The following is a 288,358-nucleotide window of genomic DNA, read 5'->3' as shown; positions in this document are numbered from 1 at the left end:
AATTGAAGGGAGAGATATACAATTCAACAATAATATCTGGAGACTTAAGCACCTCGTTTTCAATAATGGATAGAATATATGTATATAACATTTTCTCCTATCATAGGACCCAGCAATCCCTTTCCTAAGTACATTCCCAAGAGAATTGACAATCTTCACAAAACAACTTATACACAAATATATGTAGCAGCTTTATTCATAATATCCCAAACCTGAAAATACCCACATGTTTAACAGGAGAATGGACACATTGTGATACAGCCTCACAATGGAAAACTACTCAGCAATAAAAAGGAAGAGATTACTTTCCTAGGCAACAGCATGTAGGCAACAGCATGTAGGCAACAGAAACATATGCTTAAGGAAGCCGTCAAACACAAAGGAATATATATGTACTTCATTATTTCATTTATATGAAGTTCAAAAATAGCAAACTCATCTATGGTGATAAAAATCAGAATACCAGTTGCCTCTAGTGGGGGAGTATTTACTGGAAAGTGACACAAGGGAATTTGGGAGGGTTATGAAAGTGTTTTATATCTTCATTTGGGTGTTATTTTCATGGGTGCCTACTGAGTTAGAGAAAGCTACAGGTCTCCTCCTGTGTAGGGAGAAACCCAGTCTTTCCCTTTTGAGTTTCTCCTGTGTGTCTCCTCTACTCTCACACTACTACCACGTTCACACAGAACACCACTTCTGATACTTCTGGTCACCAAATGTGTGGGAGTTTTTCCTACGCCAAGCAATTCTCCGTGACACTGGCTGTCCTACAATTTAACTCAGTTCTGACTCGATCTACCTGGAGATAGTGTCAGAACCCACAGGTTAAGACTGCTCCCACACCACTTCAAATGCCAATTGCAAGAAGTAGGTTCCCAGGTTCCCCACAACTTCTGTCCGACGTGGCTATACGTCGGAGGGTCCCATGACCCCCTCCTGTGATTAATTTGCTAGAGTAGCTCAGAACTTAGGGCCCTGTGGAGGTGGGGTGTGTCACCCTCCCAGTGCGGATGTGTTTGAACCTGGAAGTTCTCTGAACCCTGTGCTATTGAAATCTTTATGGAGACGTCCTTACATAGGTATGATCAATTATTGACTGGGGCTAAAATTCCAAGCTTCTAATCATGTCTTGGTCTTTCTGGTAACCAGCTCCTACCAGAAGCCATCCAGGAGCCCACCCATAGTCACTTCAATAGAACAAAAGATGTTCCTAGTGCTCATCACTTGGGAATACACAAGGGTTTTAGAGCTCTGTGTCAGGAACCGGGGGCAGAGACCAATATATATATTTTCTATTATCTCATACATACATTTGTCAAGTGTATGTATAATTAAGATATCTGTATATATAGTATATGTAAACTGTATCTCAATAAAACTGAGTAAAAAAGGAAATTCATAGAACTAAAACTGAAATTCAGAAATAAAATCTCTGATTATTAAATAAGCCAAAAATTTAAATTTATTTTTTTTCTGCCATCCTTCTGCTCTAGTTTCAGAGAGAACGCCTCTAACCAGGGGCCAATGTGGGTCTTGTGGGGCCTGAAATGTATGTAATTTTGGAGATCTGTTGTGAGCAAGAGAACACAAATGTACAAATATAAAATTAGGCAGGAATGAGAATGTTCATTTAAAGTGATAAAACAGTCATAGCAAATTTAAAAATTGTAAACATATGACAAATACCACAAACATCATAAATCGAATTCAATGTTTTTATTGACTTATTGCCTGACAAACCTCTATGATATGTTTTGTACATATTTTGGCTGCATACTCTTTGATCACCTGTGTATATGAGAGTGACTTTATAATATTTCCTATAGAAAGATATTTCTTTCCTCTAGTATGGTCTTATATATATATTTTATTATATATAGTGCATATACTTACTGCATATAAATGTATCTTTTATGATTGTTTGTAGGGATTCATAAAAGGTGCAACTTCATCCATAGAAGTTACTGTTTGTGGTTGTAGGCTCATGCCCTGGCAATATTCTTTTGTGTGATTTGCCTAAAAATGTTTGGTGTATTTATAATTGGATATTCTACATTATCAAATATATTCCTGATAAGAGTACTTCTATTTTGACCAGGCATCTATAAGAACCAAATCCTGTGCTTATAATTTTACATGTCTAATGATTGTAAAAATTCTCTGTGGACTAGCTTCTGTGTCCATACATTCCAAATCTTGTTCTTCCACCACGACTGACATAATTTGGGGGTTTTTTGTTTTGTTTTGCTTTTTTATTGTAGTATAATTGCTTTACAATGTTGTGTTAGTTTCTGCTGTACAATGAAGTGAATCAGCTATATGTACACCTATATCCCCTCCCTCTTGGACCTCCCTCCCACCCACCCCACCATCCCAGCCATCTAGGTCGTCACAGAGCACCGAGCTGAGCTTCCTGTGCTTTATAGCAGGTTCACACTAGCTATCTATTTTACACATGGCAGTGTATATATGTCAATCCTGATCTCCCAATTCGTCCCACCCTCCCCTTCCACGCGTGTCCACATGTCCATTCTCTACGTCAACGTCTCTATTCCTGCCCTGCAAATAGGTTCATCTATACTATTTTTCTAGGTTCCACATATATGCGTTAATATACGATATTTGTTTTTCTCTTTCTGGCTTACTTCACTCTGTATGACCGACTCTAGGTCCATCCACATCTCTACAAATGACCCAATTTCGTTCCTTCTTATAGCTGAGTGATATTCCATCATACATATGTACCACATCGTCTTTATCCATTCATCTGTCGTTGAACATTTAGGTTGTTTCCATATCCTGGCTATTGTAAATAGTGCTGCAATGAACATTGGGTACATGTATCCTTTTGAATTATGGTTTTCTCAGGGTATATGCCCAGTAGTGGGATTGCTGGGTCATATGATAGTTCTATTTTTAGTTTTTTAAGGAACGTCCATATGGTTCTCCACAGTGGCTGTATCAATTTACATTCCCACCAACATGACTGACATAATTTTGGTGCTGGGCACACATTCCTATTCCTATAGGACCACTGGCCCACACTTTCATGTCATGATAATTGGGTAAGTTGGCTCTGTGGGTGATAGCAGTGCTCTTAGAAGCCATTCCAGCACCAGGGCACCTAGCAGTAACTTAACTCTACAGAAATAACTGCAAATCCCATAAAAAATATTCTATTAACCCCAAACTGAGTGCATCCCCAGCTCCACTTGGCCTTAGCCAGGTCCAAGTCATGCTGAGGCCACCCAGAAGGACTGAATCTAGGGAGGCATGTGACCAAGAGAAAGCTGAGGAAGGAATAGCAACCTTAACTGACTGTGGTTAAAATAAATACCACGTTTTGCAAATTTTACAGAAACATATGACTGAACACAAATGCTGGACCTCTTCCTGGGACCTTGGAGAGGGCTGTGCGGGTGGGTGGTCCTGAAGCTTATTTTTCATTAACTGTGTTCATGTAAATCTGTTTCTGTCTCTAATTCTTTGTTAGATGGACACTTGTTGAGGGCACTCTCCTCTCATTCTAATTATGCAGAAACCTCAGCTGTTTCCTTTTCCTCCAAGAAAATCAGGTTTTTTGTGTTTGATTTGTGTTTGAGTTGTCCAGTTCCTACAAAAGTTGATCCTAAATTTATACTGCAATCATCATTCAGAGGAGGCAAAAGGAAGAAAGCCAAGTGGGAACTCGTTAGGGAAGCGCTAACCAGAACCACAGTGCCCCCTTTGGAACTGGAGATCTTTCTCCAGACAAGGTGGTTGGTGAGGAAACCATTTTGGTGGAATTGGATCTCAAAGGTTTTGTTCATTATCTCCCATTATGGTGAGAGCTAAAAGGGGAAATAACTAGAGGGAAATTTCAAAAGGTATAGAAAGAAAGATGTAGGGATAGAATCTAGAAAAATTCAGTCAGACTTTCTGTGAAAGACTTGCATAGAAAACTGAGTCAGTTATTTTCTACATGAGAAAGATGAGTTAGTAATATACCCATGGAAAGAGAGTTTAGACCGACTGGCCACTTGAAATTATTTATGGACCAAAGATATAATGGGTATGTACATAAATTAATGAATAGTACATAAATAAAAATCTGAAACCCTCCCTTGATCTACTCATCTCTGCTTTACCCTGAGAGGCAGTGTGGTAAAATGGAAAGTGCACCCAGTGTCAAACGTACCCAGATTCTAGTCTCTGTTCTGTCACTCACTACCTTTGTAACTGAGCTTCAGTTTCTCATCTGTAAAATATTAATAATAGTACCTACCTCATCAGGTTGTTGTGATGATTAAATGAGATAATCCATGGAAAGCAGGTGGAATAATGCCTGTCATAGTAAATACTCAATATATGTTAACTATTGTGGTGGTTGTTATTACATGGTTTGGAATCCTTGCTCTGCCACTTACTAGCCATGAAATCTTGGGCGAATTATGTAACCTTTCCAAGCCTCTGTTTCCTCATCAATAATATGCAATTCTACTTCACAGGATTTCTTTTTTTTTTAAATAAATTTATTTATTTATGTATTTAATTTTGGTTGCGTTGGGTCTTTGTTGCTGTGCGCAGGCTTTCTCTAGTTGCAGTGAGCGGGGGGCTACTCTTTGTTGCGGTGCGTGGGCTTCTCATTGCAGTGGCTTCTCTTGTTGTGGAGCACAGGCTCTAGGTGCATGGGCTTCAGTAGTTGTGGCACATGGGCTTCAATAGTTGTGGCTCGTGGGCTCTAGAGTGCAGGCTCAGTAGTTGTGGCGCACGGGCTTAGTTGCTCCGTGGCGTGTGGGATCTTCCCGGACCAGGGCTCGAACCTGTGTCCCCTGCATTGGCAGGCAGATTCTTAACCACCGCCCCACCAGGGAAGTCCTCACAGGATTTCTATTAGGACTGGAGATAATGTATCTACAGTTAATACAGTGGCGATTCTTAAAAGTGGAAACTGTTATACTTGAGAGCAGACAGATCAGTAAGAAATAATGTTATGTTAGAAAATGATTTCCAAATCATATCACCTTTGTTCAAGTAGGACATCATTTAGGATAGAAAATGAGCTGTGAAGTATATCTGGGACTAGCCAATGAAAGGACATAGTACACAGATGTCAGTTTTGGTACATTAGCAGCTGAATCCAGTTGAAGGTATTTGACATAGGAGAAGATGTCAGGTGTAATAGGACACACATTTTTGAAGATGTATGTGGTAGCCAGCCTCTAATAGAGTCCCAAATGCTCCCTGCCTCCTGGTATTCACATGCTTGTGTCCCTTCTCACACTGTATCATGGTTGGTCTCTGTGACCAATATATTCTGTGAAGTATGTCACTTTTTATATTGAGATATAATTTACACATATAAAAGCCATCCTTTTAAAGTATGATTTGGTGATTTTTAGTATATTCACCAAGTTGTGCAACCATCACCACTAATTCCAGAATATCCCCCAAAGAAGCCCTGTACCCATTAACAGTCTCTTCCCACTTGCTGGTCTCCCCCAGCCACTGGCACCCCAACCTACTTTCCATCCATTGTATAGATAACCACATTTTGTTTATACATTCATGAGTGGATAGACATATGGGCTATTTCTACCTTTTGGCTAAATAGTGCTGCTATGAACTTTATTTTTATTCTTTGTTCATCTATTTTAGTATTTATGACTGTGGATTTTCTAGATTGTGATACTCATTTCTAGCTTTATTGTACTATGACTGGAATCTGTGATATTGCTTTTTACATTGGGTTGATATTTTCTTTGTGGCTAGTACATGGTCAATTTTTTTTTTTTTTTTTTGCGGTATGTGGGCCTCTCACTGTTGTGGCCTCTCCTGTTGCGGAGCACAGGCTCCGGGCGCGCAGGTTCAGCAGCCATGGCTCACGGGCCCAGCCGCTCCGCGGCATGTGGGATCTTCCCGGACCGGGGCACGAACCCGTGTCCCTTGCATCGGCAGGCGGACTCTCAACCACTGCACCACCAGAGAAGCCCTACATGGTCAATTTTAGAAAATTTTCCTGGGCACTTGAAAACCAGATGTGTGGTTTTCAGGTGTGGAGTTTTTTGTATCCCAATTAGATATACTTAATTATCTTATTTATCTTATTAATTATCTGAGATGTACTTGACTGAAAGCCAGAGGTAGGGTGAGCCTCAAGTTGACTTACCCAGAGGCTACAGCACCAGATCATTTCCCATGATTCTCTTGAGCTAAACCCTCTTGTTTGTCAGTGCTTTGTAAAGATGGCTGAGTAGCGCCAGAACCCACATTCCTACACAACAGCATTCTGAAGACAGATGACCATGTTTCTTTTTTATGTAAAATGCGGAAATTTTGCCTAGAAGCCCAGCGAATTTTCCAACTCTTTGGCCTAAATTGGGTTATTTGCCCATGTCCATTCCTAAGTAATCACAGGCAAGGGTCATACTGCACAGTGACGGCATAGGCCTGGTTTGCTGAAACCATCACTGGCAGGCCTGACAAGATGGTCCTGATTAGGTTAAAACAATGAGGTGCTAACCCTGAATTCTAGACGGGGTTAATTCCCTCTATCACCATTACCCCCACTCCAAGTGCACCTCATGCTTCTATTCAATGGGGGAGAGGTAAAAGAATTCCTGGGAGGCATCCACAGCTCCCACTACAGTTTTAAAATCTATTGATCTATCATGAGTAGCAAAAATAATTTGCGTGTTCCTCCAGATTTTCTTTGTTTTATTTGGTGTGCAAATGTGCATGACTGTTATGTCATGAATGTGGAATGGCATGTTTATCTCATTTGGTGAACTTTAATTTGTCTTTAATTTGCCATTGTCTGATATTAAGATCTCCACTTTCACAGATGAATGGCTAAAGAAGCTGTGGCACATATATACAGTGGAATATTTCTCAGCCATAAAAAGAAACGAAATTCAGCTATTTGTAGTGAGGTGGATGGACCTAGAGTCTGTCATACAGAGTAAAGTAAATCAGAAAGAGAAAAACAAATACCGTGTGCTAACACATATATATGGAATCTATTTTTTAAAAAAATGGTTCTGATGAATCTAGGGGCAGGACAGGAATAAAGACGCAGATGTAGAGAATGGACTTGAGGACACAGGGACGGGGAAGGGTAAGCTGGGACGAAGTGGGAGAGTAGCATTGACATATATACACTACCAAAGGTAAAACAGATAGCTAGTTGGAAGGAGCTGCATAGCACAGGGAGATCAGCTCGGTGCTTTGTGACCACCTAGAGGGGTGGGACAGGGAGTGTGGGAGGGTGGGAGGGAGACGCAAGAGGGAGGGGATATGGGTATATATGTATACATATAGCTGATTCACTTTGTCATATAGCAGAAACTAACACAACACTGTAAAGCAATTACACTCCAATAAAGATGTTTAAAAAAAAATCTCTGGGGCTTCCCTGGTGGCGCAGTGGTTGCGAGTCCGCCTGCCGATGCAGGGGACACGGGTTCGTGCCCCGGTCCGGGAAGATCCCACATGCCGTGGAGCTGCTAGGCCGTGAGCCATGGTCGCTGAGCCTGCGCGTCCGGAGCGTGTGCTCCGCAACGGGAGAGGCCACAACAGTGAGAAGCCTGCGTACCACAAAAAAAAAAAAAAAAAAAAAAATCTCTGCTTTCTCTTTATTTAATTTGCCTTGTATGACTCTTCCTATCCTCTTATTTTTCTAATTGAAGTATAGTTGATTTACAATGTTAATTTCTGCTGTACAGCAGTGATTCAGTTATACATATATACATTCTTTTTTTATATATTTTTTTCCATTATGGTTTATCATAGGATATTGAATATAGTTCTCTGTGCTATACAGTAGGGCCTAGTTGTTCCTATCCTCTTATTTTTGAACTTTCCGTGTCACTTTGTTTTAGTTGTATCCTTTATAAATGGTTCTGCTTTCTGACCCAATGTATTGTTTTCTTATAATAGCAAAATTAATCCCCCAGGTTTTAAATATTGATACAATATACTAAATCTTCTTTTACTTTACAATCAGATTTATATTGGATTCTCACTTGAAAAATGAGGAAATAGGTTTAATTCTACATTTCACTGCACCATCCTCCCCTTCACACTCAAATCTGACTACTCAATATTACTGTTATACTGTTAAATAATATACTAATAGTTCTCATATTAATTTATCAACTCTGAAAGGCATCTACTAACTCATCATAGACCATGAGCAAATTGACATATTTACACTGTCTTCCACAGTTTCTCCTCTTCCATCTCCTGGCTTTAGATAAATCATTTTTCTACCTTAAGAGTAAACACTTACCTGCAATTTTCTAACTATTCTCTCATTTGTTAAATCTTAGTTTTGCATCCAATGGATTCAATGCCATCAGTTGTTTTTTGCCCCGAAACTTTTCCATTCAATATTTGATTCACAGAAGTTCAACTTCTAATACTTTGTTCGAGAAATACACAAGGAAACTGTATTTGAAAATATCTGCCTTCAAACTTGGATAAAAATTTGGTAAAAATATTCACCACTTTTTTTCACTAAGAATACTGAATATTGCCAGGTAGAAGTATGCGGCCAAACTGATTCTCCTTTAAAAGTGTCTTATTTTTTTGCCTGATGCCCAGGAGGTTCATTACGCATGTTTAACTTTATATTATATAGAATATGCTAACCAGAATATGTCTTGTGTGTATTAGCATATGTAGTATTTTCTTAAGATATAGTGTGTACCCTCAATCTGTAGATTAACGTCTATTTTAAGACCTAGTCCTTAATTTCATCTTTGAATGTTTTTTTTCTTGTTCTTATGTTCTTTTCTTTTTTCTATGGCCACTAATTTTGAGTATGTTAACTCAGCTCTCTCTTTTCAAAGCTATCATCTTCTATCCAATCCATTTGCATTCTTTGTTCATTTCCACTTAATAGTATTCAATTTTTTAACGATTTTATCCCATGACCCCAGGTGTGTATATTCAGCAGTATATATTCTACTCATTGCTGATTTAACAGTGATTTTAATTTTCATGATTTTAATTTTTCTCCTCTTTCGCTTTCTAGATCTCTGCTAACTTATTTTTATTTTCCTGTACTGTCCTATCATTTCTTTCTTGAGCCTCTATATATCTTATTTGAACTTACTTTTCATGGAGATCATTTCCTCATTAAATTATTTGATTTCATAAACAATTCTTTGATCGCAAGTTTTACTGGATCATGAGGTAATTTTTCTAGTGTGTGTATTTTTTCCTGTCTTTTATTTATCATGGCTCTTTTCTTTTTTTCTCGTGCATTTTTACATAGGTTCCATTGTGGGGGTTTGTTTTGTTTTGTTTTATTGTTCTTGTTTGTTTGGTTGGTTTTTTGGTAGTTGTTACCCATCTTGAAGTGAAGGGAATTATTATCGGTCCAGCTATTTGGAGAAGGATAGTATAGGGGCGGGTCCAGGGGCAAGAATTGGAATACACAGGAGCTTGAGTGTTTGTTTGTTTTCGTAAGTATACAATTCAATTTTTTTTTTTAGTAAATTTATTGATATATCAATTTAACTATCACCTAATTTATAATATTTCCATCAGCCCCCAAATTCCCTTATGCCTATTTGAAGTAAATCCTCACTTTCAGTCTCTACAGATTTGCCCTTTCTGGACATTTTATATAGATGGAATAATAATTATGTGATATTTTATGTCTATTTTTTCACTTAGCATAATATTTTTGAGATTACCCATGTTGTAGCATTTATCAATAGTTCATTCCCTTTTATTGCTGAGTAATATACGAATATGTACACTTGTTTATCCATTCACCAGTTGATTAACATTTGGATTGTTTCCAGTTTTTGTCTATTGTAAATTATACTGCTATGAACATTCACTTAAAATCTTTGAGTAGACATATATTTACATTTATGGTAGACAGATATGTAGGAGTACAATTGCTTCATTGTATCGTAAGTTTACACCTAACTTTTTCTTTTTTTAAATAAATTTTATTTATTTATTTATTTTTGGCTGCATTGGGTCTTCATTGCAGTGTGCAGACTTCTCATTGCAGTGACTTCTCTTGTTGCGGAGCACAGGCTCTAGGTGCGCAGGCTTCAGTAGTTGTGGCTCGCGGGATCTAGAGCGCAGGCTCAGTAGTTGCAGCACACAGGCTTAGTTGCTCTGCGGCCTGTGGGATCTTCCTGGACCAGGGCTCAAACCTGTGTCTCCTGCATTGGCAGGAGGATTCTTAACCACTGCGCCACCAGGGAAGTCCTACACCTAACTTTTTAAGAAACTGCCAAAACGTTTTCCCAAGTGGCTGGACCATTTTACATTCCCACTAGCAACGTATGAGGTTACTGTTTATCCACATCCTCACCAACACTTGGTATTGTTTTATTTTTAATTATAGCGTTCCAATAGGCATGTAATAGTGTCTCATTGTAGTCTTAAATTGCATTTCCCTAAGGTGTTGGGCATCTCTTCATTTGCTTATTAGCTATTCATATTTTTTTTTGGTGAAATGGGTATTCAAATCTATTGCCTATTATTTAATTGTATGTTTGTCTTATGGAGTTAAAGGAGCTCTTTATATATTCTGGATATAAGTCCTTTATCAGATATGTGATTTGCAAATATTTTTACCAGTTTGTGGTTTGACTTTTAATTTACTTAATGTTATCTTTTGAAGAGCAACAGTCTTAAATTTTGATGAAGTCTATTTGATCAATTTGTTCTGTAATGGATCATGGTTTGGGTATCATATCATATTAAGCAAAGAAATCTTTGCTGAATCCAAGGTCACAAAGATTTTCTTCAATGTGTTCTTCTAGAATTTTATAGTTTCAGTTCTTATATTTAGCTCTGTCATCTCATTTTAAGTTGACTTCTGTGTGCTGTGGGTTAAGAGTGTTTTTCTCTTTTCCCTCGGGACCACTTGTTGTTGAAAAAACTATTCTTTCCCCTATTCTGTTGCCTGGGCACCTTTGTGGAAAATCAATTAACCATAATATAAGGATTTATTTCTTAATTCTGACTCTCAACCCTGCTTCATTGATATCTATATCCTTACACTAAAACCACCCAAGCTGTCCCTTTATAGTAAGTTTTAAAATCAAGTACATAAAATCGTGTTCTTACTTTACAAAATCGTTTTGGCTATTTCAGGCTCTTTGCATTCCATAATACATTTTGGGAACAGCTTGCCAATTTCTATTAGAATGCTTCCTAGGATTTGGATAGGGATTGCATTGAACCTATAGATCATTTGGGGGACAATTGCCACCTGTTAATTCTGAGTCTTCCAATTCATGAACATAAAATGTCTCTCCACTTGTGTAGTTCTTCTTTCTTATCTTAGCAGTGCTTTCTAATTTTCAGTGTACTTGTCTTTTATTAAATTTATTCCTATGCATTTTATTCATTTCAATACTACTGTGAAAAGAATTTTTAAATTTTGGTTTTGGATTATTTGTTGCTGACATATAGAAATACAATTGATTTTTATCTTGATCTTGTATTCTGCATACATGCTAAACTCACTTATTAGTTCTAGCAAGTTTTTTTGTTGACCCTTTAGGATTTTCTCCATATAGGATTATGTCATCTGGGAATAAAGACTCTAACATCTTCCTTTCAACCTGTATGCCTTTAAATTTATTTTTCTGGCGTTATTCCATTTCTCCAGTACAATGTTGAATAGGGGTGGCGAGAGCAGATGTTCTTGCCTTATCTCTTATATTAGAGAGAAAGCATTCATTCTTTCATCATTAAAAATAATGCTAGCTGTAGCTTTTTTGTAGATGCCTGTTTTATAAGGCTGAGGATGTTCCCCTCTATTCCTATTTTGTTGAGAGTTTTTATCATAAATAGTTTTTGGCTGTTGTCAAATGTTTGTTTTTTTGTTTCTATTTAAGTGATTATGTGGGTTTTGTCCTCTGTTCTATTAGTATAGTGTATTATTACATAAATTGATTTTTGGATGTTAGATCCACCTTCATTCCTGGAATAAATCACACCTGGTCATGGTGTATAATACTTTTCATAGGTTTTTGGATTTGGTTTGCTAATATTTTGTTAAGGAATTTTATGTCTGTTTTAATTAAGGATATTGTTCTGTGGTTTTCTTTTCTTATCATGTCTTTTTCTGGCTTTGTTATTGAGGTAATACTAGACTCAGAATGTGTTGGAAAGTGTTTCCTCCTCCTCTATTTGCTGAAAGAGTTTGTATGAGATTGACATTATTCCATCTTTAGATATTTGATAGAATCCACCAGCGAAGCCATCTGGGCCTAAGCTTTGTTTGTAGGAAGATTTTTAATTACAAATTTAGTATCTTTGTTATAGGTCTGTTCAGCCTTTCTGTTTATCTGTTAGTCAATTTTGATAGTTTGTGTCCTTCTAGAAATTTACCATTTCATGAAATTAAGTTATCTAATTGTTGGTACAAAGTTGTCCAGAACATTCTCTTATAATCCTTGTTATTTTTGTAGGGTTGACATTGATGATCCTTTTTTTAAACTCCTGATTTTGGTAATCTTGGTCTTTTTTTTTTTTTTTTTTTCTTAGTCTAGCTAAAGTTTATCAATTTTGTTGAGCTTTTCAAAGAAACAACTTTTGTATCTACTGATTTTTTTCTAATTTTTTTTTCTGTTTCACTGATCTCCACTCAAATCTTTATTATATCCTTATGCTTGCTTTAGGTTGACTTTACTTGTCTTTTTCCAGTTTACTAAAATTGAAGCTTAGATTATTGATTTGAGACCTTCTTTTTTAATACAGGTGTTTAAAGTTACCAATTTCCTCCAGATATTAATATAGCTAGCTATTCCAGCTTTCTTATGATTCCTGTTTGCATAGTATATATTTTTCTATTATATTTCTTTCAAGCCATTTGTGTCTTTGAATCTGAAGTGTGATTTTATAGTCAGAACATAGTTACATCTTGCTATTTTATCCATTCTGACAATACCTGCCTTTTGACTGGAGTATTTAGTTCATTCACATTTAATGTAATTATTGATGTGGTTGGATTTACACCTGGTATTTTTCTATTTGTTATCTGCATGTCTAAACCTTTTTTGTTACTCTGTTCCTCCTTATTGTCTTCTTTTATGTTAAGTAAAAATCTTAGCGTACCCTTTTAATTGTTCTGTTGATTTAACTATACATTTTGAATTATCTTCTTAGTGGTTTCTGTAGGGATTACAGTATGCATTTTAATTGATCACAATCTACTTCAGATTAATATTTAGGTTATTCTGGTAAAACAGAAACTTTGCTACACTATAGCTCCATTTCCTTCTCCCTCCTTACATCTGTATATCTATAGATGCTGTTTATATATTTATATTTAATATGTTTACATTTTATGTATTTATATTTATAGTTTATAACATATATAGATATAGATATAGCATATAAATATGCTATTACATCTATATATGTTATAAACCCCAAAACACAATGTTAGTTATTGCTTTAAACAATCTTATGTCTCTTAAATAATGAGAAAAAAAGAAAAAGAAAAATTTATACAATTATTTACATTTACCCACAGACTTATCACTTTTTGTGTTCTTCATTCCTTCCTTTGGATTTGAATTTCTGTCTGGCATCATTTCTTTTCAGCTTGAAGGACTTCCTTAGTATTAGTATAAGGCAGTTCTAATATCAATTCTCTCAGGCTCTGTTTATCTGGGAATCACTTTATTTCATTTTCAGTTTTGAAGGACACTATGGTGATTAATTTTATGTGTCAACTTGACTGTGCCATGAAATGCCCAGATTAAACATTATTTCTGAGTCTGTGAGGATGTTTCCAGATGAAGTTAGCATTTGAATTGGTGGGCTCACTAAGGTAGATTGTCTTCCCCAATGTGGGTGGGTATCCTTTAATCCACTGAAAGCCCAAACAGAACAAAAGGTAGAGAAAGGAAGAACTCACCCCTCTTTCTTCCTGCCTGCCTGCTGAGCTGGGACATTGGTCTTCTCCTGCCCTTTGACTGGGATTTTCACCATTGGCTCTCCAGGTTCTCACTCAGACTGGAATTATACCATCAGCTTTCCTGGGCCTCCAGCTTGCTTTTGGTATATCATGGGACTTCTCAACCTCCGTTACTGAGTGAGCCAATTCCTCATAATAAATGTCTCTAGATATAGATATAGATATAGATATAGATATAGATATAGATATAGATATAGATATATAGAGCTCTGTGTCTCTCTAGCTCTCTCTCTGTGGCACTTATAATGTACCACTTCAATGAGTTCCTTTCATACCTGGTACTCAGATGAAGCAGGCATGCTTACCAGAATCTACCCACACTAATTAAAACAAGTGCATGACTTAAAAGAAAAAAAAGATCTTGTAGTTCCAATGGATATCATGGCAGGTAAGTTCTTCCATCAGACAGACCCATGCAGGCCCTTTCAAAAAGGCATCTCTTTATCTTGACATTGCCAGCTGAAATGTGTAATGAAGAGAACTTCTCCTTGACCACAGAACTGAAAAATTATTGAAGAGTTAGCCTGGCACTGATTGTAACAGAAATCACAGTGTCCTCGGATTTACAGATATATTATTTAGAATTTACATAAAAGAGCTGCAGAATGCTTTCTTTTAGTAAGAAGATTCCAAAGACCTGTTGCGTGCATATTATTATTATTTTTAGTATTGACACTGGCAGTGCAATACTAGCGTACTTTAAGGGTTAAAAACGTCACGTAAACACTTCTTGATATCAGAGCTAGGTGATATAGATTAGACAGCAACAAAGTGCCTGCATTCAGATCATGCCAGTTCAAACTCAGCCTTGGATTTGGCTCTATGTGTTTCATAAACTTGCCTTGCCTGAATATAAACAGAGTACCAGGCAGCAGTGAAATTTCCACACCATTTTCCCTCTTTTTGTTCCATTTACATCAAGAAGCATTTATTTTTCCCTGCAGGCACATATTTATGTGTTCTGCTCAGCAGGGGAAGCTCACACTACCAGAGTGAGTTTATTTTAAACATGCAAATGATGCTTGTATATGTATAGAAAGAGAACTACCTAATAATCACATCAAGGAGGAGAATTGGGGTAGATACTGACTGAGCATAGTGGCTGCATTGAAAGCATGAGGGCTCTTACTAGGTGAAGAGAAACTCTCGTAACCTCAAGTCAAGTTGTAGGGGAAGGAACTTGAGAGAGTATTGTTTCCAGTTAAAAATGCCTTAGTTACCTTCCCTGGAGTAATATTAGTGCTGAATTTGCTCCCCTACCTGGCTCACCTGCGTGCCACTATTGTGCTTATAAGACGAGGCTTCAACTTTAGGACTGCCTTTCTATCCGCCAATGACCACCATGAGTCGTTCAGGATGGGATGACAATTTAAAGCTATATATATACGATCTATAATATTATATTAGTTTCAAGTGTACAACACAGTGATTCAAAATTTTTATAGATTATACTTCATTTCAGTTATTATCAAATATTGGCTATATTTCCTGTGCTATACAATATATCCTCATAGCTTAATTATTTTATACATAGTAGTTTGTACCTCTTAATCCCATACCCCTACGTTTCCCCTCCCTCTTCCCTCTCCACATTGATAACCACTAGTTTGTTATCTATATCTGTGAGTCCTTTTATGTTATATTCATTCATTCTATTTTTTAGATAACATACAGTATTGCCTTTCTCTGTCTGACTTATTTCACTAAGCATAATATTCTCTAGGTCCATCCATGTTGTTGCAAATGGCAAATTTTCATTCTTTTTTATGGCTGAGTAGTATTCTACTGTATGTATATACCACTTCTTCTTTATCCATTCATCTGTTGATGGACACTTAGATTGCTTCCATATCTTGGTTACTGTATATAGTGCTGCTATGAACATTGGGGTGCAAGTATCTTTTTGAATTAGAGTTTTTGTTTTCTTTGGATTTATACCCAAGGAGTGGGATTGCTGGATCATATGGTAGTTCTATTTTTGGTTTTCTTAGGAAACTCCATACCACAGTTGCTGCACCAATTTACCAAAAGTGTACGTGGGTTCCCTTTTCTCCACATCCCTGCCAACATTTTTATTTGTGGTCTTATTGATTATAGCCATTCTGACAGATGTGAGGTGATATCTCATTGTGGTTTTGATTTGCATTTCTCTGATGATTAGCAATGTTGAGCATCTTTTCATGTGCCTATTGGCCATCTGTATGTCTTCTTTGGGAAAATGTCTTTTCAGTCCTTTTTCCCATTTTTTAGCGGTTGTTTGTCTTTTTGATATTCAGTTGTATGAGCTGTTTATATATTTTGGATATTAACCCCTTATCGGTGATATCATTTGCAAATATTTTCTCCCATTCAGTAGGCTTTTTGTTTTGTCAATGGTTTCCTTTGCTGTGCAAAAGCCTTTAAGTTTAATTTGGTCCCATTTGTTTATTTTTGCTTTTGTTTCCTTTGCCTTAGGAGACAGATCTAAAAAAAATATTGCTATGACTATGTCAAAGAGTGTTGAAATCAATATTTTTAAAGTAACTCAAATAAATCTAGTCTTAATGTATGTTGGCTGGGCCATGGGCCCAGATATAGCAACTTAATCCATCTTCCCAGATGGGAGTCAGGTTGAGAACCTGACTACCTTTCTAGTATGCTCTGGCTGTGAGCTGACTTTGAATGTGAAAACTCCTAAAGGGTTTATGATTTAGTTAAAATTTATGAGCTTTTTCTTTGCCTTAGTTTTCTATCTTAAGTTTCCTAATATATTCAACAATAACTATAATGTGGGGTTAAACTCAGTTATTTTGGTATGGTATATTCTATTCTCAATAAAAAGAAGCCTCTAGATTTATGGGTATCTTGCTTTGACAGAAGTCCATCTAGTGTTACAACAACGTAGCTACTATTTTCTTTGAAATACTGTGTTTTTCCTTAGTTCCCCCTGCACTTTGAGGCTAGTAAGGAAGTACAAAAGTTGTTAGGCACTAAAATGTATTTATTTGATTTATTCCCTGACCCATTCTCCCTGACAATGGAAACAGACCATCTCCAATAAGGAATTAAATCATTCAAATATGTCTTCGTAACTGCAGATGAATTAGCTCTTTTATAATAAGCTGCATCTATATATCTGGAAAATATAGAGTCACTACTTTGGGAAACTGAAAGAAAACCCATTAGAAAGTTTGGGAAAGGACACAGCTGTCTACCCAGGATTCTTTACACTGTGAACATAAAATAAGGCATGAGAGGTAAAAGTCTTGAGAAAGGTGCTTAATACGTAGGGCAAAACAAATGTTTTCTAGCTGATTTATTATCTCCCCTTCTCTCACAAGCAGCAAAGAGCACCAGTATAAACTGTAAAATGGAGAATAATCTGAAGGGCCACCAGACAACCATCTGTTATATGACCCAAATTATTTACTGCAGTGGTTCTCAAAGTGTGTCCCTGGACCAGCAACATCAGCATCACCTGGAAACATGCCAGATCCTCAGGCCTTACCTCAGACCTACTTCTGGTGTGTTTTCCAATACCACCAAACAATCCTCCAATTCTAGGGGACACAGACTGTGTGTCCTATAAATTTACCTCAATTCTGACACCATCTACCTAGAGACACTGTCAGACTCCACGGGTTAAGGGCTCAGTCCAGACTTCAGACACCGATTAGACACCAATTACAAGTCCAGGTTGTCACCTGTGCTTCTGACCAACTGGCTATAAATCTGAGTTCCTGCAACCCCCTCCTTGGGTTTGATAATTGCCTCGAATGGCTCACAAAGCCCAGGGAAACATTTTCTTACATTTACTCGTTTATTATAAAGGATATTATATAGGATGCAGATGAACATCCAGATGAAGGGGTACACAGGCGAGGTCTGAGAGGGTCCCTAATGCAGAGCTTCTGTCCCATGGAGTTGGGGTGCACCTCCCTCCTAGCATGTGGATGGGTCCACCAGTCTGGAAGCTCATCAAATCTTCTTGTTCAAGAGTTTGTATGCAGCTTAATCTGTAGCTCCTCCCCCCACCCGTACTTCCCAGAGGTCAGTGGATGGGGCTGAAAGTTCCAGCCCTCTAATTGCTTGGTCTTTCTGGTGACCAGCCCCATCCTGAGGCTACATAGGGGCCCCATCCTATCACCTCACTAGCATAAATGCTGGTGTACTCAACAGGGGCTCCTTACAAAAAACGCAAGACACTCCTACCGCTCAGGAAACTCCAGGGGTTTTAGGAGCTCTGTGCCAGGAACTAGGGACAACGACCACATATGTCTCTTATTATACCACATACTGAATCAGAAACTCTGGGGATGGGCCCAGCAGTCCTTGTCCTAACAAGTTCTCTAGATGACCCCATTGCTCACTAAAGTTTGGGTACCACTGCTCTACGATATTTTTTTTCTAATTCTGGGGCCTGGTTTTGTAAATTTGCCACATCTCAAAAAGACAGCAGTGGGAAAGTCAGTTTTAATAGAAAAACCATTTCAAACAGAGGAAATAACAGAATAAAGACTGAAGGCCATTGCCTTGGCTGCAGAGTAAGCTAATGCATTTACTTTTAGACCTCATCAGTTATTTTTTATTTATTTCCTTTCAATCCCAATATCTTGGAATTAGGTTTTATTGTACCAAAAAGGGCTAATATTCACCCAGAATGTACTAGAACATCATACAAGTCAGCATCTGGTATGACTGGCTGCTGCTCATACCGTACAAGGCTTTAAATAAATCTCTTCAAAAGGCACATGGTAGAAAACACAAACACATGGAATAACTGTTCTTAGAACTACATTCGCGATTAATGGAAACACACGGAATAACTGTTCTTAGAACTACATTCGCAATTAATAGAAAATACAAATGAAAGAACATAATATGAATGTATCAGGGCAGGATCTCGGCAGAAAGAAGAATTCAGTCCAGATGGTTCAAATGAAGAGACCGGAGTGAGGGGGAGATTTTAGAGGGGTGGGCAGGGTTACAGGAACAAATGAAGCAAAGCCAGGGCCCCAGAGACTAGCAGCAGCGTGGAGCCACTAGAATCCCTCGGAAGGAAGAGACAAAGGGAGAAAACAATGTCACTGGGGAAGAAGTTCACCCAGTGGGAAATGTTTTCATGGAAGGATCCACTTACTGCCCAAGATGTGACTCCAAAGCAAGGAAGGAAGGGGGAAGAAGTATCCAGACTTTTCCCTCCTGCCCCACAATCTCTTGCTTCCCATTTGCCAAAGTCAACCAGAAGCTGTTGCAGAGGAGCTTGGTGATGCAATCACAGAATCCAGCTCTCAGGTCATGGTGCAAAGCAGAGAAGAAAGAGAATAAATGGGTGCAGTGAGGTAATAGAGAATAATGAGAAAAACAGACCAGTTAGGACTCTGAGACTTTGACTCTCATTTAATTCTATTTTTATGGGAATCAGTACATTATTTCTCTTTTAGGACAGATAACTTTAATGCTGAACTCCCATTTTTATAAGGTCTTTAAATAAGTATTTACTGTCTCAATGTTGCATTAACTCTAAAGGTATCAGCAGCTATCACCAAATTAATAACCAGAATTATCACGGATTTTTAGGACTTTTGATCCAGAAATGTCATTGGAACAATTTGTGTAGGTAAACAGCTTTAAAACACTGTTGATATTCCACAAGAACTACTCAAAAGACATTAACATACTTTAATCAACTTTTTTTTTTTTTTTTTTTGCGGTACGCGGGCCTCTCACTGCTGTGGCCTCTCCCGTTGCGGAGCACAGGCTCCGGACGCGCAGGCTCAGCGGCCATGGCTCACGGGCCCAGCCGCTCCGTGGCATGTGGGATCTTCCCGGACCGGGGCACGAACCCGTGTCCACTGCATCGGCAGGCGGACTCTCAACCACTGCGCCTCCAGGGAAGCCCAATTAACATGTTTTGGTAGTAAAATTATATTTAAATTACATTTTGTTATCCTCCTAATAACTTTACAAGTAATTTTCAGACACATTTGAAACCCTGCCAGAGGGTTTTATTTAATATAAAACAACCAAAGAATTTCACAACATTTATGGAAAGTTTTGATTAACACCCAAATTTCCAAAGCACATCAAGCTCCAGTTTTGCATTCTGTGGTGAATGTGTAATCAGTGGAGGGGGAGGGACACAGAGTCACCTTATTATAGTTGTCTTTGCTTTATGGATGAGGACAAACCAGACTCCTGAGTTAGGGCAGACTCAGTGGTGGGCTGCAGCTGGATGATACTGGCCCAAGAGGGTCACTGCTCTGTATCTCTTATCAACTCTGTGCAGTGACTTCACATTGGTAGTTCGAAACCTGCCATGATGGGAGTATCTATGGAGTTACCACAGAAATCGACAACAAGTACAAATAAGGGCTTCCTCCCTCCCTCTCTCCCTCCCTCCCTCCCTCCCTTCCTCCCTTCCTTCCTTCCTTCCTTCCTTCCTCCTTCTCCTCCATTTATTCATTCATTCATTCATCCATCCATTTATTTATTTAAGCACAGAGGCCCACCAGGTTCAGCTTCTGGCTAGGACCTGGTTGAGGCCTCTAATTTATTTTTGCTGCCTGGGATTTGCAGGGGATAGCCCCTGCCTATATAATTCCCATTTGAAATAGTTTATTCACTATTAAAATCTTTGTTTGGGGTGATAATACTGGAAGTTTCCACCTCGTATACCAGTTAGTACCTGGTATACGATTGCGATGGGGGAGACACCGCCGTCTGGGGCCTTCAGTGTCACTCTACTCTAGGCCTTTAAACTCTCCAGCTCCGGGAGAGGAAGCCTCTTTGAGGACACTGGCCCCCCTCCGGTTTGCCTAGGAGGAGAGCTGAGCCAACTCCTAGCGACTTTCCCGTGAGCCAGCATCCCCCTCCTCCACTTGGGATCCGCCTCTGTCTCACCAACCATCTTCTACTTCCTGTTTCTTTCGGTGTCCCCTGCAGCATGCCTAGGCCCCTCCAGGGACCTGGTAATTGAGGTCCTGATTTTGCTCATTTTAATAATATGCACTTTTTCTTTGATTAGTACCATCCCTTTCCCTTCTCCTCACACACTCCTTTTACTAAAGGAAGGAGGTGGAGTGAAATTCAGCTCATCCCTCCCCCGCTCTCAGTTCAGAAGCTATATAAGCCGTGGCCACCAGCCAAGATCCCAGATTAACCTAAACCATAATTTTTCTCGTGATACTTGAAGGGTTGGCAAGTTCTGGGCATAATGCCAGATGCTTTCTATCCCAGGCTATGAAGACCATCACTACCTACATAAAATTGTACCTGAAATAGAAAAGTCAGCTAAGTCAGCTTTTTAACCCTTTAGTGACATTTTCTTCAAGCCATTGGGATTTACTATCCTTGGGAGCTATGGAGCACCCTCATAACGATGACGTTTCTATTCAACACTTTCTTATTTGTATTTAACTCAAATATTACATGGTTTTACCAGACTCACATAACAGGCAAATAGAAGTTTAAAGAATAAATTACTTTCTGTACTCTTGACCAAGAGAAGGTCTATGTCTGGGTGAATATGAGCAACGGCCCACCTCTGCAAGTTAGTTTCCCCATTTGCAAAATGGGAACCACAGTGGTGCCCACCCAGTGAGGCTCAGGTAAGACCTAAAATAAAGCTTGCACAGAGCAAGCATCCAAGCATATTCATCATCTTCTTCATTATTACTTAGTGTGAAAGTCCATGTATCTCCTTCCATCTAAATTTTAACTTACTTTGAGTACATAGGATCTTTCTGAGTTCAAAAATAGAACTCTGGGAATTCCCTGGCGGTCCAGTGATTAGGACTCCATGCTCTCACTGCTAACGGCCCGGGTTCGATTCCTGGTCGGGGAACTAGGATCCCAAAAGCTGTGTGGCCAAAACAAAACAAAACAAAAAACCTCACAATAGAACTCAAGGACTTCCCTGGTGGCGCAGTGGTTGAGAGTCCGCCTGCCGATGCAGGGGACGCGGGTTCGTGCCCCGGTCCGGGAGGATCCCACGTGCCGCGGAGCGGCTGGGCCCGTGAGCCATGGCCGCTGAGCCTGCGCGTCCGGAGCCTGTGCTCCGCAACGGGAGAGGCCACAGCAGTGAAAGGCCCGCGTACCGCAAAAAAAAAAAAAAAAAAAAATTACTCAAATTTTTCAAAAACTCAATGTTTTTAAATTTTTCTATCTAGAGTAGTTTGGGGGTTTTGTTGTTATTTAGTTTTCTTCTGTGAAGAGAAATAATATAAAGGGGCAACACGATTAATTAAAAGTAATTTTCTTATTACTGTTTGGTAAAGGCCTTTTGTGCATATAAAAGTTGTTTGGGGACATTATCCAGTCTGCTTTTCTAGGTAGAGTTCCAAACACACTGAAGAAATTGCCACCTGAGAACCAGGGAGAAGAGTCACGAGTTTAATGTGGGGCAGAGAGAAACATAGCCATGGAGAGGATTTTATAATGAGACAAAATTTATCACTCTTGATTCTGGTCTTGTCCTCCCTCTGTAGGATTCTCTTTTTCTCATAGCAAAATAACATAAATGGTTTGGTGTAATCAGAGAGAGCTCTCAAAGCAGAATATGCAGAGGCTGGGGGAGGGAGGGATGTTTCTCTAACTGAGGAATGCACTTTATTGGTAGTGCTTCATCTAGTATCCATTTTATTATCCTGCAAAATCTAGTGTATTATTTTGTAAACATTTAAAATTCCTCGAAGTATTTATGCACTTAACAAAAAATAAAAAACAAATAAATATGAAAATAAGAGCTCCACAGATACTTAAATGTTGATTACAACTTACATTTTTCAACATCTAATATATCAGATTCTTGTAAATGCTTTAACACCCTTTAAGAATAGGTATAGAGCAACACAATAATTACAGAACAGATGCATTCATGTATGCTGTCACTGGTTATACAAGTGTTAATATTGTCCTTATCTCTTTACTCCAATAGGGAGATTTGTATCGTAAAAGCCTGGAATGTTACTCACCTGAACTCTCATCTTCTCAAATCTAAAACCTCGGCATCCATCCAATTTTACTTGCTGGATTAGGGTTCTTAATCATTTAAGACCTTTTCGTGTTTTAAAGCTGAAATGAGGATTACTAGTTCATCTCTATTTTTATTATAAGTAATGCATTTAGTTACAGAATAATCGAAGGTTTGCGACTCCTAAGCCTTTCAGATAGAAGCAGATTTGCCTGAATTTAATAATCTAGTAAGGAGAATTATCATTTAGAATTATCCTGGATAAAGAAATACCAATTAGCCAAGTAAAAATTGCTGGTGTGACTGTGCCCGTGTCTCATACTCAGGGCTCTTATTCCCTCTTTTTTCTTAATCTTTCTTCCCCCCAAATCAAACTCTACTAAGAGTATAATTCTTGACTATAAGCGAGATTAGAATATGAAGGTATAGAATGTGCTTTGGAACAACTTCTTCCCTTCACCATAAAGACAGATGGCACCCTCAACATGCTACGATTCCTGTTCCCAGGAAGGACGGTCCCTCTTTGGAGATCTGGGCTTATACGTACCTAACCTCAGCCTATAAAGATCATCTTGCCAAACTCCTGATGAAATGGCCTGTTTGAAGCAGAGGGAGCTATTACTCAGGATGCAAATGAACCAGGTGTGCTTTTCAGGAACTACCAGAACAACCAGAAACTAAAGTGACCAGGATCACAGGGTCTGGACAGATGCTGGTGCAGGGCAACTCTCTCTGGCAGGTGGACCCAAACAGAGCTTTTAACTGCTGACCATGAGTGGGTGGGGAACCACTCCTCACCCACTCTGCCAGCTGTTGCAGAATCCAGACTGTACTCGAACATGCAAATGAGTATATCATCTGGGGTTATTTACAAGAGCAAAAGAAGGCCCTCCTTTGGTGAGAGGATTCCAAAGAGTGATTAAACACATCACCGTTAGTAATGAAAGAACAGTGTACTTTAAGGGTGAAGAACCCATAAAAACATTTTTGGCTATCAATGCAGATGTGAAGACTTTTTGCTTTTAGATAAAAACTACTGAAATGGAAATTTTCAGGACAAAATGGAACAGCGGGCAAGGATCACCAACTTTGAGGAAAATATGCAACCTGGAAGGAAATGACCAGAATTAACAGGAAAAAAGTCCCCAGAAGAAACAAATAATAAAGTGAAAAATCTAGAACTGGAAAAGAACATCTGGCATTTCAGAGAGATTGAGGGGATATTTAATCCATGAAACAAAAAGAGGATCCCATAAAAAAGAGACATCAGAGAACATGAAAGAACATTCAGTAAATAAAAATGTGATTGTCAAAAAAAGAAAGTGGATATATGTATAGGTATAACTGATTCACTTTGCTGTACACCTGAAACCAACACAACATTGTAAATCAACTATGCTCCAATAAAAATTTTTTTTAAAATGTGATTGTCAAAATGGAAAAAAAAATCAGTGTAAAACATGAAAAGTACAGTCTAGGAATTCTAAGCAAAAGTAAAACAAAAAGTCAAGAAACTGGAACATGTGAAAAGAAAACCAGTAAAAAGCATCAAGATGAGTTAGGGGGCTTCCCTGGTGGCACAGTGGTTGAGGGTCCACCTGGCGATGCGGGGGACGTGGGTTCGTGCCCCGGTCCGGGAGGATCCCACGTGCCGCGGAGCGGCTGGGCCCGTGGGCCATGGTCGCTGGGCCTGCGCGTCCGGAGCCTGTGCTCCGCGGCAGGAGCGGCCGCGGCAGTGAAAGGCCTAAGTACCGCAAAAAAAAAAAAAAAAAGAGTTAGGGAGGCCCACATTTGACAAATAATATTCTAATAAGAGAGAGCAGAGAAAGGGAAGGAAGGAGAACCTTAAAAACCACAAAACAAATAACAAAGGAAACAGTTTCCCCAGACAGAAGGATATTGGACTTCATGTTGGAAGGACTCACCAAGTGTGCTTAACCAAAAAGCACCCAGGCTAAGACTGATCTCACGTCACTAGTCCAAACTGGCATTCCCTACTGTGTCCTCCCTCCCCAGATGCAAGGCCTCTCTAGGTTTTCAAAATAGAATCCCACCACACACAGAAAAACTAACAATAAGAAACTATTTTAAAACTATATATATATAAAATATAATATATATATGATATATATATATAGTTTATATATATAACATATATATACATACATAAAATTCTAAAGTGCCTTGAAAAGATGTACAGAGTACAGTGGGAAGAGAATTGAGGGCATGTGTGGCTGAAATTCAGATACAACTTTCCTGAATGAACCATGGCATGGGAAGCACCATGGAAAACCAATCACTTACCAACAGACCAATTACTGTAATACAGGCTCGAGAACTAGATATTTCTGAAATAAAGCCTATGGCTGCTTTTACAATTTTATACCAGAAAGCATACTCTTACAACAGCTCCACGATGTTCTCAAAAGTTTCAATTATTAAGACTCATCATCCCCGTTTCATACCATGTAGCTGTTATCACTCTGACATTTCCTTGTTTACTGCTTGTTTCTTTGTGTGTTGCAGGTTCCACAAAAGCTGGGGCTTTGCATGTCTTGTCCATTTCTCTATTCCCACTGCCTAAAACTGTGCCTGGCACACTGTAGGTGCAATCTTAATGTTGAATGAACAAAACTTCCTGGGATGCAGTTTTCTCTGTGCCTCAGGAGACTCTTACAGTCCAGCCTGTCATAGTTGGTGTTGATAATGAAGGTTCTCCTCAATGCTCATCCTGGGTCCCAATTCAAGGACTTCTAAAGAGAGCTTCTTTCAAAAAATGTCTTTCCTGGGACTTCCCTGGTGGCACAGTGGTTGAGAATCTGTCTGCCAATGCAGGGGACACGAGTTTGATGCCTGGTCCGGGAAGATCCCAAATGCTGCGGAGCAACTGGGCCCGTGTGCCACAACTACTGAAGCCCGTGCGCCTAGAGCCCGTGCTCCACAACAAGAGAAGCCACTGCAGTGAGAAGCCCGCGCACCGCAACGAGGAGTGGCCCCCACTTGCCGCAACTAGAGAAAGCCTGCGCGCAGCAATAAAGACTCAACACAGCCAAAAATAAACAAATAAAACAAATAAATTTAAAAAAAAAGTCTTTCCTGTTGTTGTCAACCCCATTAGCATAGGTACAAAAAGTAAATGTGGAAAAGGCAATATTTTTGTGACAAAACATAAATGTCCATCAGTGGGGAATGGAGAAATGTTGGGATTTGAGGTGGGCAAAAAATGATACTGCTCTCTCCCTCTTGAGAGAGAAGTTTTTTCTTTTTCTTTTCTTTTAAGGAAAAGTCATAATTCAAAGTCCACATTGAGCTTCTCTGGGGAATGTGACTGAAATGTGAGGCCACAGGTGAGCCTTCTTGTCTCCACTCTCCAAGAGTGGCCCACCTAGGACTTCAGTCTCATGCCTGCTGGAGCAGAGGCCCCCTGGTAGGTTCAATGGGGGAGGAGGCCACATGTGAGCATCTCCCAGGCCAGCCCAGAAAGGGTGAGGCCGCTTATGCCCAGTGAGATAAACCACTCTGAGTCTCATCAGTGAGATTAACCACTCCTACCTAGGGGGTGGAATCATTCATACTGTTACCCTGGGAGTGGAAATTCCCTCATGAAACAGGAAGGGGAGGAATAAGATTTCCTACCAGGTAAATCATTGGTGGAACACCCAATGTTATAATATGCATCCATTTACAAAAATAAAGTGAGATCTGCTTATACTGACACAAGAAATGCTCCAAAGGATATTAAAAGTGAAGGAAAAAATCACAATGCTATGCATGACATTTTTGTAAAAATAAATGAATAATTCTAACAGATATTAGCATATGAGTAAATAAGGAAAAAAAGACTGTGTATCAAACTTACTGACGGTTATCTTAGGAGGGAGAATTATAAGGGATGTTATTATTGTATTATAATTCGATGATACCTGAGTTTTGTATAATGGAAAAGCATTTCTTCTACAATTAAAAAAAAGAGTAGAAAAAAGGGAATTAAATTAGTGAGTAGAAGACTTTTCTTTTTTTCCTCCCTAAAATTGTCTAGAGAGCAAGAGTAAGAGACAAATTAAATGGGTATCTCTAAAATAATTGGCTCAGCAGATGGCCTTGCCCATGGGTACCAGCACAAATGGTGAGGGTAGGGAGTTCCAGCCCTCCTGTGCCCTCAAGGTCTCTCCATGCTGTTGTCCCCAGGGTGGGCTTCCTGCTGCCTAGTCCCCACTCCTTCCTGATACACTGGGACAGGAAACCACAGTCTGGGGCCTGGACATTACTGTCTCTGAGGGCACAGAGGAACAAGCATGGCCTTTGGCAGTAGGTACTAGTGCTGCCATGTCCTCAGTGTTTGGGTTTGGGCAAATTACATAACCACCAAAACTCATCAAACTGCACAGTTAAAATGGGTGCCTTTTATTGTATGTAAATTCTGTCTCAATGAAGTTTTTTAAATTAAAAACAAACAAAAAAAGTCAGATCACATCACTCCTCTGCTCAAAACCTTGCCATGATCTCCCTTTCACTCAGAGTAAAGGCCTTTCCCTGGCCTCCAAGGCCCTTCACAGTCAGCACCTTCTCTTACCACAATCCAACCTCGTCTCCTCAGTGTTCTCCAAACAAGCCAGCACACTCACACTGCTACCTCAGAGCCTTTGCACTGGCTGTTCTCTCTGCCTGGAATGCTCTCCCCCAGATAGCCACATACGCCTTCTTTTCCTTAGACTCAAATTCCATCTTCTCAGTAAGATCCATCCTGACAATCCTATTTAAAATTGTACCGTCTGGGCTTCTCTGGTGGTGCAGTGGTTAGAATCTGCCTGCCAGTGCAGGGGACACGGGTTCGAGCCCTGGTCTGGGAAGATCCCACATGCTGCGGAGCAACTAAGCCCATGCGCCACAACTACTGAGCCTGTGCTCTAGAGTCTACAGGCCACAACTACTGAGCCCGCACACCATAACTACTGAAGCCCGCGTGCCTAGAGTCTGTGCTCCGCAACAAGAGAAGCCACCGCAATGAGAAACCCACGCACCGCAACAAAGAGTAGCCCCCACTCGCCACAACTAGAGGAAGCCCGTGCGCAGCAATGAAGACCCAATGCAGCCAAAAATAAATAAATAAAATAAATAAATTTATTTAAAAAATATTGTACCTTCTTTCTCCATTTTATTCATTTTCATCAATGTGCTCATCCTTCCCTAACTGCTGGTGGTATTATAAATTGGTATAGCCACTTGGAGGGACAATTTGGCATTGTTTATTGAAATATAAGATGGGCTTATCCTGCAACTCAGTAATTACACTCCTCTGTTTCTATCCTAAACAACTGCATATGTGCATGAGGAGGCAAGTATTAGGATAGTCACTGCAGTGGAGTCTAAAATAGTGGATAAATGAAAATAATTTAAAAGTCCATCAGTAGGGGGGTGGTTAAATATACTAAGATGTATTTGTACTATGAAGTTATATTCAGCATTTAAACAGAATTAGGTATATGTATTAACGTGGGTGGATCTCCAAGACATATTGTTGAGTGGAGGAAATTAAAATTTTTATCAAATAAATCAAAGAATGGGTGTGACCATAAAGAGCAGCACCAGGAATCTTTGTGGTGATGGAACAGTTCTGTATCTTGACTGTGATATGATTATATAGAGCTATACACACACAACTGAGTGCATGTACAACTGGTAAAATCTGGGTAAGTTCTATGGATTGCACCAATGTCAATGTCCTGGTTTTGATAGTGTACTATAGTTATGTAAGATGTTACTTTTGGGGGAGGCTGGGTGAAGGGTATACAGGGTCTCTTGTACTATATTTGCAACTTCCCATGAATCTATAATTATTTAACAAAAAAGTTAAAAAAGAATAAAAAATAAATATTGATGTATTAGAAGACTCAATTTGATGGTATCAGTTCTCCATAAATTGGCTAGAGTCAATGCAATCTCAAAACTTTTTTAAAGTAACTTGACAAACTAGTTCCAAAATTTATAAGGAAATGCAAAGAACCAAGAATCACAAAAACACTCTTGAAGAACAAAGGAAGAGAATTTGCTCTATCAGGCATGAAGATTTATGATAAAACTATGGTAATAAGGAAGTATGGTATTGCTAAAAAGATAAGCAATTTGATCAATGGAACAGAATAGAGCATCTGGATATGGGGATAGGGAAACATGAATGTAAGAATGCTTGATTAATGACTAAGCTGGCACTCTAAAATAAAGAGAAAGGATGTACTTTTCAATGAAAAAGTGCTGGGAAATCTGAGTATTTGTACATAAAAAATAAAATTAGATCCTTTCTTCACACCTAACACAAAAATCAACTGAGACATCATATAACTGCTTCAATGAGAAGTTAATGCAAATGAAAAAAGATTCAGAAAACATATATAAAGAAGAATTGAATGGCAGTTTTATGACAGAAAAATGCAGTAACCTAACTTTTAAAACTCAACAGATGGTCTTAATAGCAGAATGAAGAGGACAGAGGAAAGAATCAGTGAACTTGAAACAGAATTCTACCAGTTGTTTAAAGAGGAGTTAATACTATGCTCTTCCAGAAAATAAAAGAGGAGGAAATACTTCTCAACTCAAATTTTGAGGCCAGTATTGCCCTGATGTCAAAACCTGACAGAGACAGCACACACTCACGCATGCACACACACACACGTACACAGAGAGAGAAAACTACAAACTAATATCCTTCATGAGTATAGATGCAAATTTTAAAACAAAATATCAGCAAATGGAACTCAATAATATATAAAAAGACATACATCATGACCAAGTAGGGTTTATTCCAAGGATGCAGGGCCAGTTCAATAATTAAAAATCAAGGTATTCCACCATATTAATAGGCTAAAAAATAAAATTCACATAATCATATCAATTGATTCAGAAAAAATATCTGACAAAACTCAACACCCACTCATGGTAAAAACTGTAAGAAAGTTTGAAATAGAGGAAAATTTCCTCGACTTGATGAAGATCATATTTAATAGTGAAAGACTGAACACCTTCTCACTAAGGTTGGGAATAAGGCAGGAAGCCCACTCTCATCACTATGACTCAACATAGTACTGGAAGTCCTAGCCAGTGCAATGAAGACAGAAAAGGAAATAAATGACAGATGAACTTTATATGTATGTATGTATGTATATATATATATATATATATATATACACACACACACACACACATACACCCCAAAACAGCGGAATATACATTCTTTTTAGGTGCATGGGGAACATTCTCCAGGATAGATCACATGCCAGGCCACAAAAGAAGTCTGAATAAATTTAAGAAAACTGAAGTCATATCAAGGATCTTTCCTGACCACAATGGCTGGAGATTAGAAATTGACTACAATGAAAAAAAGAAAAACAACAGCAGAAAACACAAACACATGGAGGCTAAACAATATGTTACTAAACAACCAATGGATCACTGAGCAAGTCAAAGAGGAAATTAAAAAATACCTGGAGACAAATTTAAATGAAAACACAACAATCCAAAAATCTATGAGATTTAGCAAAAGCAGTTCTAAGAGGGAAGTTTATAGCAAAACATTCCTACCTCAGGAAACAAGAAATATGTCAAACAACCTAACCTTCTATATAAAGGGGATAGAAAAAGAAGAACAAACATACCCAAAGTTAATAGAAGGAAAGAAATAATAAAGATCAGGGCAGAAATAAATAAAAACTAAAAAAAAAAAAAAAAAAGAAAAGATCAGTGAAACTAAGAGCTGGTTCTTTGAAAAGATAAACAGAATTGATAAACCTTTAGCAAGATTGATCAAGGAAAAGGGAGGACCCAAATAAATAAAATAAAAAATGAAAGAGGAAAAGTTACAACTGACACCATGGAAATACAAAGGATCATAAGAGATTACTATGAACAATTATATGCTAATAAAATGGACAACCTAGAAGAAATGAACAAATTTCTAGAAATGTACAATCTCCTAAGACTGAATCAGGAAGAAATAGAAAATATGAACAGACCAATTACCAGTAATAAAATTGAATCAGTAATAAAAAAGCTTACAACAAATATAAGTCCCGGACCAGATGGTTTCACAGGTGAATTCTACTGAACATTTAGAGAAGAGTTAACGCCTATCCTTCTCAAACTATTCCAAATAACTGAAGAGGATGGAATGCTTCTGAACTAATTCTACAAGGCCAGCATCACCCTGATACCAAAATCAGACAAAGATATCACACAAAAAAGGAAATTACAGGTCAATATCACTGATGAACATAGATGCAAAAATCCTCAACAAAATATTAGCAAACTTAATTCAACAATATATTAAAAGGATCATACAGGGAATTCCCTGGCTGTTCAGTGGTTAGGGCTCTGCACTTCCACTGCAGGGGGAACGGGTTCAATACCTGGTTGGGGAACTAAGATTCTGCATGCCACGTGGCGTGACCAGGAAAAAAACCTCATACACCTTCATCAACTGAGATTTATCCCAGTGAGGCAAGGATGGTTCAATACTCGCAAATTAATCATATGATACACTACATTCACAAAATAAAGGATAAAAATCATGTGATCATCTCAATAGATGCAGAAAAAGCTTCTGACAAAATTCTGCATCTATTTGTGATAAAAAAATTCTCAACAGACGGTATAGAGGAAGCATAGCTTAACATAATAAAGGCCATATGTAACAAGCCCACAGCTAACATCACACTCAATGGTGAAAAGCTGAAAGCATTTCTTCTAAGATCAGTAACAAGACAAGGAAGACAACTCTCACCACTTTTATCAAGCACAGTACTGGAAGTCATAGCCACAGCAATCAGATAATAAAAGGAATCCAAATTGGAAAGGAAGAAGTAAAACTGTCACTGTTTCCAGATGACATGATACTATACATAGAAAATCCTAAAGACACTACTAGACTCAAAGTTTAGACACTACTAAACACTACAAACACTACTAGAACTCATCAATGAATTCAGTATAGTTGCAGGATACAAAAATGCAGATGTGGAAATCTGTTGCATTTCAATACACTAACAATGAACTATCAGAGAAATTAAGAAAACAATCCCATTTCTAATTGCATCAAAAAGAATAATACACCTAGACAGAAATCTAACTAAGGAGGTAAAAGACCTGTACCCGGAAAGCTATAAGATATTGATGAAAGAAACTGAAGACAACACAAACAGAAAGACATACTATGCTCATGAATTAGGAGAATTAATAGTTAAAATGACCATACTCCCCAAGGCAATCCACAGATTCAATGCATTCCCTATCAAAATGCCAACAGAATTATTCACAGAACTACAGCAAATAATTCTAAAATTTGTATGGAAACACAAAAGTCCCTGAACAGCCAAAACAATCTTGAGAATGAACACATATATGGTCAATTCATCTATGACAAAGGAGACAAGAATATACAATGGGGAAAGGACAGCCTCTTCAATAATTGGTGTTGGGGAAACAGCTATTTACAAAAGAATCAAACCTGACTACTTTCTTACATCATAAACAAAAATAAACTCAAAATGGATTACAGACTTAAATGTAACACCTGAAACCATAAAACTCCTAGAAGAAAACATAGGCAGTATGTTCTTTGATATTGGTCTTAGCAATATTTTTTTGATATATTTCCTCAGGCAAGGGCAACAAAAGCAAAAATAAACAAATGGGACTACATCAAACTAAAAATGTTTTGTACAGTGATGGAAACTACCAATAAAACAAAAATGTAGACTACTGAATGGGAGATATCCGCAAATGATATATCCAATAAGGGGTTACTATACAAAATACACAAAGAAGTCATATAACTCAACATCAAAAAAACAAGCAACCTGATTAAAAAATGGGCAGAGGACCTGAATAGACATTTTTCCAAGGAAGATATACAGATGGCCAACAGACACATGAAAAGATGCTCAACATCACTAATCAATAGGGAAATGCAAATCAAAATCACAATGAGCTATCACTTCACACCTGTCAATGGCTAGTAGCAAAAAGAGAACAGGTAACAGGTGTAGGCAAGGATGTGGATAAAAGGGAACACTTGTTCACTGTTGGTAGGAATATAAATTGGAACAGCCACTGTGGAAAACAGTATGAAGGTTCCTCAAAAAATTAAAAATAGAACTACCATATGATCCAGCAATTCCACTTCTGGGTATTTATCTGAAGAAAATAAAAAAACTAATTTGAAAAGATATATTCACCCCCTATATTCACTGCAGCATTATTTACAATAACCAAGATATGGAAGCAACCTAAGTGTCCATTGATAGATGAATGGATAAAAAGTGGTATAAAAAAGAATGAAATCTTGCCATTTATGACAACATGGATGACCTAGAGGGTATTATGCTAAATGAAATAAGTCAGACAGAGAAAGACAAATACCATGTGATTTCACTTATATGTGGAATCTAAAAAACAAAACAAATGAACAAACATAACAAAACAGAAACAGATGCATAGATGCAGAGAACAAATAGGTGATTTCCAGAGGGGAGGGGAGGGGGAAGGGGGATGAGTGAAATAGATGAGGGAGATTAAGAGGTATAAACTTCCAATTACAAAATAAATGAGTCACAGGGATAAAATGTACAGCATGGGGAATATAGTCAACAATATTGTAGTAACTTTGTATGGTGACAGATGGTAACTAAACTTATGGTAGTTATTTTGTAATATCAAATTACTATGTTGTGCATCTAGAAATAACATAGTGTTGTAAGTCAATTATACTTCTATTTAAAAAATGAATAAAGTAAAAACCCAGACAAGGGTCCCCATGTGATTGAATATAGTTATGGATGTTCCTCTCAATGCAATAAGAAACATGAAAGAAGATTAGTTATTGGGAAGGTATTGGCAAAAATGGTCATTATTTCAGGTGTTGTGACTGTCCATATGGAAACTCAAAGCAATCAGCTAAAAAAAAAAAAAGATTAAAATTCAGACATCAGTAAGGTTGCAAATATTTAAAAATCAGCTGCATTCTATGCCTACACCCATAATAATTACTTAGAAAAATAATGAGTTGAGAAAGATCTAAATGCCAATGCAATTATTTAGAGGTTAATGCAACCTCTAAATAAAGGTTTAGAAATCTTTAAATTGAGATGCTAGACACTAATGATGAAAATTATAACATTTAATTGAGGGAACATAAAAGAAAATCCAAACAGATGGAGAGATCTACAATATTTCTGGATCTAATATTTCTAAACTCAATATGATAAAGCTATAAACTCTCCCCAAATAAATCTCTATATTTCCCACAATCTAAATACCGGTGGGATTTTAAAAACTGAACATAATTATCCTAAAGAACATCTGAAAAAATAAAAGTGGGAAAATAACAAATATTATTTTGAAAAAGAGTAATAATGTTGCATTAGTATATATAGTAAGAAAAATTTCAAAATATATTAACTTGTTTATGGCAGATTGAAAATGGCAATTACATTTACAATGTAGCAGATTACAAAATGTTATGAGTATAGTCTGTTAAAAAATAAATTATGCATAAAAAGGGGAGTGGAGTAGATATGGCAAAATATTGTAAGTAGTTGTCTTTGGGTGATGGAATAATGTGTAATTCTTTTTCTTACCTCATCTGCATTTCCTAAATTTTCTACAACAGACATATATAGATACTCTAAAGAGTAAAATGTAGCATTTATTTCATCAAGTCTCAGATCACATCTTTACTCCTTCAGGAAGTCTTCTCTTATTTAATCCCATCCCTCCTGATCTGGGCTAGGTAGTTTCACATTGTTATTTTTATTTGTAGATATAGTGTATAATAATTCTTTGGCTTTCTCTCTTCTAGCCTTGTGAGCTTTTGAAAAATGAAACTGTGTCTTTTATCTGTTTATCTATAATACAGAACCTAATATATAGCAGGTCCTTATTAAATATTTGTTGACTGAATGAATAAATAAGGAAAAAAAGAGAAATATACAATAAAGAAAATTTGCAACTCCTTCTAGCACCACTAGAGGGAACTACGTCCCCACCAAGATTATTCTTGGAGCTAATGGATTTTTTTTTTTTTTCCTTTTTTTTCTTCTTCTTCTTTTTTTTCTTTTTAATAAACAAGGCTATTCAAATCTGAGAAAACTTCCAGACCATATGATCGAGCCCACCCAAGGGCACTGAATTTAAACCATTCCTAAGAGTGAAATATGTCTTCTGTGATTAGATAGTCCCAAGATATCCCATCTTATCCAAACTCACTGTACTTCATATCTGCTCCATTCAGTCTGACGCTGATCAAAAGCAGTTTTATTGGTTATCAAAGCATATCCTGTGTCTGTGTCTTGTCTTCACAACAAGCGAGTAAGCTCATGTTTAAGCTCATTTCTCTCTAATTAGCCAGCTCAGTTCTAATCACTAAAGGTGTGCAAAAATATTTTTTAATTGAATGAAAAGGTCAACATTCTCCCTTGAATCATGTGCTACTCTAAGAAAATCTAATATGCGAAATTCCAAATGTATACAACACAAAAATTATGTGCTTATAAGAACATTCTCAGATTTATAGAGGAGTTCAACACAAAGTTACAATAGAAAGCCTCTCCTGATATACTTAAAATACGATCTTGTTTTTAGAATTAAAGCGGCAGCCACGTTTACATGGGACAGTTATGATTTAAAGAGTGACAGGCTTTTGCTGATTAGACTTGAGGGGTAGACAAGCCCACTGAAGATGGGCAGAGGTGCTTCCTGAGGAAGGCGTGACTGGAATGCGTTTGATGTTTAAAAAAAAGAAAGAAAAAACAACAATGGTGAGGGATCTACTTAGTTGCAGAGCTGCTGTGTCATAGAGGCTATGATACATACAAGTCGAAAGAAAGGCAGCAGTGGGCAATACCTTCTCAGCCTCCAGCAGTGACCATGAGAGGCATGGTGGCTGCTAGAACTCAAATCCCAGCTCCACCACTTGCTAACTGTGTGACGCTGAATAAGTTACACAACCTCTCAATGCCTCTGTTGCTCCATATGCAAAATGGGGATGCTAATTAGAACCACCTGCTCAGATTCTTATGAAGATTAAATGATACAGTATATGAAATAGTACCTGGTACACGGAAAAGCACAAACTAGTCACTGTTACTCATAAGCTCATTCAACAAATTACACAGAAAATTGTCAACAAATTGCACCTAGCACAGAGTAGATACTAGGGTAAGTGCAGGCTGTTATCATATGAGAGCAGGACACCCAACAGCCCATAAGTGTTTTGATCCTCATGGAAGGTGTGTTCCCATCACATGTAGGTGGTCATGAGACCATACTATAGCTTGATAGCACCAGCTGTAACGATTACGCTGGTACCTCTATTCTGATTCATTTCAATACGTAACTTTTTGATAGTAAGTTAGCATTCTATGTAAACATTTTGCTAAGGAGAAAATGTACTGATGAGCTGGTGCTAATATAACTAATATGCCATATGTTATCAGTTTAGGATACAAAATAAGGGTATATTTCCTTTAATGTTCAATTTTGGACTCTAAGTCCCTTCATGACCAAATTAACAGGAATTAAGACTTTCCAGGGAGCTTTCCCTGTAAATATTCTTAAGGAAACAGGGTTCATTCAATTCAATCAACAAGTATTTATTAAGCACCTGCTATGTGGTAGGCACTACTGAACACTGTAGTTAAAGCAGTAAATAAAACAGCCCTTCAGAATCCCTGCTTTCATTAGGCTCACATTCTAATGGAGGAGACAAGTGAGAATTAAGGAGGGAATTAAATAACGTCATAGCTGGACATTGATAAGTACCAAGGAGAAAAAGAAAGCAAGCAAGAGGGATTTACGGGGAAGGTAGAGGTGGAGGTGATGTAATTTTAGGTAGAGAAGCAGGGAAGTCAGGACCTGAAGGAGCTGAGGGTGGCATCCATTGGTCTAAGAGCCAGTTAGCCTTGTAACTCATCCACTGTGAATTTTAGGGACTCAAATGTTCCCCAATCTGGGTCTCCACAACTGCTTACCCCAGGCCATCTCTCCTGCTGAACTCACAGGCATCAGGGATATACCACAACTGCCAGGACCCCTTCTCCCACATGCAGATTCGCTCTCTTCATCCTAGAAGTCCTCGCGCCCTGTATCCCCTGCTACTGTTGCCTGTGACAAAGATGATGAAAGCAAGTGGACCCATGTGCCACATCCTCCCCCCCACACCTCTCTGGCCTCCTCATAACTCTCAGTTGGGTCCAGTGACCACAGAACATCCCTCCCTCTCTTGCTTTCAACCACAGAATTAGCCACCTCCTAAGATGACAGGCAGAAAGGTCTTCATGGCCCAAAGAGATAATCCCCAAATGAAATACTTCCACACTGATCTGATGCCTAGGGTCTGGGGTAGTCCATCTCAGCCACAGGCACCTTCTTATATGAGGATTCTGACCCTGATGTCAGCCAACTTTTTCTGTAAAGGGCCAGGTAGTAAATTAAATATTTCAGGTTTGTGAGCCACATAGATTTCTGTCCCATATTCTTATTTTTGTTTTACAATCCATTAAAAAAAACTTTTTTAAGGTTTCTAGCTCATGGACTGTACACAAACAGACCACAGGTCATAGCTTGGCAATCCCTGTTCCGATCCCTTTGCTGGTTACCAACATTAAAATTAATAGATTTTTACCCTTGGTTTATCAGTCTTTTGTTGATTTATTTTTGTTGGTTCATTTAACAGGATACCGTTATCTGCTTCATCAGGTAACGTATCATTTGTAAGACCTGATACACAGTAGGCATTCACTTTGTTGCAGGGTGAAAAAAAAACTGTATTATTTGAATGGCAGGTATCGAAGTTCCTGGTGAGGAGGCAATGGTCTTCTTTGAGAGGAACTTGATAGATCCCCTTGGATGTGGAGGGTGACACTCCACAGCCATGGCTGGGAGGGAGACTGTGATACAGAGTTACACTGCTCTGTAGGAGGCATCAGTGAGCAAACGAATGTTGCGGGGGAAAGTATAATAGATGGGATGAAAGGGGGAGGGAGAAAACGGAGGTTGGACAACATGTGAAGTAACCGAAGCCCATGAGGAAATATGGACAGAGACACAGTCCTGTGGCGGAGTGGCCAAAAGACTGTTTTTTTTTCAATCAGCAAGGCTGAATAATAGCTCATCTTAAGTTATTTGTATTGCTGTAATATAAACTCCTTCCAGATTCCAGACCTCCAGTTTACGTTTTTTCTTTTTTCTTCACAAGCAGGAATGTGGCTAACTTCAAAACAGGATTTATTTGACGATATAGAACAGATCAAAGATCTGGGCTTAGCAAGCAGTACTGGTGATCTGACCAGCCTGTCACTCTTGAGCCCGGCAGCAGCCACTCCACTCCAGATTCAAAGTTCAGGGAGCCAACTTCTGACTGGCCTGGCTTGGTAGGACACTACATAGCCCCTGCATCTGTTTCCACTAGGGGAGGGGTAACTCCCCAAAGCAGATCAGGGTACTATGACCAGGAAGATGGGGACTGTTGGACAGGCAAAACAACAGATGTCTGCTACACCCGCATCTCCTGTGAGTGGTATTTGAGGAATGAGGGAAGAGAGCAGAGACACACATTCTGGTCATGTGCAGTATGAGGAAGGGAACAGCAGCAGATGAGAGCTCAGGGGAGACAGGAGCTCAGAACCAAAGGTGTCCCTGAGAACATAAATCCTAGGGAGGTCATTGGGATTTCCCCAGGATGTTGAAGGGGCCTGAGCCAATTTTATGAAAAATCTAGATTGCATATTATTTCCCTCACACCATAACTCAATTTGTGGCTCTACTGAGCCTGGGAGATTAAGGATCTGGCTTGATATATGGGACAGGGACAGGGACAGCACCTCCAAGATCATTCCCTGAGCAGCCAACCAGCTTCTCCCATTTAAATGTAAAAAAGGGTCCATTATTTAACAACCCTTGTATCAGGAAGTCCTTCAATACATGAATCCTAGGATTTTGGAATTAAGAAAGGGTCTTTTGAGATCTTCCATTCACTCATTTTATTTACCTGCTTATTGGGGTTCTCAGCCAGAGGTTCTCCAGTGTGGTTCCCAGACCAGCGGCATCAGTATCAACCTGGGAACTTGTTAAAAATGCTAATTCTAAGGCCCATCCCTGATCTACTGAGTCAAAAATTCTGGGGGAGGGGAAGCAATCAGTATTTTAACAAGCCCTCCAGGCGCTTCTGATGCAGGCTTAACTTTGAAAACCAGCAGTCTATGGGATTTGCCACTAACTGTTACAGACAGTTAGTGAAAGAGTCAAGAGAAGATTTCCAGTCCATGTATCTTTTATGTCTCATTCAAATCTCTCTACTGAAATTTGGTCATTTCCTTGCTTTATGCACTAAGTAGTAATATTTCGTTCCAATTAACCCTGCATCTGTGCCCCAGAGTAGTAGACTTTGACACACTGCCCCTAGAATTTTGTCACTGTTGGAAAGATTTCTTTTTCTTTATTTCCACAAAGTCACCCCTGACTTATTTCCTCTGAGGTTATGAGGGGGGACATCAGTCAGGATCCAGTTTCTTCCCCAACCACTCTCTTGCCTGTAACTTTGATTCCCCTGTCCCTACTGGCATGAGTTCCAGGACACCTCTTAAATTTCAGTGCTTCAAGGTCATTCAGAGAAGGACCTAGGGACATTTTCCGGCCTCGTGATGCTGCCCAGCATCATGGAAGAGGCAATGTATCACCTCAAGCTTAGCCCAAAGGAGTGCATGCTGACCTAGGTTTAGATCAATCAAGTCATTTCTTCCATTGCAATATCTTCTCAATTTTCTCCGAGTTTATTCCCTTCCCAGCACTGTGACAACCCAATCCCCATGAGAAGCAATGAAGATGTTATAGGAGAGACAGAATGAATAAGCCTTCCAACCGGACCTCCAGGACTAATGCAGATATTTGTCCTCAAAGGAATCCACAGTCATCTTGTTCTTCTTGTTGGATTTGGCCACCCTGTGACATACAGCACTTTCCTATGATCCAACTTAAACGCTTCTAGGTCAATCTGGTCCCTCCTAATATCTTGGCACCCCTCAGGGGATATCCTACAACATTCATAATGGAGCCAAATACCAAAATCACACAAATCATAGGGAAAATGTGATGGCTCACTGTGGTAGATACCAGTCTCAGGAAAAGTGATTACAAGCTATTACCAGGCACCCCTGTTAAGGGAACAAAGAAATCCAGGCTGCTAGAAAGCTGAGAAATAAAGGGAAGAGAGATGTCAGCCAAAGCTGGTTTAAAGATAGAGCTGTCCAACCCTCAGGCAGAATACCCAGTATTATGTCCTTGCGTGTGGTCAAGTGTCCTGTTTTAGGACTGCTTCACAGCCTGTTTGTCTTTCCTCCACACCACACCTGCAAGGGACAGCCCTGACACTGTGATCCTGCCAGTCCTTTTCCTCCTTTTTATAAAAGTTTACAACAATTTGAGCTCATACAGTATTTACAGAATATGTTCTTCCCTTCACAATTTATCTATAACACATTTCATGTCACTGTATGTTTATTATTGCCCACGTAGAGTTTCACTGTAAATAAATAGGTACCATAATATAACCAACCAATTCTCTATTTGGAGACATTTACATTCTTGACTGTATTGCCTTTGTAGCACATTCTATCATTTATCAGTATAAAATTAATTATATTTATTCCATTTACTGTTCTGGTCCTGAATCCTATTTTGTATGATTTTAAGCTTAGCACATATGACTGTGTTCCCTTTGGTTGCATTTGTCTCTGATATTTCTGCCCATCACATTACTTCTCAACTTTCTCTGTCATTTTCACTTTGTGTTTATTCATTTATTTATATTTATTATATGATATCTATAAGATATATTCATTTTATAAACAGCTTATGGCCAAATTTCTTTTTTTTTCCCCACTTAATCTGAGAGTCTTTTGTCTTTTGATAGAGATCTTAAAGCCATTCATGTCTATCATGACAACAGTTTTACCTGGTCTTTGTTCTGTCAATTTATTTTATGACTTTTATTTTTAATGCTTCCTGGTTCTTTTTTTTTTCTCACTATAATAGACAAGTTTACCTTCTTTTACCACTGATGATTTGGAAACTACATACCTTTGTGTTTTCTACTTGGGCTTATTGAATTTAAAATGTATAGATATATTTGAATTATACCTCTTTGTTTCATTAATTAAAAAAAAACTATACAAGTAAAACAGATACATTTGCATTTCAAAAGTTCAAATAAGACCAGAGAATGTAAAGTGAAAAGCAAGTTCCCCCAATCTCATTGCTTTCCCCACAGAGAACCACTACCCTGACTCTGTTGTGTATTTCTCCAGACCTTTCTCTGTGCATGCGTATGTGTTTATGTGTACAGAATTGTAGATTTTTAAAAAATACAAATAGGAACACTATACATTCATTACTACTTGCTTTTTTCATTTAATAATGCATTTCTTTGTAAATAAATATACAGTGCTATATCAGTACTCACATATGTGTCATTTGTCATAACAGTCCATTATATCAATTAACCTCGTTATTTAACCACTCCTCTGCCCACAGACGTTCAAATTGGTTCCTATTTTTCACTATTACAAACAAGGCTCTAATAAAAAATTATTTCATATACATCTTTGTTCACCTGTGGAAGTACTGCTATAGTATTAATACCTAGAAGTGACATTACTGAGTCAAAAAATATGCATATTTAAGTTTTTGATAGCTATGCCCAAATTATCCTTCACAATGTACCGTTATATGCTCTTAAAAACTCCACAGGAGTATGTGCAGCCTCACATCCTTAGTAATGCTGGGTTTTAACAATCTTTAAAAGATCTGCTTATCTGACGGCTGAAATGTTATTATAGTATTGCTTTAATTGATAGCTCACTGAGTGACAGCGAGGTGTGAATCTTTTCATGTTTATTGACCATTTGGTTCTTTCTTTGAGCTCCCTGTTTTTTACCCTGTACTTATGTACTTTGCCCATTTGTCTTTTATAATATTTATCTTTCTTCATATTAATTTGTAGGTATTAATCCTTGGTCTGCTACGTATGCTGAAAATATATATTCTCTAAGTCTGTGGCCTGATTTTCAAATTTATGATGATGTTTGTCCTTTAAAAGTTTAATATTTTGTAGTAATCATATCTGTGAGTCTTTTCCTTCAAAGGTTCCTTCCCTATTGCACAACAGTTTTAATAAATTCATACAGCCAAGTAACCACCACCACAAAAAAGATATGGAACAGTTCTATAAACCGCCAAATTCCATTATTCCCTTCTTCTCACACTCAACCCATGGCAACTGTGGATCTGTTTTCAAGGATTTCTCATACAAATGGAATCATAAAGTCCATAGCCTCTTACCTGACTTCTTTCACTTAGCATAATGCATATGGAATTCATCCATGTTGTGTGTATTAGCTGTCTATTTCATTTATTGCTGAATAGTACTCTATTGTATGGAAGTACATTCATCCCTCAGTGACAGTGGGGGATTGGTTCCAGGACAGCCCAATACCAAAATCCAGGGATGCTCAAGAACCTTATATAAAATGGTGTAGTATGTGCATATAACCTACGCACACCCTCTCCTATGCTTTAAATAATTTCTAGATTACTCATAATACCTAATACAATGTAAGTGCTATGTAAATAGTTGCCAGTACATGTCAATTCAAGTTTTGGTTTTTGAAATTTTCTGGAATTTTTTTTCTTGAGTATTTTTGGTCCTCAGTTGGTTGAATCCGCAGATGCAGAGCCTATGGCTACACAGGGCCAACTGTACCACAGTTTGTTGATCCATTCACCAGCCAAAGGACATCTGGGTTGTTTCTGGGTTTTGGCTATCATGAATAAAAATATTATGAACATTCACATGAAGGTCTTTGGGTGAATATAAATTTTCATCTCTCTTGGCTAAATACCAGGAGAGGGATTACTGGATCATGTGTTAAGTGTATGCTTAACTTTATAAGCTATCAAATTGTCTTCCAAAGTGACTAAACTATTTTGCATTCCCACCTGCAATATATGAAGTTCCAGTTGCTCTGCACTTGGTATTGTCAGGTTTCTAAAAAGCATTCAAATAAGTGAATAGTTGTACCTCATTTCGGTTTTAATTTGCATTTCCCTAACAATGATGTTGCGTATCTTTTGGTATATTTGCCATCCGTATATCTTCTTTGGTGAAGTGTCTCCTTAAATCATTTGTCTATTTTAAAAACTGTATTTTTTTTTAGTATTGAATTTTAAAAGTTCTTTTATATTTTTTCAGATATGTAACATGCAAATATTTCTCCCAGTCTGGGTCTTGTTTTCTCATTCCTTTCATAGTGTCTTCTGCAGAGAAATTTTTAATTTTGTTGAAGTCCAATTTACAATTTTTTTTCTCATGGCTTATGCTTTTGGTATTGTATCTAAGAAATCTTTGCCTAACCAAAGTTCACAAAGATTTTGTTTTTCTAGAAATCTTATGGTTTGGGATTTTTACATTTAGGTCCATGATCCATTTTTAGTTAATTCTGTATAAGGTGAAAGGTCTGGATTGAGGTTGTTTTTGCATATGGACTTTGAATTGTTTGAGCACCAACTGTTGAAAATGCTATTCTTTCAATAGTAGAAATACTATTGATTTTTATATCCTACAATCTTATTAAAATTACTCATTAGCTCTGGTAACTTTTTGGTAGAGTCCTTGGAACTTTCTAAATAGACAATCATGTCTGAAAATAGACAGCTTTATTTCTTCCTTTCCAAGCTGTATGGCTTTCCTTGCCTTACTGTGCTAACTAAATCCTCCAGTATAATGCTAAATAGAAGTGAGAGAGTGAAAATCCTTGGCTTGTTTCCAATCTCAGGAAAATCATTTGGTCTTTCATCATTAAGTACAATGTAGCGTTTTTTGTAGACGCCCTTTATCAAATTAAGGATATTCTTTTCTATTGCTAGTTTTCTAAGAGTTTTTAATCACCAACAGATTTTGAATTTTGTCAAGAACTTATTCTACCTCTATTGAGATTATTATCCCAGTAATTTTAATTTTATTTTTATGCTTAGATCTCTAATCCACCTAGAATTTATTCTTTATATTGTATGTGGAAGTGACTGAACTTTATTTTGCCCTAAATGATTAACTAATTGTTGAAACCCTTTAATAAATTGTCTATCATTTCCCCACTCATTTGAAATGTCACATTTTCATACACGGAGCTCTCATAAATAGCTCTGTTTCTGGACCATCTCTTTTGTTCCATCAATTTATTGGTCTACTCCTATGCCAATCTACACTGAATCAATTACTAAACTTGAAGATGTGTTTTAATATCTGCTAGAAAAATGTTATTCCTGTCATTTTACTCTTCCAGTTTCGAATCAGCTTGCCAAATTCCATACACAAACCTGTTGATATATTGTCTGGGATAGCATTAAATTTATAAATTTGGGGGAATAATTACCTTATAGCACAGAGCTTTTCTGATAAGAAACAAATGTATTTCTCCATTTATTCAGGCCTTGATTTGTGAACTTCATTCTCTTGTATACTTTCCTTCATGAAGACCTTTATATATTCACCTTACCAATATCTTACTAGTTTTAAAGTTTCTGACACTTTTCTTTGATTTTTCCAGGTAGATGGAAATATTTGCCCAAAGTGACAGTTTTGTATCTTCCTTCCCAACATTTATATATCTTATTCTTCTCCCCCTCCCTTTTTTTCATTATTGCATTAAACCAGGACATCAAGTTCAATGCTAAATGGTGGTGGTAGGGGCTACACCTGGATTGTTCCTCATTTTAATGGGAATGCTTCTAGTATTTCATGAATTAAACATTACGTTTGTTGTAGATTTTTGGTAGAGACACCTTTTCAAATGTAGGACGCTTTCTTCAATCACCTGTTTGCAAAGATCTCCTTTTTAAAACTAGGGATATGTATTGCATTTTACCAACTACTCTTTTTTTTTTTTTTTTTTTTTTTGGCACCTGTTGAGATAATCATCTTTTTTTCTCTTCAGTGAATACAATGAATTCTATTAATGTAGTTTTTATTTTCCAACTACTCTTTCTCCCCTGGGATAAGCTCAATTTGGACAAGATGCAGTATTCTTTTAATACCCTGCTAGATTTCAAATGCTAACAGTTTATTTAGAAATGTATTTATGTTCATAAATGAGATCAACTTCTTCTCTTAGTCCTATGTTCATCTGATTTCCAAACTAGAGTAATATCCACCTCTTAAATGAACTGGAAAGCTTCCAATCTGTTTTATGGGCTAGAACCACATAAATATAACATGAGAAATATCTGCTCCTTCATTTCTGTAGCTCTAGATTGCAAAACTACTTGGGTCTGATGCTTTTTTGGCGGGGGAGAGGGTAAATTTTGAATTATTTTTCCATTCATTTTAGGTGATGGTCCATAGTTTTTCTCCTTCTTATTGAACCAGCTTTGGTGATTTGTACTTCTATGGATCAAACATTTCATCTTAATTTTAAATTGCATTTATATAAAGTTGTACATAACAATCATTCCGGTTTTTCCACATTTCTTGTTCCTTACATTATTTATATGTTTTTTTTCCTTAATCCAATTGACCAAGAATTTATCTACTTGATTGGTCTTCTCAAAGAGTAGTAATGGGCTTTAGTAATGAAGCCCAATTATTTAAAATTTTCATTAATTTCTAGTTTTATTCTTATTCTTCTCTTTCATTTTATTTCTTTGGGTTTATTTTTCCTGTTCTTTTTCTAGCTCTTCAGTCAAATGCTTAGTTTGTTTATTTTCACAATTTCTTTTTTCTACAAGGACTTGAAGCTGTAAACCTTTCCATTTGGACCACTTTGGCAGCACTCACAGATCTTGAAATGTAATGTGCTCATGTGCTCATTTCCAAGTAGTTTTTAATTTCAATTTTAATTCCTCTTTAATCCAAGTTAATTAGAAGTGTGCTTTCTCATTTTCAAGAGGATAGTTTTTGTCTGTCATTTTTACTATTTTTGTTGTTGTTGTTTAATAGTTTTATGCATGTGGTCAGTGAATGTAGGTTTGAATGATTTCTACTTTTTTTGAATCTATTGAAATTTTCTTTGTAAATATTCATGTAAGTTTAAAAGATATGTATATCTCCCCATTATTTCTTGAGTATAAAGCTTCTTAACAATTGAATCTCCCTTATCCTTATTTTTTTTTTCCTACTTGAAATGTTAATTTGGTTATCTTTGTTCTGTCTGTTCTATTACTTAATTCTAAATTACTGGGTCATTTTGTTTCAGGTATTTTAGGTAGCCAGCATATAGCTCTTTAGGGCTTGGGGTCTTTTCTTTCTTTCTTTCTTTTCCAATCTGTGGGACTCTGTCTTTTCATACGGTTACTAAATCCATTCACATTGTGATTACTGACACTTCTGGACTAATTTTTGCATCTTGTTTTGTGTATTCTGTTTACAATACATTGTTATTGTTTCTCCTTTTTTCTCATTTCCCCTTTTGTTGAAAGGATGGTGTTTTCCTATTTAATTTTTTTTTCTTTTATTGGCTAGGAAGTTAGATATCCTATTTCAATTTTTCCAGTGTTTATTTCTTAAGCATGTACTTAAACTTGTTTTATAAAATCAATATATTCAATTACTGAATATAACTAGTTTCTCTCCGAACAAGTCAAGAACCTCTTCTTGCTTTTATTTTTCTCCTTTGCCCCTGCTACCTCCCAAGTAAAGATCATTAGGGATTTTAATTCCACATTGCTTGCTCTTTCTCTCTCTCTCTCTCTTTCTGCACTCTCCTCAATCAATAATGATTTTAAATTTTGCCACAAGTTTTGCTGCATTTTGTCACCAGATTTTGTGTTCCTCACACCTTCCTCTTTGATTCATTTTTCATTTTCCTGAAATACATTGTTTAGTTATTCTTCCAGAGAGGGTGCTTGAGTGGTATATTTTCTGAACCCTTACATTTCTGAAAGTGTTTTTATTTTGCTCTCACACTTGAATGATGGGTTCACCTGGGTATAGAATTCTAAGTTCAAAATAATCTCCCCTCAGAACCTTGAAAGCTTTGCTCTACTGTCTCCCTAAATCCACTATTCCTGAAGAGAAGCTTTCCCTCCTAATGGCCACATACCCCACTGCTCTCCTCCTCAGGGACTAGAAAGCAGAATAAAAGGGGAGTCCAACTGGATGGTCCCTGAGCTGCTTCCCCAACCCATGCCACTTCTTAATCACTCATTCATTCAGCAATTATTTCTTGTGCATGTAATGTTCCAGGCTCTGTACTGGGATTTTTTAAATAAAATACTTCATGCACATAGAAAAGTATAGAGAATAAATAACACAGCAAACAGCAGCATACGCAACACCCATATTGACAAATCTTACCATTTTGCCTTATTTAATTCAGATTTAAAATAAATAAATAAAACACTAAAGAATCTGTTGAAATCTCATTCCCTTTCCTCCCTCAACAGAGATAACTACTGCCTAAAATTTGTTGTTTATCCCACCCATTAATGGATTTTATTTTTAATATGTGGATGTATATGATGGATAATATATGGGTAAACAAAAATTAATAACTAATATTGTGCTTACTACCTGCCTACAGATGGTCTGATCACCTTACACATATTAACTGGTTGTCATTACAACCCAATGAAGTAGGTATTATTATTATCTCCTTTTTATAAATGAGGAGTAACTTAATAAAGGTCACATAGCTGGTGACCAGCTAAGTGACGGCACCAGAACCTGGCAGCCTGGCTGCAGAGTTTGTGCTATTAACAACTATAACATGTTAATTTAGAAGCAATTTCCATGTACTTAACCTTCATGTACAGGCTATCATGCCTTGCATTTTTATGAATATTTAGCTTGCTGCAAAAATTTGCAGCAAATGTTGCACTGAACATATTTGTAGCTGTCTCCTAGGGCTAAAGACAAGAGTTTCTCTAAGGTATATGCCAAGGCATGAAATTTCTAAGTCACAGGGTACTTACATCGTCATCTTCACAAATTATTGTCAAATTGCTGCACCAACTTATATTCCTCCTTGTTAAAAGGGAGGGTCCTATGTCTTGTGCTGGGATTTGAATCTGACTTGTTAGTCTCCACACATATTGCTGAACTATTGGGCCATTATACTATAGAACCTTCTATCACCTACTTTTTTCTGTGTTAATATAGACACCTCAGTCAAGCCTTTGCTCTCAGTCTCATTATGTAAAAATATTTACTGATTATTTACTATGTGCTAATTCTTCATGTCACTGGTTATTTTTTAAAGCTCACAACAGTACAGGCACTGAAAAGTATTTGAAATTAGTCAAATAAAGGCTCACCTGTTTTTCATAAGGTTATGTATACTTAGCTTAGGCTTGTAAATTAACATGAGCCTGAATGTAACATGAAAGAAGTTCAGCTGGATCTAAAATCTAAAAGAAACTGACAGCTAAGAACATAGGGGTTTTATTAAGAATTGAAATTGAATCTAAAACATTAGATTTAAATTATTAGATTATATCAAATAGAAAGCATTCAATGTTTATAATTTAATATAAACTGTTAGTTTAAAAATACTTTGATAATGACTTATTATCATTATACTAAAAATACTAAATAAAATAATTATATATGACATTTGAGAAACTACCAAGAGTTGGAATTCCTGTCCTCCAGGAATATACCTATAAAAATATATAACACTTTTAAAAAAATCCTTTTATCCTGTTGCTCAGCCAGGAATGCAGGCCAAACTGCAAAAGCATCAGACTCATACATCCAAATGCCTATTCAGCATCTCTACCATGTATGTCTACAAGGCACCTAAAAGTCTCCAAATACAAACCCCCACTTTCCACCTCCTATGTCCTGCTTCTTCTCAAGTCTTCCTCATCTCAAAATACAAAGTATATTCTTCCAGTTGTTGGGCTAAAATCTTAGAGTCATTAGTGAGTCCTCACCATCTCTCCTACCCTATGTCCAACACATCAGCAAGCAGACATCCCTCACTCTAATGCAAAAGACATTCAGACTTGGACCACATCTCACCACCTTCACTGCCACCACTCTGGTCTAAAGTACCACCATCTTTTGCTTGGATTTCTGCAGTGGCTAACTAACCTGTCACCTGCTTCCAGTATCGCCCAAACTCTAGTCTATTCTCCACACAGCAATCAGGGTGAACCTCTAAAAAGTAAGTCAGATCATATCACTGCTCAAAATCCTGCCTAAAACTTACCATATCATTTTTTGTACTGGTTTTCAAGGTCCTACATGACCTGCCTCCCACTCACCCAGATCTCAGAACTCATTTAACTCTTACCATGCTCTTATCATCTCTTCCTCTTCACTTACTCTGCATCAGCCTTGTGTTGGCAGAATAATGGCTCCCCAAAGATGTCCAAATACCCAGAACCCATGACTATGTTACGCTATTATAGTAGTTAGACCAAAAGATGATGGAGGTTTGGATTAGGACACTGGAGGGAAAATAGACAATTGAATGGTCAAGGTACATTTTGAAGGTAGAATTAACCAAACATTAGGATGAGTTAGATGTGGGGGCTGATGGAGAGGGAGGTGTCAAGAATGACACCTGGTTTCCTGGCTTGAGGAACAGGATGTATGAAAGTGCTATTTGCCGAGACAGAGAAAAATACAGGAAGATTAGATTTGGGGGTAATAACCAATAAGTCAGCTTTTGAATATATTAAGTTTGAGACATCTATGAGACATCTCAGGAGGACTGGGTAGTTGTCAAGTAGTCATAGGGATACAAAACTACCTGACATCTCTGGAAAATATGTCTGGTGTAAAGATTATAAGTCCATAAATTGTTGGTATATAGGTGTACCTAAGTCATGGAAAATGTTAAAAGTGGGTAGAGAGAATGGGTAGAATTGAGAGAAGAGGGCATTGTACAGAATTCTGCAGAACTTAAAATTTTAAAGGTTAGGTAAAGGAAGATAAATGAACAGTTAAGACTGAAAAGGAACAGTTAGAAAGACGGAAGAAAGCCCAAAAGAATGTAGTGCCACAGGAGCCAAAAGTGTCTCAAGGATGACTCAACTGCTCTGAAAGATCTATTAATTTGAAGATTCGATTTAGCAACATGGGCCAATGTTGATCTTTTTTTTTTTTTTCTTTTTGAGAAAAGAGATTTTTTACTGTGATAAAATATACGTAACAAAATTTACCATTTTTAGGTATACAGTTCAGTGGCATTAAGTACATTCACATTGTTGTGAATCAATATTGATCTTAACAAAAAGAATTTCTGTAGCAAAGTAAGGGCTAAATATTGGAGCGATTTTAATAATACTTGAGGGTATGGAAATGGTGACAGAGGACAGATAAGATATCCATCTCTTGAGAAATTTGGCTTTAAAGGGGAATATGGCTATGTGACAGTAGCTAGAGGAGATGGAGAGTCAAGGGGGGAGTTTTTTTTAATTGGAGATATTAGTCCATTATTGAATGTTGATTGAAATTATTCTGTAGAGAAGGAAAGACAGAAGATGATGGAGAGAGAAGAGATATGTTATCGTTTGTGGACCTTGAGAAACAAGAAGTAATGGGGCTATAACTCATGAGAATGGACTGGCCTTTGCCAAAAGTGGGGAAGGAGACTGGTACAGATGCAATGGGTTTGCAATATTTCTGGGAATGTTGAATGTCTATTTGAGATTGGTAATCATGAATGGTGATACTAATCTGTCAGTTTATATATTCCTATTCATTTATTCCATATATATTTATAGATTGCCTACTATGTGCCTCCTTTGAACCACTTGTGACCAAAGGGGTAGACAGGTCATCCTTTCCAGGCTTTCAGGAACATCTCTTTGACGTTGCTCCTGGAAGCTTCTGAATAAGCTTGGGAGAGGTAACGTTTCTGTAACATTTACTTCAAGCTGCAGTAAACACTACATTGAGGAATTACCCTTATTCTACTTTCCATTTCAAATAATCCTCCATTACTTCCAGAGCAAATTCCTAAGAGGTTACATAATATGCACTGGTTACAGATCAGCTCAAGTGATAGAACACCACCTATAAAGAGACCCCAAAGTCTTCTCATCAACTTAAACAACTGATGCTCTGTCCATTATCCAGCGAATTCCTCAACCCCAAGAAACAAGAAAACTCCCCTCCCTATCCAGAGAAACTACCTATATATAAGGCATCTCTTCCCTGCCACTTCCTCCAACTATGCTTCTTTTCATACAGAGGAATCTCTTGGGAGGCCCTTCCCAGCGGTTGAAGACTGTGTGTCTTCCACTGGAACTGGAAGAGCTCCTTCAGCAACCTCCAAATCAGTATTAGCGCCCCAACCCCAAGCCCCTCATTTGCATTGCTTTTCCAAATTTCAAGAGGATCATCTAGACAATTTGCAGTGTAAGCGCCACATCCACAAATTAAGAAAAACATAAGCAAACACTTATATTAAACACAGAGGCACCTCCTTTTTTTCAGAAAGAGCTTCCCTTAGGTGATCACCTACACAAAAGTAAATGTTACTTTTTCTGTACCATTGGTAGGACAGATCCTGTCATCTATGGAAAGCACCCTTCTGAAAATTTAGTGTCTAAGAAGTCACAACGGAATTATGACGTAGGACTGAATGACAATGGAAGCACTATTTTGAAACCTGTGGAATAGAGATAAAGCTTGGGAAATTTCTCTTCAAGGGGAATTTATAGCCCTAAGTTATATTTTTAAAAAAATAAGAAAAGGACTTCGCTTGTGGCGCAGTGGTTAAGAATCTTCCTGCCAGTGGAGGGGACACGGGTTCGAGCCCTGGTCCAGGAAGATTCCCACATGCTGCGGAGCAACTAAGCCCATGTGCCACAACTACTGAAACCCACGAGCCTAGAGCCCGTGAGCCACAACTACTGAGCCCACGTGCCACAACTACTGAAGCCTGTGTGCCTAGAGCCTGTTCTCTGTAACAAAGAGAAGCCATCGCAATGAGAAGCCTGCACACCACAAGGAAGAGTAGCCCCCACTTGCCGCAGCTAGAGAAGGCCGGTGCACAGCAACGAAGACCCAACGCAGCCATAAATAAATAAATAAATTTATTCAAAAAGAAAAAATAAGAAAGATTGGAAATTAATGTGTTAGGTATTTAAGTTGAAAAACTTTTTTAAAAAAGGTGTAACATGCTAAACTAGACAAAAGTGTGAGAGATTAATAAAAATAAATATAGAAATTAAATATATTTTAAAAGAAACGGATATGATCAGCAAAAGCTGACTATTTGAAAAGATTATAGACACACTTCTATAGGTTTGTCTTAAAGTGTAGACAAACCTCTGTTGTCTACATTTTAAGACAAACCTGTTAAGACAAAAAGAAAAAAAGAGAATTCACAAGTATGTAATATCAGGAATGAAAAGGAGGATATAACTACAGATACTGTAGAGAATTTTTAAATAATGAGGGAATGCTGTGAACCACATACCAAAATTTTAGAGGCTTAAATGTAATACCTAATTTTTAAAGAAAAAAAAGTGAATTAACAAAGTTGACTCAAGAAGAAACAGAAAATCCAAATAAACTAATAATCATGAGAGAAACTGAACTGAATTTTCAAAATATAATTGTTTCACAGATGAGACTTACCAAACATTCAAGGAACAAATAATACCTATCTCATACAAATCGTTACAGAAAGTAGAAAAAGGGAAACCTCTAAATGCATTTTATGAGAGTGGTATAAACATGGACAAAGGTAGCACAAGAAACGAAGATCATAAGCCAATATCATTTAGGAACATAGATCCTAAAATAAAAAGCACTTGCAAATTGCATGAAGTAGTGTATTAAAAAATAATAGTACATTATGGCAAAACAAGGTTTATGTCAAAGAATGCAAGGATAAATCTACGTTAGAAAAATCTATCAAAGTGACCCGTTACTTTAACATATCAAAGACAAAACCGATAATCATCTCAAAAGTTTTAGAAAAAGCACTTAACAAAATTCAATGTTCATTTCATGGTTTTAAAATATTCCTACTTCAAACTCAACTGGGATAGAAGGGAACTCCCTAACCTTATAAAGCGTTTCTACCAAAAACTTATAGCAACTACCATAAATAATGATGACACATTAGAAACATTCTAAACGAGATAGAAATAGGAAAACAATGCTTGCTCTCATTCTTGCTATTTGATGTTATATTGGAGGTCCCAGCCCATCCAATAAGAAAAGGAGAAAGTATTAAGAGTATTTAAGGATAATATTATCTACATAAAAATACAAGAGAATTTACAAATAAACAGTAAGAAAGTTCAGCATATTTGCTAAAACAGGATTATTCCATGAGAATTCCCTGGCGGTCCAGTGGTTAGGACACTGTGCTCTTACTGCCAAGGGCCTGGGTTCAATTCCCAGCTGGGGAACTAAGATCCCACAAGCCGCGTGGCACAGCCAAAAAAACCAGGATTATTCCAAAATCAGTAACTTTTCCAAACAGCAGCACTAACCAATTTAAAAATTTTTTAAAGGATCCCACTTGAAAAAGCAACAAAAACTGTAAGGTACTGAGGAATAAATCTAACAAAGAGGTACAAGCATTTTATACGCAAAGTATAAAATGTTATGGAAGGATATGAGGAAATCAGAATAATATTAATGTATTGGATGACTCAGTTTTATAAAGATGTCATATCTCCCACAATTTAACCTACAAATTTAACTCAGCAAAATACTGAGAAGATTTTTCAGTGGAAGTTGACAAACTGATACTAAAGTTAACATGGAAGAGCAGAAGTCCAAAAAATAGCTGGTACAGTTTTTTTAATGAACAAATGGAGGAAATGCCCTTCTATAGGTGAAGACTTATAATAAAGCCATAATAATTAAAACTTTGTAGTACCGTCTCAGAATTGGTTTGATCAGTAGAAAAGGACAAACTAGGAATATATCCATGAATGTACGGAAATTTAATTTATAATCACAGTGGCATTACACATTAATGGGAGGAATGAAAGACTGTTTAGTAAATCAGGTCATGACAACAGGTTTTCCATGTGGAGGGAGGGAGAATAAAATTAAATTCCTACTTCACACCATTCCAAAAAATAAGTCTTGGATGGATCAATTTTACAAGTGTGGAAAACAAAACTTTAAAACATTAAGGGAAAAAACATAGGAGGCTATCTTTGTGGCATCACGTGTGGAGAGTTGTCTTTAATATGACATAAATGACACAAACTATAAAGAAGATCAGTGAATGACTACATTTTAAATTTTCTATAGTTCAAAAGTTATTGGAAGTTAAAAGAGAAGTCACAGAATGAGACAATATAATGTTAATATATGTGAACTCCTACAAATCAAGAGGGAAAAAGATGAAAACATACACAGCCCACTGGATAAACGGATGAAGACTATGAGAAAACAAACCACAGACTCAGAAACCTTAATAACCAGTAAATATATGCTCAACCTCGTTGGCAGTGAGGGAAATCCAAATAAAACGATGAGATACTGAGCTTTAAAAAAAAAAATCAAATTGTCAGAAATAAGAAAAGTCTGAATCTAGAAAGTAAGGGAAGGTCATGTGAGGGAAACAAGAACTCTCATACACCGCTGATGGGTGTATAAATTGGAGAACCATTTGGCAGTCTCTAATAAACTGCAAATGTATGTGTAACCTAGCAATTCCCCATATAGGTAGACAGAGAAATTCTACCTACCTATAGAAGACACATGTACACATATGTTCATATTAGCATTGCCCTTAATACCAAAATATTGACAGCAGCTTAAATATTCATCAATAGGGGAATGAATAAACCCAGCACGTTCACATGCATGGATCTACAATACAGCAATTAAAATGAATGCACTGGATTTATATTTATCAACATGGAAAGAATGAAAACATACCATGAAGGAAAAAAAAACAAGTCACAGAATATGCATAGTCCAACACCACACCTGTGCATTTAAAAAATCAAAACAGTACTCTGTATTTGTATGGGTTCATATGTAGTAAAAGTATAAAGCCTAGATTTAAAAGTTACATACCAAATTCGTGATAATGTTTGCCTTTGGAGAAAAGGGTGGAGAATGGTTTTGGGGAGCAGTGCAAAGGGACTTCAATTTTATCAGAAAGTTGAATAGTTCAATTAAAAAAAAAAACAGACCTGAAGCAGATATGGCAAAATGCTGACATTTACCAATTACATGAGATAGGTGCATGGGTGCCTGTAATACTCTCTCTGCATTTTAAAATAGCTTTAGATTTTTTTCTAAATAATAATATTTTTAAAAAGCAGCTAGTAAAGACTTCTATCTGATAGAATTTTATTATGTGTAGATAAAGAGTTAATTGTCTAAAATTTTGAAGCAAGCAGCTTTATAATAATTATCTGTTTTAGAATAGAATCTCCATAAAGATAACAAAGCTGACAAGATCATAAAACTACTGAAATGAATAAAGCAGATTCTATAAGTGTCAACATGGATAGTTCTCAAAATCATACTGAGGGGAAAAAGTAAGTTGCAAAGTGATATGTACACTACTGTACCATTTATAAAGAAAATTTAAAATATATAAGCATGGACATATATATTTACATATAATATATATAGGTAATTAGGTAATAAAGAATAATAACAATGCTGGAAGAATACACACTTTATGATACTGATTACCTAGGCAAGTAAGGAGAGAGAAAGGTGAATGGAACTGAGGAGAAAAATAAGGTGACATTCAACTCTATCTGGAATTTTTAATAAAAATAAAAATCCTGAAGCAAATGTGACAAATATTTCACATTTGATTACCCTAAGAAGTAATACATGAATATTTGTTATTCTTGAGATATATGTATTTTTAATGTTCAAAAGAATAAGTACTGAAGAATTGCAAATAAACTGCACATAATTCAAAAATATGTAAGTGAAGCTTGTATACATCAAAAACGATACGCTATGACTATTTTTAGAAATTATCCTGTTTGCTTTTCTGTGTTTTTAATTTTTTTAAATTCAAAAGAAGAAAAAAATGAAAGCAGTGAAGAAATGTAAACATATACATACATATATCTGATTATATAAAGAGAAAAACCTCCACAATCACAAAACGCCAAATGAGCAATTCTATATAAATTGCTGCATTTTCTTATTTTTAATTTTTGTCAAGAGAAAAATAAAAGATGTTGCCTAATTGGAAACGTGACTTTCTATTATTAAAATTGTGGGAATCCATTTTAATGTGTTTATCTCGCTGCTAGTCTATAATTTATATTACAGCGTGGAAATTTGTTTGTATGCCTGTGACAGGTTAAAGCAGTTTAAACATGCATTTTTCTTTCGTTGGTTGAATAGTTAAATCGTTACTCAAAGGATTTTAAGTTTCAATTTCAACCATGAGGGGATTCTTTGCTTTTTTTCAAGGTTAAAAATGTTTCTGGTTCAAAATGCTATTAATTAATGGCTACGTAGTGGCTCTATTTAGGGAATTGGTACGGACCCTGGGTTAGCAGTGGAACTGTTAGATGAGAAAACTTTTTTGATGAAGACTCGGGGATATTTTAAATTCGATCTGACAGCGGTAACAGAAGTGAAATGTAATTCCAGCCCGCTTAACTAACAATCGTAATTATGAATCGAAAGACATGTCAGGTATAAGCATTTTTTTCCCTTAAAAAAAAAGTTTCTCGGACTCCGCCGGACACCCAGCTGGCGGAGGACCAGCGGGCGAAGGGGGAGCGAAGCCGGCAGGCTGCCCAGAAGTTACGATCGGGGAGTTTTCTCTTTATTAAAATTACCTGGCTCACCAGCAGAGGCAAGAACGCGAAGACAAGATAATTTCTTAGGCTGTTAAAAATGACTTAGCCCGGTGGGCCGCGCGTTCCGAGGGGGTGTCCTGCGGCCGGGGCGGGTCCCGCCGCCCCCGCGGGCTCCGGTGCGTCAGGGGCGCGTCAGGCGGGGCGGGCGCCGCGCGGGCGGCGGCGGCGGCGGCGGCGGCTGCGGCGGCGGGTGGCGGGCGGCGCGCACCGGGCCTCCTGCTTCTCGCTCCGAGGCTGCGGGACGGACGCTCCCGAGAACTCTCTCGCCCGCGGCCGGCCGCGCTCGGACGGCGCGCGCCGGCGGCCCGGCGGTGCCAGCATGTCGGCTGCCGTGGCGTGCCTGGACTACTTCGCCGCCGAGTGCTTGGTGTCCATGTCCGCGGGTGCCGTGGTTCACCGCCGCCTGCCGGACCCCGAGGGCGCGGGCGGAGCGGCAAGCTCGGAGGTGGGTGCGGCGCCGCCGGAGTCCGCTCTGCCGGGTCCGGGGCCACCGGGGCCCGTGTCGGTCCCCCCGTTCCCCCAGGTCCCCGCCCCCAGCCCCGGCGCGGGCGGCGCCGCGCCCCACCTGCTGGCTGCAAGCGTCTTGGCTGACTTGCGCGGCGGCTCTGGGGGGTGCTTTGGAGAGTACTCGGGGGAAGCTCTGCGCGCCTCGTCCGGTTCCTCCGACCCGACCCCGTGCTCCGGCCCGACCCTGTGCTCCAAGCTGATCCCGGCCACCAGCGCGGCCGAGGTTTCCGGACCCGAGCACTCCTCCCGCGCGCTCGCGGTCCCTGGCGCGCCAGCCATCCCGGGAGTGCCTGCCCACCCTGGCGCGGTCTCCGGCGTGGCCCCTGGGGCGGGCCCGGCCCCCGCCACGGGTCCAGGCCCCCGTCGGAGGCCAGTCACACCTGCTGCCAAGCGCCACCGCTGCCCCTTCCCGGGCTGCAACAAAGCTTATTACAAGTCATCACATCTGAAGTCCCACCAGCGCACCCACACGGGTGAGCGCCCTTTCTCCTGCGACTGGCTCGACTGCGACAAGAAGTTCACGCGCTCCGACGAGCTGGCCCGCCACTACAGGACGCACACGGGCGAGAAGCGCTTCTCCTGCCCCCTCTGCCCCAAGCAGTTCTCCCGGAGCGACCACCTGACCAAGCACGCCCGCCGCCACCCAGCCTATCATCCCGACATGATCGAGTACCGGGGGCGCCGTCGCACTCCCCGCGTCGACTCGCAACCCGCCAACCTGGTGGACAGCTCCGGCTCCGTCCCCGGGCAGGTGCTCAGCTTTACCACCTGCTTGTCTGACAGTCATTGCTGTTAGTTGTCCCCTCAAGGACGATCCCCCAGACCATTGTCCTTGCTTTCTTTCTGCCCATCCCTCTTTCCCAGAGTGATTAGACCAAGGCACAGACTGGCTTCTCCGCTCTGAGAGTGGGTCCAGGCAGGCACGTTGGACTCTGGGGAGGGACTGTGGGCCCGAAAATAGCAGGAATGCTTACAACACGTATATCATCCAAAAAAGGGGGGTTTGCCTCAAGACAGCCCCCAGGAACTGATAAGAAGGGATGAACCCCGGTACTCTCCAGAGTCCTGAAGAGTCTCCCTTCCATGGGAACCAGAGATGTGAAACTGGAATTCTCAGGTGCCTGAGGAGCTCTCAGTCTCAAAGGACTCTAGTGTCTTACCCACCCACCAGGGCGGACCTTGGAGAGGGTGTCAGGGGTGGCAGTCTTGGAAATGTCCAAGACTGGGATGGTGAGAGGCCTTTGGAAACAGAAATGATTTCTATTTCTGTAAACAGCAATGTTTACTAATGTATTTTTAGTGTATTTTAAACAGGGATCACAGGTTGATAGGAGATTGATATCCCCCACGCCCCAACTGCCCCAGCTACCTCTGCTAGGAGAGGCCATGTAAGAGTCCATGTGGATGTATGGCTGGGAGATGCTTCTTGGTGTCTGGGGGGTGGTGCGAGCCTGTTTGCAGGTCCTGTTGCAAGGGTTGGAACCCTGCACTTGTGTCGTAGCTTTTCTTCTAATTTGAAGTGCTACTTGGAGAAGTAACTTCCTGGCTCACTCGCAATGATATTGGTTTAAAAATTTGGAAACAATCATAAATGCACCAGAAATAAAAGGGTGATCCAGGCTAGTTCCCACTTCACCAAGAGGGCAAACCCAAGTGACGGTGGTTGAGATAGGTCCAAACCAAGACCTTTCAGAACCATTGTTAACGTTCAGGGAAATAGGGGTTTTGGGTCCCAGCTGGCCACACTCCCAAGTAACCTCAGGTGTGGTAGATTCTGTTCATTTCTTAGTGGCTAGCTAGGGGGTTATTTCCCTTGGGGTCTGTGCATTTTTGTTTCTGCAACAGGTGAGTTGGTGGTTTGGGGAGGGGAAGGTGGGAGCGGCTTCTTTCAAACAGCTAGCTGCTCTGGATTTGGGGAAGGGACAGCAAGGTGAAAGTTACTGTCAAATGGGAGGACCCTTCTCCCCTGACCTTGGAGCCCCTCCAAGTTACATCCTCAGGACCCCTCTCCCCCAGTGCAGGAACTGAGCATCACCAGTATTTATTTTTCTCTGTAAGTGTTTCTGCTGCTATGGATGAAATTGTTGGCCACTCTGCTTATGTATGTGTGAATGTGTATACATGTGACCCTTTCATTAGAGATGGGGCTGAAAGGCATTTCCTGCTCTGGTAAAGTCCTCTTTAGCCCCCTCCTGAATATCTTGTCATAGTCCACCAATCACGTTTGTGGAGGATGCCAGACTCTCAAAGGACCATAATAGGCATCTAGTTAAACAAACCTCTTTCCCCTGTTTTGCAGATGAAGGTACTGAAGGCCAGGTAAGCTCGAAGTCACATGCTGAGTTGCTGGCAAAAGCCATGACTAGAACTTAGTTATCTGGCCTTCTGAGTGACTCTTTCCCTCATGCTTAGTTACCCCATCTGGGCCCTTAGTCAAAGGGCACCACTCTCCTTTACTACCACCAGGATCCCCTTCTTCCCTATTCCCTATCATTTCTACGTTCCTTCATCTGTCCAGTCCCCGCTGAACCCTTTGCCTGTTGTGTTTAACCCCAAAGCCCTTTTCTTAGCAGGTTGAGTCCATTCCCTCCTTCCACACCATGTGGACTTAAAGTGGGAATGCCTCTTTAGCATCTTGGGAGAGACTTTACCTTTTGATCTGGTAGATAAATTTTCAATGCTAGTTTCTAGTCCTGGGCACTCTATCTTCCTTGAGAGAGTAAGTGATGTTAACACTGGGACTCTAATAAGTGCCCCTACACTAAGTGAAGGAAGGGTATTTAGGAAGGACTCAAAGGGTATGAAGAGGTTCAGTGTTTCCTGATGAGGACTAAGCAGGGTAGGTGGAGCTTTCCTTGAGTTACTTGTGGGAATAGGAGGCCCACAATTGTGAAGGTGGGTTTTGGTGGTGGAAAGAGTCCTCCCTTTGTTCGGTTTGTCTCCTCAGCTGGGACTTGATAGGAAGGGAACTCTGGGGCCCCCTTGAGGACTGTGGTTTTCCTTTTGTCCCCTTCAGTAGAAGATCTGCCATTGGGTAGGTGGACCAATGAAGCTAACAGGAGAGAGACTCCCACTGACCATTCTGGAATTGGGCTCGAGAAAGCGTGACTTTTCCAATCACCCTCTGATAAATAACTTTTGATTTTCAATCTCCCAAGTAGTGTCCTTATTTGAGTTCTTGTACCTTGGGGACTTTTGTCTGGGAAAGGCCTCTGACAAGCTAAATGTAGCATGTCTTTCAGTGACTTCTCCAAGGACTTGGGGTGGTGGGAAGGGAGACAGACAATGGGGGTAATATTAGTAGGCTGATCTTTCTTAGCTTTGGTTATTGTTGTTACCCTTTTCACTCCAGTGGCCAGACAGCTCTTGAGGACCTGTTATTAGTGAAATACCTTGAAAGGGTCTTCCTAGTTTTATTAGTGTTTCTTTTGCTTCTTTTTGTTAATCAGATGGAACTCAGCAAGTGAGTATGTCTGGGGTTTGGTTGTGGTCAATCTGAACCTCTGGGCTCTTGCCCGACTCCCACCATCCTGAGTTCTGATGTAGGAATGACCTAGTAACAGAATCTTTTAATAGAACTCTTCCGAAAATCTGGGTTGGGAGCTGGGATTGAATTCCAGGTCAGACCTTGGGCATGAGAGAATTGGATCCCCTGCCTCTGCTGGGAGGAGATGAAGAGTACAGGCCTTGCCCCACCCACAGGGACAAGAATCTTGTCATTTGTCCCTATTTCCCTATTCTCCTCCAAGTAGGAAACTGTATTGGAATATCACTCTTGGCCTCTGTCTCTACCTCTTACTTAATCTCCAAAGGAAGATTGTGTTCTCTGATGGAGACATACAGAAGAGGGTCATCATGTACACACACACACACACACACACACACTCTCTCTCTCTCTCTCTCTTTCTTTCTTTCTAAGCTCTCTTCTCTCTTTTGTACCTCTGCCTGCAATATGTACCCACTCCACTCGGATCCAGCTTTCATATGGTAAGCACACCTCCTGAGGCCCAGGCCTGCTTTCCAGAGGCAGGTCTGAAGAGCACTTCTCTGTGTCTCCACTTTTGGAACAGCCATTCCCCCTTGCAGCTCCCCAGGTAAGTGTTTTCTTTCTATATTCTTTGGGTGAGTAATACCAATAGGAGGAATTGGGAAGGGTGGGAAAGGCAGTGGAGGGTTGGTATTAGAAAGCCCAATTTTGGCTATAGGTACAGCCTCATCAACAAAATACTGATATTTTGATCCTCATTGGTCTGATTCTTGTATCTGTTACCTAGTTGATTGAGAACTTAGAAAGGAAATGGATATGATTAATTTTCCCCCTTAAGCCCCAACACATGCAAATATGCATTGGCTATTAAGTCTTGAGAAATAGGCACTCTGACTGGAATTAGGGGACCAAAATAAGATGTGTAGACATGGAACATCTGGTTTGCAAGGGCACAGGTTTAGTGCTGTAGTGATCTTGGGCCTTTTAGTTCTTTGGCCTTTTCAAGTTCTAGCAGCTTATGGTAGCTAACGTCCATAGGCAAGTCATTATTTTTTTAGAGGTACTGGACATAGAGCTTTGCAAAAGTACAGGTCACTGTGACTGATCTTGATTCACATAGATACAGTTGAGACAGGCTTGCTGCAGAAGGGAAAGGTGCTATTGAATGGAAAAATTTGTGCTGCCATTTATTCTCAGCCAGAATTGCAGACAAGGACTTTAAGGAACTTAATGGCATAAGTTCCATGTGTACTTACAACAAACTTGGGAGAGTCTAGCCCTTAAATTGTGCTGGAGATTAGCAGGTGGCATTAGGTTAGTTTCACCCCATTTGGACTAATCTTGATGGAAGGGGCCAACTTCTTTAATTCACATGGGTATTCAGAGTCACCTTGCATTTATGTCCCAAGTGCCTGATGTGTTGACTATATGAGCCCTGACGGGAATTTCAAGAACTCAAGTTGTGTGTTCAATCACAGAGGAATGGTGGATTTTAATCATAAACGTAAAAAGAGAAATGCAAATGTCTGTTATATGGGGGTTTGGGGTAGAGAGAAGCAATGCTATTGTAATTCCAAAGGCTAGGAAGAGTATTAAAAAGTGTTGTGCCTGGATTCTTCTCTTCCTAGGAAGTAGGTCTCTTCAGGAAATCAAGTAAGAATTGTATTTGTTTCAAATATATGTTCAGGCCTTGAAGTCAAAATAGAAGCAGTGGGAGGGTGAAAAGTGAAGGAAGACAGGCCAGTTGATCTGGAGGAAGAAAAGGATTTCTTTAGAAGAAAGGTTGTGTTCTTAAAGGGCACAAAAAATTGACAATACAAATGGGAAAATGAAAATGACGCAGAGCCAAATGATCTTACGATGGGACTAAAGAAGAGGGTGGTAATTTAGTCATTACTTAATTAGAGGAGGTAATTAGAGCCCAAAGAGATATAACAGAAGAATGGAAGCAAGCTCTCAGAGAGAAAACAGAAACGCCCACTTCCACCAGGGATCTCAGATCCAGGGAAATATTGAGAGGTACCTACCTGAATCTGTAGAGAAAGCAATGGGAAATCATCCCATCAACCCTAAGATGGGTATATTAGAAGGTTAAAGAAAATATAGATGTAATACTTCTAACATTTTTAGCTTAGTCTCAGTGATATTATCATTGTAAATGGGAACACAAATATGCCTTGGAGAATGTACAGAGTTAGTCCTCTAAGGGAAAGCATAAGGTAGATGAGACACATGAAATATATTAAAGTAATTAATCAAATTAATAGAAATTAGGAAGAAAAAAGCATGATCATCTCAATTGGTTCCAAAACAAGTATTTGTTAAAACTCAACACCAATTTGTGATTTAATTTAAAAACACCTTAGCATGCTGTACAGCAGTAATTAACACAACATTGTAAATCAACTATACTTCAATAAAAGAATAATTAAAAATAAAAAGTAAAAACACCTTAGCAAACTGGTAACAAAAATAATTCTTAAATTGATAAAAAGTGTCTACTAAAAGCCTACAGAAAACATCAAACTTTGAAAGATTGCAGGAATTTCAGTTGGCCATGTGGTAAGATAGAAAGTTTCAACAAATTCCAGGTAGGCAGTCACATAAAAATACAATAAAAATCTTACCCAAAAATCCATGTATGGGGAAATATAAAAGCAAGCCCCTACATAACTCAAATAAAAGCGGCCATTACAAAAATTTAGAACTGAATGAAAACCAAAAGTACAAAACAGCAGAACTTCTGTGATGCAAGCAAACAGCACTGGGGGAGAAAGTACAGTTTATAGCCTTCAATTTTTTACTTAAAAAAAATTGGAAGTGAACGAACAAGCTTTCAACTCAGAAGAAAAGGAAAATAAATAACCCCAAAGAAAGTAGAAACAGACATTACCATGGGCAATGCATTCTCAGTAGAAAAGATATTGCCCCCAAGGGAGCGAAAATCGGTTCTTGAGGGCTGAAAAAAATGTTAGCTATTACAATGGTTGTGGCTCTTCAAAAGACCATACTACATAAACAGATATGTACTATATGTGTGGTTTAAGGTTGTGGGTTGCAGGGGGAAGAAAGTAGTGATTAAGGGAAAAGAGGTCTAAAAAGTTTCCTAGAGGGGTAATAATGAAAAAAGTTTGAAAAAACACTGCCATGGATAAAGGCAGAAGTTAGTGAAACAGAAAAAGAAAGTGAGTAGAGTGGTCTGAAACACTTTTTAAGAGCCTACTAAAAATAGATTTCTTTGGCAAATATTAAGAAAAAGGAGAGAAGGCACAAAAATTTATCAGGTATAAAAAAGGACATAAAATCATAATGCATGAGCAGATTTTCCTAATTATAAGAGAATAATACAAACAACTTTATATCAATAGAGTTGAAAAATATATGGCTAATTTTACAGGAAAATATAAAATTTCAAAATAGTCTAAGAAGATATAGAAAAACTGAAACTGAAACAGTAGTAAAAGATCTATCCCCAAAAAAGGCACTAGGTCTAGGTGGTTATATAGGCAAGTTCTCTAAACCTTCAAGAAACAGGTAACTTGCATATTTTATAAATTGCTTTAAATCATGGAAAGAGAAAGTTATCCAATTTACTTCATGTTATATAGTTAAGCTAACCTTAATACCAAAACAAGATATATAAAAGATAAGAAAATAATACACCACTTTTTATTTATAAAGATAGACGCAAAAATCCCAAGTACAATAAAATACTAGAAATTGTATTTCAGCAGCAAATGAAAATAATAATGCAACATGATAATGTTAAATTTATCTCAGAAATGCAAGATTAATTCAATAATGGAGCTGTGTTGATATAATTCACTACATTAATTGAAGAAAGGAGAAGATCAATGACTTTCCTATATGCCAGCAATCATCAATCAGAAAATGTAATAGACTAAGTGATTCCATCCATATACAGTAGCAATGAATAACATAAAGAACCTTTATAGACAAGACTATAGAATTTTGCTGAATGATGTAAAAGAAAATATGACTAAATGGGGATAAATAATGTTCCTGTAGATGGTAAAACTCAATACTATAAAGATGTCCATCCTTGGGACTTCCCTGGTGGTGCAGTGGTTAAGAATCCGCCTGCCGATGCAGGGGACACGGGTTTGATCCCTGGTCCAGGAAGATGCCACATGCCATGGAGCAACTAAGCCCGTGTGCCACAACTACTGAGCCTGCGCTCTAGAGCCTGCAAGCCACAGCTACTGAGCCCACGTGCCACAATTACTGAAGCCTGTGCTCTGCAGCAAGACAAGCCACTGCAATGAGAAGCCCACACACCGCAACATAGAGTAGCCCCCACTCACTGCAACTAGAGAAAGCCCACATGCAGCAATGAAGACCCAACACAGCCCCCCCCGCAAAATTAATGAATTAATTAATTTTTAAAAAGATGTCCATCCTTTTATCAAATTTATGTATTTAATGAAATTCCAATCAAAACAGCAAAAAGATTTTTCATGAAACTTTTTCAAGGAAATATTACAGAAGATCATGGGAGGTGGGGGGGGAGAGAGAGGGAGGGAGGGAGAGTTGATCTGCCAGATATCAAAATACTACAAAGCTATGGTCATTAAAACAGTGTGGTAATGTGCAGGAATAGACAAATAAGTGGATTGAATAAAGAACCCAGAAATAGACTTGTGACTATAGAAGCTGACATATAAGCGATAAGGCACTTCACATCAGTGTGGAAAAGATAAACTAGTCAGTAAATTTTATTGAGACAATTGGCTCTTCAGTTAAATAAATCAACAAAATAAAACACAGGATTACATTCTATCCCAAATCTTTCAGAAAAATAAATCCCAGATGGTAAAGACCTAAACATTTTTAAGCTGTAAAAGCTTATAAAAAAGCTGGAAGCTATAATCATTGAATAAAGACCTTCTTGTTTAGGACACAACAATTTTAAAAACAAAAATTTAAAGAAGGAAAAGACAGATTTGACTGCATCCAAATTCTAAAATGTTTTACATCTGAAAACCTAATCAAAGTTAAATATCAAGTTACACTCTGAAAAAAAAATTAACAGGCACAGGATTAATATCCAGAATATATAAAGAATCAACAATTTAAGATATAAGGACAAATAAAAAAGTGGTCAAAGGATAGTAACAGGCAGCTTAAAGAAAGAACCAGGGTTGCGAAACAGTCAGCGGATCTTTAGCCTTGTGTATATAATGCTTTTTCTCTTTTAAAGTGAGCATATCTCCATGTATTGCTTGCCTACATTTTAAAAATTGAAAGATATTTTAAAGGAGGGGGAAAATACTATTGATTAAAAAACAAAAGCAGATGGTAGGGTAGGAAAGGATATACCAAGCAAATGTTAATTAAAGCAAGCAGGTATGACAAGATTAATATCAGAGTCAAAATAAAATTCAAAGTATAATACATTAGTGGGACAAATATAGATTATTTTATATTGAGAAAAGGTATAGTACCCTAAGAATCTAAAGTAATTAAAACCCTTTTTGCCCGTATATTAGAGATGTCAGCTCAGGAGCTCTAATGCCTATTCCAGGATTTGGACAGGGGTTTCTTCTCCTCTCCCTCTCTAGAAATTCAGAGACCCGTCCCCATTTTCTAAGCTCATTGCAGGAGTGGGAGGGTGGGAGTGTGGTGCCAACAAAGGTTAAATCACGTAGGAACTGAGCCCAATCTAAATTCCCTCAGGAAGGTCTCTCCACCTCCCCAGGTCTTCCTTCCTTTCTCCTCTTCCAGAATACTCTTTGTTCCTCTCATTTTTTTTTACAAAAAGCTCTTGATGATTCAGAGCTTGACCCAGAATGCTAGTTCCCCTTTCAAAATATTTAGTTTAGTAAAGGGGAAGAAAAGAAAACCAGTCAAAAACGTGCAAACATTTACAGAATGGTAGCATCCTGTATTATCTATAGCTAATTGTATCTTACTAGCAAGCTCCCACTCCTGTTAATGACAGAGGAGAAATTTTAGTTTGTCAAACTCTCTCTCAGGGCTGTCTCCTTCCAAGGGTCTCTCCGATCCTTCCCACCATGGTTTCTGAATGCCAGGAACCCATGGCAGAAGGGAAAACAGTCTAAGTGCTGTGTGCAGTGCTGTTCTCTGGATCCTCACTCATTTTCCATGCTGTGCGGCTATTCTAGGGATCTCTGGGCATATAGTGCTTATGCCCAATGAGTTAACAACAGGTCCTGTCTGGTTCTTTGGCTGCCTTTCTCATTTCCCTGCTGGAGCCAATGGTCCTGCTATAACCTCTAGTTCTGAGGTCTCTGTTGAATGCAACTTTCTCATCCCAAATGCAGACTTCTTCTGGACCTTGGGTTCTCTCAGCGTTTTGGCACCCTCTTGCCAAGACATAAAATATATTCTGGTCCCTCTCCATATCTCACCAAGGCCATAAGACACTGGGTTACACACACAGGTCCATCTGCCTAGATATCTCTCAGCCATTTCAGAATTACTTCTTGATGGTACCATGTTGCCCTAGCACTATGCTGAGCTTGCAGTGGAAGTGGAGGGTGAGCCCAGAAGTTCCAAATTCTACTTCAACTTATTTGGGTTCCTGATGTCATGTCCATCTTCCCCTTTCTGGGCCAAGACCCAAGGAATGAGGGGACTGATGGGTTCCTTCTCAGGGATACAAGCACCAGCAAGTCTTGTCTCAACCCCACTGACCTTCCCCTTATCCTAGGCTCTTCCAGCTGGAAGAACACTTCACTTCCTCTCTCAGTAGGTGACAACTTCCCACTGTCGTACACTAAGTTTGCTTCGCCTATGATTATAGTGAAACTTTTTGTCCAGGCTTCATGCTTTGCTCTTAGTATTTAAGAGTATTTGAAATTTGGAGCTTCTTTTACTTTCCCAACAAAGCTTTCAAGATTACTATTTAGTTATAGGCTTCAAAAGCTGAAATAGAGTCATTGTTTACCTTTGCATCCCTGCTATAACTATCATGATGTTTTTTGAGGCAAATGGATGCCTTTGGTTAAAAAGGTAATGGTCGCATGGAAGAAAATAAGAAAAAAAATCACATTAATATTTTTCAAAGCATATCTCCCTCTCACCAATTTTTAGTCTGGTTAAAGATTAAGTTATTAGTTCTTGGAAATTCCCTGGCAGTCCAGTGGTTAGGACTCCGTGCTTTCACTTCTGAGGGTCTGGGTTCAATCCCTGGTTGGGGAACTAAGATCCCAGAAGCTATGTGATACAGCCAAAAACAGAAAAAACAAAAAGATTAAGTTATTGGTTCTGAAGGTGTAACTAAGAGCAACCACTCCCATCCCCGACTAATGGGGTCCTTACAAAAGAACAAACTTATTAAATATAAGTAAAACAAAAGGAAGCTGAAGTCTATCTTCTGCAGACCCCTGGAATCAGGAAAAGTCCAAGGAAAAGGAAGGATTATAGTTATTACTGCTCCAAGCAGGATGTGTTTATGGCACAAATAGATGGCAGAGAGGGTATCAGCAGCATCCTGTCACCCAAAGAGTTTTGATTCCACTTGTGCAGTCAAGGGTGGGACAGCAACTTGGTCAGTGGGTTCCAGCAGGGGTCAGCAATGGATTGGACTGGAATGCATCTAGCAGCCCCAGAGGCAGTGCTAGAGGCTTTCCTTCTGGGGCTGTGTGTATTCATGGCTTTTATCTAAAAGAACGAGGCTTTCATGGACCAGGACATACATAATAAACAGGGTGATCTGGATAGGCTTCATTGTACAAATAGGATATGAACAAAGACTTGAAGGAGGTGAGAAAGTTAGTCGGGAGCTATCTGAGGGGAAATTGTCCAGACAGAGGGAACAGCTAAAGAAACAACCCTAGAGGATGAGATCAAGAAACAGAAAGGAGAACAGGATAGCTGGAGCAGAATTATGATCAGAAGGAAGAGGGGATGCCAGATCATGTGGGTATTATAGCCTACAACTTTGGCTTTTTCTCTGGGTAAAATGGAGAGTCATTGAGGACTTTGAGCAGAAGCATGATATGATCTGCCTTATGCTTAAAAGGATCATTCTGACTGTTACATTAAAGAGGCTCAAACAAGGTGATATGTTAGGAAGCAGTTTCGTTAATCTAGATGATGGTGGCTTGGACCAGAGTGATGGTAGAGGAGGTGGTGAGAAGTGGTCAGATTCTAATACATTTTACAGGAAAAGCCAATAGACTTTCCTAAAAGGTTGGCTACAGGGAGTGAGAATATGAGAAGAGTCAGAGTGATTCAAATTGCTTTGGCCTGAGCAGCTAGGAGAATGGAGTTACCATAAACTGAGTTGAGGAAGTCTAGATATGTGGACAGGTTTGTAGGGGAAGAACAAGTGTTTAGTTTTGGACATGTTGAGTTTGAGATGTATGTTAGACAACCCAGTGGAAATTTTGAAATAAGTCTGGAGTTTGGGAGAAAGGTCTTGGATTAGAGATTAAAAAGATGGGGGTTAACTGCATATTTAAAGCTCATAGTCTGAATCAGATCAACAAGATCAACAAGAGAATGAGTGTAGAGGGAGAAGAGAAGAAAGGCTAAGGCTGATCCCTGGGACAGTCTTAAAGTGAAGAACTGAGGGAGTTGAGGAGGAACCAGAAAAGGAGCTGAGAAGGCGTGACCAGTGAGGTAGGAAGAAAGCCAACAGCGTGATGTCCTAGAAGCCTAATAAAGAAAGTATCCAAAAAGGGAGTGGTCCACTTTGTCAGACGATCATGCTAAGTCAAGTAGGATGAAGGCTGGGGAGCTGGCCATTGGCTCCCGCCACTTGGCGGTCATTGGTGACCTTGATAAGAGCAGTCGTGGTAGAGTGGTAGGGGTCAATGCCAGATTGCAGTGGATTTAGGAAAGAACAGGAGGAAAGAACCTGGAGACCATGAGTACAGGGAACTATTTGAGACATTTTTCTGTAAATGGGAGCAAAGAAGTGGAGTGGAAATTGGTAGGGGAAAATGGGGTCAAGAGAACTGATTGCTTTTTTTTTAGATGGAAAAACAAACAACCAACCCAGCCTGTTTATATGCTAATGAAAATGTTCCAAGAGGGAGTAAAAAGTTGCTAATGCAAGACAGAGATGAGGGAGAACTTCAGGAGTGATATCCTTGAGGAGGCGAAGGCAATGGGATCTAGTGCACAAGCGGAGGGATTGATTTTAGCTAGGAACATGAATATGTAATCTGTGAAGCAGTTGGATATTCAGATCTCTTCCCTAGTAAGGCCTGCTCCACGTTATAGTGACCGTTTAATTACTTAATTACCAGCACAAAATCTATGATGGGACATTTGCTTCCCCGATGAATTTTCAGGTTGGACAGTAAAAAGGAAAGTGTCCACCTAGAGTTTTGAGGTGTTAAATTCTTAGTTTCAAATCATACATACCTTTTTCCTTAGATTGCTAATATCACATAATTTCTCATCTCAGAAAACTGTTTTTAAGGCTGAGTGGGACATTTTGATCTCCTTTATAACTGGAATGACGGAGACAGATGGGGTCTTCTAGTCCTTTTTGGTGACATGTGGGCCATTAGCTATATTAACATCTTTGCAACAGGCAATCTTGCCTTACTACCCTGAACACATATTCCGTCGTACTCAGAGGACGACTATGATTGTGCTCAGAGTCTGGACTATCCTGATGTAGTTCCTAGGAACTATGGTATAGAGGTTGTTCTTGTACAATATGTACATCCAGAGGTTCAGAGACTGTTGTTTTTTTTTTAAAAGACTCCACATTCTGCTAGAGTTCTTGGAGGCCCATCATCTAACAAGGAAGCCTCAAGGGAAAGTAACAGAGTCACTCCAGTCAGAGTAATGAAAACCTCAAGGCCAGAATGACAGTCCTCTCCTGTGTACTGACTTGGGTCCCTCCTGCTTCTTTGGCTTCCCACTCAAGGGAGCTCCGAGGTAGAAGACTGATGGGTGACTGACTGTGTATATAAACAGGAATAAGCTGCAGGTCACTAGACAAGTTGACAAGGCACTGAATCTCCTTCTTGGAAAAAGACCCCTTCAGGGGAAAATCTATTTGACAACAGACATTTGTTTTGTTTTGTTTTGTTTTTGCCGTACGCAGGCCTCTCACTGTTGTGGCCTCTCCCGTTGTGGAGCACAGGCTCCGGACGCTCAGGCTCAGCGGCCATGGCTCACGAGCCCAGCTGCTCCACGGCGTGTGGGATCTTCCCAGACCGGGGCACGAACCCGTGTCCCCTGCATCGGCAGGCGGACTCTCAACCACTGCACCACCAGGGAAGCCTGACAACAGACATTTAATGCTCAGAAGTCAGGTACTGACATTCTGGAGCTTGAATATGTACAAATACCTCTGAATGGGCTCTAGATAAGGACATCATTGATACAGTCCTGCAAGAAAATTCTTCGGGAGACGGGAGCACCAAGGAAAAGGTCTTGCCACACCGCAGAGTAGTACAAGTCAGGAGAATTAATGCAACCATAGTTAAGTATGCTGAGAGTGTGTCACTGAGCATCACAAGTGAAAGGAGGGCTGCTGGTTGGAGTGGACAGAGATCTAGAGGAAAGCATGGGCCATATCAATGGCAGCAAACAATTGTGGTAGATGTTATATCTGAGCCAAGCTAAAGACCCACACAACAATCTCTATGAGTCATCTGTAGCCAATCTTTTAAAGAGGCCATATGAGAGAATCAAAGAGATGTGTGGTAGGAAAATAACCTCTACTGAAGGCTATCAGGCACAGTTGATGAATTTTCCTTTAAAGCCACAAGGCACCAGATATTGCCATGTCATTTGGGGTCCCAGCAACAAACATCTGGCACATTCAGTTGGGTCAATAGAGGGAAGTTTAATAAAGGCACTGTCTTCAAAGGTGTGAGTAGAAGTGAAGCAAGTATCCTGCAACTAGTAACTTGAGGTACGACTCCTAGACTTGAAGGAGCAAGGGCAGGGGCTTAGCAGCAGGTTACCACACCTGAAGAAAGAGAAAGAGAGAGCTGTGTAGAGAGGGTTACCTGGCAGGTGCGATGTTCTTCAGTTAAGGGGTGAAGCCAGCTTGTACAAGCCTGCCAGGAGGGAACCAAGAAAAAATTACCGAGCTCTCACTCTTCTCCTTCCCATGGATCTGTTCTTACTTGCTCACCGTTGGCCAAACCCAGCTGGAAGCCAGGCAACAAGACAGTATTTTGACTGGCTCAGATTTCTGAGGATAAAGAAGAGCAGAGAGAGGTAGAGAGTGGATATGGAGGGATATCAAAAGATATTCAGCAAAATATCAATAACTTTAAAGGGCTAGAGGAATGCCAGTAGTCCTTTTTTCTTTTTAACTTGTTTAGATGACAGAACAAAATATCTGTTCACTCAAAACAGGAGATCTAGACTACATATTATGGAACTCTATGTCTACGCTACATTCCTCAAGAAGAGCAGTAACTATCATGTGGTTAGCATAGCCAATAAGATCAACTTTGAAAAACATTACCTTTTACCAGTTTATGATTTTAATGCTCTTTTACCCTTATTACAGAGCAAGAGCAATACATTTCCATTGTAGAACATTTAGAAACACAGATAAACTGAAAAGAGAAAACAAAATTTACTGTAATCTCACATTTTAGCAGTACTAATATTATGGGATATGTTTCTTAAGTTTCTTAATCAGACCTTACATATGTATTTGTATACTTTTTAACTTTTTATTTTGACATAATTCTAGACAGAGAAGTTTTGTGTAGCAGTACGCAAAGTTGCCATATACCCTTCACAATGATCGTCCAAATGTTAACCTTTTACCACATTTGCTTTATTCATCTCTCTCTCTGTGTATGTGCACGTGTGCACATATATACATACACAACTATAATTTATACACACATAAACATATTTTTTTCTGAATCATTTGATAGTAATCAAATTTAAAATCTAACAGAAGCAAGTTATGCCAATAACCTCTCAACCATCGATATCCCCAAGTGTACTGGGAAATCCTCAAAATTAAGAGAACAATAATGATAACAGAATGCTTATCAAGGAATTGATCAGATCAGATCAGAACAGAGTTATCCAGTAATTGAACACCCTCAGACATTTGTAGATACCCTGCCATCATATTGCAATCCTGAGACAGGCTGTGAAGGGTCCTGTGTGACAGATACCCAGCCATGTTCCTATTTATGGGGATGAGACTCTTTAAACTGGGTTAACCCAAGAGAAATATTAGAGGGCTCAGAGAGGGACCTCAGGAATTCACCTTTGAGCCAGATCATGGACAACCAGGTAACTGATACTCCATTCCAAAGATTTTGTTGCTGGCATCCCATCTCATTTAGAGTATATCATTGTGGAGAAGTCAGTTCCGGGTGTCCAACTGTAAATGCTTGCTATAGAAGATAGAGAAATTAGTCATTTCTGCCAGGACATAAGCTACTCCCCGACTGTGGAACCACTAGGGAAAGAAGAGGAATTACTTTCTGTTTCCTGTCAGGTCCTGATTTAAGGATAATATGTTGGAACTTTGTTAAATAATTTTTTTTCCAGCATAGCACATCACCTTGAGAATTGGCATAAAACAGAGCCAGATGCTAAAATGCCTTCCTGGATAGTTTTCTAGAGTTGGGCCTATTCCCCTGAGGTGTACAGTTGAAGATATTAGATGGTCCAGCCTTCTAAAAGCCAAACAGCAAGAGGCTTAGCCACAGGGTCAAAGCACAGAACAGCAGAACAGCATTGAGTTGGATGTCAGTTGACAGGAGCCAAGAGAGTCCAACTCAGGCTTATCAAGGAGCAGCACTTGCCTATCTGATCCCAGACTTGGCCCTATTTTAGAAGAAAAATTGCATTATTTTCCTTATAAACTGACACAGGTTTCAGTTAATTTAGGAGACTGTCTCTTGACCAAAAAGAAAAAGACTATTTTAACATAGTAATTCCTTGCGGAGTGATTTTCCTGAGGATGCCTACCAGTGTCCTATGAAGGAGGTTGGCAATTGGTAGTACAGGTGAATGTCTTCTTAGCCAAAGGACCGCCAAGGGACCTGCCCTGTTCTTTGAGATCAGGAGGGAAAAATGGAGGAAAGATGGTATAGCAGGGCTAACAAGGAAAAGAGAAATCCAGGGCCACTCTCTCACCAAGTTCTCAGTTCCTGGAAGGAACTGCACGTGAATCCCTCAAATGCCTGTGGGCCCAAGAGTTAGCTGCAGAGGGTGGGTGAGATTGGGGGCTACAGTCTTCAGTGGGATTAAGATGCACACATATATAAAAAAAAATGCACACATATAAAAAGAATGTGATGGGAGGACCCCAGTTGGAAGGTAGCCAAGGGGAGAGCTTGAGAACAAATCTTCTCTCAGTGGAGCCTGTTGAAACTACAACCTTGTCCACACTATGCCCATAGACAGTGAGCCAAAGAGAGACATAAACAATCTCTCTGTGGACAACCCAAAAGGTTCTACCCTTGCTATCCTTCCTCCCCACTCCATAGTCAGAGGGACATGCGCCAGGGAGAGAGGGGTGAGAGCCAGACTGCTCTGAATACGGGGTTTAAGGGAGACCTTAAAATCACATAGAAGATTTAAGTTGTGAAATGAAGAGCAAGGAGTCATAAGAACTGGAAATGACTGTTCTAATAGATGAATCGCCAGGAATTGATAGGAAAGGAAGTTTCAGAAGAGTAATTATGGCAGCCGCTAGGGGGAAAATTAATTTTATACCCAACAGTTGAGATTCTTCTCCAAGACATCAAATTTAACATCCAGACACTTATACCCTCCCTCTCCTAAGACGCCTAGATTCCACCATACTCCTCCTCCATTTCTGCCCTCTTATTATAGCAGCAACATTATCAAGGATCAAATGTACACTAACCAACATCATAACCTCTCTTTTAATCTGTTTTCCCAGTGGCATGAGGAGCCCCAAATGGTCAAGAGGTAGCCTCAGCTTCTAATTCAATGGGACCATTGTGGGACTTTTAGTATTAGGAAATTTAAACAAGCGAAGCCCAAAGCAGTGGAGAAGGGAAATAAGAACTTTGTAAGTGATGTGAGAATCCCACTCCTCCAACATTTAGCCTGATCCATGTATTCTGGCTTTGGGAGAAACAGCCCCATATATAGTCCTGGTTCAGAACATATGCCTTGACAAGCATCCCTATCTTATAAGTGCTCTCAATCATATAAGGTCTCCCTGCTGACACCGAAAATGAATCTTCAAAAACCTTTCTACCCAGTGACTTCTGATGATGGTAAAACCAGGAGATCCCATGGTCATAATCAACCTTTTGCTCTATTACTTTTATGAAGTGTGAATTTCTTGGTCCAAAATAAAATTATACGAAATATTGTGTTAGTGAATCAACGCTAAGTCCAAAAATGATGCTAATGGGAGAGAAAGGGCAGGCATGGAAAACAAATTCATATCCAGAATAAGTGTTTATTTCAGTATGGGGAAAGAGAAGTCCCTTCCATGACTGAAGAGATTCAGTGTAACTCATTTACCACCACTCACCTGAGTGTGAAGGTTCAGAGGTCATTACTGCTCACAGGTTGATAACCTGAAAAGAAAGAAAAAAATCATGTTATTGAGCCTATGTATAAACTTGAAATCTGCCACTACTTCACTTTGCTTATGAGCCCATTAAACAAGCTCTCAGTGCTGGGAAAGAAACCAACTGATATCTACAGGAGAGGTCATTTTATCTACCTGATAATTCAGCCATCTCTGCAGCAGGAGCATTTTGTTGAGCAGCCACAGGGGACATGGATATTCTTACACTCTGGGTTCATGCTGAGCTGTTCATTCATTCATTCTCTATCACTCAGGGTCCCAGCAGAAACAAATGGTACATGCAAATTAAGGTATTTCAAGGAGGTAACAAGGGTTATTTACAAAGGCATACGCAGCATGTAGCACAAAGGACAGTAGAGTACCCTAGCACTGTTTCCACACCTAGACCCAAAAGCAGAGGGAAAAAAAAAAAAAACCCAGAAAGATAAAGTCATATAGAAAGGGCTACCTGGAGGAAAGCTGTGACATTCATTTGTGACAACCCAGTGGGGAGAGAGTCAAGGGACTATATCATTTGACTTAAATGTCCTTCTTCCCTCACCACTCTTCCTAGGATTCCTATTTACCAAACCCAACCAGCAGCCAGAGGACAAAGGATGCAGACCAAACAGGTCAGCCTCCCAGGGCAGAGAATAAGAAATGGGCAGAGAGGTGGAAAAAAGTCAAGAGTGGATCTAGAAAGTCACACAGGAGATATCCAGCACACATTAATTCAAAAATTATTATGTGCCAAACACTACTCCAGATGTTGGGAACAGAACAGCCAAAAAACAGACAAAAACTCTTAACCTCAGGGAGCTCATAAAATATATAGTATATAAAATATGCACAAGTATCAATAATAATGAGAAAATAAAGCAGGAATGGGATATAGGAAATATTGGCTGGGGAGGATTATCACAATCTTAAATAAGATGACAGATAGGGTTTCAGTTGAAACCTGAAGGAGGTCAGGAATTCATATCTGTAGATATCTTGAAAAGCAGACTATACATAGGGAATAGCAAGTGGAAAGGCTCTTGTGAGTACACGTGGCATATCTGAGAAACAAAGAGAAGGCTAGTAGGTGAGTTGGATTGAGCAAGAGGGATATAGTATTAAGAGATAATAGCAGAGAGGTGAAGGAGTAGTGGAGGCAGGGTGGAGACCATACCATGTATGTAAGGCTTTGTAGGACATTGACAGAATCTTGGCTTTACTCTGAGTGAGATGGGAAACCATTGGAGGGTTTTAAACAGAGGAGCAGCATGGTCTGACATGTGCTTACATCATTATTCTGGCTGCTATGTTGAGATAGACTGATGTGGAGAGGGGGATCCAGGTTAAATAAAGGAGGCCAGTTAGGATAGGAGGATATTACAACAATTCAGTCACAGGACAATGATGGTTTAGGCCATGATGGTAGCAGGGACAGTGGATGGTAAAGGTGACAGGATTTGCTGAAGTACTGGATATGGATGTGAGAGAGAGCGAGGAAGTTGACTCCAAGGTTTTTTGGTTACTGGAAAAAAAGTAATTGCTATTTACTGAGATAGAGATTGCAAGAAGTTTGAGTTTGGTGTATTTTTCCCTGGGTGGATTTTAGGAGCTCAGTTTTGGACGTGTTGTTTGACATCCCAGTGGAAATGTGAAGATGGATATATGAGTATGGATTTTAGGAGAGAAGGGGAGATTTAAACATGCATGGATATTTGTGTGCCGTGTGTGTGGTGCCCTGGAAACCAAGGAGAGGTAATCAGCTATGACAAATGCAGCTGATAGTTTAAATAAGATTTGAACCTAAAATTACCATTGGAAGAAGCAATGCAGGTGACATTCATAAGAGCAGTTTTAGTAAAGTATGGGATGTAAGGTGGTTTGAAGTGGGATCAAGAAAAATGGGAAGACAGGGAGCTATACTCAATATCCTATGATAGGGCTTCCCTGGTGGCGCAGTGGTTAAGAATCCGCCTGCCAATGCAGAGGACGTGGGTTCGAGCCCTGGTCTGGGAAGATCCCACATGCTGCGGAGCAACTAAACCCGTGTGCCACAACTACTGAGCCTGTGCTCTAGAGCCCACGTGCCACAACTACTGAAGCCCGCATGCCTAGAGCCCTTGCTCCACAGCAAGAGAAGCCACCTCAATGAGAAGCCCGTGTACCACAATGAAGAGTAGCCCCCGCTCACCACAACTAGAGAAAGCCCGTGCACAGCAAAGAAGACCCAACACAGCCAAAAATAAAAATAAAATAAATTTATATTTTAAAAATCCTGTGATAAACCATAATGGAAAAGAATATAAAAAAAGAATGTCTGCATGTGTATAACAGAGTCACTTTGCTGTACAGCAGAGATTGGCACAGCATTGTAAATCAACTATACTTCAACAAAAAAAGTAAAAAAAAAAAAAAAAGAAAAATGGGAGGGGAAATATTGGAGATAGTAAATATAGACAAACCTTTCAAGGAATTTTGCTGAAAGGGAAGGAGAGGAAAGTGGGGTCAATATAAAGTCTTCTGTCTCAGTAAAGACAGAAGAAATTAAAAGTCTCTTTTTCAAACCTCATTGTCACCAATTCTCCAATCTTGGTCAATTAAAATTTGTCTCAGGGACTTCCCTGGTGGTCCAGTGGTTAAGACTCCACACTCCCAGTGCAGGGGCATGAGTTTGATGCCTTATCAGGGAACTAAGATCCCGCATGCTGCACGGTGCAGCCAAAAAAAAAAAAAAAATCTCAGAAATTAAGGTATGAGTCTATATAAGAAAAGCTACCAACAAAATTTACAACATCAACCTTATACCACTAGTCACCAAAAACATTTGATTTTTGATAAACACCTATTTATGATGAAAAAACCCTTAAGAAAACTAGGAATAGAAATAGAAGGAAATACTTCACCTTGATAAAGTTTATACGTCAAAAACCAACAGCAAACATAATTAATGGAGAAACTTTAGATCCGGAGCAAGATTAAGATGCCCCCATCTCTGCTATTATTTATACTCAAGGTCCTGGCCAACTTTATAAGGAAAGAAAAAGATGTAACTAGCTGAAAAACTGTCATTATCTGCAGATGATAGAATCATTGATCTAGAAGAACCAACAGAATCAACAAACTGTTAGAACTAATTTCTCTGAATCAATAATAACCAACTAGAAAATGTAATAAAAATAAAACACTATTCACAGTAGCAACAAAAACTGTGAAGTAACTAGGACTAAATGTAATCCAGTATGCTTAAGACTTCTATGAAGTAAACTTTAAAACTCTAGTAAAGGATATAAAGAAAATCTAAGTAAACAGTTTTACCTTCTTAAACGGTACAACTCCGTAGAATAATAACTTATTTTGGAAAAAACTAATAGACAATATAAAGAAGATCTAAATAGATTAAATGTCATGCTTTTGGATGGTACAACTTTATATTATAACAATGTTTCTCTATATTCATCTATAATTTTAAGTAATCCAACTCAAAATTGCAGTTGGACATTCTGAAGAAGATGATAAGTTGACTCTTAAATATGAATAAAAATCAACTTAAAAAATACGAGTATTGGGAATTCCCTGGCGGTCCAGTGGCTAGGACTCCGCGCTTCCACTGCAGGGGGCAAGGGTTAGATCCCTGGTTGGGGAAGTAAGATCCTGCATGCCGTGAGGTGCTGCCAGAACAAAAAAAACAAACAAGCAAAAAATATGAGTATAGAGGTAGAATTTTCCATACCTGATATTAACAGAATTTTGGCGCTTAATACCTGATGAATAAATTTTTGGCTCAAGAACAAAGAGACCAGTGGAATAGAATAAAGAATTTAGAAACAAAAATTTATCAGAATCAAATGTATACTAAAGAAGGCTCCAAAAATTCATTGAGAAATGAAGATTGCTTTCTTGCTTGATTGATCAATTGATTTGTAGATGATGTTGAGGAAACTGGCTCACTCTGTGGAGCAATATAAACTGAATTATTACCTAACATAATCACTATATTGAGAAATACAAACTGGATCCTTACCTAACATCAAATACAAAGGGGTATTCTAGATGGGTTAAAGACTTAAAGGTAGGGGTAGGGGGAAAGTCACAGAAGAAAAATTCAGAGAATATATTTATGTCCTAGGAGCAGGGACAGACTTTTTTTTTTTTTTGCGGTACGCAGGTCTCTCACTGTTGTGGCCTCTCCTGTTGCAGAGCACAGGCTCTGGATGCGCAGGCTCAGCAGCCATGGCTCACGGGCCCAGCTGCTCTGCGGCATGTGGGATCTTCCCGGACAGGGACACGAACCCGTGTCCCCTGCATCGGCAGGTGGACTCTCAACCACTGCGCCACCAGGGAAGCCCTGGGACAGACTTTTAAACAAAATTTAGAACACACAAACCATGAGGCAAAATGCTGATGAATTTGATTACATCAAAATTAAAGCTTTCCAAAACTCCAATGAGGTACCACTTCACACTCACTAGAATGGCTACAATGTAAAAAAAAGTGGAAAATAATGAGCAAAGAGGTGGAGAAATTGAAACCATTGTACATTGCTAGTGGGATTGTAAAATGCTTCAGCCATTGTGGAAAATAGTTTAGCAGTTCTTCAAAAAGTTAAACATAGAATTACCATATGACCCTACAATTTCACTCTTAGCTATATATTCCAAAGAATTAAAAACAAGTGCTCAAACAAGTACATTGACATGCATATTCATAGCAACCCTCTTCATAATAGCCAAAAGGTGGAAATAGCACTAATGTCCATCAATGGAAGAATGAATAAACAAAGTGTGGTCTACCCATAAAATGGAGTATTACTCAGCCGTTAAAAAAATGAAGTAGTAATATATGCTATAACATGGATGAACCTCCAAAACATACTAAACGAAAGAAGTCAGACACAAAACGATGTATTGCATTATATGACCTATCCAGAATAGAAACATTCATAGAGGTCAAACAGATTGGTGGTTGCCAGGGCTGTAGGGGACGCAGCATGGGGAGAAACTGCTTAATGCAGAAGGGTTTTACTTTGGGCTGATGTTTGGAACTAAATAGAAGTAGTAGTTGCATGACATTGTGAATGAACATGTCAGTGAATTGCTCACTTTAAAATGGTTAATAGGGACTTCCCTGTTGGTCCTGTGCGTAAGACTGCGTGCTCTCAATGCAGGGGATCTGGGTTTGATCCCTGGTCGGGGAACTAGATCCCGCGTGCATGCCACAACTGAGTCCACATGCCGCAACTAAAAGAGAAAAGATCCCACATGCCGCAATGAAGACCCCGCATAGCCAAAATAAATAAATAAATATTTTTTAAAGATAATTAAAAAACCAAAATGGTTAATAAAAGTCTTGGTGGAAGTATTAAAAAAAAAAGCTTTCTATCCAGAGAAAAAATTAATAGACAAATAATAGAATTAAAGAAGATTACTTGTACTCATAAAAACTGACAATGGATTGATATCTAGAATATACCAAAAAATTTTGCAAATGAACAAGAAAAAGAGCAATCGCAATAAAACAATGGGCAGAAGAAACCAAAAGTTGATTGAGATATGAAGAAATGTTAACACTCATTAATAATCAGCGAAATGCAAATTAAAACAGCAATGAGATATTAATTTACACCTATTAGATAGGAAGAAAATTAGCAAGTTGAATGTGTACTAAGTATGTGTATAGGGGGATACATCTTAGATCATGTTCCACAGAAGCAGACGTTGAGATATGGACTTATTTGCCAGTGATGTAAACACTAAGGAAGTCTTCCCAGGATGAACTGGTAAGGGAGTGGGGAATACAGGACAGAAAAAAGAAACCGATGCAGCCAAAAATGAATAAATAAATAAATATTTTAAAAAAGAAAGAAAGAAATGGGACCTAATTAAAAGCTTTTGCACAGCAAAGGAAACCACCAACAAAATGAAGAGACAACTTATTAAATGGGAGAAAATATTTTAAAATGATATGACCACTAAGGAGTTAATATCCAAAATATATAAATAGTTCATATAATTCAATATCAACAAACAAACAAACAAACATCCCAATCAAAAAATGGGCAGAAGATCTGAATAGACATTTTTCCAAAGAAGACATACAGATGGCTAACAGGCACAAGAAAAGATACTCAAAATCTTTAGGTTGTTTCCATGTCCTGGCTATTGTAAATAGTGCTGCAATGAACATTGGGGTACATGTGTTCTTTTGAATTGTGGTTTTCTCAGGGTATATGCCCAGTAGTGGGATTGCTGGGTCATATGGTAGTTCTATTTTCAGTTTTTTAAGGAACCTCCATACTGTTCACTCCACAATTGATATTGGCTCTATCAGTTTACATTCCCACCAACAGTACAAGAGGGTTCCCTTTTCTCCACACCCTCTCCAGCATTTAGGGTCTGTCATACAGAGTGAAGTAAGCCAGAAAGAGAGAAATATCGTATATTAATGCATATATGTGGAATCTAGAAAAATGGTACAGATAAATCTATTTGCAGGGCAGGAATAGAGACGTAGATGTAGAGAAGGGACATGTAGACACGGGGTGGGGGAAGGGGAGGGTGGGACGAATTGGGAGATTAGGATTGACATATATACACTACCGTGCATAAAATAGATAGCTAGTGAGAACATGCTATAAAGGACAGGAAGCTCAGCTCAGTGCTCTGTGATGACCTAGATGGGTGGGATGGGGGTGGGGTAGGAGGGAAGTCCAAGAGGGAGGATATAGGGGTATACATATAGCTGATTCACTTTGTTGTACAGCAGAAACTAACACAACATTGTAAAGCAATTATACTCCAATAAAAAAAAGAAAGGCTAGCATCAAAAATTCTACAAATAACAAATGTTGGAGAGGATGTGGAGAAAAGATAACCCTTGTACAACTGTTGGTGGGAATGTAAATTGGTGCAGCCACTATGGAGAACAGTATGGAGGTTCATCAAAAAACTAAAAATAGATTTGCCATATGATCCAGCAATTCCACTCCTGGGTATATATCCAGAAAAAAGGAAAACACTAATTCAAAAAGATACATGCACCCCAGTGTTCATAGCAGCACTATTTACAATAGCCAAGATATGGAAACAACCCAAGTGTCCATCAACAGACGAATGTATAAAGAAGTTGTGGCTTATATATACAATGAAATACTACTCAGCTATAAAAAAGAATGAAATTCTGCCATTTGCAGCAATGTAGATGGACCTAGAGGATATTATGCTTAGTGAAATAAGTTAGAGAGAGAAAGATAAATATTATATGATATCACTTATAAGTGGAATCTAAAAAATAATACAAATGAATGTATATGCAAAACAGAAACAGACTCATGGATATAGAAAACAAACTAGTGGTTACCAAATAGGAGAGGGGAGAGGGGAGGGGCAAATTAGGAGTATGGGATTAAGAAATACAAACTACTACATATAAAATTGATAAGCTACAATTATATATTGTATAGCACAGGGAATTATAGCCACTATCTTGTAACAACTTTTTTTTTGGCCACGCCATGTGCAGTTTGCGGGATCTTAGTTCCCCAACCAGGGATTGAACATGGGCCCTCGGCAGTGAAAGCACCAAGTCCTAACTGCTGGACCACCAGGGAATTCCCAACTTTTAATGGAATATAATCTGTAAAAATACTGAATCACTAAGTAGTATGCCTGCAACTAATATAATATTGTAAATGAACTATACTTCAATTAAACAAATAAAATAAGCCATTATTAATAAATTATAGCACCTTAAAAATAATAAAACACATTTTTAAGTAGTATTGAATTTTGTGGAATGAATATAAATTTTTCTTAGATAAATAAGGATGGAAAATATTTTTATTGAATGATATAGTTCTATAAAATTGGTATTTAAAAGCAAGGAAACATTCATAATATTAACAAGCAAGATATTCTGTGGGATATATCTGCATATTCTTCTAGTAATTACCCTTAAAATTTCAATGTGCAGTTTTTACAAATTTAAGAAATATACTCCTGAACAGATGGAGTTAAAAAGGAAGACTGTTTACTTCTGAACTCTTCCCTGCCACTTTCCCTGCTATCAAGCAGTATTTTGGTTACATCTTGTCTTTTTGGTAACTATTCATTTTGATAGAATTTAAAATTTAGAGAAAAGTTGTAAGAATGGTATCTACCCTTAACCCAGACTAAACAGTTGTGTACATTTTCCCCCCTTTGCTTTATCACAGGTTTTCAGAAATTTGAGTATAATGTTTCTCAGTCCCTTTTTCTTTTTGTTTATTCTGCTTTGGGTTTGTTGAGCTTCCTGAATCGGTTGATTGATATTTTTCTTCAAATTTGGAAACTTTTCAGCCATTATCTCTTAAAATATCTTCCCTTCCCCACTTACCAGGGCCTCCAATTACACATAGGTTAGACCATTTGATATTGTCCTACAGGTCATGAGGCCTTGTTTATTTTTCTTATGTATTTCATGTGTTCTCTATATGCTTCAGTTTGGATAGTTTCTTTTGTTATGTTGTCAGATTTACTGAGATTTTCTTCCTTTGTATCTAGTATGCTATTAAGCCCTTTAGTGTAATTAGATGTTGTATTTTTTTCCTATGGAACCTGTTAGACTCACGACATTCAGTGATAAAAAGCCATACAAGCATTTTTACTATGCCAAATATTCAAAAATTAGTGTTATTGAATGTTTTAATTGTGTGAATTGAAGTATCTGACCAAACAGTTTTTGAACAGGGTAATGTGTTTCTCTTCCATGTGTGAATATTTTCCCCTATATTAATTGAGGTTTTGATTGGGTTAGGTTTTAATCTCATATAGTGTATGCCTATATGTTTTTTCTTTTTTTAAATTGAGTTATGAAACTTCCCAGGAGAACTTCCAGAAGTGCTCATGGACCAACATAGAATCTCCTACATCCCCTAAATGTTATCTGTGGGCCAACTCTAGCACCCCGTCAACTGGTGCCTCTCCCCTAAAGTCAAAGTCTCAGGTAAAAGTTAAAGTCTGTACGTGTTGAGGAGCTGCCTAAGACTATGCAGTAAGAAAGAAGAAGGAAGACTGTTCTCTACTCTGATCTCCAGCATATTGGTAACCACTCAAAGATGTCTGGACATGTAAGGGGTAGAGGCCAGGCACTGGGGAAATTGATTGGATTCCTTGCAGATCCAATCACGTAAAGTGCAAATGTTGTTTTAGTCACTACTTAGAGGCTATTTTCACATCCCAAATTATGAATTTGAGCACCCAAAATGCATGTAATAATGTAATAACTATTAATTTGATCAGCTTTCCAATAACTGTTTAGCTATATTGGCTTCCTCAAATCTAAATCAATATCTTTTCCCCTTAGCTTATATTTACACTGGCCCTAAAACTCAAAGTTTCTCTGTTATCTGCTTATGGATTCCTGAAGCATCCCTTCCCCAAAGTTTTTATTCCCAGGAATCATCAAAGTCCCCCAGCTGTTCTCATTAAGGACTTCCAATTTGTTACCATCGGAGGGCGACTTTCAATAATTTCCTGGGGGCTTCCCTGGTGGCGCAGTGGTTGGGAGTCCGCCTGCCGATGCAGGGGACGCGGGTTCGTGCCCCCGTCCGGGAGGATCCCACGTGCCGCGGAGCGGCTGGGCCCGTAAGCCATGACCGCTGGGCCTGCATGTCCGGAGCCTGTGCTCCACAGCGGGAGAGGCCACAACAGTGAGAAGCTCGCGTAACACACACACACACACACACACACACACACACAAATTCCTGGATCCAGGCTCCCTCTTGGGGTATAATTCTAAATTGTTCCCTAATATCATTCCTTTCCTCTTCCATTAAATCTCTGTAGGACACAGTCATTTTCCCAGACCTACTATCATCAAAAACATCTCCCCAACCTTTTCCTATCCTAGTCCCAAGTGTAAAAGCAGTTAGGTCCATATAAAATCAGAGAGATATTCTTCTTTTCTTTTTGTATAAGACTAGTTTTGACATTTCAGATCTCGTGTCTTCCCCTGAGTGTCAATCTCTCTTCATTCATCTACTGATATGCCACTAGTTTGCCTTCTATCATTTCTAAAACTAACATTTTCAAGCCATAGTTCTCTCTTCATTTGAAACACCCAGTTGGTTGGCCCTGCCTGCTGATCAGGGCATTCCCACTGTTTCTGGACCAGCCTAACTCCATAAGTAAAGGCATACCAGATGCAGGCTCCCTATAGTGAATTTTCAGCCTTTCCAATGGTATTGTTTCATTCTTCTTGTAAGAATAGACCTCTTCCTCTTCATCTAGTCATGGCTATACTGCTATGGTATTCACAAATGTGATTGGCTCAAAACTAATAGACATATCAGAGCCAAACTGAGAGCACAGAGCAGAGGTGGGTAGGGAGGGAAATGCCTCAAGGAGGCTGTTGATAAGCCACATAAAACCCTCGATTCTGGTTCCACGCTGATTTTTGCTCACACCTACTTCTTCTTTAAGAACAAGATAAAAAGGGAGAAGGTTTGGGATGGCTATTTAGTACCACCAACGATGCGTAGCAATAATAAATCAAGCCCCCAAACTCACATAGTCTACTTGGAATTTTTCAGCAGGGTTTTCAGTTACTCATTCAATCAACAAATATTTGCCGAGTGTCCACTGTGTATCAAATAGTACTCTTCCAAACACTGGGGAGATAGTAGTGAAGACAGCATGCAAAATCCTTGCCACATTACAGTGTACATTCTTCTAAAGGAGATGGATAATAAATTTAAAAGTATATAAATTCAGGTAAATCGAAGGGCTTTGAAGAATAATAAAGCATAATACAGAGATACAATTTCATTGGGAGAGAGTACCTATTTGGAGTGGCTAAGGAAATCCTGTCTTATAAGGTGACACTTGCCCAGAAAAATGAATGGAGTGAGGGTGTTAAGTCATTGGAAGTTCTTGGTGAAGAGTGTTCCAGAGACTAGAATTAACAAAAGCCCTGAAAGGGAATGACCTTAGCGTGTTCAAGGAATAGCAGGAAGTCCAAGATGGCAAGAGTTGCTGCCATGATGGAGAGCCTAGAAGGAGATGAAGTTAGGGAGAAGGGTGATCTTGTATAATATAGTAAAGAGTTTGGGTTTTATTTCAAATGTGATAGGAAGTATTGAGAGGGTTTGAGCAGGAAAATTCTGTAATTTTTTAATTTTTACATTTGAAAAAGATCTATCTACAGAAATACATTTGCTTCTTTCCTTCCCCTTCTCCTGTGTGTTTAACACTGTCTCTGGGTTTAACCAAGTGTTCATGAGGACATAAGGGAAGCAGGCCCACCATGCAAACTCAGGGAAATGGAATACTTGGACCATAATTCATAGACTCTTTCTAAAAGCCTGAGAAAGATCACTTAGAATTCTTTCTTATCAAATGTCTTTGATTTCTTAAGGGAAATAGAGCTGATAAGACCTGCCAACAGGCATCTAATCTGTGCCTGACATATTGTTCACTTCCTAACATTACTTCCCCTTTTCCTCATCTCCTGCAAAGGAGATTCATCACAAAGAAAGCTGCAATTGTTTTTAGGCAGCCCATAGTGAAAGGAAGCTTTGGCTTGGACCAGGGTGGTTGAAAGGCAGTCAGATTTGGAACACATTTGGATAATGGAATCAATAGGTCTTGACGATGAATAGATTGGATGTGTAGTTGAGGGAATAAGAGGAATCAAGGATAACTCCAAAGCTTTCTGCCTGAACAATAGAATAAATGGCAGTGCCACCTCTTGAGATGGGAAAAACTGAGGGAGGAATGATGGGGAGGGAGAATCAAGAATTATTTTGAACTTGTCAAGTCTGAGATATCTGTTAGCATCCAAGAGCAGATGTAAACTGCAATTGCATCTCGTCCCCAACCAGAATGTAAGCTCCAAGAGGATAGGGATTTTTGTCTGTTTTGTTTACTACTGTATTCTTGGAGCCTAGATGAGGCGCTGGCACATAGCAGGGTTTTTTGTTTTGTTTTTTTAAATAAATTTATTTATTTATTTATTTTTGGCCGCGTTGGGTCTTCGTTGCTGCATGCGGGCTTTCTCTAGTTGCAGTGAGTGGGGGCTTCTCATTGCGGTGGCTTCTCTTTGTGAAGCACGGGCTCTAGGCGTGCAGGCTTCAGTAGTTGTGGCACGCGGACTCAGTAGTTGTGGCTCACGGGCTCTAGAGCGTAGGCTCAGTAGTTGTGGTGCACAGGCTTAGTTGCTCCACGGCATGTGGGATCTTCCTGGACCAGGGCTCGAACCCTTGTCCCCTGCATTGGCAGGTGGATTCTTAACAACTGCGCCACCAGGGAAGTCCCACAGCAGGTGTTTGATAAATATTTGGTATTTGCTGCATGAATGAACAAATAAATGAGTAAATGTGAGTCTGAAGCTTTCATAGTTTGAAGTCCTGGCCTGTAGCCATTGCTGAGCAGAATGATAAAAAGCAAATGGTGGCAACAAATACCATATATTAATACCTAAAATAGTGAGAGAAAGCCGTGTCTGAGGGGCCTCTTCCCTCTATCAGAAATCAAATTCAAATTTCTGGATTGGCCTGCCACATGGAGAAAAGGGAGACATGGAGAATAGAGGGCCAGAGCCTGAACAGAGGAATGAGTGAAACCATTTACGTGAACTTTTAATGTATAAGATCTCTCCAAATACAAAGGAAGCCCCAACAGTGATATGAATTTGCTTCTTGAGGGAAAACAAAGTGGAAAAGTGAGAAAGAAGAGGCTTCCTAAAGAGATCCTTCCACATTCCCAACCCCCCTCACCCTAAGTCTACAATATAAAATATTGAAGTTTTTAAAGTTTTTGTCAGTACTGAAATTCAATATATGGTTTGGTGTGAAAATGTAATGTACAGGAAGACATATAGTTTGGTATGATTATGTATTATCCTACATCACTGTTGCTGGCTATCACGCTACGAAAAGTCTGATGTTATTTGAAAGAACTGGAAGGATCAAGAAAATAAAAAAGAGGGTGGGGAGAAAGCTTGTTTGTTTCAGCCTACTGAGATGCCAATAAATCAGTGCTAATTGCCCAGAGTCTACCTTTTGTGGGTGAACTCAATCTTGACAATGAATTGTGACACTGTGTCTCCCATATCAGGGTAGCATTCTGTAATACTGACAAATATTCTTCTCTCTTGGAGAGAGGCATCTTTATTGATCACATCTATTTCCTGAACCATTCTGTCTTACAGTCGAGTCTTTGATGCTTGGACTTACAAGTTAAGAATCTGCAACCTTGTTCTGTGGTGCCATTGAGCTAGATCAGGAGAAAGGCTCTAAAGATACAAGAGAATGAAATGTGTCAGTGGGACTGGGAAGGTGCCGTAAATGGGAAAACACATCTTCTGCTCCTCCAAATAGCATCCCAATCACAACACTTAGAAACTTGCCATGGTGAGCGGCTTCAGTCCCAAGGTTTTTCCTGAGACCACCTTCTATCCCTTACTGTCCATCCTGTATATTTTTAAAAACCCATTTTCTTCCCTTTTGTTTCTCCTTTGGCCCCCACATCCCTTACACTCCTGTGATAAATTGAATGAAAGCTCTGTGTAGAGAGATAGCTTCCACTCTCTCTTGTGAGTAGATATCCCCATATTTTAAATAGACAGGTCTACAAACAAATCTCATGGCCTTGAATTTCCCAGGTTCCCAATCTCCTGATCTTCTTCATATGTCTCTATTTCTGATAGTCTTTCTTAGCTCCATATTTATTCCACAGTGGCTATTGCTGTGGCTACATTCTCCTCCTCATAAAATTCATTAACTCTGAAAGTCATTTTCCATTTATTCATTGCTGAATAATGCTAGTTCTGTTCAGATTTGGTATTGATCAACAGATGAGATGAATGAATGTTTAAACCCTGGTCCCACTCTGTCCACAGATGGAAGGCAGGTTGCTAGGCAAAGCTTTCTGCCCAGGCTCCAGTTTCTAGCAGGCTTTCATTTTTGCTTTGCCATGGAGATAATTTCCTGAAACCCCTATTTCCTTGTTCGCTGGTATCTGAACCAATGTAGAACATTCACACTACAGCCGCAGCATTCACTGCAGCCAGGATGTTGAGGTGTTTGACGTACCAAATATACCTCCTCCCCCTACAGGTTCCGAAGCAATTTTTTAAAAAATGCAAAAATCAGGGCTCCCCTGGTGGCGCAGTGGTTGAGAGTCCACCTGCCGATGAGGGGGACGCGGGTTCGTGCCCCGGTCCAGGATGATCCCACATGCCGCGGAGTGGCTGGGCCCGTGGGCCATGGCCGCTGAGCCTGTGCATCCGGAGCCTGTGCTCTGCAGCGGGAGAGGCCGCAGCGGTGAGAGGCCCGCGTACCACCAAAAAAAAAAAAAAAAAAAGCAAAAAGCAAATAATTTTGAAGTATCTGTTTTTGCTAGAGGCTAGTTTGGAGTCTATGGCTGGGACCCGAATATAAATTTGGCTTCTTAATACATCCCCCTAGCCCCCAGGTAACTTACCACGTGTTGCTGGCAGGTTGTTTGGGAAAGCAAGAGCCAAAATTGGGATTACCTACCCTTGCTCAGTACTATATGCCATAGTTTTTCTTTTCAGAGAAGAAGGGAGGATGCTACCATACCAATACTTTTAAATGGATAGAAGTTTCTGTTTTATAAGTAGTGAGAAATAGGAGGAGAGGAAGAAAATGGTTCCACAAAGAGTTCTTCCTGCCTCCTGCCCTCACCTAATACTCCCAAAATGCACTATGCCACCCCAAGCACCCCATCCTTACTACCCAGTGTTTACCTGGGCTGTGAGGTCTCCATCTAGACATAGAAAGTTGTGGAGATGAAGGGTTGAGGAGGAACAATTCTTAGGTCCCATCATAGATCAACACCTAAGGGGTAGTAGAAAGGGGTGACCAACCTGAGTTTTGGTGGATGCAGCTCCTGTGTTTGGAAAGAAGACAGTCAGGGGACAATGTATGATACATTCACATTATCTTCTCTCAGATGGTCTCTGTTCAAGCAAATCCTGGCTTTGCCATGAACTCAAGCCTAACAGGTTTTTTGGATCTGATTTATCTGCCTTATAACTGGTAGCATGGGCTTGCTTATTAAGCTTTGATACTTTTTGTGAGTTTTTAATCATTTTCTGTACCTTCAAAAGTTGCAGTTTAGATGCTTTAAGGTAGAGGCTCTCCTCTCTTTTCTCATCTCTTCCCGTGATTTCTGGGGCTCCTTTCTCCTGGTTCTCCAACCTCTGGCCACTCCTTTTTGGCATTCTTTACACCATCCACTTGTGATGTTCTTCTTTTAGCGTTTGCTTTATCTGAGCCTCTGTCCCGTGCCTTAGTGTCTTTTCAGCCCACCGTTTCTCCTGCTTAAGCTCATTGGCTCCAATACTTTCAGCTAGCATATATACTTGATGCTGATTCCCAAATGTGTAATTCTTTCCCAAAAGCATATTTTAAGCCATTTACTCAACACTGTCCCCACCTGCATCTCATACTCAGTGGACCAAAACCAAAATTCATCAACTGACTCCATCTTCTTTATGCTACATTTTAGTAAATTGCACCCACATTCACTCAGGTAACTGAGCTAGAAATGTGACTATAATATTCATGAGCCCATGGATCCAACCGGTTACCAAGTCTTATAAATCCCACCTTTCTAACATCTTTCAGATCTCCTTCTTTTATCCTTCTTCATTGCCACTACCTTATTTTAGACCTTATATCAGTTCAGGCTTTTTAGGTTGCAATCAACAGAAACAAACTGACTAATTTAAGCAAAAAAGGGGTATTTATTTGAAAAGACATTGGGAAAGCTCACAGAATTGGAGGGAAAACTGAATAACCATGCTTCAAGGAAGACTAGATCTGAGGCGTTTCTGGGGACCTTAGCAGGTGGAGCTCAAACTTGTCTGGGACACTGGGTAAGGTAACTCAGCTACAATCATCTTTCATCTCTCTGTCTTTATCAAACTTTCAAATTCCTAGTAGAAAGAATCTGGTTGGCCATCTTTGAATAAGTCATCCAGGGCTAGGAAACAGGGGTGAGTGGCAAAAATTGCCATACACCCTTCTCAAACCTTCCTCAATACTAACTAGCTTTCTCAAATGCCTCTGCATCTTTCCAATCTATAGTTCACATGGCCACCATTTTTGTATTTTAAAAATATATACTGTTCAAAGTATCCCTACTTAACATCCCTCCATAGTGCTTTATTATTCATAGAATAACCTACAAGCTTCTTCTAGGGACTTCACTCTAGGATTTAGACCCTGGCTTCCTCTCTAGTCTCATCCCTTGCTACCATTTCATTAAATCTTTTTTTAAAAGTTAATTAATTTTGGCTGCGTTGAGCCTTCGTTGCTGCGTGGACTTTCTCTAGTTGCGGCGAGTGGGGGCTACTCTTGGTTGCGGTGCACGTGCTACTCATTGCAGTGGCTTCTCCTGTTGCGGAGCACAGGCTCTAGGCACGCGGGCTTCAGTAGCTGTGGCGCACGGGCTCAGTTTGTGGCTCACAGGCTCTAGGGCGCAGGCTCAGTAGTTGTGGCGCTCGGGCTTTGTTGCTCTACGACATGTGGGATCTTCCTGGGCTCGAAACCATGTCCCCTGCATTGGCAGGCGGATTCTTAACCACTGCGCCACTAGGGAAGTCCCTTCATTAAATCTTATGTTCCAGGCATACTGTGGTTACTGGCAATGCTCCTAAACAAGACATGCTTTATTCTATGTTCATGTTTTAGCTTGTGTTGCTCCCTCTTTCTCAAATGCCCATTTCCTCTTCTTTTCACCTGGTTGACTCATACTCACCTTTCCAGGCTCACTTTAGGGACTAGTTCCAAACCTCTCCCTGTCTCTCCTCATCCAGGTTAAGTGCTCTTCCTCTCTACTCCGCTAGCATCCTGAACTTCTCTCTAACATGCCCATTGCAACGTGTTGCATTCCACTCTTTCCTGATCTGTCTTCTAGGTTAAACTGTGAGCTCCTTGAGGTCGAAGAGTACATTTAATTTTTATTTAGTTCCCATTACCTACGACAGTGCCTAACATGTCATAGATGTTTGGCAAATATATTGAAATAAACAAATATTGATTTTGAATGCCTAATGTATAAAGCACTGTGGGTGGAATAAACATAATATATATATAATTCATATTTCACTTTCAAGGAGCTTACTGCCTAGGGAGCAAACAACCTGTATATAAGAAAAGTATACGTAGAATAACAATTTACTATATAATTGCATGCACAAAAAAAACAGTACCTGCATGCTAGAATTTGGGATTAGATTGATGTGGAAAGTCTTCTCTGAAGAAGAAAAGCCTAAGTAGTAACATAAGTAAAGAAGAAGACTCAAATGGTTTGAAGAGGTTGGGGAGAGAGTTTTAAGTTTGGAGAATAAGAGAAATAAATGTTCACTATGTCTGAGGAAAAGGATAAAAACATTGGCTAAGGCAGAAGTTGATTAAGATATGGTGAAAATATATCCTTACTGTATAGCACAGGGAACTGTATTCAATATCCTGTGATAAACCATAATGGAAAAGAATATGAAAAAAAATGTATATATATATATGTAAACTGAATCACTTTGCTGTACTGCAGAAATTAACACAGCATTGTGAATCAACTATACTTCAATAAATTTTTTTCAAAAAGATACAGTGAAAGGGTCAGTGTGTGTGTGTGTTGGGGAGTCATAGGTTAGAAAAACAAACTGGAGCAGATTATAGCAGATTTTGTTTAAAACCTCTGGACTTTTCATTCTCTGACTCCAACATAGAACACCTCAGCATTCTAGATTGCCTTTTCATCACAAATTCCCTGTGTCTCCGCTAGAATATTTTCAAAATGGACAGTTTCCATGTCAAGGAATTTCCCCTTCTTCCCTGAACTAAGCTTTCCTAATGTCCTTCAAGGTATTGTACACTCCATCTTTCTATTCTTATTTTAGATGTAGTTTTTGTGTTTGTGTGATGTTTTTCCCCATACTGGTTTGCAGACAAAGAGCACAAGCCTTATATCCCCCAATTTGTTGGCTCCTACTTATTTTAGTTTCAATATACATGTGAGCTGGATTCACAATTCCAGAAAAACTAAAGGTGAGAAAAGGGTGAAAAGCTTATTAGTCTATTTCCCTTGAAGGGAAGTTTCAGAGGTTAACTCAGTCTAGTGATAAACTCTAGATAGTCATATTTAGGGTTTGTGTCTAGACACTCAAACTAGACATAAAGCCTGAGCAATCACCTATCAAAACTATTAACATTAGTATAGATCTTTCCTCCAAACCCATAGGCTTTTTAGGAGCTTGGGCTAATAAGCCTTAACAAAGCTCTCCTTAATTGTCAGGGCCCCCATTATTTGATCTCATCCTACCTCCCCACTTTTATGTCTTATCACTTCAAACAACAACAGCAAAAAAATAAAAACAAAATAACCTTCCAGTCAGGACTAATATCTGGAAAAGTATGATTCTATTGAGAGGGGAGGTATGCATTAAAGGATGGCTACTCTTCCAAATTTCTCCCACAACTGACACGTGAATTAATTTCATTTCAGCTCTTTATGGAGGTAAATCTCACCACTGTCATTGAATTAGAACGTTACCTTTAAATCATTTGGTTAACTCTATTTTTACAGATGAGGAAATTGAGGCCCCAAGAAATGAATTGACTTACCTAATACGTTAGCATGTATTTGTCATTATTGTTTCACATTTAACAATCACTTTCTCTTCCCTCCCCACATTTACCAACTAAACTTAAGTTCTTGAGGGCAAGGATCATCATGTCTTGTGCATTTTCTGCCTTCACAATGGCATCAATAAGTCTCCTCTTGTTTCTCACACAGGATCAAGAATGGGGCTGAGCACAAAGAATATGCTAAGAAAAGAATGTTTGGATTGAACGGAACCCCTGCAGAACGTGGACTATTTAGAGGCACTGAGTTTGGCCTCTGGGTGAATATTTGCCTTGGGTTGGCCCACTTAGCAGTGAACAGTAATGGGCCAAAAGAGACAGGCCAAGTGTGTAGTCTTTTTTGCCCAACCAAGTTATGAATACCTTCTTATACAGACTCATTTTGTAGTCCATATCACTTTGAAAAGTACTAGTCACAGAGTAGACACTCATTAAAAACGTTTTAATTGACTTACTGTCCTTGGATCAAAAATCAGATCTTGATCTGTGCTTCATACAGCAACTAGAGTAGCTTTACCAAAAGAAAAACGCCGGGCTGTCAAATATGGACACTGCTGGGCTGAAGAAGCATTTTTCATGCAGTTCTATGCCTTAACTTGGCCTTGAACAAGAGTATCTGGGATCCTGTGCTGCCTCTTAGATACCAAAGAATCATTTTGAAAAGTGCTACAATAAAGCCTATAATATAGTGTTAATTATTAGATAACTTAAGGTAATAGTACACATCAAAAGGGCACCAACTCTACGATGTTAAGTGGGGGTGAATTTATTTTGGTCTACCCACAATGTGTCACCCTCTCTCCTGGGGACTATTTTTAAGACCTCTGGCCTGAGTTAATGATGCAGCTGGTGGCCAGCAATAGATGGAAGTGAGCCATCCTTGGATGGGATTTGATCCTGGATTTGGGATTATTTATACCATGCTATAGCCCGTTGACCTATCAACTACATAGCTTGGCCATTTCTACTTTTCTTGTTTTGGTCTTTACTCTGCCACCCTCATTTTTAAAGGAGAGAGGTTTAGTTGAGGTAGTTCCAGGGTCCTACTTAATTTAAGCTAGTTTAACCTCCAAAGAGAAAGCAGGCTATTTATTTTAAGTAACCCAATCTTACTGATGAGCATCTTTCACTATGTTAGGGCAGTAAATGGGTTTAGTAAGAATTGGTCAAGGAATCCAAAATACTTTGTTACTAAATATTGCAACTTTTGCCCTTTTTCTCCAAAGGGAACTGGTATCTGGGGAAGAGGGAGATGGGAAAGTAAATGAAAGTTTAGATTATGAGAATATTTGCCACTGATGATTGTTTTTATTACCTTAATTCTAGGTAGGGAAACTTAGATGTGGTTGGGTACATGAGGGAACCAGTAATCCAAGCATGGTCATTAAGAATTGGAAATTTAGTTGGGAAGTTCCACTAACTGTATCCCTTCTCATGGAATCATTGGCTAATTATTGGCAAGGGCAGAGCTGTTTCCATGTGGAGAAGAGTATGCAGGTAGACATTCAAAACAGTAGGTGGTCTTTAAGGGTATTATGATTGTCCAGTTGCCCAAAAGAATTTGCCTAAGCAGTCTACTAGGCCAGTTCCTTGAGTGGTCTAAAATCCCTATTTTTTTTTTTAAATTGAGGTATAGTTGATGTACAATATTATATAAGTTTCAGGTATACAACATGGTGATTCACAATTTTTAAATGTTATATTCCATTTAAAGTTATTATAGAATATTAGCTATATTCCCTGTGTTGTACAATATATCCTTGTAGCTTATTTATCTTATACATAGTACTTTGTACATCTTAATCCCCTACTCCTATCTTGCCCCTCCCCCTTCCCACTCCCCACTGGTGACCACTATTTTTTGTTCACTATATCTGTGAGTCTGTTTCTTTTTTGTTATATTTCCTAGTTTGTTTTATTTTTTAGATTCCACATATAAGTGATATCATATAATATTTGTCTTTCTCTGCCTGACTTACTTCACTTAGCATAATACTCTCCAAGACCATACATGTGTCGCAAATGGCAAAATTTCATTCTTTTTATGGCTGAGTAGTATTCCATTGTACATATATACCACATCTTCTTTATCCATTTGTCTGTTGATGGACCCTCAGGTTGCTTCCATATCTTGGCAATTGTAAATAATGCTGCTATGAATATTAGGGTACATGTATCTTTTTGAATTAGTATCTTCAGGGTTTTTTTTGGATATATACCTAGGAGTAGAATTGCTGGGTCTCATGGTAGTTCCATTTTTAGTTTTTTTTTTAGGAACCTCCATACTGTTTTCCATAGTGGCTGCACCAATTTACATCCCCACAGTGTATGAGGGCTCCCTTTTTTCCACATCCTCTGCAACAATTGTTATTTGTGTTCTTTTTGATAATAGCCATTCTGACAAGTGTGAGGTGATAGCTTATTGTGGTTTTAATTTGCATTTCTTAAAACCCCTATTTTAGAAGAAATCAACTTATTAGTTGTCACCATGTCTTCAAGAGGTCCCACTTGATTAACTCTTCACACTGAAGAGCCCAGCATGCAGGCTGAATAATGAGTCCTGTTCTTTACTACCCATACATACGCAATCAGTGATCACCCAAACTGGGCTCTTCTAAGTCATGTCCCCAAACTTCATTGAGAGAGGTTGAGAACATGTAGAAGACCAAGACTCTGAGTAAGAAAAAAATAATTTGATATTCTGCCTCTTTTTCAGGTTTCAGTATGGCAAATCAAAGACTTCAAGAACTAGCCCAGTTAAATTTGAGAAAGAAACAATTGTTGATAGTGATGAGGTAAGGAAGAGCATTAGCAATGTTCACTTATAATCTTTCTTTGGAATTGCTTAGACTACTTTATAAGCTGGGTCTCACAAACTTCCTGTTGAAAAGCAAAAAGGGGTCAAGATTTATATAGAAAGCAACGTTAATTTACCTAATTTTATGAAAGAGAAACAGAGACATAGAAAAGGGAAGAGACAGGGACATATCAGCAAAGAATCAAAACCCAGGGACCAGAAATCTATTTTAGGGGATGAGCGAGTGTTAAGCCCTGACTTAAACTTGATTTTGTGGTCACTTCTTGCAACAAAACTCCTTTGGATAGCTTGGTTGCTTCCCAAGGTTTATCATATTCAAGTGAATTTTCCAGGTCAACTTTTATTTCATCAGCCAGAGATAGTACAATTCAACATAAAACTAAAAACATACTCCAATTTGGACATTCTTATGGATTTAGTCAACTACTGGAGACTAACTTGGAAACAAGATGCAATACCTTAGAAAAATTTGGGAGTAAAAACATTTTTCCCAGAGACTTTCCCCAAAAAATTAATTAAAAAAAACAACTATAAAGGAAAAGTCTTCACATCTTCTCCCAAATAAATTTTCCCGAGACGTCTGTGATTCTAAATATATATGTCATATCTGTGAAGCCAGTTTTTCAAATGTATTTTTGTTTTGAACAAAGGGACTTCAGTTTTACAGAAGGTAACACAAATGAAATCATTGCAACTTTGGATTTGTCCCCTATTTCATCCCAGCATTCCTAAAAGAATGTATGGCATATCTCTGCTAATCCTCCCCACAGTCCTCCTCCAAGCCCTGGAAATTGCCAACTCCTGGCATTTTCCTCCCCTCATCACACAGTTCTGTCCCACTCTTACTATCTCCCTCTTCATTCACCTTCTTGCCGCATTCACCTGTTCAGTGTGAGTTCCCTTTCTTCTGAATCCCAGCTTACTATATCACCTCCTTGGGGGCATGGCAATCTTTAGAAATGCTCATCCACAGACAGGATTGTGCTCTTTATCTGATTCCTGATTAGGCCAAGCCCGAAGGAGATAACTCAGAGCTTTTATCTCCTTGTGTTCTTGTCCCTTTGATTTATCCTTAGATAACCTGGGGCTAAGCTAGAGGCCAGGCAACAGCCCCGGGGGTCAGCAGAAGGAGATGGAGGAGGTCCAGCAACTCTACCACCAGACATGGCACTCAAGCAATCCACCAATCACCAGCACCACCACCAGCAGAAAAACACAAAGTGGTAGACAGAAGGGTTATCAAAATTCAATTACTTTTTGCCACATTTCTGGAAGAATCATATGTCACAGAAATATTCAAAAATGCAGACTGCACCATTGTTTCTCCCTTCTGTGTGCCGCCCCCAGCCCCGAAAGCAGTTATCCCCCAGGCTTCCTTTCACTGACAACCCTTAAGTTATTGCCCTTCTGTAACTTGTTTTTCTCCTTAAAGGTTGTTTTGTTTTTCACCTGATTTTGCATGTTTTGTTTTGTTTTTTACCTGATTTCCCTTCTATAGAGATGGAAAAGGCAGAAGAAAGAGGTGTGAGCTCTAGGGATGATTTGTCCCGGTCTAAACTTTGATGCTGCCCTTGTCTATTTCACCCCTTCACTTCCTAACAGCTCCTAACATTTCACAAAGCTGGTCCACATTTCCATGTACAAGCTACCCTGTCAGGGTGCCTTAGAACCTAGCTCTCCATGCTATGGCTCTCATTCCAGAAACCCAGGGTGCAGAGCATGGAGTTCTTCTCACTTAATTTAAGTTAGAGACCAGATTTTAGCCAGACTAAGGTGAGGTAAGGAATGGAATATTGTTTAGAATAGGTACAACTTGAAATACTAATTTTGATTATTGTCTCTAGATTTTTGATGCAGTCGGGCAATCAAAATTTGTTCCAGAGCACCTTCACCATTACACAGTCCATCCAAATTTGGTAGGTGATAAAAGCATTCCCCCAAGATCTCCAACAGCAAGTTTCAGCTGAGGCCCACTGCAGAGTATCCCAAGTGCCTCCAAGTGTCACCAGCTTCTGTGACTGTGCATCCTCCTAGGACAGGGAAGCAGAGCTGTCTCAGGACACTGTTGGGAATGGTGGTGAGGGAGGAGGGCGGGACTGGGAAGAAGGTGGTTCCTGCAGCTGATTTTTTTTTTTTAATTGAGAAAACATATTTCGAATCAGGAAGTGTTCTGTTCTCTCCCTCTCCCTTCCTCTCTCTCTAATCCTCCACCTTCCTCCTGCTGATGGAAAAGCAAGTTTAGTGGGCATGCCCCTTCCCCCACTACATCTTAAGTGACATGCTGTCTTTTGTGACTGCTTTTCCTTTTTTTAACTTTGTGCTTATTCTGCATATTAATGTGGTTGTGCCTGTGGAGAAACGTTGGTGGGTAGGAAGATGCAGATAAGGGCTGTGTTGGCCCCCTCAGGGCTCTCTGAACTAGGAGATTTGGTTCCTGGCAGTTTCCCTCCTCTGCCTCAGAGTGAGTTGTAGAGAAGGCTGTTTAGGTTGAACATAGAAACTTCTGCTTGTCCTGTTTTCTTGGGCACAATGTTGGGCACGACTTTTCCACAAGAATGAAGTCATCTCGCTCCTTTTAATGTGGAAACTTTTCCATCTCATTTCCCCAGCCCCTTGGTCTGTTTGCAGGGAAAAGCTCTGAGAGAAGAAATGGACAGAGAGCTTCAGACATTTTCTATTAAACCCAGCCCCTGTCCGGCTTCTACCCCTACCCCATAGAGGCAAAAGATTAGCCAACTGATTTGTTAATCTGCTCTTGAACTAATCCCTTTGTCTCTCTGGAAATCTTTCTGTCTGCTCAGGACCAGTACTATGAGCCTTTGAAGCCCACTGCACTGCATAAATTCCTGGCTCGAAACAGGAAAATTCAAAGCTTCACATTGAAAGTAACAGAGTATGATCAGGATAAGACCTTACTGATTATGACCAACAACCCACTTCCCTGCTCAATCGACCATCAAGGAAAGGACACGACATCAAAATACTTTTCCAGTGAGTTACTGCTCAAGGTAATGGCACCTGGGGAAGTTTCCTGGCACCCTGAGTAAGGATCCTGAAGAATTAGGAGTTAGCTTGAAGAAGGGGGCTAACCTAACGTGGAAGATGGTACTCAGGACCCAACCTCTTCCTTCTTATTCTTTGCCATATGCTTCACCAAATAGAATCTGAGAGCCTGGGAAATACTCAGAATCAGAATTGTACAAACTTCGGTCATGAAACTTCATTACACAGAGAAAAGAGGGTCTTAATTCAAAATTGTTCCTCCTTGGTCAAAGATATTTAGTTTGTAATTAACAAAGGGTAAACTAGCCACTGGCTTTCTAGTTGAGTATAAAGTAGCAACAGATAAAACAGGAAATGACGAACAAGGAACAGAAACGAATATCAAATTGGGAAAGGGGTAAAGGGTTATGCTCTATACCCACTGCTCTTGGGTGTCAGAAGGGGAGAACAGAAAATTTACTATCACAACAGCCAGATGTTTGGGACTTTGTTATACACTAGAGAAGTTCAAATTCAATTCAATAAACAATTACTGGACATACACTAAGCTAAGAACTAAAATATGAAGATGATTACAAGACAGTTTCTATCTTGAAGGAGCTTGGAGTCTAACAGGAGAGACAGATCAATAAATGAGATATAAAAAGTAATTATTATATACCAGGATATATGAATAATAAAAGAATATACAAGATACACTAATATACAGTAGAGAACAGTATCTTTATTGGAGGAAAGGAAGTAATCAAGGAGGTTTTACAAAAGAGGTGACCCCTGTCCAAAAAAAAAAAAAAAAAAAAAGGAGAATATTCCAATCAGTGGGAAGGGCAAAGGCTTAGAGACATGAGAAATTGAGGAGCATTTAGGGGGATGTAAGAGAGTAAATGGCAGGAGATAAAAGGTAAAATCAAATTTGCATTTTAGAAGACCTTTTTAGGAAGTTGAGAGAAAGGTGTATTAGTTGTGGAAGAGAAAAAAATCAGTAAGATTAGTTATATTGTTACTACAATTGTCAAAGTGAGAGATGCTGAAGAATTGAATAAATCAATAACAGAGGAAATGAAGAAAATCAATTAAGAGATATTTAAGCATATGATCTAAAAAAGATCTTGACAGCCTTAAGAGTGGGCCTAATATAACAAGAAGAAATTAAATAAATGAAAGTGTAAATTAAAAAAATCTAATTATTACAGAAATTTGATGCTGGGAGTGGAATGATCCAAGACAGACTGTTATAATAAAATGTGGTCAATATGGAATTAGTATTTCTTATCAGCTAGATGGATGGCAGTGAGAGATTCCTTTCCAAACGGATGATAAAATGCTAATATCCAGTGGTATATGCTGACAAAGGAGTTAATTAATTCATTGCCTATGGTTCCTTGGGTCTCAGAATTTGTGCCATTTGGACATAACCTCAGAGGTTGTCTCTCATGGTAGTGGATAAGATACACTGAGAGGAACAAATGTCAAGCCAGGGCTGCCTTGCTCAAGGTAGAGAAGGAAATACAAGACTATCACGTAACCCTGGTGCAAGAAGAGCTTTCTTCCAACAGCTGGCACTTTGTGAGCCTTCCAGGTCACATGTGGGACCTGATCATACTCATGAGTAAATTGTGGTACCAGCCAAATTGTATTAATAGACAGTATTAAGGCTCTGATTGTCAAAGACTGGCAGCATGGTAATTTTATGGGGCTATCTGGAAGAAGTCCAAGAAGATGGAAATGCCCAATATCTAGAATGCCTCTTTAATATTCATGCTGCATCCCTTTCTCTTACTATACAAATGTGATAATCTTTTGTGAGCCTGAGATTATGCACAAAAGAAGCATTCTTTTGCTACACCCAGACATGTGTATAAGAAGAGTGTGGGTACCAGCAATCAAGTTGAAGAATGAACCAGACATGTCTATCACAGAGATTGTTATACTCACAGCCCCTTCTAAGTGACATGGCCCTACCACAGTTTGTGAAGAATAGGATGCCCCAAAAGGTCCTATTCTGAATAACTAGACTCAATTCTCTATGCCTACCTAGGACCAGAGAAGGCCACCTGATCCAGTGAAGCAAAATTCATAGGCTGGTTAGTGACCTGTGGTGTCGATCGGTACCCCCAAATCTAACCAAACAAACAAAACCCAAAAACCAAACCAAAACCTAAACCAACTAACTGATGCCAAAATGTTGGCCTCTGTACCACCAGCACGGAATTAAATCTCGGAGACAGTTTTGGGTGAAGTGGAAAAGAATAGCTTTATTGCTTTGCCAGGGAAAGGGAGACACAGTGGGCTCCTGCCCTGAAAAACTATGTTCCAAACCTGGGAGGATTTGATGAGCAGTTTTACAGTAATGGTTCAAAGGTTACTGATAAGATTAGGGTGTGTGCAGGGCCTGCACTCCTTTAATCTCAGGTGGTCTTGAGGAGCTTCTCTGGTCCCTTTAATCTCGCCTCAGGTGGTTTCTTACCTGCTCCTCCCTTGATTAGCGACTGTTCGAATCTTTCCCTTTTGAACTCAAGGAAGGTCATGGAGGCTGGAGGCTGGAGTCTGTTCCCTATGAACAAGAAATGGGGGACAGAAAGGCTTCTGTGCCCAGGAGCCCCACAGGGTCCTGCTCGGTTTTGTAACTTATCAACAACCAAAATCCCTGAGCTAATCATATTCTTGCTCCCAGGCATCTGAATTGGGAAAGGAAAAGACTGAGGCTGTGGGAATAAAACGTGAAAGGGCATGTAGAGGAAGGCCATAAAAACGTCAAACCATGAGGAAGAAGGTAGGGGCAGCTTGAAGTAGAAATGAATAAGCAGAAGCTGTGGGTAGGTAAAAAGATATACAGGGTAAAGGTAAGGAATGAACACTAGAGACAGAAGGAAGCAGACAGGAAGAAAGTAGGAAACGTGTTAATGACATAATGCTAAATGATATGAGACAAGATAGACAAGCTCATGCAGTAGTGGTCCTAGATAGTGCTGCCTTGGATTCCAGATAAGTTTTTTATTTTTGTTTTTCTGCTCTAAGGTCTAGCTCTGCTAAGGTTTCTGCTCTTTTGTGGCCAGATTATTAGCTGTGTCTTAGGTCCTAGGCACACATGCTGCTACCATAAAACCCCTATTAATTGAGGTAACTTAAATGAATTCCTGTTCCTCAAAACTGGAAGACTTTAAAGAGAATGAGTACAGAATTGAAAAGACTTGGTTCAGCAGCAAGCATTTCTAAAAAAGAGGTTTGAAAATTCTGAGCAAAAATGTTCAGTATGGGTCAATTAATTAGTTTGGTTATTCCTTCATTAATTGTCATTCTTTTATTCATTCGACAAATATTTATTGAGCACTTACTATGTACCAGGCAACGTTATGGGGTAGTAAGGATCTATCAGTGACTAAGTCAAAGTTTAATTCCAGTGAGGTAGAAGACCATAAGCAAGCCAACAGTCGCACGGATAATGTATAATGTGTTAAGTGCCCCAAAAGCAGGATAAGGGAATGGAGGGTGATGGGTGTGAGTGGTGATTTTAGATAGTGTAGTTAGGGAAGGCTCTCAGAAGCAGCAATGACATTTGAATAGAGACTTTAATAGGATGTGTCCTGCAGTTGCTACAGCTAGCATATTGTTTTCATTTCAGATTGCCACACATTATATAGATATAATTATAAACATAATGTGTAAATATAAGTTGTAACTTTCTCAAATGAGTGAAAATGAGAGAAATCAGGAGAACAGTGAACCCAAAGCCATGTCATATGAAAAAAAAAAGTTCAGAATATTGGCAATGTTGAGCCTGGAAGAGAGAGGGCGCTCAGGGGGAACGTGATAGATTTCTTCAAATTCTTTAAGGATTCTGTGGAAGAGACACTAGATTTATTCCGTTTGGACTGTAGGGTAGAAGTTACAGGGGATAGCAATCAGCTGATCAAAGATTAAGCAGGCTGGGTTTTTAGATATAGGAAGATGGACCACTTGACAGTGTTACTATGGAGGGAATAAGAGTGTCAGATGAATGGTTAGAATTGATGGTCTTTAAGATCCTTTCTGAAAGTCTTTGATTCTATGACTTTAATAATGATGAAATTATTACCTCACAAAACATCCCATTCTGTGGCCTTTTCACTGCAGACAGAGAATGGGATGTGAATGAGACAGCCATCTCCAAGAAAGGTGGGTAGAATCCCATGGATCTATTCCCCAATTTATTACCAAATGTTTGGTTTCCTAAGCAATTCACTAGTTGAATCCTTCACAAAACCTGGGAAATTTTTCTTCCATTTACTACAAACGGCTAGTGGGCAAGCTTAATTGATTACTTAGGAAACTGACCTAACTTTGGACAAATCGTCTGGCTGTGAAACCAACAGGTATTAGCCCACCCAGGGAACTGTTTTTTCTTTGGGTTTCTGCATCCCTACTTCCTTCTTCGGCAGGTTTTGCTGCATGATTTTAGGGGAATGGGAGCTTAGCCCAGGAGCTTAGGTCAGTAAGTCCAGGAGACTCAGCTAACTCCCTCACTTACTCTTCTTCCCTTTGCTGCAGGAAAGTCATCAGCACAAGCCCACTGAGAACTTCTTCCTACCTCTGATGTATCAGAAAAAAAAGTTAAGATCTGGGCTGAAACCAGTCTTCCCTGTGACACTGTTGGAGGACCCTAAATCCAAGAGAGAACAATGGTTTAGGTGAAGTCCTGGCTCTTTCTTACCTTTTCCTTATTCGTGTCACTATCTCTTTTCAATATGATTTAACAAACACTTTTCGGTTGTACGGAATGTGGACAACTGTGTAATAATAGGACAACTTCCCTACATGATCCCCAACCACACTTCTACCTTAGCAACAGAGAAACAGTAATGCAAAACTAAAGTTTTTCACAAGAATGATTTTCAAGAGTGAAGACAAGTATTCAAAGGTCCATGCTTTGAGGAAGCAACAACAAAAAATTTCTCTCGGTGCCTGTTAAGGGTTGTGATATAGGAACAATTTGCTATGTATGAGATTTGATTTGAAACTGGTTATAGGAGCAGCTTATATCTTGTTTAGAGAGGAGAGAGGAGATTCTGGAGTTCCCTCATAGGTTTACAATGCTAGGTTCTAGAAGCATCCCTTCCACTGAACAATACTCCCGCTCTGTACCAATGAACACCCTCAAATCCTACTGTCCTTTCTTCTCCTCCAGAATCTGAGAATGCAGTGAGTGGTTCCATTAATCCCTCACCCTAGGATCTACTAAATGAACTTTCTTTGTTAAGGTTTTCCACGGACGAGGATTTCAAGAGTGAAGGGAAGTATTCAAAGGTCTGTGCTTTGAGAAAACAGAAAAAAATGTACCCTCAGCTCAACTTTGCTCCAGTCTGTAAAAGAGATCTGAGGAGTGACGGTAAGGTCCTCTCTATCAAAACAATGGTTTATGGGATGGAGCTGTGGGCAGGAGGGACAAACTATGGGGACGAGAGATAAGGGCAAATCTCTCCTGGAGGTTCTGGAGACTAGTTTTCCTTTTAGCATGGAAGCCAAGAACTGATAGAGGCCCAAGTGGTGCTAGGCTTTCCACCCTGTTTCAATCCTCACATTTCAAGAAAGCTCTAGCATAGTGTTTTCCAAACTACATCACCTACCACTTTACTAGTTTTGGTCAATGAGTTATTTGCCCTGTTATTTACTTAATGTTTTTCTTTCAAATTATTTTTTTGTCCTAATTAATACTATATCATTGCCATCATGGGTTTGATATACTAATCACATGGGTTTTTTTTCTCTTATACAATTCTCTCAAACATTTAATCAAATTCATAATAATTACATTTTAAAAATTAATTTATTTTGGCTGTGTAGGGTCTTCGTTGCTGAGTGTGGGCTTTCACTAGTTGCGGCGAGCGGGGGCTACTCTTCGTTGCGGTGTGAGGGCTCCTCCTTGCGGTGGCTTCTCTTGTCACGGAGCACGGGCTCTAGGCGCGCAGGCTTCAGTAGTTGTGGCACGAGGGCTCAGTAGTTGTGGCTTGCGGGCTCTAGAGCACAGGCTCAGTAGTTGTGGCGAACGGGCTTAGTTGCTCCGCGGCATGTGGGATCTTCCCAGACCAGGGATCGAACCCATGTCCCCTGCATTGGCAGGCGGATTCTCAACCATTGCGCCACCAGGGAAGTCCCATAATAATTAAAATTTTAAATGTTTATCTAAGTATCACCTAAAACTACCCAGTGGTACGCACACCACACTTCGAGGAAAACTGTTCTAGAAGGGCCAAAGGATAAGCTATGCGTCTCAGAGGTCCATGAGTCTCTTTGGGGTTGAGGCAGGACATGGCGTGGAAGAGGTTTGGGATAAGGTTGTAAGGAAGGGGTACAACAAAAACGCTCCTCACAAATTGTCATTCATTTAGCAACATTTATGGGGCACTTACTCGTGTTGGATATTTATCAAGCACCAATAATAATAGCACTTTCCATATGTAAGACATATGGATGGGCCAGGTCATGAAGGGCTTTGTATATTTGTATAAATAAGGGCTTAGGTTTTATCCAGCAGGCGGTTGGGACCCACTGAAAAATTTCAGAGCACTGAACACACATTTGTGTATTAGAAGTATAATCGATGGCTCCCCAGACTTCACCAGCCTATGGCTCCAAGATAAGGTTCATTTCTCCTACAGGACTGCTCTCCTCGAGCAGTTTCTGGAACTCCCTAAGGTATGCTTCCCTGTTCTACAAGGCCATCCTAGCGATTGCCAGCCATCCTCAGCTCAAACAGTCACAGTTCCAGAGGTATGAGGTCATATCGTACCATCCCTTACCTGGCTTCTTCAAGTGTCTCTGCTCCTTCTGTACCTATCTGCCACACCACCTGACATCCCTCCTGCCTCTCTTAACTCCCCACATACAGCTAAAACCAAGCTGTGATATTAAATAACACTTCATAGATGTGAAGAAAAATTAAAGGCTGGCAGAGAGTCATTTATCTTGCTTTAAAAGGGGACACTGTTAGGCTCAGCCTCAACCCCCCCTCAGTCCCTTCATACTTCCCAACAGGCCCCCAGCACATTATCCATTCTTGGGAGTCTCTTGGCTTACCAGCACTGTCTCTGCCTAGGCTCCTAATACCCTTGGCCCAAGGAAGGGGAAAAGGTAGCTCCTTCCCCTAAGCCTGTTTATTTTCAGCCCCCAGAATAAATCAGTAGGAACATCTATTTCCTTCAAGGGAAACTCCACATGGAAAGCAAGCTTTGAGCTTTATAAGCCAGATAAGGCAAACATAAAATAGTACATTTAGTCAGAGCTAAATCTTAAATGATACCATACGCAGGATATCAGCAGTTCAGCTTAAATCTATATTGGAAGGAAGAATTTCTCCAGTCTAGAATCTAATCTGGATTAGAATTTCTCTGATTTTTCAAGGGCATGATTCTGTTAAGGTATCCCAGTTTACATTTCTAAACAGAACACTTAACATCTCAGTCTGCAGCATTTATTAGAATTATGGTGACTTTACAGTTTCCCTCAAGAAAAATGAGTGGATATATACTTATGTATCTAAAGGGCCCATTATTGTGCTTTTCCTAAACAAAGACAATCCACTGTGAAGTTGAAACAGTGTCTCTACTTCAAGTAAAAGAGAACCTAGCAACTCCTCCTTCCATCAATAATTTTCCATGTTTACCAGGCATCCAAATAAAGATTACACAGAGAATTGCTTGCTTGGTAAAAGATTACCAGGCCATGAAGGCTGGTTAGGAGACTGTCCAAGAAACAAACAGATAGGACCTGAATTAAGGTGACAGCAGTAGGAATAAGAAAACAAACTTTTTTTTTTTTTTTGCGGTACGCGGGCCTCTCACTGTTGTGGCCTCTCCCGTTGCGGAGCACAGGCTCCGGACGCGCAGGCTCAGCGGCCATGGCTCACGGGTCCAGCCGCTTCGCGGCACGTGGGATCTTCCCGGACCGGGGCACGAACCCGTGTCCCCTGCATCGTTAGGCGGACTCTCAACCACTGCGCCACCAGGGAAGCCCAAGAAAACAAATTTAAGGGATATTTACAAGGCATAATACTTCAAAATGGGGGGGGGGGAGGGATGGGAGCAAGAAGAGCCCACAACGGAGGCGTCCAAGAAGGGCATAAGTTGAAAGAGATTCTGGAAAAAGTGATGACAGTGAAGCCAAAGGTAGAAACAGTTTCTTAGTTACACTCTCGGACAGGAGAACTGAAAAGGCTAAGAGGAACATGAATATACAAGTGAAAGTTCCTTCACTTAGTTAAGCGTTATGTAAGCGTCAAAATGGCCACAGATGGAATCGTTCGAAAGGGGTGGGATTAAATAGGGAAGACCCTAAACTGGTGGGTGTTGATGAAGGGAAGAATTATAAAGAAGGTTGGAATGGTAGTTCGTGGTCCAAAACCTATCCTCTTGCTCAGAGTAAAGAGCAGCTTTCTCGGCCCTCCGAGCGGATCTCTTTTTACGTCTCACATTAAGTGTCCTAAACCCTCTGGAAATCCACATTCACGAAGGTGCCCTGTGCTTTGTTGCAGTCTCCAAGAAGTCAGGGAGCTACCTGCCAACTTCCCAGATGATTTGGGAACCATTAACCCTTTCATCACTCCTGGAGGAGAAGCCCACCAGAACCGCGCCAGGAGAGAGCGCGTTCCGCAACGGAAGGGCCCAGCAGTGGATTATAAAAAACGCCAGTGTCATTAAATGAAAACAAGCCCTACATGCCCCTCGCCTCTCTCCAGAGACTGAGCGGCCTGGAGAAGTCGCCATTTAGGGCGTGCCAACCAAATAAAATCTCATTCTGCCCTCTCCGGGCGTGGGCTGTCGGGTCGCTTGCAGGGTGGGCCGTGGTGAGCCCCCTGCTGCGACCTGTCACCGTAGGGGCGGGGACGCGGCCCCGGGGAGCCCACCCTTGGCCCCGCCTCCTCCCGGCTTGGGGAGGAAGAGAGGGCGTGGCCACGTCCCCTGGGGCTGAGAGCGGTCGGCGACGGCCGGGGAGGGCGGGCCTTCTCTCCGAGTGACGGGACCGCGGCCCAACCGGCGCCAGAGCACGGGGCCGACCTTCCTGCAGCTTCTTCCGCTTGCTGGCTGCGGCGCCTGGGACGGTGGCGGTGGGCTTGGGCGCTGGGAAGTCGTCCAAGATGATTAAAAAATTCGACAAGAAGGACGAGGAGTCTGGTACGCGCGGGGCGTCTGACGCCCACCCTCAGCCGCGGGGCCCCCTTCCCCTGCCCGCCGCCACCTGCTCTCGGGGACTGCGGACCTGGGGGCGTGGGCGCCGGTGTGCCGGCGGGCCGGAGTTGGAGCCCAGCCCCTCCTCCGACCCACTCCTCTCCAGCCGGGGGCCTGCCCCTAGCCCCTCCCCCGGGCGCCGGAGCCTCCCCTCAAGTCGCGCGCGAGCGCCCGGGCGCTCGCGCGCAGCCTCGGGCTGCTCGGCGGCCCCGCCCCCAGCCCCCTCCTCCGGCTCAGCTCCTCGGAGCCACCTGCTCCAGTTCGCCAGGGCTGGGCTGCCCACCAGAGTCCGGCCCATGGCAGGTGGCGGAGGTAGTGAGTGTGCGCTTGCGAGAGGCGGGGTGGGGTGGGGTGCTGGTAGTGCAAGGCCCACGGTGGGTCTGGGATTGACGGGACTGAGTGTGTTTGTGAACTTTGTGGTGTCTGTACCTTGCAGTCTCCCCGGGGACCTCTGCTTTGTCCACTTCCGTGCGGGCAAGCCTGCTCCGTGGTACCTAGCTCGTTTAATACTCAAGCATCCAAAAGTGAGTTGCATCTTGATAGCCGTCTTTGGTCCAGAGTAAATGAGGAAGATGCCAAGTCACCTCAAAAAACAAAAAGAAACAACCCCCCCCCCCCCAAAACCCTCAGTGATTGATAGCTGCTCTAAGTGTGGTCGAGGGTTGGGTTAGTAAACCTCTGTGGCCCCTTCCAGCTTGACGTGTATCTAATTCTCTGATAAACTCCTCACAGTAAATGTTAGAAACACATAAAATAGTGCTTTCCTTTAGGGAAATCCAAAGGACCCTACCACAGTCTCATTAATTTTAGTTGTATGGACATGACAGATATTTCTAACATTCATGTAAAAAGAAGGCAGGGAAAGAATACACTCATTTCAGGCAGGGTTTCTGCAAAAGAGAAGTACAGGATCTTACAGGATAGCAGACAGAGCTAGTGTCAGAAGGATTTTAATCAGTTTGTATGCATATTAGTAATGATTATCACTGTGAAATCCAAGTGGTCACTTCACTTGGGTGAGATTTCCCAAGCATTCAGTACCCTTCTGTAGAAAGTAAGTTTGTGTAGGACAACTATTAAAGACATTTTTTTCCCCCCGTAACATAGGTAGTGGCTCCAATCCTTTTCGGCATCTGGAGAAGAGTGCTGTCTTACAGGAGGTATGGCTTGGAAGTATAGTGTGTTTTTTTCTTTTCTATTCCATTTTAGAATGGGGGACAAAGAGCCCCAGAATGCTCTGATACAAAATAAGAATTAAGGAATGCAACTGAGTTCAAAGAATATATACTTGAGGGAAAAAGAAGAGGGGTTACTTGTCATAGGAGAGTCTAGAGCTTATAGAAATGCAAAAATATGTAGACTCTGTCACATGTTGAGAATTTTAAATAAAACACCAAGGAGGTGTTTAGTGCAAGGTTATTGAAGGAAGTTATAGATATTAAGCCTATTGTATTCAAATGATGTAGATAAATATTGTGATTCTTACTTAATAGATAAAGCCCACAAGTTGAAGTAGCAGACCTAAGGGAGTGAATAGTATAGAATGGAAAACCTAGGCCACATCTAATAATTTATTATATAACATAATAAGTTGAAAACTGTAAGCAACATTATTTGGATACTGTGATTAAAATGTATAATAGTCTTTATTTAAGTTGATTTTCTGTAGTCTGTGATAGCAAAGATAGAAAATATATATAGCAATGTTTTTTGTTTCCACAGGCTCGTATATTCAATGAAACGCCCATCAATCCAAGAAGATGTTTGCATATTCTTACAAAGATTCTTTACTTATTGAACCAGGTAAATTATTTTGATTTTCCTCAGATTTGTGTCCTGGGATAGAAATACATAACATGCAGTGAAGTACTTTCTGGCAAGTGTAATTATTTATTTTTTAAAAATTCACTTAATTTTAAAATTTACGGTGTTTGATTAACATAATAATATGTAAAATTTCTTGAGGACGAGGAGTATGACAGACACTTCTTTTTTATTCATGAGGTACCAAATCAGCTAAGCACATGGTAGGATCTCAACGTTGATTTGAATTTAACAAGTATTAGTTAATATTAAAACATGTTTTTTAGATATGTTCAGAAAATAAAAATATATTGCAAAATCTTACACAAATTCCAGATAGATATTTTATCCTTTTGGGGGGAGTATATTATATTACTATTTTAAAACTTTGATTTTAATATTCAAATTTTATACAGGCATACCTCATTTTATTATACTTTATTGCATTTTTTTTACAAATTGAAGGTTTGTGGCAACCCTGCATTGTTAGATGATGGTTAGCATTTTTTTTAGCAGTAAAGTATTTTTAAATTAAGGTATGTACATTGTTTTTTTTTCAACGTAATGCTGTTGCACAGTATAAACTACAGTATAGTGTAAACATAACTTTTATACGCACTGGGAAACCAAAATATTCCTGTGACGTGCTTTATTGCAGTATTCACTTTATTGCTGTGGTCTGGAACTGAACCCACAGTATCTGCAAGGTATGCCTGTATTTATTTTCCCTACTCCACCACTAGCAGTATGATTCTGCGCTTAATTGTTTTGTACCTTAATGTCTTTTTCTGTAAATGGGGATTATGCTAATACCTGTTTTATAAAGTTATAATGATTAAATGATACAATAAATGTGAAGTACTGAGAATAGTCCTGGACACATAGTAAACATTCAGGAATAGTTTTCATTCGGTCATATAGCATATATATTTATTACATACCTGCTGCGTTCTATGCACTGTTTTAGGCACTGGGGATGTAGCAGACAAAACCAACAAAAATATTTGCACTCATGAAACATAGATCCACTTGCACTTTTTTTCTTTTTAAATTAATTAATTTATTTTTGTCTGCGTTGGGTCTTCGTTGCTGTGCACAGGCTTTCTCTAGTTGCAGCGAGCGAGGGCTGCTCTTCATTGTGGTGTGCGGGCTTCTCATTGTCGTGGCTTCTCTTGTTGAGGAACACAGGCTCCAGGCGCGCAGGCTTCAGTAGTTGTGGCGTGCTGACTCAGTAGTTGTGACGCGCGGGCTCTAGAGCGCAGGCTCAGAAGTTGTGGCGCACGGGCTTAGTTGCTCCGCGGCATGTGGGATCTTCCCAGACCAGGGATCGAACCTGTGTCCCCTCTATTGGCAGGCGGATTCTTAATAACTGCACCATCAGGGAAGTCCCCCACTTGCTCTTATCGTTATTTATTTAATTTTTTTTTCTTGTGTGTGGTTTTATTTTTTTGTTTGTTTCTTGTGTGTTTTTTTGGTTTTTTGTTTTTTTTTGCTTCAGACTAAAAGAATCTCATGATTTTTAGTCTAGGGCCTTAGAAAATGTGAGTCTGTTTCTTAGATACACACACACACACACACACACACACACACACACCTCAGGTGGTTTACATATGGTGCTTAGAAGACTGTGGTTTCCAATCTGAATTCCATGAGAATATTTTTACTTTACTATACTTCATGACTGAAGACCTCATCCAGAGACATGAAGTTTTGTAGCTTGCAAATGGAGGCAGAGCAACAAGAACATGCTTTTAAATAAAATATATCTATTCACAAACATATATTCTCATGTGGTATTATATTAGAAACATTTAATGCAAAGTCAGTTTGATTTAACTTTTCATAGCATATATTGTGTCCAAGTTGGGGAACTCCAGTCTATAAGCAGAATTTTGAGTAGTTAAAGTTGGTTCAGAGTAGCATGTATTTTTACATTGACCAATACTGCTTTGATGGGCAACTCATGTTGAAACATATAATTATCTTGATAAGGAAGTTACCCACACAGTCTGATAAACACAGTCAACTAGGTGAACAGATTTGGGAACTTTAGCTTTATCTTTTGCCTAGTTCTTGGTAGTGCTTTATGGAAAAATACTTCTAAGTTTCTACTAGAGTTGACATATCCGTATATTCTCTGAGTTTCAAGTCAAAAAGTAGGGACTTAGGATTTACTGTACTAGTATGACTGACAAGTAGATGGGCGTCTGTATGTTCTCTATATATGAAAGAAAGTAAGGGAAATGTCTTGATGATGAGCAAGCTGGGTACTCTGACTTAAGTAATTGTAAACTCTTATACTTTGTCTTTCATCCTAAACTTTCAGGGTTTTTCATCAAAATTTGTTTATTCTTACACCTATGACAAATAGATTGACTAGTTATATTTTTTATGAGAGCTGAAGCCCTGAAAAGTGATTGAACCCAACATATTATATAGGATTGTTTTTACTGAAGAAGTTAACTATTGAAATGGTAATGTTTCAGGTGGTCTGTGGTCTGCAGTGTTTTGACTATTAATAAAATATTGGGTTGGCCAAAAAGTTTGTTTGGGTTTTTCTGTTACATCTTATAGAAAAACCCAAACGAACTTTTTGGCCAACCCAATAGGTTATCTAACACCTCGCTACTCAGAAATATGTGGTTCCCAGATCAGCAGCATTCGCATCACTGGGAGCCAATTAGAAATGGAAAATTTTAGGGTTCACACCAGAGCCACTGAATCAGAATCTGCATTTTGGGAAGATCCTCTGATGATTTATTAAGCACGTTGAAGTTCTGACCCAAAGCATGTTTTTAGGGGCTTGAGCCAGTGTCTTGAGATGTATTAGCAGCCCTATAAGCCTTACTTTTATATAACTAATCTGCTGCCCTTTTGGTTGGTCCCTTTTTACCATGTTTTCTGGGATTCCTAATAGATAGTTCTTTACAGTTTAATATTTATTATGCTCCTATGATATTGTCAGGCATTGGATTATAGAAATGTAGAAGGTATGATCTCTGCTCTTAGGCAGTGTAACAATAACATCCTGTTCTGATAAGGAAGTCAATTTACTATCATTTTCTATCTCCTTGTAAATCACAGTTCTTCAGGGAATTTAAAATAGCTCCTGCTAAAAAGTTAGATACCACTGTTCTAGAACTTTCATAAAAGCATGGTGTATGATAATGGATTGTTTTAAATAAGGAATGGATAAATGGCTATGTAGGTTTATAAATTAAAAGCCAGAAAAATAGCCAAGAGGCACAATGTTTACACAGAGAGTTTTTCCTGAGTTCTAAAAGATCTTTGCAGAAATAAATGGAAAGTCCTTAATTTTTGTTGAGTTTAAGAAATTGTTTTAATTTAAACTTAATTTAAATTACTTAGGGTGAACACTTTGGAACTACGGAAGCCACAGAAGCCTTCTTTGCAATGACTCGATTGTTTCAATCTAATGATGTAAGTCTTTTTTTTTTTAATTCTTTTAGGCTAAAAAAAGCTCCTTTTATCTGTTTTCCTTGGGGGAACTTAGAGTGCTCCAAATTAGGGAAAGTTGCTTGAAATGTTTAAAATTACTTAAAAATTTTCTCTTCATAAAATTTATAAATGTTCATTAAAGGACATATGAAAATGAAAGAATGAAAGTATATAGTTCAAAGCTGTTCACTCACAGATCTACCGTGCAGTCATGAAGACCGCTAATATCCAGCTTCTGGCGTGACACTGCAGAGGTGGACTGGTATAGAAGTCAGAGGACATAGCTATCACATCTCTAAGTTCTTAGTCAAGTTTCTTGTGGGCCTGGGGTTGCTGTTGGCAGATGAGAAGACGAGCTGGATGCAGAGTGGGGAAGGGACATGGAGTAGGGAAGAAGAGTGAGGACAGACTAAAGCTGCCAGCACCTCTGCATCTGTCTCTCATTACCTTCGACCACCCTGACTTTCAAGCATAATGTGTGCTTCACTTCTGTCTTCCAAATGTGGCACATATTTCCTTTTTGCCCAGCTCTGACTCAGAACCATCAGAGAAGGGGATTGTGGGATCTGTATTTCCCAGCTTTCTGTTAACATAAATTGGCCAAATTGTGCAGTTCTTTTGGTATGTATTGCATATCATCACAGGCCACATTTTGTGCCTGACCCCGAGGATTTTATAGGATTTGAGTCTGTTTATGTGTCTAGATAGTGAGCAGTTTGGGGATTAGGTCCTCAGGAACATCGGTGTCCCATGTAAGGCAACTATCTCAGGGAAAGTCAGTGCACATTCTTCAGGCAAATGGAGCCTAATTTCCTCAGACAGGGTATGAAGGACTGCTTCTGCTTGCCCAGGAGGCTTGGAGGAATTTAGAGGTTCAAGGTACTTCACTTCATCAGAATCTGCCCATATGTCCCCATTCTGATTTTCAGGGCCCCTCTCCTTGCCAATCATGGTCCTAACTTTAACATAAAATGGCTCACAGGGGGTAAATTGAATTTGCATTGTAATTCAGTCACCTGCAGGATATACTTTTCAGAAATCTCAGCCCTGTGTCCACATGGCATGAGGCTTTTTATTAAGGCATTATGGACGTTTTCTAGTCCCTGACATAGACCTTAAGCTGTGAATTCAAAACTCTGAGCTTAGCATTTTCTTTTACCTAGTTTGCCAGTGTACTTAGAAGGAACTAGCCCATTATACAACTCATTTTTACAAAAATGTTCTATGGCAGCAACTAGTTGATTACCCAAACCTTTGTCTTCTATAGTCCTTGATTATATTTGTCTGCAGGTGATGATTTAAGTATTTTGCCACAGCATGCCATGGATGACTAGTGTCCCCTTTACCACTGGAGACAGGGTCATTAATTCCTTTTATCAAGTCAGAAAAGCAATTTCAGATTCCTATCCTTAAGGCCTTATTTCCCTTTAATCACTTCCTGTACCAAAATTTGGGGTTCAATCAGGGAAGCAGAATTGCTGTGTTCATTATTGAATTATTTATTAGAGGAATTAAACTAGAAAACGAGGCATTTCAAGCTGCTGGAGAGTGGGGTCACGGAGAGGGACTATCATAAAAGTTGTGGAAGGCTGCTTCACGTGTCTTGTGGTAGGCCAGAGGCTGTCGCTGCTCACAGGGCTGGCAGTTGGGAAGAAGAGCTGGACATGGAGCAGGGAAGAGGATGCAGAGCAGGGAAGAAATAGCGTGAGGACAAACTCGAAGCTTCTAGCACAGAGGTTGTATTAAGAGAAGAAGACATGAAGTAGTTTTCTAGGAAATGGATTGGGGAAATGTAGGATTGTTGGACAGGATGCATGGCCCCTTCAAGTTAGTGGTCATGAATTAAAGTATTCCCAGGTAGCATGGTGAATGTTTTTCTCCAGCTACAGGCTTCAGGTTAAGGCATGGAACAGTTAAAGATGGGGTTTAATCAAGATTGGGATTTTGCCATGTTAGTAAGCAGAGGGAGGAAAAAGGAAATTGAGTGATTGAAATATTGACTGTGGAGTCTGTGCTTGGTTAGGAGGCAAGTAAGAACGGGGACTGATTGGGACAGTAAAGAGTTGATGGAATCAATGGCTTGTAGGTCATGATGGAGCGAAAGAGTTGAGTCAGGAGTGGTGGTTGGAGAGTGAATGCTTGGAAATGAAATACAAAAGGGGTACTGTTACTGAGTAATGACCAGGATATTTTTTTTTTTTTTGTAGTGACTGAGGTTTAGTAACCATGTACAGCATGATATGATTTGTTTTGATGGTCCCTTAGGCAGAGTATGGAATTAAGGATATGATTTTTTGTGGGGAAGATGAGGGGGTTTTGCCAGTGGCATGTGGAACTCCTTCCTTTCCCAGCCTTCCTTTGCCAGAGGGTAATAATTATTTTGAGATTGGTATCCTCCTATGTTTATATATTATATCTGTTTGTATCCATAATATATACTTAGTATTTTTGTGTTTTAAAATATAATCTGAATGATGTCATCTTGATATTATTTTGCAATTTAAAAAATTAATGTTTTTGAGATCTGCCCACTTGCTACAAGTACTTTTACTTTATTCTGTTTTACTGCTGTATGGAATCCCAGTGTGTGAATATACAGTATTCTTATTTATTTATCCATTCTCCCATTGGTAGATCTATAAGTTGCTTCTACTTTTTTGCTATTATAAATGACATCACACATAATGTTTATGTACATGTCTTCTTGTGCACATAGAGAATTTTTCTGGGGTAGATACCTCTAAGTGGAATTTCTAGGTAATGCTATTTATACGATCTTGCCAAATTGATCTTAAAGGGTTGTACTAATTTACACTGATTTGCTTCCAAATCCTTACCTGCTCCAAATAATAATTTCTATTATCTGATCTAAATATTTGCCATTCACAAGAAGGTGATATGGCATCTCTTTGTGGTTTTAATTTGCATTGCCATATCACTGCCGAAATTGAAACTCTTTTCATATAGTTAATGGCCATTTTACTTTCCTCCTCTGTGAATTGTCTGTTTATATTCTTTGCTTATTTATATTCCATCTATTGATTTATAGGTTTAAAACTTTATTTTAGCCTTTAAAGAATCTGCTTTGTTTTTTTAATTTTAAAAATCAGCTTAAATATACAATAAAATTCACCAATTAAGTGTACAGTTGTGTTTTGACCAGTGTATAGAGTCATGGAACAATCACCACAGTCATGATATAGAAACTTTTCGTCACCCCAGAATGTTCCCCCATATTTCTTAGTTGTCTATCTCCTCCCTCAACCCCTAGCACCTGGCAATCACTGATTTACTTCCTGACAACATAGTTTTGCATTTTCTAGAATTTCATTTAGATTTAATCATATAGTATATAGTCATTTATGACTTTTATGTCTTGTTTCTTTCCCTTAGCTTTTGAGATTGATCCAAGTTTTTGTATGTATCAGTAGTTTGTTCATTTTTATTGCTGAGTAGTATTCCACTGTATGGAGGTAGTCTTTATTTATCCATTCACAAGTTAATGGATATTTGGGTTGTTTCCAGTTTACAGATATTATAAACAAAGCTGCTAAAAATATTCAAGTACAAGTCTTTGTGTGGACCTATGTTTTCATTTTCTTTGGTTAGTATCTAGAAGTGGCATTCTTGGGTTTGCATTTCCTGAATGATGAATGTATTAAGCATGTATTAAGCAAACATATGCTTATTTGCCATCCGTTTATCTTCTTTGGTGAAGTGTCTGTTGAAATCTTTTACCTTTTTTTTAAAAAAAAATCAGGTTGTTTATCTTCTGCTTATTGAGTTGTAGGTGTTCTTTTTATTTTCTGAATACAAGACCATCATCAGATAGGTGTTTTGTAAATATTTTCTCCTTCCCAGATCCCAGTCTGTGGCTTGCCTTTTCATTCACTCACCACTGCATTCTTTTTCTTTCTTTTTTTTTTTAAGTATAATATACAAATAGTAAAATTCACGCTTTTTAGGGTATAGTTTTATGAGTTTTGACAAATGCATACAGTAGTATTATCATCACTGCAGTCAAGATTTAGAACATTTCCATCACTCCAAAAAGTTCCCTACTATATGATCTATTCCTCGCATCCTCAGGCCCAGGAAACCAGTAATCTCTTTTCTTTCCTTATAGTTTTGCCTTTCCAGAAGTCATAAGAATGATATCATACTATATGAAGCCTTTTGAGTCTTCTTTTCAGGCACTTAGCATAATTCATCTGATATTTGTCCATGTTATTTTTTGTGTCAGTTTACTCCTTTTTATTTCATTGTAGTAATTTGTTGTATGGATGTACCTCAGTTTATTTGTTCATTAGCTGAAGAGCATTTGGTTTGTTACCATTTTTTGGTGGTTATGAATAATGTTGCTATAAACATTCATGTATAAGTTTTTAAATGTAAGTTTTTATTTCTCTTGGGTAAATACCTAGGAGTGGAATTGCTGGGTCATATGATAGGTGTATATATGTTTAACTTTGTAAGAAACTGCCAACCCATTTTCCAAAGTGACAGTACCATTCCCCCCATTACTGTATGAAGCTTCTAGTAGCTCTGCATTCTAGCCAGCACTTGGTATTATATGTTTTTTGTTTGTTTATTTATTTTTTAATTTTAGTCATTCTAATACGTATGTAGTAGTATCTCTTTGTAGTTTTAATTTGCATTTTCCTAATGACTAATTATCTCAAAATCTTTTTATGTGCTTTTGTTGCCTTCTATATATCTTCCAAGATGAAGGATCTGTTCATATCTTTTGCCCAATTTTAATAATTTGTTGTATATTTCCTTATTATTGAGTTTTGAAGATCTTAATGTATTCTGGATAGAAGTTGTTTATCAGATGTTTCCCAAATATTTTCTCCTAGTCTGTGTCTTGTTTTTTCACTTTCTTAGTCTTTAACAGAGCAGAAGTTTTAAGTTTTGATGAAGTCCAGTTTATCATGGTTTTTTTTCCTGTTATGGATTGTGTTTTTGATGTGTATTATAGAAATCTTTGCCTAACCCAAGGTCATAGAGATTTTCTCCTATGCTTTTTCCCTAGGCATTTTGTAGTTTTTGTGTCTTAAATTGCTTTATGATCATTTTGAGTTAATTTTTGTACATGATATAAAGTGAGGGTTGAATTTCTTTTCATCTCCTTCCTCTTCCTCCACCACCCCCTCCTTTTCCTCCTCCTTTCTTTTCTCATCAAATTCTACTGGAATAATTGCATACCAATATGGAGGGAGGAGGAGGAGGAAGAAATAATGATGATTGCGTTACAATGGCACATTGGAACATTCTATTATTTTCATTGATATATATATCTATTCTTATTCCAGCATCACACTGTCTTGATTACTGTAGCTTTATAGTAAGTTTTAAATCAGGTGGTGCATGTTTTCCTATTTTATTATTATTTTTTTCCTTTTCAAAGTTGTTTTGGCTCTTCTAAGTTCTTTGCATTCCTCTATGCATTTTAGAATCAACCTGTTCATTTCTATTAAAAAGGCCTGCTGGAATGTTGATGGTGATTGCATTGACTCTAAAGATCAATATGTTCAACTACAAGAAAATTTAAAACAAAGAGATCAATTTGAGGAGAATTGACATTATAACATTATTGAGTTTTCTACTCCATAGACATGGTATATATTTCCCTTTATTCAGGTCTCTAATTTCTGTCAGCAGTATTGTAGCTTTCAGCATAAAAGTCTTATACATATTTTGTGAACTTTATCCCTGAAACAGTTAACATTTTTTATACTATTGCATTTGTATTGTTTGTAGGTAGTCTATAGAGATTAAATTGATTTTTGTATATTGACCTGTTTCCTGTGATCTTGTTAAATTTATTTATTACTTCTAGGAGTATTTTGGGAGATTCCTTAGGATTTACTTTTTTCAGTCTGTATGCTTTTTTTTTTTTCCGGTACACGGGCCTCTCACTGTTGTGGCCTCTCCCGTTGCGGAGCACAGGCTCCGGACACGCAGGCTCAGCGACCATGGCTCACGGGCCCAGCCGCTCCGTGGCATGTGGGATCCTCCTGGACCAGGGCACGAACCCGTGTCCCCTGCAGCGGCAGGCGGACTCTCAACCACTGTGCCACCAGGGAAGCCCTGTATGCTTTTTATTTGTTTATCTTACCTTTTTGTCTTCTTGCACTATTGTATAGTGTGAATAGAAGTGATGGTAGAGGACATCCTTGCTTTGTTCCTGATCTTAGAGGAAAGGTATTTAATCTTTCACCATTAAATGTGATGCTGGCTCCAAGTTTTTCATAAGTGACCTTTATCAGGTTGAGGAATTTCCTTTCTGTTCCTAGTTTGCTGGGAGATTTTTTTTTTCCATAAATGGGTATTGAATTTGGTCAAATGTCTTTTCTATATCCATTGAATTATTGTGGTTTTCCTTTTTTAGTATATTAATATGGTGAGATGCATTTATTTTCCTGGAAAATATAAAATCTTTGTTTTCTGTTTGTTAAAATTTGTTATGGATTTTGAGTCTGTGGTCATGAAATATATTTATGTATAGTTTTTTCTTGGGTTTTGTATTTGGGTAATGTTGGCTTCATAAAATGAATTGAGAAGTGGTTCTTCCTCTGCTCTCTGGAAGAGTTTTTCTAGAATCATTATTAATTTTTCCTAAAATGTTTGATGGAGTTCACTATTGAAACCATCTTCATTGTAGGAAGGTTTTTGATAATTAACTACTTTAAAAGGAAATAGATATGCTGCTATTCAGATTATTTGTCTTCTTTTTTTTTTTTTTGCGGTACGCGGGCCTCTCACTGTTGTGGCCTCTCCTGTTGCGGAGCACAGGCTCCGGACGCAAGGCTCAGCGGCCATGGCTCACGGGCCTAGCCGCTCCACGGCATGTGGGATCTTCCCGGACCGGGGCACGAACCCGTGTCCCCTGCATCGGCAGGCGGACTCTCAACCACTGTGTCACCAGGGAAGCCCTATCTTGCTGTTTTAATTTGCCTTCCCCTGATGACATATAATGAGGAGCATCTTCTCATATACTTATTTGCCTTCTGTTTTTCTTCTTAAGTGAGGTATCTGTTAAGGTCTTTGGCCCATTTTAAAATTAGGTTGTTTTTCTTATTTTTGACTTTTAAGAGGTTTTTCTGTTTTTTGGGGGGTTTGGGGTGTATTTTGGATAACAGTCCTTTCTCAGTTATGTGTTCTGTAAATATTTTTCCCAGTCTGTGTTATCTTCTCATCCTCTTGACATTGTCTTTTGCAGAGCAGAAGTTTTTAATTGTAATAAAGGCTGACTTATCAATTATTTGTTTCATGGATGATGCCTTTGGCGTTGTATCTAAAAAGTCATCACCATACTCAACATCATCTAGGTTTTCTTCTAAGAGTTTTATAGTTTTGCATTTTACAGTTAGGTCTGTGGTCGATTTTGAGTTAATTTTTGTGAAGAGTGTAAGGTCTGCGTCTAGATTCATCTTTTTGGCATGCGGATATCCAGTTGTTCTGGCACCATTTGTTGAGGAGACTATCTTTACTCCTTTGTATTGCCTTTGCTCCTTTGTCAAAGATCAGTTTACTGTATGTATGTGGGTATATTTCTGGGTTGTCTTTTCTGTCCATTGATAAATTTGTCCATTCTTACGCCAATACCATTCTGTCTTGTTAGTGTTTACCGCTTTCTTTTTTTTTTTACTCTTCATTCCTTACTGTATTTCTGAGTTATTATCTAGAATAATTTTCCCTGTGCCTGAAGAATATACCTTCTAGAATCCCATCTTTTGTAGACTTTAGATATTTTATGCTATGCAAGACCCTGGGCTTACACTTCTGTGGCTATGAGTTGTGTGTTTTTCCATTTTGGGCACCTGTGAATTTCCCTTCATTTTCCCTTGGCTGTGTATTAAAATTTTTTTGTTCCTGTTTTATTCAGCATTTCTGTGTATTTGTTTAGGCAGTATAGTTGTTAAAAACACATCTTTGTCAACACTACATTGTCACTCTTTAATTTTAGCCAATTTGGTGGGTGTGAGGTGGTATATGAAATGTGGTTTTAATTTGTATTTCCCCAGTGACTAACAGTGTTGAGCCTCCATTTTTTGTGCTTTAGCTAAATTTTTTTGGATCTCCAGTTTTATTCTGCTTCATGGTAGATTTTTGCTTGGGGGGGGAGTGTAAATTTTCTTCTGCTCTGAAGTTTTGATTGTCATTTTTTTTGCTTTCTTCTCATAGTAGCTTCATATGGATGTGATATGCCTCATTATCTGCCCCCATGCTGCCTTTCTCATTCTGGGGTGATTTTTTTCTGTGTTTAATCACCATGAGAATCCTCACTCTGTTCTGCCTGTTCCTTAATGGGCTCAGTAGTCTCCAACAGATCCTTTGTACAGCTTGGACTCTGGAGCTGGGTCTGATGTATTTGACTTTCACTACTTATAAGAAATATGAAGTTACTTGGTAGACAATGAGGCTAGACAGGCTAGAGGAACCAAGGCTTTGAGCATTGAGTATGAGTGTTTATGAATAAAATCAGAGATCCAGGTGAGGAGAAAGGGTGGGCGAAAATTTGTTTAACACTTCTTTTGGATCCAGGTATCCATCTAGAAATCTTGATAATTGAAAATAGTAGTTGTACAACCACAAATACCTTAAGAAAAAATATGCTGAACTGAGGAAAACACAGAGTCTGCATGTCTCTCTGTATATATTTTTAAAGAATTTAAAAAATACATTTTCTAGGACAAGCCTTTAGCACTTTGAAAAACCTGTCTTTGGACTCACATTGTCACAGTCACAGTTTGGGTCCTTCTGTATAAAGATCCATGTAATTAACTGAATTTTTGAATTTTCATCTAGGTGTCTTCTACTGTTAGTGCATCAATTACTTGTGTTTAGGAAATACTAGAATTTTGAATATTTTCTCATCCAGGCCTTTTTTTTTTTTTTGCGGTACACGGGCCTCTCACTGTTGTGACCTCTCCTGTTGCGGAGCACAGGCTCCGGACGCGCAGGCTCAGCGGCCGTGGCTCACGGGCCTAGCAGCTCCGTGGCATGTGGGATCTTCCTGGACTGGGGCACGAACCCGTGTCCCCTGCATCGGCAGGCAGACTCTCAACCTCTGCGCCACCAGGGAAGCCCGAGAATCTTTTTAAGAATAGCTTTCTAAATATATTGACTTGGGGCTCTCACTTCAAACAGTTTAAAAAACCATTTCCTTATGAATAACCTTTTGCCTTTTATAAATAATTTTTCAGCAAACATTGAGAAGAATGTGCTACCTTACTATCAAAGAAATGGCTACCATCTCTGAGGATGTCATAATTGTGACAAGCAGGTATGTGAATAGTTAAAACCTACGATGTGATACTTACATATTTAGTGGAGTATTTGTTGTTCTCTTTCTGTTAATTTTACTTTTTGACTGTAAGAAAGCCAGTAGGAATTGAAAAGAACATAATGTCTTAAAGCATTCTTTTCTAAAATGTGGTTGTCATGTGAAAACCATCTCTGTTTAATAAAGCTGAGAAAGAAGTCACAAAGGATAATACTAATAGATTTGATTACATTTTAAAATGTCATAAAAATATATAAACAAAACTAAAAAGTAAATGATACATTGAAATAAAATATTTATTAAAAAATTTATTTTATATTAGAGTATAGTTGATTTATGAAAAAATATAACAAGTACATCAAAAGGCTAACATCTATAATATATAAAGAACTCTTATACTTCAAAAAACTCCAAGTGATACTTCATAAAATAATCAATATAAAGGATCTAAATATCTTTAAATAGTCATTCTCACTAGTAACCAAAAAATGTAATTAAAAATTCAACAATGAGTTACAATATTTTTTTGTTTTGTTTTTTGTGCTTTTTAAATTCAATTTATTTAAACTTAAAAAAAAACAAACCCCAAAACAGCTCCCCCATTTCTCCCACTCCCCCAGTCCCTGCCTCTGGGAAACCACTAGTCTGATCTCTGTATCTCTGTATCTATGAGCCTGGTTTTATGTATTTATTTATTTATTTAGATTCCACATATAAAAGAGATCATATGGTATTTGTCTCTCTCTGTCCGACTTATTTCACTTAGCATAATGCTCTCAAGGTCCGTACATGTTGTCACAAATGTCAAGATTTCATTCTTTTTTAATGGCCGAATAATATTCCAATGCATATATGTACCCCAATTTCTTTATCCATTCATCTGTTGATGGACACTTAGGTTGTTTCCATATCTTGGCTAATGTAAATAATGCTGCAGTGAACATGGGAGTGCATATATCTTTTTGAATTAATGTTTTCTTCAGATAAATACCCAGAAATGGAATTGCTGGATCACATGGTAGTTCTATTTTAATATTTTGAGGAACCTCCATACTGTTTTCCATAGTGGCTGTACCAATTTACATTCCCACCAACAGTGCAGAGGGTTCCCTTTTCTTCATGTCCTAAACAACACTTGCTGCTTCTATCTTTTTGATAGTAGCCATTCTAACAGGTGTGAGGTGATAGCTCATTGTGATTTTGATTTACATTTTCCTGATGATTAATGATGTAGAGCATCTTCTCATGTACTTGTTGGCCATCGGTATGTCTTCTTTGGAAAAATGTCTGTTCACATCTGCCCATTTTCAATCAGATTGTTTGTTTTTTTTGCTATTGAGTTTATGAGTTCTTTATAAATTTTGAAAAATTATAATATTTTGCCAGTCAAATTGGCAAAAAAGAAAAAAGGCAGTCAGTACTTGTAAGGGATATTGATATTCTTGTATACAGGAGGTAGAATAATAAATTGATTCAGTCTTTTTAGAAAGCAGCGTGGCAGCATTTGTTGAATGTTTGAAAGGGTTTATCCCTTTGATCCAGTAATTCCACATCTATGGAATTATCCACAGAAAACAATCAGAGATAGCACAGAAATATTTATATACAATGATGCTTATTGCAACACTGTTTACACTAGCAAAAAGGAAAAAACAACTTGAATGTCTGACATTGTTAAAAATGATCTAATTAATCATGTTTTAGTCATATTATGAAATATTTTAATTTTTTGAATATATTTTTGAGACATCTTTAATGATATGGAAAAGTCTTCAATAAAGTGCTAAATGAAAGTTGGATTCAAGTCTGTGTATTCCCTGTAGTCTCTTTTAAAAATATTCTAAGTATGCATATAAAAATATATGATTGGATATACACTGATATATTACCAGTAAGTTATCTCTGGGTGTTTGGAATTGTGGCTATTTATTTTCTTTAAACTTTTGATAATTTCCAAATGTCCTAGAATGAGTATGTATAATTCAGAGTCCTAAGATATATAACAAATGTTATTTAGAAAATAGTTACTAACAGTTATTAATATATAGTTGTAGTTAATAGTTACTAATTATAACTCATTCAAGTGAATCTGGTATTTGTACAAGAAAATAAGTTTTGGAGGAGGGTACTTACGTTTAACCAGCAGTTGTGTTGAATGTAGTTTCATAATATTAGTAAAGCTTTCCGCTGAAAATAACACAAAGCCAGAATTAAATAGTAACAAACAAAATAAGCACAGAGTAGCTGGTGTTGGTTCAGTAGTTCAATAGTGTCAGGGCTGGTGTCTCTTAAATTCTTTGGGACGTCCTCACATTATTGCAAAATAAGATGCCTGAATTACTGGCAGTGCACCATTCAAGGTGGGAGGGGTACTGAGAAGGGGGCCAGAGAGAGCCAGTGCTGTCTGCCCCTTTTATCAGGTATGCAAAAGCTTTTCCCAAGGCAATTTTTAGATTTTATTTGGCACAACTGTGTTATGACTAACCTTAGGAGGCCAGGAAAGTGAGTATATAGCTTTTATAGCCCAAGGGGCAGGCTTGGGAGAAGGGAGGGGATTAAAAATGGGTATCGGATTAGTCAGCTAACAGTGTGTGGCACAAATACAAAACAAAAAAATCTTCACTTAGATTGCTAGATTCACTAAATATTGGAAAAATTAAAAATAGATTAATCAACTGTTGATTGAGGGTGTTTCGTTCCTTTGTTTAGCTGTTAATACTTCCATCTGAGTCCTGTTAGGCCGCTTTGAATCATGGTTTGCTTCTCGTTCCTTTTAAGTAATTAGTAGATGTAGTAGGCAGAATAATGCCCCCTCCACCCCCAAGATATCCCTGTCCTAATTCCTAGAACCTGTGAATATGTTACATTACATGGCAAAGGGGAATTAAAGTTGCTAATCAGCAGATAAGGAGAGTATCCTGGATTATCCAGGTGGGCCCAATATAAGGATAAGGGTCCTTAAAAGTAGAAGAGGGAGGCAGAAGAAAAGCGTCAGTAAAGAGATGTGATGATGGAAGCCGGTTCAGAGGGATGCACTGTTGTTGCTGGATTTGGAGATGGTGGAAGGGAGCCATAAGCCAAGGAATATGGGTGATGTCTGGAAGCTGGAAAAGGCAAGGAAATGGATTTACTCCTACAGCCTCCAGAAAGGAATGCCATGCTGCTGACACCTTGATTTTAGCCCAGTGAGACCTGTGTTGGACCTCACCTTACAGAACTGTAAGGTAAATAAATGAATGTTGTCTTAAGCCTCTAAGTCTGTGGTAATTTGTTACAGCAGCAATAGAAAACTAACAGATTTTTGCAGTATTTAAGTGTATCAAATCAATACATTGTATACCGTACAGTTACACAATGTTATATGTCACTTATATCTCAAAACTAGAACAAAAACCTAATAGAGACTTTGGTACCTGGAAGTGGGGTGCTGCTGTAACAAATACCTAAATATGTGGAAGTGGCTTTGTAATTGGGCAGTGAGCAGGTGCTGGAGGAGTTTTGGGGAACATGATAGAAAAAGCCTACACTGCCTTGAACAAACTGGTAGAAATATGGGCGTTAATGACTCTGCTAGACTTGGAAGTGAGGAGCAGGATAGAGAAAACATTTATCATACAGCATTGTGAACAGACTGTTGATAGAAATATGGACATTAAAGGTGTTGCTGGTGAGGGCTGAGAAGAAAATGAGGAAGGTATTAGAAACTGGAGGGAAGGGGATCCTTGTTATATTGTGGCAGAAAGCTTAGTGGCATTGTATCCTGCAGTTAGGTGGAAAGCAGGGCTTGTAAGCAATGAATTTGGATATTTAACTGAGATTTCCAAGCAGAATGTTGAGGTGTGGCTTGGTTTCTTTTTGCCACTTGTAGTAAAATTTGAGAGTAGGGTAATAAATTGAGGAGAGACCTGTTAAACATGAACCAGGAGATCTTGATAAATACCAAATCATTATGTTGTACCCCTGAAACTAATATAATGTTGTATGTCAATTACATCTCAAAAACAAAACAAAAATAAACCAGGAGTTGTTGATTTTGGAAATTGTCAGCCTACCAAAATGGCAAAGGATGCTAAAATCAAGAGATGTGTGTTGGGAAAGCCTTCTCTAGAGAAAAAATCAGAGTTACTCTACAGCCTTTTCCTGAAACCTCAGAAAGATTTAAAGGTCAGCGTATTCACTCACACAAAACACTGAGAGATGAAGGGTGTGACTCATAGATTCCCTCAGCATCTAAGCAGAAACCAAAAATAGAGATGGGATTATCTAGGCAAGATCTGTGGAGGAGCCTCTTGTGTAGTGGAGTCTCTGTACGTATATGGTAGTCCCACAAGGCTCGTGAGAATCTTATACCAGCAGAAACACTGCCAGCTTGGACTGAAAGGAACAGAGAGGTGAAGTGAAAGAAGGCTATCAGAGCCCCAAAATTCTACAGGCAGGAGACAGGCTGATAAGACTCCTCAGCTTTAAACACAAGCTGCCCTTTATAAAAAGGAAGGATGGCTCAGAGGGCGGAGGCCCATAATGTAGAGCTGAGAACCATAGTGAATTCTGCCACGACTTGAAACCGCTTCCAGTTTGCCTGGCTGGATTTCAGAATTGCTTGGGAACAGTAACTTTTTTATCCTTCCATTTTCTCTTTTTGAACAGGAACGTCTGTATGTGTTATCCTATGGCAGTCCCATCTTTGTTTTTCAGAGCAGGGAACTTGTTTTTTAGTTTCACATGTCCATGCATGGAGAGGAATTTTGCCTCAGGATAAATTATACCCAATCTCACCCATCCCTGATTTAGATGATTTTTGATGATAAGATTGGGACTTTTGAGTTGGGTGAGATTTTGGAGTTTTTTTTTTTTTTTTTTTTTTTTTTTTGACTGTACCGCATGGCACGTGGGATCTTAGCTCCCCAACCAGGGATTGAACCTGTGCCCCCTGCATTGGAAGATGGAGTCTTAACCACTGGACTGCCAGGGAAGTCCTGAGATTTTGGACTTTGAGTTGATGCTATAATGTGTTGATTTGGGGGGGATCTTGGGTTAGGGTGAATATTATCTTGCGTATGAGATGGATGCAGCCCTGCTGACACGATGATTTTAGCCCAGTGAGACCTAAGTTGGAATTCTAGCCCATAGAACTAACTGTAAGATAATAAATACATTTTTGTTGTTTTAAGCCACTAATTGTGGTCATTTGTTATAGCAGGAATAAAAAACTAATATATTAGATGACCATTCTACATACATAGACAATTGTGTTAGCTTGGTAAGAAATCATGGATATTGAGAAAACCTAAAGGCAGACACTTCACAAAAGAGTATATACAGATAGCCAATAAGCACATGGAAGTGTTCTCAATATTATTAGTCATCAAGGAAATGAAGATTGAAACCTCAGTGAGATACCTTTTCATACTCACTAAAATGGTTAAAATAGAAAAGCCTGACAGTACCCAAATCAACAAGCCTGCTCCAATACCAAGTATGGAACTTGGTGTATGGAACATTTGAAGCTTTCCTACATTGTAGGTGGGAATGTAGAATGAATGATACAACCACCACAGAAAAAGTTTGTCAGTTTCTTATAAAGTTAAATATATACCTACCCTGTGGCCAGTAATTCCACTGCTAAGTATTTACCCAAGAAAATGAAAATCTTTGGCCGCAAAAAAGACTGTATAAGAATTTCATAGCAGCTTTGTGGTAGCCCTAAACCAGAAACAACCCAAAAGTTCATCAACAGGAGAATGGTTAAACCAACTGTGTTATATTAATACAGTGGATCAATACTCAGCAATAAAAAGGAACAAATTGCTGTTTCAAGCAACAACACAGATACATTCCTAAAATAATATGCTGGAGCAAAAGAAAACACATGCTGGATGATTCTATTTATATAAATTCTAAGACCAGTCAAAACTCACTTGTGGTGACAGAAACCAGAAGTCTGGTAGGTTGGAGGAGACTGACTGGAAGTGGTCATGAGGGAACTTTCTGAGGTGATGGAAGTGTCCAGTATTTTATTTTGGGTAAAGGTTATATGAGTGATCACAATTGCCATCTAACTGAACACTTAAGCTGGCATTTTTATTGTATATAAATTACAACTCAGTTAACAAAAAGAAAAACATGAAGAGATTTAGTTAGTGGCTTAAGGATGGTCAAGTATATTGACAATCTGGTTATACTGTTCTACCCCTGTCTGATGAGACTCACCAGTGAAAAGCTGCATCTGAAGATTGCTTAGAATTCTGGAAATGAGTCCTGAGGAATGACCCATCACTCACATGGGGAGTAGCATGGGGGAATGGGTTTCAGTATGTGATTAGTTACATCCCTAGTCTCAGAAAATCAAAAGAACGTTCATAGGCCATGGTTTAGGAAGAAATAAAGGGGCTGTAGAAACGGCTGTCTGGCAGGCAGTTTTGATATCAATTGTGGGAATAATGTGAGGATTTGGGCAGGGGGAGGATAATACTTAGCTTCCTGAGGGAACTAAGAAGCTAAGACCATCCACAGACTTGGTAAGAAACATTCAAGCCTGAAACAACTTTTCTATTTGAATGGTGCTGCTGTCCCTGACGTTATGTCTGCCAGGACTTGGTGTAGGGCAAGAAAGGAAATGAGATACTATTCTAATCTGACTTAGCCACCACTGTAGTGAAACTTCTCTCTCAAAGATTTCCAGTAATCTCTTAATTGCAAAATCCCAAAGCTGATTTTTCAGTCTGTATTTTAATTGACCTCTCTCTTCGTTTTAATATGGTTAAAAACTCCCTGAAGTTCTACCGTCTTTGGCTTTCAGAACCATAGTCCTGAATTTCCTCCCATCTCTGATTATTCCATTTTATTCTTCCACAGAAGTGGCTGTTTTATTCTGCCTGTCACCCTAAATATCAGCATTCCCTGGGGTTCACATCAATGCTTTTGCCATTTCCCAAACTCATCATGCTATTTGATACTCTGTATCACTGTACATGTTTCTCCCTGTGCCTGCATTTACCCTATTTCCTTTTCCACAAAGCTCAAACATCATTTTACGTATTGACTTTCCTGTTCTTGACAGGTTAGTCATTGTCTCTTCTGCTGTTCTTATAACACTTTGTTTTAACCTCTATTCTAGTGTTTAGTACATTGTGCTGTAATGATTTGTTTACATGTTTTTCTACCCTCTGTACTGTTAGTTCCTTGAGAGCAAAAATTATATCATATATGACTTTGTAACATTAATTCTTAGAAAAGTGCCTTGCATGTATTAGACACACATTAAAAGTTTGTTTCATGAATTAAGCACAGGATAATCCATTTTCTCACTTCAGTTAAGGGGGCTGAAATCATAAGGATTATTTGTCTTTCTCAAGACAGCACTCACACATATGAAGAAGTGGAGAAATATGGGTGTATTAGTTGGGTTTCTCCAGACAACAGAACTAATAGGATATATATAGATATATAGAAAGAGATTTATTATGAAGGATTGGCTCACGCAGTTATGGAGGCTAAGCCTCATAATCTGCTCTGTGCAAACTGGAGACCCAGCAAAGCCAGTGGTATAGTTCCAGACCAGACCTGAAGGCCTGGGAACCAGGAGTCCTAATTTCCCAGGGCAGGAGAAGATGGATGTCCCAGACCAAGCAGAGAGCAAATACTCCCTTCCTCTGCCTTTTTATTCTATTCAGGCTCCTAACTGATTGCGTGATGCCCATTCCTATTGGTGAGGGTGATCTTCTTTATTCAGCTTACTGATTCAAATGCCAGTCTTCTGGAAGCGCACTCATAGACACATCCAGAAATAGTGTTTGACCAGTTATCTGGGCATCCCTTAACTCGGTGAAGTTGACACAGAAAATTAACCATCACTGTGGGTTTAATGGGAGTTGAGAAACCTTTCTGTGTCCTGCCTCTTTCCTGCCTCTTTCCTGCCCAGTCGACAAGCAGACTGCCCTGATTTATTTGGATTCATACTTAATTCTCTTTTAAAATGAAATTGTGGAAAAATTTTGAGAGAAAATCATGAAAACGATGCCATGTCATAAAACTCCTTTCTCCAAAGCCTAATGAAATGAACACCAGTGAGTAAAAGAGAAAATCAGGGGACTTTTGATTCTAGCCAAGATGGAGTAAGAGGCAGGCCGTGTCTCCCAATGGTCACAACAAAAACCTGTAGACAAAAGTACAGAAAGTGACTACCCGAGGCCTTTGAAAACTGAATAATAACAGTGAATTTGAGGAGAGAAAACAGTAATTAATGAATAACCAGTGTGGTAACAGTGAGTTTCATGTTTATTTTTCCTCTTTATACCCCACATTTGACCCAAGAGCAGGCTAATGGGAGAACTGTACAGTGGGAGGAGTCAACAAAGGCAGAAGCCCATCTCTCTAGCCTGAGCACAAGTTAAAGAAAAGACCCCTGCAAGCTGGAGAGCATGGGGGAGAATCCTTGTTTGTTTGTTATTGTTTTTTTGTTTACTTTCTGGTCCTGCCTTGAGGCCAGCCCTAGTTGTGGAACACTACTATGACGTGACAGCAGTATTTCAGACACCTGAAACCCTGAGATAAGACCTGTCTCTGAGAAAATGGGCCCCTGGCATGTGAAGAGTGGGGGGAAATCCACATTACAGTTGACCCTTGCAACAGGAGTTTTGAGCTGTGCAGGTCCACTTACACACGGATCCTGAGGAACCACGTATAGGGAGAGCTGAATATAAGTTATATTCAGATTTTCGACTGCGTGGAGGGTTGGCACCCCTAACCCCTGCATTGTTCATGGGTCAACTGTATTCTTTTTTTCCTTCCTTCTTTTATCTCTTTTTCTTGAGGGCTCGCTTCCAAAGAATTGTGCAGTAGCATAGGGAGCTAAAACTCTGAGAGAATCTCATATTTCTGGTGAGAAGAACTGGGAAAAGGAGTCCTTGAGAGCCAGAGAGTGTGGGAGAAATGACATGCACAGAAGGCCACACAGAACTTGCGATCTGAAACTGCCTGAGTGCTTGGTAAAACGAAAGTCAGCATTCCTCAGAGGCTTTTAACAGGACTCAGAGTCTCATGACATAGTATTCAGAATCTCCAGATACAATCCAAAATGAGTCAACCAGGAAAGTCTGACCAATTCTCAAGGGAAAAGATAATCAATAGATGCCAACCCGGTTATTATCTAGATGTTGGGATTATTAAAGACTTGAAAGCAGCTAGTACGACCATGCTCCATAAAGGTGAACACTCTTGAAATGAATAGAAGAGTAGAAATTCTCAGCAGAGAACTATATATATAGAAAAGAACCAACTGAAAATTTTAGAAATTACAAAGTACAACATGCAAAATAAAAAATTCATTGGCTGGGCTCAATAGTAGGATAGAGATGTCAGAGGAAAGCGTCAGTGAACTTGAAAGTAATTCAGTAGAAATAATTCCAATTAAGAATAAAGAGAAAAAAGATGGAAAACAAAAATAAACAGCCCCACTGACCTATGGGACTGTATCAAAGGGTCTTACATTCATGTCATTGGAGTCCCTGAAGAAGAGGAGAGAGGGATTGGTGCAGAAAATTTTTGAAGAAATTATAGCTGAAAACTTCCAAATTTGGGGAAAGACATAACTTTACAGATTCAAGAAGCTCAGTGAAGCATATGCAAGATAAACTCAAAGGAATCCACACCCAGATCATAAGGAAACTGCTGAAAACCAAAGATAAAGTATAACCCTTGAAAGCAGTTTGAGAAAAATGACTCATTACATATAAGGAAACTTCAGTTTAAAATACTGTGGGAGGTCTTCCCTGGTGGCACAGTGGATAAGACTCCACGCTCCCAATGCAGGGGGCCTGGGTTTGATCCCTGGTCGGGGAACTAGATCCCACACGCGTGCTGCAGCTTAGAGTTTGCATGCCACAACTAAGGAGCCTGTGTGCTGCAACTAAAGAGCTGGCTAGCTGCAACTAAGGAGCCCACCTGCTGCAACTAAGGAGCCCACGTACTGCAACTAAGGAGCCGGCGAGCCTCAACTGAAGGAGCCCTGGAGCCGCAACGAAGGAGCCCACATGCTGCAACTAAGGAGTCCACCTGCCACAACTAAGACCTGGTGCAACCAAATAAATAAATAAATATTTTGAAAAAATACTGTGGATTTCTCATCAGAAAACACATTTCGGAAGATGGTGGAACACTGTCGTTTTAAGTGCTGAAGCAAAAGGAAATGACAACCCAGTATTCTGTATCCACAAAAAATATCTTTCAGGAGTGAAAGTGAAGTTAAGACTCCTCAGATGAAGGTAAATCAAGAGTATTTGTCACCAACAGACCTACTCTGAAGGAAATATTAAATGAAGTGTTTTAGGCTGAAGGGAAATGATACTACATCTTTGTAGTACTGAAAGAAAACAAAAAGCACAATTGTTAGCCCAGAATTCTGTGTCCAGCAAAAATAGCTGTCAGAAACAGTTGGCATAAAAGCAATTTCAGACATGAAAAAGCTTAAAGATTTAATCTGTAGCCTTTTTTTTTTTCTTCTAAGGTCTATGGACCTAAATACAAAACCTAAAGCTACAAAACCTCTAAAAGAAAACATATGGAAAAATCCTTGTGACCTTGAATTAAGCAAAGATTTTTGAGATACAACGTCAAAAGCTTGATCCATAAAGAAAACAAAAAGACAAAACACAGGGTGGAAGAAAATACTTATAAATTATATATAATAAAGGACTAGTATCTAGGGCATATAAAGAGCTTTCAAAATTCAATAATGAGAAAACAATACAATAAAAAAACGTGTAAAATCTGTGAATAGACACCACTAAAGAAGACATATACATGGCAAATAAAGCAAATGAAAAGATGTTCAACCTTCTTAGTCATTAGGGAAATTCAGTTTAAAACCACAATGAGATACCACTATACATCTTTCAATTGACTAAAAATTAAATAGACTGACTTTAGCAAATATTACTAAGGATGAGGAGGAATTGGATCTCTGGTAGGAATGTAAAGTGGTGAAATCATGTTAGAAAACATTTTTGCAGTTTCTTAAAAAGTTAAACATGAACCTACCATAGGATCCAGTTCGTTCACTTCTAGATATTAACCCAGGTGAAATGAAGCAAAAGTTAAATGGAGGCTTTTGGGGTATAGAGATTTGGAAAGAGCATTATGTCCAATGTTTCCATGAAAAGGGGGCTGAACAAATAGCAAGTTCAGCAATTTATCTGAATCCTTTAGAGTGCTGGCACTGATATCTCAGAGTAACCAACTGGCTCAAAACCTAAAGAGAGACCAGAGCTTACAGCTTACCAGAGCTTGGACTGGGTTTGGTTTCTTGTTGCTCTTGTAACACGCAGTGCTCCCCAAGCTTGGCTTCAAATTCCTCTAGTGATACCCTATGTTTAGGTTGAGGGCTGGTGTGACAGAGTTGTTTTTTTTTTTCAATGATTGCCCTCAGCTTTTGGTATTTTCTTCCCCCAGCCCCTCAGAGAGGGTTGTTCTCTTGCAGGTTACTTACTTATCCCTCAGTGCAGTGGGCTGGTAGGGATGGGAGGCTGTTCTTTGTTGTTCTAATTAAGGCTGTCTTAGGCAGGCACCCTGTTCCTGGATCTTAGGGTTGTGGCCTTCACTTCTGCGCACCCCCCCCCCAAAAAAAAAAAAAAGAATAGCCAGGAAATAACTGAAAAAGGGAAAACCGTGAGGAAGGACTAGCTCTACCAGTCAGTGAAATACTAAGGCCTGTACAGTTACAACAGTGTGGTACTGACACGTGAATAGACAAAGAGACCAGTGGAGTAAAATTGTGTGATGACTGTGTAAAGTGTCAGCTCGGCCGTGCTGATGTACATTTTTCAGAATTCTCTGATACAAATGGAAAGTACAGAATTAGACCCAAGGACACATGCAAACTTAGTATATGACAAAGGTGGCATCTCTAATCACTGGGGTAAGCATGTACTTTTTTTTTTTTTTTGCGGTATGCGGGCCTCTCACCACTGCGGGCCCCTCCCGCCGTGGAGCACAGGCTCTGGACACACAGGCCCAGCAGCCACGGCCCACGGGCCCAGCTGCTCCGCGGCATGTGGGACCCTCCCGGACCAGGGCACGAACCCGCGTCCCCCGCATCAGCAGGCGGACTCCCAACCACTGTGCCACCAGGGAAGCCCCAGCATGTACTTTTTAATACATGTTTCTGGGACAACTGAGTAGCCACTTAGAAAAAGATAAAATTAGATCTGTATTTCACATCATATACATGAGTAAACTCTAAAAAGATAAGGAGTATAAATTTTAAAAAATGAAACCATACAAGTACTAGAAGAAAACATGAGTATATTCTTCTTTAACCTTGGTGTAGGGAAAAGTTTCGTAATTATGACTAAAATCCAAAGGTAATAGAAAGGATTGATAAATTTGACTACATAATTTTTTTAAATTGCATGACCCAAACACCATAAAATATAGATAGAATAAACCAGGGGTTTGCAGTAGGGCCAAGTTGTGGTATAAACAATTATTCTTAATTTATTGTCATGGTATCCTATGTGACATTGCCATTCATTTTATGGCAAAAGCGGAGTGATAGTGGGCTCGTGACTGGGAGGGAGATGAGTAGTTTTATTATATTGTGCTTCACCTAGGAGCAGACAGCCTGATGCTATGATAAGATGGCCTATTGAATGCTCAGCTGAGGTAGTAGGTTGGAGGAAGGACTCTGTGAGGTTGGGGAATTCTCCTCCAAGATGCCATATATCCATTGAATCGATTGCCAGTGTATGGTACTGTCACCAAGAAATAAAATAGGCAGGTCCAGAAATCAAGAGGTGGAAGTAGGACTGGCTCCTCTAACCCTCACTCCCAGTGACTCACTTGTAGAATTTATGCTTCCCATTCTCACCCCGAATGTGGATTAGAGGTCCCGGTTCCCAGGGGACAATGTTTTCAAGGGGTGAAAAGGGGGAGGCATTTAACCCATTGACTCCTGGTTCCCGTGGGTTGTGGATTGTCTCCAGCGCAGAAACATCCCACACTTCTGGATTCTACATGTCTGAGTAACAGGTTGGCAACCTAAGGCATCCCACACTGCAGAGTCAGAGCAACCGTGCGGCAGGAAGTGAGCCAGTTTGCACACTTGAAATGATGACTCCTATTGGGTCACTTTGTGTTCTTCATGCTAGTAGACCAGCAGGTAATGAAAGGAGCTGCTTTACTTGTAGAGGTAACTGACCTTGATCCCTATCAGGATCTAGGGTTGTTTCTATATAAAGGTGACAGGACTGTATCTAGAATTCAAGGTATTCACTTGAGTATATTTTTGTGCATTCACGCATGGGAAAATGTTGACTCGGGACTAGGGAACAACCAATGGTCCAACCAGGGTAAATCCAACAAAGGCTCAGATCCCTTTGGATCAAGGTTTGAGTCACCTACCAGACATATAACCAAGATGAGATGAAGTGCTGGCCAAGAGTGAGGGAAATAAAGAATGGGTGGTTATAGGAAGGAGATGATGAATATCAATTATGGCTTTGAAATGTGTTGTAGCAGTATGGGTTGTACCATGTTCTACTCATCTTCCAGTCTCTTGTAGAAATAGTGGATGGTTACCATCTTGAAGACTCAGTGATAGATTAGATTCAATGGAAGACATATTCAAATGTGAGGGGTGCAAATGATGGGCTGTATTGGGTGCCACTTTTGAGCAACCTCCCGTTTCCTCAGCCTCATCTTTGGTTCCAGCTGTGGCTGTGGTCAACATTGCCATGTAGGGTCCAGCTCACTAGCATCGATAGTGCCTCACTTCAAGCATGTCCTGTGCGTTTTGCTTCCTGCCCTGCAATTTCTTGCACACTCACTGAACTCACATGTGTGAGTTAACATGTGAATGTTAAGAGAATGGGGAGTTAACACTCCGGGGTGAAATCTCTACCAGGGGCTAAGAGCTAGTGGATAAATTCTTTCCTTTTCATCCCTTGAATGTGTGGTTTCTGAGATGTATTTCATTAAGGTCCTCAGAAGATTGGTCATTAAATAACCAGCTGTTTGTGGCAGTGACACACTAGAGAAAACTTCTTTGGGTTGACTTTCCCTCCTCCTTTGTTTACTTCCTTATCTTTTACTTCTCCCTCAGAACACACTCCCAAATAAACTATCTGTATGTAAGCCTTTGCTGTCAGGGCAGCCCAAGCTAAACAGAAGTACAGAGCAGGGGTTGGCAAACTATGGCCCATGGCCAAAACTGTTGCCTCATTTTGTAAATAAAGTTTTATTGGAACGTAGCCATGCCTTTTTGTTTATGCATTACTATGGCTACTTCCGTGCCATCAGCAAGCCAAGGAGAGAGGACTCAGGAACCAAACCTGCCAAGCCTCAGTTTTTCAATCTAATTGGAAAAATGCAAATATTTGTGAAAAAGACTGGTTGATAAATTATTTATCCCCAAACAATGGAAATCTGTGCTACCATTAAAAATATATTTTAGATATACTATTTAGACATTTTAATATATATAAGTATCTAAAATTTTAAAACATCTGCCTATAAGGAAAGATTTTCAAGTTATATTACTAAGTAAGATTGAAGGTACCGGAAGAGTGGTGATCCATTGGCATGCATTTTAAAAAGTCTCTGTGGTTGCATATATTTTAAGAACTTTCTTAAGAAAACTTTAAGCAACTGTTCACAATGACTGTCTCCAGTTGAGTGGCACTACAGGCTAGGGTGGGTGAGGAGAGACTTAGACTTTATATTTTATACCTTTCTGAATACTTTGAAAATGGATTGTTATATGAGTGAAATACTCTACCTAATAATTGAAAAATGAACAAAATTGAAGGACTGTCAGTTATTCACAACTTTCTCCTCTTGGTGCCCTAATGGAGTGAGTTGGAGTTGGAGGCTGTTTTGGATTATGTGAGGGAAGTTGAGTGAGGGAGGAGGTGGATAGTCAGTTTGAGGGTAGTATAAATGCACAAAGGACAAGAGAAGGAAGGGTAAAAGAGTGAATAATCTAAAGGTTAAAAACCTTTTAAAATTATGGCCATGAAATTTTGTAGCTCAGTCCACACTCCTCTGCCTGTTTTTGCAGCTCCACAGAAAGGTCTGAAACCATTGACAATTATTTTAGAAAGCCATTCCTGTGAGAGCGAGACCTCATGAAGTAATCGTTTTAGTCAGTTTCTTTTAAAGAGTTATTTTTAAGTCTGATGAGTTTTTGGGATTTTGGGGGATTTCAGCCTGAGGCTCTCTATATAATCGTCTGCTTTTTATGCCAGTAATCAGTATCTAAAATTATTTTTATATTTAGTTTATGTGATTAATATCTCTTTCCCACTGGAATGTAAGCTCCATGAAGGCAAAGACTTTGTTTTGCTCACTGCCGTATTCTTTTTTTTTTACATCTTTATTGGAGTATAATTGCTTTACAATGTTGTGTTAGTTTCTGCTGTGTAACAAAGTGAATCAGCTATATGTATACAAATATCCCCATATCTGCCTCCCTCCCACCCTCCCTATCCCACCCCTCTAGGTGGTCACAAAGCACCTAGCTGATTTCCCTGTGCTATGTGGCTCCTTCCCACTAGCTCTCTATTTTACGTTTGGTAGTGTATATATGTCCGTGCTACTCTCTCACTTTGTCGCAGCTTACCCTTCCCCCACCCCATGTCCTCAAGTCCATTCTCTATGTCTGCATCTTTATTCCTGTCCTGCCACTAAGTTCATCAGTACCAATTTTTTAATTTTTTTTTTAGATTCCATATATATGTGATACCATACCGTATTTGTTTTTCTGACTTGCTTCATTCTGTATGACAGACTCTAGGTCCATCCACCTCACTACAAGTAACTCAATTTTGTTTCTTTTCATGGCTGAGTAATATTCCATTGTATATATGTGCCACACCTTCTTTGTCCATTCATCTGTCTGTGGACCCTTAGGTTGCTTCCATGTCCTGGCTATTGTAAATAGTGCTGCAGTGAACATTGTGGTACATGTCTCTTTTTGAATTGTTGTTTTCTCAGGGCACATGCCCAGTAGTGGGATTGCTGGGTCATATGGTAGTTCTATTTTTAGTTTTTTAAGGAACCTTCATACTGTTCTCCATAGTGACTGTATCAGTTTACATTCCCACCAACTGCTGTATTCTTAAGATTTAAAATAGTCTTCTACCCAGTAGTTTTTATATTTATCCAAGGAAGACACTCAATAAATACTTGTTTAATCAGTAGTTGTATTAAGATAATTATGGGGACAAGTGGAATTAGCGAGGGGTGGACTCCACAAAAGAGAAAACTTTAATCTTATGGTAACCAATTTGATTTTTCTCAGTCTGACTAAGGACATGACTGGAAAGGAAGATGTGTACCGAGGCCCAGCCATCAGGGCTCTCTGCAGAATCACTGATGTAAGTTCTTTGTTTTACTGAGGTGTCAAAGGGGACCTATGTTTATCTGCAGGTGGCCATGTAAATTTAGTAGGATTCCCTGTCTGACTTTGTGAATCATCAGCAGAAGAGAAACATGACCACCAGAAAGGCTTTTGTGGCTCTAGGTTTTTTTTTCTTTTAGATTGTTTTTTCCTTTTGTTTATTTAGATTATTCTATTTCTCTCTATATTTACCCTCATGGACTTTTGTCATAGTCAGGGCACATTGCTTGCAGGAGACAAAAACCCATTCGAATTTAGCTTTAAAAAAAAAAAATCTTTCTTACAAAATACAAATCTCTCAGAATTTGAGGTAAAGCTTACAACCAGAACAAGAAATAGGGCAGCTCTAAGGAACTCAGCAGCAAGATTCTCAGATATTTACTATTATCATCCATCATTTACCAGGCTCAAGCCCTCTCATTTAAGTATTTAAGAGAAAAGATCTGATTAGCCATCAGCCAGCCAGTGGCTTGTTATCTACCTGGGTCCAAATCAGGTGTTTAACCTTGACTTAGTCTGTTGTATTGGGAGGGATGAGGTTATAGAGTATGTTAGGCTGTCCCTTTCTTGGAACTCTGAGAAGGAAAGGTTAAAATGAAGGACATGCTGGGCATTGCCAAGCAAATTGAATAATATTTCAGCTATATTCATGATCGGGTGTATTTTATGTATATGCTTGCAATCTTCTCAAATTTCAAAGGTTGAGCAGGGTTAAGTGGTAAATCTGGATCCTAGGAGGAATAATAGAAATGGTTTAGTATTTTTCAATGCTCAGTTACTTTATTGTGGTTGCTTTTGCTTTTAGCATTAAATTGATACCATAAGACTTGACCATTCCAGGGCTAGCTAAGACTCTTCATCTAAGTATCGATCTTGGTGTATTTATGCATCCTTACTTACCTGCCACCACCTTCCCAGTGCTAAGCTTTCTTCCAGATAAATTAAAAAGAACTTTATTTTCAGAGGATTTCCTATTGAGGACTCAGTATAGTAGCATATTGCACATTTAATTTCTTATGAATCTAAAATAATCAGAGATTACAGTTGATTTATAGGACTCTCTGGGATCCATATAAAATACGTGCCCTACACGTAGAGGTATCTTCAGGACTTTAAAAGCATCCCCATTTAGGAATTTCTTTTATAATATCCCTGATAGGTTCAGCCTCTACTTGTGTATTTCTTCCGAACTGGGATTCTTCACTTTGAGATAGTTTATTTCATTGTGGAACAGTTATTCCTCTTCCTTACAAATGTTCCTTCTTTTTTTCTTTTTTCTTTTTTTTTTTTTTGCGGTACACGGGCCTCTCACTGTTGTGGCCTCTCCCGTTGTGGAGCACAGGCTCAGTGGCCATGGGTCATGGGCCCAGCCACTCCACGGCATGTGGGATCTTCCCGGAGGGCACGAACCCGTGTCCCGTGCATCGGCAGATGGACTCTCCACCACTGCACCACCAGGGAAGCCCCCAAATGTTCCTTCTTGAAGCTGCCACTTGGTTGTCTGGGTTTTGCCCTCTGGGATCTGATTATTATATGATAAGCCTTTTAATGCATTCTAAATATTTGCACAGAGACAAATATGTGACTTGTTTTTGTAAATTATTTTGAAGTGGTAGTTTTGGATGAAAATGTTCTGCTTCAACTGCTTTTTCTTTATGAATGTTCTCAGGGAACAATGTTGCAGGCCATTGAAAGATACATGAAACAGGCCATTGTGGATAAAGTCTCCAGTGTATCCAGTTCAGCATTGGTATCTTCCTTAGTAAGTGAACAAGTAACTGGTTCTCATGCATGGTACAGTTTCTAGTTGCAAAAACAAAGTATCAGTATGATTCTCTCGCAAATGAAATATTTAAAAATATGTATACATTTCTATTACTTTATACAATAATGCTTTACCTGAAAGAGGAACATTGAGCATTAAAATGGGCAGTTATAAAAACATGAAATTTTTATATGTTTGAAAGGTTTTGGTAATCAGAAAGCTATGTTGTATATATAATACAGATAGTGTGTTAGGGTGGGATGGGGATCAGGAAAGAAACTGAGCTAATCTCTTTCTTTAAATCTTCCTTTATGACCTACCCTTCTACCTCTTGTCTCTTTGTCCTCTGCTTTTGTTGGTGCCCTGTGTCTGCAGTGTCCTTCAGTCCAAAGTCTACTGTCCCATTACTAAATTTCCTCCCAGGAAGTGCTGTTTGTTTTAGTAATATCTTTTCTTTCTCTTTTTTATCAAAACAAAATTTATTCATGACAGCCTATCACATTGTATTTGATTAAAATTGGTTACTAATGTGTGAATGGATTAGATCATCTGAATCACGAGAGTTGCTGGTTCTGGAATATAATTGGTCAAGTTTTACAGCAGGTACTTTACTTTTTTATGGTACTCTGTTTTTTCTTCCAGGTGAGTTTCCTGGAAGTAAAACCTATAATGTTAACATTATTTAAGTACCATCCTATTAATTATTCATTCCCTCCCCGTCCTTCCCCTCTCATTACTTCCCTTTATACACCTTTCCCAGCCCACAAACATATGCTCACCTTTGCAAAGGGGTCTTGGAGAAAGTGTTTCAGGTTTATTAGTTGTCTCAGAGACTTGAAATAGACTTATAAAAGCTATAACATTGTTTCTCTTTTTCTGGAAATGTCTGTTAGTAATTTTCCAAGAAAACTAACTCATGTTTCTAAACTTTTAGTGGCTATGCATGATCTGTTCTCAATTTTTTCTGTATTTAGCACATGATGAAGATAAGCTATGATGTGGTTAAGCGCTGGGTCAATGAAGCCCAAGAAGCTGCTTCAAGTGATAATATTATGGTCCAGGTACTGTCATTGAATCACCTTAGCTTATGTCTCCAGATCATCTTTCTTTAGCCCTACATTTTAGGGGCAGTTTATTGATTCCCCAGATGAGTATTAGCTAAAGGCTAATATTAAGCAGCATAATATTAAGTATATATTAGTGCATATTCCCAAGTGAGTATCCCACTAATTATGATTACCACTGTAGGCCCTGCTATAGTGTTTAGTAGAAACTGTAGGAATGTTTGAGAAGATTCTTATATTCAGTGGTAGTTTGAGATGCTCATTCCAGAGGTCATAATTCATTTCAGTCCTTTGTTTGAAAAATAATTTGTGAAGATGGATGTTCAATTCTAAGCTTTTCAGGCCTTGATTATACTAGACATTAGAAAAACAGTAAAGAGTAATTATCACTTTGTGAAGCTTTAAAACTGTTTTGTTGGAAAGATCTCCTTTTGATATTCATTATGCTATTCTTAATTAAAAGGAACAAGATTAAATTCTTAACTGGCAATTTTATGTAAAGTACTCCATTTATATTTGAGAGGGTACTTATTTATCCTCTTTTAATGTTTACTTCTCATGTTAGCATATTCACTTATGAGGAAGTAGAGTAGTAATTTTTCCCTTGGGAAACATTCTCACCTTCCTAACTCTGATCATTGTGTTTTTACACAAAGTGCCATGATAATTACATGCCATAAGCCTACTTCAGGAGATTAATCCTTTAACCACTAACATAACCACAGATGATTTAAATCCACTAAGCAAGACCTGTAACACTGGTTAAAGCCTTGGACCTGAGAGCCTTTGTACTAACGATGGATGGGGCAACGCTGAACCTGCTAGAGCCATCTTCAGATTGTATGTCACCCCCTTAATACTTACCTAATCTGTATTAACAACTTCTGAGGGTAAATTAGAAACTCTTATCCTTTCAATCATGCCTGTGTTTGATTCAGTATGAAAAAGATATTCTATTTGTATACATTAAACTTGGGTATCTTTTAATTAAAAATGTATTTCCGTATGATTCTATATTTATGTAAGTTTTATCCTCTTCCTACTCAGCCTTCTCTCTATATCATATTCTTTTTCTTGTTCTTTAGTACCATGCGTTGGGAGTTTTGTATCACCTTAAAAAGAGTGATCGCCTTGCTGTTTCTAAGATGTTGAATAAATTTACTAAATCTGGTCTCAAATCACAGTTTGCCTACTGCATGTTGATCCGAATTGCCAGTCGCTTACTAAAAGAAAATGAAGAGGGGTAAGTGTTTTCAGCTAATCCTAAGTAATTTTCCATTTGCTGGTTAACATACCTCAGAGTTTATTTCCTTTATGAATATTTTTTCGGCAATGTCAACTTTACAGATGGATTTGGTGTTTTCCAAATTAAGAAAAAAAATATGGGATTCCAAGAATCACAACTTTTTTTTGTGGCCTCTCCCGTTGCGGAGCACAGGCTCCGGACGCACAGGCTCAGCGGCCGTGGCTCACGGGCTCAGCCGCTCCGCAGCATGTGGGATCTTCCTGGACTGGGGCACGAACCCATGTCCCCTGCATCAGCAGGTGGACTCTCAACCACTGCGCCACCAGGGAAACCCAAGAATCACAAATTTTATTTTTACTTTAATGTATGCTGCAGCATATATACTTAACAGATTATGATTGCTAATAATACAATAAATAACAAACTGATATTGAACAAAAAATATTTATCATAGGTTATATAGTAACTAAATGTGAAAGCTGGAAGTGACATTAAGAATCATCTTGTTTATCCTTTTTATTTTTATAAAAGAGAATGTTGAAGTACTGCATTTAATAGTTTATTTAAAGCACGTGAGGGAAGCTAGTAGAAATACACATTCATAAGGTTCTTATACTGTTCATGAAGTAGTGTTATAGTATCTGATGGTAGACTGTGATAATATAAGGATGAATACTGTAACCTCTTGAGTAATCACTAAAAAAACTAGGAGATATAAATGTCAACAGAGAAGAAAAAATGGAATATTAAAAAAAATATTCAGGGCTTCCCTGGTGGCGCAGTGGTTAAGAATCCACCTGCCAATGCAGGGGACATGGGTTCGAGCCCTGGTCTGGGAAGATCCCACATGCTGCGGAGCAACTAAGTCCGTGCACCACAACTACTGAGCCTGCGCTCTAGATAGAGCCCGTGAGCCACAACTACTGAGCCCATATGCTGCAGCTACCGAAGCCCATATGCTTAGAGCCTGTGCTCTGCAACAAGAGAAGACACTGCAATGAGAAGCCCACGCACCGCAATGAAGAGTAGCCCCTGCTCGCTGCAACTAGAGAAAGCTCGCGTGCGGCAAAAAGACCCAACACAGCCAAAAAAAAAAAAAAAAAATTTCAGCTGAGCTTCCTGCTTTCAGTAATGGTAGAGTAGCTTGGTTATATTAGCCCTCCTGCAAATAATGATTATATCATTAGTCCAAAATTGTGCGTCTGTGAAACAAAAGAACCCACACTATTTGAAAGTACTGGTGAGTGGTGAAAAGCAGGCAAAAACTGGAGGGAAATTACTGCGTGGAAGACAGAAACTATACTGGGTGAGATTTGTGTATATCTGGCTGGTCTCTGAGGGCACTCCACAATTTTGGGGTGTGGGATCATAGAAAGCCATAGTATTTATGGACAGTGGGAGAGAACACAGTTTGAAATTAGAAGAATGATGAAAATTTAGGGTGGAAATCCTGGGAAAGAGGGAGCCACAGATACAGTGAGCCTCAGAATCAATTTTAAACTCCGCAAAAAATCTTTGGCTGACTACTCAAGTGTGCTTATACAGGGGAAGACTCCAGTAAACCTGTCAAAAAGCAGTAGCTGTCAGCTGAAAGAACTGAATGGAGAGTTCACTTGCAACTCACCATGGAGAAGATAACGTTTGGAATTTGATCCCAGCTCAGTTAACTGCCTGCTACAGGAACATCTTAGATTCTAGAGTCTTTGCATTGTATCGTTCACAATGTCTATATACAGTAATAACTAAAAAAATAAAAATAAAATTGCTAGAAGTGCAAAGAATTTGGGAAATATAACCAGTAGTCACATTTTACTATAAGCAGCAAGAGGAAACCAGGTCATACCTTCACCACTTTCCTTGGAAATTCCCTCAAGTAAATATCCAAAAATTACAAATTCTGCTTTCTACATAACTGTAGGACACAGTTTCACTGAGCTCTGTGCCAGTACCTAACAAGGATCCACCTTACTCCATTTTACAATAACAAGTTTCTGACTTCCTTCTGATCCTCCAAGACCAGCTTTCTACAAGCAGTCTGTGAGCCCTCACTGCCTCTCCTTCAAGACCAAATTTATAATAACAGTCCGTCAAGGCATTTTAGATTTTCTTCATTATGCTCACTAGAATTCTTCCAGCCTCTGCCTATTGTCTGGTTCCAAAAGCAGTTCCACAATTTTAGGTATTATAGTAGCACCTCACTTCCAGGTACCAAAATCTGTATTAGTGTTTTATTGCTGCCATGACAAATTACCACAAATGTAATCACAACATCCATGATCTCACAGTTCTTTAGGTTAGACGTTGGTCTCATGGGGTAAAGTTAAGATGTTGGCAGTGTGCTTTTGCTTACTGGAAGCTTTGGGAAAAAATCCACTTGCAATCTCGTTAAGGTTGTTGGCCAAATTCATTTCTTTGTGGTTATAGATTGTAAGTCCCTATTTCCTTGCTGGCTGTCAGCCAGGGGTTGGTCTGTGCCATTTAAGGTAACATATTCACAGGTTCCACGGAGGAAAGCATGGACATCTTTGGGAAGCCATTTTGCCTGCTACAAGTACAATAACTGAAATGGATGATTTGCTGGATGAGCCTAACACCAAACTAGAGATGGCTGAGGAGAGTGAAAGTGTTAGTGCATTTGAAGATAGTGCTATAGAAAGTAACTAATTTGAAGAACAGAGAACAGATTAAGGAAAAATAAACAGAGCTTCAGAGAACTGTGGCATAATATCAGGTGGCCTACCACTTGATATATGATTGGAATCCAGAGGGAGATGTGAGAGAATGGAGCAAAAAAGGTATATGAAGAAATAATGAACAAGTATTTCCCAGTATGCATTTATTCTAGAACTGTAAGGTTGACCTGACAGTCAAAAATCAACATAATATTTCTCATCTAAAGAATAAAGGAGGGCTTCCCTGGTGGTGCAGTGGTTGAGAGTCCGCCTGCCGATGCAGGGGACACGGGTTCGTGCCCCAGTCTGGGAAGATCCCACATGCCGCGGAGCGGCTGGGTCCGTGAGCCATGGCCGCTGAGCCTGCGCGTCCGGAGCCTGTGCTCCGCAACGGGAGAGGCCACAACAGTGAGAGGCCCGTGTACCGCAAAAAAAAAAAAAAAGAATAAAGGAGATAAATCCTAACATCTTGATGCTAAAAAGCAATTGATAAAATTCAGTGGCAATTTGTAATTAAAAATATCTTTTCAAAGCAAATAATAGAAGGGAACATAATTATTCTGATAGGAGTACCAAAAAATCTACAATAAACTTTATACTTATTGGTGAACAGTTAAAGGCTTTCCCTTTAAGATTGTGAATGAGACAAGGATGCTTGCTAATCCTGTTTTTTAAGTAACATTTTAATGGAAGGCCCTACTTGGTGCAATAAGTTAAGAAAAAAATTAAAAATCTAAAGATTTGAAAGATGACATGAAAGTGTCTTTGCAGACAACAAGACTGTGTATATAGAAAGTGCAAAATAATCTATATATTACCTATTAGAATTGATACATGAATTTACCAAAGTTACTGGATAGGCTAATATCCAGAATCAATTTTATTTCTACATACCAGCAACTGATCAATAAGATACAATTTTGAAAAGATGGTACCATTTTAATTAAAATCAAATCATTAGGAATAAATCTACCGAAAATTGTATACATCTCTACACAGAAAATTATCAAATGTTATTTAAAGTAAGACTTGAATAAATAGAGGGATATGTCATGTTTTTAGATTAGAATATTCAATACTGTAAAGATAGCACATCATCTTATTTTGATTCATGAATTCATTGAACCCTCAATCAGAATTTCAATTGGCTTCTTTTAAATACCAAACAGAGATGCATACGTTTGTGTGTCAAAAGACATACCAAGGACACCTTTAGTACTGTTTTTCATAATAGCCCTGAAATGGAAGCAGGCCAAAGGTCCATCACTGGTAGAATCAAAAAATAAATTGTGGTATATTCATATAGTAAACAGTATGCAACAGTGGAAATGAACATATTACCATTGTCAAATGTAACCACATGGATAAATCTCAAAGAAGTCACATACAAACAAATACATTCTGTATAGTTTTGTATAAATTAATTTCAGACTTAACTGGCACAACTAATCTGTAGTATTTTTTTGTTTGTTTTTGTTTTTGCGGTACGCGGGCCTCTCACTATTGTGGCCTCTCCCGTTGCGGAGCACAGGCTCCGGACGTGCAGGCTCAGCGGGCGTGGCTCACGGGCCCAGCCACTCCGCGGCATGTGGGATCTTCCCAGACCGGGGCACGAACCCGTGTCCCCTGCATCGACAGGCGGACTCTCAGCCACTGCGCCACCAGGGAAGCCTACCGTGATGAATATTGATGTTAGATGGAAGTAAAAGCATGTTAAGTTTTTGTGGTTTGTTTTTGTTTGGGAGGAAGATATTGTTAGTGATATTAAACTTTGTCAGAAATATATATGGGTTAGTAACTAAGAATATAAATGGAATATAAAGCTTTAATAATGTTGAAATAAAAATGGAACAAAGAAAAGTTGATTGAAGGTTGGTAAGGAAAAAATAATAAAGGCAAAGTATATAAATAGAAAAAAGAAAATAAATTGGATAGAATTAAGTGTAAACGTGTTAGTTATCTCTTACTGTGTGACAGATTAGCCCAAAACATAGCCGCTTATAGCAGACATTTATTATCTCACAGTTTCTGTGGTTAGGAATTTGGAAGTAGCTTAGCCGTCTGGTTTTGGTTCAGGGTTCTTCATGAAGTTGCAATCAAGTTGTCAGAGCTGTAGTCATCTGAATCTGGAAGATTCCAATTTCATTCATGCAGTAGTTGATAGGCCTCAGTTTCTTCCTGGCTATTGACCAGGTGCTTCGTTTCTCACTTTGAGAGCCTTTCTCTAGGCTGCCTGGATGTCCTCACAGCCTGGCAGCTGGCTTCTCCAGAGTGAACTGAGGGAGAGAGCCTAAGGTGGAAGCTGCAGTGTTTTATAACCTAATCTTGAAAGTGACATGCCATCACCTCTGATGCTTTCTCTTGGTCACACAGACCAACCCTCGTATAATGTGGGAGGGGGCTACACAAGGATGTAGATATTCAAAAGTGGAGATTTGGGAGGACCATCTTGGAGGCTGGCTAGCAAACAGGATATTTCAATTATAATAATAAATGTAAATGGGTTTACTTACATTATTAAAGGATTACTTATTAAAAGAGTCTCAGATTGGGTAAACAAAATAACAGACCTACTATATAGCCTTTTACATAAGACACTTCCAAACAGAATGACGAGGAAACATTTCAAGTAAATATGTCAAGAATATATGCTAGATATATACTAACACAAAAAAATAGTTTAGCATTATTAGTCTAAGCCCCAATAGGAATCAAGGTTTAAAGCATTAAAAATGACAGTGGGATTTTGTATTTTGACAAAAGTAATGGTCTTAAAAATGGTATAACAGGAGCGATCTTACATATACTTAATAGTGTTGTTTCAAAATATGTAAAGCAGAATGTTAAATACAAGAAATTAAGGTCTTGGGAGACTTTATTTATTTATTTTTGGATTTTGAATTTTATTTTTTTATACAGCAGGTTCTTATTAGTTATCCGTTTTATACATATTAGTGTATATATGTCAATCCCAATCTCAAGGTCTTGGGAGACTTTAAACACTTCTCTTAGATGGCCAATCAAGCATAAAAACTTCAGACTGTAGTTGACCTGTATATCACTGATAACAAAATTGACCTTGGATTTATAACCCTGTGTCCAAGAGAGAATACATAATATTAATTCTTTAAAATTTTTAAATTGAGAAACATAATGTACATATAGAAAAATGCATAAAAGTTGTAGTTGTATACATTATGTCCACTTCCTGTGAGACACTCTTATAATGATCATATACATTAGGTGGTAGTACATTTCTGGTATTTCAGAAATGTTTTATGTATCCTTCTTGGTCATAACTACCCCCAGTAGAAACCACTTTCTGACTTTTATGGTAGTTATTTCTTTGCTTTTATTTAGATTTTTACCCCCCTGTGCATGTATCCCTAAACAGTAAAGTTTAGTTTTGCCTTGTTTTGAACATTCTGTCTATAGAATCATGCAGTATTTTGGGTCTTTTTTTTTTTTTTTTTTCCACTCAGTATTCTGGTGTAAGATTCACCCTTGCTTTTGGTGTAGCTCTAGTTCATTTTAATTATATTTTATATTTCCTTGATTGAATACTTCCTAGTTTATCTATATTCATTCTTCTGTTAATGGGCATTTGGATTATTTTCTGTTTGGAGCACTTATTAATAATGAAATGGCTATAAACAGTATCCCTGTACCTCATACCACACTGCCTCATTACCATAGCTTTGTGTCTTTGTATGTAAGCATGCATTCCTATAGGGTACATATCTAGGAATAGAATTGCTAGATCATTGGGTATACATCTCTTTACTAGGTAACGTTAGACTTTTTTTCAAAGTGATTGTACCAATTTACACTCCAGCCAGCAGTGTGGGATTTCTTGAGGCTTGATATTGTCAAACTTTAAAAATTTTACTAATCTAAGGGGTATATTATATATTTTTTATTGAGCTATAACTCGCATATCATAAAATTCACCTTTGTAAAGTGTAAAATTCAGTGGTCCTTAGTATATTCACAAAGTTGTATAACCACTACTACTAACTCCAGAACATTTTTACCACCCTAAAAAGAAAACCCCAACCCATTAACAGTCCTACTCCCTATTCTACCCTCCCCTCAACCCCTGGAAAACATTAATCTGCTTCCTGTCTCTATGTATTTGCCTGTTCTGGACATTTCATATAAGTGGAATCATACAATATGTGGTCTTTAGTTTTTGGTTTCACTTACAATAATCTTTTCAGGGTTCATCTATATTGTAGAAGTATCAGTACCTCATTCTTTTTATGGGTGAATAATATTCCACTGGGTGGCTATACCATATTTTATTTATTCATTTGTCTGTTGATGGACATTTGGGTTGTTCCCACTCTTTGGCTATTATGAATAATAATTCATAGACTGCAATAGACTGCTGCTATTGGCAGTCATGCATAATTTTTTACGTGGACATGTTTTCAGTTCTCGTGGACATTTACCTGTGAGTAGAATCCCCAGGTCATAATGTAACTATGTTTAACTTTTCGAGGAGTGCCAAACTGTTTGACAAAGTGGTTGTAACCATTTTACATTCTTGCCAGCAGTGTGTGAAGTTCTGATTTCTCCACATCCTCACCAACACTCACTATTGTCTGTCTTTCTTTATTATACACACCATAGTAGGTGTGAAGAGGTATATCAATGGGGGATTTTTTCCCCCCCACTGGAAAAGTTTTATTGAAAAAAAAATTATACAGGTAAGTTCTTGGTCTGACAGCAAGAAAAGTTTTAGTTCCCTAACAAGTTTCAGCATCTTTTCATATGCTTATTGGGCATTTGTATATCTTTTTAAAATCCTTTGCTCGTTTAAAAAAAATGGGATTATTTGTCTTTTATTGTTGTTTGAAATAGTTGTTAAATATATTTTGGATACTAGACCTTTATTAGGTATATAATTTTCAAGTATTTCCTCCCATTCTGTGGCCTTCCTTTTCACTTTCTTGATAGTGTCCTTTGAAGTACAGAAGTTTTAAATTTTGATGAAGTCTAATTTGTCTTTCTTTCTTTGATTGCTTGTGCCTTTGTTATTATACCTAGGAAACCATTATCTAACCCAAGGTCACAAAGATTTACACCTATGCTTCCTTCTTCTAAGAGTTTTATTTTTTACATTTTGGTCTTTGGTCCATTTTGAGATATTTTTGTATATGGTGTGAAGCAGGGGTCCATTTTCATTCTTTTGCATGTGGATATGCAGTAGCAATATGAGTTTGCAGTTGTCTCAGCACCGTTTGTTGAGAGACTGGTCCTTTTCCCTTGAATTATCTTGGCATCATTGTCAAATCATTGTGGTTTTAATTTGTAATTTTCTAATTACTAATGAGTTTGAGAACCTTTTTCTATATTTATGAGCCATTTGGATATTCTTTTATATTTAAATACCTATTGGAGTTTTGCCCTTTTTTTTGTTTGGGTTATCTGTTTTATCCTTATTGATTTCTAGTTCTTCTGTATTCTAGATGTGAGTCCTTTGTTGGTTGTATAAGTTGCAAATAGCTTTTCCCACTCAAGTTTGTCTGTTCCCTTTCTTGATATCTTAATGAACAGAACGTTCTTAAAGGTAATGTCATTCTTTTACTTTCAGAATAATATTTTTGGTGTCTTGATCAAGAAATGTTTTCTACCCCAAGTTTTCAAATGTATTTTCTGTACTATTTTCTACAGGTGTTATAGTTTTAACTTTCATGTTTTAGGTCTATAATCTACCTGGAATTGTTTTCTGGATATGGTATAAGGTAGCAGTCTTTTTTTCCCATATGGATATGCAGTAGTCCCAGCGCCATTTGTTGAAATACCTGTCTATACCCATTGCTATGCAATATCAGCTTTGCCATGAAACAGGCATCCTTATATGCATTGGTCTGTTTCTGGGCTCCTGTTCTCCACTACTCTATATTTCTCTCCCTGTACCAGCAAAACATTGTCTTATCATCACAGCTTTATAATAGTGTAGATATATGGTAGAACAAATCCTCCTCTCTTATTCATTTGCAGTAGTGTTTCTCAGTTCTTGTTTTGTATCCTTATTTCTCTTCTCTGTGTGTGTGTATATAATTTTATCATGGATTGTTTAGCTTTCCCCTCAGTTGAGTTTGCCTCTTCCTGGGACACTCCCACCAAGAACATTAATAAAAACCAAGAAATTCTAACCTGGGCAATCTTATCCCCCAGATTTTTCATTCATTGGGACTTTAGGGATATTTTTCCACAGGCAGCTAGTGAGACCAACCATCGCAATGACTGGCCATGCTGCCAAAATGAGTTTCCTTTGGTCATGCTGCCAAATGACCTCTCATTCTTTGATCCACTTCCAGAAAGCTACAGTAGAAACCTGGCTTGACGCCCACCTTGCTATAACAATTTTTATGCAAATAAGTACAAATATCCAAGCAAAACTCATACCTAACCTACTGGAGTAACATTCATTGGGTGAAACACATAGACTGGTGCAGTACTAGTTGCACTGGGCTCCACATTGCCTTTTCATCCTAGGACAGTGTACAGAGGTCTATCAGGACCATTTTTCTCACCCCGAGAAAGGGATTATGACCCTTGGGTTTTGAGATTTTTAAACTACTGTGTATAATTATATGCCAACAAATTGGATAACCTAGAACCTATTTTGATGGCTTAACATAAATTTTGAGGGAAGCAGCCCTTCCCTGGCATAATCAAGGGCTGGGATCCAAACCTTGCCAGATGTATGACATGGCATGCTAGTAGTAGAAATCTCCATGTCCACCTTTACTGTTGGGGAAGCACCAGCCCCTCCTTTGGCATGATAGGAAGGAGCTTGAGTCCCAAGCTTTGTGGGTGACCAGAATCGATTACACATTTAGCTGAGTCCAGTTGTTATGGAAGTTCATAGGAATCCAGCTTCTTTTCTGAGTGGCCAGAAGATCAGTTTTGGACAAAATGACCATACTCCGCACTTGTTAAACTCATTTATTAATTTTCAGAATTTCTCTGGCAATTATTTTTGATTTTGTATGTCCAGTATTATAGTTGGCCTTTAAAAAAATTACAGTTTTTGCTATGAACTTCCCTCTTAGTACTGCTCTTACTGCATCCCATAAGTTTTGGTATGCTGTGTTTTTGTTTGTATGAAGGTATTTTCTAATTTCTCTTTTGATTTCTTCTTTGACCCATTGGTTGTTCAAGAGTGTGTTGTTTAATTTTCGTATGTTTGTGAATTTTCCAGTTTTCCTTTTGTTAATTCTAATTTCATCCCATTGTGGTTGAAAAAGATACTTGGTATGATTTTAATCTTCTTGAATTTGTTAAGACTTGTTACCTAACGTGATCTATTCTGGAGAACATTCCCTGTGCACTTGAGAAGAATGTGTATTTTGCTGCTGTTGGGCAAAAAGTTCTGTATATGTCTGTTAGGTCAATGTAGTTCCAGCCCACTGCTTCCTTATTGATTTTCTGTCTGGATGTTTTATCCATTATTGAAAGTGGAGTATTGAAGTCTTCTACTATTATTGAATTGCTCTCTTTTCCCTTCAGATCTGTCAATGTTTGCTATATTTAGTTTTTTGAAAATTGTTTTGACTATTCTGGGTCCTTTATGTTTCCATATAATTTTAGGATCAGCTTTGAATTTCTACAACAAAAAGCCTGCTGGCATTTTGATAGGGATCGCATTGAATAGAATAGATCTATTTTGGATAAATCAATTTGGGAGAATTTCCATCTTGACAATATCTAGTCTTCCAGTCCATGAACAGAAATTGTTTCTCCATTTATTTAGATTTCTCAGCAGGGTTTTGTAGTTTTCAGTGTAAAAGTCTTGCATTGCTTTTATTAAATTTATTTCTAAGTATTTTACTCTTTCTGATACTGCTGTGAATGGAATTGTTCTGTTAATTTTGTTTTGGATTAATTGTTGCCAATATATAGAAATCAGCAGTTGATTGTTGATTTTCACGTGTTGATCTTGTATCCTGTAACCTTGATATGGTCATTTATTTGTTCCATTTGTGTGTGTGTGTGTGTGTGTGTGTGTGTGTGTGTGTGTGTTATATTCCTTGGGATTTTCATGTATAGGATCATGTCATCTGAGAACAAATACAGTTTTACTTCTTCCTTTCCAAACTAGATGTCTTTAATTTCTTTTTTTCCTAATTGTACCATCTTGAACCTTCAGTACAATGTTGAATAGAAGTGGTGAAAGCAGATATCCTTGCCTTGTCCCTGATCTTAAGGGGAAAGCATTAAGCATGACGTTAACCATGGATTTTATGAAGATGCCCTTTATCAGTTTGAGGGGATTCCCTTCATTCTCTAGCCTTTTTGAGAGTATTTATCATAAATCGGTGTTAGATTTTGTTGACTGCTTTTTCTGTACCTGTTAAGATGATCATGTGGTTTCTGTCCTTTTTATTATTAATTTGGTATGTAACACAAAGTCATTTTCTTTTTTCTTTTTCCTTTTTTAAAATTGAGGTAGAATTGATTTACAATATTATATAAGTTTCAGGTGTACAACATAGTGATTCACAATTTTTAAAGGTTATACTCCATTTCTAGTCATTATCAAATCTTGTGTGTATTACCTGTGCTGTACAATATATCCTTGTAGCTTATTTATTTTATGAATAATAGTTTGTGTCTCTTACTCTCCTACCCCTATATTGCCGCTCCCCCTTCCCTCTCCCTACTGGTAACCACTAGTTTGTTCTCTATATCTGTGAGTCTTTTTCTTTTTTGTTATATTCACTAGTTTTATTTTTTTAGATTCCACATATAAATGATATCATACAGTATTTGTCTTTCTCTGTCTGACTTATTTCACTTAGCATAATATCCTCCAAGTTCATCCATGTTGTTGCAAACAGTAAAATTTCATTTATTTTTATGGCCGAGTGGTATTCCATTGTGTATATATATGACATATTCTTTACCCATTCATCTGTTGATGGACACTTAGGTTGCTTCTATATTTTGGCTGTTGTAAATAATGCTGCTGTGAACACTGGGGTGCATATATCTTTTTGAATTAACGTTTTCCTTTTCTTTGAATATATCCCCAGGAGTGGAATTGCTGGATCATATGGTAGTTCTGTTTTTAGTTTTCTGAGGAGTCTCCATATTGTTTTCCATAGTGGCTGCACCAATTTATATTCCCACCAACAGTGTAGGAGGGTTCCCTTTTCTCCACACCATTCTCCACAGCATTTGTTATTTGTGGACTGTTTAATGTCTGTTATGGCAAGTATGAGCTGATATCTCATTGTGGTTTTGATTTGCATTTCTCTGATAACTAGTGGTGTTGAGCATCTTTACATGTGCCTGTTGGCTATCTGTATGTCTTCTTTGGAATAATGACCATTCTGTACTTCTGCCCATTTTTAAATCAGGTTGTTTGTTTTTTTGTTTTTCTTAACATCTTTATTGGAGTATAATTGCTTTACAATGGTATGTTAGTTTCTGTTGTATAACAAAGTGAATCAGCTATACATATACATGTATCCCCATATCTCCTCCCTCTTGCGTCTCCCTCCCACCCTCCCTATCCCACCCCTCTAGGTGGACACAAAGCATGGAGCTGATCTCCCTGTGCTATGTGGCTGCTTCCCACTAGCTATGCCACTCTCTCACTTCTTCCCAGCTTACCCTTCGCACTCTCCGTGTCCTCAAGTTCATTCTCTACATCTGCATCTTTATTCCTGTCCTGCCCCTAGGTTCTTCAGAACCATTTTTTTTTTTTTTTTTTAGAATCCACATATATGTGTTAGCATACGGTATTTGTTTTTCTCTCTCTGACTTACTTCACTCTGTATGACAGACGTTAGGTCCATCCACCTCACTACAAATAACTCAATTTCGTTTCTTTTTATGGCTGAGTAATATTCCATTGTATATATATGCCACATCATCTTTATCCATTCATCTGTCGATGGACACTTAAGTTGCTTCCATGTCCTGGCTATTGTAAATAGAGCTGCAATGAACATTGTGGTACATGACTCTTGTTGAATTATGGTTTTCTCAGGGTCTATGCCCAGTAGTGGGATTGCTGGGTCATATGGTAGTTCTATTTTTAGTTTTTTAAGGAACCTCCATACTGTTCTCCATAGTGGCTGTATCAATTTACGTTCCCCTCAACAGTGCAAGAGGGTTCCCTTTTCTCCACACCCTCTCCAGCATTTATTGTTTGTAGATTTTCTGATGATGGTCATTCTGATTGGTGCGAGGTGATAGCTCATTGTGGTTTTGATTTGCATTTCTCTAATGAGTAGTGATGTTGCGCATCCTTTCATGTGTTTGTTGGCAATCTGTATATCTTCTTTGGAGAAATGTCTATTTAGGTCTTCTGCCCATTTTTGGATTGGGTTGTTTTTTGATATTGAGCTGCTTGAGCTGCTTGTATATTTTGGAGATTAATCCTTTGTCAGTTGCTTCGTTTGCAAATATTTTCTCCCATTCTGAGGGTTGTCTTGTTTATGTTTTCCTTTGCTGTGCAAAAGCTTTTAAGTTTCATTAGGTCCCATTTGTTTATTTTTGTTTTTATTTATCTTTCTCTAGGAGGTGGGTCAAACAGGATCTTGCTGTGATTTATGTCATAGAGTGTTCTGCCTGTGTTTTCCTCGAAGAGATTTATAGTGTCTGGCCTTATATTTAGGTCTTTAATCCATTTTGAGGTTTTTTTGTGTGTATGGTGTTAGGGAGTGTTCTAATTTCATTCTTTTACATTTAGCTGTCCTGTTTTCCTAGCACCACTTATTGAAGAGGTTGCCTTTTCTCCATTGTATATTCTTGCCTCCTTTATCAAAGATAAGGTGACCATATGTGCATGATTTATCTCTGGGCTTTCTCTCCTGTTCCATTGATCTATATTTCTGTGTTTGTGCCAGTACCATACTGTCTTGATTACTGTAGCTTTGTAGTATAGTCTGAAGTCCGGGAGCCTGATTCCTCCAGCTTCATTTTTCTTTCTCACGGTTGCTTCGGGTATTCGGGGTCTTTTGTGTTTCTATACAGATTGTGAAATTTTTGTTCTAGTTCTGTGAAAAATGCCGTTGGTAGTTTGCTAGGGATTGCGTTGAATCTGTAGATTGCTTTGGGTAGTATAGTCATTTTCACAATGTTGACTCTTCCAATCCAAGAATATGGTATATCTCTCCATATGTTTGTATCATCTGTAATTTCTTTCATCAGTGTCTTATAGTTTTCTGCATACAGGTCTTTTGTCTCCAGGTAGATTTATTCCTAGGTATTTTATTCTTTTTGTTGCAATGGTAAATGGGAGTGTTTCCTTAATTTCTCTTTCAGATTTTTCATCATTAGCGTATAGGAATGCAAGAGATTTCTGTGCATTAATTTTGTATCCTACTACTTTACCAAATTCATTGATTAGCTCTAGTAGTTTTCTGATGGCATCCTTAGGATTCTCTATGTATAGTGTCATGTCATCTTCAAACAGTGACAGTTCTACTTCTTTTCCAATTTGGATTCCTTTTATTTCCTTTTCTTCTCAGATTGCTGTGGCTAAAACTTCCAAAACTATGTTGAATAATAGTGATGACAGTGGTCAACCTTGTCTTGTTCCTGATCTTAGTAGAAATGCTTTCAGTTTTTCACCATATGGCCTTTATTATTTTGAGGTAAGTTCCCTCTCTGCCCAGTTTCTGGAGGGTTTTTATTATAAACCGGTGTTGAATTTTGTCAAAAGCTTTTTCTGTGTCTGTTGAGATGATCATGTGGTTTTTCTCCTTTAATTTGTTAATATGGTGTATCACATTGATTGATTTGCATATATTGAAGAATCCTTGCATTCCTGGCATAAAGCCCACTTGATCATGGTGCATGAGCCTTTTAATGTGCTGTTGGATTCTGTTTGCTAGTATTTTGTTGAGGATTTTTGCATCTGTGTTCATTAGTGATACTGGCCTGTAGTTTTCTTTTTTGTGACATCTTTGTCTGGTTTTGGTATCAGGGTGATGGTGGCCTCGTAGAATGAGTTGGGGAGTGTTCCTCCTTCTGCTATATTTTGGAAGAGTTTGAGAAGGATAGGTGTTAGCTCTTCTCTAAATGTTTGATAGAATTCACCTGTGAAGCCATCTGGTCCTGGGCTTTTGTTTGTTGGAAGAGATTTTTAATCACAGTTTCAATTTCAGTGCTTGTGACTGGTCTGTTTATATTTGCTGTTTCTTCCTGGTTCAGTCTCAGAAGGTTGTGATTTTCTAAGAATTTGTCCATTTTTTCTAGGTTGTCCATTTTATTGGCATAGAGTTGCTTGTAGTAATCTCTCATGATCCTTTGTATTTCCGCAGTGTCAGTTGTTACTTCTCCTTTTTCATTTCTAATTCTGTTGATTTGAGTCTTCTTCCTTTTTTTCTTTGTGAGTCTGGCTAATGGTTTATCAATTTTGTTTAACTTCTCAACCAGCTTTTAGTTTTATTGATCTTTGCTATCGTTTCCTTCATTTCTTTTTCATTTATTTCTGATCTTATCTTTATGATTTCTTTCCTTCTGCTAACTTTGGGGGTTTTTTGTTCTCTTTTCTCTAATTGCTCTAGGTGTAAGGTTAGGTTCTTTATTTGAGGTGTTTCTTGAGGTAGGATTGTATTGCTATAAACTTCCCTCTTAGAACTGCTTTTTCTGAATCCCATAGGTTTTGGGTCATCGTGTTTTCATTGTCATTTGTTTCTAGGTATTTTTTGATTTCCTCTTTGATTTATTCAGTTATCCCTTGGTTATTTAGTAGTGTATTGTTTAGCCACCATGTGTTTGTATTATTTTACAGATTTTTTTTCCTGTAATTGATATCTAGTCTCATAGCGTTGTGGTCGGAAAAGATACTTGATACGGTTTCAGTTTTCATAAATTTACCAAGGCTTGATTTGTGACCCAAGATATGATCTATCCTGGAGAATGTTCCATGAGCACTTGAGAAGAACGTGTATTCTGTTGTTTCTGGATGGAATGTCCTATAAATATCAATTAAGTCTATCTTGTTTAATGTATCATTTTTTTTATTGTTTTTTGTTTTTTTGTGGTATGCAGGCCTCTCACTGTTGTGGCCTCTCCCGCTGCGGAGCACAGGCTCCGGGTGCGCAGGCCCAGCGGCCATGGCTCACAGGCCCAGCCACTCCGCGGCACGCGGGATCCTCCCGGACTGGGGCATGAACCTGCGTCCCCTGCATCGGCAGGCGGACTCCCAACCATTGCATCACCAGGGATGCCCTAATGTATCATTTAAAGCTTGTGTTTCCTTATTTATTTTCATTTTGGATGATCTGTCCCTTGGTGAATGTGGGGTGTTAAAGTTCCCTATTATTATCGTGTTACTGATTGATTTCCCCTTTTATGGCTGTTAGCATTTGCCTTATGTATTGAGGTGCTCTTATGTTGGGTTCATAAATATTTACAACTGTTATATCTCCTTCTTGGATTGATCCCTTGATCATTATGTAGTGTCCTTCTTTGTCTCTTGTAATACTCTTTATTTTAAAGTCTATTTTGTCTGATACAAGAATTGCTACTCCAGCTTTCTTTTGATTTCCATTTACATGGAATTTCTTTTTCCATTCCTGCACTTTCATTCTGTATGTGTCCTTAGGTCTGAAATGGGTTTCTTTTAGACAGCAAATATACGGGTCTTGTTTTTGGATCCATTCAGCCAGTCTATGTCTTTTGGTTGGAGCATTTAATCCATTTACCTTTAAGGTAATTATCGATATGTATGTTGCTATTACCATTTTCTTAATTGTTTTGGGTTTGTTATTGTAGGTCTTTTCCTTGTTTTGTGTTTCCTGCCTAGAGAAGTTCCTTTAGCATTTGTTGTAAAGCTTGTTTGGTGGTGCTGAATTATCTTAGCTTTTGCTTGGCTGTAAAGGTTTTAATTTCTCCATTGAATCTGAATGAGATCCTTGCTGGATAGAGTAATCTTGGTTGTAGGTTTTTCCTTTTCATCACTTTAAGTATGTCCTACCACACCCTTCTGGCTTGCAGAGTTTCTGCTGAGAAATCAGCTGTTAACCTTATGGGGATTCCCTTGTATGTTATTTGTTGATTTTCTCTTTTAATATTTTTTCTTCGTATTTAATTTTTGATAGTTTGATTAATATGAGTCTTGGCGTGTTTCTCCTTGGATTTATTCTGTATGGGACTCTTTGTGCTTCTTGGACTTGATTGACTATTTCCTTTCCCATATTAGGGAAGTTTTCAACTATAATCTCTTCAAATATCTTCCCACTCTGTTTCTTTTTCTCTTCTTCTTCTGGGACCCCTATAATCTGAATGTTGGTGCATTTAATGTTGTCCCAGAGGTCTCTGAGACTGTCCCCAATTCTTTTCGTTCTTGTTTCTTTATTTCTGCTCTGTGGTAGTAATTACCACTATTTTATATTCCAGGTCACTTATCCATTCTTCTGCCTCAGTTTTTCTGCTATTCCTTCTAGAGAATTTTAAATTTCATTTATTGTGTTGTTCATCATTGTTTGTTTGCTCTTTAGTTCTTCCAGGTCCTTGTTAAACTTTTCTTGTATTTTCTCCATTCTATTTCCGAGAATTTGGATCATTTTGCTATCATTACTCTGAATTCTTTTTCAGGTAGACTGCCTATTTCCTCTTCATTTGTTTGGTCTGGTGGGTTTTTACCTTTCTCCTTCATATGCTGTGTATTTGTCTGTCTTCTCATTTTGCTTAACTTACTGTGTTTGGGTCTCCTTTTCCCAGGCTGCAGATTCGTTGTTCCCATTGTTTTTGGTGTCTGCCCCCAGTGGGTAAGGTTGGTCCAGTGGGTTGTGTAGGCTTCCTGGTGGAGGGGACTGGTGCCTGTGTTCTGGTGGATGAGGCTGGATCTTGTCTTTCTGGTGGGCAGTATCGCGTCTGGTGGTGTGTTTTGGGGTGTCTGTGACCTTATTATGATTTTAGGCATCCTCTCTGCTAATGGGTGGGGTTGTGTTCCTGTCTTGCTAGTTGTTTGGTATGGGGTGTCCAGACCTGTAGCTTGCTGGTCGTTGAGTGGAGCTGGGTCTTAGCGTTGAGATGGAGATCTCTGGGAGAGCTTTCGCTGTTTGATATTACATTGGGCTGGGAGGTCTCTGGTGGTCCAATGTCCTGAACTTGGCGCTCCCACATAAGAGGCTCAGGCCTGACACCCGGCCAGAGCACCAAGACCCTGTCAGCCACACAGCTCAGAAGAAAAGGGAGAAAGAAAAAGAAAGAAAGAAAAAATAAAATAAAGTTATTAAAATAAAAAATTATTAAAAATAAAAAAGTAATTAAAAAAAAGGAGAGCAACCAAACCAATAAACAAATCCACCAATGATAACAAGCAGTAAAAACTATGCTAAAAAAAAAAAGTGGACAGACAGAACCCTAGGACAAATGGTAAAAGCAAAGGTATACAGACAAAATCACAGAAAGAAGCATACACTACACACTCACAAAGAGAGAAAAAGGAAAAAAAAAAAAAAATATATATATATAAAAGGAAGAGAGTAACCAAATCAGTAAACAAATCTACGAATGATAATAAGCTCTAAATACTAAACTAAGATAAACATAAAATCAGAAACAAATTAGATGCCGAAAGCAAACCCCATTCTACAGTTGCTCCCAAAGTCCACCACCTCAATTTTGGGATAATTCGTTGTCTATTCAGGTTTTCCACAGATGCAGGGTACATCAAGTTTATTGCTCCTGAGGCTTCTAGGAGAAATTTCCCCTTCTCTTCTTTGTTCACACAGCTCCTGGGGTTCAGCTTTGGATTTGGCCCTCCCTCTGCGTTTAGGTCGCCTGAGGGCTTCTGTTCCCTTTTGGGAAGTCTGAGGTCTTCTGCCAGTGTTCAGTAGGAGTTGTTACACATGTAGATGTATTTTTGATGTATTTGTGGGGAGGAGGGTGATCTCCACGTCTTACTCCTCTGCCATTTTGAAGGTCCTCATTTTCTGATGTTAAATCAATTTTGTTTGCATTCTTGGGAAAAATGCTACTTGATTATGATATATAATTCTTTTTATGTATTGGTGGATTCAGGTTGCTGATAATTTGTTAAGGAGTTCATATGTCTATGTCAGGAGGGATATTGGTCTGCTGTTTTCTGAGAATTTGTCAGGCTTTGTTATCCAGGTAATAATGGCATCACATCATTAGCTGGGAGGTAGTGTACCCTCATTTATGTTATAAAAGAGTTTGTGAAGGATTGGTATGATTTCTTAAATATTTGGTAGAATTAACCAATGAAGCTGTTGTGACCTTTGCTTTTTTTGAGGGAAGTTTTTGGGTTTTTTTGCGGTACGCAGGCCTCTCACTGCTGTGGCCTCTCCAGTTGTGGAGCACAGGCTCCGGACGTGCAGGCTCAGTGGCCATGGCTCACGGGCCCAGCTGCTCCGTGGCATGTGGGATCTTCCTGGACCGGGGCACGAACCCGTGTTCCCTGCATCAGCAGGCAGACTCTCAACCACTGCGCCACCAGGGAAGCCCTTGAGGGAAGATTTTAAGTAACTAACTCATAGGTCTGTTTAGATTCTATATTTCTTTGTAAGTCAGGTTTGGTAGTTTGGTATTTCTAGGGATTTTGCCATTTCATCTAAGTTATCTAATTTGTTGGCATATAGTTGTTTATAATATTCTCTTATAATCATTTAAATTCCTTTAGGGTCAGTAGTGTTGTCCTTTACTTCATTCCTGAGTTTGGTAATTTGTATTCTTCGCTTTTTTTTTTTCCTTGTTTAGTCTAGCTAAAGGTTTGTCAATTTTGTTGAATTTTTCCAAAGAACTAGCTTTGTGTTTCGTTCATTTTTTTTATTGTTATTTTTCTGCATTCTAGTCCATCGATCTTTTCTCCGATCTTTATTTACTTTCTTCTTGCTGTGGACTTGGTTTACTCTTCTTTTTCTAATTTCTTTATTGTGGATACTTAGGTTACTGATTTGAGACCTTTCTTCTTTTCTGGTATAGGTGTTTAGAGCTATAAATTTCCCTCCAAGCATTGTTTTGGCTACATCTCATAAATTTTGATTTACTGTGTTTTTGTTGTCATTCTGTTTCAGATTTTTTCTTGTTTTCCATTTGATTTATTCTGGATAATGGGTTACTTAGAAATAAGTTGTTTAATTTCCAAATATTGGGGATTTCCTTTATTTTCTGTTGCTAATTTATAATTTTCTTCAGTCGTGGCTGGGGAATATGCTTTGATGACTTCTATCCTTTTAAATGTATTGAGACTTATTTTATGACTGGCATTTAATCTGTGTTTGAGAACTGTTCATATGCACTTGAAAAGAATGTATTTTATAGTCACTGGGTTGAATGTTCTAGGTTGAGTTGAGGAATTAAATTGTTCAGGTCCTCTATATCCTTGATGATTTTGTCTAGTTGTTCTATCAGCTATTGGGTAGGTATAGACATCTCCAGCTCTTATTGTTAAAAGATCTATTTCTCCTTTAGTGTTAAGTTTTTTTGTTTTGTTTTTGTTTTTGTTTTTCGCGGTACGCGGGCCTCTCACTGCTGCAGCCCCTCCTGTCACGGAGCACAGGCTCTGGACGCGCAGCCCAGTGGCCATGGCTCATGGGCCCAGCCGCCCCGTGGCACATGGGATCCTCCCGGACCAGGGCACGAACCTGCGCCCCCTGCACTGGCAGGCAGACTCCCAACCACTGCGCCACCAGGGAAGCCCTAGTGTTAAGTTTTGCTTCATATGTTTTGAGGCTCTGTTGTTAAGTGTGTATATGTTTATCACTGTTATATCATCCTGATGTATTGAGCAGCTTCTCATTATGTCTCTTTTTGTTTCTTGTAATATTTTGTCTTAAATTCTCTGTCTGATATTAATATAGCCACTCCTGATCTCTTACAATTAGTTTACATGGCATATCTTTTGCCATCATTTTACTTTCATCTCATTTGTATCTTTGAATCTAATGTGTATCTCTTGTAGACGGCACATAGTTTGATTTTGCTTTTTTATCCTGTCTGGCAATCTCTATCTTTTGGTTGGGGTGTTTAGACCTTTCACATTTAATATAATCATTGACATGGTTGTATTTACCTTCGCCATTTTGCTGTTTTTTCTATAGAAGTGTCTGTCTTTTTTGTTCCTCTCTTCCTCTTTGACTGCCTTCTTTTGTGTTAAATAAAATTTTCGTTGAATCATTTTAATTTCTCTGTCGATATTTTTACTGTTTAAAAAGTTGTTTCTCAGGCTTCCCAGGTGGTGCAGTGGTTGGCAGTCTGCCTGCCGATGCAGGGGACGTGGGTTTGTGCCCCGGTCTGGGAGGATCCCACATGCCACGGAGCGGCTAGGCCCGTGGGCCATGACCGCTGGGCCTGCACGTCCGGAGCCTGTGCTCTGCAACGGGAGAGACCACAGCAGTGAGAGGCCCGCGTACCGCAAAAAAAAAAAAAAAAGTTGTTTCCCTGGGAATTAGAATATGCATTTTAATTTACCATGATCTACTTCAGATTAAGGCTAATTTAATTTTCGTAAAATATAGAATCTTTGCTCCAGTATAGTTCTGTTCTCTCCCTGCTCCTGTTTGCTATTATTGTCATGTATATTACATGTATGTGCATTATCCAATAATGCAGTGTTATAATTATTTTTATACAATTTTATGTCCTTTAATTAGTTAGGAGGAATGAAAAAAATTATTTGTAGAATAATTTATATTAACTCACATATTTACCATTTCTGGTGCACTTTATTTCTCATTGATTATTCGTGTCACTGGAGTCAGTCTTTCAGTTTAACAGACTTCGTTTAGTATTTTTTATAAATCAGGTATGTTAGCAATACATTGTCTCAGTCACTGCTTATCTGGGAATGTTCTTTTATTAGCCTTCATTTTTGGAACATAGTTCTGCTGGATAGAGAATTTTTATCTTTTTATTTCAACACTTTGAATATGGCATTCTCTATTTCATTGTTTCAGGTGAAAAGCCACTAATTGTATTGTTGCTCCCCTGTACAATGTGATGAGTAGCTTTTATCTTGCTTCTGTCAAGATTTTCTCTTTGTCTTATGCTTTCAGCACTTTGATTATGGTGTGTCTATATGTGGATCTTTTTTTATTTTTCCAACTTGGGATTTGTTGAGCTTCTCAAGTGTGTAGATTAATATTTTTAACAAATTTTGGTAGTTTTTGGTCATTATTTCTCAGGATATTCCTTTTGTCCCTTTGTCTCTCTCCTTTCCTTCTGGGACTCCTATCATGAAAATGTTGGTACACTTAGTCATATTCCATAGGTCTCCAAGGCTCTGGTTTTTTTTTCCTTCATTCTTTATTTTCCTCAGCTAGATTATCTCAGTTTAACCTATCCTCAAGTTTTCTGGCTTTTTCTACTGTCAGTGCAAATCAGCTGTTGAATTGCAGATTTGAATTTTTTAAAAGTTGTTTCTGAACTCTCTCAGTTTTTTAAAAATTGAAGTACAGTTGATTTACACTACTGTGTTTCAGGTGTACAGCAAAGTGATTCATTCTTTTTTATGGCTGAGTAATCGTGTGTGTGTGTGTGTGTATTATATATATATGCATATTACCTCTTCTTTATCCATTCATCTGTTGATGGATACTTAGGTTGCTTCCATGTCTTGGCTGTTATAAATAATGCTGCTATGAACATTGGGGTGCATGTATCTTTTCGAATTAGAGTTTTTGTCTTTTCTGGTTATATGCCCAAGAATAGGATTGCTGGATCATTTGGTAGCTCTATTTTTAGTTTTTTAAGGAACCTCCATACTGTTTTCCCTACTTACTGGTTGCACCAGTTTACATTCCCACCAACAGTGTAGGAGGGTTCCCTTTTCTCCACACCCTCTCCAGCATTTATTATTTATAGACTTTTTTTTTTTTGCGGTACACGGGCCTCTCACTGCTGTGGCCTCTCCAGTTGTGGAGCACAGGCTCCGGACACGCAGGCTCAGCGGCCATGGCTCACGGGCCCAGCTCCTCCGCGGCATGTGGGATCTTCCCGGACCGGGGCACGAACCCGTGTCCCCTGCATCGGCAGGCAGACTCTGAACCACTGCACCACCAGGGAAGCCCTATTTATAGACTTTTTGATGATAGCCATTCTGAGTGGTGTAAAGCGATACCTCCTTGTGGTTTTGATTTGCATTTAATTAGTGATATTGACCATCTTTTCATATGCATGTTGGCCATCTGTATATCTTCTTTGGAAAAACGTCTATGTCATCTGCTCATTTTTTGATTGGGTTGTTTGTTTTTTTGATACGGAGTTTTATGAGCTGTTTGTATATTTTGGAAATTAACCCCTTGTCAGTCACATTGTTTGCAAATATTTTCTCACATTCTATAGGTTGTATTTTCATTTTGTTGATGGTTTCCTTTGCTATGCAGAAGCTTTTAAGTTTGATTAGGTCCCATTTGTTTATTTTTGGTTTTTTTTTCTTTTGCCTTGGGAGACTAGTCTAAGAAAATATTGCTACTATTTATGTCAGAGAATGTTTTGCCTGTCTTCTCTTCTAGGAGTTTTACAGTGTCACATCCTATATGTGTCTTTAAAGCATTTTGAGTTTATTTTTGTATATGATGTGAAGGAGTGTTCTAATTTCATTGATTTACAAATAGCTGTCCAGCTTTCCCAACACCATTTGCTGAAGGCACTGTGTTTTCTCCATCGTATATTCTTGCCTCCTTTGCTGAAGATTAATTGTATGGGTTTGCTTCTGGGCTCTCTATTCTGTTGCATTGATCTATATGTCTGCTTTTGTGCCAATACCACAGTATTTTGATTAGTGTAGCTTTGTAGTATTGTCTGAAGTCTGGGAGAGTTATACCTCCAGCTTTGTTCTTTTTCCTCAGAATTGCTTTGCCAATTCGGGGCCTTCTGTGATTCCATATAAATTTTAGGATTATTTGTTCTAGTTCTGTGAAAACTGTCATGGGTAATTTGATAGATATAGCATTAAATCTGTAGATTGCTTTCAGTAGTATGGCCATTTTAATAATATTAATTCTTCCAATCCAAGAGCATGGGATATCTTTTCATTTCTGTGAATCATCTTCAGTTTCCTTTATCAGTGTTTTAGAGTTATCAGCATATAGGTCTTTCACCTCCTTGGTTAGGTTTACTCCTGTGTGTTTGTGTGTGTTTGTGTGTGTTTAGTGCAATTTTAAACTTTTTTTTTTTTTTACTTTCTGATATTTCATTGTTACTGTAAAGAAATGCAGCAGATTTCTGTATATTAATCTTGTACCCTGCTACCTTGCTGAATTCATTTATTAGTTCTAATAGTTTTTGTGTGGAGTCTTTAGGGTTTTCTGTATAGAGTATTGTGTCATCTGCATATAATGACAATTTTACCTCTTCCCTTCCAATTTGGATACCTTTTATTTCTTTTTCTTGTCTGGTTGCTGAGGCTAGGACTTCCAAAAATATGTTGAATAGCAGTGGTAAGAGTGGGCACCCTTGTCTTCTTCCAGAATTTAGTGGGAAGGCTTTCAGCTTTTCACTGTTGAGTATTGTGTTGGCTCTGGGTTTGTCATAAATGGTTTCTATTGAGATGTATTTCCCCATACCCACTTCAGTGAGAGTTTTCATCGTGAATGGATGTTGAATTTTATCACATGCTTTTTCTACATCTGTTGAGATGATCATGTGGTTTTTGTCGTTTCTTTTGTTGATGTGGTATATCACGTTGATTGATTTGCATATGTTGAACCATCTTTGTGACCCTGGTAAGAATCCAACTTGATCATGGTGTATGATCCTTTATATGTGTTGTTGGAGTTGGCTTGCTTAAATTTTGTTGAGGACTTTTGCATCTCTATTTGTCAAAGATATTGGCCAGTAATTTTCTTTTTTTTGTAGTGTCTTTGTTTTTGGTATCAGGGTGATGGTGGCTGCATAAACTGACTTTGGGAGTGTTTCCTCCTCTTAAATCTTTTGGAATAATTTGAGAAGGATAGGTATACGTTCCTCTTTGTATGTTTGGTTGAATTCCCCAGTTAAGCCATCTGGTCCTGGATTTTGTTTGTGGGGAGTTTTTTTAGTTTTTTTGTTTGTTTTTTATTACAGATTCTATTTCACTTCTAGTGATTGGTCTGTTCAAATTATGTTTCTTCTTGATTCAATTCTGGCTGTTTCTAAAACCTTTTCTGTTTCTTCTCGGTTGTTCAATTTGTTGGTTTATAACTGTTCATAGTATTTTCTTATGACTTTTTGTATTTCTGCAGTATTGGTTGTTATTTCTCATTTCTTATTTTGTTTATTTGGGGCTTCTCTCTTTTCTTCTTGTTAGCCTGGCTAGAGGTTTGTTGATTTTGTTTATCCTTTCAAAAAAACCAGCTCTTGGTTTTATCGAGCTTTTCTATTGTTGTTTTGATCTCTATTTTATTTATTTCCTCTCTGATCTTTATTACTTCCTTCCTTTTAATGACTTTGGTTTTTGTTTATTTTTCTTTTTTCTAATTCTTTTAGGTGGTAGGTTAGGTTATTTGCTTGAGATTTTACTTGTTGCTCAAGAAAGGCCTGTATCACTCTGAATTTCCCTCTTTGAACTATTTCTGCTGCATCGCATAGATTTTGTAAGGTTGTGTTTTCATTGTCGTTTGTCTCGAGGTATTTTCTGATTTCCTCTTTGATTTCATTGTTGACTCATTGGTTTTTTAGTAGGATGTTGTTCAGTCTCCGTGTGATTTTTTTTTTCCCATTTTTCTTTCTGTGGTTGATTTCTAGTTTGATACTGTTGTGGTCAGAAAAGATGCTTGAAATAATTTCTGTCTTCTTAAATTCATTGAGGCTTGTTTTGTGTCCTCGTGTGTGGTCTATCCTAGAGAATGTTCCATGAGCACTTGAAAAGAATGTGTATTTTGTTTGTTTTTTGTTTTTGTTTTTTTTAGATGAAGTGTCCTGTAGATACCAATTAAGTACATCTGTTCTGTTGTGTCATTTAGGATCTCTCTTGCCTTATTGATTTTCTGTCTGAAAGATCGTCCATTGATGTCAGTGGGGTGTTAAAGTCTCCTACTATTATTGTATTCCTGTCAATTTCTCCCTTTATGTCTGTTAGTATTTATTTTGTATATTTAGGTGTTCCTACATTGGGTGCATATATATGTTAACAAGTGTAATGTCCTCTTCTTATATTAATCCCTTTATCATTATATAGTGTCCTTCTTTGTCTTTCTTTTTGGACTTTGTTTTAAAGTCTGTTTTGTCTGATATGAATATCGCTACCCCTGCTTTCTTATTGTTTCCATTTGCATGAAATATCTTTTTCCATCCCCTGACCTTCAATCTATGTGTGACTTTTGCCCTAAAGTGAGTCTCTTGTAGGCAGCATATTGTAGGTACTTGTTCTTTTATCTGAGCAGATTTGAAATTTTTATTCTAGTTATGCATTTTCCAAATCCAGAGTTTCTATTTGGTTCCTTAAAAAAAACAAACAACTCATTTTTTCCTCTTTATTGATACTCTCTCTTGGGTGAGGCATGATTGTCATGCCTTTAACTTTTTAATTCCCTTTAATTCTTTAGATATGGTTTCTTTTGCTTCTTTGAACATATTTATATTAGTTGACTTAAAGGCTTTGCCTAGTACATCCAACATCTGGGCTCCCTCAAGAATAATTTCTATTGACTGCATTTTTCCACTATATATGGGCCATACCTCACTATTTCTTTGTGTGTCATAGCTTTTTGTCAAAAACTGGATATTTAATATACTGTGGTAACTGACAATCTTATTTCCCCCTTTTCCATTCTCAGAGTTTGTTTTTGTTGCTGTTTGTTATTGTTTGTTTAGTGACTTTCCTGGACTAATTCTGCAGTCCTTATTCTTTGTCATGTGTGGCTACTGAAGTCTGCTTGGTTAGCTGAGTCTTCGGATGATTTGACAGATTTTCTTAAATGCTTTTGACCAACATGTCTCCCATCTTTTTTTCAGTGGGCATTTTGTGTGTTGGGGTATGCATAACTGTGCCTAGTCTTCCCTTCCTAATTGTGCAGAAACTCAGTCAAGCATGGGTGAGAGGCTAGAGCTCCGTAAGCTCTTACCTGGGTATTTGCACAGCCTCCTAGATCCCCAGGAATATGTCAGAAATTAAAGCCCCTTATGGGCATCTCATTTCTTAAATTTTCTTTTTAAGTTTTTTTGGCCAGACTCTTGTTTGCGCCAACTAGAATCAGTACCTGTGGCAACTGCAGTGTTAAGCAATCGCTGCTGTTTTTTTGGGAGACAAACCTCCTGGGGATAGGGCTTTCCTCACTGAATGTTCTCAGAGTTAGATGAAATAAAAATTCGCTTCGGGGAATTCCCTGGTGGTCCAGTGGTTTGGACTCCACACTTCCACTGCAGAGTGCGTGGGCTTAACCCCTGGTTGGGGAACTGAGATCCCACATGCTGTGTAGTGCGGCCAAAACATTAGCTTCATGAATGGGGCTTTTTTAAGGAGCATCATTCAGGTCAAGTAGTGACAGTGCTCCAGGAACAGGGCTTTTGATGGTGCTCCAAATTCATCTGCCTCCTTCAGTGGCTACTAGGCTGCTGGCTTTCATAGCTAGTATGGTTCTGAGGCCCTGGTTTCCAAGGCTACCATGAAGCTGGGAAGAGGGTATGAAATAGAGCAAGTTACAATACCAGAAAGCTTACTGTTCTTATGAAGATTCAGCTGTTCCTCTTGAATAAATGTTCCTAGGATTGTTGCAATCCTTCAGCTAACTTCTAGAGTGCTGAAAAAGTTGATTTTGAAAATTTACACCAGTATTCTCATTGCTTTTATGGAGGAGTGTATTTTCAGAGGTCCTTCATTCATAATTCCAAAAGTGCTTCTCATTCAGTCTTTGCTTTTTTTTTAAAAAAAAATTTATTTATTTCATCACGCCAGGTCTTAATTGCGGCTCGTGGGCTTGTTAGTTGCAGCTTGTGGGCTTGTTAGTTGCAGCTCACTGGCTCCTAAGTTGCAGCACACAGGCTCCTTAGTTGTAGCATATGAACTCTCAGTTGCGGCATGCATGTGGGATCTAATTCCCCGACCAGGGATTGAACCCAGGCCCCCTGCATTGGGAGCATGGAATCTTAACCACTGTGCCACCAGGGAAGTCCCCCTGTCTGTGCTTTTAGCCACTATGCACATTGCCTCTGTTCTTTATGATATCTAATTATGGCCTGTGTATATTTATTGTCAGCCATGAAAGTCCAGTCTTCGATTTCATTGAGAGCTGCTTGCGAAATAAACATGAAATGGTTATTTATGAAGCTGCTTCAGCTATCATCCGTCTTCCTAACTGTACTGCAAGGGAGTTGGCACCTGCTGTTTCAGGTTAGTTGTATATTTGATAACTGGCTTTTGTTTATTTTCTTATGTTTTTGTTTTAAGTTCCATAGGTCTACAGAATAGGTAATTGAACCTTAGCTCTGTATATGTAGTTTTTACATTTTGATACATAAATGGTTTATTTTAGCTGTTTTTTAGTTACAATTGTACCTCCATATCCTTGGGTTCCACATCCCACCAATTCAACCCAATCGATTCACAGTTGGTTGAATCCTCAGATGTGGAACCTGCAGATACCAAGGGCTGATTGTGCTACACCATTTTATAGAAGGGTCTTTAGCATCCCCAGATTTTGGCATCTGCTAGGGGTCCTGGAAGGTCCGGGGTCCAGTCCCCTGCAGATATGGAGGGGTGACTGTATTTCTTTTTCTGAAGTTATCATTTCCCCATATTAAAAAATTTAAGTTTTTACTTAGAAAACAAGTAACTTTAATGCCTTCAGTTCTCCATGTTTAAAAAACCCATTTGCTCTTACAACCATAAATATTCCTACTCTTTAAATTCAGATATTAATGGGTGTATTAACTTTTTTAGGAAAAAAAATAAACTTTGTTTCCTGTATTTAAAGTTTTTATAGCTCAACAAAAAGTACTTTTTCTATTTTTGATGATGTATTTTTCATGTGAATTTTTTTTTCTTTTTTTTTTGCGGTACGTGGGCCTCTCACTGTTGTGGCCTCTCCCATTGCGGAGCACAGGCTCCGGACACGCATGCTCAGCGGCCATGGCTCACGGGCCCAGCCGCTCCGCGGCATGTGGAATCCTCCCGGACCGGGGCACAAACCCGTGTCCCCTGCATCGGCAGGCAGACTCTCAACCACTGTGCCACCAGGGAAGCCCCATGTGAATTTTTGATGCTGTCATCTAATTGCCTTATGCGTATTTTGAATGTGATTCTTCATGTACTATATTTTCAGAAACATGCTATATGTTGAAATGAGCTATGTTCACAGTGACCTTTTTTCTTTCCTAGTTCTTCAGCTTTTCTGTAGTTCTCCTAAGCCAGCTTTGAGATATGCAGCTGTGAGGACCTTGAACAAGGTAGGTGTTCCTTTGCTAACTATTGACTTGTATCAGTGTTCAATTGAGAAACAGTAAATACGAAGCATTTGGCTTTCTGTCCAAGGTTAGTAGATATGATTTATGGGCTTCACTTCTGTAGCACCTCACTTGTATTTGCAGCTTTAGATATGGCCATTTATACTATTATTCATGTGCTCAGTAGCCACCTGTAGTTAGTGACTATCATATTAGACACTGCAGATACAGAATATTTCTATCATTACAGGAAGTTCTCTTGGACAATGTTGGTCTATAGCAACACTATCCAATAGAAATACTATGTGAGTCACATATGCAATTTAAAATTTTATTGTAACCACATTAAATTCTTTATGATGAGATTAATTTTAAACATATATTTTATTTACCCTAACATTTATAAAATTTATCAACATGATCAGTATAAAATTATTAGAGATATATTTTACCTTCTGTTTTTTCATACTAAGTCTTTGATATCTGGTGTATATTTTGTATTTACAGCATACCTCTGTTTGGAATAACCACATTTCAAAGGCTTAGTAGTCACATATGGTTATTGGCTACCATATTGGACAGCATAAATCTAGAGGATAGAGTGCAGAAACACAGAATGAATTAAATAACTATAAAAATTTTATTTATTTATGTTTTTAAATATTTATGTGGCTGTGCTGGGTCTCAGTTGCGGCAGGCAGGCTTCTTAGTTGTGGCTTACCAGCTCCTTAGTTGCGGCTCGCTGGCTTCCTAGTTGTGGCATGCGAACTCTTAGTTGTGGCATGCATGTGGGATCTAGTTCCCTGACCAGGGATCGAACATAGACCCCCTCATTGGGAGTGCGAAGTCCCAACCATTGTGCCACCAGGGAAGTCCCTAAAAATTTTAAATGCAAGTTTAATGTTGTAGAATAATGGTCTAGTGTAATATGTGGTCGACTAAATTAATTGTATTAACAACTGGAGGAGAGAAATTTAGAGCAGCCATGGAAGGAGGCTTTGTAGAACAATATGAATTGTATTTTGAAGAGTTGATATCGGTCCACATTCCATCATCTATAATCTTGGGACCAGATGTATCTCAGAAATCAGTATTTTGAGAATTTTAGAGAGGTAATATGGTGCCATCTCTTATATTAATACTAACCCCTTTGGGCCTAGAGCAGTTAGACACATTAGACATGTTAATATTTCTGCTTTATACGTATGACTATCCTCACTACATGGAATAAATTAAGACTTAGTTTTACATTAGTTTGGGTCATTTTTTGCTGTTGAGTGAATTCTGATGGCAATACTTTGCTGAGTTCTCAAAATTTTAGCATTATGGGTAAAGGATTCTATACCAGTATTGGATTAGGCAGAGAGGCAAACATCATCAACAAAAGCAAAGAAGCAGGACAATGACAGACATGTTTTATCATGTGAGCAATCCAGTTTGGTTGCAGTTTGCTTGCTTAAATACAGAAGTGTTTTGTAAGTGGTAAGATATTACATTTAAGTGTCTTCGAGTAGTGTTTATCATTCTAGGTCCTACTCTCAGATATTCTTAAAATCTAGTAGAATAGATAACCATGAACACATGTACTATAAGGACAAACAGGCCAACTGTAATAAAAGACAGACTATGATATTGTTATAAAGGTTATAGAAACCTAGGAAGATAAAGTGCTGTGCTATACTGTAACTAGCAGTTAATCACTTATCAAATGATATATCGTATCTTATTTATTACAAACATTCATCTTGAAACAATTGCCTTTTAATGTATGTTGTCCAAAAAGCCATTTACCTTAATTAAAATTTCTGACCAGTCCCTCTCATCAAGCCTCTTAGATAGCCTCATCCACCAGAGGGCAGAGAGCAGAAGCAAGAAGAACTACAATCCTGCAGCCTGTGGGAAAAAACCACATTCACAGAAAGATAGACAAGATGAAAAGGCAGAGGGCTATGTACCAGATGAAGGAACAAGATAAAACCCAAGAAAAACAACTAAATGAAGTGGAGATAGGCAACGTTCGAGAAAAAGAACTCAGAGTAATGATAGTGAAGATGATCCAGGACCTCGGAAAAACAATGGAGGCAAAGATTGAGAAGATGCAAGAAATGTTCAACAAAGACCTAGAAGAATTAAAGAACAAACAAACAGAGATGAACAATACAATAACTGAAATGAAAACTACATTAGAAGGAGTCGATAGCAGAATAACTGAGGCAGAAGAACAGATAAGTGACCTGGAAGACAGAATGGTGGAATTCACTGCTGCAAAACAGAATAAAGAAAAAAGAATGAAAGAAATAAAGACAGCCTAAGAGACCTCTGGGACAACATTAAACGCAACAACATTCGCATTATAGGGGTCCCAGAAGGAGAAGAGAGAAAGGACCAGAGAAAATATTTGAAGAGATAATAGTTGAAAACTTTCCTAACATGGGAAAGGAAATAGCCACCCAAGTCCAGAAAGCACAGAGAGTCCCATATAGGATAAACCCAAGGAGAAACACGCTGAGACACATAGTAATCAAATTGGCAAAAATTACAGACAAAGAAAAATTACTGAAAGCAGCAAGGGAAAAATGACAAATGACATACAAGGGAACTCCCATAAGGTTAACAGCTGATTTCTCAGCAGAAACTCTACAAGCCAGAAGGGAGTGGCATGATATACTTAAAGTGATGAAAGGGAAGAACCTACAACCAAGATTACACTAACCAGCAAGGATCTCATTCAGATTCGATGGAGAAACTAAAACGTTTGCAGATAAGCAAAAGCTGAGAGAATTCAGCACCACCAAACCAGCTCTACAACAAATGCTAAAGGAACTTCTCTAAGTGGGAAACAAAAGAGGAGAAAAGGACCTACAAAAACAAACCCAAAACAAGAAAATGGTCATAGGAACATACATATCAATAATTACCATAAATGTGAATGGATTAAATGCTCCAACCAAAAGACACAGGCTTGCTGAATGGATACAGAAACAAGACCCATATATATGCTGTCTACAAGAGACCCACTTCAGACCTAGGGACACATACAAACTGAAAGTGAGGGGATGGAAAAAGATATTCCATACAAATGGAAATCAAAAGAAAGCTAGAGTAGCAATACTCAGATGAAATAGACTTTAAAATAAGAATGTTATAAGAGACAAGGAAGGACACAACATAATGATCAAGGGATCAATCCAAGAAGAAGATATAACAATTATAAATATATATGCACCCAACATAGGAGCACCTCAATACATAAGGCAACTGCTAACAGCTATAAAAGAAGAAACCGACAGTAACACAATAATAGGGGGGGACTTTAACACCTCACTTACACCAATGGACAGATCATCCAAAATGAAAATAAATAAGGAAACAGAAGCTTTAAGTGACACAATAGACCAGATAGATTTAATCGATATTTATAGGACATTCCATCCAAAAACAGCAAGATTACACTTTCTTCTCAAGTGCACACAGAACATTCTCCAGGATAGATCACATCTTGGGTCACAAATCAAGCCTCAGTAAATTTAAGAATATTGAAATCATATCAAGCATCTTTTCTGACCACAGTGCTATGATATTAGAAATGAATTACAGGGAAAAAAATGTAAAAAAGACAAACACACAGAGGCTAAACAATACGTTACTAAATAACCAAGAGTTCACTGAAGAAATCAGAGGAAATCAAAAAATACCTAGAGACAAATGACAATGAAAACACGATGATCCAAAACCTATGGGATGCAGCAAAAGCAGTTCTAAGAGGGAAGTTTATAGCTACACAAGCCTACCTCAAGAAACAAGAAAAATCTCAAAAAAGCGATCTCACCTTACACCTAAAGGAACTAGAGAAAGAAGAATAAACAAAACCCAAAGTTCGCAGAAGGAAAGAAATCATAAAGATCAGAGCAGAAATAAATGAAGTAGAAACAAAGAAAACAATAGCAAAGATCAGTAAAACTAAAAGCCGGTTCTTTGAGAAGATAAACAAAATAGATAAACCATTAGCCAGACTCATCAAGAAAAAGAGCGAGAGGACTCAAATCAATAAAATTAGAAATGAAAAAGGAGAAGTTACAACAGACACCACAGAAATACAAAGCATCCTAAGAGACTACTACAAGCAACTCTATGCCAATGAAATGGACAACCTGGAAGAAATGGACAAATTCTTAGAAAGATATAACCTTCCAAGACTGAACCAGGAAGAAACAGAAAATATGAAAAGACCAATCACAAGTAATGAAATTGAAACTGTGATTAAAAATCTTCCAACATGGCTTCCCTGCTGGCGCAGTGGTTGAGAATCCACCTGCCGATGTAGGGGACACAGGTTTGTGCCCCGGTCCAGGAAGATCCCACGTGCCGCGGAGCAGCTGGGCCGTGAGCCATGGCCGCTGAGCCTGCATGTCCAGAGCCTGTGCTCCGCAACGGGAGAGGCCACAACAATGAGAGGCCCACCTACTGCAAAAAAAAAAAAAAAAATCTTCCAAGAAACAAAACTCCTGGACCAGATGGCTTCACAGGTGAATTCTATCAAACATTTAGAGAAGAGCTAACACCCATCCTTCTCAAACTCTTCCAAAAAATTGCAAAGGAGGGAACACTCCCAAACTCATTCTGGGAGGCCACCATCACCCTGATACCAAAACCAGACAAAGATACTACAAAAAAAGAAAATTACAGACCAATATCACTGATGAACATAGATGCAAAAATCCTTAACAAAATACTAGCAAACAGAATCCAAGAACACATTAAAAGGATCATACACCATGATCAAGTGGGATTTATCCCAGGGATTCAAGGATTCTTCAATATATGCAAATCAATCAATGTGATACACCATATTAACAAATTGAAGAATAAAAACCATATGATCATCTCAATAGATGCAGAAAAAGCTTTTGACAAAATTCAACACCCATTTATGATAAAAACTCTCCAGAAAGGGCATAGAGGGAACCTACCTCAATATAATAAAGGCCATATATGACAAACCCACAGCAAACATCATTCTCAATGGTGAAACACTGAAAGCATTTCCTCTAAGATCAGGAATAAGACAAGGATGTACACTCTCACCACTATTATTCAACATAGCTTTGGAAGTCCTAGCCACGGCAATCAGAGAAGAAAAAGAAATAAAAGGAATACAAATTGGAAAAGAAGAAGTAAAACTGTCACTGTTTGCAGATGACATGATACTATACATAGAGAATCCTAAAAATGCCACCAGAAAACTACTAGAGCTAATCAATGAATTTGGTAAAGTTGCAAGATACAAAATTAATGCACAGAAATCTCTTGCATTTGTATTCACTAATGATGAAAAATCTGAAAGAGAAATTAAGGAAACACTCCCACTTACCATTGCAACATAAAGAATAAAATACCTAGGAATAAACCTACCTAGGGAGACAGAAGACCTGTATGCAGAAAACTATAAGACACTGATGAAAGAAATTAAAGATGATACATACAGATGGTGAGATATACCATGTTCTTGGATTGGAAGAATCAATATTGTGAAAATGACTGTACTACCCAAAGCAATCTACAGATTCAATGCAATCCCTATCAAATTACCAATGGCATTTTTTACATAACTAGAACAAAGTAAACTTAAAATTTGTGGAGACACAAAAGACCCTGAATAGCCAAAGCAGTCTTGAGGGAAAACAACAGAGCTGGAGGAATCAGACTCCCTGACTTCAGACTATACTACGAAGCTACAGTAATCAAGACAATATGGTACTGGCACAAGAAAAGAAACATAGATCAATGGAACAAGATAGAAAGCCCAGAGATAAACCCACACACCTATGGTCAACTAACCTATGACAAAGGAGGCAAGGATATACAATGGAGAAAAGACAGTCTCTTCAATAAGTGCTGCTGGCGAAACTGGACAGCTACATGTAAAAGAATGAAATTAGAACACTCCCTAACACCATACACAAAAATAAACACAAAATGGATTCAAGGTCTTCCCTGGTGGTGCAGTGGTTGAGAGTCTGCCTGCCTCTGCAGGGGACATGGGTTCATGCCCTGGTCCGGGAGGATCTCACATGCCACAGAGCGGCTGGACCCGTTAGCCATGGCTGCTGAGCCTGCACATCCAGGGCCTGTGCTCCGCAATGGGAGAGGCCACAACAGTGAGAGGCCCGTGTACTGCAAAAAAAAAAAAAAAATGGATTAGAGACCTAAATGTAAGACCGGACACTATAAAACTCTTTAGAGGAAAACATAGGAAGAACACTCTTTGACATAAATCATAGCAAGATCTTTTTTGATCCACGTCCTAGGATAATGGAAATAAGCACAAAAGTAATCAAATGGCACCTAATGAAACTAGAAAGCTTTTTGCACAGTAAAGGAAACCATAAACAAGATGAATAAACAACCCTCAGAATGGGAGAAAATATTCACAAACAAATCAATGGACAAAGGATTAATCTCCAAGATTTATAAACAGCTCATGCAGCTCAATATTAAAGAAACAAACAACCCAATCCAAAAATGGGCAGAAGGCCTAAATAGACCTTTCTCCAAAGGAGACATACACATGGCCAAGAAGCACATGAAAAGCTGCTCATCACTAATTATTAGAGAAATGCAAATCACCTCACACCAGTTCGAACGTGCATCATCAGAAAATATACAAACAGCAAATGCTGGAGAGGGTGTGGAGAAAAGGGAGCCCTCTTGCACTGTTGGTGGGAATGTAAATTGATACAGACACTATGGAGAACAGTATGGAGGTTCCTTAAAAAACTAAAACTAGAATTACCATATGATCCGGCAATCCCACTACTGGGCATGTACCCAGAGAAAACCATAATTCAAAAAGACACATGCACCCCAATGTTTATGGCAGCACTGTTTATAATAGCCAGGCATGGAAGCAACCTAAATGCCCATCTACAGAGGAATGGATAAAGAAGATGTACATATACACAATGGAATATTACTCAGCCATAAAAAGGAACAAAATTGAGTCATTTGTTGAGACATGGATGGATCTAGAGACTGTCTAGAGAGTGAAGTAAGTCAGAAAGAGAAAAACTAATATCGTATATTAACGCATATATGTGGAACCTAGAAAAATGGTACAGATGATCTGGTTTGCAGGGTAGAAGTTGAGACACAGATGTAGAGAACAAACATGGAAACCAAGGGGGGAGAACTGCGGTGGGGTGGGGATGGTGGTGTGCTGAATTGGGCGATTCGGATTGACATGTATACACTGATGTGTATAAAATTGATGACTAATAAGAACCTGCAGTATAAAAAAACAAAGAAACAAATAGAAAAACAAGTAATACTAAACTTTCTTTGGGTTATTTGTATGGAAATATGTTAATATAAATGTTTCAAATATTACATGAAATTTCTAAAAATCTTACGTTCTGGTATAATGTTATAAGTCATAATTCTAGTTATTACTTTAAAATGTGTATCTCAGAAATAACTAAATTTCCTTGTCAATTGCATTATTATGAACTTTCATCAAATCTTTAACCGTGGTCATTTAAAAAAATTTATTTATTTATTTTTAGCTGTGTTGTGTCTTCATTTCTGTGCGAGGGCTTTCTCTAGTTGTGGCAAGCGGGGGCCACTCTTCATTGCGGTACGTGGGCCTCTCACTATCGCGGCCTCTCTTGTTGTGGAGCACAGGCTCCAGACGCGCAGGATCAGTAGTTGTGGCTCACGGGCCTAGTTGCTCCGCGGCATGTGGGGTCTTCCCAGACCAGGGCTCGAACCCGTGTCCCCTGCATTAGCAGGCAGATTCTCAACCAGTGCGCCACCAGGGAAGCCCCAACCGTGGTCATTTTTAAGTCTTTTGTCATTTACAGACAGTTCTGGGTGTACTCTGATGCTTTCACAAACATGTTCCTATAAAAGAGTTTCACCTTCAAGGAATTCATGGAGAAGACTCTGACAAGTACAGGTTTCTGGTAACTGACTATACTGCTGAACTGAATGAATAAGCATTTTCAGAACTCTAATGGAAAACTTATGAATTCATAAAAGTGCTAACAAGATCAAGGTAAAAAAATTAATTACATGGGGCTGAGTGAACTGAAGAGGATGATTATAATTTTTGTGACTTTCTGTTTGAATAATAATAAAAAAATCCCACAAGGATTCAGAGGCAAAAAATATACAAATCAATTTTCACTGCAAAGTAAAGGAGCTGTTACAGTGGAGGATTACTGGACTGAATGTCAATATTATGACATAGTATGAGTGTGTTTCATGTTTGGTAATTGCAATCATTGTTGCTTTTGTTGTGGTCATCCATTTACAATGCTTGGTGTCAGTTTATTTATCTCTTGTAAAAAGAAAATACAGTGTGTATGTGTGAGTTGTGAAAAAAAAAGGGAAACTTTTAAATTCCTGATTCTGGTTTTGCACAACTGTATAATTAACGGTGATGATCATATTATAAGGGGAGGCCCAAACAGAAGTTACAAATAGGGGAAATAAAATTCCATTTAAAAAAATTTTTCTATTTTCGTCTTCTTTTATTTTTTAAAGTTCTGGTCTTTATCAGTAGCAATTTGCTGAATTTTTTCCATGCCCTTTGGCCAGGTGGCAATGAAGCACCCCTCTGCTGTTACTGCCTGCAATCTGGACTTAGAAAACTTGATCACAGACTCAAACAGAAGCATTGCTACACTGGCCATTACTACACTCCTCAAAACAGGAAGTGAGAGCAGTGTGGACAGGCTCATGAAGCAGATATCATCCTTTGTGTCTGAAATCTCAGATGAGTTCAAGGTAAGAGTTTAAATATGAGCGTGTTTTCTCCCAGTCTCTGGCTTACCTATTTCATTTCTTTTTTTTTTTTAATTTCAATAAATTTTATTTGCTTTTTAAAAATATAAATCTTATTAAAAATAGAGATGTACATGACATATATATGAAGAATATAAATAAATCACCTAAAAAACAGCTACAAATTATCCACAATCTCAGTACCCCAGAACAACTTTATGATATTTGTTAAACATGATTCCAAATATAGCTCTGTATATGTGCAGTTGGGTAAATGAATAGCTAGATATATTCAGAAAAAAATTAAGAGAAATGTAATCATACTATGCATACTATTTTAAAATTAACAATATAAAAATATATTTTGAACTTTAAAAAGGAAAATAATTAAAACTGAAGTTAATTGTGAACTTCAAATAAGTATTTCTTTACACAAGACAATTTTTTCTTTTTTTATTTTAAACATTTTATCAAGAAGGCACATTTTTTTTTAATACAGCAGGTTTTATTAGTCATCAGTTTTATACACACCAGTGTATACGTGTCAATCCCAATCACCCAATTTATCACACCACCCCCCCACCCCCCCACGGCTTTCCCCGTTTGGTGTCCATACGTTTGTTCTCTAATTTCTACCCTGCAAACTGGTTCATCTGTACCATTTTTCTAGGTTCCACATATATGCGTTAATAAACGATATTTGTTTTTCTCTTTCTGACTTACTTCACTCTGTATGACACTCTCTAGATCCATCCACGGCTCAACAAATGACCCAATTTCATTCCTTTTTATGGCTGAGTAATATTCCATTGTATATATGTACCACATCTTCTTTATCCGTTCCTCTGTAGATGGGCATTTAGGTTGATTCCATAACCTGGCTATTGTAAACAGTGCTGCAATGAACATTGGGGTGCATGTGTCTTTTTGAATTATGGTTTTCTCTGGGTATATGCCCAGTAGTGGGATTGCTGGATCATATGGTATTTCTAGTTTTAGTATTTTAAGGAACCTCCATACTGTTCTCCATAGTGGCCGTATCAATTTACATTCCCACCAACAGTGCAAGAGGGCTCCCTTTTCTCCACACCCTCTCCAGCATTTGTTGTTTGTAGATTTTCTGATAATGCGCATTCTAACTGGTGTGAGGTGATATCTCACTGTAGTTTTGATTTGCATTTCTCTAATAATTAGTGATGAACAGCTTTTCATGCGCTTCTTGGCCATCTGTATGTCTTTTTTGGAGAAAGGTCTATTTAGGTCTTCTGCCCATTTTGGATTGAGTGTTTGTTTTTTTAATATGAGCTGTTTATATATTTTGGAGATTAATCCTTTGTCTGTTGCTTCATTTGCAAATATTTTCTCCCATTCTGAGGGTTGTTTATTCATCTTGTTTATGGTTTCCTTTGCTGTGCAAAAGCTTTGAAGTTTCATTAGGTCCCATTTGTTTATTTTTGTTTTTATTTCCATTACTCTAGGAGGGAGATCCAAAAAGATCTTGCTGTGATTTATGTCAAAGAGTGTTCTTCCTATGTTTTCCTCTAAGAGTTTTATAGTGTCCGGTCTTACATTTAGGTCTCGAATCCATTTTGAGTTTATTTTTGTGTATGGTGTTAGGGAGTGTTCTAATTTCATTCTTTTACATGTAGCTGTCCAGTTTCCCCAGCAGCACTTATTGAAGAGACTGTCTTTTCTCCATTGTATATCCTTGCCTCCTTTGTCATAGGTTAGTTGACCATAGGTGCATGGGTTTATCTCTGGGCTTTCTGTCTTGTTCCATTGATCTATGTTTCTTTTCTTGTGCCAGTACCATATTGTCTTGATTACTGTAGCTTCGTAGTATAATCTGAAGTCAGGGAGTTCGATTCCTTCAGCTCCGTTTTTTCCCCTCAAGACTGCTTTGGCTATTCGGGGTCTTTTGTGTCTCCATACAAATTTTAAGATTACTTTGTTCTAGTTACGTAAAAAATGCCATTGGTAATTTGATAGGGATTGCATTGAATCTGTAGATTGGTTTAGGTAGTATAGTCATTTTCACAATATTGATTCTTCCAATCCAAGAACATGGTATATCTCACCATCTGTATGTATCATCTTTAATTTCTTTCATCAGTGTCTTATAGTTTTCTGCATACAGGTCTTCTGTCTCCCTAGGTAGGTTTATTCCTAGGTATTTTATTCTTTATGTTGCAATGGTAAGTGGGAGTGTTTCCTTAATTTCTCTTTCAGATTTTTCATCATTAGTGAATACAAATGCAAGAGATTTCTGTGCATTAATTTTGTATCTTGCAACTTTACCAAATTCATTGATTAGCTCTAGTAGTTTTCTGGTGGCATTTTTAGGATTCTCTATGTATAGTATCATGTCATCTGCAAACAGTGACAGTTTTACTTCTTCTTTTCCAATTTGTATTCCTTTTATTTCTTTTTCTTCTCTGATTGCCGTGGCTAGGACTTCCAAAGCTATGTTGAATAATAGTGGTGAGAGTGTACATCCTTGTCTTATTCCTGATCTTAGAGGAAATGCTTTCAGTGTTTCACCATTGAGAATGATGTTTGCTGTGGGTTTGTCATATATGGCCTTTATTATATTGAGGTAGGTTCCCTCTATGCCCTTTCTGGAGAGTTTTTATCATAAATGGGTGTTGAATTTTGTCAAAAGCTTTTTCTGCATCTATTGAGATGATCATATGGTTTTTATTCTTCAATTTGTTAATATGGTGTATCACATTGATTGATTTGCATATATTGAAGAATCCTTGAATCCCTGGGATAAATCCCACTTGATCATGGTGTATGATCCTTTTAATGTGTTGTTGGATTCTGTTTGCTAATATTTTGTTGAGGATTTTTGCATCTATGTTCATCAGTGATATTGGTCTGTAATTTTCTTTTTTTGTAGTATCTTTGTCTGGTTTTGGTATCAGGGTGATGGTGGCCTCCCAGAATGAGTTTGGGAGTGTTCCTTCCTCCGCAGTTTTTTGGAAGAGTTTGAGAAGGATGGGTGTTAGCTCTTCTCTAAATGTTTGATAGAATTCACCTGTGAAGCCATCTGGTCCAGGACTTTTGCTTGTTGGAAGATTTTTAATCACAGTTTCAATTTCATTACTTGTGATTGGTCTTTTTATATTTTCTGTTTCTTTCTGGTTCAGTCTTGGAAGGTTATATCTTTCTAAGAATTTGTCCATTTCTTCCAGGTTGTCCATTTCATTGGCATAGAGTTACTTGTAGTAGTCTCTTAGGATGCTTTGTATTTCTGTGGTGTCTGTTGTAACTTCTCCTTTTTCATTTCTAATTTTATTGATTTGAGTCCTCTCGCTCTTTTTCTTGATGAGTCTGGCTAATGGTTTATCTATTTTGTTTATCTTCTCAAAGAACCAGCTTTTAGTTTTATTGATCTTTGCTACTGTTTTCTTTGTTTCTACTTCATTTATTTCTGCTCTGATCTTTATGATTTCTTTCCTTCTGCGAACTTTGGGTTTTGTTTATTCTTCTTTCTCTAGTTCCTTTAGGTGTAAGGTGAGATTGCTTTTTTGAGATTTTTCTTGTTTCTTGAGGTAGGCTTGTGTAGCTATAAACTTCCCTCTTAGAACTGCTTTTGCTGCATCCCATAGGTTTTGGATCATCGTGTTTTCATTGTCATTTGTCTCTAGATATTTTTTGATTTCCTCTAATTTCTTCAGTGATCTCTTGGTTATTTAGTAACGTATTGTTTAGCCTCTGTGTGTTTGTGTTTTTTACATTTTTTCCCTATAATTCATTTCTAATATCATAGCGTTGTGGTCAGAAAAGATGCTTGATATGATTTCAATATTCTTAAATTTACTGAGGCTTGATTTGTGACCCAGGATGTGATCTATCCTGGAGAATGTTCTGTGTGCACTTGAGAAGAAAGTGTAATCTGCTGTTTTTGGATGGAATGTCCTATAAATATCAATTAAATCTATCTGGTCTGTTGTGTCACTTAAAGCTTCTGTTTCCTTATTTATTTTCATTTTGGATGATCTGTCCATTGGTGTAAGTGAGGTGTTAAAGTCCCCCCCTATTATTGTGTTACTGTCGATTTCCTCTTTTATAGCTGTTAGCAGTTGCCTTATGTATTGAGGTGCTCCTATGTTGGGTGCATATATAATTGTTATATCTTCTTCTTGGATTGATCCCTTGATCATTATGTTGTGTCCTTCCTTGTCTCTTGTAACATTCTTAAAGTCTTTTATCTGATATGAGTATTGCTACTCCAGCTTTCTTTTGATTTCCATTTGCATGGAATATCTTTTTCCATTCCCTCACTTTCAATCTGTATGTGTCCCTAGGTCTGAAGTGGTCTCTTGTAGACAGCATATATATGGGTCTTGTTTCTGTATCCATTCAGCAAGCCTGTGTCTTTTGGTTGGAGCATTTAATCCATTCACATTTAAGGTAATTATTGATATGTATGTTCCTATGACCATTTTCTTAATTGTTTTGGGTTTGTTTTTTTAGGTCCTTTTCTCCTCTTTTGTTTCCCACTTAGAGAAATTCCTTTAGCATTTGTTGTAGAGCTGGTTTGGTGGTGCTGAATTCTCTCAGCTTTTGCTTATCTGTAAACGTTTTAATTTCTCCATGGAATCTGAATGAGACCCTTGCAGGGTAGAGTAATCTTGGTTGTAGGTTCTTCCCTTTCATCACTTTAAGTATATCATGCCACTCCCTTCTGGCTTGTAGAGTTTCTGCTGAGAAATCAGCTGTTAACCTTATGGGAGTTCCCTTGTATGTTATTTGTCATTTTTCCCTTGCTGCTTTCAGTAATTTTTCTTTGTCTTTAATTTTTGCCAATTTGATTACTATGTGTCTCAGCATGTTTTTCTTTGGGTTTATCCTGCCTGGGATTCTCTGTGCTTCCTGGACTTGGGTGGCTATTTCCTTTCCCTTGTTAGGGAAGTTTTCAACTATTATCTCTTCAAATATTTTCTCTGGTCCTTTCTCTCTTCTCCTTCTGGGACCCCTATAATGCGAATGTTGTTGCGTTTAATGTTGTCCCAGAGGTCTCTTAGGCTGTCTTCATTTCTTTTCATTCTTTTTACTTTATTCTGTTTTGCAGCAGTGAATTCCACCATTCTGTCTTCCAGGTCACTTATCCGTTCTGCCTCAGTTATTCTGTTATTGATTCCTTCTTGTGTAGTTTTCATTTCAGTTATTGTATTGTTCATCTCTGTTTGTTTGTTCTTTAATTCTTCTAGGTCTTTGTTAAACATTTCTTGCATCTTCTCCATCTTTGCCTCCATTGTTTTTCCGAGGACCTGGATCATCTTCACTATCATTATTCTGAATTCTTTTTCTGGAAGGTTGCCTATCTCCACTTAATTTAGTTGTTTTTCTTGGGTTTTATCTTGTTCCTTCATCTGGTACATAGCGCTCTGCCTTTTCATCTTGTGTATCTTTCTGTGAATGTGGTTTTTTTTCCACAGGCTGCAGGATTGTAGTTCTTCTTGCTTCTGCTGTCTGCCCTGTGGTAGATGAGGCTGTCTAAGAGGCTTGTGCTAGTTTCCTGATGGGAGGGACTGGTGGTGGGGAGAGCTGACTGTTTCTCTGTTGGGCAGAGCTCAGTAAAACTTTCATCCTCTTGACTGTTGATGGGTGGGGCTGGGTTCCCTCCCTGTTGTTTGTTTTGCCTGAAGCCACCCAACACTGGAGCCTACCTGGGCTTTTGGTGGGGCTAATGACAGACTCTGGGAGGGCTCACGCCAAGGAGTACTCCCAGAACTTCTGCTGCCAGGGTCCTTGTCCCCATGGTGATCTACAGCACCCCCCTCCTCTGCAGGAGACCCTACAACACTAGCAGGCAGGTCTGGTTCAGTCTCCCCTGGGGTCACTGCTCCTTCCCCTGGGTCCCGATGCACACACTACTTTGTGTGTGCCCTCCAAGAGTGGAGTCTCTGTTTCCCCCAGTCCTGTCAAAGTCCTGCAGTCAAATCCCACTAGCTTTCAAAGTCTGATTCTCTAGGAATTCCTCGTCCCGTTGCCAGACCCCCAGGTTGGGAAGCCTGACATGGGGCTCAGAACCTTCACTTCAGTTGGTGGACTTCTGTGGTTTAAGTGTTCTCCAGTCTGTGAGTCACCCACCCAGCAGTTATGGGATTTGATTTTACTGTGATTGCGCCCCTCCTACCATCTCATTGTGGCTTCTCCTTTGTCTTTGGATGTGGGTTATCTTGGTGAGTTCCAGTGTCTTCCTGTCAGTGATTGTCCAGCAGCTAGTTGTGATTCTGGTGTTCTCACAAGAGGCAGTAAGTGCATGTCCTTCTACTCCGCCATCTTGTTTCAGTTCCCTATTTCGTTTCTTAACAGTGTCTTTTGATGAGCAGAAGTTTTAAATTTTTATGAAGTCTAATTTATTAATTTTTTTCCTTCACAGTTATTGCTTCCTGTGTCCTAAAAATCTTTTGTCTATTTCCAAGTCTTAAAGATATTTTCCTATGTTTTATTGTAAATGTTTTACAGTTTTAGCTTTTACATTTTGGTCTGTGATCCAACTTGAATTAATATTTGTGTGTGATAAGTTCAGTTTTTTTCCATACTGATTTCCACTCATTCTAGCATAATTTGTTTAAAACACTTCTCTTTCCCCATTGGTGTGCCTTGGCATCTTTGTCTAAAAAGCAGATAACCATATAATTGTAGGTGTATTTCTGGGATCCATATCACATTCTATCGAACTATTTGTCAATTCTATGCCAGTACCTCACTGTATCGATTAATGTAGCTTTATGGTACCTCTTAAATGTGTGGTCTTCCAACTTTGTCCTTCTTTTTTTTAATATTCTAGTTCCTATTTCCATAAACAATTTAGAACCAGCTTATAATTTCTGTAAAACAAAGCCTTCTAGGATTGTGATGGGGGTTGTGTTGAATCTATAATCAATTTGAGGAGAATTGATAGCTTAATATTATTTATTCTTCCAGTTTATGAATATGGTATACCTCTCCCTTTATTTAGGTTTTCTTTGTTTTCCCTGAGCAGTGTTTTACAGCATTTATTCTAGAGGTCTTGCACGTCTTTTGTTAAATTTATGTATAAATATTTTATGCTTTTTAAATTCCATTTTATTAACATTTCTATTTCATTGTTTGCTACTAGTATATTAAAAATACTTTTCTGGGGCTTCCCTGGTGGTGCAGTGGTTGAGAGTCCACCTGCCCATGCAGGGGGACACAGGTTCATGCCCTGGTCCGGGAAGATCCCACATGCTGCAGAGCGGCTAGGCCCATGAGCCATGGCTGCTGAGCCTGCGCGTCCGGAGCCTGTGCGTCCGGAGCCTGTGCTCCGCAATGGGAGAGGCCACAACAGTGAGAGGCCCGCATACCGCAAAAAAAAAAAAAAAAAAATTCTTTTTTGTTTTTTAACTCTCCCATAATTCGGTATCCTTGCTGAGTCCCCTTATTGGTTCTAGTAGTTGTTATATGCATTCCTTAGGATTGTCCATATAAATAGTCATGTTATCTATGAATGGAGACATTTTTACTTCATTTCCAATCCAAATACTTTTCCTTTCTTTTTCTTGCCTTATTAAAATGACTGGGACTTCCAATACAGTGTTGAAGAGAACTGGTGAGGATGTGTCAGAGACAATCAAAATAGCAATAAATTTCAGTTAGAAGAATTAAAGTAAAAAGATACTATTCCTTCATTTTTATTTAATTCTCAGTCAAGAGGTATAGCTGACTCTATCTACTCTTTTCTTGTATTTATCTACTTTTAAAAAACAAATGTAGCCTGTATATTCAAGTAGACATTTTGAATCTTTGGGAAACCTTGGGAGGTTATGAAGGTCATTTTCTAATATAGTTTATTGAATGAATCTCCTATGCTTGGATGTTTAGATAGTCTGCAGTATTTTGTGATTACAAATAATGCTGCAGTGGATAACTTTCTGCATGTGTTTTCTTGAAATTTTGGAGGTGTGTCCTCAGGGTAAATTCCTAGAAGTTCATATACTAGATTGAAAGGTAAATAAATATGTAGTTTTGTAGAGAATGTTAAATTCTACCAGGAGTGCGAAAGAGTGCCAGTTTCCCCATAGCCTTACCAATAGAGTACATATATTGTATTTTGAAGTTTTTCCAATCAGTTGGGTGAGAAAGGATGTCTCAGTGTAGTTTTAATTTGAATTTGTTTTATGATGAGGGAAGGTAAACATTTTTGCATATTTTTAAAGATCATTTAATATCTCTTTTTTAATATTGTCTGCTCACATCTTTTTCCCATTTTCTATAAGATTTTTGGTCTTTTGTTTCCTCAGTTAAAGTTTTTTGTATATTAGGGATATTTATTCTTCATCTGTGAAATGTGTTATGATATTTTCTCCCAGTTTGTCATTTGTCTTTTGACTTTCCTTATGATGTCTTTTGTCATGCACAAGTTTTTAATTTTTATGTAGTCAAATTTGTTGATCTTTTTTTTTTAACATCTTTATTGGAGTATAATTGCTTTACAACGTTGTGTTAGTTTCTGCTTTATAACAAAGTGAATCAGCTATATATATACATATATCTCCATATCTCTTCCCTCTTGTGTCTCCCTCCCTATCCCACCTCTCTAGGTGGTCACAAAGCACCAAGTTGATCTCCCTGTGCTATGTGGCTGCTTCCCACTAGCTATCGGTTTTACATTTAGTAGTGTATATATGTCCATGCCACTCTCTCACTTTGTCCCAGCTTACCCTTCCCCCTCCCTGTGTCCTCAAGTCCATTCTCTAGTAGGTCTGCATCTTTTCCTGTCCTGCCCCTAGGTTCTTCATGACCACTTTTCTTTTTTAGATTCCATATATATGTGTTAGCATACAGTATTTATTTTTCTCTTTCTGACTTACTTCACTCTGTATGACAGACTCTAGGTCCATCCACCTCACTACAGATAACTCAATTTCATTTCTTTTTATGGCTGAGTAATATTCCATTGTATATATGTGCCACATCTTCTTTTGTTGATCTTTTCTTTTATTACATTGGGCCTTTGAGTAATAGTTAGAAAGCCTTTCCCTTCAGACTATAGAATCTGAATGGGTGTAAGAATTCACCCATGTTTTCTTCTAGTATATGTATATTTTCATGTTTTACATGTAAATCTCTGATCCATTGGATTTTATTATTGTATGTAAAATGAGAAGTGGATCTAATCTTATCCTTTTCCAGTGACTATCCAGTTGCCCCCCCCCCAAATTTTATTTAAAGGTCTGTCTTTGTCCAGTATTTGAGATATTACCTTTATCATATACTAAAGTTCCATATGTACTTGGGTCTATTTGGGGGCTTTCTATTCTGTTCTTTTGTTCTCTTTACCTATTCATGCATCAGTACTACACACTATTTTAAATATAGAAGCTTTGTAAGGATGTTTGAATATCTGTTAGTCTCCTCTCATAGCCCTTTATTTTCATTGTTTCCCTAGCTGTTCTTACATGTTTATATTTCCTTATGAATTTTAGTATTAACTTGTCTAGCTTCATTTTAAAAAAATCTCGGGACTTCAGTCCAGTAACTTAACTACTGCAGTCCAGTAGTTAAGACTCTGTGCTTCTACTGTAGTGGGCGTGGGTTTGATCCCTGGTCAGGGAACTAAGATCCCACATGCTGCATGGTGCGGCAAAAAAACACAAAATGAACAAACAAAAAAAACTCATTGGCATTTTTATTGGGATCACGTTAAATTTATAAGTTTTCTTAGGGGAGAACAAATATCTTAATGATGTTGAGATATCCTAATGAAGAAAAGGGATATTTCTTAATTTGTTCAAGTCTACTTTTGTGCCTTTCATGAATATTTTATAGTATTTTTTATATTAGATTTGAATGTTTTAAAAATTCTTTTATGTACTTTATTGTTGCTGTTATAAATCTTTTTTTACTCATTGTGTTTTCTAACTAGTTATTATTTGTGTATATGAATAGTATTATCTTTGCATTTTAACTTTACAGCCTGCTACCTTGCTGAATTATTTTATTGAGTTAGTTTTATCATAAATTCTCTAGGGTTTCCATGATATACTGTTATATCATCTGTAAATAAAGATAGTTTTGTCTTTTAGTTTCTAATTCTTATTCCTCTAATTGTTTTCTCCTATCTAATTGCATTGGCTAATAGTGCTGGAATAATGGCAAATAACAGTTGAGACAATAGCATCCTTGTTTTGTTTCTGACCTTAAAGTAAATGACTCTTGGGGTTCCCTATTAAGTAATATGCTGGCAGTACGATTGAGGGGTGTGTGTGTGTGTGTGTGTGTGTGTGTGTGTGTGTGTGTGTGTGTGTGTAAAATGGAAGTGCCTGTCCATTCCTGTTTTATTTTTTTAAGAATTTTTATTAGGAATGACTGTTGGATTTTATCAAAGGTTTTTCAGCATCTATGGATATAGTCATGATTTTTCTCCTCAGACTCATTAATATTGATGAATGATATTCATTTTCTAATGTTGAATCATTCTTGCATTCTTAGTATAAATTCCATTTCATCATGGCGTATTCTTTTCTTACTGTAGTGTTGGAGTCTGTTAGCTAATGTATCACTTAGAATTTTTGCATCAATGTTCATAAATGATTTCCATCTGTAATTTTTCTTTTTGTATGTATACCATCTTTATTAGGTTTATATATCAATGCTTCATAAAAGATTGTGGATGTTTTCTTTCATTTTCTATGCTCTGAAACAACATATATAGATTTGGGACTATCTGGTTGGCAGACAGTTCTCCAGTCTTCCATAAATTTCTTGCATTTCTGCACACCCGGCAAATTAGGCACTAACTGCCCTTTGTTTCCTACTGTACCAGTTTTGTCCCCTTTGTGTAGTGCAAGATCCCTTCCAGTCTCAAAAGATACAGCATCTCCCTAAAAGTAGTAAATGGCCGGTTTCCATACAGCCCTAGAAGATACAGCTAGTCCTGCCTCTAGAGCAAAAAGCAAACATGCTTATTGCCTAGTATAATAAAGGTAATGTTTCCCTTCTGAATAGAGGACTGGCATGCTTACTGCCCACTATAAAATATTCAAGTTCCATATCTCAAAATCTCCTGTAATGCAGCCTACTGTGGGCTCAAGTATTATCTGGCCCTTTTTGCATTGTCCTATGGTAACTGGGGCTTAGGAAACTGACCCCCAAATGCTGATATCCTGGCTACTGCTTCTGCTGTCATTAAATAACTGTCTTTCATCTCTGATCCAGGATTCTTGTGTATTCTTCTAGCATCCATGAAATTGTAGCAGTCTAACCTGTTAGCTTGCAAGTAGGGTAAAATTTCACACTCTTTTTACTTCTTGACACTGGTCTTTAAAGTTGTGGTAAAAATTTCCTAGAAACCATTTTGTGAAATAGTTCTTTGGTAACTTTCTCTATTTCTTCTATGGAAATGAGTCCTTAAGCTTTTTATCTTTACTGTTCACTTTAAAATTTGTATGTGAAAATTTTAAATGTAAAATTTTAAAATATGCTCAAAGCTCATTTGCTTGGAGCAAAGGGGTGGGTTCTTTTTTTTTTAATTAATTAATTTTATTTATTTATTTTTGGCTGCACTGGGTCTTCATTGCTTGCTCGCGGGCTTTCTCTAGTTGCAGCAAGCAGGGGCTACTCTTTGTTGTGATGTGCAGGCCTCTCATTGCAGTGGCCTCTCTTGTTGCGGAGCACGGGCTTTAGGCACACGGGCTTCCGGAGTTGTGGCACGTGGGCTCAGTAGTTGTGGCTCGCGGGCTCCAGAGCGCAGGCTCAGCAGCTGTGGTGCACAGGCCCAGCTGCTCCGCGGCATGTGGGATCTTCCTGGACCAGGGCTCGAACCCACGTCCCCTGCATTGGCAGGTGGGCTCTCAATCACTGCGCCACCAGGGAAGCCCTGGGGTCTCTTGAATACACTTCATTTTTACATTGCTTTTTATTTTCCTCTGAGGTCTCTTTTGCTTATCTTTCATGAAGAACCATTATTGTGATTTTAGTTAACTATAGTGCTTTCTTAGCTTACAGTACATAAGTAGCTAAAGTTATAAAGATGAACGTCCTTTCTGTGTTTTCCTCTAGGTGGTAGTTGTACAGTCATTATAAAGGTGCATGTCCTTTTTGTTTGTTTTTCTACAGGTGGTGGTTGTACAGGCAATTAGTGCTCTCTGTCAGAAATACCCTCGAAAGCACAGCGTCATGATGACTTTCCTCTCCAACATGCTCCGAGATGACGTAGGTGCACTACTTTTTAATCATGTGAAGTTGCTCTCTTAAATTCTTATGCCGTAGTATTTAAAGCAGCTTTCTTTATCATCTCAGTATGCATCTCAAATAGTGTGCCTAATTCTGTTTTCTGTCTTATTACTAGACATGCTATATTGCTTTGGCTTTCCCACTTGGAGGAAAAAAACGCTTTTGTTTTTTTCATAAGGGAAGGGAAATGAAATCTGAATGTTATAGCATGAGCCTTGGAGTATAAGCATTTCTCCAAAAAGTGTCCTCAGAATGAATGGCAGTTTTCTCTTTTGCCAGGGAGGCTTTGAATATAAGCGAGCCATTGTGGACTGCATAATCAGCATTGTGGAAGAGAACCCTGACAGTAAAGAGGCAGGTCTAGCCCACCTTTGTGAATTCATCGAGGACTGTGAACACACTGTTCTGGCTACTAAGATTCTACATTTGTTGGGCAAAGAGGGCCCCAGAACGCCTGTCCCCTCCAAGTATATCCGCTTTATTTTTAATAGGGTGGTACTGGAGAATGAGGCTGTCAGAGCTGGTGAGTCATTGCAACACTAATAATGGTGTAACTGCTGATCTTGTGAAACGCTTATTAACTCAAGGGGGTGGTAATGAAATTCGAAAATGAAGTTGCAACGTCTATTTGATGGTGGAATCTTGGAGCACACTTAAGCCCCAGATGTACAGCTATTTCTTTGTATTCCAATTTCCATCCTGATTTCTGCCTGTATCAGAGACAAATAACCCTTGACTTTCGGTATGACGGAAGATTATGATGGCGTCATCCATTTTTTCCGAGTTATGGCCATAAGTATGAATGTCTGTGAAATTTGTGTGTCTTTCTGCCTCTGTAGTTGTTTTTTTTTTTTTTTTTTTTTTGTGGTACGCGGGCCTCTCACTGCTGTGGCCTCTCCCGTTGCGGAGCACAGGCTCCAGACGCGCAGGCTCAGCGGCCATGGCTCACAGGCCCAGCCGCTCCGCGGCATGCGGGATCCTCCTGGACTGGGGCACGAACCCGTGTCCCCTGCATTGGCAGACGGACTCTCAACCACTGCGCCACCAGGGAAGCCCTCTGTAGTTTTTAAGTGACTTTTTAAACAGGTCTTAGGGTTTTTTTTACTTCCTCCTCCCCTTAGCATGTGAACTGGTACAAATCTCCCCTGTTAAAACTATAAGCCTTCCTTTGATCCATTGTCTCTCACTAGCTACTGACCATACTCCCCCTGTTATGTAACCTTGTAGGAGCTATTACTAGCTGCCCCTATGAACTTATTCTCCATTTTCTCTTCAACTCACTATAATCTTGCTCTCTCCCTTAAAAACCTTCTGAAGCTATTTTTTTTGGAAATTACTTATAAGCTAGTTGGAAAATCAAGTTAGACACTTTTATGTTCTTACCCTTGTTCACCTCAGTCAATTTGATATACTGTTGCCTAAACACTTCATGAAACTCTGTTCCCTTGGTTTCCACAATAGCCTGCATCTTTCCATCACTCCTCAGTCTTATTTATAGAGCTTCTGTTCCATTCCTTAAAACGTTAGTTTTCCTTAGGGGTTTGTCTTCTCAGCATACACATTCATTCTGGTGTTCATTTCCAGAGCTCTGCTGATATGCTGTGGCATTGCAGTCTCTTTCGTGAACTTGTACGTCTGGCTATCTAAGGCACTTTAAATTCAGCTTGAAATTCAAACTATCCCAAACGGAAATCCTCACCTATATCATCCACTCAGTTGCAAGGCTAGAACCTTACTCCATTGTTTTATAACCCCCATCTATCCTTTGGCAAAGTTCTTTCCATTCTGTCTCCTCAAAATGCATTTCTTCATTGTCTTTTTTCGTAGATTTCCTGAGGGCTGCATTAGGCTCCCATCCATTTCAGTTGCCCAACTAGTCTGACTGCTTGTAGTTTCGCCCATATCCAGTATATTATTCTCCACACTCTGCTACCAAAGTGGTCGTTAGACATAAAATCTCACAAATTTAGAGTAGTACACTCTGCTACAAATACACAGATTCATCCTGTATTTAACACCTGTTAATAATAGCCTTGAGGTTGAACCATAACCGAATTTTGTTTTGTCTCTAGTCTCTCACTTTTCTCCTGCTCTCCAGCACAGGTCTAGTGCTTCAGCCTTGCTCAGCTGTGTCCAGTCCCAGGATCTTGCCACACTTTCTTGTCTGGCCTGAGGGCCTTGGTACTTTTTATTCTCTCTCCCTCGAATGCTCTTTTCCTGCCTTTTCCCTCTGGCTAACTGTATTTGTTCTTCAGACTTTAGCTCAAGTAATAAGTGTCAACTCCTTGTCTGTCTCCTCCTTCTCCAATTGTGACTTACATTCCTTTCTCTACTCACGTAGTACCCTGGTTATAGTCTTACCATGGACTTTCTGTGCTATGTTGTAACTACCTCTTTACTTACCTGTCTTTCCCACTGGAGGACAACTCCTTGATGTCTTCTGTCTTTCTGCTTCCAGCATCTAGCACAACTCCTGACAAAGGTTAAGTAAGCAGTAAACCTCTGCTGATACAGTGACTTTTAATAATAGAGTTTTGGGTTTTGGTTTTTGTTTTTTAATGTGTGGGGCTGGTTGTTTAAGATTAGAGCTTATAAGGAGCTGGACTGGAAGATAGCTCATATAAGGAATACATATGATCCTTTTTCCTCAATGCATGGTGGGTTTTCTTACTCAGAGCTCTCTTGGGCCTGCTGATTTCTATTTATGCTTAAATGGATCAAGGAAATAAGATCAAGAAACTCACAATAAAACAATAAGAGTTTATTCCAACTGAACATGGGGAAACTCCTCTAATTTTTTTTTTTTTAATGATTACTGCTTGACTCTGAGAAGCCAATATTCATGTTGTTTTGTTTTATGCTCCATTACAGCTGCTGTGAGTGCTTTGGCTAAATTTGGGGCTCAGAATGAGAATCTTCTCCCAAGTATCCTAGTACTCTTACAAAGGTAATTAAAAGAATGTCTTTTTCTTTTCTTTTCTTTTTAAAATAAGAATGCCATGTGGCTGAATAGAGAATTCCTCATTGTACCATATCAAAATGCATTGCAGGACCTAAGAGTAGAGCTGATGGAGTCAGGGCAAATGGCATTTTTCTTATTCTTCTGGTAATTTTGCATGTGCTAAGTACATGTAAAATTTGACTTCTAATTTCTCTTGCATGATTTTGAGGAAGTGACTTAAATACATGTGCCTCAATTTGTATAACAGGGGCCAACTTCAAAGAGATTCACTATGTAGAGTTGAAAATACCAGCTTTTCATGGTCTCCTTGACTCTCTATTTGATGAGGAAAAGACTTGCTTTAGCAAACACTCTGTGATTACATCTTGTAATTGAAGCAGAAAAATTACAAGCCAAAGGCTGGCTGGTTTAAATCAAATAAATTGCCATTTGAGTGATATCAATGCCTGGATTCGGAATGCTTTTTAGTATCCTTGGAAAGTATAATATTACCATTTTTAAATTATATTCGAAGTCTAAGTCTTTACCAGGGTCATGTGGTTGCAGATCCAAGAATAGACTCCAAACTGCTATCTTATGTTATTGTGTCCTTCCTAATTATTTTAATGCCTACGTATGTAGTGCTTCTGATTCATAATGACACCATTTCTTTACCAGTTGAGAACAGTACCCGGTATTTGTGGAGATTTTAGGATCCACCGTTGGCTGTTGTTGAGCTCTTTTATAAAGGCAGTATCAGATGGCCTGGATCGTGTCCTTTAGGTATAGTGGTAAAGCTATTGGAAATCATTACGGTGCTGTGACATGTATCTTCTGTATCCCTGGACAGGTGTATGATGGATACTGATGATGAGGTACGGGATAGAGCCACCTTCTATCTGAATGTGCTGCAGCAGAGGCAGATGGCGCTGAATGCTACATATATCTTCAATGGTCAGTGAGAGCCAAGAATGGAGACAAGTACACTTCTGTTCCACAAATGGTGTCTGAGAAGCATATCCATGATGATTTGCATATGAGCTGGCTTCACTAGGCAAAATGCTTGGTTTCTGTCTTTGAATGCACTTCCATTTCTAGGGAGACCTAAAGTATGTAAAAGCCCAAAGAATATTGCTTTTTCCTGGTCCTCCTTGAGCTCCCTCTTGGATGGGTTTACCTTTTTTCCCTTATGCTATCATCGTTTCCATGTGTCTCCGTTGCTTTGTTTTCTGGAAGATACTTCTATTTTGTTGAAAATTCCTATGCTCTGCTCCTATGCTTCCTTGGATGAAATTATAAGAGCCTTTATTTTTTATTATTTAGGTTATAAAATCTGTGGTTATAGTTTTCTTTAGAAAGCTTAGATAAATATTACAAATCTGGGCCTATCTGGGTCCTAGGATTGGCAAGAAGTAGTGCTGAGAGTTTTCTGTTTCATAGGTCTGGCAGTCTCTGTACCAGGGATGGAGAAAGCCTTACACCAGTACACACTGGAGCCTTCAGAAAAGCCCTTTGATATGAAATCTATTCCTCTTGCTATGGCTGCTGTCTTTGAACAGAAAGCAGGTAAGGGTAACACTGTTAGTTTTTCTAGGTATAAGTAGTTTTACACCAATAAAATACACTGTTAGCATATTTTCTTTAATATTTCTTTTAATGGTCACTGCTTCTAATCTTACAGAACTAAGATGGATGATACTTTTTTTTTTTTTTTTTCGGTACGCGGGCCTCTCACTGTTGTGGCCCCTCCCGTTGCGGAGCACAGGCTCCGGACGCGCAGGCCCAGCGGCCATGGCTCACGGGCCCAGCCACTCCGCGGCATGTGGGATCTTCCTGGACCGGGGCATGAACCCGTGTCCCCTGCATCGGTAGGCAGACTCTAAACCACTGCGCCACCAAGGAAGCCCCCTGGATGATTCTTTTTAAATTAGGGTTTTAAAATTTTTTCCCTTGTTTTCTCATGAAAGCAAGAATATGAATTGTGACTCAGATTGAAATTTTTTTTTTTTAATGCTAAGTGTTACAGCGTTTGAAGTTAGTTGTCACCGTGTGTTTCAGAGCAGTAATTGTGCTGTCACCTCTTATTTTTATTTTCCGATATTAGTTAACTTCTTAATTAATTTTTCTGTTGGAGGCTTAAAAAAATAAAGGAACAAAGTGTGTAGTGGTTAGAACCAAAAATGAAAGAGCTTACGCTTTCAACATTTTCAGGTTTTTTTGTTGGTACTATATAAGTAGTTTTTCCTGTTTGAATCACGAGATTTGTTTTATAAACTGTTCCTCCTTTTAAGAGTAATTAAAAAAACATTTCGGTTCATTAAAGCAAATTTTGTATTTTTAGGACTTACTTTATTATTTCATAAAATATGTTCACTAAATACATTTTGAGTGTTCCTCCAAAAAAGATGACAGAGAACCTCCCGGTGTGATTCAGCAATAGCACCTTATGTTTATCTGCTTAACGTTTCTGTCCTCATCTCCTGGCTGCATGTTTGGCTTGATAGTAGGAGGGAAGCTCATTTGATTGCTCATACTTGTCTTTGTAGAAATCACACTGATGGCTACTAAGCCCGAGAAGTTGGCTCCTTCCAGGCAAGACATTTTCCAAGGTATGATGATTTGATGTGTAGAAGCAGTAGCCTAGCACCCGAGGCATTGTAAGTATAATGAAGGCCACTACTTTTGTTCAATTTGATTAATTCTCAGTACGGGAGCTCGTTGTATGGCCGAATATTGATTGTCCTAGCTTACAGTTGCGGGCGCTACCTGGAGTCTGTGGGACTTTGCAATTTCCAGTTGCCAGCTTACGGAGAATGCTTTTCTTACTCTGTATCAGGGAACTCAAATTCTATGAAATTAGGAATTAAGTTTGTCTGTCTGTTTGTTGCTTTTAGTAATTGAGTGTATAAACTCTTACTTAAAAGATTATTTCACTAAAGCTTGGGGACACATTAGCTGAGTGTTCAACTATTAGTAAGACTGTGGAAACTTAAAACATTTTAGACACCCAGAGTAATGTCTTCCCTGTCTTCTTACTTTCCTCCTCCTTTTCTTTCCTTTTTTCTTGATAGAACAACTGGCTGTCATTCCTGAGTTTATGAATCTAGGACCCTTGTTCAAGTCTTCTGAGCCTGTTCAACTTACAGAAGCAGAGACAGAATATTTTGTTCGTTGTATCAAGCACATGTTTACCAATCATATTGTGTTCCAGGTGAGATAAGCGCCAGAACTGGCTCCAGTAAGGGGTTTAGTGTTAATCCCCTTTTAGTTTATTTATGATTCTAGTCCCTTTTATAGAGAAGCAAATTTAGCAGCATATCTTGTTTTCTTTCCTAACTCCATAGCCGTAGAGATGTGATGGGTAGCTTTTGATGATTTAAATTTAAAAAGACATAAAACTGAAATGTCTGAAGAAGTTGGACAGCATAAAGGATAACCTGTGGAAGAAATAGTCATCATTTAATATCAGGGTAAAATAAGTGTGTCATTCCAAGAACTTGGATTTCAGTTTGGTTCTCAGACAGCTATCAGACTTCTACCATCTTGTTTGGTAGAACTCAATCTCAGGAAGGAGGAAAACACTGGTTAATATAAACAAAAAAGACCTCAAGAATAAGGTTATCCTCGTTGCCTCAGGAAAAATCTTACGGGGAGACATGCGTGGTGTTTAGAAAGTATAGAGGGTTCCAGAACTCAGTCGTGGGTTATGGGTGGGAAGAACAACTTGCTTGCAAACAGTTCTTCTCCTTCATAACTTTCCTATTTGCTGACTTTTCAGTTTGACTGTACCAATACTCTCAATGACCAGCTACTGGAGAAAGTGACAGTGCAGGTGGAACCATCAGATTCCTATGAAGTGCTGTGTTGTATCCCAGTCCCCAGCCTACCTTATAATCAACCAGGAATATGCTACACTCTTGTTCGTTTACCTGATGATGACTCTACAGCAGGTAATAACACACAGAATGGAAGAGATATGATTAAGAGTGCATTACCACTTGAGCTCTTAAATGTCTGGACAGATGTTTGGGGTTCAAGAATTTGTTTCTTTTCCGGAATTAAATGATGGTATATTTATAAAATGAGTTACTGCTTACAGAAATACTAATTTTATAACCAAGTTTCTGAGTAAAATATGCTGGACATTTAATTGTAAAACAGAAACTGGATGTATACAGTGGTAGCCCAAAAAGGAACTCAGACTTTCTGTTGGAACAGTGTCACCACTAGTGAGGGTTCATATGCCTGATGTCTCTTATGAAGGATCATGGCCTACTTCTCCCTGATGTTTCTTTCCAGGGCATCCTAAGGACTTTTTATTTAGTAGATCCATGGCATCATAAAATATATTGTTTTTAAGGGTCCTGTAACACGAGGCAAGTGTCTAAGAGTATGTCTCAGCCTAATGAGTGGCTTAGCCAACATCTGTGTATCCACATTTGAGAAGGGCTTGTAATCTGCTTGACCTGTATGCAGTCTTGGGGGTGGGGGGGGGAGGCCTGTGAAGAACAGCCAATTGCTAGTGCCAGTGGTATTTACAAATTGGGGGTTTGAGATCTTCTAACCTATGAATGTCAAGTATTTGTTGTACTTGATTTCTTTTTCCCATTTTCCCACCTGAGTTCTTTTCTTCCCATAGTCACTGCAGAGTTTTCACAACTGTTACCCAGTTTTCACTGAAATAAGCACACACATTGCACTTACATTTTGAACAATTTTTATTACCAGTACAGGAAAAAACAATTTTTACTACTAATACAGGAAAAAACAATTTTTACTACTAATACAGGAAAAATCAGATAGAAGTTAACAAATATTGGGAAAGTTACAGAGTTACAAGAAATCGTAAAAGCACTAGTAAATAGTTATCCCTGGTCATCATTCATTACATTTGGGGCTTAACCTGTCTTCCGTTAGCCCCTCTCCCAACTCCCTTTTTAGATGTTGGTTCTGGGAGCCCCTGCCCAATCTTACCTGTGTTGGATGATAGACCAGGCTACTCAACTCTAGCACGAGGTAGATTCAAGTTGGCACCATTGCTGGGTCTGAACCCCAGGTTGTTCCCTCTGGCCCTGGGTGGACCTGCAGTTGCGGCCACCCTGGATCCATAAGCTCCTGGGTAGGAAGGCACTTTCCTATCTGGCCTCCACTATTTCTCCTTCGAGCATTAGGCCATCCAACTTTAACCTTTAATTACCTCCTTTATCCCTTTATGAGGTTTCTCTTATTCCATTCCCTTTTAGCTTCACTTTCTTTCCTGGTCTGTTTCCCTCTGGTTAGATTTGACTTATGTCCACCAGCCAGTAATTAAGCTGGCTGTACTCTTATGTAAATAAAGCTAGTCTTATTTACCCTTATTCTAAACCACTATCTGGGCCCAGTCTTAATGTAGCCCTATGGCTTCTGCCATCATCCTGGGATACACCATACTTCTTCAGTTTTTTCCAGTAGGCACCTCTCCATATTTCAAAATTCTAACCCCATTTTACTTCCCACTAAGTTTCTGTTTTTTAAGGGATGCCATTACTTCACTACTTAATTTTGGAAGCAAAATGCTGAACTCATTGGTTAAAGAATCAAGCTCTCCCCAATTGAGAATACTAGCTCCTCCCATTTCCCCAGGTTCACTTGGATAACTGATAACTCAGGTGCCTCACACCCCAGGGAGTGGTTCTAACAGAATACAATAAATACAATTTTACAATATCAAAATACATAAAACAACAATATTGAAATTACATAAGTTACATATAGTATAGGAGAAAACAACAACAACAGAAAACACTTCTACTAAGACAGAAAGCATAGGGAGATTTTCTTACCCCTCCTTACTATGGAGTTAATTTCTTTTTAAAGCAGATCTTACAAATTAGCCCAGAGGTTTCAACCTTTGGTCTGCTGGCTATGGACTCTTTTGCTCGATGGTTGTTAGTATTTTGTCTATAAAAATTTGTCATTTGGAGAATTTTCCTTCTTTTCTGTTAAATTCAGAGGGTTTGCTGGTTGGTGTTAAAACTTAGTTATAAACTCTTGTGATTGCATCTTGGAGAAAAGAAATGGAATTCTTCCAATGGAAGTCTTAACACTTGGACTTTTAAAATTTTGTTAGTAGTCGATTTATGTTTTACCTATCATTTACCTGCTTAAAAAAAAACTCCTTTCTATTCTTTAGTCTTTGTTAGAAACTCTAAAATTTTTAATCCATGGCCAATCCAGAGTCTTTGCTGTGCAATGAATAGAAGTGAAATACCAGGGCATAGGTGGTAATAAGAGTCTTTTCCACATGCCTTCCTTTCAGCATTTTCCCATTGCAGATATTCTGGATTTTACCAATCACCTGAAGATCTATACAATCAATCACCTCTGCTTGTCTCATCTCAGAAAATATATTTTCCGTATAGTCACAGAAAAAAATGGAAATTCTATAGATTGTGATTTCCTTCAACTTGAAAACTGTATAGAATAGAAAGTAATGTAGGTTTTGGAGATAGATAAATTCGATTTGAATTCTGACTCTGTTACACACTGAGTGTGTAATCATAGGCAAGTTATTTGATCTCTGTAAACCTTCTAGGATTGTTGTAAGGCTAAAATGAAATTAAGTAACGTGATTAGCGTGGTGCCAGACACATAGTAAATACTTAATAGATAGAGGCTATTATTGTTTCAATTCTGAAACTATCCACTTTCTCCTTTTATCCTCTTTAACAATCAAGTCTTTCACAGTTCAAAAGATACCCACCCACCCATATCCTCAGAAAGTTATTCCATCACCTGTTCTTACCTTTTCTGTATCTTTAAACTTTCCCACTCCTCCTTACTTTATAAGTATACAAAAAATCTATGCCATCTGAAAAAATTTACTTTAACTCAACATCAAGATATTACCATAACTCCTTCCCTGAAATCTTGGGCAAATTGTGGAAAGAGTAATCAACATCATAAGTCTCAATTTAGTCCTACTTATCTTCCATCCTCCAACAACTACTCTTTACTGAAAAATTTCTAGAAAAGCCTTCAAGGCAGAATGCTTTCTTAGTGTCCTTTCTCATCCAGCAACGTTCCTTCCTCTGAATGTTTATTACACCAGTAACAACATATATATGCAACATTCTACAAATTTTTCCCCACTTTGGACCTCTGTAATGACTCTACCTTTTTGCTTTATTACTTACTCAGAACCATTCTAATCCCTATATTGCTTTTATTATTGAACTCTTGGTCCTCATTGCATCATTATTTCTCATTTCAACAGATTTAGATAACTCATTTAAATAGCCTTCAATAGAAAATATCCATACTAAGATCAAGTTTAACAGGACATGTATATGAGTTTCTCTTTCTGTTTTTTTTTGTTTTGTTTTTTTTTTTTTTTTTTTTTTTTGCGGTACGTGGGCCTCTCACTGTTGTGGCCTCTCCCATTGCGGAGCACAGGCTCTGGATGCGCAGGCTCAGCGGCCATGGCTCACGGGCCCAGCCGCTCCGCAACACGTGGGATCTTCCCAGACCGGGGCACGAACCCGTGTCCCCTGCATTGTTAGGCGGACTCTCAACCACTGCGCCACCAGGGAAGCCCTCTCTTTCTGTTTTTCATTAGGGATGCTGCCTCCCATTTAACAATTCATAACTCTTTCATATTATACATACATACTGCAGTTCTTGCAGTTCTACACTTCCTTAAACCTTTATCTTAATGAGCTACCACAGGATCCTGATGAACTCCAATCTCTTCACTGAATCTGTTGTCTCCATTCCATTATTTGCTATTCAGTATTAGCCATATTAACTCCTGACAATCTGAATTAAATCCACAGCTTCAGTTAAGTAAAATTTATCTGTTTTTTTTACTTTGACGCACCTCCAGCCACTCACTGGGATCCATATTAATGACCCTTGGTGAAACTCTGCATTCTTCCAAGCTAAGCACGTAATCTGAATTTCTACTCAAATGCTAATAAAAAAGCAGGATAGGTTGAACATTACTATTTAGCCACCATTTCCCCTACCTTTATCACTAGAATTTGCATCAGCCTAGCCGTAGAATCCATATTCCTCCAAATCTGACCCGTTAATGAGACTTGCCAAGATTCCAGTTTGAGACCTCATTCGCCTGTTCATTCGTCTTGCAACCAACCTCCCTTTCCTCAAACACACTGAAATTTCAACATTTCCTCTGTGCTGACTTTGAACCTGTCTTCCTATCCTATTTCATGTTCCCGTTTCACACCATCATCGATAGCTGTCATCTTTATTGCTGCCTTTCTTAAATGATAACATCTCTCCAGAATGCAATATAAACATGGCACATCCACTCACTTCCTGTTTCCCCATCTTGTAGCCTTAGAAAAACTGGTTCACAGTCTGGCCTTTAAATGGATTCAGTATGTGAAAATGTGTGAAATTACTCCTTGACCTACTCTTATTATTCAAAACAACCCCATTCTCTGGCATGTGTCTTCATCTTGGGATGTCAGGAGCACTAATGTTACAAGGACTGCTGCTGACGCTCTCCCTTCAGATTTTGTTTTATGAATTTATCTCTATGTGACCATTTATTCTCTTGAATCTACCCACTTCGACATAATTGTCTGATAGATTTTTCAGGCAGCCACCCACCAATTTCCCTGTGGTAATTTCTTTTTATATATTTCTCCCATTTCCCTTTATTCCATTAATTGTGATCAACAGGTCGCACTATGCATCCTAACCATTATAATGTTCCTTAATAATTCCAAGAATGATTTGTATGTATACTGTTGACTTAGTTCCAATTTTATTTTAACCACTTCTTTTCTTTTTCCTCTGCTCATTTTCATTGGAAAAACAATGAACGTATAAACACTATATCAGCATCTGTAGGAGGCATATTTTACCAGTGCTAAATACAATTCTTTCAAAATCCAGTTGATTGCACTATACCCCTTTGCTTTGTACTTGGCTGTGCTCTAGCCTCTCCCTCTATAAACATTCTACATTGTCTGTCTTCCCATAAAACAGTGCTTTCCCACAGATATAACAGATAGCACCTGTACTTTCTTTTATTCACTAGTGTACACCTGCTGTCTGGCCTCAATACCACCCCTCCTGCCCCTGAGATCTGCTGACGTCCCCAGATTGGGAGCTCTTGAAGCTGCCTTCCCCTTTTCTGTAGAGCCCCCTTTAACTTCCCTGAGCCCTTCACACATTCATGAGGTTCTTCCCCTCATCCATGCTGCCTGTCCCTTTCTTTTCCCATTGACTCCCCTGACCCATCTCAATACTGGCCTACCACCTTCATGGACACTCGAGAATCCAAGGATCTCTCTCTTTGCAGGCTGGGTGTGGACTGAACGTTGCTCAGCCCATCCTCTGCCTTTTCTCCCACTCTTGTCTTCAAGAGCCTCTCTGCTTTATCTTCAACATCCCATCCTACTTCCCCTACCACCTGTCAGTCATGCCACAGATGCAGTGGTCTTTTCCTTGACATCTGCTCTCTTCTTGACCTGCCCTCATGCTCCCCAGTCTCCAGCTTCTTGGTCTGCAATGTGCTGTAGTGACTCCATATGCTGTCCCCATTCATCCCTGAGCACCGTGTCTTTTCAGGTCCCTCAGGCTTCTGTCTGACCTTCCATCGTTTCGTGTCGTCATGCCCTGCATTGACAGGCTCGTCTCCAACATTTTCCACAGACCACTACCTTTACCAGCTCATCCTCTTCTCACCTCGTCCACCTACCCCATGTTCCAACCTGGCCTTACCCACGCCATCCTCTCCCTCCTGCATGGGCTTCCTCACGCCCTTGGCCCACTCATGGGTGCACAGCTCCTGGACCCTCGACATCCAACTCCATCCTTTTGGCTCTTTGCTATCACACTCTGTGCAGTGTGTTCCCTGATCCTCTCAACAAACCTCTCCTGCCCTGGTTGCTGGGTGCCATTGCCTCACCTTCCTCACTCTTCTTAGCCATTGGACCTCCTCTTCTCTACTACCTGTTTCAGAATGCTCACCTGATCTTGCCTACGTCCGGGGCCCACCTTCATCATCTCTCCTTATTTCCTTCTCTACTGTATGTATAGCAAAGGAACTGTCCTACCTGAGCCATGTGACGTTCTTTAAAGAAGCTGCTGTCTGTGCACCTTCCAGCTGGATTCAGTTGTCTCCTCTGCTCTGTGCTCCCTTCTCCGTCCCCCATCCACTGCTCAACCCGGTTGAGTCGTCTCTGCTTCAGGCACACTGTGTTGAATCCTCACGCTCCGCCCACCAACCCACGCTCATGAGCCAGGCTGAGCTTGCCTCCCGGGCCGCACGACCCCACGACATCACTCCCTGTAACCTTTCAGGTTTCCATCCAGACCCCTTGTCACGTACTCTTCTGACACAGCTCTCAGGGAGGCTCCGGCCTCTGATTCTCCGACCTTTTTCTTTCACCGCAGCACTCACCTTCTTCCCACCCTCTTGCCCCCGCACCTGCCAGACCCACTCCCGACACCACCGCCCTCAGTCTGGACCTGCACAGAGCCCTGGGTCCTGCTGTCCGCCCTCCCTACCCCCTCGGGGCAGTCATCTCTCTTCCAGACGCTCTCCTGCACTGTCCTCTCCCCTCTCATCTGCCCCTTCCTTCTGCATGGACACCCCCCTCCGGTGCTTTCTGCTCACATGCAACCCAACTTCCTTTCAGTCACCACTTCCATCTCCCTCAGCCTTACTCCTCCAGAGTCCTAAGCTCAGGGACAGCATGCTTGCAATCCACTCCCAACTGATCGACCGTAATCCCCCTCCCCCCTCCCCCAATCATTCCAGGTGCCTTGCTGGCTACATTCATTTACTCGCTGTCTCCCTGGCCCTGCCTGGGTCCTTTTCCTCCATGTCTGACACTCTTGACTCTGATGCCTCCGTCTGCCCGACTCGGGCTCATCTGCTCATGCTTCACCCCTCTTCCCAGCTGCCCACCCTGCCCCTTCCACCCAGTGATTCTCACCCGAGGATGCGTGACCCCCAAGGCAAGCCTATCAGCATCGTCTTTCAGGAATGTTTTTGTGTTTCCTTTTTTGATTTTTTTGTTTTTGTTTTGAGCAGAGTACTGCTCTCCCTCAGATGTTCTGACAGGCCTCCCTTGGGGTCCATGCCCACAGCCCCCCTTGGGTGAAATCGACCCCCCCCCCCGGGGAAGAATCACTGCTGTGGAAGCCCAGCGTGCCTCCCTGGGCTGCACTCCCTCCTTGCCCGCCTCTAGGCTCCCATCGGTTGCCATTGACCCTTGTTCCTCAAGGATCCTAGCCCTGCCCCCCTCTCTGACACTGGCCCGGCACTGTCCTCCTGGAACCACCACATTCCCTTCCATATTAACTCACTGACACCTGACGTGCCGTAAACCCCGTTCTGCATTAAGACACTATTCTTTTCACACACCCCTATATACCCCTCCTGCCCCCCATCCTTTATGACCCTCAGGCACTGGGACAATATCTTTGGTGCTTGTACTTCTTGCCGCTTGCCATTGTCTATCACCCTAGGTTACCCCTCCTCATATCAGACCCACGACACCGTCCCCCTGGAGAGCCTTGCCCCTACTGTCCTCACCTCCCTCTGTGATTCCTGCCAGGCAGACCTTTCCCTCCCTTCCTGCAGCTACTCTCCTTTGTCCTCTCTGGGTGGCTTCCCTGGTCTTCCCAGTCCTCTCCTCACTCAGCCTGAAGTCATCACCCCAACACTGGACTTGAAATCAGTCCAGAAGCGCAGTTAAAGTAGATGATTTTCTCGTGTCTGCAGTTGGATCTCCCTCCCCACCCCACCTCCACTCCCAGCAATCCCAACCCTGTCCTCCCATACAACCCTGTCAAACCCGACCTGCACCCCGACCCCAACGCCATCCCCATCCCCACTCATTCCCTGAGCTCCTCCCTCCCCGACCCCAACTCCCTCCCCACCCCCAGCGGATCCGTAGTAAAGAGCCTGGCGGAAGAGTTGCACCCTTGCCACAATATTCGAGGCTGTAGCAGCGGCCACTGCTCCCCATCCCCTGCCTGCCACCCTCCACTCCTCCCTCCCCAAGCCTCTGCTCCCACTGGCTGGCCCTGTAACTCTGAGGTTCCTTCTGGTTGGCACCTCCGAGATCTGCCTGGATTCCTACCTGCCCACCTCCCTCTTCCCGCTGCTCCCCCGTTGGTGTCCAGCCTGTGTCCCTTCTGCTGCACTCCATTCTCCATCCTCCCCTGGATGCCTCCCATCACCTGGTCTGTCTCTGGTAGGTGGCCCTCCTGTCGTGCCACATCAAGACCCCATTTGAACATTCCTTCCTGTGACCTCTCCTCACGTGATCCGTTCCTTCCCTTTCCTTCCCTGGCCCAGGGAAAGCGTCTGCCTCTTCTCTAGGGCCCATGATGTCATCTCAGTGCTCCCTGATGCCTGTCATCGAGTTGCATTGGGTCACCCCTTCTCTGTAGGGGGTGCTCCCTCCTGTGACCTGCTCTCACAGCTCACACTCTTTCCTTCCCCTGCCCTGCCACGTTCTCTCCTGAAATCATGGGCTGTCATTGGTCTGGTCCTTATACTGGCTTGGGCCACCATTTCCCTTTAAGCTCCCTTTTCCTTAGTCGTGTTCTGTCTCACCTTCCTTCCTCTTCTCTCTTCCCTTTTAATCAAGCCATTGCCCACGGGACTTTACACCAGGCCCCCACTTCGCTATCTTCTCCTTCCCTCACCTCCACTGCTTTCATCTCTCCTCCTTCGGACCCTGGGGTACACCCCTGCCCATTGCCTTGCTCTCCCACTCCGTGATGACGTGGTCCAGATCTCTCCTTTGCCCTCTTTCCCTCTTGGCCATATTTTAAGACTCTCTTCTGGTTGTCCATCGCATTCTGCCTGCCCCCTCTGTTGTTCCCCAGATCCACTCTCCTGATCGCGAGACCCCACCTCCAACTCTCCACCATTCTGCCCCTTGCTGTCTCTCCCTTTGCCTCTTTGCTGCCCCCATTCTCTTCTCTGACTACACATATGGTTTGAAGGTCCCTGGTTTCCTGTGTGGACTCTCTCTGCCACATCCTAGGACTCCACCCTTTATAGCTCCCTTGTAATAGCAGAAGCACTGTTGATACCACCTGAATTCCTGGCCACTTCTCTGCCAATTCTAAGCATATTTGCTACCAACACACTGGGCTCCATCCACTTGAGTCCATCCTGAAGTCCCTGAGGTTACCTGCCAGTCATTTCTGTGCAGGATGTATCTAATGTGCAATGCTGCCCTGTTTCCTCCATGTCACCACAGTCATTGTGGCCCCTGTCCCCAGTTGCTCCTAAGAGCCCTGGGTCTTCAAACACCCAGGCTTTGGCATCTCAGCTGGGACCTGCTCTGCTCCTACCACTGGGCCTCAGTACTGCAGAGGCCACTCCTCTTGAGCCGTGAGATCAGTGGATGTCCCCACATTCATGAGGTTCTCTCCCCTCTTCTGTGCCTGTCCCTTACTTGTGCCATCGACTCCCTGACCCAACCTGCTCCCTCCTTCTCATAGCTGCCCAAGATGCCTCTGTCTCTTGCTATCCAGAGTGGGTGGGGATTGGACGTTACTTGGCCCATACTCTGCCTTTTCTTCCGCTGAGAAACGCTCTACTTCATCTGCAGCATCCGTCCTATTTCCCCTGCCACCTGAGTCATGCGAGGTCTTCGCTGCCTGTTCCTCGATACCTGCTCCCTCTCTTCCGACACACGCTCATGTTCCTGACCGCCAACTCCTGGTCTACAAAGTGCTGTCCATGGCTTCTGAAAACAGCCATAAGGACCCTACATTTCGGGTCTGCCATTTTGGAAAAGGTGGTTGTTTCTGGGTCCTCTCTGATGTTTCTTTTTCTCACCATGCCCCGTCTCCAGCATTTTCAGTGGGCCTCTACCCCTACCAGCCCAGGCTCCTCTGGCCTTACCCACCTCTCCCTGCTCCTCGCTTGCCTTACCTGCGCTGTGCTCTTCCCCCTGCATGGGCTTCCTCTGACCCTGGGTCCAATTTTCAGGGCACGGTTCCTGGATTCTCCACACCCACTCTCTCCTGTGTGCTCTTTGCCATCCTCCCGGCACAGTGTGCTCCCTGATCCTTGCAGCAAGCCCCTCCTGCCCTGGCTGCTGGGTGCCATCACCCGACCTTCCTCCTTCTTCTGGCCCATTGGACCTCTTCTCCTCTGCCACACTCTCTCACCAGTTGGAGACTGCTCACCTGACCTCCTTGGCCCAGTTTCTAAGTCTCTGCTGCTTTGCAGTTACTGCATACACAGCAAAGGAACTGTCCTACCTGAGCCATGTGACGTTCTTTAAAGAAGCTGCTGTCTGTGCACCTTCCAGCTGGATTCAGTTGTCTCCTCTGCTCTGTGCTCCCTTCTCCGTCCCCCATCCACTGCTCAACCCGGTTGAGTCGTCTCTGCTTCAAGCACACTGTGTTGAATCCTCACGCTCCGCCCACCAACCCACGCCCATGAGCCAGGCTGAGCTTGCCTCCCGGGCTGCACGACCCCACGACATCACTCCCTGTAACCTTTCAGGTTTCCATCCAGACCCCTTGTCACGTACTCTTCTGACACAGCTCTCAGGCAGGCTCCGGCCTCTGATTCTCCGACCTTTTTCTTTCACCGCAGCACTCTCACCTTCTTCCCACCCTCTTGCCCCCGCACCTGCCAGACCCACTCCCTGCCAGACCCACTCCCGACACCACCGCCCTCAGTCTGGACCTGCACAGAGTCCTGGGTCCTGCTGTCCGCCCTCCCTACCCCCTCGGGGCAGTCATCTCTCTTCCAGACGCTCTCCTGCACTGTCCTCTCCCGTCTCTTTTCATGCCCGCAGCCCCACCCACCCCTTGTATCCCCTGCGCTTCATGACTCTCAGGCATGTGACAGTATCTTTGGTCTAATTCTCGTCTTTCTCAGTGCTTGTCATTTGTCCCTTTGAATAGTTTATCCCTCCTCATTTCAGATCTGTGACACCCCCGGCCCTTACGGTCATAATGTCCATCCGTCTTTCCTGCCAACCAGCTGTTTCCCTTCTGCCTTCTTGCAGCCGCTCTCCGTTGTCCTCTCTGGGCGGCTTCAGTGCTCTCACCCTCCCTCTTCTTAACGTGCTCATCACCCCCAGCACCGGACTTGTAATCAGTCCACAAGCTCAGTTAAAGTAGGTGACTTTCTCAGTGCCTGGAGCTTGATTCATGTGTCCCGACTCCAACCCCCGTCCCCCCATCCCCACTGATCCCAACCCTGCCCTCCCACCCAACCCAGTCAACCCCTACCTGCACCCCAATCCTGATCCCCGTCCCAAAGTCCATCCCCCAAGCTCTCACCCCATCCCTGCCAGATCCACAGTAAAGAGCCTGGCTGAAAAGTTCCACCCTTGCTGCAACCTTTGAGGCTGTAAGAGCAGTCCCTGCTCCCCGCCCCCTGCCTGCCACCCCTTTCCCACTCCTCCTTCCCCATGTCTCTGCTCCCACTGGCTGGCCCCAGTACTCTGCACTTCCTTCCAGTTAGAGCCTCTGACATCTACCTGGTTTCCTACCTGCCACCTCCCTCTTCTCATTGCTCCTCTTAGTGGTAACCAGCCTGCCTCCTTCCACCTCTCTCCTCTCTCCATCCTCCCCTGTGCACCTTCCATCACCTGGTCTGTCTCTGGCAGGTGACTCTCCCTTGGTGCTGTATTGAGGCCCCCATTTAGACATTCCTTCCCAAGACCTTTCCTCGTGGGACCCATTCCTTCCCTTTCCCTCTCTGGCCCAAGGAAAGCATCTCCCTCTTCTCTAGGGCCCGTGATGTCATCTTAGTGCTCCCTGATGCCTGTCATCGAGTTGCATTGGGTCACCCCTTCTCCGTAGGGGGTGCTCCCTCCTGTGACCGGCTCTCACAGCTCACGCTCTTTTCATCCCCTGCCCTGCCACATTCTCTCCTGAAATCATGGGCTGTCACTGGTCTGGTCCTTCCGCTGGCTTGGGCCACCGTTTCCCTTTAGGCTCCCTTTTCCTTAGTCTTGCTCTGTGTCACCTTCCTTCCTCTTCTCTCTTCCCTTTTAATCAAGCCGTTGCCCACGGGAGTTTACACCAGGCCCCTACTTCCCTGTCTTCTCCTTCCTTCACCTCCACTGCTTCCATCTCTCTTCCTTTGGACCGAGGATGCACCCCTGCCCATCGCCTTGCTCTCCCACTCCCCAATAACACGTCCAGACACCCCTCTTTCCCTCTAGGCCATGATCCCCTCACAGCACCCATGTGCAGATCTTAAGACCCTCCAATTGCCCCCCGTCCCATTCGGCCTTGCTCCCTCTGTTGTTTGGGTCCAGCCTCCCAAACAAGAGTCCCTCACCCTCCAACCATTTAGCATCCCACCCATTGCTCTCTCCCCTTATGGTCCTTTCCTGCCCACATTATCTTCTCAAACTAGACCCCTGATACCCCACTGGCTTCACAGGTCCCAGCTGTTCCCCTGATTACCTGCGCAGAGTCTTTCTGCCACTGGCTAACCTCCATTCTTCAGCACCTGATGAATAGCAGAAGAATGGATTTGGTGATTGATGACAAATGCTGTTACCACCTTAGTTCCCACCCATTCCTGTGCCATTTCTAAGCAGGCTTGCTACCTGCACACTGGATTCCACCTGGTCCTTTCCAGTGTCCCTGAGGATACCTGCTAGTAGTTTGTGTCCAGGGTCTATCTGATGGTACAGCACTGCCCTGTCCTCTGTGTCACCAGTCGTTGTGGCCCTTTCCCCCTTGCTCTGAGGGCCTTGGGTCTTCAAAGGCCCAGGCAATGGTGTCTCAGCTCTGCTTTGCTCCTACCATCTGGCATCAGTGCCGCACAAAACCTTCTTGCCTCCTGAGATCTCCCGAAGTCCCAGATTGGGAGCCCTTCAGGCTGCCCTGCTGTCCTCTGCAGTGCCCCCTTTACCTGTTCTGAGCCCCGAGCATGTCCATGATGTTCTTTCCCCTCTTCACTGCCACCTGTTCCTTTCTTTTCCCATCGACTTCCCTGACCCAACTTGCATCCCGCAGACACCTTTCATGACTGCCCGAGACTCCAATGTCTCTCTCTTTCCAAGCTGGCTGCCACTGGACTGGCTCGGCCCCTCATCCACCTTTTCTCCTGCTCTTGTCTCCAGGAGCCCCTCTGCTTCCTCTTCAACATCTCATCCTACTTCCTCTACCAGCCGCCAGTCATGTGACACATTTCCCAATCTTTCCCTTCTTCTTTGACCTGCCTTTATGTTCCCCCATTGCCAGCTTCTTGGTCCCCAGCATGCTGTACTGAACCCAGGCTGTCTGAATTCACACCAAAGCATGCTACATTTTGGGCCTGCCATTTTGGAGAAAATCGTTGCTTCTAGGTGCTCTCTGACCTTTCATCATTTCACCATGCGCTACGCTGACAGGGCTGTCTCCAAATTTCCAAAGAGCCACTGCCTCTACCATCTCAGCCTCCTCGGGCCTCACCCACCTCTCCCTGCTCCTCGCCTGCCTCACCCTCACGGTGCGCCTCCTCCAGCATGGGCTTCCTCATGCCCTCGACCCACTTTTGGGAGCACGGTTCCTAGATTCTCCACATCCACTGTCTCCTTCTAGCCCTTTGTCATCCATCTCTTGATGCAGTGTGTTCCCAGATCCTCTCAACAAGCCTCTCCTGCCCTGGCTGCCGGGCGCCATCGCCCGCAGTTTCTTACTCATCTGGCCCGTTGGATCCCCTCTTCTCTCTATACCCTCCCACCTGTCAGAGACTGCTCACCTGGCCTCCTGGTTTCAAAGTCTCTCCTGCTTTGCTTCTCTACTGCAACACAGTAAAAACCTGTCCTACCTGAGCATGTAACGTTCTTCCAGCTGCCGCTGTGAACCTCCCAACTGGATTCAGGTGTTCCTCGGCTGAGTGCTCCCTTCTTGATCCTCACCTGCTGCTCAACCCAGTTCAACCCTCTTTGCCTCAGACGCACAGTACTGAGTCCACAGACTCTGCCCACCAGCCCACACTCAGCCCTAGGGACCTACGCTGTACTTTCCTCCGGGACCTCGTAAAGCTTGCTGCCTGTAACCTTTCATGCTTCCATTCCAGACCCCTTGTTGCATGCTCTTCTGACAGCTCTCGGGGAGCCTCCCCCTCTGATCCTCCTCCCCTCTTCCTTCCACTCCAGTACTTCGACTTCTGCCTCCCTCCTGCCTGACATCATCCCGTTCGGTCTCGAACTGCACAGAGCCCTGAGTCCTGCTGTCTGCCCTCCCTCTCTCCTCCTCCCTCTCCAGCAGTCGTCTCTCTCCCAGATGCACTCCTCCGTGTTTTGTCCCATCCGTCTGCCCTTTCTTCACTGTGGACATCTCGCCCAGAGCTCTCTGCTCAGATTTGCACAACCCACCTTCCTTTTGGTCGCCATTCCCATCTCTCTCAGCCCTACTCCTCAGGTGTCCTCAGCTCAGGGACCACCACCTTGTTGCCCACCCTCTCTACGATGGATGGTGAATCCTAACCTGCCCCCTCTCATTCCAGGCCCTTTGTTGGCTACATCCATTTGCTCACTGTCTGCTTGGTCTGGGTCCTTTTCCCTTATTTCTGACACTCTTGACTCTGATGCCTCCGTCTGCCCGACTTGGGCTCATCTGCTCATGCTTCACCTCTCTGCCCAGCTGCCCACCCTGCCCCTTCCACCCAGTGATTCTCACCCGAGGATGCGTGACCCCCAGGCAAGCCTATCAGCCTCATTATCCCGGCGTGCTCTTGTGCTTTCCTTTGGGGATTTTCTTGATTTCTCTTTGTATTGAGCAGAGTGCTACTCACTGTTCAGATGTTTTCATGGAACTCTCTTGGGGCCATTGCCCACAGCTTCTCCTTGGGTGAAATCCACCCTCCTGTCCCCATGATGATCCCTGCTGGGGAAGCCCAATGTGACCTCCTGGGCTCCACTCTCCCTTGCCCACCTCTAGCCTCCCATTGGTTGCTATTGACACTTCTTCAGAATCCCCAAATGGCCCCACTCTGACACTGGTCAGTACTCTCAGAACCACCACAATCCCTTCTGCAGTTACTTACTGACACCCGACAGGACACAAATCTCAGTCTGCACGTATTGTTCTTTTCACACACACATCCCACACGTCTTCTACCATCCTCAATGACTCTCAGGCATTGGGACAATATCACTGGTCAAAATCTGGTCCTTCTTGACACCTGCCATTGTTTTTTTTCCCTACTTTACCCCTCCTCATAGCAGGCCCACGACATTGTCCCCCTGCAGAGCCTTGCCCCATGGTCCTTCTGTCCCTCTGTGATTCCTGCCAGGCAGACCTTTCCCTCCCTCCCTTCCTGCAGCTACTCTCCTTTGTCCTCTCTGGGTGGCTTCCCTGGTCTTCCCAGTCCTCTCCTCAGCCTGAAGTCATCACCCCAACACTGGACTTGAAATCAGTCCAGAAGCGCAATTAAAGTAGGTGATATTCTCAGTGCCTAGAGATTGGCTCATGTCCCTCCACCCACCCCATTAATCCCAGCCCTACCCTCCCATCCAACCCAGTCAAACCCAACCCACACCCCCACCCTAACCCTGCCCCCTCCCCCTCCCCACCTCCCACCCCCATCCCCTCACCCTTCCCACACACCCACTGACCCCATCCCCAGCTCCCCCCGCCCCCAGCGGATCCGTAGTAAAGAGCCTGGCGGAAGAGTTGCACCCTTGCCACAACATTCGAGGCTGTAGCAGCGGCCACTGCTCCCCACCCCCTGCCTGCCACCCTCCACTCCTCCCTCCCCAAGCCTCTGCTCCCACTGGCTGGCCCTGTAACTCTGAGGTTCCTTCTGGTTGGCACCTCCAAGATCTGCCTGGATTCCTACCTGCCCACCTCCCTCTTCCCGCTGCTCCCCCGTTGGTGTCCAGCCTGTGTCCCTTCTGCTGCACTCCATTCTCCATCCTCCCCTGGATGCCTCCCATCACCTGGTCTGTCTCTGGTAGGTGGCCCTCCTGTCGTGCCACATCAAGACCCCATTTGAACATTCCTTCCTGTGACCTCTCCTCACGTGATCCGTTCCTTCCCTTTCCCTCCCTGGCCCAGGGAAAGCGTCTGCCTCTTCTCTAGGGCCCGTGATGTCATCTCAGTGCTCCCTGATGCCTGTCGAGTTGCATTGGGTCATCCCTTCTCCGTAGGGGGTGCTCCCTTGTGTGACCGGCTCTCACAGCTCACGCTCTTTCCATCCCCTGCCCTGCCACGTTCTCTCCAGTATCATCTGCTGTCTCTCGTCCGGTCCTTCCACAGGCCCAGGCCACTGTTTCCCTTTAGGCTGCCTTTGCCTTAGCCTTCCTCTGTCCACTCCTCGCCTCCCTTTTAGTTAAGCCGTTGCCCACAGTTCTTTACACCAAGCTGGCACTTCCTCCTCTTCTTCCTTCCCTGGCCTCTACTGCTTCCATTTCTTCTCCATCAGCCCCCGTGATGCACCCCTGTCAGATGTCCTTGACCTCACACTCCCCCTTGACAGAGTCCAGATCCCCTTTGCTCTCTTTCCTCTACTTTATCTTCAACTTCCCCTTCCATCTGCCAGTTCCTGGGTGGATTCAGTGGTCTTTTCCTTGACATCTGCTCCCTTCTGCCATGAAGCTCCACCTGTTGCCAGCTTCTTCCTTTCATGTGCGGCTATGAATCCTTCTGCTCTCCCCCTACTTTTTCTAGTCCACCGTTTTGGAGAAGGTTGACGCTTCTGTGAGCTTCTCCCTGACCTCTCACATCTCCCCATGCCCTGCACTGACAGAGTTGTCTCCAGCGTTTTCAATGGGCCAGTATCTCTACCAGCTCATTCTCCTCTGGCCTCCTCCCACCACTCCCGTTTTCCTTGCTGGCCTTACCTGCTCTTTCCTCTGCCGCCTGCATGCCCTTGGCCCATTCCTAGGGGCAGAAGTTCCTGGATTCTCCATGTCCACTGCCATCTACAGGTTCAATTCCATCCCACTCTTGGTGCAGTGCTTTCCTGACCTTTTCAACAAGCCGCTCCTGCCCTAACCCCAAGGCTCCACGGCCAGCCCTTTCTCACTCTTCCTGCCCTATGGACCATCTCTCTCTACCATATTCTCCCACCCTTAGGAGACTGCTCCCCCGACCTCCTGCCTCCCGGGCCCAGTTTCTAGGTCTCTGCCGCTTTGCAGTTACTGCATACATAGCAAAGGAACTGTCCTACCTGAGCCATGTGACATTTTTCAGCTACCACTGTGAACCTTCCAGCTGGATTCGGTTGTCTTCTCTGCTGAGTGCTCCCTTCTTGATCCACCACCTGCTGCTCAACCAAATTCAGTCATCTTTGTCTCAGAAGCAATGCACTGAATCTGCGCTCCATCCACCAACCCATACTCACGCCCTGTGGACGAAGTGTATGGTTTCCTCCTGGGCCCCCAAAATGTCGCTCCCTGTAACCTTTCATATTTCTATCCAGACTCCTTTGTTGCTTATTTTTCTGACACAGCTCTTGGGGAGCCTCTTCCTCTGATTCCCCTTTTTCCTTTCACAGTGGCACTTCTGCCCTTCTCTTAGCTTTGCACCTGCCGCCCCACATGCTACACCATGCTTCTCCATCTCGTCCTGCAGTGATGGGTGCTGCCTTCCGTCCCTCCTTGTCTGCTTCTCCTCCCTCCCTAGCAGTCATCTCTCTACCAGACGCTCTCCTGCACTGTCCTTTCCCGTCCCATCTACCCCTTCCTTCTGCATGGACACCCGCCTCCGGTGCTCTCTGCTCACATGCAGCCCAACTTCCTTTCAGTCACCACTTCCATCTCCCTCAGCCTTACTCCTCCAGAGTCCTAAGCTCAGGGACAGCATGCTTGCAATCCACTCCCAACTGATCGACCGTAATCCCCCTCCCCCCTCCCCCAATCATTCCAGGTGCCTTGCTGGCTACATTCATTTACTCGCTGTCTCCCTGGCCCTGCCTGGGTCCTTTTCCTCCATGTCTGACACTCTTGACTCTGATGCCTCCGTCTGCCCGACTCGGGCTCATCTGCTCATGCTTCACCCCTCTTCCCAGCTGCCCACCCTGCCCCTTCCACCCAGTGATTCTCACCCGAGGATGCGTGACCCCCAAGGCAAGCCTATCAGCATCATCTTTCAGGAATGTTTTTGTGTTTTCTTTTTTGATTTTTTTGGTTTTGTTTTTGTTTTGAGCAGAGTACTGCTCTCCCTCAGATGTTCTGACAGGCCCCCCTTGGGGTCCATGCCCACAGCCCCCCCTTGGGTGAAATCGACCCCCCCCCCCCGGGGAAGAATCACTGCTGTGGAAGCCCAGCGTGCCTCCCTGGGCTGCGCTCTCCCCTTGCCCGCCTCTAGGCTCCCATCGATTGCCATTGACCCTTGTTCCTCAAGGATCCTAGCCCTGCCCCCACTCTGACACTGGCCCGGCACTGTCCTCCTGGAACCACCACATTCCCTTCCATATTAACTCACTGACACCTGACGTGCCGTAAACCCCGTTCTGCATTAAGACACTATTCTTTTCACACACCCCTATATACCCCTCCTGCCCCCCATCCTTTATGACCCTCAGGCACTGGGACAATATCTTTGGTGCTTGTACTTCTTGCCGCTTGCCATTGTCTATCACCCTAGGTTACCCCTCCTCATATCAGACCCACGACACCGTCCCCCTGGAGAGCCTTGCCCCTACTGTCCTCACCTCCCTCTGTGATTCCTGCCAGGCAGACCTTTCCCTCCCTTCCTGCAGCTACTCTCCTTTGTCCTCTCTGGGTGGCTTCCCTGGTCTTCCCAGTCCTCTCCTCACTCAGCCTGAAGTCATCACCCCAACACTGGACTTGAAATCAGTCCAGAAGCGCAGTTAAAGTAGATGATTTTCTCGTGTCTGCAGTTGGATCTCCCTCCCCACCCCACCTCCACTCCCAGCAATCCCAACCCTGTCCTCCCATACAACCCTGTCAAACCCGACCTGCACCCCGACCCCAACGCCATCCCCATCCCCACTCATTCCCTGAGCTCCTCCCTTCCCACCCCCAGCTCCCTCCCCACCCCCAGCGGATCCGTAGTAAAGAGCCTGGCGGAAGAGTTGCACCCTTGCCACAATATTCGAGGCTGTAGCAGCGGCCACTGCTCCCCACCCCCTGCCTGCCACCCTCCACTCCTCCTCCCCAAGCCTCTGCTCCCACTGGCTGGCCCTGTAACTCTGAGGTTCCTTCTGGTTGGCACCTCCGAGATCTGCCTGGATTCCTACCTGCCCACCTCCCTCTTCCCGCTGCTCCCCCGTTGGTGTCCAGCCTGTGTCCCTTCTGCTGCACTCCATTCTCCATCCTCCCCTGGATGCCTCCCATCACCTGGTCTGTCTCTGGTAGGTGACCCTCCTGTCGTGCCACATCAAGACCCCATTTGAACATTCCTTCCTGTGACCTCTCCTCACGTGATCCGTTCCTTCCCTTTCCCTCCCTGGCCCAGGGAAAGTGTCTGCCTCTTCTCTAGGGCCCGTGATGTCATCTCAGTGCTCCCTGATGCCTGTCGAGTTGCATTGGGTCATCCCTTCTCCGTAGGGGGTGCTCCCTTGTGTGACCGGCTCTCACAGCTCACGCTCTTTCCATCCCCTGTCCTGCCACGTTCTCTCCAGCATCATCTGCTGTCTCTCATCCAGTCCTTCCACTGGGTTTAGTACTGCCTTCCCTTTAGGCTGCCTTATACTCATCCTCACCTCATCTCACCTTCCTTCCTCTTCTCTGTTCCCTTTTAATAGAGCCACTGCCCACAGTTCTTTATACCAGGCCCGACTCCCCCGTCTTCTTCCATCACCTCCACTGCTTTCGTCTCTCCTCCCACAGGCCCCAGAATGCACCCCTGCCCATCACCTTGCTCTCCCACTCCCCGATGACATGGTCTGGATCCACTCTTTGCCCTCTTTCCCTCTAGGCTACGATCCCCTCGTGTACAGATTTTAAGATCCTCCTGTCTCTCTCCATCCCATTCTGCATTGCCCCCTCTGTTGTTTCCTGGATTAAGTCTCCCAAACAAGAGTCCCTTACCCCTCAAGCCTCTACCATCCCACCCACTGCTTGCTCCCCCTGTGCCCCTTTTCTGCACACACCGTCTTCTCATACTAGACCTCGGACACCCCACTCCTTTTGAAGGTCCCCCTCCTTCCATGTGTGCAGTCTCTCCACCACATGCTAGGCCTGCACCACCCCCCTTTCCAGTGCCCCTGGAATAGCAAAAGCTCAGAATCGGTGATGGTTGGGAAATGTCAACACAGCCTTGGTTCTCCCTCACTCCCCTGCCATTTTAAGCATATTTGCTACCCGCACTCTGAACTCCAACCACTAAGTCCATCCGAAATCTCTGAGGTTACCTACTAGTGGTTTCTCTGTTGAGTCCTCCTTAATGTGCAACGATGCCCAGTTTCCTCAGTTTTACCACAGTCGTATCAGGGGATGGACTCCGTTTTGCTCACTAATACCTCGCTCTTTGGTTCCTCTTTTTGTTCTACATTCATTGCTCAATCCATTTCCGTATTTCTTCTTTTTACACATTTTGCTGAATTGCTTTGGTTTTCCATTTATTCCTTGGTAGGATCACTGCAATTTGTGTTGTTTTAGGTCCACTTTACTGAATTTATCTCAGGGGATGGACCCCGTTTGTTTGAAGGCCCCAGGTCTTCAAATGCCCAGGCTGTTAGGTCTCACCTCGCACTGCACCTGCCTTCTGGTCCCAATACCACACATCCTACCCCCCTTAACCCTGAGATCTGCCAAAGTCCCCAGATTAACAGCTCTTCATTCAGGCTGCCTTCCCCCTTCTACCCTGAGCCCCTCACATACTCATAAGGTTCTCTCCCTTCTCCTGTGGTGCTTGTCCCTGTTTCTCTTCCCTGCCACCCCCTGAGCAGCTCCACTACCACTGTCAGTCATGAGAAGGATTCAGTACTCTTTTCCTGGACTAGCCCTCATGCTCCCAGGATGGCCAGTCTCTTTGTCCCCAGTGTGCTAATACTAAGTCCATCTGCCGTCCAAATTCACCCCTAAACACCCTACCTTTTTGGGTCCACGACATTGAATGAAGAAGGTCATTGCTTCTGCGTGCTTCTCTGTGACCGTTCTTCTCACCATGCCCCGTCTCTAGCACTTTCAATGGGCCTCTACCCCTACCAGCCCAGGCTCCTCGGGCCTCACCCACCTCTCCCTGCTCCTCGCCTGCCTTACCTGCGCGGTGGTCTTCCTCCTGCATGGGCTTCCTCTCACCCTTGGCCCACCTTTGGGGGCAGATTCTCCACACCCACTCTCTCCTTCTAACTCTCTGCCATCCCTCTCGGCAGTGTGTTCCCTGATCCTCTCAACAAGCCTCTCCTGCCCTGGCTGCCGGGCGCCATCACCTGCAGTTCCTCACTCTTGTGGCCCGTCAGAGCCCGCGCCTCTACCACACTCTCAGTTGTTGGAGGCAGCTCACCTGACCTCCTAATCCTGGGCCCAGTTTCTAGGTCTCTGCTGCTTTGCTTCTCTATGGCACACACAGCAACACTTTCAGCTGCTGTCTGTGCACCTTCCAGCTGGATTCAGTTGTCTCCTCTGCTCTGTGCTCCCTTCTCCGTCCCCCATCCACTGCTCAACCCGGTTGAGTCGTCTCTGCTTCAGGCACACTGTGTTGAATCCTCACGCTCCGCCCACCAACCCACGCTCCTGAGCCAGGCTGAGCTTGCCTCCCGGGCCGCACGACCCCACGACATCACTCCCTGTAACCTTTCAGGTTTCCATGCAGACCCCTTGTCACGTACTCTTCTGACACAGCTCTCAGGGAGGCTCTGGCCTCTGATTCCCCGACCTTTTTCTTTCACCGCAGCACTCACCTTCTTCCCACCCTCTTGCCCCTGCACCTGCCAGACCCACTCCCGACACCACCGCCCTCAGTCTGGACCTGCACAGAGCCCTGGGTCCTGCTGTCCGCCCTCCCTCCCCGCTCGGGGCAGTCATCTCTCTTCCAGACGCTCTCCTGCACTGTCCTCTCCCGTCCCATCTACCCCTTCCTTCTGCATGGACACCCCCCTCCGGTGCTCTCTGCTCACATACAACCCAACTTCCTTTCAGTCACCACTTCCATCTCCCTCAGCCTTACTCCTCCAGAGTCCTAAGCTCAGGGACAGCATGCTTGCAATCCACTCCCAACTGATCGACCGTAATCCCCTCCCCCCTCCCCCAATCATTCCAGGTGCCTTGCTGGCTACATTCATTTACTCGCTGTCTCCCTGGCCCTGCCTGGGTCCTTTTCCTCCATGTCTGACACTCTTGACTCTGATGCCTCCGTCTGCCCGACTCGGGCTCATCTGCTCATGCTTCACCCCTCTTCCCAGCTGCCCACCCTGCCCCTTCCACCCAGTGATTCTCACCCGAGGATGCGTGACCCCCAAGGCAAGCCTATCAGCATCATCTTTCAGGAATGTTTTTGTGTTTTCTTTTTTGATTTTTTTGGTTTTGTTTTTGTTTTGAGCAGAGTACTGCTCTCCCTCAGATGTTCTGACAGGCCCCCCTTGGGGTCCATGCCCACAGCCCCCCTTGGGTGAAATCGACCCCCCCCCCGGGGAAGAATCACTGCTGTGGAAGCCCAGCGTGCCTCCCTGGGCTGCGCTCTCCCCTTGCCCGCCTCTAGGCTCCCATCGATTGCCATTGACCCTTGTTCCTCAAGGATCCTAGCCCTGCCCCCACTTTGACACTGATCCAGCCATCCCTTCTTGGGACCGACACAATCCCTTCCATCTGACACGCCCCAAACTCCAGCCTACTTGACATAGTTATACTTTTCATTTTCTTAGGTCTGTCTTCCCTATTAGTCAAGTATCATTGTTGAATGTGACTTTAATTCTTTTTACTTAAACTTCCTAAACCATCCCACATTCATTCCATTGTTTAATTTTACTTGTTTTCAAAGTGCTTAGTGTTCACTGTGTTAGAATAGAACCCTGGAAATCTACTCATTGCAGCCCTCATTCTTTTCTATATTTAATATTTTGCAGGACATGCTCTAACCTTTTCCTCTCATCCCTCATTCCTCTACTCCACTCTCATTCCCATTTAACATTTTCTCCACTTTCATAAATACTCTGTATGTTTTAAGTTTATATACTATAACAAGTTTGGCAGGATTCTCTGTTCTACCACCTTATCTTACCCACTCTTTGCTATTATCCCCATCATGTGTTGGTTTTACTAGACTCTAGTTTTGTCATTGTCTTTCTGTAATCCATGCAGTTTTCCTCTCCTTTGTTCTTCCTCGATTTCCATTACTACTGAATAAGGTCATTTTCGTCTCATTTTTGTTTCTTCTCATGGAGTCCTTTAGTCGTATGTGTAACTCTAGTTTTGCGTATCTGTTTTGTTCCTCTTTCTCTCCTCTGCCATATTTTAACCCCCTAGTTAACCCGTCCCTGTTCCGTGATTCGTCCAGTACCATCTTACGAAGTTATAAATCCTTTCTAGATGTGCAGTTTTCAGTTCCATTCCATGACACCCTTTGCCCCCATCAGCTGAATTCTTCTTTATCCATATTGTCTTAACTTCGTTCTCCACTTGGCCTTTTTCTAATACTCCACTCTACTGCATGTAGTCGCCTTCTGACTTGTTTCCATCTGCCTTCACTTTCTTCGGTACTTTTCGCCTGTCTTTAATCCTGTGCCCATTTCTGCCCTCAATAAAGATCTCCTTATTGTGAAACTGTTTTACCCTATATTTTATCTAGTTACTCTGAAATGTTTTCTTATCCATACAGTGCTCTTTTTACTTGGTTTCTATCACCTATATTCTTCCTTGTTCCATTAGATACAATTATAGTGCCAAACCTTGTTTTTCAGTATGTCATTCCTCACATGATCTTTCCCATCTAAAGTTAAATTTTGCTTTTCCACCCATTTTCTTCTTTTTTCCCTATTCTACCTTTTATTAACCATCCATATACTGAGTATGTACCATTCTCACACGCTCACTAATACCTCACTCTTTGGTTCCTCTTTTTGTTCTACATTCATTGCTCAATCCATTTCCGTATTTCTTCTTTTTACACATTTTGCTGAACTGCTTTGGTTTTCCATTTATTCCTTGGTAGGATCACTGCAATTTGTGTTGTTTTAGGTCCACTTTACTGAATTTATCTCTGACCTTTCTGCCGACTACACTTCTTTATACAAACGTACTTTCCCACATACTTTCCCACTCTTATGTCTCATTTTCAGTTATCACTTTATCTCCCCCTTTTCTTCCTTTAAGAAATGCCTCACCACACAGTTCTCTTCCTGGCTCAACTGCTTTATAAGTACAATAAGCAATTTTCATTATCCTTTCTTTAAAATATGCTGAATCGCAGTTTTTCTTAGTAAATGGTTATATTGCAATATCTTAAATTTGAAAAGGCCCATAACCATTTTCCTTTTAAAAAAAATCCAACGTATCTTCTCAACCATCACAAAAATGCTATTATAAAAAATTTTAAGTATTTCTTATAATATAAACCATTTTAAAGAACAACTACATAATTATTTAACATAAAATTCATTCACTAGTGTACATGTTTGTAGTATAAAATGATCCCATACTATGATATAAGACTGTAATTGCATTCTCCTTTTACAATGCATGGAATAATGAAAGGTTCTCAAGAGAAATAACAAATGCATATACATTTTCAAAATGCATTGTATAAATAAGAAACTCTTGGGAAACATTTACTTACCAAATGGCGAATTGCTGGAGTTGTTCCACACATATTATAGGGAAGATGATAGGAATAATGCACAACACATTTAAAAACCTTGAGCATAGGAAGTAAACCTATAGATAAAAGAACTATGTCTGCAGCAAACATATACTATCCCAAATAGACTGTACAAACTCAAAGTTTTTGCTAGCACAAGAATGCTAACTCACTGTACCAAGTTTCCCAAGCACATGGTGATATGTAGGTAAAAACTTTTCATGTTAACAAGTATTTTGGTAATGTGAGTAGACAGCTGGTGATACCTGCATTCCTCATTCTGGTCTCAGTAATATTTGCCATTTTGCGCCTTGCATGTTACAAACCCAGCCTAATTCATACATCCCCCTTCTCTAACCAGCATCTTCTCTCCTTTCCTCTTTCCTCTTTTTTTTTATACGAGTCTTTGCAGTTACTTCTTTCACTTTCAGCCGGTCCTAACGTGACTCCTTAACTTCTCAGCAAACTAACATCACATTTACAGGCAGGTCTTCCATAACTCCTTTTGACTATTTGCCCTACCAGATCTTAAACACTCCCTTATCTTTCACCCACAGAGTCTATAATATATCAATAAATGCAGTATTATTCCCTTGAGATTGCCTTATCATGATCCACAACCACTCCTCAACCAATAGCATTCATTTGCTCTACATACTGAAAAGTATCCAATCCACACCTTCTAAAAGGTCAGTCAATGGTGATGTCTTTAAGGTTTCCACCAATGCCTTCTTGTCAAGGTTTATGTTAATCCATCTCTTTCTAACCTTTCTTAACAAGCAATCACTTCAGCCATAAATTTCCCACGAAGACTTCAAGAGCCAGCCTACCCAAGTCCTGTTCTTTTTCAGGGCCTGGATCCTCTTTCATTCTATATATGCAGTTCGGGGACCTGACGGTTCTGTTTCTTTCATTCACACCTGATCTGTCTTGTTGCCATTCCAGCTACTCAGAACTACTCTCTAATTCACACAATGCCCCTTTACTTACTTGCCATCCTCTCCTATTTTGTTTTTATTCTGTCATGACCTTTGGCCTTAGTATGGAGCAAAAGCCATTTCTTCCATCTGTATGACTATTCAAATAATGTCTTTCCATCTACAAGGAACTTGAACATTGCTCTTCTATCCGTTTTCTCCTTTTCCCCTTTCTCCTTTTGCTGCAAACTCCCTACATTTCCTCCAACATTCCTTCTTCTTTCAGCTGTATCATTCCAGTGAATCTAATCATCTTTTCTGGATATGTACACTTTTAATGTTCAGCACTCACAATTCAACCTTCATCCATCTTCCTTATTTCCTGCATTCTGTACTGAAATCTGTTTCCACCCTCCATTGAGTCTGGATTTTCCCAGGATTTCTGCTCTGGCCCATTTTAAGTCCAATCACATTTAATTGCTCTCTAACCTCTCATTCTATTGACTACACTGATTGCTTCAAATCTTTTCCAACAAAGCTTTCTGGGCAGCAACACATCATACTCCAGTTCTTACTTGGCGGCATTCTCACCTCTTTCCTTGGCTGGTTGATATCTGGCTTACCATACAATCCTTCACTGAACTTTTAATTCTGATCTCTCTGTGCTCCTCATCCTGGACCTGTTTAATGCCCTTCCTTGTTTAACATTTTGCTAAACTGCATGTTCTGCACCACAGCCTATATCCTAGACTCCCTCTCCTTACTTAGATTTCAGCCTCAATTTTTTTCTCTCTCTTTTTAAAAATACATCTCAGCAGTTTCTCTCACAGCCAGTCCTAACATGATACTTTAATTTCTGAGCACTTTAACATCATACCTCAACAAGCTCTTCCTGAGTTCCTTTGATTATTTGCTCTGTCATATACATGAACATCTATAATATTTTTGGCTTCCATCTGTCATCATAGTGAGGGACACATTAGTCTTCTCTTGAGGCGCACTTCCACTCACTTCTTACCAAGTACACTTCATCCTCTCACCAGATAAACGACCCACCTGCACTCTCTAGTTGGTCAAACCAGCATCTTTCAGGTTGCTATCGATGACTTTTCATCAAGGTTCATTCTAACTTCCCCCTCTAACCATTCTTATCAACCAATCCCTTTAATTAAAATGTTCTGTTCCCCCAAAATTCATATACCTACTACCCCACTTCTTTATATCTTAACTTTATGCTATATTTGATCGAGATTTTTTTAAAGAAATAGAACAGTACACATATAATTGAGACTTCCTTTGTACCACTTTAGAATCATTTACCTCTTTCCCTTCCTTCTAAGAGAAAATCACTAAATACTTAAATATTTATCCTCATATATATTTTATACTATTCATAAATATTCATATATCCATAAATAATATGTAATGCTGTCTTTGAGGGATATATATATATATACATATATTCATTCTTAAAAAAATTTTTTTCCCATCAAGACTTTGAGTGCTAGTCTACTTTCTAACTCCTATTCATTTATAGGCAGGCCTTTACTTCTCTCTAGTTATATACCACTCATTGTCATCTTTAACTAACACCAAACATTTTTAACCAGTTAGACCCCTTCTGAGATCTGACAGATTTCTCCATTCCAAGTCTCTTCAATTCACATCTTATTTGCCTTTTTGCTACTCTGACTACTGAGAACCCTACTCTAATGCATGCAATGCTCCCATTATTTAGATTAAAACCCCCTCTTCTTTCTTATTCTGTTATGCTCTACCATATCTTAACTATCCATTTCAGCTACTATCCTATGTCATAGCAAAGGGTACAGTAGTTTTCTAGTGAGGTTTACCTCCCTAGCGATTCCCAACTACTCCTCAAGAAATACAGATAGTCTTCTCTATAGGCAAACCACTGGCCCATGCTCCCTAGCTGGTCATGTGGCCTCTCCCATTGCGGAGCACAGGCTCCGGATGCACAGGCTCAGCGGCCATGGCTCATGGGCCCAGCCGCTCCGCGGCATGTGGGATCTTCCCAGACCGGGGCACGAACCCGTGTTCCCTTCATCAGGAGGCGGACTCTCAACCACTGCACCACCAGGGAAGCCCCTAACCAAGCTTTTAATTAAAAAATTTTACCCACAGCATTAAGAGCTAGTCTACTCTATAATTCCCATTTTTATCCAGGTCCTTGAAACTCTGTTAGATACACCACTCATTACCGTTGGGCCTTCCCATCCAATTTGAACATTTAAGGAAATCTCCATTCTGAGTCTCTTTATTACACACCTGATCTGTATTGCTGCTATTCCATTACTCTTAAGTCTTCTATAGTTCATACAATAGTCCTTTATTCAGTTAACAAACTTTCTTTTCCTTTTCATTCCATCACAGTCTTGGTCTAAATATGGTACCATAACTACCACCAGTCAATAGATACCATTCTTAAATCATCCCTTCACATCTGTGGGAAGCTTCACTTTGCTCTTCCATTGCTTTCCCCTGATCCTTATTTTGCCCTAGAGAAACATGCTGCCTTGTCTTCTGTGTCCCTCCTTTCAGCTTCCACGTACATTCACATCATTCTTACAGATTCAGCTGTCCCTTTGGGCTAGATACTCCCCCCATGTTGGACACTCACTGCTCAAGCCCTGCTGTCTTCCCTTTGTGTTCTACACTCTTTACTGCATTTGTTTGTATTCTCGGTTTAGCATAAACTTCATAGGATTCCTGCCACTGGCCTGCCTTTTATGTCCATCCCACTTGGCCTGTTTCTGACCTTTCACTCTATTGACCACACCCATTGCTTCTAGTATTTTTCCAAAAAAGCATCCTGGACAGCAAAACTTTATACTCCAATTCTTACTTTGCTACATTTTAACCTCACTTTCTCTCATTCATACACAACTCTGACAAAATTCCAATTCCCGTTTCCTAATGTTCCCATTTAGACCTCTTCAGTGTCCTCCCATATTGATGTTTCTACACTGCATGTTCTGCACGCTAGCCCAATTCACACACACTTTATGCTTATTTAGTTTCCAATCTCCATCTTTTGCTCTTTCCTTCTTTGCTATTTTTTCATACAAGTCTCCTCAGGTGCTTCTCTCACTTACTGCAAATTCTAATATATTTCCTTAACTTCTGAGTATATCTTTAATGTCCCTCTTATGGGACATTCTTTCCAATTTCCCTTTGGAGGATTCCCCCATATTATCTTAACCTTTCATAGTGATGAATGCATATTCTTTTTGAGGTTTCCTCCTCTCCTGATCCCCAACTCTGTGCCTCACTCAAAACCAATTTTCTACTCCTTTTTTTTTTGGCGGTACGCGGGCCTCTCACTGTTGTGGCCTCTTCCGTTGCGGAGCACAGGCTCTGGACGCGCAGGCCCAGCAGCCATGGCTCACGGGCCCAGCCGCTCCACGGCATGTGGGATCCTCCCGGACCGGGGCACGAACCCATGTCCCCTGCATCGGCAGGTGGACTCCCAACCATTGCGCCACTAGGGAAGCCCCAATTTTCTACTCTTTAGATAAGCCTTTCCCTTAGATAGCTTCTAACCTGTCTTCTTCCTTTCCATCATGTTCTTTGGCCCAGCTATGGTGCCTATGCCTCCAGGTGGTATCAGTGACAATTTCTATGTCAATATTAAGTGATACCTTCTCATCTGGCTGGCAGCAATTTTAACTTTGCTGTTTTACTCCTTTTTCTTTATTTTGCCTTATTAAAAATTGTACCTTGTATTCAGCATCCCTCTTTCATTCAGAGACTGTATGTACGATCATTCCCATAGATTCAGTAATCTCTTCTAGATAAACGGACACCTCATACTCAGCAGTCACTGTTCAGACTCTGGACTGGATTATATAGTTCCAGCCCATGCAGCCTCTCTCTTCCACAAAGCTTCCTGAACGGTTCCCCCTCATAACCTCAATTCTTATTTAGCCACATTCCCTCCTTCCTCTCTCTTTTTGAGTGGCTGCAATCTAGATAAACATAGAATCACTCTGTTAAAGTTCCTACTCTCCCGTGTGCCAGGCTTTCTCACTCTAGCACTCCCTAATGCCCTTACCCATTGGCCATGTTACTCTCCTGCAGGTTCCTCACCCGAGTCTAACTCACATGGCCCTTTTCCTTTCTTAGTCGCCATTCTCTCCTTGTCTACTGTCCTTTCTTACAAGTCTCCTCAGTTGCTTCTCTCATCTTCAGCTAATTAGATTTAGCTGCTAGCAAAGATTTTTTAATCGGGATTACTCTTAATCTGCCTTTGTCTAAAGCAGTGGCTCTCAAACTGCAGTTTGTTCAAATACAAACTGCTGAGCCCCACCCCAAATTTCTGATTCAGTAGGTCTAGTAGGGCGAAGAATTACATATTCCTAGGCAGAGCTGATAGAACACATCTTAAGAAGCACTGCTCTAAACTTTCCCCCAACCAAGCCCTTTAATTAAAAATTTCCCACGAAGGCGTCAAGAGCAAGTCTACTCCTGTCACTCCTTTTCAGGCCTCTATTTCTCTCCCATTATATAGACTAGTCATTGCAGTCTGGCTTATACCCAACATACCACTCAGGCCCATTCTCACACTATAGGCTTCCTCATTCTGGGAATCGTTATGGTCCTGTGGTTTTTCTTATTACCACCCACCTACTCAGAATCGTTCTCTAGTCTATACAGTGCTCCTCTTAGCTTTACCCCCCACCCCTCCTTCTGTGTCTTTTGGCCCAAGTATGGGATCCTCTCCCTCCAGTCAATACCTGTCATTCTTCAAATGGCATTCTTTTAATCTGGGGGCACCTGTAATGTTGTTCTCCCATTCCTTTTCCCTTGCTACCTGTCTTGCCCTAAAGAAATATGCTGCCTTATCTTCAGCTTCTCTTCTTTTTTTAGCTACCATCTCTGTTTCATTCAGGTGGATTCAGTCTCCTCCCAAACAGCACTCCCTAGCCAGGTTCTCTCCCCAGGAGCTGTCTCTCCACTTTCAGAAAATCTTGACACGACAGAGTAAATTCTAAGGATAACTTTAATGTGGCATTTGCAAGATATTCATTTGTATCTCCCTTTGGTGGTCTGCCCTCCCACGTCTTAATTATACATATAGCATAATTTCATCTACCATCTGTACATGAAAATAACAAATGAAGTTTTACTTTTGAGTTGGGCACGATCGCTAGCCACTCAGCTCTCAGTATTAGTCATCCATGCTATAGACCAGTGCTCAGAGATTTATCCTGGTGTCTTTAAGGTTGCTGGCCTGTCTTTATATCAGAGTTCATCTTAGTCCATCTCCTTCCAATCCTCCTAGCTAAAACTTCCCACCAAAACTTCCCATTACTTTTCGGGCCCTGTCCTCCCATCGTATATACTGCTTTTCAAAGTCTGGCGTTAAGACCCATCATTTAACCAGATAGACCCATTATAAGATCTTACAAGAGTTCTCATTCTGGAAAACTGTGTTCCTCATCTTATCTGCCCATGCCACTCCACCTGTTCTCAACTACTCTTCATATAGTTCTTCCCTTATGTAGTTTCCAGTCTCTCTCTTCTTTCTTATTTAATCATGATCTTTGGTACAAGTATGGTACCATATCCCTCCTGTCAGTACCTGCCAATCTTCAAATGACCCCATCTCTTCTGCAGCTCTTCCACTCTTTTCCTTGATTGACCCTAGAGAAACACCTATAGTACCTACAGTCACTTGTTTTTTCAGCTACCATCTTTATATCATTTCTCATGGATTGAGAAGTCTCTTCTTTCATCTTGTTTTCTGCACACTGTTCTGAATACACTTGCATTCTCAGTTCAGTACAGACCTTCACAGGATTCTTGCCACTGGCCATGGCTTGGATCCATCCCATTTAGACTCTTTAATATGTCACTCCATTGGTCATACTTGTTGCTTCAAGTATCATTTGAGAAAAGATTCCCAGATTCTGTTAGTGAGGCACTCCCTCATTAACACCAGCTCTTATTAGCCACGTCCTCTCTCCTCTTTGGCTGTAATCTAGCTTAGCTCCCGTCTCTCTACTTAATACGCAGCTCTGCCCTTTTCCAGTGTTCCTCCTTTTGGCCCTGTTTAATGCCCTTCCCTACTCACACCTTATATTCGGCACCCCAGCTTAAACCCTCCATCTTCTGTTTTTATGCTTCTAGCCTCCGTCTTCTCCCCTCTCTCCATGATATTTTCATACAAATCTCCCTAGGAAATGTCTGTCACTATTAGCCATGGTAGGGTAACTTCTAAGGGCAACCAGTTTTAATGGCGCACTGCAATAATCTACGATATCTTAGCTATCCATCACCCTTTCATTTACCATCTTGTCTACAGAAGGAATGGAGGCAAAGTACTTCTCTTGAGGTGTATTTCCCTCAGAATCTTCACCCATTCTCCAACAATAATCTATCTTCTGGCCAAACTACCTATTCACGCCCTCTATTAAGTCAAACCTACTCTCTCTAAAGTTGGCAGCAATGGGTTTTTATCCGCATTCATTGTAAGCAGCTTCCTTATAAACTTTCCTGTCACCCAAGTCCTTTAACAGTTTCCCTCCAAATCGGTGCTTCAGGAGCTAATCTACTCCTGCCTCCTACTCAGGTCCTTGCTCCTCGCACTTTCTGTGCACTTCTCGTTGCTATACGGTCTTTACATCCAAAATGTGTCCAGTTAGACCATTTTGAGCTCTGACAGGATTCCCCATTTGAGGTCTTTATTGCACACCTGCTCGGCCTTCTATGCTCTCCACTATACAATATTTCCATTTCTCTGCCTCCAGTCTCTCTTTTCTTTCTTTATTCCAGCATGACTTTTGACCCAGAAATGCTGACTTATCCTTCCAGTTGATGTCTGTCATTCCTTAGCATCTCCTTTCTGTCTGAGGGCAACTTTAATCTTGCTTTTCTGTACCTTTCTTCCTTTTTCCCCATATTTGTCCTAGAGAAAAACCTTATCTTCAGCACCCCTTCTGCCACATGTGTAGCATTTTCCTGGTAGGCACGTTCTCCTCATTTTTGGCACTCACTGCTCAACTTGCTTTCTTTCATCTGCCTTGATTCCCTGCACACTCTACGCATCCCTTCCTTCTCAGTTTGGTCCAGACCTGTGGGGATTGCTGCAGGTAGCCTGTGTTTCAGGCCCATCCCTCCTACCCTCTTATCTTTCACCCCACTGACCACATCATTTTCTGTAACTATTATTCCAGCAAAGCTTTCTGGAATCTCCTCATAACCCCACTTATTTAGTCATAGTCTTCCCTCTAGTGGTTGAGGCCTGACAGCTCCCACCAAATCTCCCACTCTGCCATTTGCCACACTGCATGTTCTGCGCCCTGGCCTAATTCACACGGCTCGCTCCTTTCTTAGCTTCCAGCATCCATCTTTTCTCTAATTCTGTGTTTTGGTATTTCTTTTTCCTACAAGTTTCCTCAGTAGTTATCTCCCATTTTTAGTCAGTTCTCAGACAAGCCTGATTTCTGGGGACAGTCTTAGTGTAGACCTCCAGGGCATTCCTCTCTTATTCCCTTGGTTGTCTGCCGTGCTTCATTCATGAAGCTCTCATCTTTGTTACGGCAGTGGACTCAGTATTGTTCTCTTGCCATGGAAAGGCTCTCTCCCACCCCCTTCTCCTCACCCAGAGTTAGTCATCCTCTCTCACAACACTGAGCGACTGCTACCAGTAGCTTTTAATGGAGTTCACCTTAGATTCCGTGTAACCTTACTGTATTAACCAAACCATTTATTTGAAAATTTGCCACAAAAGTTTCAGAAACATTATCTCTATTAATATCATTCCTATTTGCTTCCTTAATCCATTTTTCCTTATCACTTACTTATATATAAAGTGTCTTCTGTCTTTACTTATACATAAAATTCAACCAGTTAGCCCAGTCTGTGATCTACCATTATTCCTGACTGTCCTTATTCCTCTTCCTCATTTGCCAGTAGCCTCCATGAACCAACCTGGGGTTCATATAATCTTCTATTACTCAACATCTATCCTGCCTCTCCATTTTTATTTGATCATGACCTTTGTTCATACCGTAATCCCATTCTCTCCTTTAATTTTTTCTTTTTTAAATACCTCAACTGACGCATTCTAGGTTTGTGTTAATTTCCACTTCTTTCTTTCTTGTTCTTCCCCCTTCCTCCTGCAGAAAATCCTACCTTAATTTAAACAAGATCCTTCTTTCACCAACCCCCTATTGCACTGAAATACATTCTGTAGTTTTGATAGGTACACTCTTTCCTATATGGGGCAATCCATTCCCATCATCTGTTTTCAGTATGCTAGAGTGAATTCATTTGCTCTCTGAATTCAGGCCTATTCATAGGATTCCTACCAGTGGCTTTAATTACCTCTAACATTTCAATCTCTTGACTGCCTCAGCTACTAGAGCCTGCTGGAAAATATCTAGTCTCCTTCCTTTGAAATATAAGGTATTTCAGATTTGTTCCTAAACACATTCTCTTCTCAGCACCTATGTATTAGCCTCTCTCTTACTGCTTCCAATTACACCACTGCCTTTCTAGCCTCATTCCTTTAGCTCGTGTACCTTCCTCTGCTTGCCAAACCTCTTTTGCATCTTTTGAGATCCAATTAAACTGTACATCCTTTCAAATTTTTTATGATTTTCCAAGGCTGTTAATCCTGCACTCCCACATAGCACTCTATTAAAACTTATATTAAAGAACCTATGGTACTAAATTGTAATGTCACAGGTATATATAGGTAGATCTCTCACACACACTGTTATTCAACTCCTAGACAATCAGCTGTGGGGAAAAAGGTCATGTCTTAGTCGTCTTTTTATCTAAGGATCTGGCATATTCATTTATACCTTTACATTATAAATGTATTTACATGTTCTACATTTTTGGATGGAGGGAGTTTAAAGTTAAGACTGAACAAATGAAAGTCTCACTACCCAACCTGTCATATATGGTCTTTACATCTGAGTCTATTCTTTCCTGTCCTTGCCTATTCCCCAAGTAACTTTCTAACTCCACAGTTTCATATATATATATATACACACACACATATGAAATTTTTTAAACCTACAAGCCTTTTCCAGACCATGGACTAGACCCTTATGTGCCTTTTCTTCATCCATGGTTAATAAATCCTCTCCTTCAGACAGTTCAGAAAATCCTATCTTCTTCATGAAGACTTCATTTTCCTTCATTTCTTCCACTGATTATCTCAAAACATATAATTACCCACTTGCTTTCCCATTGTACAACACTGACTTCACCAATATCAGAACTTCACTACTGACCTACTCACTAAAGGTTGAAAGTTGACATAAAGCAAGTTCATTCTGGTGATCTCTGAACCCACTTTTGCTCCACAATCTACAGATATAATATCTGTAAAGGTATCGAGACTGTGATATACATAGTATTAATTTAATGATCTGTGTGTTTTACCATCCATATTTTATGCTTTGTTTGTCAGCTTCTAAAGTAGTGGTTCTTAACGTGTTGACAGGCATGACAAAAAGCCCCTTAAAAAGTGTCTCCCCTGCTGCTTTCCTGATCTGTAGTCAGATGACCCCCTGCTTTCCTTATCTGAACATAAAAACAGAGTTTTGCCCATGTTGTCTTTTCTGTACTATTCTAACTCGCAGCAGGGAACAGATTTTAAAGTCCAGCGTACCGGCTTCTTTTGAGAACTACGACCCTAGAAAACAGGCTACATACGTGTCACTTGCTAATTCAGAACACAGAGCCAAGGGCAGATGGTGCTTCCTAAGTTACTGATGGAAACCGTGTGCTTGCGCTGCCCATTGACGCAGGCTCGCCTGCTCTCTCTCCTCCAGCTGCAGGTACCTTCAGCTGCACCATGAAATTCACTGTCCGGGACTGCGACCCTGACACGGGGGTTCCAGCTGAGGAGGGGTATGATGATGAGTACGTGGTGAGTCTCCCCTGCAGAGAGACTCACTCTGACCCCTTGCACCACTGAGTGACTTCTGTCTGGAGAGAACATTTTCATCTGACATGAACTTATGGGATTGTATTCTTCTCAAACACATTACAGCTGAGGAGGACCTGGGCTAATCCTCCTGTCGTGGGAGTGCATCATGCCAAAGAGAATTGGGATTTACCACTTCAGTACTGATTAAAGCAAAACTCACCCTTTTTAATGTTTTTATAATAGGGATAATTAAGAGATGAAAATAATTACATGATTTTCATTGAGATCAGTTTTATTTAAAGTATTGGGGGTAGGGGTTTTTTGTTGTTGTTCAGCAGCTTTTAGTTTGCTTATAATGTAGCCACATCATGGACTGAAAAGCCTTCACAGAATGCAGGGAAAAGTTTTAGAAATATCTACCTGTTCGTGAATGCGAAGTTCAGAAGGCCCTGTACAGCTTGAACTCTGCAGTTACGTGTGGCAATGTGACTGCTTTGTACCTACACCAGGGCTACAGACGTTGATCTGAATATGGCTCTTGCCAGATGACCTGTTTTCTTGCTTTCCTTTGCTAGGGCCCACCTTGTTAGACTTATCCAGACTACAGAACTTCAAACTAGCTTGGTAGTAGAGTTTTTCCTAGGCTCCTGCAAAGGCTATAACACAGGATGATAAAACCAAATGAACTAATCTCTTCTACCTTCGTACTGAACTGAGAGGACTCATTTTCTGACCCCTGTTTGTTAACCCACTAGCTAGAAGATCTTGAAGTGACTGTGTCTGACCACATTCAGAAGGTAATGAAGCCTAACTTTGCTGCTGCCTGGGAAGAGGTAGGCGACACCTTTGAGAAAGAGGAGACCTTTGCCCTCAGTTCTACCAAAACTCTTGAAGGTGAGAACAATTTTGCTATCAGTATATTGCCTGATAGCAGTCTAACACCTAATAGGCATATTTCTTACTGCAAAAGGACTCCCTTTTCTTTAAAAACTCCGTAAACTATTTCACTTTAAAAGGCCAGAACGCTGTCTTCATCATCTAACAGAGTCAACCCATTTCTAGTCCAGTAGCCTCCCTCCACACACCACCACCAACCCTGTGCACCCCCAACTCCCAGCACCAACTAGTGCAGAGGCAGATCCCTATGCTGACCTTTTCTCATACGGTTGCATCAATCTTCTCAACACAGAAGCTGTCAACAACATCATCACATTTCTGGGCATGCAGCCATGTGAGAGGTCAGACAAAGTACCTGAGAACAAGAATTCCCATTCCCTCTATCTGGCAGGTAAGAAACTTTCACCAGATTTCTCCTGTATTTTGTTGCAAAATTTGATAGGAAGGGATGTGCATGGGCATCTCATGCCCTGCTACTGTCCCATTATCCCATTATATGAGTTACAACTTGAAGCCCCATCAAAATGAATAATTTGTTTTAGCTGTTTAATTTGCATGCTATTCTTAGATGCTATTTAAGATGTATATTTGGCCCAAGACACTTAAATCTCTTCTACAGATACCAGTGCCCCCCGCTTAAGTACTCCATATCAATATTATTGAATACCTTCTATGTACCTGGTATTATGGGAATATAAAAGATTATTTAGAATTTGTATGTAGGAGTCAATTCCCACCATAAGCACAAATCTCTAGAAAAGCTAAACTAAAATAATAGAAAGGAAATGCAGGCAGAGCACGATCAATTTCATTATTCAGAGCTTGTTTTGCGTTCTTAACATGGTTTTCCTCACTTTTTTCCTCTCAGGTGTATACAGAGGTGGCTATGATTTATTGGTGAGGTCCAGGCTGGCCTTAGCAGATGGGGTAACCATGCAGGTGACTGTCAGAAGCAAAGAGGGAACACCTGTAGATGTTATCTTGGCTTCTGTTGGATAAGTTTTTACTGGGTGAGATGAAGTTGATGTACCCTTCACTGTCAGTGGGCTTTCAGGCTATTGGCATGAATTTCCCAGAATCATACTTTCAAAAATGAATGACTTCAGAAAAGCAAATTAAATGTTTGGCCCTGAGCCAGCAGATCAAGCAGATGTCTGTCCTTGTGCATGTCTTTTTGTTGTTCCTTTTTCTTTTTATTACACTTGGTCAGCTTTGGTATGGTAGTACAGCTTTGGGTGATCTTGAAAATCAAATACTATCCTATGCCCCAGCTGCCTAACTTCATTAAATTCTTTAATTCACTGTGTATCTGAAAGCTCCTGGCAATGTTGGAAAGCTTTTATCCCAGAGGGGTGGTGGGGGAGCGGGAGCCAGAGTCCACTTTTGTCAAAATTCATTTTTATTAATAGAAAATAAACACTTATTCCAGTTGTTATACTTGAAGTTGCTAATAAAAAAAAGAATTTAAAATCACCACTTAATAATCCTGTTTTAACTAAGACAATGAAACTGTGGCTTAAAAAAAAGTATTCAGCACCATTTGCTCATAGAACTTTCAGACTTTGTTCTTAAAGTTTCTAGAACTTTCCCGTCTGTAAAGTACAGGAATTGCTGAGCTACATGAGGAACCCTCTCTGGGACAACCAACGAGAAGTTAAGCAATCAGTATATATTCAGCCTGGTAACTTGGACTGTACAACGATCCCCTCCTCTCCACTCTGGCTCAGGAGGGACATGCTTCTAAGCACTGAGGTATGACGAGTCCGACTGTTATTAGCTGGAAAGACCAGTTCTAACAGCAAATAACAGTAAATCTCTGGCACAGAGACTACTGTCCTTAATGTTCTGTGATTTTAGGAAATTCTGTAAATAGCTTGGCTTTACTTCAATTTACTCAGAAATGAAACATGTTTAATAAGGTTAAACTACTCTGCTAGAGTAACTGTCTGCTGGTTTAGTGTCCTTATAAAATACATACATAATACGTGTAGGTAAATCATAGTCTTAAAGTATACTTAGAATACTGTGTTATTGAAACCAAAGTCTAACAAAATGACTACAGTTAGAAGCAGCTAATGAAACTAAATCCAAAGTTATGACAAGGGAGACTCATTCTCACTTGAAGCTGTGCCACTTAGAGAATTAAAGCCATTCAAGGCGAGGTGAAGGTGGCACCTTTAGATAATTCCAACCAGGGCCAGAAATTAGCATTTCTAAATATTTCAGAAAAGTCCATAGAAGTGTTTCAAAGACTTTTATGCAAAAGAATGTCTGTCTGTCTGTCTTTCTGCATCAGTGAGTAGTAGTGCCCATCAGAATTTCCTAATAACACAAAGGGCCCATCAGAATTTCCTAATAACACAAAGGCAAGTCCATACACTTGATCAGATGTCAAAGGAATGGGAGGTGGACTATTAGAAGGTCACCCTTAGAGCTTCTGCTGGCTTTTTACTATATGCTGTTCACCAGTGTGAGTCAGGTGGACTTTTGTGAGAGAATAGTGTTTGGTGGCCAGGACCTCTTTTGGGCGTTTCTTGCTAAGTGGAATACACAACAGATAAGGGAATAGGGGAGGTAATACAGGGAAGCTACTCTTTCCAGCTCAGAAGGAGTTGATGAAGCCCATATATGCATTCAAGAAGCCCATGGGATCCTCTAGCTGTGGATAGTGGCTAATGTGGTCATCCAGAATCGACACTGTGGACCGCGGCAGCGTTTTCCTAGTGGAAGAGAACAGCATGTAGGTGAACTTGAGGCTGGAGGGAGGGGGAGGGATGTAAGCCAGTGGGCAGCCCTAGTAAACGCCCCTGTGGACATACCACACTGGAAGGAACCAACAAAGAGCTTATTCACCTTCTACTTTGGAATTATATCTATCTTAGGCAGGTAAACTTGCCAATTCCATTTATGATGTATACAGACTAGTTTTTAAATGCTCATATTCCAACAGACAACAACGTGAAAATATAACACATATACAACACATGTCAGAGCGGGATGACTTCCAGCTCCTTGGAGAAGTGGGCCATTCAGCAATTCACTGTCCAAGTAAAGATAACAAAAGACCTTGCTTAACCTGAGGAGATGAGAGAGGGTATTTTTGTTTAAAATTAAATGTAAGCTATTTACTACTGGGTTGTTTCTACTAGGCCATGTGAAGGTATGGAACATTTTTATGTGACATAATCAAGCTCTCGTATTCCGACACCTTCCAAATAAATACCTAGAGAGGAGAACAACCTGCGAAGGCACTTTCCCACAGTTCCTTCTCCCCATGCAGTCTCCTCAGCTGAGGCCAATGAGTTGGCTTTACAATCAGACTAAAGCAAACACTTCTTAAAATATATCCACTTCCATTCCTTGGTTCACGTGATAGCTGTTTCTTACCTGTACATCTCGGAACATGTAGTAACCATGATAGTGAAAACAGACTGTATAAACCAAGAGAATGTATAACTGAATTTCTTGAGCTTTACATTATGTGAGAGTAAGATTCCCCATTTCATCCTCTATTATGTGTTTCCTAGATGAACAGCCAGTGAGGTCAGAGACAGAGGCTAGATTGCCTCAACAGACAATCCTATTCACCACTGTCAGGATGAGGTACTAAGAAAACAAAGACCCCTGAGGGAGACTCACCTGTACAGCTCCAAAAACTCTGGATAGGGATTCACTGGATCCAGTGGCCCATAGATAAAATGAACTAGGAAAGGGAAGAGGAATGAATTATTAATAGCTCTCACATCCATTTTTCTATTCCCACTGTAAAATTAACTACCCCTCAAAAACAAAATTTTTTTTCTTTAAATTTCTTTTATAATAGAAAACCTAGCTTCTTTCAATAAGTAGGTTACAAGGAACATATGGGAACAAGCCTAAAAATCAGTCCATTTGAGACCTTTTCTCCTGTAAACAATCATTCAGTCCCTTCATCTCTTCCGTGCCCTGGACCAAAAGGAATAAGCCCCACTTCCAACATTCCATTTCTATAAATCCAGAAGACTGTCATTCTTTAAGTCTCTCTCTTCAGTTACAGTTGACCCTTGACATTTGAAATCAACCAGTGATAGCCTGAGCACTAAATACTCTGTGTGAGATAGTGCACTGAATTTCTTTTTTAAATCCGTAAGAATGAAGAGAGAAATAAGCAGAGACCACCTATAGCCTCTTTATTAGTAATCTAAACAGCCTGCTGTCCCAGCAATTCAGCATTGAATGTGGCAGCTACTGACAATGCACAGCACAGAAACTGGTCTAACTCTCACTCCTGACAGAGACACCAACTCCCTTTGCAACAGGATCTCAATGTTTTATATACTTCTCTTCAACACATGTCACTGGCTGCCAGATTAAATAAAGGATGGCCAGTTACATCTGAACTTCAGATAATGACTTTTTTTTTTTAGTATATCTCAAATACTGCATAGCCTATACTTATCCTAAATAGGTGTTTGTTTGTTGTTTATCTGAAATTCAAATTTAGCTAGTTATCTTGTATCTTTGCTAAGTCCGGCAGTTATTTAACCCGTAGTCCCTCAGTTATTTAACCCGTAGTCCCTCAGTTTTCCTATCAAGAGGTAATATAGAGGGACTTCTCTGGTGGCGCAGTGGTTAAGAATCCGCCTGCCAATGCAGGGGACACGGGTTGGAGCCCTGGTGCAGGAAGATCCCACATGCTGCAGAGCAACTAAGCCCGTGCGCCACAACTAGTGAGCCTGCGCTCTAGAGCCCGCAAGCCACAACTACTGAGCCCTTGTGCCACAACTACTGAAGCCTGCATGCCTAGAGCCCGTGCTCTGCAACGAGAAGCCCGTGTGCTGCAACTAAGACCCAACGCAGCCCAAGATAAACTTTATTTAAAAAAAGAAAAAAGAGGTAATATAGAAATACTCACTGGGAATAGATACAGAGGCAAGAGCTCCCACCCAGCGTCTTCTAAACTTCTTCCTTTGATTGATGTACTGCAAGAGACTATAGGACAGATAGGTCAGCAAGAGTAAAACAAGAAACTTTTTTTTGCTATGGGGATGCAAAGGCCTGACAGGAACCACAAGGAACACAACCTACTGAACACGATCAATATGTTTTCTTAATCCAGAAGCAACTTGGCATTCCTGGGAATGGCCCACTTAATTTACCCGTTTCCGTTACCCTCCAGAGTTAACCACCATGTAGCTATGGCAGTGATCACGCCTACTATCGATGTTAGAATTAATGGTTCTTTGTGTTTATTAAGCAGGGAATGAAATCTAGGAAGGCTGGAAGTTACTTTGGATTGCATGTGACTAAAGTCTGGGTCTAGAGTTCTGATTTTGGCTTCACCACTAACAAGCTCTGTGACTCAAAAGTTGTTGCTAACACACACATCTTTCCTCATCTTCAAGAGACTGAACTACATGATCTCTAAATTGGTATCTACTTCTAAAATTCTGTGTAGAAGTTCATGAGCACAAAGCTTCAACCTCTGCATTTCATCTGACCACAGATAAAATGGAGGCAGAGTCCTCATCCTACAGTGTAAGATGTCACAGCTGCATTTTAGAACTCAAATTCATGTATTCTAGTTATTCTGCCTGCCAACTCCAGGACAATTATTTTTGTGAACTTCAAATATCACCTCTTAGAAATGGTATTTAGTTTCTTGAAAGCACAAGGGAATTTTACAAGAGGGCTTTGTTTTTCAGTTTTTTATATTAAAATGAATCTTCAAGGGTCCCATTCCTTAGGGAGCAATGGCTCCCTCGACCTCACAGTTCCCAGCAGAGCCACCAGTTAACACACTGGAAGCTACACTGACCCAGCTGGCAAAGAGACAGGGCCTTTTACCCCAAGTAGTTCTGGATACACTATCTCTAGGTCCCTCTGCGAAAGTGGCTACATTCTCATTTGAACCAAGGCATGGGGATTCTTTGTACAAGACAGAGAAACCTCCCTTCTCAGTCCCTGTTGCTACAGAAAAGATATGAAAAAGGAAACAATCTGTACTTTGAGAGAGGCATTAAGCACCTTTCAGAATTATGATGAGACATTTTGAAACATTTACTATTGACAAAAGGTCCAAAGACGATTTGCCAGTCAGTCAGTTACAGACTAAATTAGCATTAGAATTTGCAGCTGTTTATCCAAACTTATGGTGCCAAATGGCTTAGGCTCAGAGCTCACTCTATTCTCAATTTCTTTCTTCTTAGAAAGTACAGAGCATGACTTTTTGGTTTGCCTCATAGGTCATAACCACTCTCCTTGTGGTTATGAAAGCAAGGAACAGAACACACAATCCCACATCTTTCCCCACTTCCCAAAAGAAGTGTCTCTGGAAACCAAAGCAAAGGGTTATTTCTTACCTGTCAATAACCAAGTTCCCGTCATTGTTGCGTATCCCTGCCCACATGTCCCACAGTTCACTCTCAGAGGGTCGGGTGTATGGCCCAAAGACCGGGGTGAGACTGAACGAGTCCAAAAAAGCAGAAAGGTAAGTGTGAGAAGAACTCAGTACATCAAGTATGATTGGAACCTCAGGTCATGTATGTCTGACCCTTGACTGGTTTATGAATTCCTTCTACTACTTGCCTGGCAGTGGTCAACACCTTTACTTTAAAGGGTCAAACCCTAAGATTTGGCCCAGAACTTTAATGGCAGCAACTTTTCACTACATTGCTCCCATGCTGAAGTGAATCAGTGTTTGACAATGACTTACCCTCGAGAGAATACGAAGAAGTTCATCAGTCGCGTGAGGATGGGTGACAGCATGCCTCCATCTTTGAGAAGCTATAGGTGTGAAAGTAAAAATCGAAGAGTCCAAAGAAAGAAAACAACTATCCAGGATAAAAGGTTTTATACTAGGAACTAAAAAAGGACTTTAGCCAAATCTACTGGCTTTTAGTTTCTTGTTTTGCTTACCCACATTCTTCTCCCATAGAAAACAAATCTATTTCTAATTCTCTTTAAGATTACATTCTACGCTTCCCTAAATCCCGAAGACTTTTAACTGATATATTCAACTTTAGACTAGGATCCCAGTTTGTTCAAACATCATGCTAATGACACAACTCTTTAGATAGCTGTACTTCTCCAAATATTTGTTGCTCTCATTCTCAGAAATAAGCCTTTATTTATCTAGGGGTCACTTCTACTGCTTTATTTTTCCTTTATTAAGGAAAAAATTAACTTCATTAACATGAGTTCATGATGAAACAGATTTTAACTACAGCCCTTGAGAGCAGGTATGGCCGTTATAAAGATACCAGCATTATTTATATCAGTATAAACCTTAAAAACTAAAGATCTAGTCAGTGGAGTAACCAACCTTTTGGAGAAGGAGAGGACGGTGAGTCTCAGGAAATATACCTGTAGGAGAAGAGACTTAGGGTAGTTATTTACCAACAATCTTAGGCCAAACATAGGCCCATTATCGGAGACAATTCACCCTATTAGTTGAGGGCTTTTACTGCCAAAAACCAAACTACAAATAAAAACTTAGTACTGTCATTTATTATTTATCCAGGGAATTCTGTGTTTATCAGGTCAAACTCTATCCCACTGGGATCACTTTCCCCACTGTAGAGAGAAGGGAAAAATATGTCATGGTCATCCACACTGCTGATGACTAGACTCTGGCTCCCCTTAGCGTTTCCACCCATTCCTCAGAATACACAATGTTGTTAACTATTCGGGCTGCAAAGGAAACCAGAGATTTTTCAAAAGTGTAGATGCTTCAAAACACCTAGAGCTTTTCCGTTTCCATTTTTTTCCAGAGTCAACGGGAGAAAGCCATGAGCATTACTGATAAAGGGACAAACAGACTCCTCTCCCAATCTGCCCTTAAGGTATTCTAAGGTGTTCGGGGGGCACCTGGATATTCATGGATTTACAAGCCAGGCTCAATGGCAGGCAAAGAACAAGAAACATCTCCAAAAGGTCTAATCAAGGGCTCGCTAATTTCCAACTGAAACTTGGCACTACTGTGAATTGAGAGTTTATGACACAAACCACAGTAGTAGTAGAAGCACCTGTGGCTTCATCTCAAATGTCTGCAGAACCCACTGCAGTTGTTGCAGAGATTGCGAAATATCATCTGCACTCCCCACTACTTCTAATCACAGTTGTTACCAGACACACCACAAGATCTTGCTGGAAAATGCATTAAATACATTTTAAAAAGCACATCTTACTATAACACAGCTTTCTATTAACTTACGTCAAGATAATCAGTTTCCTTTGTAATCTTACTTTATTTTCTGTATTTAAAAATATTACTCTGAGAAAGCGTCAGTAAATCTCATCAGGCCACAAAGTGGTTCATGGCATGAAAGAGGTAAAGATCCACTACTTTGCTTGGGTCTGTTTGCAGTACCATCAGGCTACCATTTAGACGTCACTGCCGTATCTAAATGTGGCCCTCTAGGCTACACCTCACTTTGCACCCGCCTCCAAGGCAGTTACCTCCATTCGACAGACAGAGACTCTTGATGGTAAGCCGACCAGATCGATTCTGCTTGAACCTAGAGGTGGGGAGGGAAACACATAGCTTACTGAGCAGCTGAAGACAAACTCCCAAGAGGGAAAAGGGCCAGAAAGAACCCAGAACAATGTACTTCTCTCATCTTAAACGAGTGAAACCTGTGAATCGTACACAAGTCATGGCTTCACTGACCTATAGAGCAGCTCCTGAGCAACGATATCCCCATAGTCGTGAGACAACAGGTTGATCCTACGGTTCTGGAGCCCCAGATGCCGCAAAAGAGCTTCCACGATGCTGGCCTGCTCGAATATGGAATAGTGATGTGGTCTCTAGGGAAAGGAGAGCCCAGATACACAGGGTGAAGTCAAGGGTGCAGGTGTGTCTGCCAGCCTGACCCCTCCATCCTTGCCTACCCCCATCCCGCAACACTGCCCCATCTAGATGCTGCTTACCGGTTTGTCACTGAAGCCAAAGCCTAGGAAATCAAGGGCAATCACTCGATGAAACCTGAGGGTCAGACCTTCCCAAATCTACAAGAAGGAAAGGGATGGTTTGGTCTTTCTAATCCTGCCCCTCCTCTTCTCCAACCTACAGCAGCAAAGGAGTTTCATCCCTATCTCAGCTTAATAAACAGACTTCGATAAAGGGAAAATCTTATGAAACCACCACAGGCCCACAAATGATCCTCCTGGAAAGTGCTTTATTCCTTATAATTAATCTCCATTGAGGGAGGAACTCCAACATTTTTTAACTTGGCAATGATCGCTCCCAGATTGCCAAAGACTTTTTTACTCCCTTACAGTAAATGAGCAACAGTTTTACATTTAATCCTATTTTATTAAGCAACTCAAATATGCAAGTCTTCCAGTGCTGACAACAAAATCCTCGATTTTGGATTTTTAAAGGCATAGTAGGATCCAGAAGTCTGATTTCCTTACCTTGTACCAGTCATAGCTGGATGTTGGAAAGCCGTGTAAAAGCACAACTATCTCTGGACTTCCAACCACACCCACAGAGTCTGGGAAGAGAGAGAGCAGTTAGGCCGACGTCCTAAGAAAATAACCCTGAAGATATGAAAAAACGAAATAATCTGGTATAAAGGACAAGAAACCTTGACCAAATTAATGAAATTAAAATAACAGATTTTTTTAAAAATGCAAGCTTATTGCTTTACGTAAGAATAGCCATTTGATATCTGTTTTCTTTTATTCTGTATATTTAAAAATTGTAAATATAGCCAATATTTTATAATAACTTTAAATGGAGTATAATCTATTAAAATATTGAATCACTAATGTTTTACACCTGAACTAATATAATATTGTAGATCAACTATACTTCAATTTTTTAGAAACGTAAATAGCTCACTTTATATGAAAATACTTGACGGCAGACTGCTTACTTTCACCTAGATTTTTAAGAAGTATTTCCTCATTTCTCCCTTTATTCTGTGTCATTAATATGTAAATTGCTTTTCCACAGTAAAAAGTAAAGCTTCACAGTTAAAAGTATACAGTCACAACTTAATAACTACAAGTTCTTTGTACCTGATTATTAATGGCCTCACAAAAATTCCCTTCCTCAACCCAGTGGGTGCCTCAGTTTATGCCATTTGTCCAACAATTTTATTTCCCGCAGAGGAGACTCAACTGAATATTAAAAGCATAATGCTCAACTATTGCAAAATTCTAGCAACTATAAGAAAAGGCTAATAAACATGAACATTTTTTAATGTATAAACATCTTTTAAATTAGCCAAATATTTAAACGGTAAGTAGCCTTGCTAATAAAAAATAGTATTAGATTAAAATTGATAGATTCATATACTGCCACTGGCATGAGAATTTGATAATAAGGTTTACAAAAATAATTTAGTTAGAAGCAATGAAAAATTGTATATACTTTAGCCTAGGAGTCTTATTCTTGAGAATCCATGCAAATAAATCATTTCATTTACACGAAGTACTATTTGAAAAAATAAGGAAAAAATTAACACATACATGGAGATTTCCCTTTAACATTATTTAAAACATTGGAAAACTAGAAACAACCTAAGTGACCAACATAAAGAAAATTATATACTTACTTTTAGTTGAATATAGCGAATGAGAGGAGGTCAGGAGCAATAATGAAAAACGGTTTATGACAAACATTTTTCGTTATTGCTCTTGACCCCCGCCCAAAAGCAGTCTTTTCCAATCTTGTTTCTCATTCCCTTTACCTATAAAATGAGGTGAACAGCACCTTTCCAAGTACTGTTGTAAAGATTAAACGAAATTATGAAGGTTGAAAACATAATTCAATGCCTAGCATAAGGTAATTAATTGGTAAGTAGCAGTCATAATAATTATTAGCAAATTAACTTAGACAAAGGTATAAGACTTAAATCACATTTAGTTATACATATAACAAATAATCTTTATAGAAACAATAAAATGAAATCAGGGATGGGTGAACAGAACCAATGGCAGCTGTATCTATGGATGTTGTTTATATTATCTGACACTAGGGGCGCTCACAAAAGAAAGCCAGTACTATCTATCACTGCAAATCAGGCTACAAAGTAAATTATACTGGTCACATATACACTACCAAATGTAAAATAGATAGCTAGTGGGAAGCAGCTGCATAGCACAGGGAGATCAGCTCGGTGCTTTGTGACCACCTAGAGGGGTGGGATAGGGAGGGTGGGAGGGAGACGCAAGAGGGAGGAGATAATGGGGATATACGTATATGTATAGCTGATTCACTTTGTTATACAGCAGAAACTAACACACCACTGTAAAGCAATTATACTCCAATAAAGATGTTAAAAAAAAAGTCAAAATCAGAAAAAATAAATAAATTATACTAACAAGTCAGTCTATGGACATTGGAATCTCCATTCCACCACCCTCACCCTCCCAGCAATTTTCTTTGAGTTTCCCTGCTATCAAATTAATGAGGGGAATTAGTCCATTCCTTCAAATGGACACTACACAGAAAAAGAGGGTTTTCCCCTCCATCACTGAGGGGCAACAGAGACCAATGGATGCAAAATAAGTACCTCAGAGGGACCCACGGGACCTCTACATGCAGAGTGTTTCAAGAGCCCTGTTCTTACCTTGGTAGAAGATACGCAGTCCCTTGTAGGTAAAAAATTTGCCTGATGACTTCCATGAGTGAAGAGCAGGGGAAAGCTGAGGGGGCGGGATGTGCAGATAGGCTGCAAGCAGGGGCACAGCCAACAGCCCCACCTGGACCCACCACTCCCTCATCCTGTAGGGAAATCAGAAACCCGGGGTAAGCAGTTGGGTGACATTGTACATGATTCTAACACAAGCCCCAAACTGGTAAAACAGGGTGGGGAATTTCTGTACCATGTGGGGACTACCCTGTCCTCCATGTCAACCGTGGCAGAAAATTTACCAAGAATGTAAGTGTACTCTGCCTGCTATGGCAATCACCATATTTGCTCATCATTCTAATTTTAAGGAAAAAAATGTACTATTTTCATATGTAATCTTCCCCCTCAACTTCATCCCACTTTAACCCCACAGCCCCTCCCTTGTGCTCTTCCCAAGACCTGCTGTAGAGGTTTTATATAAAGTAAAAGGAAGATAAATTACTTAAGTAACTTCATTGTCTTTTATCAAGGCTTCCTGGGGGGAGGGAGGGTTCCCTTCATATTTACTCTAAAAGCTCTACCATCTACCCACCAGCCCCGCACCGGTAAAATGTTTTACATATATATATATATATATATATATATAAAACTAATGTTTGTTTTAAAAAAAAAAAGTAGGAACATCACATGTCCTAAAGCAGAGAGCTGCTCTTGATTTTCTAATATTTATCAACCCTCTGACTCCAGTGAAGCCCAGTTTGCTACTACTATCTGGATTTGTGCTGAGAAACTGCTCAGGGTAAAGAGTCTGTGAAAGTAAGAAGATAGGTGCCCTGTATATTCCAACGTAAGCAGCTTTATCATGACCCTGAATATCTAATCTCTTGAGAGGTCAGGACAGCAGATTATATTTCTGCTTTTCTTAGCAGACTCTTGAGGAAGCTCCCCCATTTATTTAATTTCTTAGGATGCCCCTTCCTTCCCATCCCCCCAAAAAGAGGAGCAGAGCATCTGAGAACTGATTTTGTTTTGGGGAGGAAAGCACTGATTTGCACACCCAACTTTCCCATGCCCAGGACTTCGAAGGTCCAGATCAATTCATCCACAATGACAAGAAGTGCTAAACAGGAATTAGAAACAGTTCCCTCTGTTTCTAGCTTATGACTCCTGATGGCCACCAGGGAAAGAACCATCAGTAGAATGGAAATTCTCTTAAAAACAGCCAGAATGGAAATACCGTCTAAAACTAAAATAAGAATTGTCAAGAACACAGAACTATAAATAAGGGGAATTAATTGTGAAAGCCCTGGTGGAAATGTCTTTGTGCCTGTATCCTTCTACCATATTACCTGTAATCTGGCCACAATCTCTAACAAACTAATCCAACTCACAAGATATTTATTTATTGTAGAGTTTTTTTCAAAAAATAAGAGCCTGTAGTTTCACATCCACAGAGAATCTCAGCTCTTTTGACTATTTTTAAGGTGTCACCAGGGCGGTCTTTTTTTTCTTCCCCCCTCTGAAGTGCATATCCATAAAACAGACCCAGTGATTTGGTTCTACCTTCCAAGGTAGAAAGATTAAAGATTAAGAAATGATTAGAAAAAATGCCCGGAACATGACCATTATATCGCAATATCCACCCCCCACAGTAGTAGTAGGCTACATCCCATTATCTCCTGAAAAGGTGAGATGACAAAAAGTATCAGGTTTAGATGATCATTTCTAAGCGCTACCTGTCCTGGACTTAAGCTTATACATTTTCACCTGCGCATTTCATCACTCCTGATCCCCACACTTCTCATCTCATTCATTGACGGGTTCCAGCAGCCGAGTATCTGCAGTGACTCAGCAGAGAGCCGGGGAGGGCATACGAGAGGAGCTGAGCAGGAGAGGCTCCCCCGCCCCGCCGCCGACCACCATGCGGGGCGGTGAGGGAAAGGACTGACACTCTCCGCTCGGGACACCCTCACCCCGCACCTCTTCCTTCTCTTTTACGCTAAGAAAGCGAAGAGGCAACCCCTCAGAAAGCCGCTTTCTGTCTTAATTACTTCAGTAAAAATGCCCCCAACAACATTTTAGGATTTTTAGTACGTAAGCAATCAGGCAGTCAGTAGGCAAAATAGATTAAACATTTTTTGACCCAAATCTCCATTCTTTGATGAGCCAAGAATCAAGAGTACAAATTCAGCAAACCCCAGTAACAAACCTTCCAGAAATTAATGAACCTTTCCGAGCCTTTATTTCTTCATCTTGTAAATAGGAAAAATACACACATTTAATACCACCAAACCTGCCCACTTCACAGCATCGCGGTGAGACTATGAACTATTTTGTAAACCAATGCAAATAATTCATGTGTAATATTATGAGTTTGGTCACATCATTCTCACTTGGCTTCCTGTTACTGAAATCTCAAAAATACTTACGCCTCGGTGATAAGACACTGCCAGTTCTAGTCACACCTATGCGGTAACTCACGCCACGGCGACACCAGGGTCTTCAAATCCTAAATCACCGCAGTGCAATACCGGGGTCTCAAAATTCTAAATCGTGCCAGGGCGATGCAGGGGTCTAGAAACCCTAAATCGTGTCAGGGTGATATTCGGATGTTAAAATCCTAATTCACGCCAAGGCAAAATCCAGATCTAGAAACCCTAAACCGCGCCAAGGCGATGCTGGGATATAAAAACCCTAATCGCGCCAAGGCGTTACCGGAGTCTAAAAATCTTAAATCGCGTCAAAGTGAAACCGGGTCTAGACACACTAATTCACACCTAGGGGGTACTGGGATCTAAAAATCCTCAATCGCGCAAGGGTGACACCAGGATCTAAAAACCGTCAATCGCACCAAGGCGATGCCGGGGTCTAAAAATCCTCAATCATGCCAGGGTGATGCCGAGGTCTAAAAAAAATTGTAAACCATATCAGAGTAACACCAGGGTCTAAAAATCCTAAGTCACTCCAAGGCGCTACCAGGGTCTAGAAATTCTAAACCGCACGGGGTGACGCCAGGGTCTAGAAATTCTAAATTGCATCAGAGAGATACCAGGGTCTAGAAATCCTAAATCAGGGAGATCAGGCGTTCTGAACATTCTACTGTGTGCAGGCGAGACATCCTCTTCCAAGCAGGTAGAACGGGCTCAGAGGACGGGAATGCATGCCCCTCACCCTCCGGAGATTTTCCCTCTACTGCGGGAGTCGCGCTCTGGCAGCCCCAGCTCGGACGGACAAAGTCCCACCCGCTGGCCCGCACCCCATTTGGGGACGACGTCTGCAAGCCAGTCACACACGCTCCCCCCACCCCCTCTCCCACCACGCACCCACCTGCGGAGGCGATCTCGGCGCACCATGGTGGCGTCTTATCCCATGCCGCCTGCACACCGGCCCTGAGCAAAGGGCGCGCCGCAGAGCCCGCAGCGGTGCAGGGTCGGCCGGCAGCTGGGCGCAGCCCACAGCCCGCGAGGGCGGCGCGGCCGCGGCAAGCAGCGAGCGGCCACCGGGGCGTGCGCTGCGGCAATGCGCAAGGCGCGGTTGCCGCAGAGGAGGCGCCGCCCGCCGTGATGCGCCGGGATGTGCTGGTGGCCGCGGCAGCGCAGAGTGAGTGGGCACCGACTTTTAGAGCCCACCCGCGCCCCGCCCCTGGCCCGCCCACCGCGCTGCAGTGCCCCTCCCGCCGAAGCCACCCCCTTCCCCGCAGCCCCGCTGAGGGCGCAAGGACGGGGCGCCCCTCCTACAGCAGCTGCTTCGGAGGGCACCTTCAGGGGTATTGACCCCCACCAGCACCCCGCTGCTCCCTCACGGCCCCCTACCCTGAACCACAGGTTCTGTAGCAAAAATCCTCCTCTGGCGAGTTAACACTACAGGAAGACACGACAGACTTCCTGAGACTCCATCACCTCCCCCGAGACCACCCATAGGCCCCCCCACCCCAGCCCCAGGGGTGGCCACTCGACCTCAGATGCAGTGGGACCAGGGCTTCCGCTGTGGCGCCGGCTCACATCCCGCTCGCGATCCGCGCTGAGGCGGGGGCTCTGAACCGCTCGAGTGCCCGGGCCAAAGCAGCGGTCCCTGAACGCCCAACACCTCCTAGGTCCCTAACTACAGGTACCCACCAAGGGCACAACCGAGTGGCTAGGGAACGACAAGCTCGGCTGGGCTACCGCAGAGCTAATCGGCTGATTCAAGGGACGACCGCTCGAGAGCAAAAAACGGGGCAAAACTTGGGGCAAGTCTGGGCTCTCTCGGTCAGCCACCACCGCGGCGCTGGGCACGTTTCCTCTGCGGCAGCGCGACGTGGTCGGCGTGCCGGAGGCCCGCCGCAGCCCTCCCGCGGCACCCACTCCCGGCATTAGCCCGTCCTGTGCCGGAAAGAATGATCGGCCGAATTATGAGACTAAAGCTCCCTTTGTTTATGCATTTATTTAAGACTGAATCACAATGCGAGGGCCCCAGTGGTACAGAAAAGAGGGAAGGATTTTTTTCCTCATCCACAATCCTTTAAAAGACATCTATCACGCCTTTGAAGAGAAAAGTGTAGAGAATCAGTGTCTGTTCGTTTTCTGGCTGTAAATTGAATTCCTGACAAACGCGTGGGCTGCGAGCGAGCCAGGCGGCCCGAGCGGTGCCGGCTCCCTCCAGCAGGGGCGCTGCAGGCCTCTATTCCACTCGTGCCCGCCCAGGCCTCCCCGCCACTCAACTGCCCAGAGCGCGGGCGAGCATGATTCCGAACATCTGGGCGAAAGGCCGGGCCAGCCGAGCCCACCCGGTACCTCACAGTGTGCCAGGGAGCTGAGGGCCACCAGTCAGACATAGGAGAAACCGCCATCTATGAGCGTGTCACCAAAACGTGTGGCGCAGTCTAGGGTACACCTCTACTGGTGTCGATTCCGAGGTTCATGAAACCAATGCTTAATTTAGCACCTCCAGAGCGCTAAGAGCCAGGGGTGCAAAGACGAAGGAGGAATGGCCCCTGCTCCCAAAGCGAGCTGCTGTCCATCCGGTGAGGATGACACACAAGAACTGACGGTGCTTAAATTTTCCCTTTAATTTCCTATCAGCGTTTTGTGACAGGTTGGCCCCCTCCCCCTAACATGCAAGCCCCTCAAAGCCCGAGCCCAAGTATTATTCACCTTTTGTATCCCCAGAGCCTGCCACGGCGCTGGCCACAAAGCAGACTCCTAATAAATACTGCATGAATAAGTACAAGAATTTGAGGGCGCACAGGGGAGGAAGTAATTAAGGGGAGGGGGGAAAGGGTTGTCTTGAATGATGAATAGACATTTACCAGAGACAAAGAGCATTCCAACCAGAGGGGACGGCATTCGCAAAGCACCGGAGGCGCAGGACCGCACAGCCTTTGGGGAAAACTCCAAGTCCTTTGGGCCGTGGCGCTGGTAGACAAAAAATTAGGCTAGAAAGAGTATTTCAACCTAAGGAGTTTACAATTTGTCCCGAAGAAAATGAGGAGCCACCGATGGATTTAAACCCTCTGTGGCCTTAATTGGTTACTTAATGAAATTTAAATTACTCCCCTTAACAAGTGGAAGATTACCTATTTTAACGAACCACCACCTTTTAAGGACTGAAATAATTACTCAACAAAATTTAAATCGGTCCTTTCAACAGAATAAAGACTTTCCTATTTTAACTAAGACAACAATATATAACAAACTTGGCATTATAGTTTTTCGTATTTACTGTCAATGGAACCTATAAGTCCTACAAACAATTCCGCACTTTCATTCTCACCATACCAGAAGCACCAGCATCCGAGATGAAGGCAGTTTTGTATTTAAAGGACTGAGTGCTCACAAAGGATCTTATTCTGAAAGCCATGGAACATGTCCACCCACATGGAACAAGTAGGTAGACAGGAGGGGAGACTGCTGGGGGGTGGGGGGGCGGCAGAGGGGACCAAGGGAAGCACTTGAAGACAACGGGAATTCTAAGTCTGATGCTCAAGACAAACCCTCCCGGACAGAGTGCTAGGAAAAACCTCCTTGGAAAAGGAGGGCTCAAGGTTGAGAAGGACTTCAAACCCGTAACTCGTTTAGGCGAAGGAAGCATTCCTGTTTGGAAGAACCTCCCAGCACAGAGGCAAGGAGTCTGGAAAACGCAGAGGATACTAACAGAGATCAGCTTGGCTAAAGCCGGGAGAGAATGCTAGAGAATGCCCCAGAAGCCAAACAGTTAATGAGTTTTTTAACCGTGCCTGACTTACAGAGAGAAGCTTCCTCCACCAGGGGAGAATCTGGCCCAAGGTATAAAACATTTGGAGTGCCTGAGAAAACATGTAGCCGTACATAAATCCAAAGCCTGCCTCTGGCTGGTTCTCAGTGCACCCTTTCATTTCTTGGATACAAACACCACACTTGACCGACATCACAGGCAGCAGCATTCCCTCAACCCGTAGCTTATCATACATTCCTGTCACATTCCAATTCTCAGACAGTCCCACATAAAAAGACCTCAGATTTGTGCAAAGATGAGGGTAGAAAGCTCAGCATTTATTAGCTTGCTGATGTGCAACAGTGGTGAGATCAGCAGGGCTGGTACTGTGGGTTCAATAATCATTCTTTTTTGAACCCCAGTTTGAGACCCATAATATGACAACAAGGATATTTATGGAGACAACAGGACAGAACTGGGGCTGCCACTTGCAAGAGCCATAATTATCGATCCAAATAAGCTAAAGAAGTCCAAGATGGGGGAAACTTGACTGAACAGCAGCACATAAAGCGAGTCAGGATTTTAGTTGTCAGTGAGTCAATGTGATATGGCTCCAAAAAAAAACCACTGTAGACTGTAGACTGTAATTAGAGAAGCACCCAGAATGAGCTAATCCTGCTCTATTCTGCTAGTGAGAAAGTGTTTTATTTTGTTCTGCACAGCAGATATTAAGAGACACATAAACAGGAATTTGTTCAGAGAAGACCGACTAAAATGCATTGCAAATTATGTCACTGAAGGTGTAACAGCTGTCATATTTTAAGCTCCTACTATAGCATGGATCTTCACCCAATTTATCCCTAATTCTCATAATAACTCGCTAGATGAGTACTTTCATCCGTATATTTCAGAGAAAGATACAGCAGCTCAGAGCACTGTTAGTATGTGAAGGGACTGGGAACTGAGCGCAGATGCGTCTGGCTCCAAAGCTGGCGTTCTTTCCACTACCCCACACTGCCTCCCTGTTTAAAATAACCGGTCATGTTTAGTTGGAAGAAAAGAACCCTTGTGGAGTGAGTGGAAGAAGGGAAATGTGTTAGCAGTCCTCAAATATTTGTGGAAGCAGCATTAGACATTTTATTCTGTATGGCTCCAATGAGTGCAAATTGTAGAGAAACAGATGTCAATTCAACATAAAGAATTTTCCAACAGGGTTGTCTAGAGACTGGGTAGCTCAGCCATTTGGGGACGTGACAAGTTCGCTGTCTCTAGGGGTTGGGTAGCCCTGCGGCAGGTATGCAAGGTCTGGATAAATGCATGAATGACCTTTAAGGTCTTTTCCCATCTGACAGAAACTAAGGCTCAGAGAGGCACTGGAACTTGGCCAGGGTGACCCCTCCCTGAAAGGTCAGATCCACAACAAGATCTTTCCTGGGTGTCCCTCAACCCAGAGCTCTTTGTACAACATGCTATTTCATGCTGAGGGCAAGACAAATTGAAGAAATTATGCATACAATCACATCAACCTCCCTCTCAATCAAATTTAACCCATATATCCAAAAGGCGACTGGTGTCTTCCTTCCTCTTCAGGCTCGTTTTTGGGTAAAAATCTTTGGCTGAAAAAAGTTCAAAAGATAAGTGGGAGAGGAGAGAAGCAAGGGAGCTGAATAACCCATTAACCAGATAAGATAAACCTAAGAGACTGTTTCTAGAGATTACAGTATTACTGAGCACCCCTAAAGTATCTTTACGCACCCTTTGCATTACTGGGCACATCCCATAATCCCAAGGCTGGTACTATTCTGCTGTTCCACACCTGGAATACATCTTATACACTCACACATAAATAGGTTGAAGGATTTGAAATAAAATCATATCTTGCATTTTTATAGCTCTTTACCCTTTCATGTATATTATCTCATCTGATGCTCATCACAGTCCTCTAAGGAAAACAGCTTTCTTTCGGACGGACAAGCAATTTCCTAGCTGCCTGGGGAAGAAAGGGCTACGGCACACAATTCATTTTTTTTTAAACTACATTCCACATTAAATTATCCCCCCAGCCTGGATGACTCAACCCAGAAGCAGGTGTTTTGCTTTTCCTCGATTGCTATCACCACCGCAAACCTTCAGCTGTCCTCCCCCACCGTGCCCTCCAGAGCCCCCACCCCCGCTACTACCGCAGCGCTTGGTTCCCAGCCGGTTTCTAAGCACTCGCTCTGCACAGCCCCGCACTCGCTGCTCCAACTCCCAGCGAAAATTACACCCCCTCCCCACCGGCGCCGGGTGGCCGCGTCCCCGTGCCCCCAACATTCGCCCAGGCCCGTGTGGCTGCGACCTTCCCAACCACCAATGAGGTCCCGAAGCGGGAAGGCGCAGCCTCCCGGGAACTCGAGACCCGATTTCCTGGAGGGATGGTCAAGCCGACTGACTGAGTGACTAAACGCTCTGTGGGGAGTCAAGCCACGGGCGAGGGTTAGGGGACTTCTGTGTTCTCGTCCGACCGCGAGGTTCTAGGAGACGATGACCGAGGACCTCGCCCGCGTGGCCCTCGAGTGGAGCGCACACCTCGTGCGGCCACCCACCAACCTCCGCGTAATCCGGCACGCCCCAGCCGGTCCTCACGGCCTCCCGGGCCACTATCACTCAAAGCTTGGCCCCAGGATTGGTGTAGTCCACGCACACTAGCCACATACCCCGAGTGTGCCCATGCCCAGTCATCCGCTGGGCTAGGAGGCCAAAGGTGGAGGGTCACTCCTTCCCCGCCTGTTTCCTACCTGATTCAGGTAAGACCTGGGCTACAAGACTCCATGTTTCGGGACCCGGTTGCGCATGCGCTTCCCGCGGCCAGAGCTTCTCCGTCTGACCCCAGTCCCAGGGAAGACCCAGCCAAGCCACCGAATACCCGGTTCTGGGCTAGAGCGTCGCCACCTCCGCGCACCGGCCCATCGACCCCGAGCCCAACCTATGCTGCCGCCTTTTCCCTGCCGGGCGTCAGCGCCACCTATTGCGAAGGGTATGAAACGGCAGGCTGTGCATTGAATAAGAGGCTGAATAAACGAATAAACTTTTATAGGGCCCAATCTGAGTACATTTACATGGTAAAACTGAAGGCCAAAGATAGTTATTAACTATGTCGAGATCTTTGGCGAGCCTTCCATATCTCAACCATTTCCCTAACTTCATAGTCACCCTAAAGACTCCCAAATCTATATCTCCAGCCCTTCCCTCTACTCCAAACTCTAGATCCATATATTTGACTGCCTTCTGTTCCTCTTCACATGAATGGCCTACACACGTCTTATACTCCACAAGGACTAAGTTAAATTCATTACCCTTCCTCCACTACAAACTAACCACCCCCCTTCCCCAGAACCTGTGCTACTTTCTTTATTCTCTGTTGTGGTTAATGGCATCATTAGCCACTCCAGTCTACTACACTCAATTACCAATACCTGTGGCGTAATGGAATGAAGCTAAAAAGCCAAGCAGCCTTGGGTACAAAGCCCAGCAAGTTCTCTCCTTCCCCCTGCTCTTCATCTTACTTCCCAAGTATCTTGGATTCATCTTGCTTCCCTCCATTCCCAACAGTTTCCCCTTGTTCAGGCTTCATTATCTCTCACTTGGACTACTGCCTCCTAATTGGTTTCCAGGTCTCCATGATCACATCTTTCTAATTCATCATTCACACACCTGCCCAAAGTGATTTTTCTAAAATGCAAATCAAATCACATCTCTTTCTGTCTTCAAACTCTGTACTAACTCCTATTCCCAATGCTAAATTCAAGCTCTTTAACTGGTCATGCAAAACACTTCCAAATCTGGACCTTCCCTTCCTCTAGAATCTTCTCTCTTACCACCTGCTCCTCTCCCAAACTTCACAATCTGACTTAATGTTGCTAATTGTAGTTCCTCCCAAAACACTGTGTGGTTTCCATTCTCCATGCCTTTACACATCTTTCCCCTGCCAAATACATTCGTCCCCACTTAGGCTACCTAAAAACTTCATTACTCAAAATTCACCTTAGTTGTCACATGCTCTTGAAAGCCTTCCCTGAAGCCTTCCTACAGAAATATCACTCCCTCTGTGCTATCTCTGTCCCTTGTTGATCACTATGTGCCAGACACTGTGCTAAACTCCTTATGTACATTATATCATTTAATTCTGATGATAATGCTATAAAAGAACTATTATTATCCTAATTTTACGGATGAGAAAGCTGAGGCTTTGAAAGATGAAGGAGCTTGCCCAAGGATGCAGAGGTGGTAAGTTGTGGAGCCAGGATCTGAACGCAGATATGTCTACTCATGTTTATCTATTCATCAAAAAGGTTTGTAGAATTAAATGATATATGAAAAATCACAGATCATCTTTTAAAAGTATTACAGAGTTTATTTTTTAAAGGAAAAACACACAGCTGTTCTACTGTAGTAGACGGAAATAGAGTGTTCTACTTTAAACTAATGGTATTGAAGGCCAAATAAATAGCCTTGACGTCAAGCTAAATAAGGAAACAATCCTGCTATTATTCTGTATAATTTTTTCTTATGATATGAATGTTATGAATTTTTTTGCTAAGGGACTGATGTATTGTAAACCATTAATAAGTAGATTTTTTTTTTAAAAAAATCTCCTTCTGGATAAGTGGGGGAAGAGAGATCTATTGATAAATGGAGTCACCATAGAATGTTCAAAAACTTGCCAAAGATGGGGATACCAAGATATCATGAGGGACGTATGGAGTCTAAACGAGTTAATATGTGTAAAGAGAAGCGTTTCTGGCACAGAGAAAGCACCATATCATTGCTATTGCTATTACTGTTGCTGTTGTTAAGAACTTCAGTAGCTCCCAATTCAGTGGTAAAGACAAACACATAAGCTGATGAGTGAATAATACATCTATGAACAAAGGTCTGTTGGGAGTTCCCAGAGGAGGCGGGGGTGAGGATCTTCCCGGGAATAGGAAGAGGGGCAGGGAACAAAATGGCACCCAGAGGCCATATGACTGAGAAAGGAGTAAGTTGCTGGAACCAGAGCAACACCACCTAACTTCTGCAGAAACGTTTTATTTGTTGGCAGATCTTTTACTTCTGAAAGCTCTGTTTCTTAGAAACTCTAACGTTTAAAGTTTCCTTACTATTCCAAGCATTCTTTTGCTTCTGGCCCAGCAATGGGACCTTAGCCACTGGGCAAAAGAGCAAGACTTTTACCCAGATGACATGAAAGTATGGAGGAGGGGAGAATAAGTGACTGAAGCTTATGAAGGGGTGACCAAGTACTCAAGGGAAGTTCCGGCCCCACCCAGAAGTCCAGCTGGGATAATCAGGACTCCAGAAGGGGAAAACACATTCCCATCCCCCAGGCTCCAGCCCCTCCCTAGCAGAGGAGAAACAGATGGGCACAGACTTAGTGATGTGTGCCTTGATCAGGAGGGAAGGGCAGAGGCCATCATCCAACTTGGCAGGCACTGCCCAAGAAGGCCCACCTTTTTCCTCCAAACCCATGCCAGGTGTCTAGCACACTAACTCAGTGTTTCCCAAGCCAAACGACATGGAAGGCTGCTTAAAAGTCTACATTCTTTACCACAGGCCATTAACTTTACATGTAGGCAAAACATATTTATGTTCCTCCTGTTCTTCAATAAACAGAGTAAAGAAACTTTCTGTGGGTAGTTCACTCCAGACCAGTGAAATGAGGCCAGCTATTCTGATGGGAATAACTAATGAGACACATACAGAAACGAAGTTAAACGTTAAACAGAGGAACACTGTTGGTAGAATTGAATAGATACAACTTTTTTGGAGGACATTTTGGCAATAGCTATTAAAATTGATCCGGCAATTCCACTTTGCCAAATTTATTCTGTGTGTATACTCCCTGACATGTGTCCAAGGATGAACAATGCTGCATTATTTGGAAAAAGAATCTTTTTAACTGAAAACAAGCTAAATATCCATCTATAAGGTGCTGGTTATGAGGCTGCCTAACGTGTAAAGCTTTTCAATGTACACGAAAATGCAAGGTTCAAAAGAGTGTGTATATTATAATCCTACTTGTATAAAAATCTGTATGTATCATATAACTAAATATGTTGATATTTACAATATTAATATATTTACATATGTATTAGAAATCCCTGGAAACATCCAGATGTGGCAAAGTGGCAGCTTAGGGGCAAATCTGGTCTACAGGGAGATTCGTTTATTGCGCTTTTCTGTTTTAAATTTAAATGTGAATGCCCGTAGAAAGGGCCCTTTACTCTCTAGTCTCACACCCTTCAGTTCCCCCAGCTGTTACTTGGCCTGGTCCCTAAATGCGAGTGAGGAGAGCTGCAGGCACTTGTGGGGGTAGCTGGAGGCATGCTTTTAGTATTTACTTTCCACTTCTGATCTGTAAGCAAACATGACATTTATGACTTAAGGGAGGGTAGAGTGGGGACTGACGTCTTTCCATGTCGGAGAGAACAAGGACTAGAGGAAAATAAGGATCCTGAGAGATGAGACACTGATTTGGAAGTTACTGCTACAGGCGAGATAAGGAGCAAGCGGAGGCTGAGCCAGCCAGTAAGAGCAAGGATGAATTGTGAAGCCCAGATTTGAAACTTCTTTTAAAATCCCTTATCAGCCACTGCAGTTAAAGGAATGTACAGGCTTCTCTTTCTTCTTCTTTCTTTCCTGTCATGAGTAATCGCAGCCTGTGGTTTATCACATGGGCAGCTGGGCAGGACTCTGTTGTGCTCTGTGGGAACCCAGCTCTGCTCATAGCACTCCTGGAGAGTCTCATTCTCCTGTGCCTGTGAGTTAATTTCTTTCCCTTCACAGTGTTGGCACCAGCTGTACAGAAAGCAGGAGTCTTCAGCACCAAATATACAGCAGAAATCAAACTTGGATGTGCCTGTACAGAGTCTACCAGATAGCACTGTCCTGCCCTTTGTCTACCTGTAGGATCAGTGGCTTCCACAGTTAACTTCAAGACAATATTAGAAACCCTAATAGTCTGTAAATAAGAGTAAAGCTTTACCTTAAAATAAGAACAAGGAAAACTCCCAAATGAAACATTCCCTTGTTTTTGGCAGCAGTTAACAGACAGCAGCTGGTGTGAGAGTCCTGGATGCCATACTATGCTCTTTCATCTGCTGGAAATTCTTCAGTTGAATGAAATTATTCATTTGAAAGTTTTCATTGAATTTAGGCTGGTATTTCAGGGACTTTTTCTTCTGTAGTCTGAACAGTGGGGAATGCATCATGGTGCTAAATTGGGGAGATTGGGCCGTGAATATAGTCCAATCCATGAATTACTCTTTTTTGAGGGGCTGGTTCATTGAAGGAGAGAGAGGGAGAGAGAGGAATCAGAGATTTTATAACTATAGGAGGGATTACGTCCTATCTATGATTCACTCTACCCCCATTCCCATTATCTCTGTCCACAATATTATGCCTGTCATAGACATTCAGGTGCTTCAGCGCAAATCCACTAAGTTCACACAAGTATCCCAAATGACCATCAGCTGATGGATGGATACATAAAATGTGGTATATGCATACAATGGAATATCATTTGGCAACAAAAAGGGTTGAAGTTTAGATACATGATACACCATGGATGAACCTTGAAAACATTATGCTAAGTAAAAGAAGTCAGACACAAAAGACCACATATTATATGATTCCATTTCTACAAAATTCCAGAACAGGCAAATCTATAGAGACCAAAAGTAGATTAGTGGTTGCCTAGGGCTGGGGTAGGAGGGGGGAAGGAGAGTGAATGCTAATAGGTATAGGGATTTTGTGGGTGGAGGTGGTGCATCTAAAATTAATAGTGGGACTTCCCTGGTGGTGCAGTGGTTAAGAATCCACCTGCCAATGCAGGGGACACAGGTTCGAGCCCTGGTCTGGGAAGATCCTACATGCTGCGTGGAGCAACTAAGCCCATGCACCACAACTAATGAGCCTACACTCTAGAGCCTGCGAGCCACAACTACTGAGCCCACCTGCCACAACTACTGAAGCCTGTGCGCCTAGAGCCCGTGCTCCTCAACAAGAGAAGCCACCACAATGAGAAGTCCCCGAACTGCAACAAAGAGTAGCCGCACTCGCCACAACTAGAGAAAGCCAGTGCACAGCAACGAAGACCCAACACAGCCAAAAATAAATAAATATATATATTTTTAAAAATTAATAGTGGTAATAGTTACACAATTCTGTGAGTATAATAAAAACCACTGTAAATTTTAAATAGGTGAATTATATGTTGCATAAAGTGTATCTCAATAAAGTCATTACTGAAAAGATAAAAGGAAGGAAAGATGTATACCAAGAAAACATTAGTTTAAAAAGCTGAAGTGACATATAATATTATAAAAAAGATTTTGGAACAAGGAATATTACCATGGCTAAAGAAGGATTTCACAGTGAAAAAGGAATTAATTCATCAAAAAAAAAAATCCTATACGCGTATGCATATGGTAATAGAGCTTCAAAATAACTTAAGCAAAAACTGATGGAATTAGAGGAGAAATAGTCAAATCCACAATTATAACTAGGGGTTTTTATATTCCTCTCTCAAAAATTTTTAGAGGAAACCGTAAATCAGAATATACAACACTTGAACAATACTATCAATCAACTACAACTAATTATCATTTAAAGAAAACTCCACACAACAAAAGTAGAACACCCAGTCTTTTCAACCGAACATGGACTATTCATCAAGGTAGGTCATACTCAAGATAGATCATATTCTGTATCATATTGGATAGGTCTCAATAAATGCAAAAGGACTGAATTCATTTGAACATATTCTCTAACCACAATGGAATTAAATTATAAATCAATACAGAAAAATATATGGAAATCCTCAAGTATTTAGAAATTAAACAGTAGACTTCTAAATAATCCATGGGTCCAATACAAATCACAAGTGAAATTATTAAAAATTTGAACTGAATGGAAATAAAAACACAATACATCAAAATTTGTGGGAGGGCTTCCCTGGTGGCGCCGTGGTTGAGAGTCTGCCTGCCGATGCAGGGGACACGGGTTCGTGACCCGGTCCAGGAAGATCCCACATGCCGTGGAGCATCTGGGCCCGTGAGTCATGGCCACTGAGCCTGCGCGCCCGGAGCCTGTGCCCCTCAACGGGAGAGGCCACAGCAGCGAGAGGCCCGTGTACCGCAAAAAAAAAAAAAAAAAAAAAAAAAAAAAGTGTGGGATACAGCTAAAACTGTGCTATGAAGGAAATTTATAGCAATGAATACAATCATCCCTTGGTACCTGTGGGGGGATTGGTTCCAAAACCACCACCCCCATACAAAAATCCAAGGATGCTCAAGTCCCTTTTATAAAATGGCTGTAGTACAGCTCGCCCTCCTTATCCCTGGGTTCCTCATCCTTGCATTCAACCAACTGCCCATCCCACAGATAAGGGGAGCTGACGGTATTTAACAAGAAGAACAGTCTCAGATCAAAAATCTAATCTTCGGGGCTTCCCTGGCGGCGCAGGGGCTGAGAGTCTGCCTGCTGATGCAGGGGGCACGGGTTCATGCCCCAGTCCAGGAAGATCCCACGTGCCGCGGAGCGGCTGGGCCCGTGAGCCATGGCCGCTGAGCCTGCGCGTCCGGAGCCTCTGCTCCGCAACGGGAGAGGCCACAACAGTGAGAGGCCCGAGTACCGCAAAAAAAAAGAAAAGAAAAGAAAAGAAAAATCTAATCTTCCACCTTAAGAAACTGTAAAAAGAAGAGCAAAGTAAACCCAAGTAAGTAGAAGGAAGGAAATAATAAAGAGCAGAATCGATGAAACTGAAAACAGAAAAACAGTAGAGAAAAATCAATGAAAATAAAAGCTAATTCTTTGAAAAGATCAATAAAATTAATAAAAGTCAGATGAATCAGGGAAAAGAAGACAAAACTTACCAGTGTCAGGAATAAAAGAGAAGAGAATAAAGATCCTCAGACATTAAAAGGATGAAAAGGCAATATTATGGACAACTTTATGCCAATAAATTCAACAACTTCAATGAAAGACAAATTCCTTAAAAAATACAAACTACCAAAGATCATTCAAGAAGAAAGAAATGAACACAATATCCCTATAGCTACCAAATAAATCGGACTCATGGTTAAAAACCTCCTCACAAAGAAAACTCCAGGCATAGGTGACTTCACTGGTGAATGCCACCAAACATTTCAGGAAGGAATAATCCCAATTTTACACAGTCTTCTAGAAATAAAAGAGGAGGGGACACTTCCCAAATCATTTTATAAGGCCAGCATTATTCTGTTCCCGAAACCAGACAAAGGCATTACAAGAAGAGAAAACTACAGACCAATATCCTCATGAACATAGATGCAGAAATCCTTAACAAATGTTTTGCAAATTAAATCTAGCAACATACAAATTGAATGACACATCATGACTAAATGGGGCTTATCCAAGGAATGTAAAATTGTTTCAGTATTCAAAAATCAATCAGTGTAATTCACCACATTAACAAACTAAAAAAGAAAAATCATCTCAATAGATGCAAAAAGCATTTGACAAAAGTCAAATCCATTTTTAATGAAAATTCTTGGCAAATTAGGAATAACGAAACTTCCTCAACACAATTAAGGACATCTATGAAAAACCTACAGCTGACATTATTCCTAATGCCTTCCTTCCTAATATAGGGAACAATGCAAGGATTTCTACTTACCACATTTCTGTTCAGCATTGTCCTGGAGGCCCTAGACAGTGGAATAATGCAAGAAAAAGAAATAAAAGTCATACGTATTGAAAAAGAATAAGTAAAACAAAATCTATTTATATACAACATGATTGTATATGTTGAAAATCCTAAAGAATCTACAGAAAAGTTACCAGAACCACGAAGTGAGTTTAGTAAGATTATAGAATACAAGGTTAATATACAAAATCAACTGTGTGTCTATTTACTAGCAATGAACAATTATAAAATGAATTTTTAAATACCATTTACAGTAACATCCAAAATTATGAACTACTTGGGGATAAATTAAATAAAACATTACAAGATTTGTACACTGAAAACATCACTGAGAAAAATTAAGGAAGATCTAAATAAGTGAAGTTATATCATGTTCATGGGTTAGAAGGCTCAATATTGTTAAAATAGCAATTCTCTCCAAACTGACCTACAGATTTGACACAATCACAAAAAAAAAGCCAAGCAGACTTTTTTTTTTTTGCTGTACGCGGGCCTCTCACCGCTGCGGCCCCTCCTGCTGCGGAGCACAGGCTCAGGACGCACAGGCCCAGCGGCCATGGCTCACGGACCCAGCCACTCCGCAGCATGTGGGATCATCCTGGACCGGGGCACGAACCCGTGTCCCCTGAATCGGCAGGCGGACCCTCAACCACCGCGCCACCAGGGAAGCCCCAAGCAGACTTTTTTGTAGAAAGTAACAGCTGATTGTAAAGTTTATGTGGAAATGCAAAAAGCGTAGAATAGCCAAAATGGTTTTTAAAATAGAGAACAAAGTTAGAGGACTTACACTACCTTATTTCAAGACTTACTATAAAACTATAGTAATCAAGACAAGGTGATGTAATTGTAAAAACAGACATGTAGAGCAATGTAACAGAATAGAGAGTCCATAAATAGACCCACATATGCATGGTAATTTGATTTTCAACAAAGGTGCCAAGGTAATTCAGTAGTGAAAAGATAATATTTTCAGAAAATAATACCAGAACAAGTGGATATCCATAGGCAGCACACACATATATACATACACACAAATGGGGGGGTGAACCTGGAATCTTACCTCACTCCATTTACAAAATTGAATTCAAAATAAATTATAGCCTACATAAAAAATGTATTCAAAATGGATTACAGATCTAAACATTATGAGAACTATAACCATAATAGTTCTAGAAGAAAACATGAGAGGAAAGTCTTAGTGGGCTTTGGTTAGGCAAATATTTCTCAACTAGGACATAAAAATATAAAACCTAACAGGAAAAATGATAAATTGGACTTCATCAAAATTAAAACCTTTTGTTCTCAAAAGACATTGTGATAAAAATGAAAAGGAAAGTGACACACTGAAAGCATTCACAATACATATAACTTATAAAGGACTTGTATACAACATATATAAGGATCCTGCAACTCAGTAAGAAGACAAACAGCCCAATTTTTAAATGAGCAAAAGATGCCAACAGACACTTCACCAGAGAAGACATATGAATGGAAAATAAGCACATTAAAAAATGCTTAACATCATTCATCATTAGTGAAATGCAAACTAAAATCACAGTGTAATTCTACTTCAGACCCAGTAAAGTGACTAAAATTAAAAAGACTAACAATCCAAGTGTTGACAAGGATGTGGAACAATTGAAACTCTCATACATTGCTGATGAGAATATGAAATTATATAACCTCTTTGGAAAACAGGCTGTTTCTTATAAAGCATACTTACTATATGGACTCAATTACTCTGATACTGGGTATTACCCAAGAGAAATGAAAATGTATGCTCACATAAAGACTTGTTGAATGTTCAGAGCAATTTTATTTATAACAGTCAAATCTAGAAAAACCCTTCAACTTGTAAATGGATAAATTATACAATATCCACTCAATTGAATGATACTCGGCAATAAAAGGAAACAAATTATTGATACATGCAGCAATGTGGGTGTTTCTTAAAGCATTCTAAGTGAAAGAAGCCAGACAAAAAAGACTACAAACTATATGATTTCATTTACATAAAACCCCCAAACTTTTGGGGGTGGTGGAGACATTCTCTATATCATGATTATGAATGTGGTGAAATGGCTAATATATACAATATACGGTTAACTCTTGAACAACATGGGAGTTAGAGGCACTGATCCTCTACTCAGTTAAAAGTCCAAGCATAGGAGCTTCCCTGGTGGCGCAGTGGTTGAGAATCCTCCTGCTGATGCAGGGGACATGGGTTCATGCCCCGATCCGGGAAGATCCCACATGCTGCAGAGCGGCTGGGCCCGTGAGCCATGGCCGCTGAGCCTGTGCTCCGCAACGGGAGAGGCCACAACAGTGAGAGGCCCGCGTACCGCAAAAAAAAAAAAAAAGTCCAAGCATAATTTACAGCCAGCCCTCCACATCCTTGATTCAACCAACCCCAGATCATGTAGTACTGTAGTACAAATTTAGTGAAAAAAATTTGCATATAAGTGGACCCATGCAGTTCAAACCCATGTTTTTCAAGGGTCAACTGTATACTTAAACTTATTAAATTTTATTGTATGTGAATTATACTTCAGTAAAGCTGATTTTTAAGGTGATGTAAAAATATTTAGTATAAGTTTAGAAAAAGTCTGGAAGAATGTACATTAAATTCTTAACAATGGAGAAGAAATTACAAAAGACTTTCAACTTCTATTTCACTTTGTTATATACTCTATAATGTTTTATCTTTTCCCAAAGAGACTTCTATATTAGTCAAGATTCTTATGATTGCTAGTGACAGAAACATAAACTAATTTAAGAAAAGGCAAAATTTATTGGTTTATTGTGTCACTAGTTCATTTATTTATTGTGTCATCTGGGGGTAGATTCAGACATAGCTGGATCTAGGTGCTCCACTGAAGTTTTTGAGAATGAAGCTTTCCTCATCTATTGGTTCTTCCTTCCCCTGCATTGGCTTCATTCTCAGACTGTCTCTCTCACTGTGAGGATGACACAGCAGCCTAATAGCTTAGCAACCCCAGAGGAAAAGTCACACCAGGAAAAGTCCTGAGCCAACTCTTAAAGATGCAGCTGGGACACATTTCCTTCCCTGAGCCCTGGCACCCTGATGGCAAGGCATGGGTAACAGGACCATGCATGGAGCTGAGCAAGGGCAGGGTGGTCTCAGCCCCATACTGAAGAGTGGTTCCCAAAAGGAGAGAAAAAAAAAAAAAGAGGGTCTGATATCAGAATAAAGGCAGCTTAGCAGGCATAAACAGCAGATGACTACTACAATATACTGCTTTTAGAATTAAGGAAAAAGTTATTTTGCTTTTAATCTTTGTAATAACAGAGCCCAAGGAAATATCTTCTGGTGCTTTTCTAACAGAGCATAGCATAAAGCCCACTGTTATGAACTGAATGTGTGTGTCCCCCCAAAATTCATATGTTGAAACCCTAACCCCCCATATGATGATATTAGGAGGTAGAGTCTTTGAGAGGTAGCTAGGTTTAGATGAGGTTATGAGGGTGGAGCCTCCATGATGGAATTAATTTCCTTCTAAGAAGAGAAAGAGACTAGAACACTCTCTCTCCACCATGTGAGGATACAGTGAGGAGGTGGCCATCTATAAGCCAAGAAGCAGGCCCTCACAGGACGCTGAATCTGCCAGCACCTTGATCTTGAACTTCCCAGCCTCCAGAACTGTAAGAAATAAACCTTCATTGTGTAAGTCATCCGTTCTATGGTAATTGTTATAGCAGCCCAAGCTGACTACATGACCCACATATCAGCCTTCTCTGATGGATTAGGGAGGAGTTAAGGAAGATGCCATCCAAGGGGAACCCTTTCCTTGCCAAAACAGAGGGTAATTTGTAGAATGGAGTAGAGGTAAGATAGGGCTTGGAGAAGATTTGTGTAATCCCTTGAGGGAAACGACATAGGTGGTTGACTAGAGATGAAAAAAAGGACTTCCAAGTAAAGCCAAGGGTGGCCATGTGACACACCATGTGGCCATTCTGGGATAGGGGGATGGCTGAAACGATCGTGATGTTGCTTCCATGTGCTACCTGGAATCAAGCTGCCGGATAACGATACTGCACTTCTGAAGTGTCAGGCCACTTGTGCTTGATGGTAAATAATTTTAAATACTTTTATATTAACACAAATAAGAATGAATTATGAAGTAGAATGCAAAAATTGCATGTGATTTTTAAGATAAAATACAAATTCCTTGCTTGCAATAACCCCTTCAGGCTGCCTCTCACTCTCTCCTTCATGTGAATTCAGGTTCCTCTGCCATTAGGAATTGTTTGGTGGAAAACTTTGAGAAGTATTTCTTTAAGGAATAAGGGCTGGGGATAAAGGATGTTCTTGGGGTTTTTACAGTGTCCAGACACTTTGCCAGAAGAAGAAACCAGGCAAGGATTCAGGAAGATTTGGGATTTTGAGGACAGGGCTAACATCTGGAGGGATTGGCAGAACCAATGCTAGTATATGCATAAGGGACTGAGGTTCAGGGCTGCTCACGTAAATCCTAAGAGCAGCTGCATTCCTGGGTAACATCTCATGTGGAAAGCATGGGATCCTGCCCTGGCTTAGGGTCTGGATTAGCATCTCTTTGAGGAGTAGGAATCTAGTGTTCTCGCAGAGGCACATCCATTTCTGGGGTCAGGGGAAGTTCATCTCTGAACAACAAGCTCTGGTGAGCAGCTTTTTGCCTCAGAATTGGTGGAGAAGAGAGATGGAGCCCAGAAGGTTTAGAGTTCACAGGTTTAATAAGATATGGGAGATCCACAAAGGGTCATAAAAATTAAAGGACATTTTAACACCACAAAAGTAAAAAGGACAAAATGGAAATGATAGCCCTTCTCCAGAAAAGGACCATTAGCTGGCACCTGGTCTTTTTTTTTTTTTTTTCATCACAAGGCAGAAGAAAAATTTTATCACAGATCACAGCATTCTGAGGAACTGAGAATACTGCAGTGAAGGACAGGATGGGTCCTTCCTTTTATGCACTCTGGGATGACTGAAAATTATCCCCAGGAGGACTTTATTTAAAAACAGAGGAATGAGCTAACACTACTGTAGTCATCATATTGCAATATTTAAATGTATCAAACCTACACTTTATACATCTTAAATTTAAACATTGCATAATGTTATATGTTAATTATATCTCAGAAAAAAAAAAAAAAGAAGACAGGGAGAAAGACAAGCTCATGGCAATTAGCAGGACATCTACAACCTGACCACAGGATAGCAAAGGACACTCCTGCTTCTGTCTCTCCTGGGTGGGGACCCTCGAAATCTTAATAAGTCTTGGCCATTATGGTGAATTTTAGAGGGCAAGGAACAGGGGAGGTGGAGCAGAATGAGAGAATTAAATTGGAAATATAGATTCTTGAACTGAGGTGGATGAAGAAATGAAATAATTATAAACCCAAAGGCCAAAAAAAGGAAAAAAACAATCAACCTGCACCTGGAGCATTAGGTTCTGGAAATCCAATTTGCACATAGAGAGTGGAGGGGCCTTCGCTGAGGGGGGTGTGCCAGGAGCTGAGGCCCCACTGGTGAGCAGAGGACCGTTGCCCTGGAGACAGTCTTAGCTTAGAAATGGCAAACAGGAAAATAACAGGGGCTTAAGGGAGAAAGAAGAAAAAAGGCACTGCCTGGGATGGTTGATATCTTAGAAACCAGACTATACTGCATGAAACAAATGTACTTAAAAGGATAAATACAGATTTAACTGCTTTGAATAATGAAGATAGGAAGAAGGAAGATATTTTAGTTGTTTCTGGGTTTGGATGGGCGATCAGACACTCAAGAGATTTAACAGAAGAAAAAAGAGAAATGTGTTAGAGCAGAAACTGAGATACACTTGACTATCTCCTAGCCTCTATTCTAGAATGTACTATTGAAATGTGCTTTCAGAGAGCTATTGATAGAGAAATAATAATAAAAATAAATCCAGGGAGCTTCCTTCTTGGTGCCCATGATAATAACTTGAGATGGCAGATTTAAGAGGGAGAAGTCCAGAGCTATTTAGCATAAAATTCAGAGGTAATAATTAGCTAGTTTCAAGGCAAGGCAATGATTGAGGGGAAATGGATTGGGCAACCATGGCCAGGAGATTTGGGGGTTAAGACTTGGTCAAAGTAGGTCTGGACACCCTCTTCAAAGTGGCTAAGGGTTTTGATACTGAAATAGGAACCCCGAGAGACTGGAGCTAGAGAAGGGACTTCCTGGAGCAGAAAAAGCCAGGAAGATCGGTCAAAGGGCTTGGAGTAAGGGACAACTGGGAGAACCAAGCCTGGGATGTGCACAGAGGACAGATGTGAAGCTAAAAACAATAGCCAATAACAAAGGAAAGAGGAAGAGGGACAGGTGGATAATATATTGCCTTGGGCAATTGCTGAGAATGGACTACAGCAGTGGTTCTCAGCGTGTAGTCCCCTGACCAGCACCATCAGCATCATCTGGAATTTGGTAAAACGCAAATGGTCCGTCCCCCTGAATCAGCAACCCTGGGGATAGGCTCAGCAGTCTGTGTTTCAGTAAGCCCTCGAAGTGAAAGCAATGCACTCTAAAGTTTGAGAACAACTCTACTGGAGCATCCCTGGCTTGCCTTTAATGGCTGCTTAGACCAACAAGCCAGGGAGCAGGGCTCCCTTAAACCTCTGGGTTGGCCTAGATGGGTGAATAAATGGTGAGACTCACTGAAGGGGAGCCACAAGAAGCCATGTCTGGGTTTGACACTGGTGTTGGACTGATAGGAGAAGTTCAAACAAAACTACACAGCTCATAGAAGAGAGGTAGACAGGGCTAGCCTAAGTAATAGGACTTTAGGAAGAATCAGAATTCACTGATAATTTCTCTTATCACAGAACTAGCTCTGGAAAATGACAGGTTTATAATAGAATTAGTGAACCCAATAACAGAAAACAAACAAAGGTGACCCTATGATCTGAATATTGAACAGGTATACAGGTTAGAAGGCCCCCAGGAAATGGAAGAAGTACATTTTCAGCTTGCGGAAATCAGGTAGTAAAGCAACAAGAAGCTTTAGACATCAGGAACCAAAAACATGCAGACATAACTGGATGGGGTCAGGGCACTAATGGAGAAGACTGTAAATGACTGTAATTTTCAGAGCTGTGAAGCCATAAATTGCTCTGGGAGGACTGCCTGCTATTAGTGTAGCACTCTCTGCTCTCAAGATGAAGCAGCTGGAGGCTGTGAAATTGGTTAAAATGATTCTCAGAAAAAGAAGGAAAATTGAATATGAAGGAAAAGAGGTCTTCTGCCACCCTCTCAAAAGAGATGGGGCCCAAAGCCCTGGATGTAGGGCCCTGGACCATCTTCAGAGGTGAAACTGTCTTCAAGTGTCTGCAATCCAAGGAAGGAGTTTTAAGGCTAAAAACTCAAGGGCACTAGAAAGTAAACTGACTGCAATTCTTGCTACCATTAAACTTTTGGTTTTATAGAGAGGCAATGGAAGGACCTCAGCCTGTGGGGGCAGAGACTATATACAGGATGTATAGAGGGAACAAAAACCGTTGCTTTGGTAATGGTGTTAGCGTTGAAAATGACAGACAGTAAACTAGGGATATAACAGGGGCTTAAGGGAAAGAGTGAAAAGACCTAGTACCGTCCCCAAGTTCTAACCCCATAAACTGCTGATGCCGCAATAGGAAATAAAAGCTAAGATACAGAGTCAAAATGAGGGAGGATCAAGGTACTAGGAAACCCAAGAATGAGAACTAGGCAAGTGGGTGAGCCAGAGATGGATGACTGCCAGAGACCAAGTCCACTTAAAAGCTTTCCTCAGGGCTTCCCTGGTGGCGCAGTGGTTGAGAGTCCGCCTGCCGATGCAGGGGATGTGGGTTCATGCCCCGGTCTGGGAAGCTCCCACATGCCGTGGAGCGGCTGGGCCCGTGAGCCATGACCGCTGAGCCTGCGGGTCCGGAGCCTGTGCTCCGCAACGGGAGAGACCATAGCAGTGAGAGGCCCGCGTACCGCAAAAAAAAAAAAAAAAAAAAAAGCTTTCCTCAGCCCTCTCTCTTTTTTGGGGGGTGAATTTTTAATAATTTTTTTGAGATATAACAGATATATAACAAATCACAAATATTTAAAATAATCTAGTTAGTGATTATGAACATTATCTGTCACCCCCAAATTTTCCTCCTGCTGTTTTGTGATGCATTTATTTTCTTTCCCTCACCTCCTATATACCCATCCCCAGGCAATCACTGATCCAGTTTCTGTCACTGTAGGTTAGTTAGACTTTTCTAGAATTTTATATAAATAAAATTGTGAGTATGTACTCTTTTTTGGATGATTTCTTTCACTCAACATAATGATTTTAAGATCTATCCATGTTTTTGTATTGTTACTTTGTTCCTTTTCAATGCTGAATAGTATCCCATAGTTATATGGAATCAACTATATAGCCATCAATTGTCTATTCATTTACTCATTTATCTAGTCATCTGTACATGGACATTTGAGTTGTTTCCATTTTGAGGTATTACAAATTAAGCTATTATGAACATTCACATACAAAGCTTTGTGTGGACATATTCCTCTTAAGTAAATTCAAATGATGTTTTATTTGATTGGGGTTTGATTTGCTAAACTTTTGTGAAAATTTTTGTGACTATATTCATGAAAGATACTGATATCCAGTCTTCTTTTCTTATAATGTCTTTGCCAGGTAACACTGGCCTAATAAGATGCATTAGGAAATGTCTTCCTCTTCCATTTTTGAAAAATTTTGTATAGAATTCGTATTTTTCTCCCTTAAATTGTTGGTAGAATTCCTCAATGAGGCTATTTGGCCTGGAGCGTTTTTGTTGGTCAGTTAGTTTGTTTTGCGGGGAAGGAAGATTTTTAAACCTACAAATTCTATTTCTTTAATAGATACAGAACTATTCAGGTTACCAATTTCTTCTTGAGAAAGATTTGGTAGTTTGAATCATTGTCAGATTTATTGGCATACATCTTTTCATAAATGTTATTATCTTTTTAATGTCTGTTAGAGCTGTAGTGTTATCCCTTCATTTATTCATGATATTGGTAATTTTTGTTCTCTTTTCTTTCTGATCAGTATGGCTACAGATTTATTTACTTTAAAGATGTTCCCAAAGATCCAGCTTTTAACTATCCCAAAGAAGGGGCTCTTAAGCAAGTTTCTAGGACCTTGAACCATTAATTAATCCCTTATCACAAAAGATTCTAGATCCACGTTTAAAGGCACCCACTTATTGATGCAACTAGAGTAACTCAGGTTGTCAAGGAATTATGCTAGAACATAAATTCACCATTCATCTCAGTACAGAGGTCCCCAGCAGGATCAATAGCACTAGCCCTCCTGATACCAAGAAATTCAATTTTTCATTGAGAGTCAAAAATCTACAGGTGTTCTTAGACCAGTGCTTGAGTTCACTGCATACTGATTTTCTAGGCATGTTGTTGCTCTCTGATGTCCCCTACTCCCCAGTAAGAACCAAATATTAGCACAGCTAACCAAGAAAAAAGAGAGAAGATAAAAATTACCAATATTAGGAATAAAAGAAGAGAGACCCCTTTGATATTAAAAAGATAATTAGGCAATTATCTTTTAAAAAGATAAAACAACTCTATGTCTCAAAATTCAAAAGGTTTGGTAAAGTGGACCAACTCCTTGAAAGACACACATTGCCAAAACTCACCACAGAAGGAATAGATAAGGATAATTCTGATAACCTTATATCTATTAAAGAAAATACATTTGTAGTTTAAAACTTGCCCCCGGGCTTCCCTGGTGGCGCAGTGGTTGAGAGTCCGCCTGCCGATGCAGGGGACACGGGTTCATGCCCTGGTCCAGGAAGATCCCACATGCTGTGGAGCAGCTGGGCCCGTGAGCCATGGCCGCTGAGCCTGAGCGTCCAGAGCCTGTGCTCCCCAACGGGAGAGGCCACAACAGTGAGAGGCCCGCGTACCGCAAAAAAACAAAACTAAACAAAAACTTGCCCCCAATTAAACCCTATAAAAGACAGTTTCAATGTGACTTCTACTAAATATTTAAAGAAGAAATAACACTATAACTATGCATACTATCTTACACAAAATAAAAAAGGAAGGAACATTTCCCAACTTATTTTATGAGACCAGCATTATCCTAAATACAAAAATCAGACAAAGACTGATTTCAAGAAAAGAAAACTATAAACTAATATCTCTCATGAATTAGATACAAAGTGTTAGCAAACTGAACCCACCAATAGAGAAAAAGGAAAATACATATGACTAAGTGGGGTTCATATTAGGAACACAAGACTGGACCAACACTTAAAAGTCATCACTATAATAGTAGCTATAATTATTAATACTATATTATATACTTGAAAGTAGATCTTAAATGTTATCACCACACACACAAACAATTATGATTATGTGATGGGATAGAGATATTAACTAACATTATTGTGTTAGTTAATAACTTAACTAACCTTATTGTGGTAATCATTTTATAATATATACATGTATCTAATCATCACACTGTACACCTTAAATTTACATATGTTATATGTAAATAGTATCTCAATACAGGTGGGAAGAAAATAAATCAATATAATTCACCATATTAATAGACTAAATGATAAAAATAATATGACCATATCAGTAGGTGCAGAAAAAGCTTTTGACAATATTCAACATTGATTCATGATAAAAGTTCTCAGGAAACTAGAAATGGAAGGGAACTTCTTTAACCTAATAAATGGTACCTGCAAAAACTCATACAGGTAACATTATACTTAATGACAAGAGATTGAATGCTTTCTTTCATAAGATTTGGAACAAGGCAAAGATGTCCTCTTTACCTCTCCTGTTCAACATTGTACTTGAGTTCCTAGCTAGTGCAATAAGGTAAGAAAAAGAAATGTATACAGATTAGAGAGAAATAAACAAACTAGTCATAGGCAACATGATTATATATCCAGAAAATCCCACAGAATCTACAAAAAAAACCTCTAAACTAAAAATTGAGTTTAACAACATTGCAAGATACAAGCTTAGCATACAGAAGCCAGTTGTATTCCTATGTACAAGCAATGAACAATTGGAACCTGAAATTAAAACAAAACAATACTATTGACAATAGCACCACCCTCAAAAAGGACTTAGGTATAAATCTAATAAAATACGTACAAGATCTGTATGTGGAAAACTAAAAAACATTTATGAAAGATATAAAGAAGATCTAAATAAATGGAAAGATGTACCATGCTTGTGAGCTGGAAGACTCAATATTGCTAAGATGTTAATTCCATCAAATATGGTCTACAGATTCAGTGCAGTCCCAAACAAAATCCCAGTCAACTTTTTTGTAGATTTTTATAAGCTTATTCTAAAATTCACATGGAAAGGCAAAGAAATTAGAATAGCCAAACAATTTTGGGGGAAAAAAAATGTTACCTGATTTTAAGACTTACTATTACTATAATACTATAGTAATCATAATAATAATTATAGATATAGATTAACTGGGATGTTGGGGGAATCCCAGGATGGAATGTAAACTGTGACAAATAAGTTTAACTGTATTACATATGTATGCCATAACCACATTTAAGGGTGTAGGGAGAAAAGGAGCTGACCTTAAGTAACTTTGGAAACTGCATTTCGACTAGAAGCTTTAAGGCTAAAGACAAAAGAAACTATGCATAAAAACTGAATTTTACCTGGTAAATTTGTTTCTCATTGGAGTACAGGTTCACAACTCTAAAATTGCTTTACATGTATATCGAAGATGAACAACTAAGTAAATGGATGGTGGATGGTGGGAATCAGGTTCCTCACTATGACAAGGGAAGTTACAGAGAAGAAAGGAAAGTTAAAATGAAACTTACAGTGCTGGTTTTGAAGGCAGAGGCAGCAATATGAGCTCATGTATGTATTATATATATGAACTCATCTGTGCTTTTATATATATGTATGTATATATATACACATATACACACATGCAGAAACAATCATAGATATACTTGTATTTATTAGTTAGTATACATAAATAAATTATGCAGCTCTGTCTGCTGAGAGGACCAAAAAGCATCCTAGTAGTAATGAATAAACCCAGTGCTGAGATTTTAGTTTCCATGTACCATTTTCGAAGTAAAATAAAACAAAACAGGCATCTTTGAGAAATGATTGAATTCTAAGATTGGGGTGAAGAAAATACAAGAAAGCAATATCTTGAAGTAACAGAAAGTAAGAAAATTCTCAAAAAAATAAAATGATGGGGGGCCTAACAAAGGGACATAGGAACCAACCTGAAAGTGTTCCCAACTGCCAAAATCTGAAACAATTTGAACAACAAAATAATAACAGTATTGGATTATAACCCAAGGCAAATATACATGAGTCCATACTGATATAAATAAAATATTGAATGAATGAAATAAAATGAAAGTGACAAGACACTTCCAAATACATTTATTAATTGCCTATGCCACTCCAGCAGGTGAAATTTAATTTCTTCCTTTCTTGACGTTCCAACTCATTTCAAAATAATAGAGTATGGAAAGGGAGAAATGTTAACTATATCATGAAGAAACTTGGCAAATACCACCTTAACCAAGTGATCAAGGCTAACACCACCAGTGATATCATGTGGACATCGTGTACCTCCTGATACGATGGGATGAGAAGGGCACTTCACTTCTGTGGTCTTCCTTCAAAAACCCACAACTTCAGTCTAACTATGAACAAAAACCTCCAAATATAGAACATTGAATAAAATACCTGACTAGTACCCTTCAAACTGTCAAGGTCATAAAACACAAGGAAAGACTGAGCAACTATCACAGACCCAAGGAATCTAAGGATACATGATTACTAAGTGCAGTGTGGCATCCTGGATAGGATGTTGGAACAGAAAGAGGATATTAATGGAAAAAGTCCTAAAATTTAGTTAATAAAGATATATCAATGTTGGTTTCTTAGTTTTGACAAATGTATGATGTTAAAAATAGAAGAAATGGTGAGGGACTTATGAGAATTCTCTGTTATCTTTGCAACTATTCTATAAATCTAAAGTTATTCCAAAATATAAAGGTTTTTTTTTCTAATGAAGGTGACATAACCCATTTCCAGACAAACACAAAGCTGAAATAATTTGTCTCCAACACTACTATACTACAAGAAATGTTAATGAAATTTCTCAATCTGAAGGAAAATAATACCTGAAGGAAAATGATTTCTTCTTGAAGGAGGAAACCTCAGATCTACACACACACACAGAGGAATCAGAAATGGCAAGTATGTGGGTTAAAAAAAATTAATTTTCTCACTTTTGTAATTTCTTTAAAGCATATTTGACTGTTTAAACTAAACTATTACCAATGTATTGTGGGATTTATATATGTAGAAGTGAAATATATGACAACAAGAGTGCAAATGACAGTAGGGGTATGTAGAAGTATATAGTTTCACACTTAATATTAAATATAATACTATTTGAAGGTGCAGTGTAACAAGTTAAAGACGGATATTATAAGACATAGGACAATCACAGAAAACAAAGAGGCATAACCAGTAATGCATTAGAGGAAATAAAATGAAACACTAAAAAATATGCAATTAGGGCAAAAGAAGGCAGAAAAAGAGAACAAAAATCAGATGAAAGAAATAGAAAAGTAGTAGCAAGATGGTAGACATAAGCCAGACAATATATGTAATTAAATTAAATGTAAATACTCAATTATAAGGCAGAGCTTGTCAGAGTGAATAACAGAGCAAGGCCTAACTATCTGATGACTACAAGAAATGACTTGATATACAAAGAAATAGTTAGACTAAAATAAAAAGATGGAGAAATATAACATACAAACACTAATCTTAAGAAATCTGGAGCATCTATATAAATATCAGAGAAAGTAGACTTTAGAATAAGGAATATTGCTAAGAGATAAAGAAGGACCATACCGGTTTCCTGTTGCTGCATAACAAATTACCACAAGCCTGGCAGCTTAAAACAATACCCATGTATTAGTTCACATTTTGTACATTAGAAGCCAAGCATGGCATGGCTGGCTTCTCTAGTCAAGATATCACAAGGCTCAAATTGGCCAGGTTGAGTTTTCATCTGGAAGCTCTGGGGGAAAAAAAATCTGCTTTCAAGTTCACTCTTGTAGTTGGAAGAATTGAGTTCCTTGTGGTTGTATAACTAAGTTCCCCGTTTCTTTGCTGTCAGCCAGGGTCTCACTCAGCTCCTAGAGGATACCGTCATTCCTTGATATGTGGTACCCTCCATCTTCAAGCCAGTGAAGGGCACTGAATCCTTCTCATGCTGCAAATTTCAGACTCCTCTTTTGTGGCCAGCAGGAGAAAACTTTGTTTTTTGTGTTACTAGGTCAGTCTTACCCAGATAATCTCCCAGTCTCAGGTCAATAGTGCCAATAAAACCTAACCCACGGAGTAAAACCCATCACATCAACAGCCCTGGAGATTATTCAGGTTATATATACCAGAGGGGAAGGAAATTTTGTGGGTCATCTTAGACTTCTTCCTGTCATAAGGACATTTCATAATGATAAAATAATCAAGTCACCTGGACATAGTAAGACTAAATATGTTTGCATCTAACAACAGAGCTTTAAGATATATGAGAGAAAAACTAATGGAACTAAAAAAAATTATACAAATTCACAATTGTGGTTATGAATTCAGCCTTCCTTTCTCAATGATTAATAGAGCAAAAGGACAGAAAATTAGTTAAGATACAGAAGACTTGAACAACACTATTAACCAAGTTGACCCAATTGACATTTGCAGAGCACTACTTCCAATGATTTTAGAAAAGCTATTCTTTTCAAGTTCATGTGGTATAGTCACCACAATAAACTATATGTTGGGCCATAGAATAAGTTTCACCAAATGTAAAAGGATGGAAATTATAGAGCGTATTCTCTGACTGCAAAGGCGTTAAATTAGAACTCAATAAAACCCCTATTATAGCAACTCCACCACAACATGGAGACTCTCCAACTTGATGTTTGGATGTCAGTATGACAGTGATCCTTTGGTATGGTCAAAGAAATAATTACTCACATAGTGTAGAAGTCCCAAGGTGAGTGGTGGGGAGGATTGCTCTCTCTGAGTGAAAATCCAGAACAGAGAGAAAGAATGGATAGTGAGTGTGCAATATTTCATAAAGGGAAATACCTGTCAGTGTAAAGTTTGAAAGAGGTTCCACCTGGCATGAAAAGAGGCAAAGAGGCAGCAAGAGGTCACCTGTGCTTGTGGGCCTTGGGCGTGAGTGAGCTTTATCAGGATGCTACAGGAGGCAACAAACACAGGCAAGCAATAAGGCTGAAAGATGTCTAACATTAAATCAAATGTCAGTTGGAGTTTGTTTCTTTCATACGGTTATCATGACCCCAAAGAGAAGGAAATTAAACAACAAACGTAAATGATTCTTGGATTGAAGATGCAATCACAGGGAAAATGAGTAAATATTTTGAACTGAATGATAACGAAAATACAACATATTACTCAGGCAGTGCTTATAGGAAAACTTTTACCTTATCAGAAAAAGAAAGATTTGAAATCAATGACCTAAGCTTCCACTTTAAGAAACTGGAACGAGAAGCGCAAAGCAAGCCCGTGACCATAAAAGAAAAGAAATAATAAAGATAAGAGCAGAAATTAACAAATGAGAAAAGAGATAGATAATGGAAAAATTAACAAAGTAAAAAGTGCTTCTTGGAAAGGATAAATAAAACTGAGAAGCCCTTAGCTAAACTGATCCAGGGATAAAGAACACAAATCACCAATATCAGGAATGAAAAGGTGTTATCACCACAGATCTAAAGATGTTAAAAGGATAATAATATTTTGAATAATTTTATGCCAATAAATTTGACAACCAAGATGAAATGAGGAAAAACCTTGAAAAATACTCTTTATAATAATAATTGATACCCCAAAAGGCAAGTATTCACAACACATATATCAGACAAAGGACTTGAATCCAGAATATATCTATAGATCTCTTACAACTTATTAGTAAGAAGACAAACTATCCAATTTAAAAATGGGCAAAGGATTTGAAGGGATTTTTACAAAATAAGATAATTAGTCAATAAGCACATGAAAAGATATACAAAAAGTTAGCCATCAGGGAAATGCAAACTAAAACTACAATAATTTACAACTACACACTCAGTAGAATGATTAAAAATTTTTAAAGTGACAATTCTAAGTGTTGGAGAAGTTGTGGAGAAACTGGAACTCATATATTGTGGGCGACAAGGTAGAATGGTATAACCATTTTGGAAAACAGTTTGGCAATTCCTTATGAAGTTAAACATACACTTACCATATGAACCAGCAATTCTACACCTGTTTACCGAAGAGAAGACTTATACATGAATATTGATAGCAGTTTTTTCATAATAAAGCCAGATATTTGCCCCAGACAAGGAGAATTCCTGTCTCATGCTCCTCTCCTCCAAAAATTTAAGAAGCTACTGAAATATGCTGCCTGCTCTCAAACCAGAGGCATCCAAAATCACCACAGCCAGATTTTGCATTTAACAGCCACCCTAAATCCCAGGAACCTGCTCTCACTAATCTCTAGGCAACAGGACTCAGCTTCTGTTCTTCCAAACCTGATTACTTACCTAAGTTCCTATAGCCAATGTGAATCTCTTTCCCTGCACTTTCAAAGAAGCTTCAGCAAAGCCCCAACACCAAGAAGACCATTACAGCAGGATTTCCTTCACCAGATAACTCAGCACCACAAATGCCAACTCAAGAGCCCATGTGGCTATTCTAACCAGTAGTAAATGGGAAATGCCTGCAAGAGTCTGGAGATGGGCCCAAATTACCGTTAGTCAAAGCAGTTGGGAGGAGCATCTAATGATTGCTTTGTAGTAACTCAGGAGGAATCAGTTTGAATCAAGAACTCACCCAAGATGGCGATCCAAGAAATACTTGAGAAACTGTGGTGGAAACCTCTGTGAATTTGTTGGAGAGTCATGCTCAGGACTTTCAACTGTTCATCCCCAGGTCCATTCTTGGTACTAGACTGGCACCCCATGTGTTCTCTTCTTGCAGCAGTTCCTGAGTCATCCGCTGGCTTCCTCACCTCCTGCTGCTGTCAATAACTAGAGTGGTCATGAAGTTTATCATCCAAACTGGGACACCTGAGAATGTAAAGTGCATGTTATTAATTATTACAGTTTGATAACAGGTTTAAACTGGGACTATCCCAGGAAAACCAGGACATACAGTCACTCTAATGATGACTCCTCTGCCCCAAGGAGTTCTCTCTCAAAATTAACTGAAGAGTCACAGTCACCACACCATTCTCTTTGCTGCCCCCACAAAAATGCAAGTAGACTTTTCATTTTAAAGATTTTATTTCTAGTCATTAGAGGTAAATTGACAATGATAACTAATAAGAGAAAATTAAAAGAATATAAAGTACCTAATTTATGGTCCCTAAATAGCCAAATACACTGAGATGGCAACTAAAATTTCATGGACTTTAGTTTTAGATTTTATTTCCTTTTCTTTATGTAAATGACCACCAATTATTGCAGACACATCACATGTGTATTGTGAAAAATAAGAAAATGTTGACAAACCAAAACTACAAAATAAAACACCTTCACCTAGAAATTACTACTACTGAGTGATGTTAGCAAAAATAGTGGGCTAAGAACCTCAAAATTCTCTCCTCCACAAAAACAATGAAAAACTAGCAAAAATAATCAGAATCAACTTTTTCAGAACTCTGGAAAATAAACAAAAGGTTACAGTAATCCAAAAAGTATTTATTAAAAAAAAAGCTGAATCTCAGTAAGAACTGAGATTTGTATGATAATTTGTATAATAATTTAATTTGCCATATTCCCATGCACTTCTTTCCAGCTCCATAGTTGTCTTGGAAACCAATAGCCCACAATTACAGTGAAAACCAGCAGCCTGGCAGTTATCAGAGGGGCAGAATGGAGTTGGAGCTCCTTCAAAGCTCATTCATAAAGAACTGTCATTATTTGACCTATCTGGTGGTTCCTGGGAGATCCCACTTGCAAGGTTGTCTTTATTTGACTGACTCGGGGTTCATCCAATGCAAAAAACCTTTTCCCCAAGACAGTTGTCAAAAACAATTAGAGGTAATTGTTTAACTTCACAGCTGCCTCACTCATTGGATAATGGTTGGGGCAAATAATAGACTAACTGAAAAACGTAAAAGGAAAATTTGACAATGAAACCACAGGGACTGTAAAAATATCTGCACATTCCTGGGAACCTAGAAGGCCACATGCATATATGGAGCTGTGCTCATGCTCAGGGCTGTACACATAATCAGCAAAGACCTTAAGAGCTCATTTTTACTTGAGACCTTGAGTCTCTGTGCAAGCAGGAAGTAAAGGCAAAGGAAGAATTTTCAACTGCCTAGCTGAGTATTGAAGGCATGTCCCAACATACACACTGAGCTCCTCTGCAAAGACTGGAAGACTTATTGGTTCCTAGAAATTTCTGCCGTATTATTAGCTGACCACTAAGCTAAGAAATCAGAGATTTCAATATACAGCAAAGAATACAGACTTTACAGAATTTGTTAAGAAAAGTCACTAAACAAGCAATAACAAACAGGAACAGCAATGACAAACCTTGGGGAAGGGAGAGAATCTGATTTACAGATTACATTCCAGATTGCCAATCTGAATTCCAGATTACCATATTATATTATTTAAAATGTCCAGTTTCAGTAAAAAATTTTGAGAAATGAAAATAAATATGAACATATGGTCAATACATAGGAGGGAAAAGCAATCAGTAGAAACTCCCTGAGAAAGCCCAGCTGTTGGACTGAAAGGACAAAGATTTAAATCAGCTATTATAAATGTTTAAAAAGAATGAACTGAAACCATGTCTAAAAAACTAATGGAAAGTATGAGAACAATATCTCATAAAATAAAAATATCAATAAAGAGGTAGACATTATATTTGACAAAAAGACCCAAATGAAAATTCTGTGGTTGAAAAGTACTATGACGGAAATGAAAAATTCACTAGAAGGGCTCTAGAACAGATTTGAGCAGGCAGATGAAAAAATTTTCAAACTTGAAAATAGTTCAGTTGAGCTTATCCAGTCTGAGGAATAGAAATAAAAAAGAATGAAGAAATATGAAAAGAATCTTAGAGACCTCTGGGGCACCATCAGCAATTCAACAAAAGTTGGAAACTTCAATAACCCACTTTCAATAATGGGTAAAATAATAAGACAGATTAGTACGGAAACAGAAGACTTAACACTATAAACCAACTAGATCTAATAGACATTTATAGAACACTCCACTCAACAACAGTAGAATACACATCATTCTCAAATGCACATGGAACATTCTCCAGCATAGACCATATGTTAGAACATAAAACAAGTCTTACTAAATTTAAAAGGCTAGAAATCATACAAGGTATTTTCCCTGACCAAAAGAGACTAAAATTAGAAATCACTAATGGAAGGAAATTTGGGGAATTCACAAATACTTGGAAATTAAACAACACACCCCTAAGTAACCACCAGGTCAAGGAAGTATCACAAGGGAAATTAGAAAATACAGCTGACCCTTGAACAACACAAGGGCTAGGGGCACTGATCCTCCATGCAGTCAAAACTCCATGTGTAACTTTACAGTCAGCCCTCCATATCCTCAGTTCTGCATCCATATGTTCAACAAACTGCAGATTGTAGAGTACTGTACTACATATTTATTGAAAAAAATCCATATATAAGTGGACCTGTGCAGTTTAAACCTATGTTGTTCAGAGTTAACTGCACTTTGATATAAATGAAAATGAAAGCACAACACACCAAAACTTTTGCAATGCAGTGAAAGCAGTGCTTAGATGCAAATGTATAGTTCTGAATTGTTATATTTAAAAAGAAGAAAGTTTTCATGTCAACAACCTAACCTCCCATATTAAGAAACTAGCAAAGGAGAGCAATCTAAACCCACAGCAAACAGAAAGATAGAAATAATAGAGATTAGACCTGAAATAAATGAAATAGAGAATAGAAAAACAATAGAGATAATAAATAAAACTAAAAATTGGTTCTTTGAAAAGATCAACAAAATTGAAAAAATATTAGCTAGATTGACCAAGTAAATAAAGATAGAACACTCAAATTACTAAAATCAAGAATGAAAGACTGACAATATAGTGACCTCATAGAAATAAAAATGATTATAAAAAATTCTATGAATAATTGTATGCCAACAAATTAGGTAAGCCTAGATAAAATGCACAAATTCCTAGAGAGATACAAACTATCAAAACTGACTCAAGAATAAATAGAAATTTTGAATAGACCTATAACAAGGAAAGAGATTGAATTAATAATCAAAAACTTCCTACAAAGAAAAGCCTAGAACCACATGGCTTCACCAGTGAATTCTACCCAATGCTTAAAGAGGAATTAACACCATTTCTTCACAAATTGTTGTAAAAAATACAAGAGGAAGGCACACTTCCCAACTCATTCTATGAGGCCATTATTACTCTAATACCAAAACCAGACAAAGATATTACAAAAAAAGAAGACTATTCAGACTATATTACAAAGCTACAGTAATCAAGACAGTATGGTACTGGCACAAAAACAGAAAGATAAATCAATGAAACAGGATAGAAAGCCCAGAGATAAACCCACGCATATATTGTCGCCTTATCTTTGATAAAGGAGGAAATAATGTACAGTGGAGAAAAGACAGCCTCTTCAATAAGTGGTGCTGGGAAAACTGGACAGCTACATGTAAAAGAATGAAATTAGAACACTTCTTAACACCATACACAAAAATAAACTCAAAATGGATTAAAGAACTAAATGTAAGGTCAGACACTATCAAACTCTTAGAGGAAAACATAGGAAGAACACTCTATGACGTAAATCACAGCAAGGTCCTTTTTGACTTGCCTCTTAGAGAAATGAAAATAAAAACAAAAATAAACAAATGAGACCTAATGAAACTTAAAAGCTTTTGCACAGCAAAGGAAACCATAAACAAGAAGAAAAGACAACCCTCAGAAAGGGAGAAAATATTTACAAATGAAGCAACTGACAAAGGATTAATCTCCAAAATATACAAGCAGCTCAAGCAGCTCAATATCAAAAAAACAAACAACCCAATCCAAAAATGGGCAGAAGACCTAAATAGACATTTCTCCAAAGAAGGTATACAGATTGCCAACAAACACATGAAAGGATGCTCAACATCACTAATCATTAGGCAAATGCAAATCAAAACTACAATGAGGTATCACCTCACACCAGTCAGAATGGCCATCATCAAAAAATCTACAAACAGTAAATGCTGGAGAGGGTGTGGAGAAAAGGGAACCCTCTTGCACTGTTGGTGGGAATGTAAATTGATATAGCCACTATGGAGAATAGTATGGAGGTTCCTTAAAAAACTACAAATAGAACTACCATATGACCCAGCAATCCCACTACTGGGCATATACCCTGAGAAAACCATAATTCAAAGAGAGTCATGTACCACAATGTTCACTGCAGCACTATTTACAATATCTAGGACATAGAAGCAACCTAAATGTCCATCGACAGATGAATGGATAAAGAAGATGTGGCACATATATACAATGGAATATTACTCAGCCATAAAAAAGAAACAAAACTGAGTTATTTGTAGTGAGGTGGATGGACTTAGAGTCTGTCATACAGAGTGAAGTAAGTAAGTCAGAAAGAGAAAAACAAATACCGTATGCTAACACACATATATGGAATATTTAAAAAAATGGTTCTGATGAACCTAGGGGCAGGACAGGAAAAAAGACGTAGACCTAGAGAATGGACTTGAGGACACGGGGAGTGGGGAGGGTAAGCTGGGAATGAAGTGAGAGAGTAGCATTGACATATGTACACTACCAAATGTAAAATAGATAGCTAGTGGGAAGAAGCCACATAGCACAGGGAGATCAGCTCAGTACTTTGTGACCACCTAGAGGGGTGGGATAGGGAGGGTGGGAGGGAGATGCAAGAGAGAGGGGATATGGGTATACATGTATACGTATAGCTGATTCACTTTGTTATACAGCAGAAACTAACACAATATGGTAAAGCAAGTATACTCCAATAAAGATGTTAAAAAATAAAGAAAAGGAAACTAAAGATCAATATCCCTTAAGAACTTAGACACAAAAGTTCTCAATAAACACCAGAACACTGAATTTTGTAAGATGTGAGAAAGCTTATACACTATGACAGAATGTAAGTTTGGTTCAACATATGAAAATAAATGTAATATGTTATATTAATAGAATGAAGCACAATACCATATGATCATCTCAATAGACGCCAAAACAAGCATTTGACAAATGTCAACACCCTTTCATGATTAAAAAAAAACCAAAAAGTATAAATAGAACTCCCTCAATCTGATAAAGGGCATGTACAAAAACCCCACAACAGATATCATACTTAATGGTGAAAGACTGAAAGCTTTTCTCCCTAAGATCAGGAACAAGACAAGTGTGTCTGCTCTTGACACTTCTAATCAACATGGTACTGGAGGTTCTAGCCAGGACAATGAAGCAAAAACAAAAACAAAACAAAACAAAACAAACTTTGTGCTTCAAAGCATGCCATTAAGAAAGTTAAAAAAACAACCTACAGAATGGAAGAAAACCTTACCCATCATATGTATGATAAGGG

General features: G+C 40.1%; 4 protein-coding genes and 1 non-coding gene across 13 annotated transcripts; 4 read left to right on the top strand and 1 right to left on the bottom strand.

The window, feature by feature from the left end:
- The first annotated feature begins 53,245 nt into the window (after positions 1 to 53,245).
- Positions 53,246 to 53,318, top strand: TRNAK-CUU (transfer RNA lysine (anticodon CUU)). The gene has a single exon. It is a non-coding gene; the product is annotated as a tRNA-Lys (tRNA).
- A 3,688-nt stretch (positions 53,319 to 57,006) lies between these two features.
- KLF14 (KLF transcription factor 14) lies at positions 57,007 to 60,380 on the top strand. The gene has a single exon (XM_067745564.1). The coding sequence runs from the start codon at positions 57,040 to 57,042 to the stop codon at positions 58,021 to 58,023; it is 984 nt and encodes a 327-aa protein (XP_067601665.1). The 5' UTR covers positions 57,007 to 57,039; the 3' UTR covers positions 58,024 to 60,380.
- A 33,783-nt stretch (positions 60,381 to 94,163) lies between these two features.
- TSGA13 (testis specific 13) lies at positions 94,164 to 108,577 on the top strand. The gene is made up of 7 exons (XM_067747028.1): positions 94,164 to 94,186; positions 96,577 to 96,655; positions 98,523 to 98,594; positions 99,480 to 99,692; positions 104,209 to 104,348; positions 104,919 to 105,046; positions 108,188 to 108,577. Exons 1-7 carry the CDS (start codon positions 94,164 to 94,166, stop codon positions 108,355 to 108,357), a joined length of 825 nt encoding a protein of 274 aa, XP_067603129.1. The 3' UTR covers positions 108,358 to 108,577.
- Positions 108,578 to 108,678: 101 nt separating this feature from the next.
- On the top strand, positions 108,679 to 238,360 carry COPG2 (COPI coat complex subunit gamma 2). Of its 2 annotated transcripts, none has more exons than XM_067747017.1 (24): positions 108,679 to 108,827; positions 109,989 to 110,041; positions 110,604 to 110,684; positions 114,054 to 114,125; positions 123,356 to 123,435; positions 139,733 to 139,808; positions 141,501 to 141,593; positions 142,571 to 142,657; positions 143,746 to 143,903; positions 171,700 to 171,833; positions 172,821 to 172,888; positions 181,484 to 181,672; positions 193,766 to 193,861; positions 194,162 to 194,405; positions 196,754 to 196,829; positions 197,674 to 197,777; positions 198,264 to 198,389; positions 199,370 to 199,432; positions 199,895 to 200,034; positions 200,602 to 200,773; positions 236,215 to 236,312; positions 237,068 to 237,206; positions 237,502 to 237,600; positions 238,078 to 238,360. In XM_067747017.1, exons 1-24 carry the CDS (start codon positions 108,791 to 108,793, stop codon positions 238,206 to 238,208), a joined length of 2,616 nt encoding a protein of 871 aa, XP_067603118.1. In that variant the 5' UTR covers positions 108,679 to 108,790; the 3' UTR covers positions 238,209 to 238,360. The 2 variants fall into 2 exon arrangements, with proteins under 2 accessions (XP_067603118.1, XP_067603119.1); XM_067747018.1 differs by lacking the exon at positions 108,679 to 108,827 and adding an exon at positions 109,085 to 109,193.
- A 230-nt stretch (positions 238,361 to 238,590) lies between these two features.
- MEST (mesoderm specific transcript) lies at positions 238,591 to 282,799 on the bottom strand. Of its 8 annotated transcripts, XM_067747022.1 has the most exons (13): positions 282,580 to 282,799; positions 265,638 to 265,668; positions 248,771 to 248,925; positions 246,606 to 246,685; positions 246,120 to 246,197; positions 245,860 to 245,996; positions 245,649 to 245,707; positions 244,513 to 244,553; positions 243,904 to 243,974; positions 243,551 to 243,652; positions 242,104 to 242,180; positions 240,849 to 240,912; positions 239,939 to 240,285 (listed from the first exon to the last, which is right to left on the bottom strand). In XM_067747022.1, the coding sequence occupies exons 2-13, from the start codon at positions 265,640 to 265,642 to the stop codon at positions 240,138 to 240,140; spliced, it is 1,017 nt and encodes a 338-aa protein (XP_067603123.1). In that variant the 5' UTR covers positions 265,643 to 265,668; positions 282,580 to 282,799; the 3' UTR covers positions 239,939 to 240,137. The 8 variants fall into 8 exon arrangements, with proteins under 8 accessions (XP_067603127.1, XP_067603122.1, XP_067603123.1 ...); XM_067747026.1 differs by lacking the exons at positions 239,939 to 240,285; positions 265,638 to 265,668; positions 282,580 to 282,799 and adding exons at positions 238,591 to 239,929; positions 252,101 to 252,336; XM_067747021.1 differs by lacking the exons at positions 239,939 to 240,285; positions 265,638 to 265,668; positions 282,580 to 282,799 and adding exons at positions 238,591 to 239,929; positions 250,541 to 250,631.
- Between the last annotated feature and the right edge of the window lie 5,559 nt (positions 282,800 to 288,358).

Source organism: Pseudorca crassidens, chromosome 8, assembly GCF_039906515.1.
Source record: "Pseudorca crassidens isolate mPseCra1 chromosome 8, mPseCra1.hap1, whole genome shotgun sequence".
Taxonomy (NCBI): Eukaryota; Metazoa; Chordata; class Mammalia; order Artiodactyla; family Delphinidae; genus Pseudorca; species Pseudorca crassidens.
The sequence above is the reverse complement of the archived record's forward strand: the minus strand, read 5'-3'. Positions and strand labels throughout refer to the sequence as shown.

Coding starts and splice junctions, on each gene's coding strand:
- KLF14 (XM_067745564.1), top strand. CDS start 57,040: ATGTCGGCTGCCGTGGCGTGCCTGGACTACTTCGCCGCCGAGTGCTTG.
- TSGA13 (XM_067747028.1), top strand. CDS start 94,164: ATGGGCCAAAAGAGACAGGCCAA. Junction 99,693..104,208: donor AGTTACTGCTCAAGGTAATG/GCACCTGGGGAA, acceptor CCTTTGCTGCAG/GAAAGTCATCAGCACAAGCC. Junction 105,047..108,187: donor AAGAGATCTGAGGAGTGACG/GTAAGGTCCTCT, acceptor GCTTTGTTGCAG/TCTCCAAGAAGTCAGGGAGC.
- COPG2 (XM_067747017.1), top strand. CDS start 108,791: ATGATTAAAAAATTCGACAAGAAGGACGAGGAGTCTG. Junction 108,828..109,988: donor CAAGAAGGACGAGGAGTCTG/GTACGCGCGGGG, acceptor CCCGTAACATAG/GTAGTGGCTCCAATCCTTTT. Junction 197,778..198,263: donor TGCTACATATATCTTCAATG/GTCAGTGAGAGC, acceptor TCTGTTTCATAG/GTCTGGCAGTCTCTGTACCA.
- MEST (XM_067747019.1), bottom strand. CDS start 250,587: ATGAATGAGATGAGAAGTGTGGGGATCAGGAGTGATGAAATGCGCAG. Junction 248,926..250,540: donor AGGAGTGATGAAATGCGCAG/GTGAAAATGTAT, acceptor ATTTCCCTACAG/GATGAGGGAGTGGTGGGTCC. Junction 245,708..245,859: donor GCTCAGGAGCTGCTCTATAG/GTCAGTGAAGCC, acceptor CCCCACCTCTAG/GTTCAAGCAGAATCGATCTG.